Consider the following 288,358-nt stretch of genomic DNA (forward strand, 5'->3'; position numbering starts at 1 on the left):
TTTGAAATCACTCCTTCGCTCCAGGACATAATGTAAGAAGGCCTTGAGGTTAATGTAACTCTGTAATGTAACTCCTTCGCTCCAGGACATAATGTAACAAGGCCTTGAGGTTAATCATAAAATTCCTTTTGGCCTGACAAACGGAGCAGATCTGACAGATAAAGAGTGGGTTACTTTGCTGATTCCTTTAGGATGGGCAAGCAGAACAAACCTGGTAGATGAATTTCATTAGAAGGTGCCAGTCCCCTTCTTCAAACAAGTTCCTTTTTTCAAACAGCTCCCCTTCCCCAAGCAGGCAAGGGAAAGTATAAAAGTAAGAGCTTTTGCCTCAGTCACGGGCACCCCCCATTCGGGACCCCCTCCTGCTCGGGAGCTGCAACCTCTTCTCCTGCCTCTAATAAACTATCCTCTTTTTGAAACTTTTTGCCTCTCCCTGGTCCGTGTTTCCATTCTTCAGCTTCACGAGACACGATCCCGGCCCGCACTCAGAAACTGCCGGCAGATCCAACAGCACCTGCACCATTAACAATATTGAATTTTTCAATCCATGAGCATTTCACCTTCATTTATTAAGCTCTTACTTTCAATTTAATTTGTTCTTCTCTTTTCTAGTTTCCTAAGGTGAAAACTTAGACTGACTGTAGATCTTTCCTCTTTTCTAATATATGCACTAATTTTCCTACGAGCACTGCTTTTACTGCATTGGGAAGGTTTGGGAAGCTGTGTTTCATTTTCATTTAGTTCAAAATATTTTAAAATTTCTCTTCAGACTTATTTTATCTGTGTGTTGTTTGGAAATGTGTCATTTAACCTCCAAATATTTTGAGATTTTTTGAGTTATTGTTTTGTTACTGATTTGTAATTTAAATTCATCATGGTGAGAACATACTCTGTATGACTTCTATTCTTTTAAGTTTGTTAAAGTTGTTTAATGGTTCAGAAAGTGGTTTATCTTGCTAAATATTCCATGTGAGTTTGTGAAGAACATGCATTCTACTTTTGTTGGATGAAGTATTATATAAATGTCAATTAGATCTTGTTGATTAATTGCACTATTCAGTTCAACTATATTCTTACTGATTTTCTGCTCACTGAATCCATCAGTTACTGAAAAAGGGTTTGAAGTCTCCAACTGTAATAATGGATTTGTTTATTTCTCCTTGCAGTTCTGTAAGTTTTTTGCCTCACAGAGTTTGACACTCTGCTGTTGGGTGCATACATGTTAAGGATTGCGTCTTCTTCAGGAATTGACCCCTTTATCATAATGCCCTTCTTTATCCCTGATAGTTTATCTTGTTCTATAGTCTGCTTTGTCTGAAATTAATGTAACTACTACAGTTTTCTTTGGATTAGTGTTAGCATGATATCTCTTTCTCCACCCCTTTAATTTAATCTATTGATGTCTTGATATTTAAAGTGAGTTTCTTATAGACAACATATAGTTTGGTCTCGTGTTTTATCCATTGTGAAAAATCTCTATCTTTTAATTTCTGTATTTGCCACTCACATTTTAAGTGATGTTTTTGTATAGTTTGATGAATATCTACCATATTTATAAACTGTCTTTTATTTGTTGCACCTGTTCTTTCTTTCTTTCTTTCTTTCTTTCTTTCTTTCTTTCTTTCTTTCTTTCTTCCTTCCTTCCTTCCTTCCTTCCTTCCTTCCTTCCTTCCTTCCTTTCTTTCTTTCTTTCTTTTTTAATCTTTCCTTCCTGTTCTGCCTTCTCTGGTTTTTTATTAAGCATTTTATATAATTCTATTTCTTTCCTGTCTTAATATCAATTATACCTCTTTAAAAAATACTTTAGTGGTTATTGTAGAGTTTACAATATATGAGATCTGACAATTATATTTGCAAACTCATCCTAGGAAAAATGCTACACATCTCATTGCTGAATATCCCTATGATCACCTTCGAAGTACTCCCCTTGGGAAGTTATGTACCGACGTCAGCACCTAGTCCACCCTTCAAAGCAATTTTGGAACTCTTTTTCTGGAATGGCTATCAGAGCTGTCATTGCATTACCCTTGATGTCCTGAATGTCATCAAAATATCTTCCTTTCAATATTTCCTTTATCTTTGGGTAAAAAAAGAAGTCACTGGGGGCCAGGTCAGGTGAGTAGGGAGGATGTTCCAATACAGGTATTTGTTTACTGGCTAAAAACTCCCTCACAGACAGTGCCCTGTGAGCTGGTGCATTGTTGTGATGCAAGAGCCATGAATTGTTGGAGAAAAGTTGAGGTCGTTTTCATTTAACTTTTTCATGCAGCCTTTTCAGCACTTCCAAATGGTAAACTTGGTTAACTGTTTGTCCAGTTGGTACAAATTCATAACGAGTAATCCCTCTGATATCAAGAAAGGTTAGCAAGATCATTTGGACTCTTGATTTGGACTGATGGAACTTTTTTGGTCATGGAGAATTGGCTGACTTCCATCGTACACTGTGATGCTTTGTTTCAGGGTTGTATTGGTGCACCCATGTTTCATCACCAGTGATAACACAGCCCAAAACATCGTCTTGCGTCTCCAAAAGGTCTTGACAAACGTCAACTCTCTTTTGCTTTTGTTCATTGGTGAACTCCTTTGGGACCATTTTTACACACACCTTTTCTCATGCCAAGATTTTCAGTTAAGATTTTCCTAACTTTTCTCTATCGATGTTTATTTGGTCTGCTATGCTTCTCACAGTCAGCTGACTATTTTGACACACAATTTGATGAATTTTTGCAATGTTTTTGTCAGTTCTGCTCGTTACCGGCCACCCTGTCCTCTCTTCATCAGTGACGTGTTCTCTTCTCTCAGAAAAACGTTTAATCCATTTGTACACTGCCGTTTTCTTCATGGCATTATCCCCATAAACTTGGACTAAGATGTCCCTGATTTCACTTGCACTCTTGCCAAGTTTAAGGAGAAATTTAATGTTTGTTCGTTGCTCTAATTCAAGCTCAGACATTCTCGTGACAGCACACAAAGTCACACAACAACAATAATGAACACCACTCAACAAGACACCGCCACACGTTGACGCAAACACAGCTGTGAGACACTGATATACCAGGGTTATGAAACGTTACTGAGCTGCTTGTACAGTGCTGTCAACGTAATGCAATGCATGGTCGCAAGTTTGCGAACTTAATTGTCACACTGCGTATGTTTACAACTAATCTAAATTCAAATATATCTATAGTTATAATTCTAAATTTTCCCCTCCTGTTCTATAATATTGCTGTCACTCACTTATCTATGTGCTGTCATCACCCAATGCATTGTTACTATTCTTACTTTGAACAAATAGTTATTTCGTAGCTCAATTAAGAATAAGAAAAGTAAAAGGGTTTACTTTACCTCACTTATTCCCTTCTCTGATGTTCTTCCTTTGATTATGTAGATCCAAGTTTCTGACCTGTGTCATTTTTTACCTCTCTGAAGAGTTTCTTTTAAAATATTTCTTGCAAAGCAGGCCTACTGGTGATAAATTCCGTGTGTGTGTGTGTGTGTGTGTGTGTGTGTGTGTGTGTGTTTCTGAGAAAGTTTTTATTTATCCTTCATTTTTGAAGAAAAATTGTCTGGATATAGAATTGTAAGTTAGTGTTTTCTGTTTTTTTCTAACATTTAAAATATTTCGCTCCACTCTCTTGCTTCATGGTTTCTGATGAGAAATCCAAAGTAATTTTTATCCTTACTCCCCTGTAGGTAAGGTGTCCCTTCCTCACCTTGCCCTAAACTTCTTTCAAGACTTCCTTTGCCTTGGCTTTCTGAAGTTTAAATATGATGTGCCGAGGTATAGAAGCTTTGGTATTTATCCAACTTGGTGCTTTCTGAGCTTCCTGTAGTTTGGTGTCTGTCATTAATTCTGAAAATTCTCAGCCATAGTTACTCAGATTTCTTCTGTTTCTTTCCCTTTTTCTTCTTTTTCTAGTATTTCCATTATACATATATTATAGCTTTTGTAATTGTCCCACAAATTCTTGGATATTCTGTTTTGTTTTGTTTTGTTTTTTCTTTTTGCTTTTCAGTTTGGGAAGTTTCTATTGACGGATCTTCACTGTCCTGGGCTGTATGTGTTCAGTGTGGTGACGAGCTCATCAAAGACATTCTTCGTTCATGCTACAGTGTATTTGATTCCTAGCATTCCTTTTGATTCTCTTTTAGAATCTCTATCTCTCTACTCACATTATCTATCTGTTGTTGCATGCTGTCTACTTTTTCATTAGAGCCTTTAACATATTAATCATTGTTATCTTTAATTCCCTATCTCAGAATTTCAAAAGTTTTCAGAAGTTTTTCTTTGTCTTTTCCTCTTCCTTTAGGTGAGACAATATGGCTACAGGGAGCTGGACTTAGCTAATTGCCTTCTCTCCAAGGTCGATAAAGCTCTGGTAAAGTTGGTCTCTTGGAAAGAAGACTTTTGTTATGGAGAACACTCTGAACATATATACAAATGGTGACTTTTCCCCTCACCTCTACCTGAAATGTGAGGGAGTTTCTGTTGGGTCCTCACCTTGAGAATCTGGTGGGATCCCTGAGGGTAAAGCCCACAAAACTACACCTCCAGGGATTTCTCACTCTCAAGCAAATCCACATTCAGCATCCAGCAATTCACCAAAATTATCAGTTAAGTGTTCCTACAGTTTTATGGCTGTAGCAGCTTCTTCTGTAGGTGAGCTGATGGAGGCTGGGATTCTCTGCATTCACCTGCCTCTCCAGATTTCAGGGACGTCAATTTTCTGATGGGTCTTAGGAGAGTCATTTATTTTCAGTTTCTTCAGCTTTTATCTTGGAAGGATAGAAGTGATGGGTTTTAAACTCTTTACGTGTCATAGCTGAAACTGAAATTCCTCCTTTTACTTTTAATCTCTTTGTTTCTTTGAATTTAAGCTGCTTTTCTTGCGACAACATGTAGGTTGGTCTTGCTCTCTTTTATTCTCTGCTAATCTGTACCATTTAAGTGGAATGTTTAGTTACAATTCTGCACTCAATTCCAATGTGTGGGATTTCTCCTCACACCACTAAGCAATTGATTCTCCAACACTAGCTGAGTCTCCTACAATTCAACTCTGTTCTGACACCCCCCCCCCCCCCCCACATAGCATCAGATTCCACAGGGTAAGGGCTCAGTCCCACAAGATGCCAATCACAAGTCCAGGTGGTTACTTGTGCTTCTGACAGACTGGCTGTAAATCAGAGGTTATCACGACCTCCTCCTTGGGTTCAATTAATTTGCTAGAACAGCTCATTGAACTCAGGAATCCTGTTTACTCACTAGATTACCATTTATTACAAAGGATATTAAAAAATACAAATCAATAGATATATAAGGTGAGGTCCCAACTAGGAGCTTCTGTCCTTGTGGAGTTTGGGACCTGGTGTGGTGGCACGTGGAAGCATTCTGGTACCCCAACTTGGAAGCTCTCTGAACCCCATCCTTTGGTGTTTTATGGAGGCTTCATTACATAAGCATGATTGATCGGCCACTGGTGAATGATTCAACCTCCAGCCCTTCTCTCCTCCCCAGAAATCAGGGTTGGAACTGAAAGTTCCAAACCTCTAATCACATTGGTTTCCCCTGGCAACCAGTTCCCCCACCTTTAGGGGATTTCCAAAAGTCCCCTTTATTGACATAAACCCACTCGTGCTGGGAAGGGGATTGTTATGAATAACAAGGTATCTATCTCACCTTTATGGCTCTGAAGCAATTTCAGGAACTGAAATCAGAAGACCAACTATTATAACAAAAGGTGCTCTGATTACTTAGGAAATTCCAAGTGTTTTGGGAACTGTGAGTCAGAAACCATGGACAAAGACCAAATATATATTTATTATAAATCACAATATCACAGTCGTCCATTTATATTTAGTGTAATTACCAAGATGGTTGGATTTACACCTGCTATTATATTATTTATTTTCTATTTTTCTCCTTTTAAAAATTTCCCTCCTCCTCCTTTACTTCCTTTTTTTATGTTAAGTAAATATTTTTAATGTATCTTTTTAATTCCTCTGTTGATTTTGTTGCTATATTTTCTAAAGTTATTTTCTTAGTGGTTGCTCTAGGTATTACAGTATGCATCTCAATTTACTACAATCTGATTCAAAATAACACTAAATTAATTTTAGAAACTTTGTTCCAGTGTATGTTCTTTTCCTCTCCCCTCCTTCCTTCCATTATTATTGTATCGATTTCTGCATATACTCAACAGTATAGTGTTATAACTTTTGCTTTGTACAATTTTATCTTTTAAAGAATTGAGGATGAAGTGAGAAGATATATTTATAGAGTTTTTAATATTTACCAACAAATTTATCATTTCTGGAACTCTTCATTCCTTCTGTGGATTTGAGTACCATCTGGTGTGACTTCCTTTCAGCCTAAAGGACGTCTTGTACTATTTCTTATAAGCTGTGTCTGCTAGCAAAACATTCTCCTGGTCTTTGGTTATCTGGGAGTATCTTTACTTTGCCTTCATTTCTGAAGGGTGGTTTTGCTGGATATAGAATTCTTGGTTGATAGATATATTTCAACACTTTGAATATGTAATTCCACTGCCTTGTGGACTCCATTGTTTCAGGATTGGTTAATTTGTGTGATTTCCATCTTTTTATTGAGATTTAAAATTTTTTTGAATCGTTGTCATACTTTATTTAAAATTTTGAGCATAGTTTCTTTTAGTTCCTTAAACATATTTATAATAGATGCTTTAAAGACTGATCTGATAAACCCAAATCTTAGGGACATATAGAGGTAGTTTCTATTGACTGCTTTGTTTTTTTACCGAATATGGTCACACTTTCTTGTTGCTTTGCCTGCCTTATAATTTCTTTGTTGAAAACTGGATATTTTACATAGTATATTTTCGCAACTATGTATTCTAATTTCCCCCTGAGTGCTGTTGTTTTGTTTTGTCTGTTTATTTAATAACTTGCCTGGACTAAATCCATGAAGTTTGCCTCTTCTGCAATGTGCATCCGTGAAGGGCTCTGCTGTTTTGTTTTTCTTACTTTTTATTCTTAAGCCTAGCTTTCTACAGTCACTCCTGCGTCTGCCTAGATCAACGTTCAGCCAAAGACTGGCCAGCGGTGTTCAAATCCCTTGAGCCAATAAGGCCTCCTCTCTGCTGATAAAGATAGAGCTATGCGTGAGATGGGGGGTACATTCAAATGTCAAGCTTTAGTTTATAAGTCTGCCCAGGCTTCTATTTTCCATCGAGCCCTTGCCTCTCCACTGTATGTGTGGGTTGCTTGGGCTGCTCCTGTCTCTGTAGCACATGCTTACACCTTGGTCAACCCCATGACATGTGCAGAGTTTATCCATCTCCCCATGGCTGCCTCACCTCCCTCCATGCCCCATTAAATTCCCAGGTGGTCCTCAGTCCGTGGTTTGCTCTGCAGTTTCAGGTTAGCAGAGCTGCTAACCCTCTCGTCCACTTGTTTCTGAGATCACTGTTTAAACCGATGCTGCCCCAAATTAAGTCAGATCACTCTGACAGTGACAAAACGCTGCTGGTTTTTACAACCTGCCCTGACTGAACTAGCAAACAACAAAGTGCAGGACATGGGGACAGCTCCAGGCAAGAACACCACATGTGGGTGCTGACCTTATTCAAAATATCAGTAGTTTTTGTGAACAAACACTTCTTAGTATGATGCACATCTCCAGGCAATTTCCAGAGTGCTGAAATGGTAGTTTTTGATGGTTTTGACCAAGCGTTATGGTTGCTTTTTGGAAAAACATGGTTTATCAACCTCTTTACATTCTCATGGTGGAAGTTACTCTCTGAGCATCAGGTTTATATAGTGTTCTTCCCGTCTGGAGAGGTGACACGCAGGAGGGTAAGGGCTTCGGGCTGAAAGCTTTCCAGTCTGGATTCTGTCACTGACTAACTCTTGCCGTTTGCAGTTTCCTTAGCAGAAAAGCAACGGGTGTTGGTCAGGGTGATTTCCACAGCTCCTTTCATCTTGAAAATGTTAAGTTTCTAATGGAATTCAGAGTTCAGCTAATAAATTCACACAGTGGATCTAAAAAGATTAATTGATTCTATCCTGTACATGATCTTGATGTCATTTTTACATAAAATTTTGTCTTCAAGGAAGGTTATGTGTGTGTATCCATCTAAGATGAAGCAATGGTCTTTTGACTCCACTAGAAAAGTCTCTAGTTTCCTCCCCCCCTTCCCTTCCCTCCTGCCCTTCCCCTCCCTCCCCTACCGTCCCTCCCCTCCCCTTCTCTCCTCTCCTCTCCCCCTCCCTGCATTTCTCCCTTCCTCTCTCTCACTTTCTTCCATCCTAACTTTATGGCCCCTAACTTAATACCGGTCACTGTACAAAGTGTTTTTTACCTGAATGATCTTATTTACTTCTCACAACAAACACATCAGGTAGGTCCCGTCCTTAACTACATTTTATAGGTAATTGTGGGGAACACGAAACATTCCCCTTTCCCTCCTTTGGTTCTTCTGGCTAGCCAAATATTCAAATCGACAAGAGACATTGACAAAAGAAACTCAAAATTAATTTTATGTGCGTGGGAACCCCACATATATGAGAGAGTCAGAGACCCCGAGTACATGCGGGGTTCCAAGACAGAAAGGGAAAGTGTGGTACGCATTTTGAGCTAGGGATGAGATAAGGCATCTTTGGGCCTCACACGGTCACTGCAGGGAAGAGCACGTGTTCAGTAATTAGTAGTTTCCCCTGCCCTGTAGATGGGTCAAAAAAGATTATCTGTGATAATCTCTTATTATCGGCAAGGACCCTAATTTAAATTCTTTTAGATAGTTAAGCGGTAGGAGGGCAGAAGTTTCTCTTGAGTCTGCAGGATCTCTTTTGCTTTTAGCTCAAAATACTCTGCATTTCACCAGTAAGGGAGATCCTGCAAACTAAAGATCAGAGAAACTTCCTGGTTTGTTCAAAGCTAAATAGTTAATTAGTCTCAGCCTCTCAATAACCTTATACTCCACAACACCAACTCCACAAATAAACTGGGTAGAAGGCATGTGGTCATGTCTCTAAGAGCAGTGGTTGGGAGATGGGGGAGAGGAAGACCCTCCCTGCTGTGTGACGTGAGGGATGTCTTCCTGCAGGAGGCAGAATTAGAGCCAGATCTTGCCTTAGATGTTGGATAGAGATGGTAGGGGGGGCCCTGCAGGCAGCAAGACATTGATGCTAGAAAGTAAAAGTGGGGCTCTTTGCAGCCTATTTGTGGGTGAGCAGTAAGAGAAAAGCTTGGTGGTGGCTTTGGAGGCCCACCTCAGATTTTGACTTTTATTCAGAAAACACAGAAGTGGTGTTCATGTCAGGCTGTTCCGTGCAGGAAGGGACATGTCTAGAGCCGTGCTCTCCATGTATCATGTCTGGCAGTCCTGGGGAAGGTCATTGGATGGAGCAGAGACGGAAAGTAGAGGTCAAGGAAATAGTCCAGAGAGAGGTGAAGAAATGTGAGCTAAGGTGACAAATTAGGAAAGGAGTCTATGGGGAGGCAAGAGGCATTACAGAGGAAGCCAGAGGACTTGTCGCCTCTGGAATCAATAGCAAAATTCTATTACAATTCTGATATTTTATTTCTATCTAATTAGCTATTTATAGCCTCTGGATTGTTTGTCCTAGAAATAGTGTTAAGCAGTTGTCGTTTTGATTATTTTTGTTTTCTAATGAGTCAAGAGATGGCTGTGTATTTTTAAAATAGATTATTTAACTTTTCTTTTACCTTCTCAAGTTCTAAATTGTCAGCTAGTGTAATTTTTCTTCTTTTTTAAAATTAGTTTCAGCTGTACAAAACAATGTAACAGTTAGACATTTACACCCCTCACAAAGTGATAACCCCCCTCCCCCAATCTACTACCCCTCTGACATCGTATACAGCTGTTACAGTTCCATTGACTCCACGTCCTTTATATATCAAATTATAGTTGACATTTAACGTTATTCAGCTTCAGCTTCAGGTGTACAGTGCAGTGGTCAGGCATCTACACCATCCATGGAGTGGTCTCCCTAATAAGACATGTGCCCATCTGACACCCTACACAATCTTTACAACATTATTGATTATATTCCCCAAACTGTACTTCATATCCCTGTGGCAATATTGTGATTACTAATTTGTACTTTCTAATCCCTTTACCTTCTCCCTTAGCCCCACCCCCTCCCATGTAGCAACCCTCAGTTTTTTTCCCCTATATCTCTCAGTCTATTTCTGTTTTGTTTGTCCATTTTTTCTGTTCTTTAGATTCCACATATAAGTGAGATCATATGGTATTTGTCTTTCTCTTTCTGACTTATTTCATTTAACATAATGTTCTCTAGGTCCATCCATTTTGTTGCAAATGGTAAGATTTCTTTCTTCTTTATGGCTGCGTAATACTCCATTGTATAAATGTACCACAGTTTCTTTATCCAGTCGTCTACTGATGAGCATTTTGGTTGTTTTCATATCTTGGCTATTGTGAATAGTGCTGCAATAAACATAGGGGTGCATATATTTGTTTTGAATTAGTGCTTTGGATTTCTCTGGATACCAAGGAGTGGAATTGCTGGGTCATAAGGTAGTTCCATTTTCAATTTTTTGAGGAACCTCCATACTGTTTTCCATAGTGGCTGCACCAATCTGCAATCCCACCAACAGTGCACAAGGGGTCTCTTTTCTCCACATCCACGCCAGCCCTTGTTGTTTGTTGATTTATTGATGATAGCCATTCTGACTGGGGTGAGGTGATATCTCACTGTGGTTTTTATTTGCATTTCTCTAATGATTAGTGACATTGAGCATCTTTCCATATGTCTGTTTGCCATCTGTATGTCTTCTTTGGAGAAATGTCTATCCAGGTCCTCTGCCCATTTTAATTGGATTATCTTTTTTTGGTGTTCAGTTTTATGAGATTTTTTTAAGTATAAATTTTGGATATTAACCCCAGCTAGTATGATTTTTTGATGTCTACAATCTATTATTGTCTGAGAGCGAGCACCAGCTTAGAAAAACTATGATTTTGTTTCCTTTCCCCAAAAAAAGCATCTTCCCCAAATGGTGATGTCCCTTAACAAACTTCTGATGGTGGAAGAACAAGAAACTATGGAGCCGTCCCATGATGCAAGTTTGTCGTCGCCACTTGTAGACAGTTGGCGCCACCCAAGTCTAGGTCCGAAAACGTTCTTTGGCTTCTCGCACCCTCTGTTTTACTTTCCTGTGTTTCTTGTTTCCTTATTTATTGCATTAATAGCCAGGGTATTGGGGTTGGGTCTTGGGTATATGTATGTCTGAGAAAGCAACATTAGGAGGAAAGATCTATACTTTCTTTTCTCAAACATTCTATAAATGGTAGGACAGTAAACATAAAACATTAATTCCCAGAGGAATTAAATTTTCCTTTATTTCCCTGTACTTTTGGGGCAACACATTATTCATTGTAGGGTCTTTACATTTTTTTAGTAAAAGTGATGATATAGCTTTTCCTGTCCTTTAGGAGACATCCTTGATTATATAGTACCTTTTCTTTCTCTGCTCTATAAACATGGGATTCAGAAATGTGTGATAGAAAAAATATCCCATGGAGGGAGGCATCAGGTACTCCGTCACTCAGAGGCCACTTGTAGGGAGATGGGAATGCAATTCAATCCTACGCTCAAGGCCAGGAGGAGGCACGTCAGCACTCCTACTGGGCACATTGCCGTGGATCATCGTCAGCTCATCTGCAATACATGAGACCGGCTCTACGCCTTCCAGTCGCTTCCAGTTCCATAACTATGGCTCCATGTAAATGGAAGTTCATTGTTGCTCCTGGACAGAGAGTAGGAGGTCACTGCTTTGTCTAGTCCCGCCTCTGAAGGACTCCAGGTGTGTGAATGCCATAGAAGAAGTGTGTGGTTTTCACAGATGTCCTCAAGGAGGCCTTCTTGCTCCTACCTTCTAGCCTTATTTTTCCATAACAGCTATGAGCCTGTAATTGGCCCCTGTGATCTCATAAGAAAATGTATCCTTCCCACCCAAGCCCAACACATTCAAGGAAGCGAGAGACAGCAAATGTGGCTACAGGGTTGTTTCCCTCTGCAGTCGGCGAGCTCTGGTGCAGTGGCCAGCCCTCAAGCCCTCAGCAGCTGTTTGATTTGGCCCTTGCTGGTGAGGATCTGGGGAGTGAGGCCCGGAGCCCGGGAGGGTCAATATTGAAAGGCCTGCTTGTTTGTTTGGCTTCCACCTGTTGGAAACTCTGTAATCGGAGCCACTCATAAAAAGGAAGCGGGGACAGCAGGGGAATTCCTGTACTGGAACAGTGAATGTTTCCACTGTTGCCCTGGGGGAATCACACAAGAGAAACTGGCCTTCGGTTACAGTTGAGAGCAGCACATGAGTGAGAAAACACGGGCAGAGATGCCAGGAGGAAGGGTGCCATGAAGCTTAAAGGTGACTCCGGAAGCAAACCTCCCGGAAGTGTCTCTGCTCTCCAAGACCAATTGCTTCTCTCCCCTATCGGGTGCCCCCTCCCCCAGAGGGGCCAGCAACTCACAGCACGAGTGTCTAATTGCCACCCTCCCCACTGGTCTACCCAGACTCTCCAGCCATTGCCTGTTTTCCTGTGTCATAGAAAAGACTCCCAGGGCCAATCATCCAGGCACGTCACCCACTTTCCTCCCACCATGCCTCCATCCTCATCCTCACTCATCTTTATCTTCTTCCTCCTGTGTCCGAGACTTAGGGGTTTCCCCACCCCCTCTTGTGCTTTCCAGTTCCCCCGGCGTCTTCTGGAACCAGGGCCTTCGACTCTCCCGTTCCCCTCCCTTCTCTCTTCATCGGATTCTTGACCTCAACCTACAAACATCTTCAAGTCTCCTCTGGGCTTCTCTTCTTCCTTTAGCTGCCGCACTAGCTCCTTCCCTCCCCTGCCAACCTCCTTGGGAACAGTCCATCCTCACGCCTCCATTTTCCACTTCCCATTCGCTCCCAAACCATGTGTTGAGGCTTCCAGCATTACTCAAACAAAGGAAAACAAAATAAAACACCACAAAAATCCCACTTTTGGGCCAGTGAACTTCAAATTGCCTACACCAGGCTTACTCATATGCATTTACCCTTCACACCCAACTATCATGAGTTAGATGTCTATTGCATGTCAAGCATGTAGGCCAAGACAGTACGAAGATATCCCGAATAAAACCCAAGTGTCCTTTGGATGAAGAGCCCATTAGGTTTTAGCTGCCACTTACTTTTCAGTGTGGGTGACTTTATTTCCCTTTTTCCTGAAGTCAGCAAGGTCTGGGCAGGCAGAGGGAACCAAAGGCCAGTGGGAATCTGGGTGAAAGGTGAGGTGTGGGTGAGGGACATGAGACAGGCTCAGGGCTCCAATGACACAATTTCCTGCTATTACCAAAACATAGCAGCAGCCTGCCAGGTGTTGGGGCTTGCAGCAGCTACTGGGGGCTACAGGCCTTGGTGCCTAGCCACGGCCACTGTCCCAGGACGGAGGTGGCAGAGTAAGCTAACACACTGGGAAAGGGGGCCCGAGGGAGCCAAATACTGGCATGTCCCTGCCCTGTGCCCCACAGCTACCCTGCCTCTGTCACAGCCTCTACCACACAGCAGTCATCAATTCCATGCTGACTCCTGCAAACCTGCGAGCTCTAGGGAAGGCTACAACCACTGTGCAACTCGCAGGAGTTGCACAGTGCAGGAGCCCCTTGTTGCAAAATTATTAAGAATTTCAAGAAGGTGACAGCAAAGCATTAACCGAGCATGAGGCTCTTCTAGTGTTCAACTGCCTGGGTCACATGCCCGGGAAGCTGGCCCTACCTAGCTTTATTTATCACCTTGTAGTTGCTCAATAAATATGCTTTAAAGGAATGAGTTTGGGTTTCTCTAGCAACACTGGCGAGGAGTCACGGGGCCCTGGGGAAAGAGGCAGTGGAGCTCCTCATCCTCCCTGAGCTGCAGGCATGCCATCAGCGACTGCCTGCCCTGCCTTAGTTTCCTGTATCCATGCATGAGAATTGTTTTGCCTGCCTCTTCTCTGCTGTGGGCTGAGAGTGAGAGGGGCACAAGCGCACAGGCTGAACTTTCAGCGCTTACATGCAGCGATCCTGTGATTCTGAGAAAAGAGCTGTTCTGTGAACGGAAGTGCCACGCACATTGAAGCCATCACCATAAATCCAAGAGATAGGATGAGTGTTTGTACTGTGAAATGTCTCGGTGTCCTGATATGGGCTAAAGGACAGTTGTTTTTCTGCCCTCTGAGATAGGCGTAGTGAGACCCAGAAACATGTGGAGGGTGTTCTACGTATCTCATGGTGGGATTTGATGGGAAGCAGCATGTTGGCAGAGACAGAGAGCGCATGGAGTTTGGTGAGAAAACCGTCCTCTCGGAGCAGCAATTCCTTTGAGGCGTCTCAGTCTGTCCAACCCTCCTTAGCTCACCTGTGAAGTGACACAATTAATCATAACAAAAAATATCAGTAACAGCAAACACATTTGGTGGTTTTATGTGCCAGCTACTGTTCTAAACCCTTTAAAGGTGCACACTCACTTAGATCCTTAGAACGACCCTGCGATGCAGGAATGTTACTGGTTACTATCCCCATTTTACCGATGAAGGAAAGTTCAGTTGCTTGCCAAGCCCATAGCTGACAGGCTGGAGCACTGGGGTTCAAATCCAGGTCTTTGGCCTCCAGAGTGAGTACTTAACCACTAATCCACTAATCCCTCGTGGGACTGTGAGGGGCAAGTGAGCATCAACATGCGGAATTGCTTTAGACGTAAAGATAACCTAAACCTGTAAGAGAACAGGATTAACAATATTTAACAGCAATAACAGTGGGAGATACCTCTATGTCACCTGATCTCTCCAGCCTCAGTTTTCCCCTCTGTGAAATGGGGGAGGGGAGGTTTTGCTTAAGATAATCTCCAAGATCCCTTCCATTTCTCACATTCTGACATGAAAGGTACTCCTGTCCTCACGCACGGCTGAGAGACGGGCAAGCCTTCCAGTGCAGCCTGTTTTGCTACCTAGAAGGCCAGCCTCAGATTCGTGTGCCTGAGCAACACCGAGTCAGAGGTGGAATACAGCCCACCCTGACCTCGGGGCCCCAGAGGAGGAACGGAAAAGACCAGAGCATAGGGCTGGGGCACCAGAAGGAGGGCTGGGGAGGTGGCCTGACAGCCTCCTGACACTCTGGAGGTCAGGGCGCCTGGTGCAGCCCTTCTGCTGGGGCGGGTGGGGTGGAAGGAGGTTGTGAGCTGGTGGCTACCCGGGCTTCAAGGACAGGAAAGGACAGCACATAGCGACTTATGACAGCTGCTCAGTAAGTGCTTTTATCCCTCCAGAAACAGGGTTCATTGTGGAGCAAAGGGGAGTCAAAGGGCGGAGCAAAAGGGGGTCCTAATATTAACATATAGATCAGCAGGAGCACAAGTGGCTCAACAAGACGGGCTGGGCTGTTCTGTTGAGACCAGTGTCTGGGGCGGGTTTACTGAAAAGGGGATATGTCAGTGGGGCCGGGATGGATGAGTAATAGTTCAATGGGCAGAGAAGAAAGGGGACGGGCAACCCAGGCAAAGCGAGGAGTCCCACAGCTGGAGTTTGGCAACATCCCATGTTGCTGGAGCGGGGATGCATGTGTGTTTGGGGGACATGGGATAAGGCGGGAAAGTCCGCTCGTGGCCAGAGAGCCAGTGCAGGAGGCCAGTGGACCTGGCTGAGGGTTGTCCTTCAGTCCCACCGCCTTGGAAGGTCTTTGAAGGTTTATTTAAAGCTTTATTTAAAATATGCATTGAATGCTTTATATTATAGAAGACCATACAGAAGGGACAGAAAAGAATAAAGGACAAAATCCCCAGAGATAACAGCTGGAGTGGACCTGGATGTTGCAGGTTTTCAGGGATGCGTACTCAGACACCACCTGTCTCCAGTGGGCTCACAAGGTCCCAGGCTAATTCACCCCCTTTAGAGAAATGCGTGGCTCTGCAACCTGCAAGCATTCTGGAATCAGGGCCAGGGGCTTAGGGGGACTCAGGAGCAGAGGGGCCCAGGCAGCCGGACCAATCAGGCAAAGTCAGCAGCAGCCCCTCCCTCACCACTCAGGCTCCTAGACAGTCTGAAGTCTCCTCTCGCCGCTGGGACCCCAACGCGGGGCTGTTGCAGATCCCGGAGGGCGCCCAGGGGGTGGCGGCCGGCAGCGACGGCTCAGGAGCGCCGCCTCCACTTCTGCACCGCTGGGGGCTAGTCCAGCCCGCGCGGGTTCCGGGCAGAGAAAGTCGGGCGGAGCAGCCAGCTGGGCAGTCAGCGGCTGCCTAACAGCTGTGAGCCCGGCGGCGGCGCCAGCAGGTAGAAGGGAAGGCAGCGACGCCCAAGGTATCCCGGAGGACGGTTGCGGGGTGGGCGTTCTCCCAGCCCCCTCTGCCCGGTGCAGCGCGGGAGGGCGGCGCTTCCTGCCTGCTTGCCCCGTGGCAGCCGAGAGTGCGCATATGTGTACCAGCACATGGAGCTCCTGAGAGGGCTGTCGGAGACGGTGCACCCGGGAGGGGAACGGCTGGCTCCCCAGCCCCTGTCCCCAGGCCTGGCCTGGCCCTCGATCCCTTCCCTCAGATAATCGTATCACGCAAACCTTGGGAGGGACCGGAGGAGGGCCGCGGGCAGTGGGACCGAGATCAGGAAGGGACCTCGGACCCTTGGCCCCATCCAGCCTGTTCATTTTGCAGATGAAGAAACCGAGGCTCAGAGGGGTGCAGTGACTGGCCCAGGGTCACAGGTCTGGAAACCCGAACTCCTCACCTGCAAGTCAGTGCTGCTAGGAGCTCCTGCCACGTTGGCCAGGACTGCGACAGGGCTGTGGCCTGTGCAGAAACAAAGAACTGGGAGAGACATGGTCAGAAAGACCGAAAGAGACACCAGAAGAACCTCCCAGAACAGAGGAAGAAGGTCAGGAAATGGGCTGCTACTGGGGCTGTACTTCCTCCTGGGCCCCATCTTTGCTTGTGGTCTGGCGTGTCACTCGCCGGCTTGCTGACTCTGCCCAGGTGTGTGTGCGTGTGTGCACACGTGTGTGTGTGCACACATGTGTATGTGTGTGCACGCCTGTGTATGTGCGTGTGTGTGCATGGGGATGTGGTGAATTTCCCCAAGCATGTGGGAAAGCCCTCTGAATTCCTATATCTGTCCACTCACACACAGTCAACTTGGACAAGGGAAAAGGTAATAGCAGTGGTGATGTGGTGAGGAATGCTGCTTGGGATCAGATGGCTGGAATTCTTGGAATTGTGGTGAGGAATGGTGGAAGGCCTGGAGTGGTGGGCTAGGGAACTTGAGCTTCATTATTAGGCCCAGGGGCATTTTGATGGTTTATGAGAAGGGCATTGTTGTTACTGGGGCTGGGTCCAGAAGAACTTGGGGTTTGGCAGCAATACTTGGGATGTGCCAACAGTGAAGGAGGCTGTGGGAAGAGAACCTGGGAAGGACAAGACTGCAGTGACTATGTGGGGCTGAGTAGGGCTGTTGGGAATGGAGAGGAAGGGGCACAACCAGAGACATTGCTGAAAGGGGTGTTTGTGTGTCGGGGAGAAACAGTCTGTTATAGGCCAGGGCCTGTGGCAAGGCATTTTCTCACATGATCTCATTTAATCCTCCCAACAACCTTACGAGGCGATTACGTATTACCTCTACCCATTTTGTTGAGGAGGAGACTGAGAATCAGACAGGTTAAACAACTTGTCCAAGGTCACACAGCAAATAAGTGGTGGGACATGGATTTGAACCCAGAGACAGATGGAATAGTCCAATCTGGTAGCTGAATAAATGTCAGAGGCCAGAGCAAAGGAGGAGACTACCACGATGGAGATTTGAGTTCCTGTGCTAGGCAGGGAATCCTAGGAACAGTGTCAGGTTTGGTGGGTGATGGAAGACATGGAAGCCTGTGATGGACCACACACGGGGACAGGCCTGCAGTGGCCATTGGTTCTGTGTCCCCTGCCTTGAGGCTCCTTGTTGGAGTTTGCTGAGAGTGCTTTGGGGAAGTAGGGTCAAGCCTGTAGGCTGCTGGGATCCTGAAAGGCAGCTGAGAGAAGTTGTGCTGAGGGGGAGCTGCTGGGGGATCCCCTGGGATTTGGTAAGTCAGTCACTGAATTCACATCGCTCCCTTGCTTTTCTTCCACACAGAACAACTGTGTGTTCTGCCTCAGTGCACAGGGGCCTCAGGCTTCGCCATGACTCCTTGGGCGAGAATTAGCTCAGGTTACCCTACTGCCCCAGGCCTTGGTTCCCTCGTATGTTTGCCCTGTAAAAAGGGCTAGACAGACCCTAAAGACGTGATTGCGACTGTTGTGGAATTCCCCACGTGCTGTTTCTGGAACCTAAGAACAGGCCCAGGACCTCCTACAATGCACAGTATCTGGTGATCTAGGGAAAAGTGAGCCCTGTTTTACAAGTAGAGAAACGGGCTTCAGAAAATCATGGTCATTGCCAGTGGTTAGTGAGTGGCAGAGAGCAGTCCAGACCCATGAGCTCCCGACTCTCAGGTTTTGCTCTCACCATGTGGGGAGGCAGCTGTTTGGGGAGCAGCCTCCAGCCTCCCCCATAACATAGCCCTTGGGGGTGGTGTTTATAGACAGCTTCCGGTATTGAATGGACTATTTCACGTTGTTATTCTCTTTTTCCCTGTAAACAACACAAACTCACACACATACACAAACTGCCACATTATTTCCACTCATCCGTCTAGTGGTCACATCATTTCTTTGACATCTCAATTGTTTACTTTTCTCTAAGAGAAATTTGGCTAAGGCGTAGTTCAGTTAGAAAGCCAGAAAGTGTCCCATCCAAGTGTGCAGGGTCTGTGGGCGCCCCCGGGTGCACTGCTGGCGCCCTCAGGTACTGAGGGGGAAGGTGCAGAAAGGAGAGGCTGGCTGTGGGAGAAGAGGAAGGAGAGGGAGTGACAAAGGAAAGAGAGAAAGGAAGAAAAGAACAACAGTTTATGGAGCAGATACCTCAGTGACATGGGCAAAGCTATTGTGGGGACAAACACGTTGGGAACCTAGCTCCCAGTACTCAGAGAGGCAGCACGAAGCAGGGAGATAACCAGGTGGGCAGAAGAAAGGCAACAGGCAGTCAGCTTTAGAATTTATCGTGCAACCCGTTCACTTTTGAGAGCAAAAGAGAGAGTGTTAGTAATGGTGCTGGGATGACAGGCATAAGCCAGGATGTCCTGGGCACAGTGGGGGCCCTTGGGACAGCTGGTGTACATTAAGTGTCAGACATGTGTTTGCTCGCTTATGTCTCACTACAACCCAGTCAAGTAGGTACTGCTGTCATTCCCATTGTAGAGAGAAGTTAACAGAGCACAGAGAGGCCAATATCATGCTCACAGTCACACAGCTAGCAATTGGGACAGTCAGGATTTGGACACAGGCAGTTTGGCTAAGCCAGTGCCCATGCCTTCAACATCACACTACGCTGACCCGTCTCTCACCAACAGTATCAAGACTGAGAAGACTCCTCTGCCAGCTTCCGGGACTCAGCAGTGACCTTCTGGGTCTTGGTTTCCCCCTGGAAGCTGCTCTCATTGGCCAACGTAGCATGACGCCAGCTGCATGAAATGAGTTTGTGGTTCACGCTGAGGTGCAGGGGTGGGGGTGTAGCACACTGTAGGCTTTGTCTTCTACAGAATGCACCTTGTTCAAACCAGCCTTGGCCACAGGTCTTGAAGTTCTGACTCACTCTAGCCTCGTGCCCGCTCTGCCCTTTCAGACTAAGTCCTGAGGACGAATGGACTGTTGGACAGAAGCCCTTCTTGAAGTCCACTGTTGGGAATGGGATTCTGAATGCCCTCACCTGCCTGAAATGCCTCAAGGGATCACCGTCTGATGGACAAGTTTACAGGCGGGGTCTCTCCTAGCTTAGAAATAGGGGATTTTCTTTCGATGACAGATTCTTTTGGAGACAGTGCATTCCCTTGGTCAGTTTGTTTTGGCTCCCAGTCCTGGCTTTCTCTGAATGTCAGCAGGGCTCTTTCTTCTCTGGTCTGCTTGTTGACACAGTTTGGATGGGCTGGCGGAAGAGGCCTTTACAGGGGCAGAGTCTGACACTGGCTGACCCAGGCGATACAGGGAGGTGGGAGCAGACAGGCTTCCCACGCGGTGCAGAGTCCAAGGGCCCCTGTCCCTACTGAACCTGTGCCGAAGTCTCCTTATTCACTGAATAGAGGTGCCCTGCCTGGGCTGGGAAAAATGTGTGGCTGGGCCCTAGAACGTGGGGGAGCTGTGCCTTATGCAAGAGGGCTCTGGAGTGTGGTTAGATTGGCTCCATACCCAGCCCTCTGGGCTTAGCTCCCCTGCCTCTGCGCACTTCTGTGCCCTGCTGGACTTAGGGGAAAGGTGAAAAGGGCGAGACTTAGCACACCTGCTGTGCATGTGCTAAGACCTGATGGGACCAGCTCTGGGACCTCCCGAGCCTGTATTTGCATTTCTGGCCAGGTGGCTTCCTTAACTTTCTTTTCAACTCACAGTAGCACTGGGGAAGTAGGAGGCTGGCTACAACGGCTCAATTATCAGTGCAGACAAGAGGAAAATCTCCTAGTATTACCTGGGTAATTGGTTTATTTTCACTTTATTTACTTTAGCGATTGCTCAGTGTTGAACCCCAGGATTTGCAGCTGGCCTGAGTTCTGGTAAATGTATGCAGCTTTGCCACATTGAATCCACATAAGCACACACCCTCACAGCTGGTATGGAAGGTGGGATTGGTGCTGAGGTGGGGAGGGAGACCGACTTCCTGCAGCCCCCCATCCTCCCCACTCACACACAGAACTTCAGGGACCCTCTTCCCACTGCCCCTTGAGGCTGGATACACAGAAATGGACAAGGCATGGCTGAGAGTTTGGTACAAACAAAGGAACTCAATCCTTATTACAGCCTTGTGACATAGGTATTATTATTATCATTCTCCCATTTTACAGCTGAGGAAGCAAGGCTCCTAGAGGTAGAGTAACTTGCTGAAGTCATACAGCTAGTAAGAGGCTGAGCTGCGATGTGAACTCAGGCAGCCTGGCCCCAGGGCCATGTCGCCAACCGTGCCTGTCTGCCGCCCTGAATGCTGAGGTTGGCGCCCACTTCTGAGCCTAACAGGTCATGTGTCCTTAGGATTCACCCTCCAAATCTGAGTTTCTACCCCCTCAGGGAAATGGGAATAGTTACCTGCCAGTTCACTTCAGTGAGCTCATGGGTGTGAAGAGGCAGCTCCCCGAAGGCTGACGGCCCCGGCAGCCCTGAGGCTTTGTCGGGAGTTTGCTGTTGTCGGGGTCCTCCTTCCCCTTGTCCTTGTCATCATGCCAGTCTTGGACTGAAATTCCCCAGAGGGCAGGGACAGAATCTCTCACCTAATTAGCATGTATGCTGACTGTGCCAGCTCAGGTCCCAGGGGACCTGGTTTAAGAAGAGGGACAGACCAGCACTCACAGTCCCCTTGGAGGGATGATCTGAGAAGATAACTAGTGCTGTTAGAGGGATCTGTGTCACCCGCTCACTCTGGCCAGCTTCTGGCGGAAGTCCCCACCAGGGAGCTGCCCCTGGGGCTTCCAATGACCGCGAGATGGGGAAGGATCAGCTGAGAAATGCTGTTGGGCCCAGGGCGGTCATGCCCAGCCGCAGGCATTTGCAGCGGCAGTTCCCTCAGGCTCAGGGACAGCTCGTAACCCTCTCAGCATGGCAGAGAGGTTGCCATGCCCTTCTGTGGACATGAATGAGGTCAGAGAGTTCATGGCAAAGGGGGTGAGAGACCCTGGCCAGAGAGAGTACACCTGTCTTCAGCCAGCGTTCTTTTCCTGTGGGAAAGAAGATGGTTTGTCAAAGCTGCTCTTTCTATAGCTTGAGCAAGTGTGAAAGTCAGAGGCTTTCTTCCCAAAGGCAAGTGCTTTCTGAACAAGCAGCAGCACCACTGTTCCGAGGGGCGGAGGTCCTCAGAAGTTGCTTTATGTTTCATCTGGATTATGGTCAGAAATTACTATTGGGAGATACCATCAGGAAAGACGAATTGTTCTGCACAAGAATCCTAGATCTTTCTCTGGTGCTGTGGTCCGCACATGGCTTCTACTTTCAGGTCTTCCAGGAGTTGGTATGGAATGGACATCCTGGATGAGGGTCAGCTCCTTGCGCTGGAGGCCTAGACTCATGGGGCTTTTGAGGTGTCTGGTGCGCGGACCCTGTCCCCCTACAGAATCCCACGGAGAGAAGGCGACCCCAGCTCTCCTTTACACTACTTTTGTTTTGCTGTCTAAGGTGGCTGAGAGTTGGGCTTTAGGGTATTGTTTTGTTTTTGAAGTTTTTGGTACCTTGGGTTCTTTTTAATGGGAGTAAAATATACATAACGTGAAATTTATAATTTTAGCTATTTTGAAGTAGCATTAAGAACATTCCTGGTGTTGTGCAGCCACCCCCACCATCTCCAGAACCTTTTCACCTCCCCATCTGCTAGGGGTCGGTATTAACCCTGGCTCCAGAGAGAGCCACAGCCTTGCTCTGTCTCCGTCAGACAGTGTCAGGCCTGGCACACAGGCCTGGCCATCAGAGACCCTTGCCACTTGGGCAATCTTTCTGCTTCTATTTCTTCTTATTTTCTGTTTTTTTTAATTCTCTGCTTCAGCCAGAGGAGCTTCTGTGAGGCTGCCCTCCTTTGGGCTGGGCTCTGTGCTAAGCATGTTATACATTTCTCCCAATGGTCCTATAGGTCTTTATTATCATCCACCCTTTGCTGATGAGAAATGTCACATACCCAAGGCCGTAGTAATTTCAGAGCTCATATTCGATTCTGGCCTTTCTGACCCTTCCTCCTTCATCTAGATGGGAATGCCATTGCATAGAATCAAGCACAGCCATCTCTGCCTGACTTTGGTGTCTGGTCTAGAAGGTTCCTAGAATCTGCATGGATTTGGGTATATATTATATGAACCCTCTTTCATTAGGCTTCTTAACTGGAGCCTTTAGCTAAAAAGGATTTGCTTGAAAATAGCTTAATTACATACCATAGATAAACTGCTAATGGAATTTATCAAACTGCTCAATTAAGCTTTTCAACTAATTACACACGCACTATAAAAGTGATGTTTAGCTTTGACCTTGGGTTGCTCCCCGGGCAGAGATGGTAAGTCTTCCCTGGCCAGCAGGGGCTTGGTCACCGTGTCAGTTCTTGTTCTTGATGGTGATCAGTAGTGCTTTTCTGTCCCTCTTGGTGTCTTGCCATAGCTTGACTGCATTCATTTAGGCAAGGTGGCGTGTTCCTAGGGCGTGACCGTCCTGGCTGTAAATGTGGTGGGTGTGTTTCTCATTTCTCCAGCAGGCATTCTGCCTAGCATTTTTATCTTCTGCAGTGTGTCCCTCTGGCACACTTCTTATTGCTTGTCATTACCCTCTCTATGGACTGTACTAGTCCCTGTTGTGTAGCCCTGTACTCAGATTTTTGGGGTTTGTCTTTGTTTAGGTCTTGGGATTCTGGCTTCAGGAAATGTGGCTTAACTCTGGGAATGAAGTCAGCTGGAGAAGCAGCCAGGCGCCCAACAGCTTTAACGTGGGCTCCATGCATAATTTATTGAGTAACAGCATGTGCCAGCCACTGTTTCTAATCTGGAACATAGCATCCCCATTTTACAGACAAGGAAACTGAGGCTCAGAGAGGTTCAGTAAATTGTCTGAGTTCACACCAGTTCTGGGTTTAAACCAGTTCTGGTATAGACACCTATGTCACCGATACCTCACCCATGCTGTTGGCCACTGTGCACCAGACTGGCTCCCTACAAAGCGCTGACCCCTGGGTTGTGGGGTCTGCTTGGTAACAGAGCTCTGTCAACACACGTGTGAAATGAGAGCACAATCCCTGACTCCAAATTAGACGAGCCACCTCAAGCACAGGCCAGTCAGAAACCATAGGGGTGGGGCCCACTCTACTTTAATTGAGAAAAACAAGTCTGCTATAGAACTTCTTTTTAAGGAATGCAATTTTAATGCATCAAACCACAGCTTGAATTAGAAACAAAGACACAAAAAGGAACTAAGTGAAATGAATGTTAATGAAAAAAAATTATTAATAGTAGGTCTCCATTATGTAACCAGACAGAGCAAATAAAAAATTCTTTTAAACTCACAAGTGCCATTTACTGGAATTAGAAATAGAATAAGCAGCTCTAAGTTGTACTGAATAGCAATCACATTATACCACATCCCACATTTGAATTTGCTGATACTTCAGGGGTAAATCAATGTGGTTTTATTTAATGTTAATGCCAAAAAACAAAAAGCATCGACAGATACTATTGAGCACCTACTGTGTGCAGTGCATTGTTCTGGGAAGAAGAACAAAGGCTATAATACTTCCTTCGACACTTGCTATTGCCTGGGGAGCCGGACCGTAGGTTTGTGCTCTAGAAGGAAACGAGCTTTGGGGAAGCGTGAGCTGGGCAGGTGAGAACTGAGCTAGGCCTTCAAGGATGGCAGAATTCAGCAGGTAGGTGGTGGCAGGCGGTCCTGGGAGGAATGTTCCTCGACAGTCCTTAAGTCCACTTTAACAGTGTCTGAGGACCCGTGTGCATGGAAATTAAACCCATGAAGTTCTATCCAGGCCGTAAGACATGCCTCAGCCCTACCAATGCTTCTAAGGCTTACCTCCCCAGTGTTCGCTTGCACCGACTCAGTTTACCATCTAAAAGATGTGAGGAGCCAGGATGAGATTCGGGACTCTCTGACCCTCCTCTTCCGAGCAAACAGGGATGTCCTATAGAACCAGGCATAGCCGGCCCTGCCAGGGCACAAATGTCTACTCTGGCAGGTTTCTAGAATTTGCATGGACGTGTGCTGTATGGACTGTGCTCCATTAGGATGGAGATGGTGTTTAGAGCCTTGTGGAAGGTGCTGTGGGGCTGTGGAGTGGAAGCGGGCAGGGCCACCCTCAGAGTCTCACCCTCTTGTACAAAGTGATCCACCAGGAAAGCCAACCAAAACAGACCGAGAGGAGAAGCCTAGGGGATAACTCTTTCACAATAGGCTCACTATTGAATTCTTTCATGTCTGCCGCCTGATGACTTTTCAGCAGCTTTTCACAGTTTACTATGTCCGAGGCCTGGTAACTTGGTAACCATGGTTAGTCCCATCCTCTGGGCCCCCGCCTGCCTGGGTTCCTGATGTATCCACTCGCCGTGCAGCCATGCCGTGCTGTCTGCAGCCTGCAGTCTCCTGGGTTGGGCTGGCCCAGAGGCACTTTAGAAAGAGATGTTAATAGCACCGTGACAGTCCTGGCTGACTTTCTCGCCCTCACCCAGAGAACACAGGGGTCCAGTCCACTGCTGGTGGCAGTCAGCCTACGAAGTCCAGGCTGACTGGGTCTAATTAGTGCTCCTGAGTGCATGTTTTCCTGTTCTGGGCTAAGACGCAAGCTGAGGGACTAAGCCCGGCTTCATGTCCTCCTGCCCTGGCCCGTCTGAATTCGAATGCAGAACTGATGGAAGGCGTGCTGCGGGCCTCTTAGGATGCGGTTCTCCCAGGACCGGGCCCAGGAGCTGCAGCTGGACCGGCAGGCCCACAGCTTGGGTGGAGCTCTTGTGCCCAGCAGCAGACTCTGGCAGGGAGAGCTCCTCACTGGCTCACCGTGGCCTCAGTTGCCTCATCGATAAAATAGCTGCCATTCATCTCTCTGAGGCATGTCATAATGGTGGCATGAAAGTGACTAAGTGAAAGTACTTTACAACGATCAAGCCTTTTAAATGGGGGCGGCTTGTATTTTTTCGCAGCCAGGTAGTTTCCATGCGTTCATTGGGTCGAGCTTCATTAACCATTTGCTTCGTTGGTCATTGTAAGCGGTCCGTGGTGTGTTGGCTCAGACCTTACTGCCTTTTAGGGTGAGCTGTACCGTCCAGTTAGGGGCTTGAGGCTCTGCCAGCATCCTAGTCCAGAGCTCTCCAACCTGCTGAAAGCAAGACTCTCAAGCAGAAGTGGGGAGGGTCTGGGCTGCCTGGGGCCCCGGGGAGCCTGGGCTCTGCTTCCATCCAAAACAGCATAGAGATGCCTGCAAATCTAAGTCTGAGTGGGAATCTCAGACTTTGTTGTCTTTAAGAAACAATGCAGTGTGTCTTGCTATGCAGAGCTTCTGCCTGCCCTTTGCAAATATTTGAGAAAGGCAGAAAGACCAGACGCTGATGGCTGTCAAACAGTGCGGACGTGAGTGGCCAGACACCTGTCAGCTTGACTCCGTGTAGATTCAAGGCAACTCTCTTTCACTGAGTACCTTCCAGAGCTACGAGATGGGACTATTATCATTCTTAATTTAATGTGGAGGTGAGGCCCTTGCTCAAGGACGCTAAGCCAGTAAGTGTAGAATCCGAATTCCAATGCAAGCACTTGGACTGCAGGGGGCGCACCCAACAGGGGTTTGAGCGGTGCTGGTGCAGGTAGACACCGTTTTTCCAGCTGACCCGCGCACGTCAGACGGAGCTGTTCAGGGTTCAGCTCCTAATCTGCACACCTGTGGGTCTTCAGCTGTGTGGGAGGTGGGCTCCCCTAAACACCGGGATGTTTAATGGTCAACTGCAGTACCCGGTGACGAACCTTCATATTGCGGAAGCTCTTTGCAGTTTACACAGCAGTCCCAGAGTCTGCTTGTAAATCTTTACAGCAACACAGGGAAGTATTATGCTCGGTATTGTATGCCCAACTATGCATATTAAATGAAATTACAACTGACAACTTAGTAAATTGTAAAATGCTCTATAAATATGATATAATTATTGCCTCCAATTTACAGGTGAGGAAAACACAGATAAGAAATGTCAGAGTAAGGAAGCCAGCCCAGGTCTTAGAACTTCAGGACTAGTGCTTTTTGTTTCCTTGACATCAAGGAGAGTTTGGGTCTGGGCTTATGTGGCCTCCTGCCACCTGACCCAGCAAGTTGTTGCCGAATGAAGATGAGGTAGAGAACTTACAAGAGACTAAGCTAACTTTTCTTAGCAGCCTTATATTGCTTTGGCTTCTTTGTCCTTAATGAAACGGAGGGTGAGGTGAAGGGTGGAGCTGGGGAGGGTGTCTCAGCACTGGGATTGGGGTGCACAAGCTACAGCAAAGGGATCTTCTGTCTGTTGCTATCTCCTAGAGGGCGGGAGAGGCCTGGGGAGGGGGTTGGGCAGGATAGGCCAGTTTGCCTTGCTGATGGGCCAACATGTATTTTATAACCTCATAAAACTGTGAACACAAATTACTTTAAAATTGTGAGTTAAACTGGAATCCAGGGTATAGCCCTGAGGCTAGTGTGGACACAGGCAGTGTATTTTTAAATAAAGGAATCATAAATATTTTGTTTGGAAGATCTTAGAATCGATACTGAAAAGAAGACAAGAAAACAACGGCTAAAGTTCGGCTCTGTCCTGCAGATTCACACAAAATGAAAAAGTGCCAGAATTTTATCTTACACCTGAAGTAGAAGGGGTGATCCTTTGTTGCTAACAATATCTTATTTACCTGGTTATTCATTAATTTTTGAAGAGATAAGAAATTGACATTTATTTTCCACCTTCTGGATGCAGAAGCAATGTTGAGAGCATTTATATGTGTTTGCTCATGTATTCCTCACAAAATCCTTGCATTAATGGCACTATTATATGCATTTTTAAAATGAAGATATCAAGATTCTGAGAGAGTAAGTAGCATGATTCAAGTACCCCAGATACTAAGAAACTGCAGCAAGATATGAATATAAGTAGGTCTGCCTCCAAACCTGTGTTATTTCCTCAAAAACAGACTGAGAACATCCATTCTCATTTCCTTTGTTCTTCATTCCTTCTTTTAATCTCAGATCTTCCATCTAGAAGCTCTTTCCTCCTATCTGAAATACATCTTTTTAAAATGTCCTTGATGAGGGCCTACATGTGGAAAACTCTTGTCAGTTTTGTTCATTGGATAATGTCTTCATTTCCCTTATTTCTTTAAGTGTAGAATTCTCAGAAAACAGTTACTTTGTAGCACGTTGAAGATACTCTGCCACTGTCTTCTGTTTTGTAATCACTGAAAAGTAACTTGCCTTTTCTCCCTATCTGCTTTTAAGCTGCTCTCTTTGTCTTCGGTGTTCTGTAGTCTCACTGACGAGGAACTGCCGGTGGATTTCTTTCTATCTAGTCTTCTTGGAACTCACGGGCATTCTTGAATGTGTATGTTGGCTTCTTTCCCCACTTTTGGAAAATTTTTAGCCACTATACGTTTAAATGTTCTTTCTCTCTCTTTTCTCTTTTTTAGGACTCTAAATAGACATGTTAGCCACTATTTTTCATGTCTCATAAATTTCATATTTTTCTGAGTCTTTGTCTTTCTGTGCTGCATTTTGGTTAATTTATTTTGACCTAGCTTCCAGTTCACTACTTCTTTCTCAGACTGTATCTAATGTGCTATTACGTGTAAGTCTGTCCACTGTTTGTAGTTCCAGTTATTTAATTTTTATTTCTAAAAATTCTCTTTGGTCCATTTTTTTCAAATCTTCTTGGTTATTCTTCATGATCGTTTTGTTTCCTGCACATATTTGCAAGCTTGTCTTTAACAGCATTAATTACATTATAGTCATTATTATATGAACAAAACTGACTATTATTATAGTCAGAACTTGGATATTCTGTTATCTGACAAAATCCCTGGCCAGAGAATTCCTTCCTTTCTTGTCTTCTCATCAATGCTTTTAGAATATATAATTCTTTTAATTCAAGATTTTCAGTGGGAGGGTCATTCTAAGTACTTAGCCTACCATACTGCTGGAAATAAAAGTCTAGCATATTTACTCGTATTTAAAATTGACAAAATGGTGAGAAGGAAAAGTAATCAAATGGAGGTTGCCTTTGGGACTTTGAATTGCCCGTCTGTACTGAAGGCATTTTATGAATGCCCTGAACAGTACCTGGGGTGACTTCACGAGCAGCCACTCACAGTGTGGTTTGCCCAGCCAGATTGGAAGGGCCATGGGGACTTAGTCTACTCAGCACCCCACTCCCAGAGGATGTGACAGCAGAAGGAGCATGACAAAACAAGAGATTTTCAGGAGATTTACTGCTAAAAGGAATCATTTTATCTGTAAGAGATTAGAGGCCCCTTAGGAGAGGAAGGCTTGGTGAGACTTGTTCCTCAGTTGCTGATGTGAGCTCTTCCAAAGCCACTGAGGTTTGGCTTTATCTCGGCCTGGAATTCAGGGGTACATGTTCTTCCCCCCCAGTAGTCGTCTTGGAGTATTCAGAATAGATGTAGAGGGAACACAGAGTCCAAGCTGGCCTCAACCTCTCCTTTTCCCCGTCCAATGCCTCCGTCCTCTTATTCCCACCTTCTAAATAGCTCTAGAGTCTGTTCGCCCATACCTACTCATCTGCCATCACCCTACCCCAGGGCACCACCATCTCTTGCCTCGACTGTAATAATTTCCTAACAGCTCTCAATGTATCCACTTCCTATCTCACCCCTCCCCTCCTAAGTTCATTCCCCACAATCAGCCAAACTTATCTTTTAAAAAATGCAAATTGGATCACATCTCTCCCAAACTCTTAGGTTTTACTTCAGTGATTTCCTGTGACAGTTTGGATTAAGTCCCAGATCCCTCAGCTGGGCCACAAAGCCCTGTTTTCTTAACCTTACCTCCGGTCACTCCTTTCCATGTTAAAACCATTCTAGCCTCTTGCCTTCCTTTCCTTTCCTGAACACAAGGAAGCTCTGTCTCCCCAAGGCTGTTTGTACCTGCCGTTCCGTTTCCTTTTCTCACTTCTAATCAGCTTGTGGGACCAAACTGAAGTGTACTTTCCTTTCCTCATCTTCTGTCTATGTCAGTCTTGTTCTGTTTTCCTATCACAAGCAATCTATATGTCTTCATGTTTTTATCAGAGCACTTACCTCAGTTGTGATCCCATACGAGTTCAGACAATTAAGTTTGTGAACTCCTCCTAGAAAAAGTGCTACATACCTCATTGCTGAATGTCACCATGGTCACCTTCGAAGTATTCCCCTTGGGAAGCTATGCACTGATGCCAGTGCCTAGTCCACCCTTCAAAGCAAGTTTGGAACTTTTTCTGGAATGGCCATCAGAGCTGTCATCGTATTACCCTTGATGTCCTGAATGTCATCAAAATGTCTTTCTTTTAATATTTCCTTTATCTTCGGGTAAAGAAAGAAGTCATTGGGGTCTAGGTCAGGTGAGTAGGGAGGGTGTTCCAATACAGTTATGTGTTTACTGGCTAAAAACTCCCCACAGACAGTGCCCTGTGAGCTGGTGCATTGTTGTGATGCAAGAGCCATGCATTGTTCGTGAAAAGTTCAGGTCGTCTAACTTTTTCACACAGCCTGTTCAGCACTTCCAAATAGTAAACTTGGTTAACTGTTTGTCCAGTTGGTACAAATTCATAAGGAATGATATCAAAAAAGGTTAGTGACATCCTTGCAATAAGTTTGTGAGCTTAATTGTGACACTTCGTAATATTTTGGTACTTTCTGTTCGTTGCCTGTTTTCTCCACGACCTGATGAGAGCTGGTTCATGTACGTCCTGCTTGTCATTATATCCCTGACACAAAGCACAAAGCCTGGTAAATGTTTCTCACCTAGAGAGCAAATCTGTAAATGAATCCGGCTTCTGCCCCCATCCTTTCACTGGAGCTGTTCTTGATGAGTTCGCCTGTGACCTCTTCATTGCTAAATCCAGTGTTTCTTCTCAATCTTCATACTTGCCACCTCTACGTTTGAAACCACTGTCAACCCTGTGTTTCTTTAAACATTCTCCAACTTTCCTCAACCTTTGATTTTTGAGATGTCATTCTTTCCTTTGTTTTCTCTCTAAGCTCTGTTTCTGAACCCCCTTTGCTGTCTTGCCCTGGCTGTCCCTTAAATGTTAGTTAGCATCCGGCATGATTCCAGCCTTCACTCGTTTCCTCCGACACAGTCTGTGAGCAGCCTTGACTCAGTCTATGGCTTCAGCCCTCACATCGATGCTGGTGAACCCCAAACCTATATGTCCAGCCCTGACCCCAAGCCCTGAGCATCAGCTCCCTCTTTCTCCTGACATTCTGGAATATTTTCACACCGTTGTCCCACAGACACCTCCATCTTCACATTTCCCAAATGGAGCCAGTCTTGTCAACCTTGTTCCTCCTCCAGCATTGTCGATCTGGCTAAATAGTTTCACCACCGACCTAAGCTGTGAAACGAGGGGGTCATCCTGGATCCCTCCACCAGCCCTTTATCCCACGTCCGACTACCGTCACACTCTGTCCTTGAATCTGTCCCCATTCCTTTTCTCTCTGCGTGTCCACCACCTCACTGTAGCCCCTGCTGTTGCGTGTCTGAACCATGCCTCACTTCTTACCTGGGCCCCCTCCTTCTGGCCTCTTTCCCCCTCTGGCCCATTTCTAGCATCAATGCAGGAGACCTCGTCCAAAGAACGACGCTTAGTCATGCCACGTCTGGCTTCACCTCCACCTTTCTCACGCCTGTTCACCGAAGCCCACTCTCCTTGGATGAGGCTCTTCGCAATCTCTCCCCTCTTTCTCACTGACGTTTTGGCCACCCTTCATATTCCTCTGAATATGCCACCCCTTCTCATTAGATGTTAATAGTGCTGAGCAGGGGTTCTTGAATGTAGGCGGGCATGAGAATGATGTGGAACACTTGTGAGAACAGAAAATGCTGGACCTTAGCCCTAGAGGTTCTGGTTTAGTAAGTCAGACATGAGGCCCAGGATCTGAATTTGTAGCAGGTTCCCAGGGGCAGCTGGTTCTGGCGACTACTGTGAGAACCACCGATGCAGACGGGTAAAGAAAGTGAGCCCAGAAGCACTGCTGGCTGGACTCAATTCCTGCCTCTGCCACTCATTTCCTGTATCACTTAACCTGTCCATGCCTCAGTTTACTTTTCCATAAAACAGGCTAATAATATGAGATTCCTCATAGGTTTCGGGGAGGATTAAATGAGTTGATACTCAGAAAGCACTAAAAGCTGCCTGACTCACTGTGGGTGCTCCAGAAACATTAGCTGCCAGCAGTGTTTCTTTTTATTTATATCATTATTCACATCCATGGTGGTGAATGGCTACCTCCCTCACTCTTTGCTGCTCACGATCTTCTACTTTTCTTACAAGAATCAGTTTCTTTTCTGAGGTGCTCTTGCACCCCCACCCCTACCCCAGGTCTTCCTTGCCCCTTCTCTGGCTCACACACACCAGTGTGCAAATCCTGGCATAGAATTTGCCACATGGCACTTACCTCCTTCCCAGGAGCACCCACTGTGAGCACTTCCGAGACTCATTTCTTGAGGCTGTGTCTGGTACATCAGAGGGACTCACAAGTGTTTCTTCATTCAGTAACTGAACTGACATATATTGTAGAATAGATTAGTGTACGGAAAATATGGTAAAATGTGCCCAGTCTGGGGAAGGCACTGAATGCTAAGAAAAGGTGGAGAGAAAGAGCGATGTGGCAGTTTGGGCATGTTGTAGGCAGGATAGTGGGATTATGCGTCAGGAATATGGTCCCCTCGTCTCGGGAACACGAGTGCACGTCACTGAGGATGACCTTAGCTACAGGTAGCAAAACCCAGCTCAATGGGCAGAAGCAACAAGGACATTTATTACTTGTATATGAGGAAGTGTGGGGGAAGCGTGACGCCAGGGTTGTTTAATCCAGTGGTTCAGCGATGTCCTCGAGGACCCGGGTTCTTTCCTCTTTCTCTGCTCTTCCCTCGCGCTTCCACTCATGGTCACAATGGGATCGCAGAAAAGGCACACCCAGCACAGGAGCGGTTCCTGCACCCCACTTTTTAAGAGCCAGAAACGCTTTCCCAGGAATAGCCCCAGGAGGCCCCGCATCATGCTGTGGTGACCAGAGGTGGGTCAGGAGCCCATCCTCACCTGTCCGCTGGTCGCTCTGACTGGAGGAGGCCCTGAGCTGGGCGTACAGTGGCTTACCCTGGCTGTGGACACAACTGGAGCTCTGTTAGAGAGGAGGAAGGGAGAGACAGATGTTGCTGAGGCAAGCAACAGTGTTGGCTGCAAAGCCTGACCTAGGCCCAGCTGGGAGTGTGTTTGAGAAGTCCTAGTAGGAAAATGAGGGGACTATAAGGGTCTTTTCTACCTGAGAATCTATAATGAGTTGCTTGAAGTCAAAGTGAGAAGACCTTTCTTCTGTCTGTCCCCTCTGCCGTCTGGCCCTGCCCTTCAGGGACTGGCCTGGAGCCACAATTAAGTCATTAAACTGCTTGTCAAGGGTGGGGCAGCAGTGACTTGTACTGTTCCTCAGGGGCCCAGCCTGGGGCTCCACCTGGCACTCTGCATGGCCACGTCTCTTCCTAAGGTGAGAGCTGCAGAGGAGCCCGGGGGCAGCCAGACCCCAGAGACCTGGGATTCAGGTGGCGCTCCAGGAAAGTTCAGGCAAGGTGTGCCGCCTCCCCCACCCCCAGGGGTGTAACTGGACACGAGATTTGCTTATGGTAAGAACCGGAGGATCCTAGAGGCAGGTGGAGTGAGAGCCACCACCTGCGTGGAGGCTGAGCCAAATGAGCAAATGTTGTGAATGACGAAACAGAAAGCAGTATCTCTGTAGGGGTCTCTGATTTTCTGTAGCCCTTTGAAAACCTGTTAGTCACCTTACCAAAGTGGACTGCCAAGCCACATGGGTCTTGTGTTTTCTGCATGTCAGATTCATGGAGAGCTATAAAATAGGCTTGCCCGTCCCTCCAGGGTCGGACTCTCTGAGCAGAAAAAGAAAGCGGGTAAGAAACTGATGAGAGAACCTTTGAGCAAGCGTGGCAGGTAATGATCGTGGATGGCAGTGGGCATCCTCAGTGGGTAAGAAGCTTGGGTTCCATGCCAGGAGCAGTGCTGCTCCTCCTAGAAACTGTCTGCTAGCCCGGCATTCTAAAGTTTGCCCAGTTCTTGCAGACACACATATCAGGAGCAGCTAAAAAGAAATGTAGCAGAAGGTTGAGTCTGGGCCAGCACGGTGGGGTTTAGTTACGAGTGGGTTCTGTGGCATCTGCTGGCTGTGGGGGTGGGCGTGGGGTGGGGAGGTAACATTATTTGGTCATTATCACATGTGTTGTTCTATTTTATGGGTCTGTCTTAAATCTTTGATCTGACTGTCAACTCCTTGAGGGCAATAAAATAATGTTTTATTTTTCGTATATTCTTCACAAGGTCAGTACTCAGTAATGTACTGGTGGATTTTTTGCTGTATACCTGTGTAATAAAACTTGACCAGTCAAGGGCCTAGAAGTTTCCTCCATTTGGGTGGAGTTGTCATCAGTATCTCTTGAGGACCTACTGAGACGGGAACAGCGTCAGATACCTTTGTCACTTGAGTTGGACGGATTGTATTCGTTTCTGAGGGCTGCCACAACAAAGTACTACAAACAGGGTGACTTACAGTTCTGGAGGCTGGAAGTCTAAAGTCAAGGTGTTGGCAGGCCCTTGCTCCCCTCTTAACCTGTAGGTGGAATTCTTCCCTGTCTCTGCCTAACAGCTGGTGGTTCGTTGGCACTCTTCCTTGTTTCTTGGCTTACAGCCACATGAATCAACCTCTGCCTTCATTGTGACATGTCTTATAAGAGCACCAGTCATATTGAAGTAGGGACCCATCCTACTCCAGTATGACCTCATCTTAACTAATGACATCTGAAATGGCCCTATATCTAAGTAAGGTCACCTTCTGAGGTACAAGAGTGTTAGGACTTGGACATACATCTGTGTTTGGAGGCCACAATTCAACCCAGAGCAGCAATGAGCTCACTCCCAGGACACACAAAGGGCTCGGGGAGGACATTACCAGTGTCCCTCGGCATTGGCTGGGACGGGCAGGGAGGAGTCAGCAGGCGCATGTGTCCTCTGTTCTCTGGGGACGTTTGCTTGAGCTGGGACTCAGCTGGACACACCAGGATGCTGTGCTCCAGTGGAGAAACCCCACATTCCTATCGCTCCCCCTTTTGATAGGACAAGGCAGGGAGAGGCTTCACAGCTGGGAACAAACAGACCATTCGGGTTCCAGGCAGCCTTACCTTTGGAGCAAAGTGGGGGAGCCCCACCTCGTCCTGTGAGAAGTTGCGTTCCTTCTCCCTGGTTAAGGAGGAGCTGGCAGATCCAATCAACTCATTGATTCAATTGATTCAGAGAGAGTTCTAGATGCGAGATAGTGAACAACCTGCTTGTCTCCAAACCTAGTGCAACGTAAACTTCATGCTGCCAACTTTCTGCGTCCCCGCTTTAGGACCCCTCAGTGCAAAGCTTGTAAACCAGAGGCCATTTGTAGCCGGTAGATGCGTTTTGGTTACAGCGGCCGTTGTTCAAAATGTTTTTGTGTTATTTTTTGAATAAGTGCTTATTCACATAGTTCAAAAATCAAATCATTATAGAAAGATATCTGGTAAAATCTTATCCTGGCCTCCATCTGCCTGTCCTGCCCCCTCCTCAGTCAACACTTTTATTACTTTCTTATACATGCTTCTAGAGTTTCTTACTGCAAATACAAGTCAGTACAAATATACATTTTGCCGCCATCTCTTTCTTTCTCACATAATTAGAGTATACAATACACACTTTTTTCTACCTTGCTTTTTTCACTTATCTTGGCAATCTTTCCGTATCAGTATGTTGAGTTTTCTCACTCCTGGTTTGTTTGTTTGTTTGTTTGTTTTGTTTTGTTTTTAAACAGGGGCATGTACTCCGCTGTATGGACGCACCAGAATTTATTTAACCAATCAGCCCCTTGCTGATGGACACAGGTTGTTTTCAGTCATTTCATGTTTATTACAAGTTATGCTGCAGTGACTAAAACTGCCATTTTGTACTATATCTGAACATGTATAACATTTAAAAATTATGAAATCTCTTTAAATTATCAAAAGGACCGGAAACACTGGGTTCCAATAACTGTAAGGTGATAGCTGGTTGGATTGAGGGTCCCTGCAATTAGGACCAGCCTGCTCCCATTTGACGTTCTCCCCACCTCCTCTCCCTGCGTCTGTTCCGTGAAGGCTGAGTGTTTCCTGCCGTTGAGCATGATGCTCGTGCTATTTTTCTTACAGTAGATTCAGAAGGTAGGGGACTCACTCTTGTGCTTGTGTTCTTTCAAGTAGAAAATGAAAGCCAAGAAGACTGTCTTTTTTCAAGAGGAAAAGGAGAAGACAGATTTATTTGTGGATGTGATGCTGCTTTATTTGCGTGTGATGAGTTGGCTCATCTGCGTTCCTTGTCTGGGTGGTTGAGTGTGCAGCCCTGACTTGTTCCGTCCATGCCTTTCTCTCATCTCAGAGAAGGGAAAGAACTCTGCTTGCTGGTTGCATTAGGACTGCCTGGGGAGTTGCTTGGAGACCAGCAATAACAATGAACAAGACAGTCTAATTCCATTACATGTATTATCTCACCAGAACCCATGAGGACGTAATATTCCGATTTCCATTTTATAGACAAGGAAACAGTAACAGAGTGAAGTCACTTGACCAAGATTCATAACTTAGACATAGCAGAACTAGAATCTGAAATCAAGAACTTTTGGATCTAGAACCTGACGTTTTAGTCAATTATTTTATGCTGTCTCCAAAGTCTTTTTTAAAAAAGGGTATGACTTACAGTTATACTTCTCACCTCTTCAGTGTATGCTCAGTGGTGGCATGGCGATGACGGTCATGACAAAGGGAAGAGAACATCTCTGAAAAGGGTGAGAGGTGACATGCTTCAGAGAAGGCCTGTAATGAGACTGCATTTTTCTTCTCCTAACAAAAGTGATGGCTCATCCTTTATGGTCTGTCACATTGTATAGAGTGGAATTGGCTCCATTGGCCCCTTTGTTCTTTCAGTGTCCCAGCATTGAGGGAGCAATTCTGAGAGCATGGCACTGTGACAGGTGGGGGAAATAAGATGAATGGGTCACACTTTGGTTCTCGGAGCCTAGTTAGGACATGTCACCGGAAAGCTGCGGTGCCACCTGGTGAATGTGGCATTGGAGTGATATGGATGTGTCAGGCTGGGTCCTAAATGTGAGAAAACAAAACAAATTCACTGTGGGGTAACAAGGTGGGTGGTTTCCAGTTGTCTTGGGTCTTCATCATTGCCTGACAAAGGAAGGAAGTGAGGACAGGAAGTAGAGGCTGTGAGCTGAGGTGTTGAGCCATTTCTCTGCCCACAGCCCAGGGTGAAGTTGACAACGGCTGCAGCTCGGGAGGCTGTGGGCTCTTTGGAAATGGGCTCAGTTGGAGTTGAAAGGCGGGCTGAAGGAAACCTCCTTTCCCCAGCTCAGCTTTTCTCATTCCTGGTCATTGGTTTATCGGCTGAGCTGGGCTGCCTCCCCTTGGGGCACTTACCCTGGGAGTTAGTTAGCCTTTTGCTAGAGGGCAAACTCCTGTTCTCCAGCGAAGGACTACTAAACCTGGCCAGCTAAGGTGGGAGAGTATGTGGGGTGGGGGGCACAGTTAACATATTCGACCTTTGAAATCACACCTCAGCAGAAGGCTCTGCAGGCCTGGGCTTCTTGTCACAGGGAAGCTCCTTATTGTTGCCTTTTATCTTCCTTCTTCCCCAGGTTTGCACGCACAGCATCTGTCATCTCTGTGTTGTCTTAGAACAACTGGTGGGAGGGGGGTTGCTTTTTATTCTTTCTCTGAGTATGACACTAACCACAGCAGCCTACAGGCAGACGGAGTGGGGAGGGAGCCAGTTGCTTTTTATTCAAATACTGTGGTCTTTGGTGTAGCTGATGCTAGCGGTGAAATTGTACAAAACAAAGGTGTTGAAACTCGGTCCAAGTGACTGTTGGGGATCTGTTGCTTGTGCATCTGTGGATGAGTAATGGAAACTCGATTTTCTCTGGTTAAAAAAGATTTCAGAGTCCTGATGGAAGAGACAACAGGCACTTCCAGGGCCACAGCCACGTGTGCTTCTGTGTGCTGGCAGCCATGTGGACGCACAAGAGAGGTACCCCTTTCTCTTCCTGTCCTCAGGGAACTTAGTGACAAGAAGAGGAGCAAAGTGTACAGGTGGCCTACCCTCTTGGGCCTGTTTCCTCATTCAAGAAATGAATGAGTTTGGATTTCATCAGTATTGCTAATGGGCTCAGCACTGCCCCTGGAGGGGTGCTTCTCAAGTGTTTTGTAGGCATAGGAATCGCCTGGGGGTCTTGCGAAAATGCATTTTCCGGTTCAGGAGGTCTATCCAAGGCTACGATTCCTCATCTCTAACAGACTCCCAGGCACTGCTGGTGGTGCAAGAACCACAGTGCTATGGGTGCTGAGGCCCTAGGGGGCATTTTGGAAATCTGTGGGATGGCTTTGAGTTGCCACGACTACCGGCTAGGTGTGCTAGTCATGAATCCATGTGCGAATCAACCCCGTCAGTGAAGAATTGTCACACACACCCCTAAATTCAACTCACCCTACATATAAATCGGTCATTTCTTCTTACACAGTAATACTGAAGAGTTTTCAAAGAAGTTGTGCGAAAATAATCCCCTGTAATCTAGGAAACCATTGTTTTGGTAAGAGAAGCCTAAATGGAATAAAGATAACGTCTTGAAATGGTTGGATAATCTCCCCAGTCTATGCATTCTGCCTTGATTAGAGCAAACCCGCGCTTCACAGAAAATGGTGCCAGTGCAACATGCAGTTACTGCACAAGCAGGGAAGTCACTTGCAGATTTGCAACAGGAGATTTGAGACTTTGTCTAACAGACATAGACATAGGACAACATATTATTAAATTAGCAGAAGCACATGAAATGCCACCATCTCAATGGACTTCTTTATAGAAACCGTTTTTGAAGTAGTTTATATTCTAATCTATCTAATACAAAATAATGGGTGCCAAAATAATGTATACACATTTTAAGAAAGGGAAAAAACTGTATTAAAATTGTAATGCTCAATATATACTGAAAAAAAAAGATGAATACAAGTCACGTTTGACTTCTGCAATTACAAGAGGTGCTCAAAGTGGTTACCATCAGTGTCCAGACACTTCTGATTACGGTGAACTACTGCTTGAGCAACACTGACCAAAGTGCCCACTTGTATCGCTGCACATGCCGTTTCAATTTCTTCACATAGTACCATGCGTCTCAAACTTACCATGAATGTGCGCAATTGTTAGGCGTGTTGGAGGTTCTGTTGCAAACTCACGCCTCCATTGTCATACTTCCACGATGTTCTCGAATTTCAAATGCCACTTCAAAATGGTCTTGCGCTCCTCAAACGACAGCTGTGCTTCCGCCATTTTCTTTGACTGTCTTGCCTGTGGCATGGTGACGCCAGCATTCATTTGATTAGCGCCATCTTTTGAGCGAAAATCGTACTACACATCGCTGCTGTAATTCAATTCAACTTCGAAAAGTACTACAAAGATAACATCTCTTAAAATGTGTGTACATTTGTTTGGTGCCCCCGGTATATTTATATTTGTAGTACAATGATAAGAACCTCTTGCAAAAAATAGATATTACAGTTATTTACTTTGGGGTTGCCTTTGTTTTTCTCCTACTCTGATATTCTCCTTTGTGATCTACCAAGCAACTTTTCGCATTCCATCCTTTTTTCCCGTTGCCTAAACAAAAAGGATATAGTTTCCTTTTTTAAAGCTCTTTTAATACCAACGACTGAATGTGTGCCTCAACTCTGTGGGTAGGATTTCCAGATTGGAGACATATTTTCCATGATACCCTGTCACTGCCCTGTCCCATGTCTTAACATAATAAATTATTATGACACTGTGCTTATATATAAGGCTTAGCTCATACAGAAGAATAATATACTTCCTTTTGTTCTCTGCTGCCACATTTGCAATTTGATTTCAGCATGTTATCTCACTTTGGTAAGGCTCTTACCTTCTTCCTGTTATCAGATATAGACAGGAAAGTGGGTTTGTTATTTCTCATCCTAACATTTTTATCCTGTTGTCCTTTGCTCTTTTATTTTCTTGTACTCCTTCTAAGGAGTATTAAATCTAATCTTATCCATTATAAGTAGGTGTAAGCATTGACTACTTTATTATGCATTCCAGTGCAATCATGCGTGAGCACTTACATATTTGAAATACTTATTATTTTATTATAAATTGCATTCCTTTTTTCTCATTTATATATTAAATTATGCATATTGGGCTGACTAACTTATCTAGTAGTTTCATTTCAGGTGGTAAGGAGAACGTTTCCAAATATTTGTTATTAAAATGGTGCATTGATTGAAGAGGTGGAGCACCACTGGATGAAGTGACCTCTCTGACATTCTTTGTACAATCTTTGAAAAACAGTAGAGGACAGTGTGATTTATGACCAACTTGAAAATAATCCTAGAGGATAAAGGAATCAGTGAAAGTTGGTATCACCTGTAATGTCTGCTTGGATGAGATACTATGAGTCCTCAAGGCTTAAAATAGTGGGTCTGCCCAGGTTGTACTTTAGAAATGGAAATTTAAACACACACACACACACACACACACACACACACACACTCACCTCGCACCTTGACCCTACCCAGAATCATGTAAAACTGAATCTCTGGAATGAGGTCCAGGCATCTGGAATCAAAACATCTCCCCAGGTGATTCCGATGCTCTGTGAGCTTGAGAATCGCTGCCGGTAGTGAGGCGAATGGGAAAAGGAGAGGTTCCATCCTAACTGCCAGGACCTGTGAATGTGACCCTATCAGGAAAAGAGTCTTTGCAGATGTAATTCAGTTACAGATCCCCAAGTGAGAGCGTCCTGAATAATCTAAGCGGGTCCTAAATTCAATAAGTGTCCTTTTAAGAGGCACACAGAGGAGAGACACAGAGAAAGAAGTCTGTGAGAACAGCGGCAGAGACTGGCGTTATGGAGCCACAAGCCAAGGTCTGGACGTACTGGCAGCCAGAAGTAAGGAATAACTTGTCTCCTTGAGCCTTTGGAGGGAGCACAGCCCCGTGGACACCCTGGTTTAGGACTTCTGGCATTGAGAATTGTGAAATAATACATTTCTAATATTCTAAGACACCTAGTTTTTTTTTTTTCTTTCTGTTTAATTTGTTTGTTTATTTTATTCTTTAGATTCCACTTATTTTTTTTATTATTATTGGGGAAGGGGAACAGGACTTTATTGGGGAACAGTGTGTACTTCCAGGACTTTTTTCCAAGTCAAGTTGTTGTCCTTTCAATCTTAGTTGTGGAGGGTGCCATTCAGCTTCAAGTTGTTGTCCTTTGAGTCTTAGTTGTGGGGGGGCACAGCTCAGCTCCAGGTCCAGTTGCCGTTGCTAGTTGCAGGGGGCACAGCCCACTACTAAGACACCTAGTTTTTGATAATTTGTTACAGCAGCCCTAGGAAACTAATACACTACCTAAAGGGTAGATAAGATTTGGTGAGATCAGAGGACTATAGGAGATTTTCACTCATTTTCAGGTAGCAAAGTGAGCGAACGCAAAAAAACCATGGCTGGAGGAAGAATGGGACTTGGAATAACTAGAAGAGCTTTCTAGAGGAGTCGGAGTAGTTCTGTAGAGCCCACCAGAGAAGCCCTCATGTGGATCAGTCCTTTTCATAGGAAAGGCGCCTTCCATTCTGTCTCGTCATGTTCCAGGGAATAACATTTACTGCACCTCCATAGACAACAAAAGGCCCAAGAAGCCCAGAAAGAGAGTTTGTACCTCATTCCACACGCATGGGAGTCGCTGAACGGGGCTGAGGGGGAGTGGCATGGTGAGGTTTTAGGGAGGCCTGCTGCCTGGCCTGTGTCGAACGCTTGGCATGTGGTCGCTGAATCCTTTCTGCTCTCCACCTGTCCCTAACACCCGCGGTCCCGTGTTACAGTGGTGGCTTCATGAGTGTAAGCAGCGCCATTTGTTTCCCAGCCCTGGAAGTCCACGTGAAAGTGCTGACGTGGTTGGGTGAATCTGCCCGTCGGTCCCTTCTGCAGATCTCTAAAAGAAGTCACGTCACTGCCAATGAAGTCCAGAGGGACCATCATGGCCCAGTGCAGTGGGATGTGAGCAGCCAGCCTAGGAGCATGCACAGTGCCAACTGGTCTTCCTTAAAAGCAGCCGGTTACCTCGTGGAGGCATCTCTCGGGCACTGCATGATGAAACACGGGTCCATGCCCTACTTTCTGCAAACTTAAGCAAGGGAACCTTTCACAAACAATGCCCATGAAATCAGAGTCCTCCCTGACATTTCCCGCTGGTGCAGCAGGAGCTGAGCAGAACAGGAACCCACTACTCACGTTACAGGCATTGTTGAACAGCGAACCCAGAAAGGACCAGTGGTATGGGAGCAGAGAGGTCGCCCTGAGTGTGAGTGCCGGAAGGGTGGAGAAGCAATCAGTACTGCCTGGCAAGAACCATCTGGGGACTGCAGTACACTGAGCTGCGGGTGCATGTGGGGTCCAGATTGGGTGCAGAGAGAAGAGGAAACAGAGTCCCAAGCCATGGTTATGCTTAGTCTTCAACTGTCCGCAGGATTGGGGATTTAACATTACCCATCATCCCAGAAATGAACAAAGGGCATAGGAACTCCTTCATTTCATTTTCTGGGAATGAATGTCTTTAATAGAAGGAGGTCACTTCCTTCCAGGGACACCACCCTGTTAGGTCAACGGCTACTGTTGTAATGTTGAAACTGCAGAATTCTGGGCACAGGTCAGAATGGAGGCCTCATGGAGTAATTTTGGGATCCCCTGGATAGGACGCCCTGGTGGTGGTCATTCTGGGCATCCTCCTGCCTCCAGGAGCCAGCACCCATCTCTGCCCGTTATGGATTTTGATGGAGAAGCATCTACAAGTGAGATGTGGGGCCAACGCTAGGGAGCAGGATGGAGGACCACTGCTGGTGTGACGTCTACGGGGCACTTAGCTGCCCCCTCCGGAGGTGTCAGTCTCACTGTGACCCTCAGGCAGAGGACCAGTGAACACGTTTCCAATCGAGCAGTAGAGTATTCTGCATGTAAACACAGTTTCAAACCTCCGCTCCCCTCCCTTCTCCTACTTCCAAGAAAACCTGGGGGATTTTCCCAGCATGGGGGTGGGAGGTAGATAAATCTGACACAACTGACCACCTGGACTCTGGAGAGAAACAGTGGACTGCAGAGACAGAGCACCACCGGAGAATCCCTGCTATGATGGCTGCTTTTCCACACGTGACTACAGCCCAGAGAAAAGGTATACCAGAGACCGGCCGCCAGTCTGTTCAACAGACGCTCTGAGTGCTGCTTAGGCTCACCCCAGGCAAGCACTGGTTACTGCTGGGAACACGCCACACACACCATGGGAGAAAGAGATGTTAACTAGTTCCACACGTGCTTGCTCAGTACAGTGGGCATACGTGCTAGGGAGGGATTCCAAGTTCCTAGAACATACAATGATGAGCCTAGTCTGAAGGGTCTTAAAAGTCATCTGTCCAGCCCACCCAATTTACAGATGAGAAAACTGAGGCCCAGAGAGGGGAAGGATGTTGGTAAAGATGACTAATTAGCCAGTGATTGAGATGGGACTGGATGCCACTTCCGTCTCCCAATTCTGTTTTCATCTGGGTGGGGGAGTTGATTTCCATTGTGGTCCTTAATACCCACAAAATAAAGAGTAATCCTCTTAGAATTCAATTCATTCAAGAAGCTTCTGTTGATCCTGTTATGTGCCATGACCTCTGGAAACTAAAAATGTAGTGGGGACAGACATGACAACCCAGTGTAATGCAGTGTGTTGAATTACGGACACAGGACCATGGGACCCAGGGTGAAGTGGGTGAGATTTTCTTCTCTGACAAATCAGTTTGGGCTCTAATGAGTCTCCTTGGGCTGGCATTCTAGGCCCCAAAGCCCCACCCCTGCCCTCGCTCTCTGTGTCCAGGCCTACCGTCCTCTTACTCACAGTTCCCTAGTCGTCCTCCCCTCTGTGCAGAGATTTCATGCTCCTCCTTTGCCTGGAATTGCCTCTGCTTGTCTCTTCACTGCCCAATTCTGTTTATTCTGCCGGGCCTCATCCTCCACAGCGTCTTAATTTATCACCCAAATTGTTGTCCTTTATGATTTGTTGACTTTTTCTTGAAAAACATATTATATAACCAATATATGTTTTATCGTAAAAAAAAATTAGAGAATATAGCAAACAATAAAGAAGAGAATTAAAATCACCCATAAACACAACAGAGATAATCATGGTTAACATGGGGGTATATTTTCTTCCCCTCCTTTTTCAGCATGCACGCACATACACACACACACACACACACACACACACACACTCTCACACACACACACACACTACCTTTCCTCATTCTGCCTTACATTTTAGTTTGTCACATGCATCTATCTCCTTTAGACTGGGAGCTATTTGAGGGCACAATGTGATTCACTTTTTATCCCTGTTACTAACCCAGCATCTGCACTAGGGGGCTTTCTATAAATGTTAGCTGAAAAGGACCCCTAGGTGAATTTGTTTGGCTTTGGAAATCAGCACATAATTCTCTTGGGGAAGTAGATTTGTGGCCCTGGCTTATTTAATACTGCTCTGCATTCCTTGAGCACCAGTTGCTGCTGGCCAGTCATGCACTGCTGGGTGGCTGGGGAAGGGACTACAAATCTATCATGATTCAACAAGTGTCGGAGTCACCCGTGGGTGATGAAGTGTGCTCTGCCTCCTGCATGGGAAAGTGTGGAAAAGCAGCTCTACCCCTGCTATTCCACGGAGGCTCTTTTTTTGCTTTGGAATGACAACGTTGACTCTGGCAAATCTTTCTTTATCCTTTCTGATCAAAAATAGTGTAGGTGTTTCACCCAGGGGGAAGTGGGTGAGATTTTCTTCTCTGACAAATCAGTTTGGGCTCTAAAATACTCTTTGCTTAGATGAAAGTTCAAGAGGCTCTTGAGCTAGGATTGTAAATGGAAATAGCACAGGCTCTTTTCCAAAATGCTCAGTGTCGGGAGGCTGGAGGGGCTTTCTCTGTGCAGGCCATAGGTGAAGGCAAAGCGTGCACACAGGAGTGTTTCAGGAGAGTAAATAGCAGAAGGTGTTTGCAGGGTAGCGGGATCCCTTCAAGACATATGTGGAAAACATGAGAGGCTGCTGGTATATTAAGTACATTCCTATTTTGGGGAACAAAATGTAGGAAGTTTCATGGATATAGATGGCAACAGAATAGTAAAAGCAGATATGAGGGAGACAAGTCCATTTGCCTTGAGGTTTTTAGTTGAATGTGGTGGGATGTTGTGATTTAGATGTCTTTTTTTCTTTAAAGGAGATGTGGCACAGCAGGAGCTATTTCTAGAATTAAATATCTCAAAGGGAATTTCATTACAAGATCAAGGGGAAAAGTCTGCAAGGTTTTGGCTTCTGATGAAAAGCATCTAAAACCAGGTACAATCAAAGAGAAACGTTAAACAAACAAATTACTGATTGGCGTGAGGCTATGAAGTCTCAGCGGGAGCCTCTTGGAGCTGAAGAGTGGACAGGAGAGTGAGGAGATATTTAGGGCTCAGCCTTTGAGATTACCTTCTGGGATGGGATTTCCTTCTGTCTCTACTGGGAAAATGGAATGAAGTCGATGGACTCTGGTGTTTCCAAGAGGAGGTGAAGAGCCCGAGGCCCGAGGGCGCCACATGACTTGCTCAAGTCTAGGATAGCAGTGGAATTAGAGGGAATATGCTTGTATTTATTTTATTTTTTTAAAAATCCCAAATCTAGTTTTCTTTCTGCAACTCTGCATTGCCTGTGTGAGTAGAAAGAGCATAGGTTTGGGATACACTTAGTTTGAATCCTGGCCGCTTTGGGACAAGCTTTTAATATTGTTTCCAGATTCAGTTTCCTCATCTGTACAAGATCCAGACTGCCCCTAACCTGCCCCAGGACTGTCGCCAAATTCTCAAGCATGACCTCCAGCACTTGAACGCTCTCCTGCAGGCCTCACTCACTCACCGGCTCATTTTTTCATTCAGGGTGTATTCCAGGTGCTAGCGACACAGCAGGGAACTGAAGTGACAAAGTCTCAGCCTTCATGGAGCTCACATTCGAGACCAAACTGTGCATTAGAAATATAATGTGGGCCACGCATGTAATTTATAGTTTTCTAGTAGCCACATCAGAAGAAGTAAAGGAAACAGGCAGAGTTAATTTTAACATTCTATTTAACCTAAAATGCCTCAAATATTATCATTGCAGCGTATTGTCAATCTCAAATTTATTAATAACATATTTTACATTTCTTTTTTTAAGTTGAAGTATAATTGACCTGTATAATTACAGTAGTTTCAGGTGTACAATATAATGATTTAATATTTGTATATATAGTGTGAACTGATCACCACAGTAAGTGTAGTTAATATTCGTCACTATACATAGTTACAGAATTTCCTTTTCCTTGGGATGAGAACTTTTAAGATTGACTCTCTTAGCAACTTCCAAATTATCATTAACTGTAATTGCCATGCTGTACATTACATCTCCAGGACTTATTTATTGTATCACCAGAAGTTTGTACCTTTTGATCACCTTCACCCATTTCACCCATCCCCAACCCTGCCTCTGGCAACCAGCAACCTGTGCTTTGTATCTATGAGCTTGGTTTGGTTTTGTTTTTTGGATTTTGTATGTAAGTGAGATCACATGGTATTTGTCTTTCTCTGTCTGACTTACTTCACTTAGCATAATGCCTCAAGTTCCATCCATGTTTTGGTACACTTTTTTTCATAGCGAGGTTATTTTTCCAGCACATCTCAATCTGTACTGGCCACATTTCAAGTGCTCAGGAGCCTCGAGTGGCTTGCATGTACTGTATTGGACCATGCGGTTCTAGGGCTCAGGAGCAAGATTCTGGCATCCACCCCAGTGATTAAAGCTGGGGGAGCGCTTCACTGCAGGCCCTGCCTGAGGGAGAATGCTGCCTCCCCAACTGAGGAGACTTCTAGGGTGCCCCGTTCCACCCTGCTAGAGCACGCCGATTTCATGCAGAAAGAGGGAGAATGCCACACCACAGTTCTGTAGTCTCTGGGTTCAGACAAGAGAATGACACTCTGCTGTCCTCTCTGTAGTAATAGTAATAGTAGTAATAATAACACTATTAGTACTTAGTGAGTACTACATACAAGCCAGGCCCTGTGCTAAGCACTTCATTATCTTTACTACAACTTTATGAGAGAGGTACTGTTGTTATCTATGTTTCAGAGAGGAGGAAATTGGCTCAGTGAAGTTGCTAAGGGTCACATGAGTTGTAAGTGACAGACCTGGGACTTGAACCTACGGCTGTCTAAAGCCAAAGCCTTGTGTTCTTTGAACAGAGAAAGCACAGAAGGAGATCCACCATGAACACAGGTTCCGCAAGCCTTCATCAAAGCTCTCTTCCTCTACTCACAGGACACACTGCCGAGTCAAAATGCTGTGGAGATGAAGGTGTCAGGGAGGAGGAGGGAGTGTCCCAGGGAGGGGTGCGTGCGATATACGTGAGACGTCCGCAATCCCTAGGCGCAGCCCCCATCAGCTATTGTCCAGGATCCATAACCGCTGGCATGTTTACTACAAATAAGGTATTCACTCATCGGCATAGAGGACAAAAATCTCTGTTGACTCCAAAGCATGAAAAGTTTGCTGTCATTATCGTATGATTAGTATTATCGTTCAGCTGAAGGCATGTCCGAGGAGCTCACCACGGCCCAGATCTCCGCAGCAGGACTTGGAATATCAAATGGCAACTGAGAACATGACCTGATTTGAATTTTCTGTCCCCAGTAGATCCCAGCACCTGGAAGTTTTTGAGCTTTGCTTGTGGATATTTTGTAGTAAAACCCAATATGTACATGAGATCATTAGTCAAGTGTTTTTATCATTTGCCAGCTTGCTGGGTGCTGAAATTGGTCTTTTTGTTCAGCAGCCCTCCTGGATCTTCAGAGCATAGTTAGAGAGACACTGAGAAGTCCTCGGGCATCACAGCAGGGCCCCAGGCGTCCTCTCTCAAGGCCCAGGACAGGTGAGATGCTGGGAAGTCAGCCGCCCGTGTCCAGAAGAGAAAGGGCCGTGGCCTTGGCAAATGGGACTGCCTGGAAGTACACCCCAAACCCATCCTCTCTGAGGCCCATGCTCAGGCCCATGGAAGCCTTTCCTGACACATCAGCACCCCCAGTCCTCCCCCACCTCTAAAGTCCTGTAGTCTTGAATGCCTCTGCCACCCACTCAGGCACTGAAGCCCCCGTCTTGTATTGTTGCCTACACATTTTCTGTATGGTCATGCCCATTCTTTCCCAGTCTCAGACTTCTGTGACCTGTCCTGGTGACAATCACATGTTGACTTGTGACATCTCTGATGATCTAGTTGATAAACTCCCCCTTGTTCCAGAAAGGGTTTAAGGGAGCTATTTCATTATTATCTGTTCTAATGATGTCCTTACTGAACTTTTAGTATGGCTTTGAGTGCTGCCTCTCCATCCATAATATTTGTCCTTTGAGCACTGGGATCTCGTAATCTTGGCCTCCAACAACAATGCCTGCCTGACTTACGTTGGGGACTCAGTGACAATGTATTGCTCAATATTGAGCAAACGGCTAGTGCCCCAATCCAAATCAGCTCTCTCTGATGCTCCTTTCTCTTTCTTTTCTTTTTCTTAAATTAAAGTTTATTGGGTTGACAATGGTTAGTAAAATTACGTAGGTTTCAAGTGTACAATTCTGTGATATGTCATCTATATCTCACATTGTGTATTCACCACCCAGGATCAGTTCTCCTTCCATCACCATATATTTGACCCCGTGTACCTGTACTTTTCTTTCACTGCAGTTACCATGACTTTTTTCTCTAGTTTAGCTCTTTGTTTATTTTTTATATTTTTTTTTATTTTTCAATTACAATTGACATACAATATTACATTAGTTTCAGGTATACAACACAGTGATTAGACATTTATAAAACCTATGAAGTGATCACTGACAAATCCAGTACCCATCTGACAGCTTACATAGTTATTACAATGACTACATTCCCCTTGCTATGCTCTACATCCCATGAACATTTTGTAACTACCAATTTGTACTTCTTAATCCCCTCCCTGGCTTCACCCACCCCCTGAACCCCCTCTATCAGCAACCATCAAAATGTTCTCTGTATCTATGAGTTTTTTTCTGTTTTGATTGTTTGTTTATCCTGTTCTCCAGATTCCACATATAAGTGAAATCACATGACATTTGTCTTTGTCTGACTTACTCCACTCAGCACAATGCCCTCTAGGTCCATCCATATTGTTGTAGATGGCAAGACTTCATTCTTTTTTATAGCTAATATTCTATTGTGTGTATGTACCACCTCTTCTTTATCCATTTATCCATTAATGGACACCCAGGTTGCCTCCACATCTTGGCCATTGTAAAAAATGCTGCAATGAAGACATGAATGCACATGTTCCCTTGAAGTAGTGTTTTGGGTTTCTTTGGATAATTACCCAGAAGTGGGATTACTGGTCCTTCTTTGTCTCTTGTTATAGCCTTTGTTTTAAAGTCTATTGTGTCTGGTATAAATATTGCTACCCTAGCTTTTTTTGTTTGTTTGTTTCCATTTTCATGAAATACTTTTTCCATTCCTTTACTTTCAGTCTCTGTGTGTGCTTTCTGTCTGAAGTTCATCTCTTATAGGCAGCATATGTAAGAGTCTTGTTTTCTTATCCATTCAACCACCCTGTCTTTTGAATGGAGCATTTAATCCACTTACATTTAAAGTAATTGTTGATAGATATGTAGTTATTGCCATTTTATTATTCATATTTTTTATCTTTTTTTTTTTCATCTTAAAGAAATACGTCTAACAATCCTTGTAATACTGGTTTGGTGGTGATGAACAACTTCAGCTTTTTGTTGTGCAGGAAACTCTATATCTATGTTCTCTGTATCTATGCTTTGTTGGGTAGAGTAATCTTGGTTGTAAGTCCTTGCTTTTCATCACTTTGAATACTTCATGCCAATTTGTTTTGGCCTGCAAAGTTTCTGTTGAGAAATACAAGTAAGTTGATGGTCTTATGAGAGCTCCCTTATAGGTAATTAACTGCTCTTCTTTTGCTTGCTTTTAAGATTCTCTCTTTGTCTTTAACCTTTGGCATTTAAATTATGATGTGTCTTGGTGTGAGCTTGTTTGGGTTCATCTTGTTTGGGACTCTCTGTGCTTCCTGGACGTGTATGTTTATTTCCTTTGCCAGGTTAGGGACGTTTTCAGTCATTATTTCTTCAAATAGGTTCTCAATTCCTTGTTCTCCCTCTTCTCTTTCTGGTACCCCTATGATGCAAATGTTAGAATGCTTGATGTTGTCCCAGAGGCCCCTTAAACTATCCTCATTTTCTTTTTTTGTTTGTTTTTTTGCTGTTCTGATTGGGTGTTTTCTGCTGTCTTATCTTCTGAATCACTGATTCGATCCTCTGCTTCATCTAATCTACTGTTGATTTCCCGCTAATGTATTCTTTATTTCAGTTATGGTATTCTTCATCTCTGACTGATTCCTTTTTATGTTTTCTATCTCCATTTTTATATTTCCTATCTCTTTGTTGATGCTCTCATTGAGATTATTATAAGCATCCTTATAACCAGTGTTTTGAATTCTGTGTCTGGTGGATTGCTTGTCTGCATTTTGTGTAGTTCTTTTTCTGGAGCTTTGTTCTATTCTTTCATTTGGGACATGTTTCTTTGACTCTTCATTGTGACTGGCTCTCTGTGTTTGTTTCTAAGTATCAGGTAGGGCTGCTATGTCTCCCTGTCTTGGTAGAGTGGCCTTATGTAGTAGGTGTCTTATGGGGCCCAGTAGTGTAGTCTCCCTGGTCACCTGAGCCAAGTGCTCCAGGTGTGTCCCTTGTGTGGGTTGTGTGTGCCCTCCTGTTGTAATTGAGCCTTGGTCGCTGTTTGCACATCAGTAGGAGAGATTGACACCTTGGACTGATTGTGAGGGCTGGCTGTGGCTATAGTGGAGGAGCTGTGTGCAGGAGCTAACCCTACAGAGAAGAATTTGCTTTAGCAGGGCTCTGGTGCCTGCCCAGTGTGCCCTTTGGGTTTATCCTTTTGTGGAGGTGGGCGGGTGGTGCTCTGATGAGGACAAGCTGGCCATCAGGTGTGTTGGTTCTGGGACTTCTTGGGAGGGGCTCTGTTGCAGGCCAAGTTCAGCCATGGCCTGTGGCCTGCCCGGGGCTACTTGGTATGTGATACAAAATGATCTGCAGATGGTTATCACTTGTGCTGAGCTTGGAGGTGCCTGGGAAAAGGTAACCTGTGAACCGAGGCTGACTGCCACTAGTGCTAGGCTTGGGGATGCTTAGCAAGATGTATAGGGCACACTGAGGCCAGGTGCTGCTTGTTTGGGGGCCTGTGAACCTATGAGAGATTTTAGGAAAGTCCACAGTATGAGCCAAGACAGACCATTTGTATGGAAAAGACACTTGAAGTGGCTTGGGTGGGCCTGCACGTTGGGTGGGGTCTCAGGGGATCAACTGGGCAGAACGAATGGGGTTAGCCAAGTTGATGGAGACTCAGATATGTCAGCTACCTGCATCTTCACACTGGGTGGGGGGATTGCTCAACAAAGGAACTGTAGCTTCTGCTAGCATTTCTGTCTGGGAGTAAGCTGCCCTTCCTGCCCTTGCTCTGAAGCCAGACAATTCTTTTCCCTCCCTGTATGTCCCTTGCATCTTTCAAGCTGCTGCCCCAGAGCTGGAGCTCAGAGTGAGTGAGTCAGTGAGGGAGTAAGTCTATGTGCAGGCCCTTTAAGAGGAGCATCTGGGACTCCAGCTGCCTTCCGTCTCACTCGGCCATAATTTTTACTGGTTTTCACAGCCAGAAGTTGTGGGGACTTCACTTCTCGGCACTGGAACCCTAGGGTGGGAACTATGATGTGGGGATGGAACCTCTCGCTCCTCAGTGAGGACTTCCACAGCCAAGATATCCCTCCCTATTTGTAATGGTCACACATGGGTGTGGGACTAGCCCCTTCTACATCTGTGCCCCTCCTGCCAGGCTCAATTTGGCTTCTTCTGTATGTTCTTAGTTGTAGGACTTCTGTTCAGCAGGATTTCAAGTGATTCTCAATGATGGTTGTGCTGTAGTTGTCATTTTGATGTGGTTGTGAGAAGAGGCAAGAACTGCATTTACCTACTCTGCCATCTTGACTTGAATGCAGTTACCATGATTTGTATCACATACTCATTAATTTGTTAAGGTTTCTCCCCCCCTCCCCCCACTGGGGGACCTTTTTGGTTCTCCCCTGTGTCCTCAGCACCTAGTACAATGCCTAGAACCTGGTAGGACTTTGTAAAGACTAGTTCAATATGAACGAATATGTTTGGTTCCTGGAGGAGAAGGCAAAAGTGGAGAGAGGAGGGAGTCAGTGGCTTTCTGATGGAGAGGTCATCTACGGAAGGGCATGTGGAATAGCAGCAAACACATTGACCCAGAAGTCAGGGACCTGAGGGTCAGGCATTTTCTTGAATCCAAGGTTTATTTTCTATGTAACCTTGAGACAATCTTGGAGGGTTGAAGGAGGTTATTTTTCTGAAATTGCTTTGTGAACCATAAAACCATGGTAAGATGTTATTCGTCATCCTAAGACCTGGTTCCTGCCTACCTGTCCAAATATATTTCTTATTAATTTGATTTAGCTAGGCCAATGTTCTCATTTTAAAAAAAACATGTTTTCCCCTTATTGTAAAAATAATACATTGTAATAACAAAACTGAGGATATTCAGAAGAAAATAAAAATAAATCATCTCTTAAGATTACCACCTAGAAATAACAGTATTAACATCTTATGTATAGCCCAAATATATATATTTTAAATATGCATGACCTGTTTTCTAGGTGTCAGCAGCTGGGGGCTATCAGGGCAACATTTCTCTCTTCTCTACTGCACTGGCTTTGCTGAAGGCCGCTGTCTGGGAAATCACTAGAGGGTGGAGCCTCCCCACTCTGGTGCTTATAGCAGCATCCTTGGCAGCAATGCCAGTGAGGGGTACTGACAGCTGTCTTCATGAGAGGGTTATCTTCTTCCAGCACTTTTTGCTATCTGAAAGTACTTAACCAGGTTTATGTATTTATTATTTGTCTGTCTCCACTGGGATATAAGCTCCACCAGGTCCCAGACTTGATGGATTTGCATTATTGCTCCCTCTTTGGCGCACCTAAAACAGTGCCTTGCGTAATAAACGTTCACTGAGTGAGTGAACACCCGACTACTGTATTATCTCATAGAAAATAGGAAGCACTTGATTCAGGCAAGTTCTGCATATGAACTGTACAGAGGTCAGATTCACTGGTAATGTACATCTGGTCTGCTAGGTCTAGCTGTGGTTGGAGATTCGGCCTCAGCACAGGTATGATAGAAAATCCCAACCCCCTTTTCAATCACTACCACTGCCTCCAGGAATTTCAGGCATGCTCTCAGACCATGCTGGGCTCTGAGCATCCTGCAAAGTTCTTTTCCAGGTTCACAGTCTTAATTAACTTTCCCAAACTGCCCTAGGCAAGGAGGCCCATCCTCTCCCTGTCCCAAAGCCTGTTCCCCCTCCAGCACCTTTCAGCTTGTTCTCCTTATTGGGCCCTTAGGCTTTTCTTATAAATAGTACTGAATTTCTTTCTTAGGTAGGGCAGTTATTCTGGTCACAATTCTGAATCTCTATATTCAAAGGTGAGCTTCAGTGATGCAGACAGCATTTGTGGATTGGATGCAAAGAGTTTTAAGAGCCCTGCTGAGAGCTGGGGCTGCTGAGAGAGGGTGTTCAGTTAGCCCCGAGGCTGCCCTCTGCTTGTGCACAGAGCCTGTCCCTGCTGGGCTGGACCCAGTCTCCAGATTCAGGTCACTGAGCAGACTTCCGCTGTAGTCCTTCCACCTTTCCGCTTCCCCTCCAAAACCTGGAATAAGAAGGGACTAGCTCTGTTTTCTTTTGGGTCATTGCAGCCCTTCTGAGAGGGGCATTTTCTCCAAATTGCCATAAATCCTCCCACTGTGGCACCCAGGGGACAACAAGGTGTTTTCATGTCTGTTTCCTAGGTGGGATTCAAACACAGGTCACGAAAGTGCTCTCGAGAAGTGAAGAGTTAGTTACCTATGCTCTGAGGAGCCAGGACGTGAGAGGTGAGAGAGAACAAAAGGCAGACAGGGTGCCTCCCACAGCCCCTGGACCTCTGGCCTGAAGTCTACCTTGGCTCCTTTGCTGATGTTTTTAATATTCATGACGATTATCAGCTGGCGCTTATAATGATTCCAGAAACTGGGTTCATCAGACTGGCCATTGTTCTCCCAAGTCTACTTGAAGACAGTTTTGTTTTGTTGTTGTTTTCAGCTTTATCGAAAGGTAATTGACACATAACATTGTATAAGTTTAAAGTATACGTAATTATTTGATATATGTATATATTACAAAATGATCACCACAATAAGTCTAATTAACATCCATGAGCACACAGTTACAACTGTTTTTCCTGTCATGAGAACTTGTAGGATCTGCTCCCTTAGCAGCTTTCAAATACACCGTACAGTATTCACTGTAGTCACCATGCTGTACATTACATCCCAGGACTTGCTCATCTGCAACTGCAAGTTTGTATTTTTTGACCGCCTTCACCCATTTCTCCCTGGATCATACAGTATTTGTATTTGTCTATCCGACTTATTTAATTTAGTGTAATGTCCTAAAGTCCATCCATGTGTCACAAATAGCGGAATTTCCTTTTTTATGGCTGAATAATATTCCATTGTGTATAGATACATCTTCTTCATCCATTCCTCATTGATGGACACTTAGGCTGTTTTCATATCTTGGCTATTGTGAATAATGGTGCAATGAACCCAGAGGGTGCAGATATCTCTTGGATAGTGATTTCATTTCCTTTGGATAGAAGTGAATTGCTGGATCATATGGTAGTTTTATTTTTAATTTTTTTGAGGCATGTCCATCTGTTTTCCATAGTGGCTGAACCAATCTATGTCCCCACCAACAATGTATAAGGGTTCCTTTTTCTCCACATCATGCCAGGATTTGTTATTTCTTGTCCTTTTGATGACAGCCATTCTGACAGGTGTGACGTGATATCTTATTGTTGTTTTGATTTGCATTTCCCTAATAATTAGGATGTTGAGCACTTTTTCATGTACCCGTCTTTGGAAAAATGTCTATTCAGTTTCTTTGCCCATTTTTAATTAGATTATTTGATTTTTGCTATTGAATTATATGATTTCCTTATATATTTTGATATATATTAACCCTTTATCAGATACATGGTTTGCAAATATTGTCTCTTATTTCATAGCTTGCCTTTTCATTTTATTGACAATATCTTTTGTTGAGCAGACGCTTTTTAGTTTGATGTAATCTCACTTGTTTATTTTTGCTTTTGTTACTTGTTCTTTAGGTGTCATATCCAAACAAATCAGTGCTAAGACCCATGTCAAGGAGCTTTTTCCCTATGTTTTTTTCTAGGACTTTTATAGTTTCAGATATTATTACACATTTAAGTCTTGGGTTAATTTTTTTTACTTAATTTTGTGAGTGGTGTAAGGTAGGGGTCTAGTTTCATTTTTTTTGCATGTGAATATCCAGTTTTCCCAGCACCATTTAACAAAGAGACTATCTTTTCTCCATTGAATATTCTTGGCTCCCTCATCAAACATTTGTCGACTACATGTGCATGGGTTTGTTTCTGGGCGCATGATTCTGTTCATTGGTTTATGTGTCTGTTTTTATTCCAGTTCCATACTATTTTGATTACTAATGCCATGTAGTATAGTTTGAAATTAAGAAGTGTGAATGCCTTCACCTTTGTTCTTTCTTAGGCTTGCTTTGGCTATTTAGGATCTTTTGTAATTCCAAATGATATTAGGATTTTTTTCTATTTCTGTAGAAAACTGCCATTGGAATCTTTATGGGGATCACACTGTATCTATAAATGGTTTTGGGTAGTACGGACTTTTAACAACATTAATTTTTCCAATCCATGATCACAGGATATCCTCCCATTTATTTGTTTTCTTCAGTTTCTTTCATTAGTGTCTTATAGTTTTTAGTGTACAGATCTTTGACCTCCTTGGTTAAGTTATTCCTAAGTATTTGATTGTTTTTGATGTTTGTAAATGGGATTGTTGTCTTTATTTATTTTTCAGATATTTCATTGTTATTGTATAGAAACATTACTGATTTTTATATGTTGATATTGTATCATGCAGCACTACTGAATTTTTTGATTAGCTCTGATAGTATTTTGGTGACGTTTTTACCATTTTCTACATATAAAATCATGTCATCAGCAAACAGACATTTTTACTTCTTCCTTTTTGATTCGAATTTCTTTTATTTCCTTTTCTTGCTTTATTGCTCTGGCTGAGACTTCCAGTTCTATGTTGAATAAGAGTGGTGGGAATGGGCACCCTTGTCTTGCTCCTGATCTTAGAGGAAAAGCTTTCAGCTTTTCACCAATGAGTGTGATGCTAGCTGTGCATTTGTCATATATAACCTTTATTATGTTGAGGTGTGCTCCCTCTATACCAAGTTTGTTGAGAGTTTTTATGAATGAATGTTGAATTTTGTCAAATGCATTTTCTGCACCTATAATTTTTCTTTTATTCTATTAATGTGATGTATCACATTCATTGATTTGTGTATGTTGAATCATCCTTACATCCTAGGGATGAATCCCATTTGATCCTGGTATATGATTCTTTTAATGTGCTGTTGAATTTGGTTTGCTAGTATTTTGCTGAGAGTTTTTGCATCTATGTTCATCAAGAATATGAAAACAGTTTCTTAAATACTAGATGGCAGATATCTGTTCCACTCCATTGGGGAATTTGGTAAAATAAGTGGACATTGCTTAAGTTTATTTAAGGGAGGACTCTGGAAGAGGTGGTTTGTCACTTTTCTTAGCTCTTTTTCATGTGAACATGTGCTTGCTCTCTGAGGAGCCATTCCGCAGCTGCTTGTCACTCCCAGGAGCTGATTCTTCCGTGGAGCACGTGCACTCTCTTCTGCCCTTTTTCTGCTCTCCATATTCTCCCGTAGCAACGATAAGGATATGTTTCCATTTGTATACAGCATCAGTGTTCACCTTCTCATCCAGAGTCTCACCTGACCCTCCTCTGATGGGACAGGTAGGAAACAGTTATCCTCACATTTTCAGAGAAATGGACCGACTTCCATAAGGTCACATGGTGGTGAAGTTAGCACTTGAGCCTGAGTGTTTAATGCCTGGTCAAAATTTTTCCTGGGTACTGTGTTCCTGCCAGCCTCTGACAGGGGGGCTTGGGACAGAATAGGAGTGGAGAGTGCAGAGGTAACTTAGATGAGGGGTCTGATGGAGACAAGGTGGGAACTGTTGACTAAGATGCCAGTTGGGGTGACCTCCGCTGGCTGGATTAATTGTTGTCCTTATTTTCCTCTCATTCTCTACCAGCCACTAAAATTCGTGGTAAGAATATGCTATGGTAAGAATATCACTCATAGCGATCCCTCCCAACACTATGACTTGGGAGAAAATGTTTGAATCTAGCCCTGAGTGGCCTCTGCCCCACTCAGTACCTTGTACATTAAACAGTGGTTCTTGGTTTTCTTCTCTGCTGCAGCTTGAGTCAGAAAAGAGAACATAGTCTTGCATACTTTTTATTCATTCTTATCCTGTTCATTTATTTAGCTTCATCAATGAGTCAGATATTTTGCTAAGGGCAGGAAATGAGATAGGACTCCTTCTCTCAAGGCATTTGTAGGTGTGTGTGTATGTGTGTGTGTGTGTGTGTGCGCGTGTGTGTGTGTGCACCTATGACACACGGGAGCACAGACAAGTAAATCTTTACCGTGAAGAATTCCTACAGCAGATAGAAGCTCAGAGAAGACATGTAAATCAGACTGTGCTGAGGTCAGGATGGCTTCTTAGAGAAAGTGCCTCTTAAAGGGAATTCTTAAGTGTTCACGGGACTTAACAGTGACAAAGGGAAGGGCCTGCCAAGCAAGGCAATGGTAGGTTTGAAGATGCCAAGGCATTAAAGAGCTGAGAGAATAGGAAATAATTTGGAGGGAAGAGAATGAGCTGAGGGAGGTGGGAGAAGATGAATGTAAAGAGGTGGTGGTGGTCCTGTGTGTTTAAGATGATCTTGAAAGCCATGGGAAGCATGATCAGGTCTGCATTTGAGGTGGGTCCCCTTGGCAGTGCTGTCATGGTTTTGTTTAACTTTGTTTGGGAAGCAGTTTGGTAGTATGTATTAAGAGCCTCTAAAATGGGCATATAAAGTGCCCTTTGCCTCAATAACATTACCTCTGGGAGTAATAATACTTAACACATACCATATAGTATTTATTTTACCAGATAGTTTTGATTCACTGTATATATTATTTTTTAATCCTTATTATAATCTGCAAAGTGGGAATCATTGGTCCCATTTTACAGATAAAAAAGCTGAGGTTTTAAAGAATGAGGCAATTTCAGGATCGAATTTACACTGTCACTAATTAGCTGTTTTCTTAGGACAAATTACCCTCTCTGAAGCTGTTTCCTGTTATGGTACTACCTTAAAAAAATGCAACCCAGAATTAAATACAAGGTGATTTTTATGTTTTTGGATTATCCACTCATTTGGATTATTTCTGCCAGAGCTGACCTCTATTTCTTAAAAAAAAAAAATTTAAAATTAAATAAATGAGGCAGAATCAAATGGTGTGGAGCATTGTGAATACTGGCTTTGCTTTTAGGGGCCATTCTGAGTTGTTTCTCCTGCAATTTTCCTTGTATACACACACGCAGCTCTCAACGTATCCTCTACCTCCACGCTGTGTCTTGTCCCACTGGAGATGGTAAGTTCGTTGAGGAAAAGCATGGTTTTAAATATCTTTGTATTTCTCCCAGCGTCTGCCCTGGGCCTTCTTGTGCCCAAGGGTTAGTTTTCACAGAAGCAGTTGGAACATCATGATCCAAGATAAAACAGGGGCTTTGAGAGTAAAGAGCTAAGAATTGGGGGCAGAGGGACAGACAGAAAAGATAAATATTTAGGGTTGGAGACTTGGCAGGGAGGGTTTGGAATTGAGGGGAGCTGGGTGAATATATTTAATAGAAAATATGTAAAACGTTCTCATTAGTGCTGAATCAAGACAGCTGTCTTAGGCTGGGTTCCCCAAAAGCAGTTCCTGAGCGGGGGATCCATGTGCCAGTGATCCATTAGGGAAGTGCTCCCGGGAGGACCCAGTGAAGGACAGGAAGCAGGACAGGAGAGAGGAAGAAACCTGAGTGTGATGTCAGGCGGGTGTCAGCCTTAGCTGGACCCACAAAACTCTTAAGTGTGAATCACAAGTCGGAGTTTGTCCCCGCTGAAGAGGAGGGCACTGGGCTTTCCCACTTCTGCAGCGGTCGTCATTGACTAAGGGCTGTTTAGAGGTAACCGGGAAGCTGCAGGCCCTTCTGTCTCTGTCCACGTGGGCCAAGTGGCTCCAGCAGCCCAAGGGCCAGCCTTGTAAGAGTCACAGTTTCAGGGAGTTAGAAGCAAAGGCACGAAGACGATGTACAGCTACCTGAGGGGAGGGGATGGGAGTGGGACCTCCACAGTGTCGCCTTGATAACTGCACCCTAGCTGTGTTCAGGGTACCTCCCTGACGTGTGGATCCCAGCTCCCTCAGGTGCCAAGTGTGGATCGTGTTACTCGCTCATATCGTGTCACAGAGTGATGACAAAAACAAAACAAAATGAGACAGGGTACATGGACTCATAGGGACAGCAATAGGCCATTATGTAAAGCCAGGTGTTAGAACGTCATTCCCTTCCAGGCCCAGAGGCTGTAATAGCTTTCGGTCCTCTCCCGGGCACTTGTCTTGCAGGCATCAGCACTGATAGCCTTTGAAAAGAGCTTGTTTGTGTGGGGAGGAAAGCAGGCCCTTTTTTAATGTTGATAAATTTTGCAGCAGCTTCTTTAATACATAGCAGCTGCCTTGAATCACATCTAATTAACCACCAGCTATCTTGCTGTGGCCGTGTGGCTTTGATGTGTTCATCAGCAAGGAAGTAGTGGAGAGCTAGTCACAGGAGGACTTAGCTCTTATAAAATGCCTTTTATCTTCAAAGTGCTTTACAACCACTAATTATTAGAGGAATTAGGTTGAACAGCAACCATCTCCCTGAGACCTCCAGCCATTATCAAGGGACTTTAATGTACCTGATGATAGAGCAAGAGAAGTGTGAAGGGGATGCTTAATAATAGTTGTCCAGACCTGGAAGAGTTGTTTTACAGAAGTAGGAGACAGCTGCTCCCTGTCTCCCTTGAGGTTAAAACAAGGAAATTGGGCTGAACCTGAGGGAAAAGGAGGCAAGCTGTAGAGGTTGCGTAAGCTGCAGCAGGCCACAGAGTGGGAAGGTCGCTCTCTCAAAGGCGCTTCCGTACACCTTCCCCTTGATGTGGACTGATGGGGCACATGGCCTTCCTGGGGGCGTGCGGTGGGTGACATCACACCACAAAGTCCCATCCAGCTGGGGCAGTCTGTGGTAGATGGATGGGCTTCTTGATTGTATCTCCTCATGCAGCGTTTTTTTTGTTTTCTTGCTTTTTTGTTTATTAGTTTGTTTGTTCGAATTTTATCTGGGGTGGAGAAAGTCAATTTGAATTCTACAATAATTACAAGAGTAACAAGAGCTAACACTCTAAGGTACCACCCCAGCCTTCATTTTACAGGTGAGGAAAGTGGGGCTCAGAGAACGGAAGAGACCTGTTTGGCCACGTAACTGGTGCCTCAGGCGGTCTGGCCTTGGAATTTGTGCTCTTATCCACCACCGTAAGAGGCCAGAGAAGGGCTTTTTGTCCAAAGCTCCTGAACTATGTCAAAGGAGTACCCAACACCCTCATCCAGGACAGGGCAAGTCTCGTTCCCTCTGCTAACACTTGAGTCAGAGGGGTGGTGAAAGGAGTCCTGCGAAGAGCAGCTCGGCCTCTGTTCTTCCCTGAGAGGACCCTTCCATCTCCCTCCTTGCCCTGGTTCAGCCAGAGGATCTGCCCAGGGCCAGGGGAGGAAAGAAGGGACATGGTGCGAACAGCTGGCAGGTCACCTGTGAAGATAAAGCACTCCCTCTCCCCTCCCCCCCCCCAAGCCTGTACTAAGATGGATTTAAAACAAGCCCTGCTTGGTCAGTCTAGCGTGGGAATACAGTCTAAAGTGGCATCAGCTGCCATCACCTGTTCAGAGGGTGGAGGGTACCTATAAGTTCCAACCCTCTAATCACATGATTGGTTCCTCTGGCAACCAGTCCCCATCCTGAAGCTCTGTAGGGCCCATCTAGAGTCATCTCATTAGCATATACTCAGGAATGGCTGAAAGGGGCCAGTTATGAATAAGACATCCTTCTACCGGGAAATTCCAAGGGTTTTAGGAGCTCTGTGCCAGGAACTAGGAATAAAAGACCCAATATATATTTTTCATTATATCGCAGATACAGTGTTTCCCTGAAAATAAGACCTAGCCAGACAATCAGCTCTAATGCGTCTTTTGGAACAAAAATTAATATAAGACTCGGTCTTATACTATATAAGACCGAGATAAGACTGAGTCTTATAGTAAAATAAGACCAGGTACTGTATTGTATTGTATTATATTATATTGTATTATGTTATATTACTATATTATATTATATTGTATTAAAGACCTGGTCTTATAGTAAAATAAGACTGGATCTTATATTAATTTTTGCTCCAAAAGACGCATTAGAGCTGATTGTCTGGCTAGGTCTTATTTTTGGGGAAACACAGTATTTACCACTCTGAGCCCTTACTCTCAGTGGCCTTAATAAAAAGCCAACACACAATTATTGAGCACCTGTTGTATGCAAAGTACCAGGCAGGGAATTGATGGGATATTTGTTCACCAAATGAGCAAATTCAGTTTCATTCTTACTAAGATTTATTGATGGGGCTTCTTTCTTCGAGGAGTAAATAAGACATATCATATACACTTGAAAATCTAGCCCATCCGAGCAAGCAGTATGTTGCAATGCCTGAAGCATGAAAGAACACTAGAGAAACAGAGACCAGAGCAGTCCAGACTGGGTGGTCAGGGGAGACTTCTCAGGGGAGGTGGTCCCTGAAGGCATACACAATATGGAGCAGACCTACAGAGTGTTCTTACAGAGGGAAAAGGAACTGGAACTTTCCTTTGTTGAGTCCTAGAAAGCAAATGCAGCCCTGCTATGCACCTGGTCTTTTCTCTTAACTCTCAATGGTGATAAGTTTGAGTCCCAGTTCGGCTTGCTTATGACCCAAGACAGGTCCTTTAACCTCTTGGAGACTGAGATTCTCATTAATAAAAGAGGATAAAGATAGCCAGTCCCGACAGCTTCACAGGATCAGTATGGAAATGAGATAAAAAGTGAAAGTTCTTTTTAACTACAAAGTATAATTAGTGTCATTATTAGTGTTGTTACTGGTTTATAGTATGTCTTTCATTATTTCATCACCTCCCGAGGAGTGATCTTACTATCAAAATTTTGAACTAAAAAGGATCATACTGAAAATGCCTTAGAAATAATCACAAGAGCTAACATTTACCGACTGCTTACTATGTGCCAGGCATAGTTTCTAAGTGTTTTACATGTTTAAGTTGCATAGTCCTCACATGAAGTACATTTTACAGATGGGGAAACTGAGTCCTAGAGAGGTTAATAATTGCTCAAGGCTATACAGCTAGGAAGTGGTGGAGGCAGGATTTGAACCTAGGGAAAGTTGACTCGACATTCTGCTGTGTTGCCTTCATGCAGCTCAAGCAGGTTTGGATTCCTCTTTTCCATGGGGAGGGAAGAAGGGACAGATGGAGTTCTCTGAGCTTCTCTCTGCTGTGGTCACCAGCCTTTCCGCACCTCCCCTCCACATTCTCTCCCTACTGAAAAGCAGGGTTGGGGCCTGTTGGTGGGCCCTGTGGGTGGCCCAGGGCCTCTCTTCCCCAGCCTCCTGCTGTGGCAGATGCTGGCAGAGCTCCACCCACATCATGGGGCCTGACCATTCCCCTGCCCTCTGGCACCTTCCAGCTGCCTGTGTCTCTCTTTGCCCAGGGGCTTTCTGTACCCACACCGCACTCATGGCAAACTGGAGTGCAGAGAAGTAATGCCTCTCAGAAGCAGCCCTCACCCAGTGACTAATGGGGGTTGATATATAACTACACCAGCTCCTTTGCCCCTGCGGTTGGATAACTGAGACGTGGTCTACAGCTTACAGAGTTCTCTGGGGTTAAGCGCCAGTAACGCACTTGTGTAGTAGTTGGCTGGACCAGGAGCCCTTCACTGGCTCTCTTACCTCCCCTGTTTCACTTCCTACTCCCCGAACAGTATTTCCCATCCCTGCAAACAAACCAGTTTCATTCAAATCTTTGTCTCCAGGTCTTCTATGGCACCACCTGTTAAGGGTTGAATTGTGTCCCCCCAAAGATATGTAGAAGTCCTAACCTCCATTACCTCAGAATGTGACCTTATCTGGAAATGGGGTCCTTGTAGATGTAATTAGTCAAGTTCAGATGAGGTCATTAGGGTGGGCCCATAATCCAATGCGACATGTATTCTTCTAAGGGGGGGAAGATGAGGTGATAGAGACACTGGAAGGGAGAACACTGCGGAGGACAGAGGCAGAGGTAGGTTAGAGGAGTGCTGGGAGCTGCGAGCCGAGAACCTGAGAGGACTGGCGCCGGCTACCACCAGAAGCTGGGAAGAGACACAGGGAGAGGCTACCCGCGTCTCAGAGGGAGCACGGCCCTGCTGACCTTGGATTTTGCGCTTCTGGTCCAGAGCTCTGAGACAATCAATTTCTGTTGTTTTAAACCAGCAATCCTAGGAAATGTATACACCTTCCAGCTGAGGCCTCGATTCTTCCTTACCTTGCTCCTTCTCAGGGAGCCCAGCAGGCACCGGCCCCTGTGAGTGGCTCCATCCATTCTTACTGGAGCTGCCTTGGAAATCCTTTGCTCAGCAACCCTTCTGCCCCCTCTGCACTTAGACAAGGCTCACCTGACTCTGCCTTCCCGAGACACTGCCAACTCAGAGTCAATGATACAGACTTGGGTACTGCTGCATATGGAGTATTCCTTTAGGGAAGCCTGGGTAATTAAGGAGATTTAAGCGGGTCCTGGGGTGCTTTGGGGGCTTCTGATTTCATGACTACCTGCTGCAGGAGAGATTCGAGGAGATTAGGGTGATTTAGTAGCTGCTTTCAAGTTTGCAACAGGTGTGGCGTGGAGGGAGCGACTGGCTGCTCTTCATCTCCACCGACCCAGAGTGAGGGGGACATTAGCTGTGAACCTCTAGGAAGGGGGTTTAGGCTGATCTCTGAACTTTGTGATTGCAGCCGTTACTAAGCTGCTAGAATTGCTTTGGAAGTCTGGGAAATGTTCCTAGACATGGTTGAGGGCTGGATAATTTCCATCTATGTACAAAGGCTTTTATGGAACCATTCTGGAGGGAGAAGAGTGGTCTGCACGCTCTGAGAGAGGCAGATAAAAAGTAGTTTCTCTGTTCTCTTTGTGACGGCCATGGCCTTTTCCCTTCGCCTTTGGAACACACCCCACCATTTTCCCTTTTATGGCTCTACTGTCTGTTGGTCTAAAAACTCTTTGAGACAGAGAGCTGTGTCCAGCCCTGAGCCCAAGGTGTCCCTGGACTTCATCCACATGTGAGACAGCAGAGCCCATCACAGGGCTTCCATTTTATTTTGAAATGAAAATATAGCACTTCTGTTTTTTTGTCTCCCATTCCCTTTGGAAAACCCACAGATGCTGTGCAAAGATTGCAGGCCAAGCCAAGCCAAGGAGTAAGAGAAAGGAGACGGAATTCACAACAGGGGAGTGGGGTTAAGGAGGGGCTCTGCCCGCTCCCTTATTTTCAGGGTTCCTTTATCTCCCTACACTAAGGGACTGGGGGTTTTCACAGCCATTAATTTTCAGCCATTTCCTGCTTGCCAGAGTTGAATGTAAAAGGAGGGATCAGGCTCTTGAGACAAAATACAATAGGCAGGGCTAGATTTGCAAGTCCTGCAGGATATGAGAAGGTTCTGGCCTGGATCATTTTATTTTTAAAAATAGATTTATTGAACTATTGACATATGTAAACTGTACATATTTAAAGTATACAATTTGATGTTTTGATATATATATTTGTATATATGTGTGTGTGTGTTTGTATGTATATTATGTATATAGCTCCATGAAACTATTACCTTAATTAAGATTGCAGACATCTTTTGTTTTAATTTTTTAATTCAAATTTTTATTTGTTTACATTTAGGTACTTGTTTTTTGTATTATAAACGAATTTTAGCATTTTTTTTTAACATATTATGATACAAGAAATTTTATGTAACAAATAATTACAAAACACAAGAACAGATGCAAGGTACAAGGAATTTTATGTACTGGTAACAAATTTACGATATTTACACATCATAGAAGACCAAAAACTCTTTGTTGTTGCAAGTTTGTCGTAAGTTCAACAAAACCGATTATCATATTCCAGGATATTATTTTGCATATGGATATCGTTATTGATGTCTAGAATTACACTTTTTAACTCATAAGCATAAATAAAAAAATTAAAAACATTTATATACATACAAAATTAGTACTACCCATATATAAAGTGCATCCTTATTTTTCCCTCACAAATTTGGGCAAAACAGTGCGTACTATACATGGCAAAATATGGTACTTTGAGATTCATCCATTTGTTGATTGGATCCATCGTTCCTTCCTTTTAACTCGGAGTGGCATTCCATCGTTATATACCACAGTTTGTTTATCCATTCTCCTGTTGATGAACATTTGTGTTGTTTTGGCTACTACACCTAAAGCTTCTATGAACATTCGTGTAAAAATCTTCGTACAGACATTTGCTTTGATTCTCTTGGGTAAATACTTAACAGTGGGATGGCTGGAGCATATGGTAGAAGTTTGTTTGACTTTTTAAAGAAACTACCAAATGTTTTCCAAAGGGGTTATACCATTGTACATTCCCATCGGAAGTGTATGAGAGTGCCATCCCATTGTTCCACAGCCTTGCCAAGACTTGGTATGGTCAGTCTTTTTCACTTTAGCAATTCCAGTAAGTGTGTAGTGGTATTTCATTATGGTTTCAATTGCATTGCCCTGGGACTAATGATGTTGAACATTTTCGTGTAGTTATTTGATATCCATATATCTTACTTGATCAAGTGCCTGTTCAAATGTTTTGCCCATTTTAGAAATTGAGTTATTCTCTTATTAATGGGTTTTGAGAGTTCTTTATGTAATCTGGATCAAAATACTCTCTCAGATATATGCTTGGTAAATATTTTTTCCCAGTAAGTGGCTTAAATGGTATCTTTCGAAGAGCAGAAATTTTAAATTTTGATAAAGTCCAAATTATCAGGGTCACAAAGATGCTTTCTTCTTAAAGTTTTGTATTTTTAGATCTTACATTGAGGTCTATGATCTGTTTTGAGTCAACTTTTGTACATGGCCTAAGGTACGAATTGAAATTCTTTTTGCAAATGGATATCCAATTATTCTAGAACCATTTGCTGAAAAGATTATCCTTTTTTTCCTGCTAGATTGCCTTTGCATCTTTGTCAAAAATCAATTATAGATACAGATCTATTTTTGGATTCTCTATTCTGTTCTATATATCTATTTTCCTGACTTTGTTAATCCCACACTGTTTTGATTACTATAGATTTATAAGTCTTGAAATCAGGTAGTGTTAGTCTTCCTATTTTGTTCTTCTTCTTTGAAATTGTTTTGGCTATTCTGTATTTCCATGTGAATTTTAGATCAGCTTATCAAGTTCTACAAAAAAAGCCTGTTAGCCTTTTGACTGGGATTGAGATAAATCTATCTGTACATGAATTTAGAAAAAAATAGTATCTTAATAGTATTGAGTCTTGTAATTCATGAAGATGCATATATCTCCGTTTATTTCAGTCCTCTTTAATTTCTCGTGTCAATATTTTGTAGCTTTCAATGTACAGGTATTACACATTTTTGTCAGATATATCCCTAAGTATTTTTCATTTTTGATGCTATTGTAAGTGATATTTTCATCTCATCTTCAACTTTTTGTTGCTCGTATACAGAAATACAATGAGTTTTTATGTAGAGAACTTGTATCTTTTAACCTTGTCAAAGTCACAGATTAGTTATAGTAGCTTTTTGTCAACTTCATCAAATTTTCTACATAGACAATAATGTCTGGGAATTAAGACAATTTACTTCTTTCTTCCCAATCTGGATGCTTTTTTCCCCCTTGCTTCATTAAACTGGCTAGAATCTCCAACACAATGTTGAATAGAAGTGGTAAGAGCAGATATTACTATCGTTTTCTTGATCATAGGGGAAAGCATTTGGTTTTTCATGATTAAGTATGATTTAGCATTGGTTTTTTGGTAGATGCCCTTTTTCAGGTTGGGCAAATCTGGTTTTCTGAGAGTTTTCATCTGCAGTGAATTTGGGTTTTGTCGAATGCTTTTTCTACATCTACTGAGATGATCATAAGGTTTGTCTTTTTACAGTTGTTAATATGGTGAATTACATTGTAGATTTTCAAATGTTAAACCATTCTTGCATTCCTAGGATAAAATCTCACTTGGTCAGGATGTATTATTTGTTTTATATATGATGTTGGTTTGAATCTGCCAAATATTCTAAAGACTTTTTGCATCTATGTTCATGAGGGATATTGGCCTGTATTTTTCTTTTCTTGTAATGTCTTTTCCAGTTTTGGTATCAGGGTAGTCCTGGCCTTATAGAATATGTTAGGAACTATTTCATCTCCTTCAATTTTCTGGAAGAGTTTGCATAGAATTGGCTTTAGTGTTACTTTAAATATTTGGTAGAATTCATCAACGTAGCCATCTGGGCCTAGAGGTGTTTTGTAGAAAGATTTTTAACTGTCCAGTCAATTTTTAAAATAGGATAGTGTTATTCATATTATCTATTTCTTCTTGAGTGAGCTTTCATATTTAATGTTTTTCAAGGAATTTGTCCACTTCATCTAAATTGTCAAGTTTATTGGCATAAAGTTGTTCATAACATTCCCTTATTAGCCTGTCAATGTCTACAGAATTTGTTATGGTGTCACCTCTCAAATTCCTGATATTGTATTTTGTGTCTTCTCTCTTTATTCATCTTCTTACAGAAGTAGTTTTTAGTTTCTGAAATTGTCTCTGTTCTTTCTCTCTGTTGTTTTCTATTTCATTGATTTCTGCTCTGTTCCTTATTATTTATTTCCTAATTTTGGATTTAACTTGCTCTTCTTTTTCTAGTTTAAGGTAGAAGCTGAGGTCATAGATTGGAGACCTTTCTTTTATTCTAATATATGTGTTCAATTCTATATGTGTTTTTCCTGAGTACTACTTTAGCAATATCCAACGACATTTGATATATTGTGCTTTCATTTTCATTTAGTTCAAAGTAGTTTTTAATTTCCTTTTTCATTTCTTCTTTGACCCATGGGTTATTCAGAAATGAGGTTCACAGTTTCCACATATTCGAGGATTTTCCAGTGGTCTTTCTGTTATTGGTTCTAATTAATTCCACTGGAGTCAGAGTACATACTTTTTATTACTTGAATACTTTTAAATTTATTGAAACTTGTTTCATGGACCAAAATATGGACTATCTTGGTAAATATTTCATGTGCACTTGAAAAAAACAACATATTCAGCTTTTGTTGAGTGAAGTGTTCTGTAAGTGTCAGTTACATCAATATAGCTGACAGTGTTGTTCAAGTCTTCCGTATCCTTAACTGATTTCTGTCTACTGGTTTTATTAATTATTGGTGGAATTCGAATATGATTGTGGATTTGTCTCCTTCTCCTTGGAGTTCAATCAATCAGTTTTTGCTTCATCATTTTAAAAACCAGTTATTAGATGCATAGGTATTTAGGACTATATATCCTTTTGATGAATTGACTTCTTTATCAGTATGAAACGACTTTATCTTCATTAATATTCCTTTGTCTATAATCTACTTTGTCTGATATTAATATGTAGCTGTCTCTTGACTAGTGTTAATGTGGTATATAATTTTCGGAGCTTTTACTTTTTCGGAACGATTTGTGTGTGTCTTTATGTTTAAAGTACATGTCTTGTAGGCAGCATATAGTTGGGTTTCCTCAACTGAGGGAGTTTGCCAGGTTCTGCCTGGATTTCCCCTTCCTGTGCCATGACCTAAAAACTCTTTAGGCAATAATGGGGCCCATTTTATTGGTTTCCCAATCTCTCAAGAACAGGGCTTGGCCTTGGGTAAGGTTAGGGTGGCCCCTACAGTGCAAAACTTAGAAAGTAATCACTGTCAGATACACAGCTTCGAGAGTGGATTCCTCTTTAAATTTTTTACCTCCCTCTTAAGAAGACATCACTTATAGAGCTGTTCAAATACAGGGTTAGCACGTGAGAGTCAATACCTCTTTTGGTTTTGCTCTGTAGGAGCTTCACTCAGCCCACCCTAGTCTCAGCCCTGTCCTTCATTGCCTGATTCCCAGTGTCTTGAAAACCATTTAAAAATGTATTTTGTCTGGATTTTTTTATTGTTTCAACTGTGAGGGAATCTAGTCTCTATTACTCCATCTTTTCTGGAGACAGAAATCTGGACTCATTCTTTGTGAGATTTTAAAAAATCCTGGATATAGAGCTACCCAACTGGATTACAAATATTTTCAGGCCTTCCTAAAAGAATTTAGCAAAAGATTGCTTTTCCTTCATTCAGGAAACAATCAGTGAGCACCTGCTCTATGCCATATTCAAGGCTAGGAGGTGGGGTTAAAATCAAACAAGACAAGGTGCCTGTCTACCATTGCTCATGGTTGCCTTCTTTAGTACCATTAGATGGGCTCCTTCATACCCTGCATCACCTGTGGCCTGGGCCAGGGAAGGCAGAGAGCCAGAGAAAGTCCGACCTAGAACTGAGAGATCATCTCTACTAATTCCCATGCCCGGGGTGGTTCAGGGGCTCATTCAGTCACACGGCTTGTCAGTAGTGTTTGATTGCTTTATAGTCTGTTTCAAAGGATATGGAGGAGGGAGTCAACCCAAAATGCCTTTCTTCATTGCCAGCCATCATGACTAAAATCCCACCATTAGAGACTTATTCATTAAGGGCAGGGACCATATTTTATTCATATTTACATTTCTCAGTGTTAGCTCAGAAGCTGCTACGTAGTAATCAATATTGTATGAGAATGACTGAATGAGTGAATGAATGAATGAGTGAATGAAATATGAATGTTAAAATGATGAGCATACCTCTGGGAGGTGACTTAGGTTATTATCAGTTGGGGATGAGTGGAGACTGAAGAGCAAGCCCACAGCTGGGACCCATGAGAGGAAGGCAACGTGTCATGAGGTCTCTGACTCTACTAGCCCTTGTTCCGAGTTACTTAACCTCTCCAAACTCAGATTCCTCATATGTGTGACAGGAATCCTAATGGTACTTACCTTATGGAAGGATGCCAGGTTTCAAAAGAATGAAGTATGTTAGGGACCTGGCAAGAGAAAACCCTCAAGGAGTGACAGGTGTTATTAGCCTAGTGTCCTGGCAACAGCAGGTGGGAATGAGGTAGAGTCTACAAGATGGCAGAGACCTTGCAGAGAACAGGAAGACAGCAGGCTGTTCTGCTCATGCTGTGCCTTTATAGGAGCTCAGACGTCACCACCGTCATTATCCCGAAGCCCAGCATTGCTCGTAGGTGTGCCAGGCAGTCCACATAAACCAGGCAGACACTGCCCTGCTCTCTCAGCACTTCCATCCGAGGTGGCTCCCTCTGGGGAAGACAGAATAAAAATATTCAATCTGTCTATGATCAGGTGACGGCCAGTTCACACCATGTAGGAATGAAGACAAAGACCATTTCCCAAGTGAGGAGCTGGTGAGAGGAGTCAGAGTGGGAGTCCCTTGTCCAGCCGGGTGGTGTGAGCGGGTGCAGCGTGCCCGCCTGTCTCACGCTGTTACAGGAGCTCCTTCCTGAGGCTGGAGGCACCCTGCCAGCCATGGGCCCTCAGTTCTTGACACATCTGGTAGGTGGGATGAAATAATGAATGACGCTGTAGTCACGGTGTAGCTGAGCCAGAGGCCCAGGCTGTAATAATAGTCAGAGAAACCCACCTGGTGATTCAGTGATTTTCTACCTTTTCTCTGAACATGGACACAAGAGATAGGATTTAGGACTTCACTTTCTCCAGTTTCCAGGGCATTACAGTGTATATCTATATGTTTAAATTCAAATGTTAGGGGGAGGGGGGAGGTAGTTGAGGGTAAAGGGGATCAAATATATGGTGATGGAAGGAGAACTGACTCTGGGTGGTGAACACACAATGGGATTTATAGCTGATGTAATACAGAATTGTACACCTGAAAAATAAAATTCAAATATTGTCATATATTTAAAATTTGGGCCTAGTCTACTTCCAAAAAGTCTTCAGATAGAAAAATCCGAGGATATTGACAGTTTATTAATCCAATTTTTCATTAATAACATTTTGTTATTTTTTGATATGTCAGTCTTACAGACTGTCAGAGCTAGAAGGGGCCTTAAAGACAAACAGGTCTAGTCTTCTCATTATACAGATGAGGAAACTGAGGCCCAGGCAGGTCACTTGTTCAAGGTCTCTTAGGCTGCAGTGGAGTCCAGACCAGAAGCCAGGTTCTGCATGCCTTCTCCCATGACATCACATTGCAGTGAACCTTCTGGAAAAAGTCCTTGAGAACCTGATCAAGGCATATAACTTGTGATTCCATGTTGGCTGAAGACAGCCTTGGGTGTCACCAAACCAGGCCCAGGAAATGCAGTCCAACAGGAAGTTCCTTGAGGATAGGATGCCCTTTCTCATTCATCCATCACGGCCCCTGCACAGGTCTGAGGAATGGGCTGAAAGCTCACCAAGAACTAGTTGATTGAGAGTGATTAGGAGAGTGCTTCTGAGTGGGGGGACTCCTCCACCCTTGGCAATGCTGAGGACTCAGGACAGTGTGCGATTAATATCAAATACAAATTAGATGACTTTGCATTTAAATTTCAGTTTTTGTACTAACTTGCTGTGTGACCTTGGTCAAGTCACTCACCTTCTCTGAGCCTCAATAAAATGGAGATGATAATATCTATTTCAGAGATGAGAGAAATAAATGACAAATTGTATGTAGAGACCTTGGCCTGGTGTCTGCTTAGAAGTAAACACTCAATAAATGGTAGCTGGTCTATCAGGATATCTTTTGTTGTTTGTTTAAATTGGGAGAAATTATGTTCAGGCTTCCTCTGCCCACTTCCTTTCAATCTGAAAATGTCTGTTTTCTTTTCACCCTTCTCTTTTCTCTTTGATGAGCTGACTGATCTATTAGCGATCGTGGCACACTTTCCCTTGTCCTGAGCTTCTGCTAATTAGGAGGTGGTTGCTAAGAGATGCTGGGGCACACTGCTGAGTGGTTCTGGGCCTTCCTCTCGTCTGCTGTCATTCTTTTTCAGGCTCACTCCATCCCCACCACACCGACCTCGCTCTCATCTTCCATTCTCAGGTTCTGAAAAGACTTGAAGAAACTGACAAACCTCGATGGCCACCCCTGACCAGAGCGTGGTCTCTAGAGCCCAGAAACCTGCGCAGGGACCAAAGGGGTGTGGGGCCCGCCTGGGTCCCCTAGACACCCTGGAGAGTAAGGAGACCCAGGAGCTTGTGCCGGCAGAGCTGGACATGCTGAGGAAGGCACAGGAATTCTTCCAGACCTGCGATGTGGAGGGCAAGGGCTTCATCGCCAGGCGGGACATGCAGGTACGAGGGGCGCCAGCTGGGCCTGCCCACCCGGAATGCCGAACGGCCTGGGTCTCCCTGTCTCAGGTTAGGACTTGCCCCATTGGAGGTGGTGTGTCTTTAACAGAAAAGATGCCATCAAGTCTGCCCTGGAAGGAGGTGTCAGTCCAAATTCTACTGGGAGCCAGATCTCCTGGGTCCCTTCTTTTTCTGGCCTTTACTTGCTATCATACTTGGGGAGGGGGGAGGGATGTATTTCCCCTCTCTGACTCGGAAACTCCCCAGGGTTGTGGAAAAGGGTGATAGCGACAGAAGGGTCTTAAGTGTGACATGGTGAAGAACCTCCTGAAACAAAGGCGGAAAAGCACTGATTTGTCACTTCACAGCAGAGCTCTGAGCTGTGCTGAGGTCCTTCCTGCAAGGTGCTGTGTGTGCCTGAGGGACAGGTACAGCGTCAGGTGCCACAACCCAGGAGGAGGCATCTTATCTCTGTCACCCTCAAACCCACCCACACCTAACCCTCTCGTAACCATTCCCAGAGAGAGACATTGCATGTCCTCAGTGCGTATCATTGCACGAGTGTGGGACTCAGCAAACTTTGTCTGTGAAGGGCCAGAGAATAAGTATTTTAGGCTGTATGGGCTATGAGTTCTCTACCATGACTACTTAATTCTGTGCTGTAGCACGAGCAGCCATAGGCAATATGTAAATAAATGAGCATGGCTCTGTTCCAATAAAACTTTATTCATGGACACTGAAATTAGAATTTTATGTAATTTTCATGTGTTACCAAATACTATTCTTCTTTTGATATTTCTTTCAACCATTTAAAAACGCGAAGGCCATTGTTAGCTCACTGGAACAGGCTTCGGTCTAACTTAGAGGCCAGGGCATGGTTTGCCCACCTCTGGTCTGGTGCCTTTCCACCATTAGTGTCAACAGGTTCTTCTCAGCGTCTCACTTACGTTTCTTGTGCTGAGTCATGATTTCACCCTGATTTGAATAAATAACACGCAGCCTCCACTAGAGCTCTATGAAAACAACTCCTTTTCCCCCAATAGTCTCACCACTCACTCTGTCAAGAGCATTTTGGAGGGATACGTAGCTGTGCTATTAGGAGAAAGACCTACAATGGCCCGGTGTTCTTTTGTTAAGTCTAGTTTTTCAGAATACACTAAAGGTGGGCAGTGAAATGTAGACGTCACTGGTATCAGTCTCATCTCTGCTTGCACGTGTATGCCATGAGGTGTGGAGGCGAAGAATGAGCCTGTGAACTGGATGAAGAAAGTGTGGGCCTTCTGTCCCTGGCCCCACGGGCTTCCCCAGAGCCCTTCCACCACCGAGCAGTTGCATGAATTGAGGGGAAGACCTGGGAAACAGAGCCCGCTAAGCCCACCAGTGAGCTCAGGCCATGCCTGTTTTTAGTAATTGACCCCCCAATAAATTTTGGTCACTGAACTCATTGCCAAAGTCGCACTTCACATGGAAGGCCAGATTCAGTGTGTTTTGAGAAACCATCGACAGACCCCTGTCTGTGAACTTCGTAATTGCCATGTGCAGGTCGGTGGTAGTGGTGGTTGGTGGTGGTAGTTTCAATGGCAAACTTTTGCTTATCCCCTTGAAAGAAAGAAAAGGGAATTCACATTTGTTGAGGGTCAGTCTGTATCACGTGCACGATGCACCTTGCTGTGTAGATCCCAGTTCACCTTCACTGAAGCCCACTTGGAAGGAGGGACAGGCATGGGAGTCTAAACTGTCCGGTGTACATTGTTAAAGAAATCATTGTATTTGACTTGGTCTGAAGTCAGAAACAACAAGTCCCAGAAGGACCAGCTCAGCTCATCCCTCCCCGGTTTTCCTCCCTCAGCCATCACACCTGACTCAGGTAGGAGGAAAGAGGATGGACATCCCACCTAACACGTGCTTGTGCGTCCGTGGCTCTTATTTCTATGAGCTCCCGAGTTTTCTGAAGTTTCTGTACCTGTGGACAATGCAGCATTTGAAATTTTCCATTCTTCAGATGAGAAAGTGCTATCATGAAAGGGGACAAAACACGTAATTTAAGTGCCATCTCTCTCCTGCTTTCAGTGGTCATGTCTGGAGAAAGATGGGCTGAAAAGACATGAGTGAAGGACAGTCAGTCTGGGCTCTCTGTGGAAAGCCCACGTGCCCCTTGGTTCTCCTGGGCAGAACCTACAGACATCTGCCTGCTGCCCGTCATTCCCACTTTTAGCTCCTTTGTTGGGTGGTCACCCTCCTTTGGTTGGTGGCCAGCTCTTTGGACCTCGCCATCACCGCCTTTCTCACCATCAGCTCCCAGCACAGCCTCACGGGAACTAGAAGGAGAAGAGTTGAAAATATTCACACACACACACACAAGTTCATCCACCAGGAAAGGCCCTTTAAAGCAGAGAATGTCTCTCAAGGAAGGAGAGGCTATGGGTCAGGGGGCATGGAGAACCGAGTGCGGGTAGAGAAGACGAGTTGGGACCAACCAGAGAGGAAGGCGAGGGTTAAGCTCCGCCCTCAGTGCTCTTGTTGTTCTTTCTCCTGATCAACAGAAGTCCATTTGCAGAGGGTGAGATGGACTTCATAGTCGTGTGAGAGGTGGGGGAGACTGCCACCGTGGCCCGAGCCCCAGCAGGAGGCAGTCAGCCCCCCCCCCCCCCCATGGAGCAGGGAGCACGAAAGGACAGGGGCCCGGAGAATCCTTGGAGGTCCCTGGAGGAACCACAGGTGGCTGCACTGAGGGCAGGTGTGGAAGCTGCCCTATGCTCGGGCTCCATGTGCAGACATGCTGCTGCAGGAACGGCAGATGGTGACCTCTGACCAGTGTGAACAGACTTGAGGCAGCAGTTGGAGAGCCCTGAGCCCCACCCATGGCCCCCAAGAGCTCACTCCCTGCTCTGCAAGGAGCCTCTCTGCCTCCATGGGTCACTCCAGGCAGAACTGGGGTGCAGCTTGCTTTTCAGGGTGGGGTCTGGTACAGTCCCCTAGAGAAGCAGAGTCCTGGGGCTGAGGGTCCCCGAGGGAGAGTTAGTCCTGCCTCAGGGGGACAGAGGGACCTGAGAGGGCCAGGCTGGAGAGGGCACAAAGGGACTCCTGCAGCTGCGGGAGGGGGTGGTGGACAGGATGGGCAGGAGTTCTCTCTGAAGAAGCTAGAGCCTCAAAAACCCTATCTACCTGATATTTTAGAGGAGTGGTAACTACCTCCCAACACTGCCTAGAATTCCTAGCTTAGCCAAACTGTTGAGAATCATCTAGGAGTTGGCAAAACAACCAGATCTGCCCATTACCTGTTTTTGCAAGTAAAGTTTAATTGGAACACAGTGTATTCATTCATGTACATATTGTCCAACAATAGGGTTGAGTAGTTGTGACAAAGACTGAAGGGCTTCAAAAGCCTAAAAATTGGTCCTCTCTGATCCTTTACAAAAAAGTTAGCTGACTCCTATTTAGATTAGCAAGAGACTTAAAGATGTATGTGGGAAATTGACCTGTGTTTTAATCCTGAATCAGCAACTTGACTAGCGATGTGTTTGTGTAAGTCTCTCCAGCCTCTAGGCCATAGTTTCTAACCTGTGAATTATTTATAGTGCCTTCCAGGATTAGGAGAGAATAAATGAGCACTTAGCCCTGAGACCAGGCCCTGGAAATCCCCCCATACATGCACTGGGGGGGGGGGTTGGTGGAGGTTGGGGGGACTTGTACCCTGGTGCTATCCCAATCCCTAGTGTCCTCCACAGTGTGATTTTTTAAAAATTGTGGTAAGATATACATACCCTGTTTCCTCGAAAATAAGATTTAGCCAGACAATCAGCTTAATGTGTCTTTTGGAGGAAAGATTAATATAAGACCCAGTCTTATATAAGACTGGATCTTATAGTATAAGACTGGGTATTATATTATATTATACCAGATCTTATAGTAAAATAAGACTGAGTCTTACAGTAATGTTTGCTCCAAAAGACTCATTAGAGCTGATTGTCTGACTAGGTCTTGTCTTCGGGGAAACATGGTAACATAAAATTACCATCTTAACCATTTTTAAGTGTGTATATAGTTCACTTGTATTCAGTACATTCCCTTTGTTGTGCTGCCATCACCACCATCCATTTCCAGTACTCTTCATCTTGCAAAATAGAAACTCTGTCCCCATTAAGCACTACTCCCCATTCCCACCTCCTCCTAGTTCCTGGTAACCACCATTCTACCTCCTGTCTATGAATCTGACTACTCTAAATACCTCATATAAGTGGAATCCTACAGCATTTGTCTTTTTGTGACTGGCTTGGTTCACTTAGCATCATCTCAGAGTTCACCCACGTCATAGCATATATTGGAACTTCCTTCCTTTTTAAGGCTGAATAGGATTCCATCGTACGGACATACCACATTTTGTTTATCCATTTATCAGCTGATGGACACTTGGGTTGCTTCACACCTTTGAGTGTGACTAATACTTCTATGAACATGGGTGTATAAATACTCTTCAAATCCCTGCTTTCAATTCTGTTGGGTACATACCCAGAAGCGGAATGACTGGCTCATGTGTTAGTTCTGTTTAACTCTTGAGGGGCGGCCATACTGTTTTCCGTAGTGGCTGTACCATCACACTGTGAGTTTAAGCGGAAGTCACCTGCCCTCCGTCAGAGATAGCGAAAGGCCATTTCTGCTGAAGACGGCTCCTTCCACTCGTTTCCAGCTGCTGCTCTTCTTGTTTGTGTCCAGTCTACATGAGTGAGGGTGATTTTGCCTCTTAGAGGACATTTGGCAATGTCTGCAGACATTTTTGATTGAAACTGCCGGAGAAGGAGGTGCTACGAGCATCTGCTAGGTAATGCCCAGGGATGTGGCTGAATATCCTGTAACGCACAGGGCAGCTCCTCCCCCACTTCCCTCTCCAGCAGAGAATTATCCACTTCAAGATGTCAGTAGTACAGAGGTTGAGAAGCCCTAGTTTACACCAAGGAATCGGCCCGAACCAAGCAAATCAAAGCAGAGAGAAGAAAAAAGGTAGCTCCTGCCTCCTGGACCTCACATCCTCACCTTGAAGATATTTGGTTCTGGAAACTGAGCTACACCACAGGGAAGAGAGTGGTTGGTGCTGGCACAGAGCTCTAAACAGGAAAGGAGGGAAATTTGAATTCTGACCATAAAGGTGGCTCTCTTCTAGTTTTCTCTTTAAGAAGTGTTCTCTTAGACCTGTTCAAAGCTGTGCAAACATTCACTTTAATCTGCATGAGACATGTTACTGGTCTGGTGACATGGAAGGTAGAGGGGTCTGGCTGGAGTGCAACAAATACAGCATTTTTCAATGGCTCTTGAGCCTGAACCCTCAGTACTGCTGCTGCAGGAATGCACTCTGGGCCAGGTCCTGGAAAATCCCATTTATAAGACCTTGCCGGCAACCAACAGCAGTGCTGGTCAGGAGTCTAGACCAGTGTTCTGTAAATAGGAGTTCAGCATCTCAGCATCCCCTGCGATCACTTTTTTTTTTTTTTTTTTTTTTTTTTAAGATTTTATTGGGGAAGGGGAACAGGACTTTATTGGGGAACAGTGTGTACTTCCAGAATTTTTCCAAGTCAAGTTGTTGTCCTTTCATTTGTAGTTTTGTTGAGGGCACAGGTCAGCTCCAGGTCCAGTTGGCATTGCTAGTTGCAGGGTTCCACTATCCTTTGCGAGAGTCGAACCAGCAACCTTGTGGTTGAGAGGACACACTCCAACCAACTGAGCCATCGGGGAGCTCAGCGGCAGCTCAGCTTAAGGTGTCGTGTTCAATCTTAGTTGCAGGGGCAGTGCCCACCATCCCTTGCGGGACTTGAGGAGTTGAACTGGCAGCCTTGTGGTTGAGAGCCCACTGGCCCATGTGGGAATCGAACCGGCAGCCTTTGGCGTTAGGAGCAGGGAGCTCCAACTGCCTGAGCCACCGGGCCAGCCCCCTCTGTGAACACTCTTAGTCACTCATTTACTTATTCAGTTATTCAACAGATACCTAAATTCTCCATGTTTGTCAGCATTGGGCTAAGTCCTGGGGACACAATAGTGAGGAAAAATGAATGGGATTCCTGTTCTCAGAATTACCAGTCCACTGAAAGGAGCAGACATTCATCAGGGAACTGCTCCTACACTATGTAAAATACAAACTGAGGTGAGACTTATACATTAGAGAATGTGTTTTGGGGAGCCTGTATAACCTGGTGGTCACAGAGGCTCACTGAAGAAGTGATGCCAGAGCTGAGAGTAAAGCAGAAAATCAGAGTTTACTTGAAGGCGGGGAGGAAGGCCCGTGTTTAAAGGAGCCCTGGAATTCTAAAGAGCTGGCTGGGCTGTGGGCTGTGTGAACAGGGCGAGATGACTTCCTCCCATTTCTTCTCTCCCCTGCCTGCCCTTCCAGATGGAAGTGGAAGTGAAACAGGATCTGTAAGTGAGACAGGATCTCTGGAAGGTTAGTAAAGTGGTGGTGCCGGCCAGGTAGACTTCAGGTGGGGTGGGCAGCTGCGGAATGGTAATGCAGATAAGGAGCTACAGAATGTATGCATCAGAGGACCATGGGACCTTGTGGGAATGTGGGAGCCCTGAGGGGGAAACAGGTTCTTCATCCAGCTCTGGTCTCTGCTGTGACTTTTGTAGGCAAATCTCAGAGCCTCGCAGGTTATTTGCACAGTGGAATGAATAATTTTGTCTGTACATAGCACTAGGTACCCAGGGGACAAGACCAGAATAAGTTGGTTTTACGCGGCTCTGCAAGCCCTGAGAGGAAAGATAAATAAGAGGTAATTATAGTTCTTAAGACTAAAGGATTTTCCAAGTAGGGCCAATAAAGAGGGGTTAAAGAATGTGGCATGGGGCAGCTTGCAGAGCAGCTGAAGAAGCACGTGGTACTAAGCAGCACCCAGGATGGGAAGAGTAAGAATTACTTGGAGGATATAATATTGCTTTCCCCATCCTCACTGACAACAGAAAGAGGAAACCAGGTTTGAGAGGTAGACGAGAAGGACCGGGATTAGGACATGGGAAGGATTTGTGATCGGAGGTGTTGTCAGATTCAGGAATGGGTGCCCAAGGTAGGTTATCACGGAGCTCTTCCCGCTTCACACTAGCAAGAGACAAGCTACCATGTGGGGGCTGGTTTGGGCAAAAGGCAAGTTGAGGGTCCCACTGACCTCTGCCCTTTCCTCCCAGCCCATCTCTAGCCCCAGCACGTGTAACACATGGCATTTCAGATGAGGTCCAGCAATCCTAGGCTGAGGGGAGGGATGGGAGAAGGCTATTCCCAAGGAAAGGACTGGAATCTGGATAGGACAGGAGCTTGAGTTTTCACCCCGCCTCCAGGGTGATGCCTTTTGTTTCAGTGGAGCTAACAGACTTCCTGCTTGCAAATCGGACGCCCTCCTCACTCCCTGTTCTCTTACTGTGGCTTTTGAGACAGCTGGTTTATGGGTTGTTGGCAAGCCAGAGATTCTGCTGTCTGCTAAGCAGTGTACTTCTAGAATTTTTGCACACACTCTCACTCCCCTTTCTTAAAAAACAAAACAAAAAACAACCTCATTCGTATTTAATTCAATTCTTCTAAATAGCTTCCGCGTCAGTCTGTCTTCCCACCTTGTGTTGCATCACAGTCTCCCTCGTGGGTGTCCTGCCAAATTAAACTTGATGGCGTATCAGCTAGCAGAGTGCCACAGGGTCAGCCAGGGGTTCTTGCACGTTGTGTTACAGGCTGTCACACCTGCAGGCTCCTTTTTGTTCAGGTGGGTGCATACCTTCCTTCCTGCAGCCCTGTGTTCATGGTCTTCAGCTGTCAGTTCACACAGGCGGTTTTGTGCAGTTGTCTCGGGTAACTGGGAGGAGAGGGGAGGGTGGGCTGGGATATATAATGAACTCCTTGGGGAGTCCTCATTTGGAGCCTTAGATTATTAGGGTATAAAAGGACACTTGCAACTATGCATATTGGCCTTGGCCCGGGGCCACTGAGCCTCAGGCAGAAGCCAGAGGGCAGCGTGGCGCTCAGCCCATTGCTCCTCATCCCAGCCATTGGGCCCTGCCTTTCCATCACTGTGTGGTCCTAGTGAGCTCAGGACTCAGATCCGGTGTTTATTTGTGACCTCACACACGGTCTTGGCTAGTTCCCCCTCTAAAACACAGATACTCTCAGGGGATCGATACTTTAAGCCGGTGGCAGTTAGCATCTTATCCAGGAATTAGTTGAGAGCCAGAAGGGAGCAGGAGTGGGGCACAGCCTGCTGCCATGGGTGCAGGTCACTCAGAGGGAAGAAGGGGGCTTATCCAGCACCCCCTCAGAGCTGAAGGACCAATATGTGTGTCCAAATGCGCTGCTGGGGCCCTGGGACAGGAGTGGCCTCCATCAGGGAAGGCTCTGAATGTAACTCACACCTGCATCTCAACAGGGGAGGGAGCAGGGCAGAGGAAAGGGGGCTTGGGCAGAGCAGGAAAAACTGGGCACAAACCTGGCTCTGCCACTCATTCACCCAGTGGCCTTGGTGGGTCAGTGGCTCTCGCCCTCGCCCTCGCCCTCACCCTCGCCCTCGCCCTCGCCCTCGCCCTCACCCTCGGCCTCTGCCTCTCCCTCGCCCTCTCTGTCTGCCAGGCCCTGTGCCATATTCTTTACACTCGTTATCTCATTGAACTTGACAGCACCGTGCTGCGTACATATCATCCTACAATTGAGTCCTGGACAGTCTCAGTCCTTCACAGGTGTGAACTCTGGAGTCAGACCTGGATTTGACTCCTGGCAATGTCATTTACTGGCTGGGCAACCTTGAGACAGGTGATAGAACTTCACAGTTCTCTAGAAAATGGGGATAACAATGCCCACCTCAAAGGATTGTCATAAGAATTAAATGCAAATATATATGCTTATACATGATATATAAATATATTGAAAAATATGTACATGTTTATTTACTTGTAACTCACTTAGCAAGTTGCCTCGCATATTGGTAGTCACGCCATAAATGGACGTGCGAATACGCAGAGGGGAAGGATGGGGAGGCGGGCTTCAGCAGCAGCTGCTGTCTTGTGGAGGACAGGGCATCGCTAGACTGCTTTTGGCGAGAGGCTCCGCAGCCCCAGGCAGCCCTCCATGGTCAGCGCGGGGTTAACCACTGTGGTTTGGCTTGCTTGCAGAGGCTCCATGCGGAGCTGCCACTCAGCCTGGAGGAACTGGAAGATGTGTTTGATGCCCTGGACGCAGATGGCAACGGCTATCTGACCCCAGAGGAGTTCACCACTGGTTTTAGTAAGTTCTGATGGATTCTGGGGCCCCAGGGTGTGGGTCCACCCTACCAGATGTCAGGTTAGAGCACAAGCTTTCCTGCCTTCCTGAAGTTTCCGGGCTCTGCATTTGGGGTAGGAGGGCCTTTTTTCATACATCCTCCTTGGCTGCTCACACCACTGTTACACATTGCTCACCACGCCATCACTGCCAAGTCCCCTGGCACCCAGGAAGGCCGAGGGCTATGCAAGGGAGCTCTGGCAGAAGGCCTGGCACAAAATGGGGAGCTGAGATGGATTTCCAGCCTCTCCTCTCTGCCTCAATACTAGTGGACGGCAGAGCGGGAGGACTCCGACCGAGTCTGGCTGAGTCTTCCAAGGTGAGGGGTGCCAGCGTCAGATAAATGTCGGGAAGGTTTGAATAGACCCATCATCCTCAAGATAACTGGGAGGAAAGAGCACTGAGATCCATGAACAAGACAAAGAAACTAGCTATGCCATCAAGCCACACTGATCTAATGTGGGTTAGAGCAAATACTGGTCAGATATCAGCAGGTAAGTTCCACCACTCCTCTAGCTCACACAAGGTGCTGTACATACACTTTACTTAGGAGTATCTGATGCCCTTCCTGCCCTTGGTGAGTTTGTAAGTGGCAGATTGCTGTATTGCCCGGCAGTTTGCGTATGGAAAAGTGCACCCGGACCGCTGAGTAACTTGTGAATGTGAAGTAGAGCGAGGCTGGGAGTCAGGATGCCGAGATGGTAACAGCATGGAGCATAGGCAGGCAGCTGCGGGAGTGCAGGGGAGGGAAGGTCCGGTTGTGTAGGAAGACATCAATGAAGAGATGAGTTCTGAGCCAGACTTTAAAGAATCAAGAACCATCCAGGTGCCACGGTACCTGCCATGCATCCTACCTTTCCCAGGTTCTAGCATCTCTGGCAGTATCTCTTGGAAGTAGGAAAGACACAAAATCCAGAACATGGTATCCAAGGATCTGTGCTGTAGGGGGTTTCCCCTTTTCTTCTCTCAGATGAACCCCAAATGATTCACAGCAAGTGAGAAAGCAAAGGTCTTCCTGGGTGAGTATTGCCCAGTTGAGATTCTTGTGCCATGCATCCCCAGGTCACTTCTTCTTCAGCCAGAAGAAGCCACGTGAGGAAGATGCAGGTGAACAGATGGCCCAGCTCCAGGAAGAGCAGGTGTACCAGGCCAGAGGGGAAGAGCATCTGGGTGACATGGACGAAGAGGAGGAAGCCCAGTTCCAGATGCTGATGGACAGACTTGGAGCCCAGAAGGTTTTAGAAGAGTAAGTGATCACAGTGATTGGGGGTGGAGGCCAGCCCAGCAGCAGCCTCTTTATCTGGTCCATTCGGCCATCGGCATGTGTTACGCCCCAAGCTCCGAGCTGCCAGCTGCAGGTCTTGGCCCACACAGCCTGTCCTTTGCAATGATTTGTCTGCGTGTCATGGTCCTGGGCGGTCTCAGCTTTGGATGCGTTTCTGCACGGGCATTACCCTCTCCCTGTGTCTCCCACTCTCGTCACTTATGTGGTCAGCACAGTCCGCAGCTCAGCGAGGCTCACACATCGAAGCTGTGCCAGGCCTTGACGGTTTTTGGTGAGTTTTGCCTAAGGCCTCACCATCCGCTCGCCAGCACTGCCACCTCCCTTGGAGCCAACCCAGGGTCTCTGGGGTTGCAGTGCGTCCCAGCCACCCCACCCGTGGCAGGCTCCCGGCAAAGATTCTTTACGTGGAAGTGTTCATACGTTGTATCCCTGAACTAAACCAAACCCATCAGAAAGCTGAGGCAGGAAACACCAGTTTTTACCAGTTACTGGAATAATCTGAAAATTTTAGATAGTTGGCACTTCAAACAAAACAATACCCCAATTTTCTTTTCTTTTTTTCAAAATGTGTTTTGGAATAAAGAGACGTGTGGATCTAAGCCCTGACATTTAAAACAAAATGAAATGATATAAAATAAAATAAGAAAAAGTAACGTAAATTAAAACGAAACGAAAGTAAAATAAAATTAAATTTAACTAAACTAAAAGCGTGATGGTATAAATAATGGAAACCAGACAGGGACTTGAAAAACGTGGAATGCATCCTGTCCCCTTTTCCCATTTCAGGGTCTCTAGGTCTTGGGTGTCATGAGGGGTGGGAATGGCCTAAGGATTGCAGCTGGTGTGTCCTGAGCTTGGGAAGAGGAGACACTGTACTGGAAGGTGACAAAGAGGAAGAAGAAAGAAGGGGCCTGCACACAGCCCACTGGCCGAAGAAAGTGTCTGCTGCTCTGTGAAGTTTTCAGCAAATGTAGGCTGTGCAAATGATTTGCAGACTGTGTCAGAGTTGAGAAAGTCAGGCAAGAGCTTTTGCCAAACAAGGAAGGGACAGGCAGAGGCCTAGGAGAGAGCCCTGTGGGAGGCTTCGCACAGGAAGTGGAACGACAGTGGCAGCAGCAGGAGCTCTGCTGCAGGCCAGATCTGCAGAGCTGGAGTGGGGCTGATGGCTGTGGTGGGGCTGCAGCTCCGTGAGAAGCTCATTAGGCAGACACCTCACTCAGCCTCTCCCAGGACAAGAGGCCAGAGCACAGACCACCGCTGGTGCCCGTATGAAGCCTCCTCCTGTGGGAGGGGGGAAGAGAGGGCGGTGTGGGCGAGCCAAGGGACCAGAGTAAAGAGAGGCGCCTCTCAGCCCACCCATCACGGCCAGGACGGCCACCCTCCTGGCAGGGCTGTCAAACCCCGAGAGTTCACCAGCTGTTTCTCTGAGGACCTACGTGAAAGGCCTGTGCAGAGCTGAGTCAGTCTGAGGAATCCTGGAGAAGAGAAGGCTCTGGGGAGGCTTTCAAGAGTGGTCTACAAAGTTTCATACGCAGAAGATGGTGAACAGCGATTTCCATCCACGTTGAAGTGGAACAAGAAGGAAGTGGGTGAAGTTCCAGCATGAGGAACTGTCATGACCGTGGGGCCCCGGGGAAGCAGATCGAGGAGGCTGTGACGACTTGGCTGTCCTGGAGGACAGGTGTGGACAGATGGGCCTCGCAGGACCCATGCTCGCCCTGCACCCGTGTCCTTCCAGGAGGAGTACCCCAGGCATAGACTGGACATCTGGACTCCCAACTCTTTTTGGTGGTTGGATTGACTGGGTGATTTTGCAGCGTATGGGCCTGGCTTATTTTTCATCAAGCATTGAAAGACTTGTCCCTTCTCCGGAAACATGGGGGGAGGTTATATGGCCATGACTAGTGGTTCAAAGAGCTTTGGAGAAGGTCAAGTGGGTCTGCAACCCCCCCAGACACTAGCTGATGGGGGGCAGCTCTGCCAGGCTACATTAGGAATTTGGCAGATGCGAATGGATACACCTAGACTAGCAAGATGGATCTTGGTTTTTACAACGCACTTCATCAGGGGAGCAACGTGCCACAGTGACAGGAGGCCATCGTGGCATCTCCCTGCCGCCTTTCATCTCTGAACCTGTTGTGCCATCTCGATGGTGCCTATATGCCAAAGTGGACAGCCACAGCAGTTCTGTGCGGGGGAAACAAACTCATTATGGGAAACGGGGACACGCCTGACCCCCCTCTCGTTTCCCAGCTTCCTTCATATCATCCAGTTTAGTGCTGGGTTCTCAACAGATAAGACATACTGCCAGGTGGATAGGTGGTCTAGATGAGCTGGTGCGTGTTTAGATGGGGTGGAGCAAGGGAAGGAGGGAGGCAGGGATGAGACAGATGAGGAGGTGACTAACCAGAGGTAGGTTTATTTCTCAGAGAGTGCCGTCTATGCCCCAGGCTCATTGCTAACATGGCATTATCAAATATCACTCCTGAGGAAAGTTCCTCAAATATAGTGCTGGTTACACCAACACAGAGGATTTCATTCTTTATCCTGAGGGTTTCTGGTTTTAGAATTCAATGGTGTGTAAATCAGATTGCTCTCTGGCTCAGTGAGATCATTGCCTGAAGATCATTGAATTTCTCCAGAGAGGACAGCAGGGTCCAAGGTGTGTCCCATTCCTCCCTGCTGGTCAGCATGAGCCTCGGTGTCTCTGTGGCCATGCGTGCACACACATGCCCAGGGTGCCTGGAGTCCCCCGTGTCTTTGTCTCTCTGTGGCCGTGCGTGCACACATGTGCCCAGGGTGCCTGGGGTCCCCTGTGTCTTTGTCTTTGCCTGCTCCACCCCTCCTGACATTGTTTGTCTTTCCGTGTGTGCACACACACCTTTCAGACTTGCTCCTTCCCTTCTTTCACCTGCCAGTCATTCCCGGTGCCACCAGGGCCCAGTGGGGTGTTGCATGTTCTCTTCCATTCCCCGCAGTGACAGTTGCTCTCTGCCATCCATCAGATGGCACATCTTTACCTCTCAGCTGTGAGGACAAATGCTGGAGCTACGAGAGAGTGTGTCACCCTAGCTTCCTAGGGTGACACACTCTCTCGTAGCTCCAGCATTTGTCCTCACATGCACCAGACTCCCATCCTGCTCTCTGCTTCCGGGCATCTGAGGTGTGCCCAGCACGTGGCTGTGCATACCCAGCACCCTCAGCCCATCAGAGAGATGGGACAGTAGAAGCGGTCAGGCGAGGCAGAGAAGCAGGCCCCCACAGAAGCCAACAGCCCCGAGGTTGCCTCCTGGCCCCATCAGTTACCAGCTGAGTGGCCTGAGTCACTCACGTCACCTCTCCTCATCTGCTTCCTCATCTGTAAATGGGTGACGGCAGCACAGCCGCGTAGGTTACTGTGAGGATAAAATGAGCTGATGTGCACACAGCAAGCATTCGGGAAATGCTAGCTACTCTCGTTGTCATAATGGTGACACCGTTGTTTCCAGCGGTCAGTTTCACATCTGGGAACCTGCGCTCCGGGAAAGCCTCGTTTCCACACTCCCATGTGTATGTCCCTTTCCTCCTGCAGTGAAAGCGATGTCAAGCAGCTCTGGCTGCAGCTGAAGAAGGACGAACCGCACTTACTGTCCAACTTCGAGGATTTCCTGACCAGAATCTTCTCGCAGCTCCAAGAAGCCCACGAGGAGAAGAACGAACTGGAGTGCGCCCTGAAAAAGTGGGTACCCTCAGCTGCTCTCTGTACATATGTGCGAAGGACAGGAACACAAAGTGCTCTTTTTCTTGTGACACCTCCTTATCACTGTCTGCCAGAGTCGGGGCCAGCCCTATAGCTGCCACTTTATGTCTGTCTGTCTATCTATCAATCAGTCAATCAATCTATCCTCTCTCTCTCTCTCTCTCTCTCTCTCTCTCTCTCTCTATCTATCTATCTATCTTTCTATGTTTAAGCCCTTGCTCACATGTATTAGGTCCTCACCATATGCTAGGCACTATTCTAAATACTTTATGAACACTAGCTCATTTGGACTATTTATTATTATCGGCATTTATAGATGAGGAAATTGAGGGAAAGGTTAAGTACCACGCCCCGGAACACACAGGCAGGGCCAGGATTCACAGACAGAGATAGCCTGGCACCCCAGACGAGGTGAACACTCTGCCTGCCTCTGGACAGGAAGACCCCCGCATAACAGACCTGCCCCCAACCCTGGACTGGCCCTCAGTCGGCTGAGTTTCCCCCTCCTGACCACTCCGTCCCATCAGGGGGTCACATCTCTCCTCTGCCCTCTTTGCGCCCAGGACCTCTCCAGATAACTAGTGATTTCTAGGAGTCCTGCTTTGCCCGGAGGAGGCAGGACCAGGCCAAGCGAACAGCAACACCGGACGAGGTTGCCCAGGAATCGAATGGGAGTCAGCCGGCACCCGAGGGCACAGATACGGCGCGGGGCAGCCTGATGACGCCCATCTGCCTGTGGGAATAAGTGGGCCGTGGCGGCGCTGTGCTTGTCCACACACGTTACACATCAAAGCTACATTACAGCAACCAGCTCGTGCGCTGGGCAACACGGGGTAACTAATTCGTCACCCTGAAGGTGCAGCCAAAATGCAGGGCGGGGTTTGGGTCGAGCCCGGAAGCGTGCCCTGCTTCCCCACCCCCCACGTGCACGCTCGCCCCCACCGGAGACGCGCTCAGATGCCACCGGAATCCCCCACAGTTCCAACGCAGGCCACGCCCCTCCGCCGCCCCGCCCCTCCGTGCGGAGGCTTCCTCGTGCCCAGCGCTGCCTCCTGGGGGCAGTGTTCACAGGCTGTGTGGACACGGGCTTAGGGAAGCACGCAAGCCCCAATTTATGGCAAAATGCGATCGCCATGTGTCTTACTGTGTAGATCAGCTATCCGCACATTACCCCGAGCTCCTTTGCATTTGTGCCTCCCCCACATTAACTCTAAAAATAACTTGTTGAGGTCCATTGGGTGTACCCAGTTCTGGAAAAGAGGATCTTCAGGATCCTGAGTTATGAGAAAGTTGTGGCCAAGTAGTGCTGGAGGGAACACGTTTTGGTTAGAGGAATGTTATGAGCATTTTGGGGCAAGGCCCCCAAGGCTTGGAGAAAGGAGGTGTTGAGGGTACACTTCTATATAGTCTTTAGCTGATTGAGCCGTGAGCCAGACAGATCCAAATTTGAGTGTTGGCTCTGCCACCTATTACCTACTAGCTGTGTGACTTAGGACAACTCTCTTAACCTCTCTGAGTCTCACCTTCCTTGTCTGTAAGATTGGGATGATAATAGTATCCATCTCATAGAGCCGTGAGGATTAAATGTGATAATACATGTAAGCATTTGAAACAGTGTTGGCAGACACATAAGTATTCAACGAATGTTATAATAATTATTATTGTTCTAAATGTTTGTCAATCTTAGAGGATTTGCTGGGTTGAAGTGGAGAGTTTCAGTCTTGATACAATCAGAGGTGAAATTGCAGGATCGCTTTGCCCTCCCAGACAGCATGGTGCACGTGTAGAGCCTCGCTGCTCAGTGTGGTCCAGGGACCAGCAGCATCAGCATCGCCTGGAAACTTCTTAGGAATGCAGAATCTCAGGCCTCGCCCCGCCCCTACTGAATCTGCAATTTAACAAGATGTCCAGGTGCTTTATGTGTGGATTGGAGAAGGGGAATCGGGGTGGGGGGAGGTGGAGGGGTGGGTGGGGTGGGCTGAGTCAGGAGCTCTGGGTGTGAGTCATGCGTAGCTCTCCAACCAGCTAGCTCTGTGACTTTGCTCAAGTCTCTGGCCTCTCTGAGCATGGTTTTCCACCTGTCACATGAGGGGGATGGACTCATTTCTGACCCTCAGCACACCCCCACTCCCCTCTGACCCCAGCAAAAGTCAGGTGGCACCCCCCAGAGTGGAGGGTACTCTTGTTTTCTAAAGAGGGGAGGGTCACAATCTAAATGGGTAGGCAATGACCCAGCCCACTGCTGGAATCTCACCTGTAGGACCTGTTCTGCCCAGAGCTCCTGCTTTGCTGCAGTGCCTCTTAACCCTTACATCCATCTTAAAGTGGCCTCTGCCGGAGTTTTGCCCTAATTTAGTGATTGCTTAGAAAGTTCTTGAGATGAAAGTCAAGGTCACTCTTGGCCGCATGTGCAAGACTAGCTCTCAGCCAAAGGTTCCAGCTCTCTGTGACCGTTGCCTGTTGATATCCCTGCCAGCTACACTTGCCCTGGGGTCAGCAGAGGAAGGCGCACTCCTGGCTGGGGGGCTCTGGTGGGATTGGGGACTCAGTTCTCTGGCCAGTCCCATTTCAGGGGTGTTTTCTGGGTGCAGAACCAGAGAACTGCAGGCTGTAGTGAGCAGAGCACTGCAACAGGAGAGGACAAACCTGAGTTCCTGTCCAGGCATTGACACTGACCAGCTGTGTGTGCTCAGGCAACTTGCTTTACCTCTCTGTGCATTAGTTTCCTTATTGGTAACGAGAGAATGGGATTGGTGTATTTCAAACTTTTTGTGATTGTAACTCACTGAAATAAATGCACTTGACTTTGCAACTTTCATACACTTATAAGTGTGCTTAACTGAAACTTTTCATGAAATGGTGCTCACTGTTATTATATATTGCATGCTCTGATATTTTCTATTAGAATCTATCTTATTCTCTTCTCTTCAAGACAAAAAAAAGAAAAAAAAAAAGAAAAAGTTGGTCACATCCCGTTTCTGGGCCAACTAGACCAGATGATCCACAAGGGCCCTTACACCTGAGAAGTCAAACAGGAAACTGGAATCCCCAATAGGGTATCAAATATGTAAATGAAATTCTTTACAAATGACTCAGGGTGAGGTTAGGTGATTCTGGAACATCACCTAGGAGTCGAGTTTGGAGGTTTGGGCTTGTATGTAGGAGAGTCATAGCCAGGAGGTAAAGGAAGAGAAAGGAAACTCTGGGGAGTGGTCTGGTTCAGGCTGGAGCTGGGGAATCCTGAGAACTGACACCATGCCCCAAGCTCCTCCACGGCTGGCTTTTCAGTACAGGGTATAACATTTCAACTCCCTCTGGGAAATGAGTTCCTGTCCCAGAGATGGTGATGAGAGCTCGGGTCATTACCGCTGTGGGTCCAGCTACCAGGAGATACGGTCCACGTGTTTCTAGTAGCTCGCATTTAACAAGCACTTACTCTGTGCCAGGCTCTGAGTTAAGCAAAGGGAATAGAGAGTCCCTATCTTCGGGGAATTTGTGATCACAACCATGAGCCAGAGCTTATACACAGAAAAACTCTGTCATGAGGCTCACCAGAAAATTCCCGTGCTGTTGAAACACTAGGTGGCATTGCCACTGGCAGCAGCAGCTTTTGCTTCTTTCCCAAACCACATACCTCGTTTCTTTCTCCCACTGGGCCAGAGGAGATGGGACTGACCTCGGGCGGAATCTGGCCTCAACCAGGTCAGGCAGGACCCGGACGTCCTGCCCCCAGGTCCCCAGACTGGACCCTGCCCCTCAGGGTTTACAGCTGTGCTGCAGGAAACGCAACAGGCCCACCCCGTTTCCCTCTCCAGGCTCACCTCCAGGTTCTGAAAGGCAGGAGGGCGCAGCTGAATCAAGTGCTTGGGGAGGGCTCGTGGTGACCCAGCCTCTGGGACATTGTCAGAAACAAACTGGTCCTTCCTTACCTCCCTGCCATGCATTTTTTTCTTTTTAACATGCATATTGGGAACAGGGAAGAGGCAAGTCTGGGAGCATTTGATCTCCTATCCCTTGTCCTTTGGGACAGAGGTTGAGGAAATCTCAGATTTGAGTCAGAATCCTGGATATAGTGTTTGCTTCTACAGCGTGTCCACTGGGAAGTAGCCACAGCCCCGTGTTGTGAGGTGGGGGACATGGTCAAATGCAGGAACCTCGGGCTAAAGCCCAGTTCCTCTGCTGAACTTCCTGAGTGAGGTATATTCCCATCGTGCTGCCACTTCTCTTCGGGAGGTGGGAGTCACTGTACCACTGTCACTGTACCACTGTCACTGTACCACTGTCACTGTACCACTGTCACTCTCCTCGGTGTCTGCTGTGCAGACGCTCAGAGAACTTTACAGTTAGCGTGCGGGATGGAGTTTGGACTTAGGAAGAACTTCTGGCCATCAGAATTAGGAATTTCTTTGCCATGGAAAGCATCCTCCCTAATGACATTTTCCTGGAAAAAAGCTTAAGCTCTCCAGATATAGAACGGTGCTGTCTGGAGGCAGCAGTCGGTTTGGACCTTTCACCAGAATTACTGGCAGGTGCTGAGGCCCCACCCGGGAGGGCCCAATGCACTTGGTCTGGGATCAGGGCTCGAAGTCTGCATTTATAATATATTCTGAGGGATTCCGGGTTTTGACCAGAATTGGAATCTGCTGGATAAGTTGACCTGATTGGGTTCTTTACAAGGATCTAACCCCCAGGCTGGGGGTAAGGATGAATTAGGCTGTGTCTGGGGCGTGCTTTGAGCTCTGGGGGGAAATGTGCTTTGTAGATCAAAGGCCAGCCACAGGGCCACGGGCTGCGCTCTGCCTGTCCCGGCTCAATCCTCTGCAGCTCCATGGCCTGGGCAGGTCCCCCAGGGGGCAGGTCCCCCAGGCCACCAGTCCTTATCACCAGTGGACCACATTTGGCCTTGACAAACTTGGCATGCCCTCATTGGAATCAGTTCCTCATGTGCAGTCTTTCCTTGTCCAATTGAGTCGGGCCTCAGGTAGTTTCTTGGGAGCGTGTGGGCCCTCAAGTTGTAGACCCTGCCCAGCCACCGTCCAGAGTGATTTCCCCGGGCTCTAGGACCATGTCCAGCCAGGAGATAATGTGTCTTACAGCCTGCCAGCCCAACTATGATCCCTGGCACCCTGACATAAGCCTGAGAATTTGTGTTCTGCAATGTGGAGCTTTGGGGACCTGAGAATCTTTGGGAAGGTCATCATTTCCTTGGCAGTGCAAGCAAATAAAACATATATATATGACAGGGGGCCCATATGTGCCACCTGTGAAGGGAGGGCCTTAGCTGCGTGTTCTCGAATGCTAGCTTACTTCAGAATGAGCAGAGAATCTTGATTAAAAGGTAGATTCCTAGGTCCCTCCCCCAGAGAATCTAAATCAGTATGTCTTCGGGAGAGGCCCAAGAATGTGCAGACAGACCACAGAGCACACTTTGAGAGATGCTGCTCTAGGTTGTCTATCCAGAAGGTATCAGCCTGCATAGGTGCACCCAGAGTGCCCTTCCAGTCTGTAATTGTACTCCTGCTCAGAGGCTAAGGCTAAGAAGTTCTCGATGAGGGCTAGAGGTGATGAGGCTGTGGCGTAGCCGGGCACCTGTGTTTCATTGGTGTGTTACTATGTGAGGCAGCAGCACGCTGGTTACCATCGCCCTGAGAGCAATTGGAAAGGTGAGGACTGTTTGTGCTCTGCATGCTCCATGGGCATCATTTGTAAACCTGACTAATGAAAAATGGTTTGCTTTATGGGATGGGATAAAGCTGCAAAGTTGGTTTATACAAGACAGCAGTATCTAATTAGGGAGAAACCATCCATCTTGAAAATTCAATTGGCGACTTCACAGCCTTTGCAGAATTTTCTACAAACGCTTGTTTTCCTTTCATTAAGCTCCACTTGAATCATGTGTGCACGCGCGTGAGTGACAGAGGCAGAGAGAGAGATAGAGGCAGAGAGAGAGAGAGACAGAGGCAGAGAGAGAGACAGAGGCAGAGCGAGAGACAGAGGCAGAGAGAGAGAGAGAGAGAGACAGAGGCAGAAAGAGAGAGACAAAGGCAGAGAGAGAGAGAGAGACAGAGGCAGAGAGAGAGACAGAGGCAGAGAGAGAGACACACAATTGGAGTCCAAGAGAGACTGAGTTCAGGGGGACAAGAAAACCCGAAATAAGATTTTTCTTGTAAGTTTCTCCTTGCTGTCCAGAGACTGCAGCTGCCGAGAGAAGATGGCAGGGGGCAGTGGTGAGTCTGAATCTCTTCCATACCATTCTCACCTCAACCACAAAGCTGGCTGAGGCTGAACGTGCTTCCATTTCTTCTCTGACAAATAGCAGACTCATTGAGACTGTTCCAATCCAGAGTGTTCACTCTGATCAGTGCATGTGGGGCAGGGGTGGGGGAGACAAAGGGAAGGGAGTCAGGCGGCTGCCGTGACCTGGGCCCTGCCCAGCGCTGTAGTGCAGTCAGTGAGCCCATTCCTTGCTCCAGTTTCTGCTCTCGCCACAATTGACAGACTCCAGATGGAATTTGGATCGCTGACAATCCTAAACACTAACATATGGAGTTGTCAGTTTTTAAACTTAGGATGCTTGGAACACCAGTGTGCTGTTGTGGATGGGACATAGGACCGGGAATGAGATCCTTCCCCCGTCCCCTGCCAGGGAATCTGGGTGACCACAGGCTGGTAGCTTCACTGCTTTGACAAACCCTCATTTTCTTCACATGCAAAACAAAGAACATGGGAATACATGAGCTTTTTCTGCTCATCGTCTGTGATGGGGAAGGGGGATTCTTTCTCCTTTGCATCTGCCTTTCACCAGACTTTGCAAATCAGCAGATGTTGATCAGATCACTTCCCGCCCACACAGAAACACATGAGATCAGAATGACTGCTCTCCAAGGCCAGTGGCCGGTTTTGAAGGTCTTCCTTGAGTTCAAGTTTGTGAAATTAATGTAAAACATAGAGAAATGTCTTTTGTTCCATCCAAGGTCAAGACTATACCTTAATTTAGGGAAGGGAGAAAGTACTTTCTTCCTGGGATGATTTCAGCACACCCCTGCCTAGAATACAGGAGGTGGACCAGATAACTTTCTGAAACCCTCCAAAATCTGACCAGATTTTGTTCCGAAGTAAAGACAAAGCAGAGAGGAAACGGGAAAAACATATTTTGACCAAGCAATATTCTAGAGCCGGAAGGTCTTGGCCTATGTGTCATTAGCGGGAACCTGAGTGGTATTGAGTATTAATGCTTTACTCTAGTGTGGTACCTTAACTCTCAGTGTGCAAAGCACTTTGTGAAGGTTAATTAATTTTCACAGTCCCCGTGGGAGGCTGGCAGGGCTAATTATTGCTAACTACATCTCACTTTCCAGTTCCCTGTAAATTATCTGTGAAGGCCTCTCAGAACCTAAGCCTTGTATTTCATGAGAATCCCTATTTCCCCACCCCTACTCTCTTCCCTACACATGCTCACGTGCACACACAGACACTTATGCTCCTCATTTAGAGAGGGGGTGTCTGCCACTCTCAGTGGCATTTCATCCTCTAAGTTGGACCTGTGCTTTGCATGCTGGCTTTTAGTAGGACTCATTCTTTCAGATGCATCACTGCCCATATGGCATCCTCAGGACACAATTGTTACTCCTTCCTCTCACAGCTGAAAATCTCCCTTTCCTGGACTCAGCCTTTCGTAACGTTTCCCCTGACAACCCCACCATCCTGCCCAGGACCCAAGCAGGCAGCTCCCTCCACTTTCCGTCCAGTCAGGGTTCTGCAGTCACAGCATTACTACCAGCTGGAACCCAGCAAGGCCCTGGGGGGTGAGATCACTTCATGGTGTGAGGCTACTGCCTGTTCCTTTCCTCTGTGCTGCCTTAGCATTGCACTTGGTGCTTTCAGATGCTAAATTCCTGGTGTGCAGAGACTCTTCCATAAGGCTGAATTATTTTACCCAGATTGTTGCCGTACGAAGGTCTTAATCAGTACTTTTTAATGTTGGTGGTGATATTATGGATCTCTCTTTCCACATTTACTCTTCTCTGCTGAGCCACCCCAGCTTAGGTCCTTCCCCGTGTCTTCTGTTTCCTAACGCATCGCCCTTCCTGAACAGGTCTTCATACCACATACACCAAGCTGCTGCATGATTCCCCTTCAGCTTCTACTTGCCTCTCGGCTAAAATCTGAAGGAATTGTAGAGTAGCAACTCACAAAATGATGTCTGCAGGTCTCTGCAGAATCAGAGAATTCATTTAATTAGAATTTATTAAATGCAGTCTATCTGCTACCTATTGTGGAAGACACTTCCAAATGCGTATTCTTCTTTAATCCTCACAACCCTTTTCTAAGTACATAATGCCATCTGATTTTCCAGATACAGAAAACTTCAGGCTCACTGAGGTAATCTGACTTGTCCAAGGACAAAAAGCTTATAAATATCAGAACCAGCATTTGAACTGAGGCCTTCTAGCTCTGGGTCTGATGAACTCTGAGTGGTCATGGATGTCAGCAGGGGTGTTGTGACCTAGACTGCCCTGACATCTGCTAAAGGAGCCATCCAGCCATCAGAGTAAAGTAGAAAGCAGAGAATCAATACTAGTGCGCATGACTATTATTTACTCTGGCTGGCTCCTTCACACATTTGTCCCTCTGTCCACCTGAGAACTTATGTCTCTTTCCTTCCCTTTTCGTTCATCTATCTCTTCTCTGTCTCCTCCTCCCCATGTAGCTCAAAATAACTAGACACAGACAGCAGAGAATGAAATCATTGAATGCTGCCCTGAAAGTGTGTGTGGAGGGGAGTGTTTGAGAATGACTAATAGAAGGCAGGTTTAATATTTATGCCCACATGTTATTAATTAATATTAATAGCTCAGAGAGCTCTATTACAGATTGCAGTCCTTGCGTGGTTCAACATTTTTTACCAGTGACATGAATAAGAGAGATAAGGGGGAATATTTTGTAGTATAGAGTTCCACCCATAAAAAGGATACAACAGACATAAGCCTTTATGCACCGAACAACATAGCAGCAAAACATTAGGTTGGTGCAAAAGTAATTGCAGTTTTTGCAATTATTTTTAACTTTTTAAACCACAATTTCTTTTGCACCAACCTAATCCATAAGGCAGAAACTTTTATAAAAACAAAGAAAATTTGATAAAAACAATACTTTAGAAGAATTTTAGAAGACTTTAACAAACCTATCTCCAATTTGACACATTAATCAGGGGAAAAGTACATTAAATATATATATAGTATTTGAAGCCATCAACCAGCAGGCTTAATTTAAGAGACAAATGTAGAGTTGTGTGCCCTACAGTAAAATACACATTCTTCTCATAGAACTTATATAAAAATTGATAGTGTTTTGGGCTACAGAGGAAAGGTTAATAGATTCCAAAATGTAAATATTCTCTTATTATAATATAATAAAACTGGAAACTAATAGTTTGTTTATTTTAAAAAACACACTCTTCTAAATAACTCTCATAAAAGAAGTAATCAAATCCAACATTAGAGATTATGTAGCTTACATTACGATTGAAAATTGAAAATACCAACAAAACTTGGAAGGTCATTGAGTACACTGAACAACCAGTTGGGATCCATTAAGATAGTGACAGGCTAGAAAGATGAACCGAATCTAACAAACATGAAATCTAACAGAATTACATTTGAAATCTTACCCAAATCTAAAAACCCAATGGCAGAAGCAAAAAGTGGGAGACATGTGATTCAGTAGCATCATCTTTAAAACAAAAACAATCACACAGCCATAAAGTTTAGAGCTTTTAGTTGACAAATGGGTTCAACATTCATCAACTGTGATGTAGCTGTCAAGAAAAATTATGTGATCTTAGGCTGCATGAATAAATATGCAGCATCTAGAACAAGAGAGGTAATATTCCAGCTGTAACCTATACTGATCTGACTTCATACACAGGGTATTCACTTTGAGGCTCCATGGCTTGAGAAAGCTAAATTAGAGCCCATTCAGCGAGGAGTAAAACAATGGACTTACAAAAGCAAAACAAAACAACAAAACAAAACTCCGTGTGAGACATGGTTAGAGGAAGCGGAGAGGCCTGGCTTGAACGCAAGCCTACTCCTTCAAGTCTTAGTGCTGTTTCAAATATATGAAAGGTTTTTATGCAGAGCAGGGACAAGGTCATAGAAAGACATATTTCTGTGAGCCAGGATATTCTAAGATGAAAGAGCTGCTTAGAGATCCGGCAAATTTTCTATCACTGGACGCGTTCTAGCCTAGTTTGTTTTAATACATGGTAGGGATATTGTGGCAAGGATTTTACCATTGGAAAAATAGGTGGTTGAAGCAGACAAACTGAAATTCTTCAATTCCCGTGGGATCTGGTGTTCCCCCACTGTGTTCCTTGGGCTTCTGAGTTTTGTGTCCAAAGTCTTAAATTGATTTCTTACAGATTTTTAGCATTAACATTTTGAGTCCAGGTCCTGTGGGTGATATAAATATCTGACTGTTTAGAACCTAGTTGAGACAGCATAAACCCAAATGAAACAGTTGTTCAGGACTTTAAAATTAAATGTCAGATAAAGACATGGTGTCCTAAGAGTCCAGAGAAGGAGGGTAAGAGAGGGTTGGAATAAATGGGGAAACCTTCATGGCGACGACTCAACATCTGTGTTTGTGTACGTGAGGCAATAAGAGTGGTTTTAGGAATTGTGGCAACAAAAATGTATATACTAAGCAGGCATAATTGGTTGCTTGTTTCCTTTGATGGCAGGATGTGGTGTGCCTGGCTGGAATTACACACACGATGTGTGCAGATCTTTTCATAGTGTCTCTCACCATCTTTGCTCTCACAGCCACTGCAGAGCTCCCTGCAGATGCAGGCTTTGGGCTCTGCAGCTCCTGCTCTCACAGCCTTGTCTCTACCCGATTGGTCTGACAGCAATTTTTATTGACTAAGCTTTCTATTCTTCATCTTCCTGATTGTCTGTGACCCTTTCCAAACCCAGCAGCTCTTTTATCCTTGAAGGGGAACCTGCTTCCCCTGCCTTCCGAAGCCCATCATAATAACTTCCGTAATAAATAATCCCTACATTTATTTAGGGCTGTGGAGTTCCAAATGCTTTCCACACCCGCTGTCTTCTTTGTCATTCATCATGACAATGTCAGGATCTAAAGTCACAGCCCTTGCCCAAGGTCACAGGGAGGAAATGAACTGGTTCTGGGATCCCAACTCAGGGCTCTGACTCCTGAGCTGGTTTTAGTGATGTGAATGGCATGAAAGGCACCTTAATGTTCCCCATTCCTGGGGCTCGTGTGTCTGATCCAGGCTGGTCATGAGTCGGTCTCATCCTCTGAAGTCACTCAGGCGTGGGCAGCCTCCCAGGAGACCAGCTTTGTTCCAGCGCATTTCCAGGGCTGGGTTCCATGTATGAGTCTGGTTGGGCCCACGATCACTGATGCCCAGCTGGACACCCTGTGCTTCTTTGCAGCGGACCCAGCCTTTGCAAGTGAGGCTGGAAGTGCACAACTTGCAGAGGCTATGTCTGCCTTCCCTCCATTTCTTGTTCTAGCAGCTTGCAAAATTACTTCATGGCTAGCAAACTGACATGTGAGCACGAAATACATAGAGTTTATTAATTTAATCAAGTAAAACTTAGAGCAAAGTTAATGGAACACATTTAATGATAGTATAGAATTAATGCCCTGCATAGTTTTTAGGCATAAATGGTGAACAGCTTATATGAATGACTGTAATTAGTTTCCTTTTACAGAGCCACATGAATTTTTAAGTTGCTTTCATCTCACTTTATTGGTTCTCCAGTATTTATATAGTTGCAATCACTATCTAAAATTTTTCTTGACACCATTTACCATTTAGCATCTGAATTTCTTCGAGCACAGAAAGCTAGTTCCAGGGTTCAAGGGAAGACCATCTTTCTGAAAGTTCTTTCAAACTGTATCCATTTCTATCTCTGAGGTGTCCCTATTTAACAGCAGGTGCCTTTGCTCCTTATTTCTCTCCAAGATTTTCTTGTAATTGTTATGGCTTAGCTAAGAACAAAAGGAACATTCCGAACCATCTGTCATTTCCGAGAGCAGATTTCTTACTCTTACCCAAAAGACCTTTGTTACGCCCGGGATGTAACACAGTGATAAACCCAGGGCTCCAGACCATGGAAGCCTTGGAGAACTGTCCCCTTTTGCCGAGCACATGCTGGAGCCATTGCTGTGCTCACTCCAAGTCAGGTTTCTGGTTCTGGGGCTACAGCTAAGAAAGGGAGCTCAGAGGCTGGTGCTCTGATATGAGTGACCTTGACCGTGGAGACTCACACCAGTCCTGTGTCTGGGTCAGATTTGTGGTTTCTGTAGAGTTGGAAGGATGCCAGTCATTGCTCTGTCTGTGCGTGTGGTGTACATGTTCCCTCACAGGGAGCAAGTGAGGTAGGTGCGGAGAGTGGGCTGTGGTACAGCTTCGGGCAGCAGGGACAGCTGGCACTGGATTAGAGTCCCAAGTGGACATAGGGACACAGGGAGGTAGGGGTTAAAATGTTGAAAGGCTCAGGGAAATAAATACATTCCCATCCTTGATGTTTTCTTCAGAAATCTCCTCAGTACCTCTTAGAACTGAGAGCCAGGGCCATTTCCTCAATTATTTAAGTCTCCTTACTTGAGTAAAGGGCAGAAGGGGCTTGCCATCATTTGAGTTTAGAAATGCAAGTGCCAAAATTTGCAGGATACATGTGTGTTACGTGCTCAGAACAGACCTTGAAAGCTGTGACATCAGCCTGTTCACTGGAGCCTGGAGTCCCCTTAACAGGAGAGGAAGAGGGTAGAGAGTGAGGAAGAAGGTCTTTCCTGCAAGTCAGAGAAAAGGCATAAAAAGGCAGTCCCCGGGAATGTTAGTGTGTTAGTGTGGTGACTTCCCGGCCCGGGTCAAATACTAATGCCTCATCCTTCCTGTTTGAATTGGGGGGGGGGGGGGGGGGGGCATTTGAAGGAGGATCTATTACTGGGAAAGAGGAAGGAACCACCCCAGGGTGACCTACCAACCTTGTCCCCACAGCCACTGTCTTCTTGGTGTAGGAGCCCAGAGCCCAGGAACTTCCTTCCCGTCCTGTGAGGCTCTTCCACATCGGGAGACGATGCTGAGGGTGGGGGTGTGGCCATCTCATCATCACACCAGCCTTTAACCAACCTTGCCCTTCTCATACTGTCTGCCTGTGGCCCCATTCCTAGAGGGCATGAGCACCCGGACAGGTGTGGCCCCTTCCTTTGCAGGGGGTGTGATGGTGGTGGTTGTCATTATCATGTAATCGTGTGAGACCTTATGAGATGTGGATCACACAAACTTAAGCACACAGTTTTAAGAGGGGGCCCTGTGACAGTGCAATTCAGACAGTGCTGCTATGGCCAGGTAGAGAAGACACATCCAGGGTGGAAACAAGACAAACCAAGAAGCCAAATAGAAAAGAAGCCCTCGCAACTTTATGCTGCCTACAAGCATAAGGGTCACCTCCCCTCCAGTGGGCAGAAGGGAAGGTGAGTACAGCAGAGGCCAGGGGCTTGGTGTTGACATAAAGCGGAGTAAAGGAAGATGGCGCCAGAGAGGCTTCCGGGAGTGGGTCACTGGGCAGTGATGGCCAGGAGATAGGAGGAGAAGTCCCACTGGCCTCTGTGGTCAGCTAATCCTGAGGAACTGGTCCTGCAGCCTTGGCTGACCTGACCATCACCACGTCACCCTACCACCCACAGCTCCAGGTGGGGTTCTGGTGCCCACCTCCAGGACGTGCTTCTGTGGGATAACGGAATTCAGTGCAGACCTCAGCAGACTCTCCTTTTGCCCTCTCTGCAGGAAAATTGCTGCTTATGATGAAGAAATCCAGCATCTCTATGAGGAGATGGAACAGCAAATCAAAAGTGAGAAGGAGCAGTTTCTGCTAAAGGTGAGAGTCCCGTCCTGAGGCAAGGCTCTGTGGGCCGGGATGAAATCTCACAGACTCTGACTACCTCCCCCAATTTAAGATTGCAGTGCCTCACCCATGGTACTGTTGACTCCTTCTTTCTCTGCTTTATTTATTCATTTCAAGGCACTAGTCACCGTCAACCATGGCATGTAGTGTCCTTGTTTATTTTTATTGATTGTGGTCTGTCTCCTCCTCCTAACCTGTAAGCTCCACAAGAGCAGCGATCTTTGTCTTTTACTTACTATTGTGTCTTCAGCACCTTGACCATGCCTGAGACATAGTAGGTGTTCAATAGTTGAATCAATGAATAAATGAACAAGTGAACGAATAAATGAACAAAAGGACGAAGGTGCGTGCTTTACCAGTGAACGCATCCTGAAGACTGGGTCTGACATTGGCTGGTCCCCAGACCTAAATGGCAGGCCCACCCAAATACACCAACCCATGCCTCTCGATGCCCAGTAGCTCCCCCAGGGGACCATCATTAGAGGCTGTACATCCCGTTTTTTCTCCTAGACACCTAGGAAATTTAGTACCCAAAACAAATCAAATCCCACCATCCTCCGAGAGCATGGGAGAAAATTTCAATTTATATCTCCTGTTCCTTGTCTGGTACTTAGCCTCCTACCAAGCCCTGCTGTTTGTCTTGGGAAGTCAGAACTGGCGAAATCTTCTCCTTTTCTGAGCAGGGTCCTTTTGGAACACACTCATAAAACAAAGCTACAAGAAACTCTCTGTTATCCATTTTTGGATTGTCTCCTTGGTGGGTTCTCAGCAGAAGGACTTTGGCCTCCTGTCTTGTCAGTTTGGGCTGCTATTACAAAAATACCACAAGCTGGGTAGCTTAGAAACAGCAGACATTTACTTTGGACCATTCTGGAGGCTGGAAGTCTGAGATGAGGGTGCCGTTCTGGTGAGGGCCATGTTCCGGCTGCCGACTGCTGACTCTCTGTATCCTCACGTGCTGGAGGAGGGAAGCACGCTCTCCGGGGTTGCTTTTATGAGGGCATTAATCACCTCATATCGTCACCCGGGGGTTAGGTTTCAGCATATAGATTTTGGGGGCCACAACATAGAGACCAGCACTGAGCCTGGGCTGCTGTCACAACCACTTCCCTCCTTAATGCAGGTGTTTTGAACCAATTTTTAATTGTAGGCCGCTTTAATTATTCACAGTACAGCTCCATTTATTATCACAGATGCCATTCAAACTGAGAGGGAGTCTGGATGATTTCCAGAAAAAGCCGTCGCTGTTCTTCACCTAGAGCCCTTTGGAGACTTGTCAGAATTTCCAGACCTCCCCCACCCCCACCCCCCTGTTCTTTTTTAGAGCTTTGCAATATTCTGGCTGCTCCCTGACCTTCAGCATCGTGAATGAGTATATGGCAGACAGAACTCACACATTCTTCTTCTAGCAGACACTAAAATAGCCTTTTGAGAACAGCAGCATTTCCCCTGCAGTGGGAGAGCCGCTTCCTTTACCCCAGATGACCTGCATAGAGAGGCTGAGCTCTGGGGCCCCCTCTGCCTGGCCCATGACTGCAGGTCAAAGGTCCTGGCCAAAGAAAGGGGCATGCTTCCAGAAGCAAAAGGTGGGCCAAGGCCTGGGGATTGGAAGTGGGAAGAGGTCAGAGGGAAAAGTCAAGGACCAGTTAGACCACAGAAGACGACCTGGCCGAGCTGCTGGACCCTTTCTCCTACCCCCCCGCTCCCTGCTTCCCCCTTCTCAATACCAAATGCCTTTCAGGCTCAGTGCTTACATGTATGCTGCTTGCATAAACATGGAAACGGTTGCCGTGTGATTGGCCATGCTGCTAAGCCTTTGGGTAACAGGCTTTGGCCTGGCCACAGCGTGAGGACCGTGGTGTTACAGTTTATGACAGAGTGGAAAAGGCTGGAGCCTGTGGCCAGGGTTTGGATTCTGGCTCTGTGTTTAGCAGTTAGTTTGACCATGAGGGAAATATGACTCCAGGATAATAGACCCCTGAAAGCTCTGTGCAGACAGGGGAGGGGGTGACATGGCACAGGCCCGTCTTGAGGGTGGCAGCATCTGTGTGGGGATTCTGTAGCTGCTCACGTCCCCGGCAGTGTCCACCGGGTGCCTGCTCTGTGAGCGGCAGACAAGCCCAGTGAAGCAGGTTTCCTGTAACCAAAGGTTGGGAGGAGAAACTGCCTCATCAAGGCTGCCTCTGCCATAGCTTGTGGTTCAGATGAGGACAATCACAGGCCCTGAGCTGCAGTTACCTGCCAGAAATGTGCAGAGGAACCAGGTGACGTCACAGGTGATGAGGCCAGGAAGTACCCTGAGCCTTGCAAAGGCCTCTGCCCTGAGGGCGGCCGTGCCTCCCCACTCTGCTGCTGCCCCAGCCTGCCCAGCCTCCCAGCCAGGGCAGGGCTGCCCCTCTGGGCAGTCTCCCAGGGCTGTCCTCATTGGGAAGGAGTCGGTCCATGTCACGGGAAACCCGGGGGCGCTCCTGTAGTGAGTTACATGGAGGTTATAATGGTTTCTTCTCTTCCTACACGGTTTGCACCTCTGTTCTGCCTTCAGGCAGTGGAGAGCTGTAGGTAGCATGGGTATTTTTGTTTCTATTCTGTGAACAAAGGCACCGTGATCTAGAAGAATGCAGCAGGTGAGTGGGCAAGGTCAGAGCTGGAACCCAAGCCAACCGATGCCCAGTTCAGGACCCGGCAGCATGCCAGGCTCTGTTGAGGGTGCCAGGCGTCCTGACAACCCACACACTTTCCTCTTTGTCCCACAACCAGGTCCCTTCACTCCTGCATCATCAGTGCCTCCACGTCCCTGAGTGGGAAGCCCAGGTCTGGGGCCTGGGAAACCTCAGTCGTGGTGGGGAAACAGTGAGGACCCAGACCCGCAAGAGGTGATGCCCTGTTTTTCCAGAGCGAGGGCCGGTGAAGGGATCAGATGACAGTGTCCAATGTGGAACAGACTATCCCAGTTGGAAGGAGAATCCACCCCCAATTTACAGATGAGGAGACTGATCCTGCGATGGGAGCTCAGGCCCCTGTCCTGTTCCCCCTATTTGGTACCCCCCTTTAACTGACACTGACTCTTTCTGGGGGCTGTGCACGGTCAACTGTCATGCCGTACTGAGTACTTGTCCTTTCTCCGCCTCATTGGGCCTCACCAACTGGGTAGGCAGGTCACTGAGGCCCTGGAAGGTTGTGGGAAGGGCCCCAAACGCCAAAAGGACCGGTGGGCCCTGCTGTTGGGCAAGTTCAAGGTGGAAACAACATCTTCACAGGTGATTTAGGCCTCACACGCCCTCTTTCTGGCTTGGCAGGACACGGAGAGGTTCCAGGCCCGCAGTCAGGAGCTGGAACACAGGCTGTTATCTAAGGAGCGGGAGCTGGAGCAGCTCATCCAGAAGCAGAAGCGGGTATGCTTTCATCAGTGTCCTCAGATGCCTGGCCCACGCTGCATGCTCTTTGGCTCTTACTCACTTTCCCTGCCTTTCACTTAGGACTTTTTTTTTTTCCCCTTAATCTGAGAAGAACCATTTAGCTGTACAAAGATAGCATGAAATCACAGATGATCTCAAGATAAAGCCTTTACTTCTCCAATGCCATGTGTTTAGCTTGAAAAGTTGCTAAGAAGTCTCCCTTGAAGTATCTGCAGACGTTGTCATATAATTATGCCCAGGGCCACCCGAATGGCAAAACGTTGATTTATATCTTGTATCCCATGTAAGAGAAGAGGAGAATGCTGAGGTACAAGGGACACAGTCACTGGTACTTCAGGAGAGGCTGCAGACAGTAATGTCTTCCCACCAAGATGGCCCTGGATGCCTCCAGCTGGAAGATGCTCTTCATGGGTCAATTTTTCCATCCTCGTCTTCCCCCAAATGAGATTCATCAGCCTCTTTTGTGACTGTTCCATCATCCCCCAGGATGGGTACAGACACTACATGCTCCTCTGATGTACCTGAACTCGCAGCAGGCAGGTTAGGGGGTGCAGGGCAGTACCCAGCCACCACTGGGAACACCTGGCTAATGACCCAGGCATTGGGGTCACTGATGACCTAGGCAAACCTCACAGGCACAGTCTCTTCTCCAAAGCAAGGCCTGTGGGGGAGAGAGCCCAGGGCGCCACTTGTCCTCCTGTGTTGTTTTCTCTTGTGCTGGAAGGAATCCAGCCTTGGACAGACCCAGACACATTGCTTCCATTTGAATAGAGAGGGCTATTTTTAGCAACACATTTAAATAAGCTTGAAGACATCCCATGCTAAAGCTGGAGATGCTCCACTCCTGCTGCTACCCAATCTTTGGATTTTGGTTTCTTCCTTCTGCAGCAAGATGATTTCACTCCAGGAACTGCCAGCTGCCTTCCCATCCCCCTTCCACAGTCATTACTTTGCTTCTCTTACTCTTTCTCCTCCTCACTATTATGTATTAAGTCCTTACCAATTAGATTTATCCCTCACATGAATGATTGCCACTCGATTTAATTACTGCATGCTTGCCTGATTATACAGGAGCCTCTGGAGAACCACATAGAGTTCCTCGTTGTTCCTCACTCCTCCCATACTGGCCACATTCATTAAACTAAATTTATTATGATATATTTGCCTTGGTTTGACTTTTCCTCTGGTGAGAGGGTTGGAAGCTCTGCAAAGCATAATCACCAGCCAAGAAAAGCTGAAGTTATACAAATGATGGTTTTTAATTGCTTTAGGGATGTGAGAAAGGGTATATGTTTGGTTTGATCTGTTTTTGCAATTTCTTATGAATTTCCCGGGTTTCTGGCTGCCATACAAACCTTCTCTAGATGAAAGCAAGTGGACTTGTTTAGCTGAGAGAAGAAAAGGTAGTAAGTAGATTTACTCTCAGTACTCAAAATCAGGAAGGATGGTTTATGAGAACGCTCCTTAGCTGTTCTCCATCTCCACTGACAGCCAAGGAAAAGAAATTAGGAGCGATTAGGGTAGATCTCAAGGCCCTTGATGAGATGACCGCTGTTGAGACTGTTGACGAGATGGTCACCATCATCATCATTGGGATGAGAGTCACAGAGGAATGAGAATTTCCTTTCCTAGTAGCTCGGTGGAGACAAGGGAGAGATGAGAGATGCTCTGGAAGTTCCTCCTGCCTCCAGAAGTGTGTGTGTGTGAAGGAAGCAGCAGGACAACGCTTATTGAGGCTTGAGGACAGTGAGCGGTAGCAGCACGGTCCCTGCCCACCAAGCAGAGAAGCTAGGTGAGGCCAGAGCTGGCCAGCCTGACAATGGTTCTCGCCCTCCAATCCTTTCCAGCTGGAAGGCCAGTGCACAGCGCTCCATAATGACAAGCATGAAACCACGGTTGAGAATACCAAGCTGAAACTCACCAACCAGGAGCTGGCCCGGGAGCTGGAGCGCACCTCCCGGGAGCTGCAGGATGCCCAGCAGCAGCTGGAAAGCCTCCAGCAAGAGGCCTGCAAGCTCCACCAGGAGAAGGAAATGTGAGTCTGGCCTCCATGTACCCCTACCACGGCTCCCCAGCTCCCTCCCTGCAGTGAGTGTGCTGCCCCCCTCTGAGATCCTGTTCCCTTGCCTACAAAATGGGGTTGGGGGTCCTTGCTCCCTGAGATCTCGTCTAGCAGACTAGTGCTATGCTGAGCATGCCCTAGGATGGCAAGAAATATACAGCCCTGTTCTCAGAAAATTTATTATGTGATTCAAAAGACATGTTATCCAACCAACAAATACAATGCAGTCCATGAGAAAATGCTGAGTGAGCGGACAGGCTGGACATGACTGTCATAGTAGATTGACCTGGGAGACCAAGGTGGACGAGAGTGAAGCCCGAGGACTTCTGAGGGTGACACATAATCGAATGGGACATGTGACGGTGTACTGGAATCTTCAGCTCTGCCCAGTCTTTTCCACCAGTGTTCCTCTGTGTGGGCCAGTGTGGGGAACCCCACCTCTCTCGGGGCCTGGTTTGCTAGTGAACTGCTTTTGATGTCCAGCCATAGGCAGAGGCACATGTGAGAAGAATCAAGACGGGTCCGTATGTTAAGCGAGAGAAGCAGCTGAGGAATATCAGCAAGTGTCTTGTCTTGGGAATGTTAGGTTTTGAGAACAAATGCACTCCAAGGCCCAGGGAGAGGAATGTCACTTGTGCAGTTGTTCATTCATTTGTCCGTGTATATGTATGTACTTAATATTTGGCAAATATTTGTTGAACACTGCTCTTGCCAGGTACTGTGCTTGGCATGCCACATGTCCCACTTATGTTGATAATTTGATATTATTTCATATTCACAGCATCTTGATGTGGCAGGGACTCTTACGATCCCTCTAATTTACAGATGAGAAAACTGAGGTTCAGAGGTTTTCAGAAACTGCCCCGAGATGCTCAGTGTTCGACACATTGTGCTGACTCCTCTCGGTGACTAATGAGCCAGCCAGAAAATATTCACCCAGGATAGGACTGACCGGCATTCACTCAGGCATTTGTTCATACACTCATTCATTTATTCATCCATTTGTTCTGTAGGATGTAACTGTGTGCCTGGTCCTGTGCTGGGGAGGACGGGAAGTCTGAGGAAAGGGCGGCGTTACTTACCAGTGCTTGTTCTTATACATATGTTAACTCTTCTTGTTCAGACGTGAAAGCCCTCACTCTGACTGTTGGCAAAACATTAATCAGCCTAAATCAAATTGTCCAGCTGTCTGGTCCGTGTGTGGTAGCCTGTACCATGCGGCCCTGTAATGCCCAGGGTGAGAGGGAGGAGATGAGTTTGCATTTAAAATTTTACCAAGTAAGACATTTCCAGTTAAAAAAAAACCAAACACATATATAGAGTATATATATATATATGCATATAAATATGTACATACACACACACACACACACACACACACACACACATATATTAGGTTGGTGCAAAAGTAATTGCGGTTTTTGCAATTATTTTTAACCTTTTAAACCACAATTACTTTTGTACCAACCTATTGTATCCAGAAGGTGGCAAAAAAATGTATACACATTTGAAGAAAGAGGAAAAATGTATAAAAATTGTAAAATTGTAATCAATATATACCGATAACAAAAGATGAATGCAAGTCATGTGTATACATTTTTTTGGCACCCCCGGTGTATATACATTCCCAAGCAGCTGACTTAAAACATAACAAAAGCCCACCATTCTAATTAATTCTTGGGCGACCAGTGGAAGGACAGTGTATTTCATTGTAAACTAGCAAAATCAGTTCCTCCTTATTGAGAGCAGGTCAACCAGGCACTGACATTTATCTTTACAAATAGACTTAAAGGATTCCGGCTCTTAAAATTCAGTCAAGTTCTAAAAGTAATAAACATCTGAAGGCAGAAGCGTTAGCACAGCACCTGGGAATGAGCACCCAGTGTGTCGCATCAAATCACCGCGTGAGGATTAAAATCTCCCTGAAGTCTTATCTTAATTAACCAAGCCAGAGACACAGTCTCTGGAGGTTGGGAATTGAAGAAGAGGGCAGGAGGGTTACGAGGAAGCGACACATGAACCTTCACGACTTGTTTTGGACAAACCTGCAATGTCCTGTGCAGCCAGAAAGTGTGTCGGATCCCAGGAGAAACTCTCCTGTTCAGGGAGGCTAGGCCAGAAGGGCAGTGAGAGCCTCGGCTTGTTCTCTGTAGAGCAGAATCCCAGACCTATAGCACTGATGGGACCTTAATGCTCTAATCCACCTCTTCATTTCATGAATGAAGAAACTGAGGCTCAGAGAGGTATAGTGACCAACCCAAAGCAACACAGCTAATTAGTGCCAGAAAACAGGGACAGAGCCTCGTTCTTCTCCCAACAATGTCTTTCTGCTGGTGCTGCTCCGGAGCAGCTGGGAGAGGAAAAGGTGAGGTTTGGAGATAAACAGATTCAATCATTTATCAGGTAGACTTCAGAATGGGTGAAATTAATGTGCTTCTTCTCTGAAGATGCTCAAGAAAGGAGAACTAGATTTTAGAAGAAGATAAAGAAAGAACAATCAAGCAGGGGAGGTAATGTAAAGATGAAGGTTAGCCGAAAAGCACTACATCTCTGTTTATTTTGTTAATTAACTTTTGTTTTGGGTAGATAGTTGATGACAAGGCACAAAATTCAAACGGCACAAAAGGATATACACTTAGGGATATACACTCAGTCACCCAGGGGCCACCAGTCATGGTTTCTTGTGGATCCTTCCAGAGTATTCTATGAATATACAAGTGCACGCAAATGCACACACACGCACCATTTTCATTTATGAATCTGTAGCACACTGTTCTGCATTTCCCTGTATTTTTCATTTGACAGTATACTTTGCAGTGTGCTCCATATCGCATCCATCTCCTAAACACAAAGCCAGCAGCAGTTCCCTAAGGACAGCCACGAACCTCTCACCAACCACTGGCATGAAAAATGGCCGAGTTCTTTGTTTTTCAGTTCACACATTACCCAGATAACAAACTTTTAAAATGTCTAGGTTAGAAGGACTTTAAAAGGTCATTTAGTCAACTAGCCAAGTGTCATTTTTTTTTCTAGAAATGCTTTTCTTTTTGTTAACACAAAAAATATGAATATGTCTCTCTCTCTCTCTCCCCCCCCCGCCCCCCAATGCAGTTGACCCTTGAACAACATGGGGGTGCACTGCATGGGTTTAGTGTGTGTAAATGGATCTGAGCAGTTCAAACCTGCACTGTTCAAGGGTCAGCTGCATTTTCTATCCCCATTGCTGGCAATCTGTGTTAGAGGAGGGCCAATGTAAGTTACACAGATTTCCACCTGCACAGGGGTTTGGTGCCCCCAACTCCTGCATTGCTCAGGGGTCAACTGCATATCTACCGATCTATCGCTCTATCTATTTATCTATCATCTATCCATCTACCTATCTCCACATGTATTTACTAGACAAGTGGACATATATTTGCATCAACATGGAATATATACATGTATGTATCAGTGTGTGTTTGTATAGCTCCAACGGTCAGCTGGTGCTGTGAGAACAGGGCCAGAGAAGACCTAGACCATCTTGTTGTTTAGGAATTGGCTCCTCAGACACCCTCTGAGAACCCAGACCTTAGATCTCCAATGAGTGACTTTAGCAGGGGAAAAGCTGCCTGCTCCTTGCTCCGTCCAGAGAGAAGCAGGACCAGGGTTGGGGGGTGGGGCATGAAGCCAGGCCAGGCAATCTTGGCTCCTAGGGCACAGCAGCAGCCAATAAGCACGTCTAAATCTGCTAATCAGAGCAGAATCCTAGACAGGGGTTTGGGGATGCAGTTTGGATAATGGGAAATACATTGTTTTCCCTCAAGTTGAAATTAAATATAATTGGTAATAACACGTTGGGAATTTGTAGCTCTGCAGGAGGCAGAGAAGTTTTGTTGCTTAATTAGGATTGTCTGAGGTGAACTTAGCATTCGATTCAGTCTGTTATTGTCATAAATTGACTTTATAATTATTCTATAAAGGGGGGAAAAAAGCACCACAGATACCTCTTCAGGAATCAGGTTATTGCAAGCTTGGCATGAGTCCTAAGGACCCAGCAAGCTGGTGCTATTTTCACCAACTCAGTAATGACATCAATGGGGTGGCAGGGGGGTGATTGTCCTTGCTCAGCCCTGTATGTGCACAATCCAAGTGCCCTGACAGCCTATGGAAAGCAATGAATTTATCAAGCTGTAAGATGCTCCCTACACTAAAACCTATGCTGTGGTTTGGAAATGTGGAACTTTGGACCCTTTGCATGAACCATGGAACAGAGCACAGAGGGAAGGATGGAGGCAAAATTGTGAGGTTAAGCAAGGTTTATCTTCTAGTGTCACTCAATTCTGCTTTTTTTCCTTGCTTTTTTAATTGATGCTGACTACCTCTCTACTTACCCCTCCCTCCCTCCCTCCCTCCCTCCCTTCCAATTTCTCTTCCTTCCTTCCTTCCTTCCTTCCTTCCTTGCTTCCTTCCTTCCTTCCTCCCTCCCTCCCTCCCTCCCTCCCTCCTTCCCTCCCTCCCTCCCTGCATCCCTCCATCCCTCCATCCCTCCATCCCTCCATCCCTCCCTCCCTCCCTCCCTCCCTCCCTCCCTCCTTCCCTCCCTCCCTCCCTGCATCCCTCCATCCCTCCATCCCTCCATCCCTCCATCCCTCCATCCCTGCCTTCCTTCTTCCCTCTCTAGCCCTCCTTTCTACCCTCTCTCACTTCTTTCTTCCTGCTGCTGCTTGTTGACTCTGCCTTCATGCTGGCACTATGCTGAGGATACAGATGTGACAACCTAGACACGGCCCGGCCTCGCTAAGGTGACCTCCAGCTGCCCCATGTAACTCTCAGCTTCTCTCTCCCTTTCACAAAACTCCTGATACGATTGACACATTCACACTGTGATATTTGACTGACTATAACTGAAGCATTAAATCTCTGCTTTATAGCAAGAAACAAGAAATGCTAAGTGAAAGAAATGAATGACCAACAATGGAAATTCCAGATATCTGGGAACGGGTTGGATACTTTGGGGGAAGGTGAAGCAGGAAAATGATTCTTTGAGATCTGAAAACAAATTAACCAGCATCCGGGGGAAAAAAGCATACCAGTTCTGCTCTCACCCTCCAAGACTGGGCTGGAGATGACTTGATTCTAAGTTAATCCCCTGAACTCTGGGTAAGGCAGGACCCTCTGACCCTGGGAAAATGGTGCAGTTAATCTTTGAGTTGTATTCGCGGGTGTTGTGTGAAGTGGCTGTGGAATGAGCAGGTTTTAGGGAGAGGGCATCTAGATTAGGACTCTGGATTGTCTGTGTGAGCTGGGAGAGTTATCAAAATTCTTTGACTGTGTCTGGAAAATGGGGATAATTTTACCTTCCAAGTAGGGTGTCTGTGACTCCTGGCTGAGATCATCACGGCTGTGAGCACTTGCACATGGCAGGTGCTCTCCAAGGGACATCATATTCCTTTGAACCCTCTGTCCCCTGCGTGGGGCGCTGCTGCTGTTCCAGTGAGGGCTCCTAGGCAGCCACCCTCAGCGCAGCGCCTCGTACCCTGGATGCTCACCTGCACAGGGCAGTCACTCATCACTGCTGTGTTTGCGTCCTTCTCAGGGAAGTGTACCGCGTGACAGAGAGTCTGCAGCGTGAGAAGTCGGGGCTCCTGAAGCAGCTGGATTTTCTGAGGTGGGTCAACACTGTATGTTTTCTGAGAGAGCATCCCACGTACCTTAGGTTGGGGGTTCAGCCTGAGAGTCTTCCCTACCTACATGCTGGAAAGACATAGCTGCTGAGAGAGCGTCCTCATTCTGCTTGCCCCTATGAATTCTCCGGACAGCCTAGTACCACCCTCTCCGTGTCTGGTCCATCTACACACACGCCCACTCCCTTCTCCAGTTCATACCTCTGTGGGTAGTCTCTGCCTCATTCTTCTTGGTGTCTCTCTAAGTACCTTGCATGGTACTTGCTCAAGTAGGAAGGGAACGGAATTTATTGAGCATCTACTCTATGCCAGCTACAGTATCCCTTTCATCTTCAGCAAAACTTAGGAAAGTCGGGCAGGTGGTAACACAACAGGTAACTGATGAGGAAGTTGATATTACCCCTTACCCTCTGGTACCCACTCAACTATTGTCTGTGTCTATGAGTTTCTGTTTCTCACTTGTTTGTCTTGTTCTTTTGTTGTTTTTGGTTTATATACCACATATTAGTGAAATCATATGGTTCTCTGCTTTTTCTGTCTGACTTATTTCACTTAGCATTACACTCTCAAGATCCATCCATGTTGTCACAAATGGTCCTATTTCATCTTTTCTTACTGCCGAATAGTATTCCATTGTGTATATATACCACAACTTCTTTATCCATTCATCTATCGAAGGACATTTTGGTTGTTTCCATGTCTTGGCCAACGTAAACAAAGCTGCAATGAACATTGGAGCACACGTGCCTTTATCTCTAAATGTTTTCAGATTTTTTGGGTAGATACCCAGGAGAGGGATTGCTGGGTCATATGGCAGTTCTATTCGTAATTTTTTGAGGAACCTCCACACTGCCTTCCATAGCAGCTGCACCAGTCTGCATTCCCACCAACAGTGTATGAGGGTTCCTTTTTCTCCACAGCCTCTCCAACACTTGTTACTATTTGTCTTGTTGATGATAGCCATTCTGACTGGGGTGAGGTGATATCTCATTGTGGTTTTTATTTGCATTTCTCTGGTGATTAGTGATGTTGAGCATTTTTTCATGTCTATTTGCCATTTGTATGTCCTCTTCGCAGAAATGTCTCTTCAGGTCGTCTGCCCATTTTGCAATTGGGTTGTTTGTTTTTTCTGTTGTTGAGTTTCATGAGTTCCTTGTATATTTTGGATATTAGCCCCTTACCGGAGGCACTGTTTGCAAAAATCTTCTCCCATTCAGTTGGTGGCCTCTTTATTTTGTCAATGGTTTCTCTTGCTGTGCAGAAGCTTTTAAGTTTTATATAGTCCCATTCGTTTATTTTATCTTTTACTCGCTTGCCTTTGGAGTCAAATTCATAAAATGTCCTTTGAACCCAAAGTCCATAAGTTTAGTACCTATTGTTTTCTTCTATGCAGTTTATTGTATCAGGTCTTATGCTTAAATCTTTGATCCATTTTGAATTAATTTTGGTACATGGTGACAGGTAGCAGTCCAGTTTCATTCTTTTGCATGTGGCTTTCCAATTGTCCCAGCACCATTTATTGAAGAGGCTGTCTTTTCTCCATTGTATGTTTTTTGCTTCTTTGTCAAAAATTATCTGTCCATATTTATGTGGTGTTATTTCTGGGTTCTCAATTCTATTTCATTGCTCTATGTGTCTGTTTTTCTGCCAATACCATGCTGTTTTGATTATTGTAGCCCTGTAGTACAAGCTAAAGTCAGGGAGTGTGATACCTCCAGTATTGTTCTTTTTTCTTAAGGTTGCTTTGGCTATTTGGGGTCTTTTGTGGTTCCAAACAAATCTGATGATTTTTTTGTTCTATTTCTTTAAAAACTGCCATTGGGATTCTGATGGGGATAGCATTAAATCTGTATATTGCTTTAGGTAATATGGTCATTTTAATTATGTTGATTCTTCCAATCCATGAGCACAGAATATCTTTCCATTTCTTTGCGTCTTCTTCAATTTCTTTCAAAAATGTCTTATCGTTTTCAGCATATAAGTATTTCACATCCTTGGTTAAGTTTATTGCTAGGTGTTTTATTCTTTTTGCTGCAATTGCAAAAGGAATTGTTTTTTGTGGGTTTTTTTCCTGAGATTTCATTGTTAGTATATAGGAATGCAATGGACTTTTGTACATTGATTTTGCAGCCGGCAACTTTACTGTATTCGTTGATTGTTTCTAATAGCTTTTTGGTGGAGTCTTTAGGGTTTTCTATATATAGCATCATGTCATCTGCAAAGAGTGATGATTTAACTTCTTCATTCCCAATTTGGATGCCTTTTATTTCTTTCTCTTGCCTGATTGCTCTGGCGAGGACTTCCAACACTATGTTGAAAAGCAGAGGTGATAGGGGACAGCCCTGTCGTGTTCCTGAATGTAGAGCAAAGGGCTTCAGTTTTTCACCATTAATTTTGAGATTAGCTGAGGGTTTGTCATATATTGCCTTTATTATGTTAAGGTATTTTCCTTCTATGCCTATTTTATTAAGTGTTTTAATCATAAATGGATGTTGTATCTTGTCAAATGCTTTTTCTGCATCAATTGATATAATCATATGATTTTTGTCCTTTATTTTGTTTATGTGATGTATCACATTGATGGATTTGCGGATGTTGAACCATCCTTGTGCTCCAGGGATGAACCCCACTAGGTTGTGATGAATAATCTTTTTAATGCATTGTTGTATTCGATTTGCTAGAATTTTGTTTAGAATTTTGCATCTGTATTCGTCAGAGATATTGGTCTGTAGTTTTCTTTTTTTGTGTTGTCCTTACCAAGTTTTGGTATCAGGGTAATGTTGGCCTCATAAAATGAGTTGTACTGTCTCTTCTTCAATTTTTTGGAAGAGTTTGAGCAGGATTGGTATTAGATCCTCTTTGAAGGTTTGGTAGGATTCACTGGTGAAGCCATCTGGTCCCGGACTTTTGCTTTTGGGAAGGTTTTGGATGACTGATTCAATTTCGTTACTGGTGATCGGTCTGGTTAGATTTTCCAGTTCTTCATGGTTCAGCCTAAGAAGGCCATATGTTTCTAAGAACTTGTCCATTTCTTCTAGGTTATTGAATTTGGTGGCATATAGTCCTTCATAGTATTTTTGGATGATCCTTTGTATTTCTGTCGCGTCCGTGATAACTTCCCCTTTTTCAGTTCTGATTTTATTAATTATTGTCTTCTCTCTTTTTATCTTAGTGAGTCTAGTGAAAGATTTGTCAATTTTGTTAATCTTTTCAAAGAACCAGCTCTTTGTCACATTAATTTTTTCTGTTGTCTTTTTGTTCTCTATTTCATTTAGTTCTGCTCTGATTTTTGTTATTTCCTTTCTTCTGCTGACCTTGGGTTTCATTTGTTCTTCTTTAAGGTGTAACATGAGGTTATTTATTTGAGATTTTTCTTGTTTCTTGAGATAGGCCTGTAATGATATAAATCTCTCTCTTAACACTGCTTTCGCTGCATCCCAAAAATTTTGGTAGGATGTATTTTCATTGTCATTTGTTTCTATGTATCTTTTGATCTCTCCTCTAATTTCTTCTTTGATCCGGTTGTTCTTTAAAAGTATGTTGTTTAATCTTCATGTATTTGAGATGTTTCCTGCTTTCTTTTTGCAGTTGGTATCCAATTTCAAAGCCTTGTGATCAGAGAATATGTTTAGTATGATTTCAATCTTAAATTTGCTTAGGCTGATTTTATGTTCCAATATATGGTCTATCCTTGAGAATGTTCCATGTACACTAGAAAAAAAATGTATAGTCTGATGTTTTAGGATGAAGTGCTCTATCTATGTCAATTATGTCCATTTCATCTAATGTGTCATTTAGGGCTGTGATTTCATTATTTATTTTCTGTTTGGATGACCTATCCATAGCTGTCAATGTATTTAAGTCCCCTAGTATAATTGTGTTTTGGTCAATTTCTCCCTTTAGTTCTGTTAGTAGTTGCTTGGTATATTTCGGTGCTCCCTGATTGGGGGCATAAATATTGATGACTTTATGTCTTCTTGTTGTATAGTCCCCTTTACCATTATGAAATGTCCATTTTTGTCTCTTGTTACGTTTTTTATCCTGAAGTCTGTTTCACTTGATATCAGTATGGCTACACCTGATTTTTTCCGGATACCATTTGCTTGGAGTGTCAATTTCCACCCTTTCACTTTGAGTCTATGCTTGTCCTTGTAGCTGAGATGTGTCTCTTGGAGACAGCATATGGTTGGGTTTAGTTTTTTGATCCAATCTGCTACTCTGCGCCTTTTTATTGGTGAGTTCAGTCCATTTACATTTAGGGTGATTATTGATATGTGAGGATTTCCTGTGATTCTATTTTTAATTTTCTGGTAAGGCTGTGTCTCCATTGTTTCTTTGCCTTTTCGTTGTTGTCTATTATTTCTGTGTGGTGGTATTCTATGATGTTTCCCTCTGTTTCTTCTTTTATTACAGTATGTATTTCAGTTCTGGATTTTCTTTGAATGGTTACCCTTTAGTTTATGTAAAAGAAAGTTTGATATTTAGAGTATTCCATTTTCTTCAGCAAGCTTACTTTCTCCATTCCCATATGCTGGTTCAGGCCTTTACTCTCCCCCTTTTTATGTTTTGGTTGCCACAAATTGTCCCTGTTGATGGTAGTCAAATAGCCTCCTTTAGTATTTCTTGTAGTGCAGGTCGTGTGTTAGAAAATTCCCTAAGCTTCTGTATGTCTGGAAAGGTCTTTATTCCGCCTTCATATCTAAAGGATATCTTTGCTGGATATATTATTCTTGGCTCATAATTTCTCTCTTTCAATAGTTTGAATATTTGGTTCCACTCCCTCCTGGCTTGTAGAGTTTCTGCTGAAAAATCTGATGATAATCTAATGGGCTTTCCTTTGTAGGTTACCGTCTTCTTTTCCCTGGCTGCCTTGAGGATTCTTTCTTTGTCGTTGGTTTTAGACAGCTTCAATACAATGTGCCTTGGAGAAGGTCTGTTGGGATTGAGGTAACTAGGTGTTCTATTTGCCTCTTGGGTTCGAGGATCCAGTTCTGTCCACAAATTTGGGAAGTTCTCATTGACAATTTGTTTGAATATAGTATCTGTTCCCTTCTCTCTTTCTTCTCCTTCTGATATGCCAATTATTCTTATATTGCTCTTTCTGATGGAGTCAGAAAGTTCTTGTAGAGTTATTTCATTTCTTTTAAGTCTCAAGTCTCTTTCTTCTTCCATCCGTGTAATTTCTAGGTTTCTATCTTCATTGTCACTGATTCTTTCCTCCATCTGATCCACTCTACCACCTAAGCTGGCTACTTCATTCTTAATTTCTTCTATTGAGTTCTTAATCTCCAGAAATTCTATTTGGTTCTTTTTTAAAATTTCAATCTCTTTCGTAAAATGTTCATGTTGTTCTTTGATTGTGTTTCTGAGTTCATTAAACTGCCTTTCTGTGTTTTCTTGTATCTCGTTGAGTTTTTTCAGAACTGCAATCTTGAATTCTCTGTCATTTAAGTCACATATTTCCATATCTTTAAGTTCCTTTTCTGGAAACTTTTTGCTTTCTTTCTGAGCTGTCTTGTTGCCTTGGTTATTCATGGCAATTACTATTTATTATTTCTCTTCCTAGACATCTACAGGAGTGGCTTCTGCAACAGGTTGACAGGAAGAGGTCTTTCTTTTGTTTTCCAGTACTTGTTGGTAGAATGTTTTATTTTCTCTCCAACTGTAGCCTTTTTAAATCTCTCACACTGTAGTGCTATGTTTTCTCTGCACTATTCCAGCTTCTCACACAATGGGGGAATTCCCTGGGAGATGGGCTTCTCCTCGGTTAATAGTTCACCTGGGTCACATGACGCAGTGTCCGTGTGGGTATGCGGAGAGCTTTTGAAGTTCCAAACCTCTTCCTGCACCAGATTCACAGGCCGTGTGTTTCAGCAGTTCTGTTTATTGCAGGGATCCACCCAGATAGGTGGAGTCAGGGACGGGGTGAGTTGTGAGAGGTGGCTCAGAGCAGTGGCAGCGCCCACCACCACAGCCAGTCCTGTTTCCACAGCTTCGTCCCCTTTGCCGGAACTGTTTGTGTTGTGAATCTGTGTCTGCGGTCCACAGTTCTCAGAACAGCAAATATTCTGTTCTTTTGATCTGACACTGCTACTGTTCAGCTTCTAGCACTGGCCAGGTGGGGTCGGGGCGAGCTCTGGGAGGTTAGGGGGTGGCTACTCTCAGTGCCTAAGTCTTCCATTCTCTGCTCGGCAGTGAGAGCTTAACCACCGTGTTCAGCCTTCTTCCCTCATTACCTTCTCCAAGGTCTCTGCCGTGAGCGTTGGGTTCAGCCGTGTTATATGCTGTCCCCTCAGCCCTGTGCCCACAAACGGAGCCCTAGCAGTCCCAGTTCTTCCCTCTCCTGCACCTGCGGTAGTTCCGGGAGGCAGCGAGCTTGGAGCACTGAGCTAGGTCTGCATCCTGTGCCCGCGTGGCTCCATCTCCGCACTTCTCCCTTCCCTCCTCCCCCGCTCACGCAATTTGCCCACCTTTAGGTGAATTCAGTAGTGAGACTCTTCGTCTTGCCTGTCTGCTGTGCCGGGAGTCCTTTGTGGAGTTATAGTTGTTCAATTTGTTGTAAATTCCAGGGCAGATTTACAGAAGCTCACCTCACGCTGCCATTTTGATGATATCTCTCAGGACTTTTAATTAAGGTTTGCACATTGTTCTTTTTAGACATAATCCTATTGCACACTTAGTAGACTACAGTATAAAGTAAATGTGACTTTTATATGCACTGGGAAACCAAACATTTCCTGTGACTTGCCTTATTGCAGTGCTCTAGCCCGGAACCTGCAGTATCTCTGTGGTATGCCTGAAAATGGGTCAGAAACAGCACTAAGAAAGGAGTTTCCTCAGCTAGCTAAAATTCACTGTAAATTCAAAGCCCATAGATCTGGAATGTGCCAAAAACACACAAAAATACCCCCAAACCTACCAAACCTATGTGTGGAAAGATGGTGTTTTCAGTTTTGCCTCTGAGGCTTCTAAGCGACTGTACCTGCTGCCTGCCAAACACCTCCTGGGAAATGGTGATGAAACACAAGGATTTGGGCTTCTGATTTATAAAGTGCAAGTCATTTTGAATCAGGCATATTACAAAGTTGTTGTTGTTTTTAATTTATTGGGGTGACAATTGTTAGTAAACTTACATAGATTTCAGATGTACAATTCTGTAATACATCATCTATAAATCCCATTGTGTGTTCACCACCCAGAGTCAGTTCTCCTTCAATCACCATATATTTGAACAAAGTTTTTTTTGTTTGTTTTTTTGTTTGTTTGTTTGTTTTTTTACATTTTATAGCAAGGTAAGGTCTAACATCCACAGTGCTATCAAATTGAAAAGTGCTTTTCGAATTTACTGCACTCAACACATGATTCAAACAGGCTGCCTTAAAGACCGGGGAGATGGAAGGGGTTGTTAGGTGGCCAAGGTCTCATCCATTTGAGAGGTCTTGATTCTTAGGAAGTCTTCCTGAAAGGAAGAGAAAACGATGTCCAAGGACAAGTGTTTGTTAGTTTTCCCCCTTTTTTCTACTGTACTCAGAAAACAGAAAAGGGCAGATTACACATGAATGCACAGGGCAGAATGGCAGGCAGTACTATAGAGATACTTACTGGGTCTTTTCAATGGAAATTAGTATTTGTACAGAGCCACATGCCTGGAGCCTTTCTGTGCTACTGCATGGCTCCCAAGGGTAAGCTCTGCCCGCTGGAGAAAGCAGAAAGCGGAGATGCAGACGTGGAGGGGAAGGCCCCACGGCAGAGTTTTCCTCCACAGTGAAGTCACCAGGTAGTGGGGAAACAGGAAGGAAAGAAAGAGAGAAAGTTGGGGGTGGAGTGGGGCACAGAGAATAGTGGGAATGTGGAGGGGGCTGGTGTTAGAATGGAGACAATGGCCTGCATGGGACAGGGTGAGGGGGCTGCCCTCATAAGGCAAATGGGGCAAATGGAGGCAATTTCAGGGCACTCATGGAGTTGCAGCTGGATCGGGTTCAAGACCCAGCACTGCTCCGCTTACCCAGTTGGACTCTTAGTCTTCTCATGCCCACCTCACAGGCTTCTTTTGAGAATTAGATGATAGATGTTAGAGGCAGTCACACAGGGCAGTGATGTGAACGAAAGCTGGCACATTTAAGGAGTCGAGCATTTCTTTAACACCTGAAGCTTCTGCATGGAGATGGCTACACAAAGCAGGAATGAGCACAACAAACTCCCCAATAAAGATGTGTCTTCCCAGGGCTCCCCAAGTCCTCACCCAGGTTGCAAGTCTGCTAACGTCACTGCCCACACAGAGGAGGGTCCTTCTGGCATGAGAAGCTCCCTTTGCCATTCTCAGGGCTTATAAAATACCCTCCATGTCCCCAACTTGTTCTGATGGCCCTGGCTGTGTGCCTGCCAGCCCACCAGACGCACATAACGGGTACGTAACAACCTGGCATGTCCCTGGTGTTTTCTGCAAGACCAGGGAACTGAGGTCGTTATCCAGCCTGTCTCAGATCTGCCTGCCGTGCACCACACACTTGCCGGAGTGCCTGCCCATGGTCAGTGCCAGCACACGGCCACATGGCAATGGTGAGGTTCAGACTCCTGCTGTATGCTCCTTTGGAGAGACCTGCAGATGTCATATAATCTTCCTTATCTAATATCTCTTGTCCTCCCTTCCCACCCAGCTACTTCCCATTTCTTTCATCATTTTCCATAAAACTTTCAAAATGTTTACACTTAGATTCACTCTCTCCATTTCCTTCCTCACATTCTCAATCCCCCAGTCAGGCTTTTTCTGCCCCTATTCCACTGAAAGTGACACCACTGACCAACATGTTGCTTAAAGTATCAGTCAGTCCTCAGGGCCCCACCTTGTCCCCAGCGCTCTGTCCTTAGCATACCACCTATAGGGCTCCTTTGAAAACATGAGTCAGGTCAGGATACTCCTCTGCCATCCCCCTACCTGCCCACGGTTCCATCTTTGGAGTGAAAATCAAAGTTCTTCCAATGGCCCAGAGGCCATGAACGGCAGGCCCCCATTCCTCCCGCCATGTTTTCTCCGACCTTGTCTCCTAACTGCTCTCCCTCTGCGCACCCTGCTGCCCTCCTGTCTATTCCTCATGCACAGCAAGGCATCCGAGGCGTGGCCTTGCCTTTCCTCTGCCTGCCCTGCTCTTCCCCAGACACCTGCAGCGCTCCCCTCTCCTCCTCCAAGTCTCTGCTCAGATGCTGCCCTCTCGGTGACGTCCTCCCTGACCGCCTTATTGAAATATCACTCCACCCTCTGCCACACCTTATCTCACTTTCGCACTTTATTTTTCTCAATAGCATTTATGCCTGTGCTAAAATACAAATTCCCTGAGGAACGTTTTCTCATGTTCCTTGGTGTGACCTTGACAGCTAGACCAGCCCCTGGCGTGTAGTGGATGCCCAGGAGACACGTGCGGAGTGAATGCATGCATGAGTGATAGCTCATAGAGAACGTACACAGAGGCCCAATAGTCTGTTCAGGCGCAGCTGGATCTCCTGGTCACGCTCTGGGGTGGTCCCCCCGGTAATAACATAGACCAGTGCATGATCCTGAAGGGCCGTGTCACAAAGCCATACTGTCTATCCCCCTGCCTCTGAGCTGATTTACATGCAACTACGCTCTGCTGTTAACCACAGTCCCTAAGGAAAGAGGTTCCACATGTCCCTGGGCCTTGCACACCAAGCCTTCCTCTGCAAACATCTGGCTGGCAAACTGGCTGGTACTGGATCTGTCGACGGCAAACTCCAGGTTTGAATAGACTCCGCTTTTCCATCCTCAGGGAAAGGAACAAGCACCTTCGGGATGAACGGGACATATGTTTTCAGGTAAGTGGCCGATGCCCCCTTCCCCTGGGGGAAGGCAAGGACTGTCGGCCAGTGGCAGCCAGAACCTGAGCTGGGACTGGCCAGAAATGTACTGAGGCGTGGGGTCTGGCTGCTGCTTTCTGGGTGAGCAGGACCAGTCACAAGCTTTTGTGAAAATAATAAAAATGCAGGGTGGCCTCCCTCCTGAGCAACAGTGTGTTGATTTTCTATGAAGTCACATACTTTCCTCTTGACGTAATGAGACAGAAATATTTAGAAGCCCCCCACATTTCTTGGGTGCAGAAATGGTAGTTCTCCCCATGAGATGGCACAGTTGAAATGTCATCATCACTTTTATACCAAAATGCTCACATTTATTTTCATTAAAATTTTGATCTCTTGTTGAAGATTTTGTATTTTTACACTGTCATAGAGCAAAATCAAAATGCATGTTTCACAACTTGCATAGTTGATTTTGTCAATTTCTTGTACCTTATGGGGACCCCTGCTCCTCGATACCTGAGCACCACTCTTACATACTTTCCCAAATAGCACAACATTCTGTATGCATTTGAAGATCTTTACTTTGGGCTGCGTTACACAAAATCTAGGATTCCACGCTCCCCTATCATCTTCCCCTGTAGACAGCAGCTGTTGGATGCTCTGAAGGGAAGAAAAAAATGGGGGCAGGACCGATTGATGTGAGTTATTAATACTCAGAATTATCCCACCAGGAATTTCATGTGTGTCCTTGGGCAAGTCATTTGCCTCCTTGGACCATGACTGCAACTATCCCATGAGGAAAGGGAATCCCTATCTTTTTTTCCATATTGTAGGGATTTTTCAGAAAAACTCTTGGAAAGAGGCAGTCTTGCACTGGACCCTTCGCTGAACTGTGGTCTAAATGCAGTCAGCAAAAGGCAGCTAGTTTACCTTGAATTAGGTGCGCCCTGGTTTATAATTGTAAATCCCCGAGGGACCGGTTCTTTTCTGTCTCTGACTGGCAGCCAGCATCGCTGCCCACCTGTGTACACTATTAGAGCAGGGCTTCGGCTACACGTGTTTGTTTGATGACGATAATGACTCTAAGTATTTCAGAACCAACACTGAGTTTACTTCATGGCTTCCAGCCAAATGTCACCCTAGTCCCTTGCACTTGCTTCCCCTTACCTGCCAAACTCATTTTGCTTTGAAAAGGAGGTGGAACTCCACGAGTTCTTAAGGACTCTTGTGGGGACTAGAAGAAAGAGGGATAAAACCATGTTCATGCTGAATAATAATGAAAGATTAATTTAGAATCATTATAGCCATCCCTTCAGGAGCTCTGGGAGCCCTGCCACCCCTCCTTCTCTCATTAAGGATCACTGGGAATCATGGGGATGGCTGTGATCTAACTCGCCCGCCCCCCGTCTCCTGGAAGATGCCTGTCAGGCAGTATTGGCGAAGCACTTTGTAAACCCCTGCTCCACGCAGGCTCTCCATTATAGACGTATGAGTAATTTATCTACACGCAGCCTCTGTCCACAAAAGGTCTGAAATACCCTGTGCTGACTTAGTAGCTGTGGATGGGCCCTGGGTTCATTGATCCAATGGGCTGGTCCCTTTCTCACATCCGGAGCTTTGAGAGTAAAGAGGAACTGGAGCCACACATGAGGGTGTGATTGAAAGATGCACAGTCTTCTCTGTCCACAAATATTTTTCCTATGCATCCTGCATTTATCTCCTTTTGCTGTCCTCTCGCAAATTATCAGTAGTCCTGTGAAGGATAATATGGTGGACCTCAGGTTCTAAACTGTGTGTTGGTTCATTTGATTAGATTATTATACAGTAAGTGGAGGAATTCTGATGGGAGATGATGGCAAAAAGCAAGAGAGCTGAGTTCTGGCAGGGAGACCCAAACATCACTTGCTGACTTCCGAGTTTTGTTTAGAGCCTGACCTATGAGGTGGGAAAGTTGAGCCCTTTCTGTTCAAATGTTGGGATTAACTAGCAGGCTGAATCTGAGGGCCTTTTGTGTTTCTACAGAAAGATAAGGCAGCCAAGGCAAACACAGCTGCTTCCAAGGCAAGCTGGAAACAGAGATCTGGCTCTGTGATAGGCAAATATATGGACAGCAGAGGGATTCTTGGAAGGTAAGTCATCATCCATTTGTTCATCATTATCTGTGTGTTGGTCTTACACTCACTGGGAGCAGGTCCTGAGCCCGTGCTGAGTACAGACCGGTCCTGGTGGGGAAGCTTGGGGTCAGCTGCGCTCACTCTCCTGGGATCTTAGAGGGCATGTCTCTTCCTGTTCTGACATCCAAGTGGGAGGAGACCATGCAGAGCAAGCTCCTAGGACAGGCCATTGTCTTCTGGGCCTCCACCCCTCAGGATGTGCCTGCAGGGAGACACTGCAGAGGTGCCGTACCTCAGCAGTGGAGAGGGAGAACAGGAGAGGTCAGGGCAGAGCGATGGAGGGTGTGGTGGGACATGAGCCCTTTTCTGTTCAGCAGAGTGGATGCCCTTGGTTTTTTAGGGACATGACTGCTTGGGCTCTGAAGGGTAATTAAAGTGTCATATGGAATCTCCAACAGTTGAACTCCTTTACAGACAAGAATGGGGCCTGTGTTTGATAGATGCCTTTCAATGATTCATATTTAATTAACACAGGGATGACATGTTTTTTTCCTGTTGGACAGCACATGACTGAGTCCCCAAAAGAGGGGCTCATTCAAAGAGACCATCCAGTCCCCTGCTCCCTCTTCTTTTTGGCACGTGCTCCATCCATATACACATGGATGGCCACAGAGAGGCAAAGGCAGCCAGATCCCTTCGTATGAGACATGGGGAGAAAGTGTGTGAACTTGCTCAGTTAGGAGACACTGAGGACAGCGAGCATAAAATAAACAGATGAGAAAAGGGAGGTGACCCTGGATGTCAGTCAGCTGATGAGTCAGGTCTTTGGACCTGATCATTATGAATTCCTTTTCTAAATAGCTCAACAGGGAGGCACAATTTAGGAATCAAATTTCTGCAATAATAGTTGGCCTGTTGGTTCCTCGGAATTGAATATATTCACTGATTGATTCATTCAAGAAGCGTTTAGCAATTGCCTACTCTGTACTAGAGATTCTTTTGACATCTTTGTAGACTCCGAAGATAAATTAGACCTGAGTCCTGCCATTAATGTCCATTGTTGAGTACCTATTATATACAAGATACTGTGCTATGTGCTGGGTATACAGTGGTGAGCAGAACAGACCCTATCTCTGCTTTCATGGAGCTTATGGTTGAGTGGAGGAAACAGACAATAACCGAGGAAGCAACAAATTGTGAACCCTGAATTCCAATGCAGACTTTGCCCGAGGTGACTGCTGTCTGCGGTGGGCGCACAGCATTTGGTGGAAAACCAAAAGTGAACTTAGTCAGGCTAAGCTGACGGTGTTGCAGAATGTCAGTAGTGCTTGAGAATTGCCCCAATACAAAGCTTTTCCCAAGAAATGCTTCATTTTAGGACCATTTCAGTGGCTATTTCTTTCTTGGCTGTAAGGCCTTTGAAAACCACGCTGTGTGGGCACGCTTGCTCGCACGTGCACAGACATAAGCTCCCTTGTGTGCAAGCAGAGAGAAAGTGGAGGGGAATACCAATTATGTTCCAGAGGCGACAGACAGTAGGCTTGTTAGAATATAAAAGAAGTTTGTTGGAAAGAAGACAGCGTCTATTAAAAGTGGTGATTTTTATAAAAAGTGGAAAGGTCCTTAAATCGCTACAAATCCTTTATTTTATATCAAGGGATCCAAACTAAGTCAACATTTTTGTGAGCAAGCAGTACATCTTAATTTGTCTCTCAGAATTGTACTTCAGAACAGTGATGCATGCATTTCTTTCCTTCCTGTTGTTGGTCCGTAGGAATAATAAATGTTATAAATCGGGGGCAAGATGAAGGGAGCGTCTCTGGTCTGCATATTCTGTGTCCTTTGCCGCCTTTCTCCTTCACCCAGTCGCCTCATTTCATTCCCATCCCACTTTATTCTCTAATCCTTGTGTGTGTATGCGTGCGCATGTGTGTGTACATGTGCTGTGTGTGTTAGCATGTGTGTACGGGTGTATGTGTGTACAGGGGTGTGTGTGTGTGTCAGTTGTGGACTCAAGGTTCTCCCTGTCAAACTTCTGTCCCCTTTAAAACACTTCCCAGCTTCAGCTGTTCACCAAGACCGAGGAACTGCTGTGCCGGAAGGATCTGTGAGGACTTGGCTCTCAAAACCTAAGAAAGTACGGTGTGTGCACTGGCCCAATGTCCCCGCATATCCCAACCAGCTCTCCTTGTTCTTTATGCTCAAGTGCTTTTGGAAGTAAATATGCATTAGGGCTCTGGGCCACTTCCTCCTGATTCTGACTTGCAGGGACTGAAAGAGAAAGAGAAAGGAAGGAGAAGCAGGTCGTCTGGCTTCCTCCCAACCCAAAGCCCATTCTCTAGTGGGCAGCCGCCTCTGAGCCAGCAGACATCTGACTCGTGGGGGGGCTGGAAGGGGGGGCTCCCAGAGCAGCCCCTCACCCCCCCTCACATTGCTGAGGGCTGCTTTGTGAGCATGTCTTTTTTAATGCATTACCTTATTTGTGAGGTAGGCAAGGCAGTGGGCCACCTTTTATCGTGAGGAAACTGAGGCTCAGCGTGTCTAACCCAGGGACAGTCAGTCAGGGCTGGTGTTGGGACTGGAGCCAAGGCCGCCTGACTGTTAATCCAGGATGCTTTGTTTCCAGATTATGTTATGCCCCTTTCTTCGAACGCTTTACTTCTCACAACTTGTAAAAATGTATTTAGTTCTGTCATTATTGCTTTCACCCCTCATGGAATGCTGGGCTTAGTCATGGTGATGATACTGCTGGGCATTAAGCTAATCTCATCATCACCGCCATCATCAGGCACTGCTACAAGTGGCCGAGTGAATGAGCCAAAGGATTCTGGGTCTGTTTTCCCTCTCCTAGAGCCCGCTGCTCCCGAGGTGTGGTGCTCTTCAGTCATCTGTTTGTCAGAAGAGCTGTCTGGCTTCCATATTGACACATTTTACAGTTTTCTCCCTACTCTTCCTTCTTCCCCATCCCCAAATAGCCAGTCAGAGGAGGAAGAAGACGTGTTTGGCATGACAAGGAGGAGAAGCTCCCTGGGGCTGAGTGGATATCCCCTTACAGAGGAGGAGGCAGAAGCCAGGGAGCCACGCCAGGGAGCTCTCCGCAGAATCATCTCCATTGAAGAAGACCCCCTGCCCCAGCTCCTAGACGGCAGCTTTCAGCCGCCGCTGAGCAAATGCCCAGAAGAAGAGGACGTGCCTGACCAGAGGGTCGAAGGACCAACCCAGCAGGTCCAACCTTCTCCGCTGGAACTCATGCCCACATCTCCCCGAGGACAGCCTGTTGGGAAAGAAGCTCTGTCTCAGGTAAGGGCACATCCTGCGATGGTGTGCAGACGTCACTCCTATGCCCGCCCCAAAGGCAGCTTGGGAAGTCAGATGCAGCTGGTCTTGTGAATCAGCGTATTTGTGTTCTTCAAATACCACTTTCTCCTGCTTAGCTGACTGTCCCGGGGGAGACTCAGAGGTCCTGGTAAATTCTCCGTATAACTTCTGATGTTTTCCCCACTCCCAACCCTGTGCTCTCTTTTCTGATTCAGATTCAAAAGCATTTTTGAGTACATGTACCTACTTAAGATCAATCCTCTGCTCGTCTCTGCATAAGGTTTCCCACACTTTTAAAATTGTACATCTTCTCTTACATTCTGTGACTGCTCTCCACAAGGCCAGAGAGTTTCCACACCATCATTTTTCTCTCCCGTCTTAATCAGCTGGTCAGGCTTTCAGTCCCAAGTGCCCCGCCTGCTCCTCCCGTCAGCGTGCGCTCCATGCCTTCACGCCTCCGGAAGTGCCCACAGGTCTTCCTGCTGAGTTCTGCAGGGAGAAGGAGGCCGTGTGCACCGTCTTCCTCTGGTTGGTGGTGATGAGATACCCCACGTTGTTTATGACCCAGGCCCATGAATAGGCTGCTCGAGCCCTCCACCCTCTACTACAGGTTTGGAAATGCCCATGACAGTGTGACAGAGGCTCCTCCCTGCACACAAGGACAGACCTTTAGAACCGAGCTCGTCACCTTGAGCGTTTCCGTGGCTGTATTAGCATATTTGCCAGGAGTCGTTCCCTGGCTACTGTGCAGGGACTTCTTGGCTCTGGTTATCATTCTTGGGTCCGGATTAAGATTCCTACGTACGTTTCACTCTGAAAGGTGGTGTGGTGGAGGCCAAGGGCCCTGGGAGGGTGGGGAACTGGGTGGCACCCAGTGGTGGGTGGGGCCCCTGCCTCCTACATGCCCTTCACAGCCCATCAGTGCACAGACCCACACTTGTGGACAGTGGGCACCAGTGGGGTGTTCAATACTCCATGCTTTCCCCAAAATGTGAAAGATGTGTCAAGAGGTCAGGGTAAAGGAAAAAGGCTAAGCGTGGCATCTGCGGTGGCGTTTCATCCTCACAGTTCTTTGATGAGGCATCAGAAATGTATTCTCCCCCCTGGCAGACCGGGAAGTGGCCTGAGGAGCAGGGGCTGGCCCAGCCGCCAGGTTGGGCTGCCATTGAGCTGGGGACAGAAGCTGCAGCTAGAAGTCACTAGAATCCACCAGAAGTCACATAACAGCCTCATCTGCTCTTTGGAAGGTGCTGTGAGGCAGGCCCTTCATGCACGGCTGCTGAGCCAGAAATTGGTGCAACCTTTCTGGAAAGTGGTAGGAATCAGGAACTTACAAATACCACATCCTTTGTACCAGCACTTCTAACAATCTTTCCTCAGGAAACAACCAAAGTCAGACAAAGATGTCCTGCAAAAATGTAAGTGTATCATAGCAAACAACTGAAAAACTGTCCACCAATAGAGACATAAACCATAGCATATTAATTCAGTAGAGTATTACACTGCTGTTAAAAATCATATTTTCAAAAAACTTTAGTGACTCAGAAAAATATCTATAATTCAATAATATATGAGAAAGGACAAAATTATATATAATGTCTCAAGTCACTGTCAATAAAACATATGTTCATTCATCCATACAGAGGAAAAGCCTGGAAGACTAGAGATCCCTGCAGGTAGTAGAGGTGGACTATGAATAATTATTTTCTACTTCTGTATTTCCTAATTTTAAAAATTTGCACAGATTAGTTTTATTTTTTAAAGCTTTTTTTTTTTAAGTGATGGGAAGGAAAATCAGAACAGATCTTTTCCCAGCCCCTTTACCCCAATCCAGTTGTCTCACTGTGGCTTGTCCCCAGAGGGGACACAAGTTAAGTACATGCACATAAGTAGGAATGTGCTGCACCTGTGCGGTGGGTCCTGCCTGGAGCTCAGCATCAATGTCTTTATGTTCTTTGGCCTGGGAGAAAAACGGTGCTGTGCCTGGGGCGGGGCCAGGGAGAGTGGGGAGCACCGGGGAAGGGCCAGGCACGGCCTCTGCAGCCAGGACCCTCTCCACCCACCCTGGGCTTCGCATTGCCCACCAGGGCCTGCTCTGAGCTTTAGTCTCACACTGAAGGGACAGGCTGAGCCGACAATGGCAGAGAGCTGCTGCCCCCATATAAGAGCAAAGAATAGCGAGCAAGGGGCATAGATGTTGAGTGTGGAGTATTTTCTTTTTCTTTCTTTCTTTTTCTTTTTTTTCAGTTTAAATTCCTGTAATTGACCTTGAATTCCTTCCTAAGTACTACATGGAATGGTTTCCCCCCAAAAGGCTATTAATGGCTTTTCTCTGAAACGCCAAGTACAGCTAAGATCTGCTGCCACTCCATTATAGTATTTGCTCAATGAGAGGAGCTAATTCCCTCAAATCCACTTCTAAATAGATTCAAAAAGCCTCCTTCTTTGGCCCGACAGTGCAGGGCTGGGCCTGCAGGCGGGATCCAGCAGTTCTCCGGTTGAGTGACAAGGAATGAGCCTGTGCTGGAAGGCAGCTCCTTGCTCTGCCTCTCACTTGCTTCGTGTTAAAGCAAGTCCCCTGCAGAGCCTTAGCGTCCCAGACTAATGGGAGCTGCTCCCAGTCCCTCTGGCCACAGGGCAGAGGAGAAGGTGCAGCAGTGACCGGTTGACTCTTGGAAAGCTCTGCCCAGTGGCCTGGCGTTACGGATTTCCTAGCCTACTAGGTGGAGACTGTCTTGCCTTCATTCCCAAGGCAGATGGAATCCTATATGGAAGCTGATAAGATGGGACAGAAGAGCAAAGGGCAGGGGGGGCAAGAGTGTCCTCCATCAGTCCAGGTTTCCAATGATAGGGCAGAAAGAAAGGCCTCCCATCCCAGCCTGGGCTGTCTCTGCACCTGTGACAGAGGTGTCTCCTTTTTTCTAACTCCCCTCTGCCCTGCAAACGCCCCACCTTATCCCCTATCTGCTTCAAGCCCCTCTCACAGTGTCTCCTTGGTGGATGCTTGGCTCCTGCTCCCTGCTCCCAGAACCCCTGGAACGTTGGGCTGAGGTTGTTTGTTTCTGGGCCTGCCTCTTCACTCCACCATAGACCAGGCCACCGGCTCGTCCCTGCATCTTCAGGCCCAGCACAGGGCCCACGACACAGCAGTTGGACAACAAACGTTGGTTAAATGAATGTCCCTCTTCCCTCCTGCTGTTGTTAGGAGGGACGTATGTATCCTGAGCCCCAAGCCATCTGCATCTGAGGCTGGGCGGCCTCCCTGGTGCGAGTGTGGAAGCCTGGTCCCCACTCCGCCCTGGACAATGTGGGGATGGATGAAGGGCATGTTGTGTCCAGGACACAGGTAGTGACCATCCCGGCAGTTGGCTAACCTGTCTGTTGTCCACAGGAGGAAGGCTCTCCCTCCACCCCAGACCGTCTCTTCAAGATCGTGTTTGTGGGCAACTCCGCCGTGGGGAAGACATCCTTCCTGAGGAGGTTCTGTGAGGACCGGTTCTCCCCGGGCATGACAGCCACTGTGGGTGAGTCCCGGCCCACCTCTGGGAATGGGAGGTTGTGAGATGAGGGCCAAGGGAGGAGGCCAATGGAGCCGCCTGGGGATAGGGGGCCGTGGAGCCTGGTTGCCAGGGGGCAGGGTCTGCTTGCTCCACAGTGAGGCTGAGAGGGGCAAGGTGAAGTCCCCCTCCCCCAGAGCGCTGGCTACTAAGCTCACTCCACGTGGAATGGGACCACTGAAAGCTTCTTATGTCCGGCCTGAGTGGAACTGAAGTTGGCCAAGATGGGCTTCAGGCCCCTGTGGCCACCTGAGCCTGTCTCGCTCTCATTCCTTCCCCATTCTCAGCAGTGCCCTGAATCTTCGTGCTCTTCCTGAGCTCCCCCCTTCCCCCACAACTCCTGCCTCCCCCATGGGCCAGCTGCTTCCTTGCCCTGCCCCTCCCTGTGTGTGTACAGGAGAACAGTGTTCTGGATGGTTCCTTTCCCTATCACATATTACCCATCCCACATCCCGGGCCTGCTGGCTGCCAGCTGGCGTTCATTGTAGAAACTCATTTGACTCAGCTACGTATCAGTGGATGATCAAGGCTTAATGTGTTCCCACCGTTGAATGCTATCTTATTTAGATAGAGGACTTTGCTTCTTTCACCCACAGTTGCCCATTGCACTGGAATATGTGGCAATACCCACAGGCATATTGACCTTTTAGCTTCTACCAAGTTGAATCACTCAAGCAAAAAGTAAATTCATTGAGTGCCTACTGTGTACCATTTAACTGCACTGATAAGTCAACTATATTTGAAAATACACCATGGGCTTATATATTTATCATTTCAGTCTATCTTCACATAACCCTGGGAGGCAAGTATTATTATCAGCCCAACAGACAGATCAGGAAACAGAGGCCCAGGGAAGTTAAGAGGCTTGTCCATATTCCCAACAGGAAGTTGGTGCTGATTCTGGCCTCTCCCCTCCCCCCACACCCTCTTTTGTTTGATTCCACAGTGGCCCTAATAATACTGAGTTGTGTGTGCTTAGCACCCAGTGAGTGGTGAGGACCCTTTCCTGCCACGGGAGGTGCACAGAGGTTGGTGCAGGCAGGGGAGGCTGCTGAGGTATCAGAAGTCCTGGATCTCCATCTCAGCTCTGCCACTAACCAGCTGTGTGACCTCGGGGGGACAGGTTCCCTCTTTCAGGGCTTCAGCTTTTCTTATCTGAAACATGGGATATGAGCTGGGTCACCCAAGACTCCTCCCAAGCCTGAGCGTCTCTCCAGACTACCTTTGACCTTTGGCTGCTGTCCCCACAAGACAGACTTTTCCTGCCTGGGGAAACTTCCTGTTCTCCTCTCATCCTGAACTGGCCTTTCCTTCCAACTTTCCTCCTACAGACGGGTCTCTTCTCACATGCTTCAGGATGCCGTTCTTCCTACTGCTGGACCTTTTCCTATGCTGTTATAATATCTGGAACATCCTCCTGTCCCCTCCCTTCTGCCTCATTCCACCCAAAGACGGAGAGCATCCCCAGAGGAAGAATCAGGACCCTGACGGGAAGAAGGGCAGAGCCTGTGAACCAAGCTCAGAAGAGCCTGGCCTTGTTTGGCCTGGAGAGGAATGGCTGGGAGTGAGTCATGTGAGCCAAGCCTGGTGACACAGGAAGCAATGGCTGTGGGAGGTGGGCTGGCCTTCCCCGGAGAGTGTACAGTAGGGTAGGCCCCCACACGTCATGGCTCAAGCACAGGCCCCTGGGAGGCAGGGGGACAGATGTCGAGACCTGGGGTCTCCAAGCAGTGTGCCCATAGGTGCGTCTCCTTTTGCTGAAATCAGGGAATCGGGGTCTCAGGGTCTGTTTACATTTCCAACTTGTGCCCCTGAGATGGAAGGCTCTGAAAAATAAAAATCAGATGATTTTGCACTTCCCAGGAGGAGGTCAATTATAGAAACACCTACAATTTAGGAAGGAGAAAAATGTCAGAGACTCCCAATCAGGAACGCCCTTCTTCACATTGCACAAAATATGCAGGAGCAGCAGCTTAAATTACTGTCCCTGCCGGGCACTGTGCACATGTCGGTGAGCAGTCACACCAGCCACCTGAAAGACGCGCCCTGTGAGGAGACAGGAGAGCTGCAGAGTCCTGGCCCTCTAGGCCCATTGCGGTCCGACCCTAGGCTAGGGCACCAGCCATCACCCGTCCAGGGCGGCAGCCCCCGCACCATCAGCACAGCCCTCCCAGGGGCTCAGCGCCCCAACGCTCACCTCCATCATCAGAGGGGCCTCCAACTCCTCCTAGAACATGACTTGTACTCAACTCCTGGCCTGTGCGCAGTGTAATACAGCACTGCGACTTGAGCACCTGCCTGTAGCACCTTAGGACCAGCTGATGCCTTCAGAAGCAGGTGCTTGGGCCCTGGGACGTCCTGGAGATGTCACAGGATGGCTTTTGTAGAATGTTGGAGCTCGTTTTGTGGGTGAGATGACTGATTGTTGGGGACTAACACTCCCTAGAACACAGGACCCCGAGTCCAGTGCCCTCTCTACTGCCTCACATTGGCTCACAGCCCCCTGCTTTAAATCACAGGCCACGACCCAAGGTGCTTCCTCCAAAAGCTTCTCCCAACAGAGTGCACTCTGCCCTGTCCTGGACACCAGTTCAGTTTCTATCCCACGCCCCATCTCTACAGAGAAATCCCTAGAGTTTTCTCCATGACAACTTGCAGGCACTCCCACTCCACATTCCTCCTGCTCTGAATGACAACTTGGGCCTGTCTTGTCCAGAAAGGTTGCCGTTGCCCGTCCTGGAGTCCAGCCAGCTTTAATCCACACCGTCCCACAGCACAACACATTTCATGGTGACGGGGGCTCCTGATTTCCAGCCGTCACTGAGGAACCAGTTAGGTTGCAGGTTAGGGGTCACCTCCATGTGTTCATTGAACGCTACAGCTGAACAGATCGTGAACACGCTCCATCATGCCCTTCACACGCTCTGTCACGCCCTTCACACCCTCCATCACGCCCTTCACACCCTCCATCATGCCCTTCACAGCCTCCATCACGCCCTTCACACCCTCCATCACGCCCTTCACACCCTCCATCACGCCCTTCACAGCCTCCATCACGCCCTTCACACCCTCCATCACGCCCTTCACACCCTCCATCACGCCCTTCACACCCTCCATCACGCCCTTCACACCCTCCATCACGCCCTTCACACCCTCCATCACGCCCTTCACACCCTCCATCACGCCCTTCACACCCTCCATCACGCCCTTCACACCCTCCATCACGCCCTTCACACCCTCCATCACGCCCTTCACACCCTCCATCACGCCCTTCACACCCTCCATCACGCCCTTCACACCCTCCATTACAGCTCAGTTTACAGAGGAGGACAGTGAAGATGCCCCACAATGAGATGGAGTCATGTCATCAAGGTCATGTAGCTGGTTAGAGGCAGAACCAAAACCAGGACACACACGGTTGCCTGGCTCCTGGGATGTTGGAACTGGTGGTGAGGGCCTTTGAGGTCGGAGTTCAGGTCCTCTGGCCCCACATTATTGTCTTGTCTCTTCTGTTGGACTTGCCGCCTGTGTCTCCTACCCACCACCCACCCCACCCCCGCCACGGGCGTATCTGCTTCCTGGGCCTGCCTGTCCGAGGCTGCAGAGAGAAATCTATCGGGTGCCGGAGCACCCAGCAGAGACTCACCAAGCTCACCCCAGCACGGAGCCCGTGCTTCCAGCACGCCTCGGTCCACCTCGCTCCCTGCAACACAAGCTGCCTGGCCTGCAGCCAAACAGTTAGGCAGTGAGGTAGAGGGGACGACGAAAGCAGAAAGCAGCCTGGGAGCCTTCCCTTCAAGGAGAGGGCTCTGTCCTCGAGGCTTTGCTCCTTGGGCTGGTTTCAGATCAGGCCCTGAAGTTGCGCTGACAGTGGTTGGCTCCCTTCTGAGTTGTTATCAGAAAGGAGGCAGCCCCTTCCATCTCCAGAGCACAGAATGGGGAAACCCTGCCACTTTCAGCTAAGAAAACTCACCTTGGATTCAGCTCCAGCCAGTTGTAATCCCTTTGGATGGGAGCACTTAGCCCAGGGCTTTCTGGATAAAAGCAAGCCGCCAGGTGTCCCTCGCGCAGGGTACTGGTGTGAAAAGTAGAATGAGCCTCAGAGTTGGGTTTCCACACTGCAGCTGCTGGCCAGCTTGGGCAAGGCACACCGTCTCTGATTGTGTGCTGGGTAGGGGTGGTGCACAGGTTCATGCACGTTCACAGGTGTGTGTACAGGTAACTCACATGGATGTTACGGGGAGCATTGAGAGGATGGAGAGATGGCACATGACAACTAGAAACGTCAGGCTTTCCACCAATGGGTCCGATCAGTCTGTCTCTACCCAAACAAATGTGCTGCTCCGTCTGGCCTTCATCTGTGAAGCACGGGGCCTCCAGAGTCCCTGCTGGTCCTGCATTCTAGGACTGGTGACCCTCTCGCCTCCCCTCCACTCCTGGGCCCCTAATGCACTTGCCTTTGCCTGGAGATAGTATCTGCCATGACCTTTTCCATGTCCTGCCTCCTGTTTTCCGTTTTGTTTCTTCTGTCTCTTTCCGTTCAAACTGCTGTTGCTGTCCCTACCTAAGCCCTCCAAGGTGAGGGTCTCAGAAACTGGGCCTTTTGGAGTTGATAGGGGATGCCTTCTGGCTCCAGGATCTGGCACCTTAAGGGGGAAAGACTTTTTGAACCTCTGTAAGCACTTGTGAACATTCTTAAACAATGTAGGAGAGAGGAATGTCTGTTACCGCAGAAGCTTTCTTAAGGTCCTTCTCTCTGAGGGCTGCTGTGGGCACAGGATGCGTGTCCCTCGACCTTGTTCCCTCTCTCTGGAGTCTAGGTAGGTTCACAGCCTCAGAGAGACAATTGTGGCCGGGACTCAGAGCTCCAAACCCATCCCAAGGGGGAATGTTACCGCTGGTTCTCTCCCCTCCCCCTCCTTCTCTTCTAGCCTGCCCTCCACCTGCCACCCACCCTGTCCTCCGGCTTCTCCTCCAGACTCCTCCACATACCCTCGCGTGGCCGATGGAAGTCTGAAAGTATCATTCATCCCCAGGGATATTTGAACTTTATTAGGAGAACTTTGAAAAGGATTTCAGGGAGAAAGGGTAGGGGGTAGAAGTTTGAGGACTGTCTTTCCTGTCCTTCCATCTTTGCACTGAAGGAGTAAATTCACAAATAATAATGGTCTCTGTATTGGTACATTACTTTGACATGTGTAATCTCATTTGAACCTATTATAGTGTCCCTGAAGAGGGTGTGGATTACATCACAGGGAGGAGACTGCAGTTCAGAGATGTTAAGTGATTTGATCAAGGTCCCACAGCTACTAAATGGCAGACACAGAACCAGAACCCAGGCCTGGTGCCTCCCTGTCCAGTGCTCTGTCCATTCCCCCACATGGCCTGCCAGGAGCTGCACAGGGAGGGTTGTCACTCTTGGCCTGCCGTGATTGGAGACATTGGGATCGTCATGTTCTGACTGGGAAGTAACAGGCCTGTTCCACCTTGCAGGCATTGATTACCGTGTGAAGACCGTGCGTGTGGATGACACTCAGGTGGCCCTGCAGCTGTGGGACACAGCTGGGCAGGAGAGGTGAGGAGCTGTCCCTCATGTAGCCCTGTCTCTTCCATTCCCGTGGTGGGGCTGAAGGTCTGGACTGCGACGGGGCTGTGCTGCCTCTGACCTGCAGCCCTTCGGTGGCAGGTATCGTTGCATCACCCAGCAGTTCTTCAGAAAGGCCGATGGTGTCATCGTCATGTACGACCTCACAGCCAAACAGTCCTTCCTATCTGTCCGGCATTGGCTGAGCAGCGTGGAGGTGAGCTGGTTACTCTCCTAGGAGCGCTCAGGCTCTCAGCTCCTGCCTCCCCTTTCTTTTCTGCCTGTCTCCTGCCTGGCCATCTGCTCTTCCAAACCCTAATTCAGAACCCACCTTCTCCAGGAACAAACCGATTTAAGCATTCGTGTGTCCGTTCACCCAGGTACCCAGTACCAGGGGCGCACCTGGGTGAACTTGAACACTCAAAAGTGAGCAAGCAGACACAGTCCCTCCTCCCGTGGATGGGGGATTGAAAAATACAGATTACGCCACTAATTGTGTCGTTATGATTTTGGTAAGTGCTATGAGTGAGTGGAATAGGAGGGGCACAGCGTGGAGTGTCAAAGAAGGTTTCCTGAGAAACAAGTGTTTCACCTGAGTCACAACTGCGCTCTTCCCCCATTCTCACCACCTCTCCCCACCCCCTACATTTTTCCAACTTCAGTGGGCCCAGCCGTGCCCAGCCCAGGACTGGCACCACACAGTGTTTTGGAGCCTCTGTCACAACCCTTCCCGTAAGGGGAGGGTGGCCCATGATGTGAGGGCCTCAGGATCACGCCAAGGTCACCCTAGGCAGGGCCCGCGACCGAGAGCACTCTTCTTTGAATTCTGGATTATCTGTAAGACTGTGTCTTGACTTACACTTGCAACATGCTGCTTTGTAAGTGCTTTTTACTCCCTGATCGTCTGCACGCTCTTCCTTTACCACTCGAATGCAGACATCTCGAGGCCAAGGGCAGAGTGGACAAGCCACTTCTTTTCGTAGGGCCTCAGCTGATTCATTCACAAAACAGTCATGTGGGACGTCCCAGCTGCTTCCACCAGCAGGAGCCATGCTCTGTTCACTTATTTATTCAAAACACTGCCAGCCACTGTTGTAGGGTCTGGGAATTGGAGCAGCGGATGCGAGAGACAATGTTCCTGATCTCACAGAGCTTACCTTCAGCCTCTCCTCAAGCCCATTAGACCGTGCATTGCCTCCTTATTACGCATTCACACTGTAAAGGACGCAGTTCCCAGCCGACCCCGAGTGCACTCTGTGCCTCCTGGGAACTGCACCTGCATCTCTGTCACTGCTACCCAGTGCTACAGGGGCTCCACAGAGTCACTGCTCAACAGGTGTTGGATGCACGAACGGGTATTATATCGGTGTGCAGTCAGAACACGGGAGTTGTCCGTTTCTTCATCCTTTTGCCTGTAGCATCTATGATTCCTCCCACCCAAATCTGTTTTTCTTGTAGTTTGGATTGGCTGAGCCACTCCTTTCTTTACTCTTAATCCATGTCCTTCTCCTTACCAAGAAAAATAAGGTATAAGAATGGAAGCCAAATTCAAGGGTTTCTCAGAAATTTGCTTAATGAAAATTATGTCTCAAAATTATTGAACCTAAAACATTAATAGAGAAAATGTACATTTTGAAATGTAGTGAATGGCTCTACACTGAGCGCTTAATGGAAGCAAATGGTGTGGGTAATCTGGAAATCATTCCTCTTTAAACTTCGGAATTTAAGACAGGATTTTTTGACAGCACCAGTGACTTGTCTTCCTCACAGAAGTTAAGCACCGGGAGAGACTCTAGGGCTTACGTAAGCCAGTGGTTTGCACACTTTCTTCTTTGGAGCTCTGAATCAGAGTGACTTCCAGGGACTGGGGCAGAGCAGGGAAAGTGTGCTCGTCACTGTTCTGGGCCCCTCACCCTCCGTCTCAGTTAGATCCACTCCACTTCTTTCAGTTTAAGATATTGGAGGTCCAGGTACAATTTTGTTAGACAAGAGGGTGTCCCTTTGAAAATCACTGATCCAGGACAGACATCTCATTCTCAAGTGAAGAAATTGAGGCCATGACTTTTTCAAAGTCACCCATTCTTTTCCCAGCTACAAACTTGTTTTTTTTTAAATTAAAAATTTGTTTTCAATTACAGTTGACATACAATATCATATTCGTTTCAGGTGTACAGCATAGTGGTCAGACATTTATATAACTTATAAGTTATTGCCCCTATATGGCACCGTACATAGTTATTACAATATCATTGACTAAATTCCCTGTGCTGTACTTCACATCCTTGTGGCTATTTTGTAATTACCAACTTGTACTTCTACACCTGTCTCTGTTTCCCCCATGCCCTAACCCCTCTCCCATCTGGTGACCATCAATTTGTCCTCTGTATCTATGAGTTTGTTTTTGTTTTGTTTGTTCATTTATTTTGTTTTATAGATTCCACATATAAGTGAAATCATATAGTATTTGTCTTTCTCTCTCTGACTTATTTCACTTAGCATAATGCCCTCTAGGACCATTTGTGTTGTCTCAAATGTCAAAGTTTCATTCTTTTTATGGCTGAGTAATATTCCATTGTATATATGTACCTCATCTTCTTTATCCATTTATCTATTGATGGACGCTTAGGTTGCTTCCATATCTTGGCCATTGTAAATAATGCTGCAATGCACATAGGGGTACTTTTTGAATTAGTGTTTTGGATTTCTTTGCATAAATACCCAGGAATGAAATTCCTGAATCATAAGGTAGTTCTATTTTTAATTTTTAGAGGAACCTCCACACTGTTTTCCATGGTGGCTGCACCAATTTGCAATCCCACCAACAGAGCACAGGGGCTCCCTTCTTCCACATCCTCAACATCACGTGTTGTTTGTTGATTTATTGATGATGCCATTCTGACTGGGGTGAGGTGGTATCTCACTGTGGTTTTAATTTGCATTTCTCTGATGGTTAGTGAGGTTGAGCATCTTTTCATATGTCTATTGGCCATCTGTATGTCCTCTTTCGAGAAATGTCTATTCAGGTGTTCTGCCCATTTTTAAATCAGATTGTTTGCTTTTTGGTGTTAAGTTGTATGAGTTCTTTATGTATTTTGGATATTAATACCTTATTGGATGTATCATTTATGAATATCTTCTCCCATTCAGTAGGTTGTTTTTTTTCTTACTTCGCTATGCAAAAGCTTTTTAGTTTAATATAGTCCTATTTGTTTATTTTTTGCTTTTGTTTCCCTTATCTAAGGTGACATATCCAAAAAAAATTGATAAAAATGATGTCAAAGAGTTTACTGCCTATATTTTCTTCTAGGAGTTTTATGGTTTCCGGTCTTACATTTAAGTCTTTAATCTATTTTGAGTTTATTCTTGTATATGGTGTAAGAAAGTGGTCTAGTTTCATTTTTATGCATACGTCTGTCTGGTTTTTCCACAACCATTCATTGAAGAGACTGTCTTTTTCCCATTGTATATTCTTGCCTCCTCTGTCATAGATTAATTGACCACATAGACATGGGTTTATTTTGGTTTCTGTATTCTCTTCCATTGATCTATGTGTCTGTTTTTATGCTAGTAACATGCTGTTTTGATTACTATAACCTTATAATATAGTTTGAATTCTCCTTTTTAAAAATTATCAAAAGGTACAGTTAAACTCTAAAGCAGGGGTGTCCAAACTGCGGCCCGCGGACCAACTGCGGCCCGCAATCCATTTTTAATTGGCCCGCAGCAAATTCCAAAAATATATTTAGTTTACTTAAATAAACCAGGTGAGGCAATACGTACTTCACCTCGAGTGAGTGGCCCGGCTGTTTGTGTATTTTACCGCATATGGCCCTTGGTGAAAAAGTTGAAAAAAGTTTGGACACCCCTGCTCTAAAGGATGATTCCAAACCTGGATGAACATCAGAAACACCTGTGGAGCTTTCAAATAAAACAGATGTCGGGTCTTCTCTCCCAGATAGAATGATGCAGGGCCTGTAAATTAAAAAAAAAAAAAATTAAGTTTTCTGGTTGATTCTCACCTGCCATGCTTCCCAGCCTAAACAAGTGCTTCTCTAACTCAAATATGCATGAGAATCCCCTGGACATCTTGTTAAAATGCAGACTCTGAGTCAGCAGGTATGGGATGGGCCCGAGATTCTCCCTCTCTAAAAAGTGAGGCTGATGCTGCTGGTCCAAGGACCGCACTTTGAGAAGCAAGGCCCTAAATCATATCCAGAGATGTCTGTGCCCCTTCAACAAGGATTTTCTGTGCACCTCCCACGTGTCCAGCACTCGTGTGGCAGTCCAGAGGACTCAGTATGGTGGGTCCAGCCTGCTGGGCCAGGGTTTCGTGAGCAAGGGCAGAAGCCTCTGTCGGGTGGCGGACTGTGTGTTGAAGGTGGGGAACAGTGGCATCATAAATGCCATTCTCAAGATTTTTGAAAAGCTAACTCATCTTGCCTTGGCAACCAGCAATCAGAGGTGTCAGGTGATAGATTCAAACTTGACACCTAATTTGATCAGAGGGGAACTGAAAATAATAAGTACTTTATATTTGTGGAGCACCTTATTTTTCCATAAAGCTCCAAGCACTGTGCCACCTCCCTCACCTGGGGACGGGAGGGTGGAAGGGGAACTTTAATGACAGGCTTCAGGTTCTGAAGCCTTGTTGTTAGGTGAATGCTAGCCAGCTCTTCTCAGTACCCCTTCCTCCTATAACCCAGAAAGCACTACAAGAAGAAAGGGCTGAAATTGCCTCAGATTACACACGGCAAAGACCCTGTGAAGAGGTTGTGTGGGGCAGAATCAGATACTCCGGGGAGGTATGGAGTTCCCTGAAAAAGAAGTTCTTACCATCCCAGCTCGCACACTGCCTGCCCACGACACTGCGGCCAGTCACTCAATGAAGGTGTGCGCTGGACGCTCTGAAAGTTCCCTTGTGGCCCCCACATTCTGCAGGGTATGGCTCTGACTTGCTGAGGGGGCCAGAGGATGCTAGAGGCTCCTTGCAGCCCAGAGGGAACCCAATTCCTTTGGCACAAGAGAACAACCGCCTACCCTGCTTTATGAGGTGGGAGCGTCCTGCCCCCATGACTGTTCTTCCATCCCATTCTACGTAGCTTTACTTTGCCTGCAGGCCTTCTGGATCAGAGGCCCACACTGGGCCCAGACACACTCCGTGCTGATTCCCTGCCATTTTACATTTCCTACACACCTTACAGGAAGTCAAAGCAGTTGGCCATTCCTACCACCTGAGCATTCCCAGTCCCCCTACCTCCTCCTCATCTCTGCTGAGTGGGCCTTGCTTAACCAGTCCAATCAAAAGAAGAAACTGGTTGGGCCCAAGGGCCCCATGTTTTGGCCAGGGGGCACACCGGACATCTGAAGACCTTGGGGCCCGTATCAGAGAAAATAGGGTTTGGCACAAGCCTGAGTGGGCTGGTATTTGCCCAAAACTCAGATGGTTGGGCCTCAGTATCTGCAGCCCTGGCATGTTGAACTTCTATTCAGGTCTTTTTGTCATTCTAAGCACCTTTGTCATTGTTAGTCCTATAAGTCAAGGAAGTGGAATATGACTGGCGTCATTAAGCCAACGAGACCAGTCTTTAAGCTGGAAAGATACTTGGAAATTAATCCAGTGTAGCTTCTTATTTTATAGATGAAAAACCCTGAGATCCAGAGAGAGGAAGTGACTTGTTCAAAGGCACCCACGGCTTGTCAGACGGCACAGCCAGAACTAAAATCTAGGGCTTTGTCACTGCATTATGCTTCTCTCTCGTCACATGGCCCATGGTCGAAATCTGCTTCTGATAAATAGGTGTCCATTTCTTTTGCAGTCCTTCTCGCTTCTGTCTCAAGGCAGAACAGTTCTTTAGCTGAAAGGAGTCAGGCCTACTTTCCTCTCCTTTCGTGGACTGCTAACTAATGCTCATTCTGTGATCTGTGTCGGCGGTGACAACGTACAGCATAGAGCAAAAATAGCAGTTTGATTTTTTCCCCAGATTCCAAGTTGAGTTTGAAGTGCTGGCAGTTTGAAACAAACTACACAAATAAATCTTGTTTTGACTCATAGTCCAGGGGCTGGATAAATATGGAAACGCCCAAGATATAATTTCGCAGTCATTTTTTTCTTAGCATAACTGCATGCTTTAATGTGCTGAGAAATGTTTTTGTTCTGGCAGCACTCTCCCAGCTAAGTGCTTTTCTTGCCTCCCAGCAAATAGATATTAACACACACACACACACACACACACACACACACACGCACGCACACACACACGCACACACACACGCACACCAACCCAACCCAACAGCTGCACATTCTGAGCTGAATGCCAATCCTCTGCTCTAAAGTGACAGCCCTTGTTATTTAAAGTCAGAGATGTATAATCTTTTAAATTCCCACAAGTCTGTCTTCCAACAAACTCAAGTTCAGAGAAAGACAGCTAAAGTGATCAAAGGTATAGAGAGGCTTCTGTGTCAAAGTCAGAGGACAGAAACTGGCTTTCGAGGCCTATTTTACAGCTCAGAGAAGAGAGACTCAGGGAAGAGGAGCGATTGGGGTGAGAGCAGAGCCAAGTGCCTACAGAGAGATTGTGTGGCTGGCTAAGGAGCCCCATCCCTTCCCTCTTACCTGGCACGCCTACGGGACTGTACTAACATCTATAGAAATGTCAACAGAGGTTGGGAGGACCTTAGACTTGTTCTCCAAAGGAGCTGGGCTTTGGACTTTTGAAAGGAAGTATTGCTTCATCTGGTGGATAATTATGAGCATCTTTGTGCCAGGCAGTATGTGGGCTGAAAACCTAGTTCAGTGTGCAAAAGGTGTGAAGTTTAGGCAGATAGCTCAAGTTTGAGGTTAAAGAAAGAGAGGACCATGAGACACCCGGCCAGCCCCAACCCCTTCCTTTGGCCCTTCCTATGGTTAGAAACTAATCTTGGGTCTGGAGTGACATCCGCTGACCGCCCATGATAGCACTCTCTGCAGCCTTAGTGCATTCTCACTTATTTTTGCCATATCTTTGGACATAATTCTTTATTGGTGGCAGGCCAGTACTCATGGAGGTGAAGGAAGTTGTCCAGAGTGTCTGTGTAAGAGGAACAATGCAAAGAAGAGAAACCATAGCTCCAGCTGGGAGCTTGGCTTTTTTCTCCTCCTTCTAAGCACTTTCATTTCTATATCCAGGAATTCCTTTTGAAAAGAAGACTGCCCCCTCTTTTCCCAAGAGGCACACTGCTGTGTGTGGTGCATGGGGGCTCAGATGGGGGCTTATGGCTGTTCCCTACCTCATCCTGTTCGGTCCATTAGTACCCAGCATGCCCTTTGCAAGGAAGGAAACTGAAGTGATCACCCATGCCAAGTTACCAGAGTGGGGTTAGAATTCGGCCCTGGGATTGCAGGTCTGATGCTCATATTTTCAGAGAGTTTCCATGTCAAGAAATCCCACGAGTCTTAGTCATCCTCACACGTACATCTACAAATTCTCTCTCTCAAGTGGTCCAAACAGCAAGCCTTTTGGCCCATTTCCCTGTTTCCTCCTCTTTTCTTCCATTTCTGTGAAAAACTGCCCAAGTTTCTGTGGCCCGGCACAGTCAGAGAAAGGGGTTGTTCCCACTAATGGTGTAAGAAGCCCCAGCGTTCTCCATATACCATAGTGAGTTTTTCACTTGCAAATTATTGGACTGTGGTACAGTCCACTTACGACTGCAGTGCCCATGACAGAATTGGTTCTGATGGGTCAGAAGACACCGTAAGATCTTGTGGTGCCTGAGTCTCCATCGTCAGTGTTAACTACCGTCTTCCTATGGGTATGTGGAAATGCTGCTTTTAGAGAGTTCTTGTTAATAAGCCACTAAATAGCAGACAGTTCATTCAAAGTCAGAATTTAGAGGGAAACATTAGAGAATTGTGGGCCCAGATCCTAAAGGAGCCTCATAACTCAGTGACTTTGATATTGAATGTTCTTTCGGATTCTCTGATACTCAACATTCTCATTTAGTAAACGAGAAATTTTTTCACTGCTGAACTACAATAAAAACGAATGTGTAGATTAAGGAAGCATTGTGCCTTAATTTCAAATGTAATTGCGTTTCAGCCTAAAATAGGTGTACCTATCGGATGGACATTGGACATGTATTTGAAATGGTAATGTGAAGTAGCTGAACTATTGACAAAACGATAACCGCTTATTAGCTTGTTATCCCACAGCGCTCTCTGTTTAGTAAAACATATAGCTATGTGTTTAGTGAATAATCTTCACGACCAGATTATGATTAAAAGCTTCTAATTAAAAATCTCACAAGGTAGAAATAACAGCCTGCTTAAATGTGAACATTACCCTGTTTCCTCACTTAATAGCTGTGTGTCCTGGGCCCTCTGTCTGCCCTGCGGGGAGGTATGTGCCGTACCCCATTTCACGGGGGAGGTCAGGGCGCCGGGGTACAGACATTGTGGGCTTGCCGGCCCTGCCCATCTGCCACAGCCACTGGAGGCAGGGCGGGTTGACCCCTTGAGTAAACCTGCTACTTCTGCTCCAGGACGTGCACCTGCTCTGGCCACAGCTCTTCCCCGTGCAGGTTCCTTTCAAAGCCAGAGCGCCCAGTGACAGGCTCTATGACACCATGCCGTGGCCTCCAAGGAGGCTCACAACAGTCCTTTATTGGGCACCATGGACCCAGCCCTCAGGGTGCCCACACGCCCAACGTGAGGCCTCCGGTGATGCCACTTCTAACAGCAGCCCTGGGACAGCTCCAGCGCTGTATGTCCTTTGGTTCATTCTCGTTCATGTGGACTCAGTCCAGTCACTTAGGAATGTCCTCGGGGCGCTGTAAGCCCTGGAGGGACACAGTATATGGGTGGCAACTGTGCCCTCCTCCTGCTTCCCATTCCCAGCGCATGTGGGGAGCCTGCATGTTCCAGCCAGCATCCGAGGGGAGTGGTGAGGGAGGGAGGCATCGCTGCACTGCCGCTACTGGAGGCCCCCAGACGCAGGCCTTGTAAACTGAGGCTCTCAGAGAACACGCTCCCCCGCTCAGCTTTCACGATGACTTTATTACCGCTTGGCCTCTGTGGCAGCCAGGGGTTTGCACACCAGACTGTATCTTTCCAGCTAGCATTTTAATCCGTCCTTTCGGGTTCTCCTTATGGATGCTTCTGTCAGCTGGGGGATTGTCTGTTCTGCAGGAAGCTGTGGGAGACTGCATCCCCGTCCTTCTGCTGGGCAATAAGATTGACAATGAGAAAGAGCGGGAAGTTCCCCGGGGCCTCGGAGAGCAGCTCGCCAAGGTAAGGAGCAGGCATTTCTATCTCTGTGGACAGGGCAGGACCCCACGGCAGTCAGGCATGTGACCGAGAGCCTTGGGGGAAGCCTTCTCTGGAAGCCTTCTGGGAAGGAAGCAAGGGGGCGGGATGGGTGTCCTGGAGTCACGGGAATGGTCCAGCTCCTGTGCTTGTGAAATTCCCATAGAAAGCCACAGGTTGCAAGATGGAGCTGGCGAGGGATGACTTGGCGATGGGGAATTTCCCCAAACTCTCTTCCTCACAACTCATATGTATAAATTCTTAGATAGGAAGAGGTTACCTATTTCAGACCCCATCTAATGCTTGAATCCCATCACCTATGTTTCCACTCTATCACCTTCAGAAACACTAGCTGCAAGTCTACCCCACTGAGGATAGTATATAAAATACAGTGCATACATGTATGATCTTCCTGAAACTCAAACTTTCTGGATTCTAAAATATATCTGGGTCCAGAGATTTTGATGAAGGAGCTACGGATCTGTATTTTTATTATCACCTTTTCCTTTTTCAGTCAGTAAAAAACAACACTGAGGGTCAGAGAAATTCAGTGATTTGTTTAAGTTATCACACAGCTCCTCCGTGGTGAGGTTAGGACTTAAAGCTGGAAGACAAATCCTGTTTTCCAATTCCAGGTGCTATGCACTCTCCCTGCCCCTCACCACAGGGCCTTCGTTTTCCCACAGGCTGACCCAAGTCGGGGTCTGACAGAAGTGTTGGGGTGGCAGAGGATGGAGTGGGTCTGCAGGTGTGGAGCAGGAAAGCTGACTGGGAGCCACCATTTGCAGCGCCTCCGGACCTGCGGCCACAGCAGTGACCTCCCTCAGCTGCCTGCATCCCCACAGGATGTTGGCCCTGGAGGCCGCATGCCATTAGCATTGTCAGAAGGAAGCAGGAAAGCTATTAGTGGGAGTAATAAGCGAAATATGAGGAGCCACGCCTAAGTTCTCCACCATGCGTGCCTGGTGAAGTGACGGATAGTTGTCCTGTGGCACCATGCTGACAGCCTGGGCAGTTGGACTGTTCATTAACAGGTGCAAGGGAGAATTCCTATTGGAATGCCTCAGGACATCTGCCCCAAGCCCCATGGCATGCCGGGGTCCTGGGAAAAGCGTGCTGCTGGGAGCCCTGCCATTAACTAAATACGTGACCAGAGCAGGCCCACCTCTTACATCCTCTCTAGCTCTTGTTTCCCTGCCTGTGAAGTGGAAAGAATGTAGCCCACCCTGGCCTTTGTGTCTTTTTCTGCATCACAGGCTGATGTGAAAAGGAAATGAGCACATACATACCCAAACGGAGAGCAATTTGAGAAAGTGTAAAACACTAAGACAGCTTACCGTTTGTTTTACAGCTGTTATAGCTGACCTGGGAGATGGCTGTAGAACTTGCATTAGTTGGGCAGGCTGCTCGGTTGCCTGAGGAGACAGAACTCACCCTCTTACAGTGGGAAGGGGGCAGGGGTGTGGGTAGATGCAGACAGGGTGTTCTTCCCCCCCAACCCCCACGATTCCCTCCAGCTCCCCTTCTGTTTGTTCTCTGTTTTGATTCTAGGAGAACAATCTGATCTTCTATGAATGCAGTGCCTATTCTGGTCACAACACCAAAGAGTCGCTGCTCCATCTGGCCAGGTAGAGACACAACTCAGCAGGTGACGTGACTGCTGTGTGGGTCCGGTGGGAACCACTGCATTCACCACTCCTCCGTCTGGGCCTGAGCCCCCTGAGTGAAGGCTGGTGGCCTAGGCCTTTGTGTGGGATTCCAGGAGTCAGGGGCAGCCTTCTGAAACACAGCAGTGCCCAAAAGAAAGCCTCCCGCCTGTCACTGGCTGGGGTGCTGCTGTCTTCTTGAATCTTAAAGGCTGCCTTTTTCCCAGGAACACTCTTTTTAAATGCAAATGCTCCTGGGAAAGGTCAAATCATTGGTCGCTCAACACTGGCTAATATCCTAGCAGGGATTAATTGGCTGGCAGCTGGGAGCAAGAACTTAGGGCTCCTGGGGGAGAGGGCGCCAAGGAGAGGAGGGGCCATCATGGGGACCAGAGCGCTCAAAGGACAGGTCCCATGGAAAGGCTGGTTCTACAAGACTCTGCCTACATCAAAATTAAGAAAATGAAACCACACAAGGCCCCATTTTTAATATTAGGGCATTCAATCATTCATACATTTAGGCATTCATTCCATCCATCCATCCATCCACTCACCTAACAAACACTCAGTAGCACGCATTTTGTGCTCAGCATTCATTCTGGGGGCACCTAAAACATATTGTTATTTGAGTAATTTAAGAACCCTGTGCACTGGAGCGGTTGTACAGTTATGGAAGACCACGGGGAAAGTTCTACCCGTTTTCTCTGTCACTGACTCCCAGGGCATATCCTACCTCACTGAGCTTTGCCCCTAAGGTAAGCATATCAGTCACACTTCCCTGCCCCTCACAGGTTGTTGTGAGACTCAAAAGAGATTCTTAAGGTGAAAGCATTTTTGGCTGCAGAGAGCAGGGATAAGATAATTAGCACTATTTTTGATTTTTAGTCCTTCACCTCCTACATTTAATCTGGAGCTGTGGCCACATGGGACAGCCCTTCCATAGGGTTCATAACCAAGAAATGTATTTTCTGAGCCTCAGCTGTGTTCTGGGCACTATGACAGGCTTCAGAGTCACCGAGACAAAGGATACAGTCTCTGCCCTTAGCAGCTCCTTCTGTGTGGAGGGAGCCAGCCAAGGAGCCATGCATTATGATACTAGGTGATGGGGTTTTAACAAACGAAGGGTGAGAGTGCTGTCAGGAGCGCTTACACCACCTCGGTGTTCAGGGGAGGCTTCCTAGAGAAGGTGTTTTGAAGACTCTATATTGACTAAACGCTGGCTTTACATAGAGTCATGCACCTGTACTTCCCAGGGGAGACTTGGAGTACCTCCCTGATGCCTGGTGAAGCTGGAGTCCCGCCTTATCACCCCGCGGGCCTGTAACCTGAGGGCCTAGAAGCCCTCCACTGCTCACACTATACCTTCCCCTCTCCCAGGATCCTCCAGGAGCACGAAGACACAGTGAGGGAGGACACTGTCCAGGTTGACCGCCCTGCCAAGAAGAAATCCTGCTGTGGCTGACGGTGGCCTCCCAGGAACGCTCCACCCAGGCCTGAGGTCCCAGGGCCTGCCCTGCCTCCCGCACAGATGCTTTCCCAAGGCCCACCAAGAGCTCTGTCCTTGCAGTGACTTACTGCCCCCCTCCCCCAAAGGAAGGGGAGCACATCCAGTCAGGAAAGCTGCTCTTGGAGCATCTTGGAGTCTTTTCTCTCCCTTCTTTCTCTAGACCCGATGCCCATTCCTTCCGCCTGCCCCCCCACCCCGTTTTTGTCAGTGAGGTTTCCTGGGGGAAGAAACAGATGGGCTTTTCTAGAAAAGCCGCTGAGTGCCTTCTCCACCTCCCTTCTCCACCCCCCTTGCCTTTAAGAACCAAGCACTGCAGTTGCCATGGCAACTGTGCAGTGCCGACTTGCTGCTTCCTGCAGGCCACAGGTACAGCACTTGAGCAATATCAGGGCGGTTGGTCTGGCTTTGGTTCCCGTTCTCTGGATGCCATGGGACACATTGGCATATGCTTCATGGACCTCGAGATGCCCACGTGGTGTTAGGGGAAGCAAACCAGGGTGCCCCCATCCTGTTCCCTGCGCCCCACCTCTACGGGTCCTGCACCTTCCCAGGCTTCAGGGCCCACGGGTATTTGCCCCCAGGGGTTCTCCGGAATGGTGCCTTTCGAGAACCCACAGCCTTTCCTCTGCACTGCCTACGCACAGGCAGGACTCCGAGGTGGCCTGGGGGTGATAAGTGTATGCCTGCGGTCAGGGAGTGGGCTGACTTCCTACTTAACTTTAAGAGACGAAAACTAGGGGAAAAACCCATCTGCTGCTACACAGAGCGACCATTTCTGCAGGGTATAAATAACGTATATATCGCTATATAAAAGCTGTTTTCTAAATGGTTCTCAAAATAGCTCTTTCCAAGTCCGTACATGATGATTAATGGGGTGTAGATTGGCACACATTCAGTGAGGCCCAAAACCAGGTCCATAGTTACTGACTTTATTTTATTTTCCAGAAGACTGTATTAAAAAAAAAAAAAAAGCATGAGTGTGATGGTGCCATTTTGCTGGTGTTTGTCTGGTGAACAGTGTGCTTCGGCCCCCATGTCTGTGCACCAGCACGGGGCACCCGGATTAAGGGGAGTGATCCAGGCCCGAGGGGGTTCCTTCAGCTGGTGGCGCTGCGTTCCCAGCCCCAGCAGGGCTCCAGCATCACTGGCTGGATCAGTGGGGCTGGCAAGGGCATTCTTGCCCTTGGGGGGAAGTTGGATGAAAAGACCACAAAGATCACTGCCAATTACCATTCTAGGACTATAGATCCCTGCCCCCACAGAAAAGTGGGTGGTGAAGGGGGAGGGGCAGAAAGTGTCCACAGGCTTCCAAGAAGACGGCTCAAGACAACTGCATACAGTCAACCAGGTGGGGGAGAGACCAGAGTTGCAGCCTCCTCCCCAGAACCCCAAAGGATCAGAGCCCCGTGGGTCACCAGGCAAATGCAGTCTCAGTCTCTCATCTACTCTATGCAGGCCCCAGGGGGCCCGTGAAGGGTGCTGAACAAAAACCAGCTCTGAGCACCAGGGGGCGCCCCATGACCTTGGGCGAGCTGGCTTCCTCTTTGGGCCCCCACCTCATCAGTAAAATAAAGGTGGGCTATTTGATGCTTCAGGCTCTTCCCTCTAGAGTGTTTATGATATGTTCCTTTTCCAGCTTAGGCTGGTGCTGGCCCCCAGTCCAAGTTTGAAGGGAACTCACAGGAAACTCCTTTCTCTAAGAGAAGGCACTGGTGATGGTCTCATTGGTGGGATGCAGGGATGATGGGTCACTCAGAAGTGGCACGTGTGTATCTGTGTGTGTGTGTGAGAGAGAGAGACAGACAGACAGACAGACAGACAGACAGACAGACAGACAGAGACTGATATGCATATGTGTTGTGTGTGTGTGGAGGGTGTGTAGAAGGTAGGAATAGCCAAGGAGAAAGGAAAACAGCTCTCTTGCTTCTGATGGAAGGGATGGTAGTTGGGGTATGTCAGGCAAGCAGGATATCCCTGGTGTTTTCCAAGCCCACAGATGCCTTTATCCCCAGAACCTAATCCCTGGCTTGGGGCTGCATTTTTCCATTTAGGAAAAGCATTCAGGATTTAGATAGAGCAGGGTGGGGTGACCCTACTGCTCAGCATTCCAGTGTTTAGGGTAAATCCCCATGAATTCTCAAAGGTCCTGGCAGAGAGAGGGGCAGGAAGGCTCTTCAGGCCTCTGCTGCTCCTCCAATACCACTTGAAAAATGTATGGAGCGTGCGGACTTCAGAGAGACTCTGAAGCGTTCTCTGTGTCCAGATCTCATCCTCCCCTTCTCCCACTTCTTTTAAGCCACATGGTGATCAAAGCCAGCGCAGTGGCTGTCGCGTGGCCCAGAGCCCGCAGTGCTATCAGCCGTGCTCTCCTGGCTCCATCCCACTTACACGGCTGTAATGATCTTGAGCAAGTCCCTTCACCAGGTTTCACGTTCATCTGTAGATTGCAGGTTTTGATGTCGACTTCACAGGGACATTTTAAGTATTAAATGAGACAATGTACGTGAAGTACTAACACAGTGCCCAGCACATCATAGATATTCAAAGTAGGGGCTCTTACTATTGTCAGCATTGAGTGGCTGCCCAGACCACTTGCCTTGCTTCAGTTTCAGATTTAGAACCAATTAACAATAGTGTCTACCCGGAAGTGGGCAGTCACACAAACACCAATTGCTCAGCTCATTTGCCTGGCTCATGAGCTTGTATCTGGCTTTGCCTCGTGGCCCTGCCCTCCTTTTGGTTTTGCGGTCAGTGCCTGCAGCTGAGCAGTGCCTATGGTCTGGCTTCAGCTCACAGTTCACTCTCCCTCCCTGCCTGTGGTTCTCCAGGACTCAGCCGGCAGCTCAGACATGGTGCCAGCTCCTGGGTGCTTACCTGGGAATGATGTGCTCATCGCTGTCTCTGGTCCCTCACTTGCTCCCCTATTCTGACTCCTCGTGCTTCTTTTGGGGTCTGCTGCTGCCCGCAGCCCTGAGTTGCTGATCCACGAGCTCCAGCACTAAACCAATGTCCTGGTTGCTTTGCTCCTTGTCTAGCATTCATTTTCCTTCACAGTGTCTTTGGGGTCTTTTCTGTGCCTCTGTGATACCCTAGTTTATCCCCCTTCTCCCCATCCTGTACTCTTTCTCTGTTCTTAATACCTCCACCCAGTTTGGACTCCCCTCCTCCCTACTCTCCCCGTGGCCCACTCCAGGCCATACCTGGATACTCCATCAAAATTGGCTCTACCCTTTGTCTCTGTCATTAGAAGTCACTGTTCCAGTGGATCTTAAAGCAATTTCAGCTAAGGTGTTATTGCAAATGGTGGCTTCAGGGCTATATTTATATTTTAACAAAAATTTCTAAGGGAGGCAAAACTTCAACCCAAAGGAGTGGTAGACTGTTAAGCACCATAATGGGTCATGGGGTCACATATTTAGGATGGAGCTGCCTTCTCCTCTACTGCTCTTAAAGACCTCGGTTTGCCGCTACGGAAGGCAGTGTGGAGGTTCCTCAAAAAATTACGAATAGAATTACCATGTGACCCAGTAATCCCTCTCCTGGGTATCGAACCAAAAGATCTGAAAACATTTATACATAAAGACACGTGTGCTCCAATGTTCATGGCAACTTTATTTACAGTGGCCAAGACATGGAAACAACCAAAGTGACCATAGATGAATGGATAAAGGAGATGTGGTATATATACACAATGGAATACTATTCGGTGGTAAGAAAAGGTGAAAAAGGACCATTTGTGACAACATGGAAGGATGTTGAGATTATAATGCTAAGCGAAATAAGTCAGACAGAAAAAGCAGAGAACCATATGATTTCACTGATATGTGGTATATAAAACTGAAAACAACAAAAGAACAAGACAAACAAACGAGAAACAAAAACTCATAGACAAACAATAGTTTAGTGGTTACCAGAGGGGGGTGGGAGATGAGGGGATCAAATATATGGTGATGGAAAGAGAACTGACTCTGGGTGGTGAACACACAATGGGATTTATAGATGATGTAATACAGAATTGTACACCTGAAATCTATGTAATTTTACTAACAATTGTCACCCCAATAAATAAATAAATAAATAAATAAATAAATAAATAAATAAATAAATAAATATAAAAGCTAGAAATAAAGAAAAAAGACCTCAGTTTACTTCATGTGTTTTGGGGCTCTATTTCTAAATTAACATATGTTTATAATTGTTTATATCTTCTTGATGAATTGACCCTTTGTCATTATAAAGTGTCCTTCTTTGTCTTTAGTACCAATTTTCGTCTGAAATCTGTTTTGTCTGATAGCCACTCGAGCTCTCTTTGGTTGCTGTTTGCATGGTATATTTCTTTCCATGCTTTGACTTTCAACCTACTGGTGCCTTAAATCTAAGGTGAGTCTCTTATAGACCTCATATAATTGGATAATATTGTTTAATCTATTTTTCCAATCTCTGCCTTTTATTTGGAAAGTGTAATCTGTTTACATTTAATGTAATGAGTAAAATAAGATTTATGTCTGACATTTTGCTATTTCTTTTCCATATTTCAATGTCTTTTATGTTCTTCTGTTCCTTTATTACTGCCTTCTTTTGTGTTAAATAGTTATTTTCTAGTATACTATTTTAATTCCCTGTTTATTTCATTTACTATATTTTTAAACTTATTTTCTTGGTGGTTGCCCTGGGGGTTACTATTTTTATCTCATTTATAATGACCTGTTTGGATTAATACCAACTTAATTTCAATGGTACAAAAACTTTGCTTCTGTATAGTTTCATTCCCCCCTCCCTCTGTTGTTATTGTCACAAATTACATATATATATATATATATATATATATATATATATATATATATATATTTCCCATAAACATAGATTTGTAGTTATTGTTTTATGCAGTTGTCTTTTAAATCAGACAGAAAAACAGAGTTAAAACAAAAAATACATTTATACTTTTTTCTATGTTTAATATTTGACTGCTTTTACCAGTACCCCTTATTTCTTCATGTTGATTCAAGTTACTATCTAGTATCCTTTAATTTCAGTAGTATTTCTTATAGGGCAGGTCTGCTAGAGACAAACTGTCTCCATTTTGTTTATCTGGAAATGACTAAAGGATAATTTTGCCACATATAGAACTTTGGGTTGATAGCTTTTTTTCCTCCCAATACTTTGAATATACCATCCCACTGTTTCTGGTCTCCATGGTTCCTGATGAGAAATAAGCTATTAATCTTATTGAGCCTCCTTTGTATATGATGAGTTGTTTCTTGATGCTTTGGCTTTGTCTGCCTTTGTCTTTCAACAGTTTGCTTTTGATGTGTCTGACTATGGATCTCTTTGAGTTTATCCTACATGGGGTTGGTTGAGCTTCTTGGATGTATAGATTAATGGCTTTCACCAAATTTGGGAAGTTTTTGGTCATCATTTTTGTTAAATATTCTTTCTGTCCCTTTCTCCCATTTTTTTTTACCTTCTAGAAATCCTATTATGCATATGTTGGCGTGCTTGGTGGTATCCCACAGGTTTCTGAGACTCTGTTCATTTTTCTTCATTCTTTTTCCTTTGTGTTCCTCAGACTGGATCATCTCAATTACCTTATCTTCTAGTTCACTGATTCTTTCTTCTGCCCTTTCAAATATGCTGTTGGGACCCTCTAGTGAATTTTTCATTTACATTATTACACTTTTCAACTTCAGAATTTCTGTTTAGTTCCTTTTTATAATTTCTATCTCTGTTGGTGTTCCCTATTTGGTGAAACATTGTTCTCATACTTTTCTGTAGTTCTTTAGATGTGGTTTTCTTTAGGCTTTTGAACATATTAAAATAGATGACTTAAAGTTTCAAAGACTACCTTGTATTGGTAGCCATCTGCCCTGCACATAAATCAAGCTCTGCTTGCTATCTCTGCTTCCTTCCTCACACTCCACACAACAGAGCCATGACTCTGGGCTCATTCCTTAGCCCCACCTTTAACCTCCACCGCAAAGTATTTCTTCTCTTCTGGCTCGGAGAAAGGACGTGAAACTCAAAAGTCCTTCACATCTGAGAACCTTCCTCTCCACCTTGGGCTTCTGGATGCTCTGCTGGAGATAAGCTGACCAAGGAAGGTCCAGATCCTTGGGGAAGTGAAGGAAGCCCCGAAATCCTCAGGCAGTTCCCCCTCCTGCCAGAAATCTGGACATTCTGTAAAGCTTCACTCAAAAGGGACAAGTGGGCCAAGACTGCAAATCAGAAGCTTTTTTTTTTTAAAGCAGTATAATTACTTCAAACTAATGAAATCACAGTACGTAACATACAGAAACCAAGACGTAAGGGGCCTGTTGCTGCCTGGCCTGAGGAGTACTGCCATCTTTCCTCCCATCATCTGGGGGATAGAAATTGGCTACACAAATTCCAAAGAAATTCAGTCAAAATCCATAAATTTTACTTTATCGGTTACTCCCTGCCTTCTTATCCTGAGGTGTGTATGTCAGGGTAGGGAGAATTATGATGGTTAACAGGATTCAGGAGCTTTTTAAACCTCCCCCACTTCCTAACTCTATTAATGTTTCTATTAATAGACATGGTAATTATCAGCAGTAGCAGGAACAAAGCACATCATAACTCCACCTTTCACATAGTTCAGTGGAGCCAAGTTAATCGACGTGCCCTACTTAGGAAGAACCACGCTGAAAATGATGAGGGTTGGGAAACCATATGACTCTTGGCAGAGGACCTGAAATCAATGTGGAAACAGAGGAACATTGGCGAGGTTGTGTCATTTGTCACCCTGGGTCAGGATTGAGTCAGGTCCAAGAAATGACCCTTTCTCAGGGCTGAGACTTTCTCAGGGCTTTGGCTCTGGTACAGAAGTGGCACTTACGGGCCCTTGTCATAGCACCAGGAGACTCCTCTCCCAACAGATAAGGACTCACAGGACCAGTGAGGTCTGTGCTGTCATGAGTTATAGCTGGATCTGTCTGACCTATAAGAATCAATACTACATATAAAAACACTGCACTACTAAGCAAAAATGCCCAAAGAACATGGACAGAGAGAATAGAATATTTTTTAAATTTGGAAACAGAAATAGAAGCGCCCTTCAAAGGGCCTCAGAATGACTTTGACTAATGTGAGTATGGAACTGGGATTCATTGAGCATGTGTAGCACTAGGTCAAGGGCAAAGTGTCAGGAGGGATCCAATATCCATCAGGTCCATGGACTCCCCAAGCCATTCTATAATGAAGTGTGTGGTGCTTATTTACACTCACTGTCCCCAGGGCTCTCATGAACAAAATTCACTGACTGAGCTCCTGAGACAGGAGCATTCGTCTTTGTTGCCTCCTGTTTGGCACAGTGTCTGGCAAACAATGTTTGCCTAAAAGAGCAGGTGAGGGCAGAGCCTTATTTCTCGAGAACAAGATCCACCACGTGGTGAGTCTCACCTCTGGCGCCCCAGGTTCCAGAGGCTAGACAACTGGGTCCCTGTGTTCCAGTAAATCCATGGGGTTTGCCTTGCTGGTTCAAATGAGGTGCTACTTCTGGCTTTTAAAGCAAAGTGCTGAGGTGCGTTCCAGCTGCCGCAATTCAGCTTCCGTTCAGGCAGTGTGATGCCCATCAGAGCATTCCATCTCATCATCCTGTAGCCTCCCCAGCTGCCGCTGGGAGCAATCCATTACCCTCAGGCAGCTCAACAACTCAATTTGACTTGGGCCCCAGGCTTCAGTGCATAAAACGATGCTTCCCTGCCCAGTTCTCCCTCCTAGTGTAGAGCCAGCCATCTTTACCCAGGCTATGCTCCCCACAAGTTGTGTGGCCTTGGGCAAAACCTCAAACTGCATGCTCTGATCCCCAGGTTCCAAGTCTGTAAAATAGTACTGTCTACCCTGTTGTCCTCACAGGGTAGTGTGAAGGTCAAGTGAGAACTCTGGGGAAAGGGCTTAGTCAACTGAAAGGCTGTAAGCAAATATTAGTTATAAATCTGTCTGCCGTGCAAGAGACCAAAGCAAAACAAAACAGGAGAAAGAAAACCCCACATTTCTTGGTAACTGGAAGAAGCTGGGGCCTCAGTTAAGAGCATCTCCTATTTCCCTGCCTAATAGGATAAGGAAAGCTTGCATTCCTTCAAGCTAGACACTTTTGTCTAAGAAGACTTTGTATCTTCACACTCTACTTTGATGTTGGAGGGAGGCCAGCATTTGCAGACTACAAGGTTATCGCTGGCGGGGCTCTGGTCTCACTCATTTTTGTATTTATGGGGGCCTGGTACATAACACACAAGGCAGTGGATGGGTGGATTTGCTGCCCAGTCAAGACTTTAGATAGTGCATTCCTAATTGAACGGCCTTTACATATACTCGTACAGTTTATAAAGCACTTTCACTCTGGGATGATGAAACAGTTCTGGAGTTGAAGGGGACTGATGGTTGCATACAATATTGTGAATATACTTAATGTCACTGAGTTATATATTTTAAAGTGGTTAAAATTGTAAATTTTGTGTTACGTATATTTTACTACAATATGTTAAAAAAAACCAAAAAAAAAAAACCTTCACAAACATTTATGTTCCATGAATGAATGAAGGATGGATTCTCTTCAATGCCCAACAACTTGGCTCTAAGATTTATAATGTTTGTCTCAGGTTATATCCAGAGATGAGGGAGCAGGAAAGGAAGACAAGCTTCTGAGTACCTGAGGAAACACCTAGAAACCCATAGAATACATTAGCATGCTGTAAAAATGCAATGACAACAATCCCCAGGCTCGCTTTCCTGAAGGGCCTCACGCCACCCCACCCCACCCCACCCCCACTCACCAGGGGAGGACTCTCAGTGCTCCTGGCATCTCTGCCCCTGTCCACCATACACTTCTCTTGAGGAGTTTAGCTCCACCCCCCATAGGTAAGCTTCTGGAACAGGACCATCATACCTATATGCTAACAGGGGTGCCTAGCCTGGCCCCCGTGTAGAGACCCAGTAAGAGTATGCTGAATGACAACAAAATAGTGAAGGACAGATGTCTTTTGTTGTTCCTGGAATTTTGTTGCATTGACTACAGCAGGAAATACATTCATTAGCACCCAGAAACATTTTGGTTTTTCAAAATTTACATTGTAATAATTTGTGGTAAGGAGCCTGGGAACTAGCATAGAAGGATTGATGGGGGAGGGGGACCGCAATACTGTGTTCAGAGACGGCTGACTTTGGGGTTCTTCTTGTTCTGAGTGACTCAAGAGGAACACGAATGCAGAGTATGTCCCCATGCTCTGCAATTTATCCCACGGAAGTTTATCAGTGAGTGCTGCTCAGCAGCAGAAAGGGGTGCCTCACCGGGTAGTGAGCTCTCTGACACTAGAGGTATTTAAGCAGGTGTTGAACACTCTGCTTTTAGGAATGCCAGCGAGAAACTTGATTACAAGGCCCCCACCTTCTACCCCACCAACCTCAAGAGTCTAGGGCTCTTTGAACTGAGATGGAAGTGCAAGGATGTGGTATAAGGCATGAGGAAATCAGGATGGGCTAAGCCAGGAAGCCTTCCTGGACTAGGAGAATGTTTGACTAGTACACGTCTCTAGTTCAGTTTCCCACCAATCCTTCTCCACTTTCCTGTTGACCTCTTCCCCCACTTTCCCTCCCTTTCTTCCTCTATCTTTCTAACTATCTTTCCACCATCCACCCCAGTCCCCTGCCCCTTGCCTGCAGCCTATGCTCCCACAGTCAGGGAGTGGAAAGCACCTGGCCTGAAAGTCTCCCAGAGAGACTGGGTCCTCAATGGCTTCCCGGGCCTGGGGAGAGGTGCTGAATCCCTGCCAGCGTCCTGCCAGCTCCTCTATTGTGGCAAGTGGAATTATCAGCTTCACACTGCGGGTCTATTTAAATCTGCCTTTTATGTCTGATGGATTTAAAAATATGCTAGAAGTCAGCATCTTAAATACAAGAAACACAAACAAGCAGATGAGGCTGCATTTTCCTTCCTCTGTGCCCACCCCTCCCTCTTCCCCTTCCTCCTCCCTCTCTTCTGCCCCCTCCCAGAGCAGTTTTCATTCATGTGGCCCATCTTCTCCCCTCCCCTTTCTCTCAGTGGCACCGAGTCTGCAGACTGAGCAGTGGCTGGGGGGCCCTGTGGTCTAGTTTCCCTCCTCAACTCGGTGGGAGACAAGTAGTAGCCCCTGTGTGAGTGTTGGGTGCCCTAACTCCCAGCTCACTGCCTGCCTGACCAGTGCTCTTCTGCACTGACTATTATGTGCAAATGCAGTGCCAGATCGAACCCAGGGCTGGGCTCTCCAAGTTGCCTCCTGTCACAGATGAGGAGACTGTGACCCAGGCAGGAGGAGTGACTTGCCAGGGTGTCACGTCAGGAAGCGGCCATGCTGGCTCCTGGCCCACTGCCCTGGACATCCATAGTCAGTCTCTCTGAGTCGACACATTCTGTTTTCTGGGAAGGCTCTTTGCTACCCCTAGAACTTCACAATTCTCAGTAATCCACCGTGAGAATTTCATAGGCTCCTATCACAGCAGGCTTCCCAGTCTGCCCCTGGATGTTCACCTAGGTGCCCTTTCTGAAGCCTTGGCCATTTTGGTTGATTTAACCCAATTTTCTCCTACTATAATTTAAGTCATATTCCCTCTAGTCCCCGAGTGTCATTTCTTTGGGACTCGATAAGTAGGCCCTGTAGCATGTCCCCCACCTGTGGGCAGGCAGCCAGCTGCCAGGTGGCAGTGGTTGAAATCAGGAGAGCTGCTTCACCTGGAACGCACTAGCAACCCACCCCATACACAGCAGAGGTGATAGTTCTAGCTCAGGATTGTCAATTTGCGTGCCCATTGAAATGACCTGGAGAGTTTTCTTTATTTTTACTAGTGTTTTGCTTTTTATTTATTCTACTTTTAATTGCTTTATTTATTTTGTTATTTTTTTAAACCAATCTTGGTCTCCCCTCCCACCAGAAATTTTGATTTAATTGTAAGTCTGTGGGGGAGGAATAAACTTTTCTCTACCCACAAGGTTCAGTTGGCTGGACTAATAATCAAGAGATTAGCAAGAGAAAATAACCAAATTTAATACATAGTACGGGAACCCCGCATACATGAGTCAGAAATCCCGCATGCATGAGAGGTTTGAGGTAGAAAGGGGGGTTGAGATATATAAGACCTCCTGAGCTGGGATGAGGTAATGCACCTTGGGGGCCTCAAAGGTCATTGCAGATGATAAGAACAGATGTTTAGTAAATTGAAGTTGGTCCTGCCCTATAGATAGTAATAGTTCAAAGGATGGGCCAACGTTTTTCTTGAACCTGAAACTAAAATTGCCTTTAGCTCACAGTAATCTGCGTACCACTGAGGCACATCTTAGGGTGGCTCCTTCTGAACCCTCACAAGTTAAAAGCGGTTTTTCTTATTTGTTTAATATTAGCATTAGCAACAACAGTAATGGAAAGGAATAATGGAAAGTGAAAACTCCTCTGCTCGTGTGTGAACACGTTCGTGATCTTGGATTTACTCTTGTGTGCCTCTGTCTTTGCCCACGCTGTTCCTTCTGTCTGGATCCTTTAAGAGAATTTCAATCACTTGGCGATGACCATGCAGCAGGGCATTTGTAAAGCAGATGGCCTGGCAAGGTTCTGGGGCCTCTGTGGTACCGCATACCCTCTCCATCGCCAGGTCTGCGATAGAGGTCACCTTCTGATTCTCTACACTCAGGAGGGAGAGTTGGGGCTCAGGTGGTATGCCAAATCATCATCGTGTGTCTGTGGGTTCAACACACACACACACACACACACACACACACACGCACTCTACCCACTTTAATTTCATCCTTGACTCCCTCCCCAACTGTCCTACCATTTATGGCCAGAGATACTTTCCACAAAGTTTGAATATGTCCCATTGTGCCAAGCAATACATGATGCCCTTGGAATACAAAAAAGAACAAGGAAAACATGGAGGAGCTCAAAGTCAGTGGAGGAGCTACACTAGCACTTGGGTAGGAAATGAGAGAGACTGCAGAATGCTATGGGAGCTGAGACGTTAGCAGGATTAGGTTGCCCTGGGTTTTGGGGGTGGGTGCGTGGAGGCAGCCATGTTTTAACAAAGATTCACTAATGGTCTGAGAATTGAAAGCCGAAGAGGACGTCCTCAGGTAATGATGGAAAGAGAGCAGCTCAACAGTCAGGAATATGGAGGGGAGAAAAGGGCAGCAGGAGAGCGAGCTGGTTTGGGGACCCACCAGTGCAGGTCCCAGGCTGCTGTGGCTGGAGTGGAGTGTGGGGTGAGGAGTCTGGGGTGGGGGCAGAGCTGGGCTTCGAGAGTGGATGAGGGATGTAAGAAGAAGAGATCAAAATTTGAGAGCCTCCCCGCTTGGATCAGAAGGAGTTTAAATGCCATTGTGGGGACAGAGCCAGGAGTGCAGTTTCCAGGCTCTCGGCCTCACATAGAAAGGTGCTGGCTCAGGTAGTAAATGGCCATCAACTGTGATTGGATGGCCATCAGCTGTGGCTGGTTGGCCGTCAGCTGTAACCAGTGAGCCATTGGCCACTAATATAACTGCTGTGGCTACACTAGCAAAAAATGGGGGCTAGCAAGAAGATGGTGGCTGAGCTAGCAAGTGGCGGAGTGTGGATTGTGGATTGCAGAGAGGCGGATTGCAGCTAGCAAGTGAGGTTGGTTGGCAGAGAGAAGCAGATGGCAGGTTGCGGATAGTGTGGCTCCTGCTTCCTGTGTCTCCAACCCAGCCGCCAGAGAGACTATGACTCCCCTATCTATGGCTCCGTGGGTGTTCCTTTTTGGCCTCACCATGTCCTGCATTCTTATGTGGGGAGCGGGAGCAGAGACCCCACAGGCCACCCCATGTGACAGCCATCCTGTAGGTGACAAGGAGCCATAGGAGGAATTTAATGGGTGCGACAAGATTTACAAGTGTGCTTGACAAGAGCGAAGTGGAACGATGGGGGAAAGACTGAAGACAGGGAGACAAGTTCAGCTCTGTTACCCTATTCCTGGAACAGAGTGAGAGGGGTCCAGGGTGTGGGGAGGAGGGAGGAGGAAGAAAGAACCTCATAACCAAGCATCCTCAACTCTCATGTGTCACATATTTGTCTACAAGTCATGCCACATTTTCAGTCTCAGCCTTCCCTCTCTGCGTCCCGCACTCCAGTGTGTTTCCAGGCTACCCAATATATCCCCACCCCACACTTCAACACTAAGTTTTGTTCCAATTAAATCCAAAGCACTTTAGGAAAGGGGATGTGGGGACAAAACCCCAGAGAGTAGTTTACAGGCTCTCGGCCTCACGTGGAAAGGTGCTGGCTCAGGTAGTGGATGGCCATCAGCTGTGGCTGATTGGCCGCCGGCTGTGGCCGGTTAGCCGATTGGCCGCTAGTATAACTGCTGCGGCTACGGAGGAGAGCGGAGGATTGCTGAGGAGACGAGGAGCCGAGGAGAGTGGAAGAGAGTAGAGGAACAGAGTCGAGGAGAGTGGAGGAGTCGTCGGTCGGTCGGTTGGCGGAAAGGCGGACGGCAGGTCGCGCGTCTGGTGGGCCCAGCCTCCAGTGAGACCATAGTGGTATGACTCCCCTACCTATGGCTCCATGGGTGTTCCTTTTTGGCCTCACCATATCCTGTGTTCTTATGTGGGGAGCAGGACCAGAGACCCCGCAGGCCGCCCTGCATGAAAAATGGCGCAGCGAGCAGGGTCTCCCTCACGACAGGGGATTTCTCAGAGTAAGGTGAGGACTTAGGGATTCTACACTGCAAACATTAAGCCAAATAAATTTTGTGTCATTCACTGCTTTGAATTCTCCAGGCCATAGTTTCCTCCATTGCATATATAATCAAAGCTAGTTGTGCTTGAGGACTGGGAGGGTGTGGGGACAGAGCCAGGAGAGCAGTTTCCAGGCTCTCAGCCTCACATGGAAAGGTCCTGGCTCGGGTAGTAGATGGCTGTCAGCTGTGACTGGTTGGCCATCAGCTGTAACCAGTTAGCCATTGGCCACTAATATAACTGCCATGGCTACATTAGCAAGTGCGGATTGCAGCTAACAAGTGCAGTTAGCGAGCGGATTGTGGATTGTGTTGATCCTACTTCCTGTGTCTCGCCCGGCCGCCAGCAAGACAGGGGTGCAGGAAGACCACTTCTTGGGTACTGGCGGATGTTTGCTTTTGTGTCTCGACCAGCCGCCATGGAGAATATGGTGGTATGAACTCCCCTATCTATGGCTCCGTGGGTGTTCCTTTTTGGCCTCACCATGTCCTGTGTTCTTGTGCGGGTGCTGGAGTGGGAGCAGAGACCCTGAGTTGCAGAGGGAATAACAGAAAACCCACAAGTGTAGACACTTTAGAGTCTTCAAGTCCCATGCATGACTCTGTCCCTCTGTGGATCATTTTCTCTCTCCGGAAACAGGATGGTGGGCATGAGGCCGTCCTCCAGAGCATGGCTGGTGAGCCAGGCCTTCTCCAGAGGAACCCTTAAGTCCGGGGCCAGATGCGTTGCATTTTGACATGATCACACTGTTGGCCCTCAGCTTCTGTCTGCTGCTCATCTCTCCCGGGGCTTCCCTTGAGTCTGGACACTCCCAGCCCTACTCCCGCTGTTCTCCCTCACCTTCTTCAGAAGCCCACATCTCCAAGGTCCACTCATGAGAAACAATTGGGGGTGATACATGAAAGGGAATCTAATCAGAGATAATCAATAGGCAATATTAGCAGAGCGAAATTAACTCCCCGCCTAGACGAGTCACCCAGCCCTGGCTAGCCGGCAGCCAGCATCCTTAATTCCATTTCCTGTCAGTTATTAAAATGATTTTCCAAGAGATAGTCTCCTCTCAGCAGAGTCACAGACTAATAAACTGCAGTTAGGCCCCTGGAGCAGCCAGGCATCCTGGCCTGCCCTACCATTTCCTCTGGTTCCTCATTGGCAAAGCCTCCAGGGTGGCTTCCTGCCATCCTGGCAGGAACTTCATTTCCTCCTTTATTTCTCACCCTGACCCCAGCCTGCCGCCCCCCACCCTCCCAAAAGAAACAAAAAAAAAAAGCCCAGCAGCCCTTCTACTCTCTCCCACTAAAACATCAGGAGCAGGATCTTAGAAAGTTCTGAGGTCAGGTTCACAAAACAAGAGCAGTGGAGCTGCAGAATCAGAAAATCACAGGTTCTTCAAGCTGGGGGAGGCCCTGGAGATCACTGTAAGCTCACACCTCCGTTCAGTGAGTGAGAACGCTGAGGCCTAGATGGGGAGAGGGCCGACCTCAAGGCCATGTGGTAGGTTCTGGAATAGGAGCCGCAGGCACACTGGCAACTCACAGAAGCATCATGGCAGCAAGTCACCATTTGCTCATGTGGCCACTATTTACTGAACACTTACGATGGGCCAAGCCATACTTGACCCTGAGCTATAAACCTAAGTGAGATACAGCACCTTCCCTCCAGGACCTCACAGTCTGGGGAAGATAGACACAAAAACAGATGCCGATACTACAGCTTGGTAAGTGTGGGCACACATATTCGCCCAGAGGCACAGGGAGCTGAGCATGAGGCTGAGAGCCAGGTGTTTAAGTGCTGGGGAAGCTGGCAGCCTGGCGTAGGTGAGAGCCGTGGCTGCTGGTCACAGAATAACAGCGACCACACACAATGCCTACCTCGTCCCAGGCATCACTCACTTTGACCCTTCCCACCTTCCTCTGAGGAAGATAAAAGGATTACCCCCAGTTTGCAGGTAAAGGAAACTGAGGCAGAGAGAGGCTACCTGACTTGCTCGAGGTTACTTAGCCAGGTGTGAGAGAACTGGGGTTTGGACTCAGTCCTCCAGCTCCAGAGGCCACGCTTCACTATGCCTTCTGCTCCTCTCTGCTCAGGTGACTGCTGCTCCTCAGTTAACACACCACATCCCACTGGAAGCCTCCTGCCACTATGACCAGGTGTGAGCTCGCATTGAACTCTGCACCACTCAGCGGGTGACCCAGGCTCTGAGTCATGTTTAATGGCCTCAGGTCACCCCAAGCACTGGCCCTGCTCTGACCTCCCACTGCATCTCTAACCCAGGCATCTCCAAGGCCACCTTCAGAACTGTTTCCAAGCAACAGAGGATTGTGCTTTTCCTCTTTGGCCCCTCAAGACAATGGTGGGTAGAGTCTACTTGGAGTTGCTTCTCCCTCCATCCCTGGCACGTCCCAGAGTCACCTGCACATTCTTGTCTGGTTACCTCAGTTCAGAACAGGGAACTGCCATTTATAAGCAGCTACCGTGCACTGCATGTCACTGGGGTGTGTTATTGGGCCATCTCATGCTATCTCATCTAACACGTGCACCAAGCCTGGGAGACAGGTGTTATCATCTCCACTGAACAGGGGAAGAAGTCCCACAGGGAACTCCAGGAACTCGCTGCAGGGTTCAGAGCCATTGGCTGGAGGAGCCAGGCTTCGCCCCCAGGTCTGTTTATCCCCAAGCCTGGCTGGAGTTCAAAGCCTCATCCATGACCATGAACTGAGCGGCGAGCCTGTGAAGCCTGCATCTTTGGATTCAAACATGATGCTCTACCCAACTGAGCTCACCAACTGTGGCCAGAAAGCAATTGTCATAATATCAGAAACCCATTAGGACCCGCAGAGCCTCTGAAAGATGCTTCAAGAATACGTCTTTGAGCTGAAAGTGGTGCCAAGCATTATGCTATCCTGGAAACAACTGCCTGCGGCTGGAAAACAACAGAACAGGCCCCAAACACAGATCCAGCCTCACACAGACCCTACCAACCACCTTCCACCTCCCAGACAATAACGTCCTCTGAGCTGAGAGGAAGCAGTCCTCGTGGGAAGAACAGTATGACATTACACCAGAAAGAATAATGCAAATGATCTCAGAGTTGCACAAATTGCCCTTTTGCAGACTCCCAATTGGTGAATGAGGCAATCCTACAATGAAGCAATCTGTATTCAAGTCATTTTCCGTCACAGCAACCCGAGGAAGCCTCCATCTCCATCTTCCACTGTGGCTCCTAGAGGTTCTGCTGCTTTTATATTTATCTTTTCTGTGGCTGATTTTCTGGAGTAGGCAATGGGCTAAATCTACTGCCATTTTCCAGGGGAAACAACTGCCAAATTCAGCTCATTAGATCGTGAGCATGTGTGACATGCAAATCTCGTCCTGTCACTTTCCTCATTGAAAGCTGGCAGTGTCTTCTCACTGCCCAGGGAAAAAGTCTCCCTGACACAGTGCACCAGGCTCTTAACCCTGGGCCCTGGCTGCATCTTGAGCCTCCGTTCTCACTGCTGTCCCCGGGCCCTCAGCTTTTCCTGTTCTCTGCTCTTGTTGAATTTTTGGATGTGTCACACTCTCCAGACTCCTTTGGGCTCAACCTTAGCACATGCCATCTCTCCCTCCCCAGCCCCTCCCCTCCTCTTCTACTTTTTCAAATTTCTGTCTAAAGTTATGTATTCAGAGAGGTTCTCTTGATCTCCTAATGGTCTCTTCCTCCCTCAGCCTCTGCACTGTCTCTTTCATAATATTTATCACTCTTGTTTAGGACCTGCTCCTCCAACAACCTGTAGATTCCCGGAGGGCAGGCTGGTATCTGTTCTGTTCACTGCTGTATTCTTGGTGCCTAGCTTAGTGCTACACGGGAAGGACCCAAGAAACATTATGGAATGGAGGAAGTTTGAAGAGACAAAATTTAGCTCTTCTGTTTCCAACAAGGACAAGAATTGGAGCCATCGTGCTGAAGAGAAGATAGCATCCCATGCCACCTGCAAGCCACGCCCAGCCTGCAGGTAACAGGTGGTGAGTATATCCCCCCTTCCACGTTTCGTGGTCACATGCTATTCCTAGACCATGTGCTATGTGTGCAGCAGAATATTTTCACATCTTCAGGTTTTGCTCCTTCCTTCCTGCACACATGTTCTCTTGGGAGGCTCAGTCCTTGCCCTGGGCACAGAGAAGGGTCCCTGTTGCCCTGTTATTCTAATGCTTTCTGACTCACAATGCCATAGTGGCATGTGTCTCTGTCACATTAATGATAATTTATGACAGTATGGAGTTGGCTGGTTATTTCTTATTAAAAATGTGGCAGACAACTCTCAAGCATCTATGTGGCTGTCACTGCACTCAAGGTGAGGTTCTCAGCCTGGTCCCCACCTCATGCCTCTTCTCTGTCCCCAGAATGTGTTTTTGAGCTGTTAACTTTGGCCATCAAAGAGATTAGGAGCTCCGAGTACACAAACTCAGCATATTTTGATTGAAACCAAATATGACAAGAGGAAAAATTCTCCTGGGAAAGGCAGCATGTGCTGGATTCCAAAATACAGTGAGCAGTTTGGGTTCCTACTGCTCTGCTCCATGGGTGCCAGTGGGTGCTAGACATGGACCCTACAACTCAGGCTCAAGGTACTAGGGGTCCTTCTGATTACAAATGCGAGTCACAGAGCCAGGAGGCAGGCCCTGCCCCGCTGCCCCAGGTGGGGCTGTGGCATCTCGATAATTGAAGCTCTTATAGTTCTAATGAAAGGTCACCATGTCTTGATGCCAGCTAGGCCTTGCCTGCCTGAGGCTGGGAGATGGACTTTATGAGCTCTGCAAAGCTGCTTGTGAAGGCTTTAAAGAGCTAATAAACAAGAGCCATGAAACAGTCCATTTTACTGATGAGGCTGAAAAAGAGTTAATGAAAGTGAGCCAAGTGGGACTATCCAGTCTTGCATCCCCTCCCCCGGGACCGCCCAGATTCCACCCCTAGAGATAAATTTTTCTGTCGAAACATCCTTAGAAAAAAGAGATAAGACCTCAACCAGAAAAGGCTAGTTTTTGACACCTGCATAGACTGCCTGAGCCTGCCCTCAGCTTGAACTCTAGCCTCATTATAATACAATTAGAATAAAATGAACATTACGATTTGCCCTCCCCGCCCACCTTGTGTTTTTCCATATGCATCATGGGTAAGAGCATGCACAGAAAGAAACTAGTTGTATAACCTGCACATGTCAATCAAATAACCTGTCTATACATCAGGTGGACGTCACATCTCCTGCTGTAAGAAAATCTACCTACTCTTTCTTGTATAAGAAAAAGCTCACCTGAAGTTAGGTGCAGCTGTCCACTCAAGACTCTGCCCCTGGCAGCCTCTCTGCCGGCACCTTTCTTCTTAAATAAACTTTCTAACTTCTATTCCTTTTGAGTCTTGTGAATCCTTTCACATTCTACGAATGACCAGGGGTATCCAAAGACAAAACATTTAGACCAGGCTTTTTGCCAAATCTCTATGGGTATGTCACCTACAGTGCTGCCCCCAAACTCTGGGCCAAAGCCTGTGGCCCTGGGGGCTAGCCAGCTGCCGGCCGAGTCTGTACTGGCAGCTCCTGCTGTCCCCCAGAAACTTCAGGACCCCACGGGCCTCAGGCACTGGCATCTATAACAGAGTGAGAATGCAAGGCATAAACAGTATTAAAAGGCAATTATAGCTGGAATTTCCATTGTACTTCACAGTTTCCAAACATGTTTTATATACTTTTCATTTCATCCAAGGTATGTTCTTTTGGGGCTCATGGATGGGTAGTGGCTTGCCCAAAGTGGCAAGTAAGTGGCAGTGAGGAACTTTGACCAGGTCCTTTGGCACCAAGCCTCATGTCACATGGCAGAGTTGTGCAGTGATTGCTCCTGGCCTTCGGAGGTGGCAACAGCAGGGGCCTGGTCTCATGAGCCAGCGTCCTGGGCATTTTTCTCCAGCTGCCCTTGAGCCTGAAGTGTTAGCTATAGCCTAGCATCTGGAAAAGGCACTTTTCACTTCTGCAGTGAGAAATGACCTATTGCTAGGATAAAAAGGGGTCTGAGGCCTCCCTCTCTGAAAATGACAGGCTGGGCCTGCCTGTGGAATTTGCAGGTAGTAGGGAAATTCAGGCCCACTCTCCTTCTGTCTTGTAGGCTTGATGACTGAGATGCTAAGGAAGCAACGTGCCTCCCCACCTACCCTGACACCACTTGTGTCGCAGAACTAGGTGAAGACTGCGGATGGGACAGGTAGAGAGGGTTGGCCAGGGAGAATGGCTGAGGGACTGCATTGCTTAGTACTGGGGCAAGAGCAGGCCCAGCATGCCCAGAGACTCAAAACTAGACAGTGCGAGCAGGGAGGGCTGGGACGGTGCCTGCGGTATTACTATGCCCTGCTCAGAGCCTGGAGCTCATTCAATAAATGTGTGTTGGCTGAACTTCTGATCACTGAACACATTGTGTCTGAGCCTTAGCTAAATGTGGGCCAATTGCTTCCAACAGACTGGGGCGGGGCAGCTGGGCAGGCTCGGATGTGGAGCCAGGCACAACTATGTCAGACAGGTGGGAGGAGAGAACCCATCCTCCGGAAGTCAGGCTTATTCTGGAAGTCAGCGGACCACAGGCCCAGGGCTTGGACGCAACATGAGGCAGCCTGAGGGTGTAAGGCAAGCTAGGGTGCGTCACAGGTGGGGCAGAACTCAGCAACCAGGTGTGCAGGGAGGTGCCATTCAAGACTCCAGGCAGGTAGCAGGGATCTAGAAAAATCTGTCTTTAGGAAGAAGACTCCAGAAACCAGGCTGGAGAGCCTCTGTGTAGTACAGATGGGGGTTTGCAAGAATGAGACAAAGCTCGCGTACTATGTGGGACTTGGGACGTAAAGTAGGAGACCAAGGCAGGGCAGATACCCAGTGATCAGAGCTGGCCACTGGGCCGGGCACAGACTCCTGGCCAGGTGACTGCCCAAGGCACAGGGAGCGGCAGAAATGTCTGGCTTAATTTCATCCTGTTACTGAGATCTAGGGCCAGGCTGGGCCTAGAAATGAGGTGCAAGATGCCAAGAGGCAAAGAAGACTGCAGAGACGGGGAGAAGGTAGGGCCTGGCAAAGGGGAGGTGGCCTTTCCGGGGTGGCTTTTACAAAAGAAAAGAAAATGTCGGCATGTCTCAAGGGACACAGACACAGCTATTGGAAGACAGGAGGCTAGTGCTCCTAGAGTCACTCCTGGATACGTTCCCCAGGGGTCATGCCGGTCAGCTGTCACCCTGTCATCTCCCACCTGTACCCTCACTCTGCTCAGGGAAAAACATGGGCAGAGAGAGGGAGCTTGTGGGCCAGTAGGGAAGAGAGACCAGGCCTGCAGTGGACCTCAGCGCAAGCCCAGAGTGACCCAGGTACAAATAAGCCCAAATAAGCTCACAAAAGATGCACCGTGGCTGCAGGTCTGAGGACAGGGGAGTTGGGAATGGAAGGGAGCTGTTCCCCGGAGAGGGAGAAGAATGACAGAGGAGAAAGTCACTAATGGGATTTGTACAGTCTCAAAAAGAAAAGGAAAAAAAGGCAGAGTCGGGGGAAAAACAGGTTTCAAAAGTGAAGTCATTCTTAAAGCATCTCTATTGTCGCGCCGAAACCTCATCTTATACACTGACTTCTATGCTCAAAGGAGATAGTGCTTATTTTCCACTGAATCAGAGACAAATGACAATTCCCACTGGAGCCTTCCCAGGGACAGGAGGGAGGGCTGCCGTGGAATTGCTGCTTCATGCCTCCCAGGCTCTACTTTTGCAGCCCAGGAGCAGAGAGAGGGGATGGTGTGGCGGGGGCAGAAGATGGGGGCCAGGGCAGGCCGAGGGGTGACCCTCCTTTCCTCTGCTGAGCCTTTGCTCAACCAGCCCCCACCCCCAGGGGTGTCAGGGATGCCTGCAGACCCCAAACCCGAGCTTCATCCTGGCAACATAGGATTTTGCCCCAGTGCCCATGGATGGAATTCAACGCAAAGCGGGATGGGTTCAGTGCCTGACGACAGACAGAATCCAGAGCTGAATTTCAAAATGGGCCTCTTCAAGGAGCAGGCAGCCCTTCCACCGCAGTGAAAACCCACAAATGTGTTCCCCTAGAATGCCTTCTGGGGACCCCACCCCCACGTCCTCTTTAACCCTCCCCCTCTAATACAGTCGCTGTGCTCTTCTCTTAAGTTTCTCAATTTTTCTAGTCTAATATATGTGGACAAAAAGCATTAATGATTTTCACTGTATTTGTCTCTAGATACAAAGAGAGAGGCCTCCTGGGCGGGAGGCGCAGAGGGAGCAGCACGAACAGCAGAGGGCGCGCTGAGCAGCTCTTGTGCTCGCTCGTCGCCCGGCCTCCATGGCTGCCCCTGGCCCCCCAGGGTCTCAGAGCCTCAGCTACAAGATGGGTGAGGAGCACCTAGCACCTAACTCCCAGGGCTTTGGGGAAGCCAGTGAGTAAGGAGATGCCAGAGCGTTATGAAAGGGCGGGGCCACTGTCGCTGAAGTGAGTTATTATCTTCAAGGGCACTGCTGTCCCCAGGATACCCACCGCCAGCCAATGTCTCCTTCTCATGCTCCCATCCTGGGCCCTGTCAGCCCCACCGCTTCCTCTAAATGGCCCCTGTGCCTTTCCAGCCCCTGGAATGTCTCTCCCAGAAGAGATGATGACTCGGATGAGACTGCCTGTCTCCGAAGCTAAAGAATAACCCCAAACCAAACTAAATCAAAACACTTCATTGGGCCTGGCAAAGGACATTGTATTTCCATCCTTTGGAGATTCTGTTACCACTCTTGGACTGAGGCTAGAAGCTTCCCCGAGAGGTCTCTAATGGAAAGCAAGGGCTCCACTTCTCTTAGGGCCTCTGAGTACTGTTGTGCAGTTTGTACACTGCACAAAAGCACCAGGCCAAAGGGCAAGTGAAATCCACTTTGCCTGCCCAGCAGAGCGCCCACACATCTATGTGCTCCTTGAGGAGACCACTTTTAAAATTAAGACAAAGGCCCCTATCTGCCCACAGAGCCCGTCCCCCTTTCTGAGTTATGATGGTTGCAGAGAATATTTTAGAGCTGATGGGGGCAGGAGATAACATCAAGATGCAGGTGAGTGAAAATGTGGTTCTGGGCCAGGTGGTAGGTGCCCAGCTGAGACTCAAAGGCTGCTTTTGTGCTGCAGAAAGTGTTTTAGGTGAAACTGCACAGGTCTAGTGCGCAGGAGGGGAGGGACGAGGGAGGGTCCAAGATAGCACTGACCTCAGAGTATTAGGCCTGGGAGGACTTCCGTGTCACCTACATAAGTCATTTTCAAAGGTGTTTGGTTTTGGTCTTGGTTCCTTCTCATTTCTCTATTTTATTTTTACTAGTAGAATTCTTTTTCCAAAGAAAATAAAACCAGAGGAAGGAAAGACTCTTTTTGAGTCTGGGGAGGGGAGACCCAGAGCTCTGCCCACTCTGCCCATGGCACCTCCCACAAGCCCTCGGGCCCCCAGGACAGTGTGGGAAACACTCACTTGGTCCAGATCCCTGTTTCAGTGGTGATGAGGGTGAGCCCAGGAATGCAGGAGGACTTGCCCAGCATCCACAATGCACGGAAGGCACAGTGAGCCTAGACTGCCGCCACGGCCCAGGCGCTGGGCCTCTTTCTTCCCACACCGAAGAGGCAGGCCCTCATGCTCCCTGGCAACTGAATCTTCAAGGCAGCGAGACCTGGGTCCCTGTTCACAGGTGAGGCCCCCTGCCAGCCACAGAAGTGTCTCATCTGGTTCTGCCCTCTCCATGACGGGAGTGGAGTCCAAAATCTTAGAGGTGGTAAGGCTGATGAAGTGGGGGGACTGGAAATTTACCATCCACACTGGGGAAGGGAGCTATGATGGGAAGCTGGGACCCAGTGTCCAAGGGCCAAGTGTCTTTCACCTGGGCTCAATGGGAAGGTCCAGAAGACCTAGACAGAGAGTGTCCCTCCCGGCCTTTTCCTCAGACCTGCCCTGTCTCTCAGCTCCATCTCCTGCTTTCTCCTCGTCCTCCCAGCAGCATGTACATCCCAGACTCCTGCTCCTGACCTTGGCTTCCCTCCAGGCTTCACATGGCCTCCCATTCTAGAGCACTCTTGGTTGGCTCATATCCCCCACCTCAGCTCCAGGACCCTCTCCCCACCCCCTGACAGTCTGCAGAGGAGGTGCCCTGGAGCCAGTCCTGACTTCCCAGATGCTTCTACCAAGGAGCTTATCTTCCCAGAGCAGGGAGCAACAAAAGTGTTGCTCCTTTGATTTTCTTTTTCCTTGACTTGTCCCCAGCCCTCCCACTCCAGAGCACCAGGAACGCAGCTGTCCCATTGCTTCACTCTCATGTGCATTTATTGAGCGCCCACAGATGGTGTGGTACTATGCTCAGGGTTCAGAGCCACGGTCTAGTCAAAAGGAGACCAGAGCTAGTACAGAGAACGTTTCATAGCTGGTAAGGGATGGGGAAGGGGAGAACTAATCACAAAACAAATTCCTATTCGAAAGCAACAGAATGTCCTCTGAGAGTAATATATATTCTATGCACACGTACGCGCGCACACACGCCCTGAATGAACACACGGGTGTACCCAGTGGTTGTATATGCATGCATATACAGTGTTGTGGGTAAATAAACGACTGTATATGCTGTACGTGCACACGCACGCACACATCACCGCACAGACAGATAATCTGGCTTAGGCTATCAAAGACACTAGTCTCCAGGTTCTAGTGAAGCGATCTGCCCTAGATGCCTGCAGCATGCAAAACTTGGAAGATCTGGAGATTCACAGTAAAGGAGGACAATGGGTATACATGGGTACTCTCTGTCCTCAGGCCCAGCTGCAGCACTCGCGGAGCTCGCTCTTGGTCAGCAAGAGCAAAGCCTTTGTGAAGGGCTCGCAGAGCAGAACTGAGGAGCTGGAGGACCTCTGTCCAGTGGCAGGGCCCTCGGGAGCCTTGGTGAGTCCCCCAATCTTCTTGGCAGAATTTAAAAACTCTGGTTTTTGAGCATGTAGTCCTGCAAACAGTATTCCTTGTTACAGTGCTGCAGATCGAGGTGAGAGGTTTTTTTTCTCACTGCTCTCTGCAGCTTCCCACATGTGCTAACGCATTTTGTAGTCATTAGATACAGATGTTTCACACAGCTGTCCCTTAAAATCCAAGTCTACTGTGAAATCGAGGTCTCGCTGCAAAGAAGGAGGAAAGGGTCACAGCATTAGTGTGGTAGGAAGTCACGGCACCACTCCCCTCCCCGCAGGCAGAGGGTTGGGCATCTACTGTGTTCCTAAGGTTTGCTAGTTAAGGAGTTCCCACGAACAGCCCTCAGGAATCTATTCTGGTGCCTCATTATCCTCACAGGAAGTTCTTTGATTCCTAACCCAAATCCTTCCTGTTATAATATAAAAATGTTCCCTCTGCTTTCATCCTGGGAGAAAACAGAGTGGGGTGGTTGAGTCTTCTGTGGTATAACCCTCAAAGCGTTCTGCAGACTCTTAGTGCAGTTTTCCGCACCTGGGATAGCTCAAAAAGAATCACGGTCTCCAACCCACCAGGCCAGCTGAAGAAATAGAAACCAAACTTCCCCAGGTCACCAGAAACACTCTCTCTCTCTCTCTCTCTCTCTCTCTCTCTCTCTCTGAAATTTATTAGTGTTGCTCCAACACCTTCTATTCAAATGCAGTCAGATTCTCTCCCACGAGCATATGATTTCCACTAGGTCCAGGAGGAATTACGTCAATCCCTCCTTCTTGTGATGATGTAAGAGGATACAATGCCTACATGATGAGATGAAGTGAGGTGGACACACTGGACAAAAGGTTGATTCATATCCTGGGCAGGATGGAGGAAGACAGCTGGAGATTTCATCACGATGTAAGATGTGACAAAAGAAAGGCCATGTGGTCTCTGTTTCCATCATGGTGAGAATGGTGGGGGAACAGACTGGAGAGATGGGGCCTCATGACCCTGTGCCAGACGTGCTCAAAGTTGAATGCTAATCGGATTGTATTGCTCCTCTGCTTAAACCCTCAGAAACTCTTATTTCCTGGCTCAGCTCATCCGGAATGAAGTGAAACCCATGGTAATAGCCTCCAGTCTCAGAGCCCCTCCATAAAAAGCTAGAAGCTGTGCTCAAGGCTGAGAGTCCGGAGAGAGAACTAGAGAACATTTCTAATTCCTGAGCTTTAACGAGCCAAGGTTGGAGTCCTGCAGTTCTGGCGAGTCACATTCAAGCCCACCTTTTACTGTCTCCCCCAGTAACTTTCCTGATTGTACACAAGGCACTTAGGCACCTAGGCGAGTGGGTCCTGCGACCAGCTCTGCAGTCCCCTCTCCTCTCTGACGCCGGCCCACACAGAGGCTGTCTCAGCACTCACCACATTTTTGGCATTTGGCTTCATGGAGATGGTCCCGTAGAGTTCTTCCCCCCTCCGGACCGTGAGGTAATCTTCCAAGTAGAAGACGGTCTGTTTCCAGTGTGTGTAGGGGGCGTCAGGGGCTGAGGGGTGATGGACAGGGAGCAGGGGGACAGAAAAGTCAGAGGAGACGTCTCCAGAAGGGCTGAGGCTGGGACTCTGCCTACAAGTTGCTGGGTTTCCGCTGAAACTTTCTGACCCCCACACAACACTCCTGTTGGGTCACATGTCCAGCCCTTGCAGCCTGCCTCCAAGCCCCCACCAGAACTGCCCCCTCGGTCCTACTGACCCCTCCTTCCATCAGATTCCCACCTGTCAGGACTGTGAGTCTTAGCTGGAGATCAGAAGAGAACAAGCTGATGGTACAAATTCATACCAAGGAGTGAAGGATGAATAACCCCCTCAACCAGCTAAACTCTGTGACACAAATGGATCCCAGAATGTTACTGATTTTCATTAATTTGACAGAGTGAAGACTTTCAGACAGTGTAAGGGAGAGATTTATAGAGTAGGCCATCCTGTCTCCTCTTAAATGACATCATTTATGCAAACTCGACAGCTAACCCAGTTTCCCCAGTAACACTGACAGCCCAGTCCTACAAATAGCTTTCGCTGCCTGCTTCTCTGCCCTAGAACCAAAATTAGTACCCTTGGCCCAGACCTGCCGGAGGTAGGGGGTTCAGCTGTGCCTTCCTAACTGGATCAAATACAAGTGAGGGATGATTCTCATTCCCCAGCCCCAGTGCTGGGCCACAGCTCACACCGCCTGCATGATCGCACCTCCCCTGTATTTCCATTAAATCCCATCCATTCCCTCTCAGCACATTACAGATTCTACAGCTAAATGAGGGGTCTGCCTAATGGGCCATCTTCCTCAACTGTAGCCGTCTTCGGTACACTCTCCCCTCCCTACTCATCAGATTCTTTCTTCCTCATCCTTCATGGTCACTTCCTCTGGGAAGCTTTGCCTGACCACCCACCTGCGTTAAGGGCACCCTGGGCTTCCGTTACCATGGTGCCTATCATGCCGGAGCACAAATACCTTTTTTTCCTCACGTGTTTGTGTCCTTCACAAGACTGCAATCTCTATGAGGGCAGGCCTGTTCATTGTTATATCCTCAGTGCTTACCACCACACTTAGTAGATCTATAAGTACTGAATCAATGAACATTTGATTTGGTAACAACCCAAAGAGTAGACCTCTCATGATGCTTCAATGTACCCACAGGTGTTCAGTTACATTGGGGGCTTTAGAACCCAGGGGCTACAGAACTCATCATAAGTTCCTCTTGGCCCTTCAGGCGCTTACCTTCCTCCACCAGGATATAGGACTCATTCATATTGATTCCCTCTTTGCTTAGGACCAGAGCTAAAGATGAGAAGACTTGGGGAGAACATAATAAGTACCTTTCAAGCACTTCAAAAACGGTCACATGGAAAGACTTATATGTGGCTTTGGAGGCAGAACAAAGGCTAGTCGGTGGGAATTACTAGTAGGCAGATTTTTAATTCACCAGAAAGAACTAGAGCTGTCCCACAATCTTATGAGCTACTTGAGGTCCACAAACTGGGGATTTATCATACACTGAGTCAGATAGGTGACGTCTAAGATTGTTCAAGCCCCAAGATCTATTTTAATGGTGGTGAAGAGTCCGTCTTTCCTTGCCTTTTGCAGTGGACTGGCTTGATCAAATGTTAGTTGTTTGGTACAGGCTCAAGTAGACTTCACTGTGTGCATGTGGGACATCAATGCAAAGTCAAGGTCATGGAGAGGAAGGGCAGCCTGAGCATTTGGAAGGGCTGGAAGGAGGATACTGAACATGCAATCTGTGCCTCTCAGATCCTGGATCTCCAAACACACCCGGCCTTCCTGGCCTCTAAGGCATACTGCTGTCTAAGGACAAAGTCCACCTGCTCCCAGAACCTTCTCTGCCAACTACACCTAAATAAGTGGACAAAAGACAGTCTCTAGTGTGTGTGCAGAATAGCAGTTTATGACTGACAGGCTCTCGCCCCCACTTCCACCTACACCAGCTCAGACAGGTGTTTCTCCTGTTCTTAAAGACCTTCGGGCAAAGGGATTCAAGCAGTTTCTTCCTGTCACCTACTCAGATGCCTTGTGAGACTTCCAGAGTCTTCACTAGCTCAGATCCACAAAGCCTAGGAGCCTGCCTCTGATGGTAGCCCCCCAAAAACATGCCAGCCTCAGGTTGGAGAAAAGTGATTTCTTCCCCTCTCTCCCAACATCAACATCAAAAAATTAAGAATTTCCTGCAAGCGTCTCATTTCTAGGATGGATCCATTAATCATGGACTAATTATCTAAATCAGTCTTCTCAATACTAATCCTCTAACAGAAGAAATTTATGAAAATTCACTGTACTAGAGGGCATGTTTGCCAAGACTTAGAAACCTACCCCCAGGTGATGTAGATATACAGCCATGGCTGAAATCACTGTACAAACCTAATCATTCACATCTAATAACAATAACATCTCTGGGGTGGGTATCCGTGGAAAGGATATTTAATTAGGTAACAACGGGCCCAGTTTTCAGCCTCCACTTTGCCACGTATTTACACTGTGACCCTGGGGCTCATTTCCTACATCTTCAGAACGCGGAGTATTATGAGGGTGAGACAGGATGAGAAGGGGCAAAGGTACTAAGTGTGACCAAACCTCTTGTGCCCAGGACAGTTCCAGTTGACTTCTGTGTTCCTGGCATAATTATTTATCACATTTTCTTTTCCTCTCAAAAGTATCCTTAACTGAAAGATAAAATATATGGCCACCCTACCTCTAACATATTAGGCCCATGTTAGAATGTTACTGAGCCATTGCATTAGGCGGTTATTTCATTATTATAGAAAGTCGTATATCACTTACTTATCCATAAACTACAACTCTGACCTACAAAGGGACGCTGCCTCATGCTACTGGTCTAGAATGTCCTGGGGAAGCATCCTGAAGTAAACACCCAATACCGGGCGGTGGATGACATCTAGAGTTCTCGTCAGTGAACAGGCCTTTGCCTCTCCTCCCCGCCCCAACTACAATCCTCAAGACAGTGTCACTGCATTCGCTTTCCCTGTTATGAAGGTACCTGCATCCGCTTTGTATCGTGATCCTTTTCCTCCCTCGCCTCACAGTCTCTCTGGGGTCTGGATTATGGACAGCTTGTGTTTTGTATTTTGAGGTGAGTGTGAACAATGCTGCCCGCAGCACTGGTGCATATGCATTCCAAGCGTATGTGCATCCATTCATGCAATAGATATGGCCCTAAATGTGGGGAAGAACAGCCAGTACAGCCTTGCCCCCCTCAGATCCTACCACCTAAGTGAGAAGACAGATGGTAATGTCTGGTGTGGCTGTGACCAAGGAGGGGGGTGCCGATCACAGAAGACTGTGGGAACAAACAGCAGAGGCCTCTCACAAGAAGAGTTTTCCTGGTGCTTTTGGAAAGGGAATGGAATCCTGCTTCCTGTTTCACTTCCCAATGGCTAAGTGAAATCTAATGTTTCTTCTAAAATCTAAAGCTGTAAATTTATAATTATATTACCTAGGGGATTCACAAGTTTTTTGGAGCATTTAAAACTATGCACCAAGAAGCTTCTGTGAACTGAGAAAATGACTCAGTGGCACAGGATGGCAGGGCTGGAAAGGGCTGCCAGGCAATCTAGGTCCAATGGTGTCGTTTCACATAGAACAAGCCCAAGGCCCAGAGAGTAACTCGCTCAGTTGTCTTCAGCGTCAATCACCTTACCTTGCTGATTCCTGGAAAAACCAGGACTCAAACCAGGCCTGGTTATACTCAGCCTACTGCCCTTCTGCCTACCACATAGCAGCCCTAGGGCCCCAGTTCCTGTTTCCTCCCCCACCCCCCAGGATGTACCCAAGAGGCGGGGGCCGCTGGGCCCGCTGGCTGACGCGGACTGGAACCCTAGGCCCTGGTGCGCATTACAGCTTCTGCCTGGAGCTGCAGAGAGAAGATGCCAGATTGTTTTCAAGCTGCACAATAGTCAATGTACTTTGGAGTGGACCCCCCAGAGCCAGCTTCCGCTGGGCTGAAATGGAAACCGGTTGGGGGGTGGATGGGGAGGGGCCACATAAGCGGGCTACACTTTGCATGAAGTTCCAAACTAGCTGAGACCGAACAATACATTGGTTAGGTCCAAAACCAGCCGCGGGATAATGTATTAATATATTTCTGGTTAATATTTATATTTTAATAATTTATTTCTTAACTACTGTATTTACATTCCAATAATAATAGTAATCTTATTATATTAATTAATAAATAAGCAAAAAGTGAACCTCGAATAACCCAAATGATCGTATGTCATGAACCAACAACTAAGATTTCATCTAATTCTGTGTATCTGGGGTCCTTAAAAACAGAAGAGAAATTCTCTTTCCTTGGTGGTCAGAGTATAGAGGGTCTGCGTAAAGCCCACCACCAAACCCATACTAACTGGTAAGGACATCTGCTATGTGCTGGAAGCAAGAGCCCACGCTGACATATCAGGGCGGCTGAGAAAGCAACTAAACAATTTCCTTTCTCCTGGTTGCCACGTCTATGGAAATGCTGCAGCAAGAGGGATCTCTGTCGGCCACAAGGCATACCGTAGAGAAGACATGGGCTTGTCTTCCCAGAGGATGCCGCCCTTGGTCACATTCTCAGCCATCTTGTCCCTGTGCCCAAGGGCAGTGGTTCTCAACCTAGTCCTTGCATCACGGTCACCTGGAGGACTTACGGTCACCTGGAGGACTTACTAAGACACAGACGTCTGGGCCCCGCCTCAGAATTTCTGACTCAGCAGGTCTGTGGTGGGGCCAAGAGTTTGCATTTCTAACAAGTTTGGGGGGGGGGAAGGGGGGAGCAGTGTTGATGCTGCTGGTCCGTGGACCACACTTTGAGAACTTCTGCACCAAGGCCCAGGGAAAAGAGGGCTATAGGAACCCCAAATGTCCTTTCAGAACCTAAGTTTCTGGGATTCTGTGCAAAGGGGAGGGGACATGATGCCACAACTGCAAAAAGGCAGAGAAGCCGGCTCAGACCTTGATCCAAAACAATCATCATTCCTCCCACAGGCTTGTGTGGGACAATCGTGGGGTGTGACCCGAGAATGGGAAGGAAAGGGGCCAGTGGTTGGAGACTTAATCCTTCAAATCCTCACCATCGCCCAGGCAGCCGAGGGCTGACTTCTTTGATTCTGAACTGAATTAAACAAGCCTCCTCCACGTGGGGGCATCAGGAATGTCACAGCCACCACTGAGCCAGACAGCCATCTCTGGACAGGGTCCACCAGGCTGTTTGCTTCACCTCAAGGACCGGAAATAGATCATCTCAGGGGAAAGGAAAGCCCAGCTGAGAGCGAAGGGGCTGGAGCACAGGCTTCTGAAAGCCAGAACTTTTTCCAGAGCACCTGTGCCCACTAACTGCCTCATCACCGGAGCCTGGCAGGCCCTGTGGAGGCATCACCCTGGAGGTGGCAGGGACAGAGCCAGCCACTGTGGCTCCACCCCCGGCCTGCGGTCAGAGCCCTGATCCTCAAGCCGACCCCTCACTTCTCATCATCACAAGGCCAAGTTTTCCCCATCCTTCAGGGTCCAGGTAAAATCTCCCTGCCCTCTCCTGGATGTTCCTGCCCACCCAGATGAGCTCACAGGCTGCCCCTCTGAGGAGGGTGGCAGCTATAATGACCCAGATTAGGCTCCCTGGCTTTCCCCAGGGCACGGAGGTACCAGCAGAGGCCTGGCTGGTACAGACCAGAAAACCCTGGTATTTGTGGTCAGGAGACATTGGTTCCAGAAAAATACCTTCTGTGAGGGATTAGGTAAGTCTCTTGCCTCCTCTGTCAATAGGTAAGAGAGAATCATTGTCACTATGGCTTCAGGAAGTGAATAATCACATCCTTGAATTTTGGTGGAACCCATCTATTCCTGCCACAGGCACACTCGCCCTCAAGGACATGCTTCCTGTTCCCAGGGAGGCGCCACATGAATGGTCCATCTGAATACATTCCCAAGGGCAGAAGTTGTATCTTCACACACTTACATAACCGAGATTTGTTTAGGACCTGCTGTGAGCCAAGCACGGCCATAGAAGCCAAGAGTGCAGAGATTAATGAGATGTGGTCCCGCCTTACAGGGAGACCAAGGGCTGCAAAAATGGGGGAAATGTTGAATAAATGATGGCACATTTTATATTGAAATCTTGTGTAATTGTTTAAAACCAGAAAGTAGCTATCACTGTGAGGCTATGGAAGTACGTCCTAGGCATCTTGTCAAATAAAAAAAGGGTAGCAGAGGGCAGTGTTTAGAGTATGAACCAACCTGTTGACAGTTTTGATGTTGTACTCCGGTTATATAAGATGCCACCAATGGGGGGAGCTGGGCATAGGGGTCACAGAACTTCATGTAATATTTTTGCAACTTCCTGTGAGTCTAAAATTATTTCAAATAAAAAGAAAAAAAGGCATATATAGATATGTATGTGCTTGTGCACCATTAAAAATTTTGGAAAGATAAAGAAATTGTTAACAACATATGCCTCTGAGGCTTGACAGTGGGATGGATGGGGAGAGGACTTTTTCCTTGACTTTTCATACCCTTTGTTTTACATTTGCCACTGTGCACACACATCGCTTTAAACATCGCTATGACAGACGTAAGCACAGGATGTCAGGGAGCCCGGGAAGGGTACCTAAGTTTGACCCAAGATTGAAGGAGGGGAATCAAGTAATACTTGAGCTGAGAGATGAAGCCTCTGCTGGAGTTGGCCCAGTGAGGAGGTGGGGAAAAGGGAGGTCTTATGGGTTACATTGTGTCTCCCCAAAATTCGTGTGCCGAAGCCCTAACATCCAGCATCTCAGAACATGACTATATTTGGAGCTGGGCCTTTAAAGAGGTGCTTAAGTTAAAACGAGGCCCTTAGAGTAAACCCCAATCCAATGTGGCCGGTGTCCTTCACAAAGAGAATAGGACACACACAGAGATACCAAGGATATGCACACAAAGAGAAAAGCCCACGTGAGGACACAGGAGAAGGCGGCCATTGGCAAGCCACGTAGAGAGGCCTCAGGAGAAACCTACCCTGCTGATGTCTTGAACTTGGACTTCTAACCTTCAGAGCTGTGAGAAATAAATTTCTGCTGTTCAAGCTCCCCAGCCTGTGGTGCTTTGTTGTGGCCACCCTAGCAAACTAATACAGGAGGAAGGGAGATGACAGGAGTTTCTGATAAGAGACCCTCTTGCCGCATGGCACATCGGGATGGGTAACAGGTGATGCCCAGAGACTTAAGAAGCCTCACTGATTTCAGGGAATTGCAAGACATTCGGAGTGAATGCACTGTGTGTGCAGTGGCAGCAATGGGACAGGGATGGAAGGCAAAGCACAGGACGGGGCATGGGTGATGAGAAATGAGGTTGGGGAAGAGGGCTAGGGCCAGGTCACAGAACCCCCCACTTACCAGGCTAAGACATTTGGGCTTATCTGCTACAGGCAATGAGGCACCTCTGAAGGAGGGCTAGGGGGCGAGCATGGGTGGTCTTTGGGGAAGACTGTCAGTGACTTAATGAGGATGGATTGGGGTGGAAGTAGCCAAGAAAGGCGGAGACAGGGAAGCTACTGAGCGGTACACTGAGTCCTGTAGTAAGGCATGACAGTGGAGACGGAGAAATCTAATTCCACCGTCCCTTTACCCCTAACGCAAAATATGCTCAGGAAATGCTAAATGAGCAAATGGACACTTGAAAAGGGGCCTGAACACCCTGCATCTGCCCATGGAATATACTCTCTCAGCTCTGGTCACGCCACAGTTTTATTTACCTTGTCCTTGGGCAGCCGAAAATGTGGAGACATGCAATTACCCTGCAGTGGAGAAGGCTTAAGAGATGCCAAGGAAGGGCCCCTGGCTACTGCCCAGTCCGTCCCCACATCCAGGCCAGCCCTGTGCCACTTCCCACAAAGCCTCAGCATCGGGGGAGAGGAGGGTCTGGCATGCCAACCAAAGGCTCACCTGTGGAAAACCCCATTTTCTTGTGGCACTTGGTAAATTCAATATTAAAATAGGTGACAAGGGCATGGATGTAGTCATTGCGCTGTATCTGCAGGCAGAAGGCAGACGTGAAGGACAACTCTTCTGTTTTCACCGTGTAAATGTCCACCTCCTGCAGCCCAGAGGAGAGAGAATGTGAGACGCTCAGTGCCCCACCAGGTCGGGGTGCTGGTGAGGGGCTTCGTGCCCGTCCATGGGGACTCAGTACCCATGCGAGACCCTCCCCTTCCCAGCCCACCCACCGCCCTCCCAGTGACCTCCTCCGTCCTGTCTAGGGAAGAGCATGCTCAGGCAATATCAGAGCCGAGGGCAACAAACAGCATTGAAAAGGGAAGTCTGCTGGGGGTGGGGCAGATGGGGAGGTGAGGCCACAGAAGAGAAGATTTAATTAGACAGAGCATCCCTACACCCAGCCCGTGTGTCCTCAGAGCAGACCCTCAGCATCGCTGTGTCCATCGGGCTCTTCTCACAGTGTGGTCCCCGGTGGTATCAGCCTCACAGGAGAGCAAATTTGGAGCAGGTAGGGAGGGGAGGGCACAGCAGCCCTCCTGAATCAAAGCAGCAATGTGCTTTATCAAGTCCTCCCAGTGATTCCAGTGAACCAGACCACTCATTTCCCAGTGTTTTGATGTTTAAGTGCCTGGCGATAGCTAGGTAGCATCAAGTATTATCTCTGGAGTGAGGGCAGACTAAGCTGAGGGAACTTCTGCTGGCCATTTATAACAAGCCTGGACGAGAGAGAGAGAGAGAGAGAGAGAGAGAGAGAGAGAGAGAGAGAGAGAGAGGGAGGGAGGGAGGGAGGGAGGGAGGGAGGGAGGGAGGGAGGGAGGGAGGGAGGGAGGGAAGGAAGGAAGGAAGGAAGGAAGGAAGGAAGGAAGGAAGGAAGGAAGGAAGGGAAATAAGAGGTGAGAGTTTCCCAATTCTGGCTGGAGAATGGAGAACATAAAGAACTAATAATTCTCACAATTTCAGTCAGGAAGTGAGTGGCTGTAAATCCATCTTGCATGGGGAGCCAGTATAATGAAAGGTAGTTTGCAATGTGCTTTTCTTTTCTATGTAAAGGATGCTGACCTGCTGTTTGCTGGCTCCAGTGAGAGAGGGCAGAATGCCCAAGAGCCCACAGGCATCCAGGCAGCGTTCAGTGAGGGCTAAGGAAAGACTTCCCATTGCCAAGGGTGTGTAGCAAGGACCCTGGCCTGAAGACGATGTAAGAGTCAGACACCTGTGTGCCTGGAGTGGTTCCCAGGGGCCCTCCTGAGACCTGGATGACGGAACATGTTGGTAATAATGAGGAAAAGGGTCTGAGGGTGGGGGGGGGAAGCAGGGAAGAGACAAAGTGGCATAGCAGAAATGCGCTTATCACTACATATTTCTAGGACAAATAAGGGAAAAGCAGAGGCAAAGCAGCCCAGTGCCTGAGAGAAGTCCATGTCCACAGGAAGAGGAGGAGGTGTGGTCAAGGGAGCCAGCAGGTCAGAGCCCTGTGGTGGCCTGGGGTGAGGAGCCTTGACATCCTGGGGGAGAGCTGAAGTTCTGACCTGTTAGCTGGGAAGAGGTGGGGTTGCAGGTTGAGGGGAATGTGGGAGCCCCTGGGTAAGGTCACTTTAAATGCAAGTTAGGCTGTGCTTTTAGAGTCCAAGGGTGAGGCCCAGGAACTAATGGAATGGTGAGTCCTGGGTCAGGTGTGCAGAATTTGATGGGGTTAGAAAGCCAGTGCCCCTTTATAAGAGCCCCCTGGGTAGCATTCCACGAAAGTGGCCATCAGGTGCTTGCTTGACTCCCTTAGGGATGACGCATTCACTACCCACCCGGAAGCGGGTTCCATTTCACGACCCTTCCCATTGGTAGATCCCTCTACATAACGAATGAGAGCCCACACAGTCTCTGTAGCTTCCACCCACAGAACAAGCCAAATGCCAGTTCCAGCTCACATGTGTCCCCTAAACCTTTTCTTCTCCAACAAAAACTGCCTCTGGCTTTTCATTTGTTTCTCATTAAGTCATGATTTCTGACTCCTTCACCCTGTCTGCTTGGGACACACTTCTTATAACCTCTGACCTCAAAGAGCACACTGCTGGCTCCTGCCTTTGGCCCGCCAGCCTCCTACTCCACTGCATCTCTCTCATAATCCTGTTTGCTTTCTTCCCAGGACCCAAGTTTAGGGCTCCTCCATTACATGTCACCCGCTTAATTTCGGCCATTACGCCAGCTCGGGAAATCTTTTTGGACCAGGACCTGTCTGCCTTCATGCTGTTCATTATCTCTCCTGGCCACTTGTTGCCCACACGTTCCCTCTAGCTCAACAACTCTTAGAACAAGCTGTGGTTGACTGTAATTTTATGAATGGCATCAGCACAGTCCACCAGGCTCACAGGGTCTACAATCGCTGGCTCTTCCACCTCCTTCCTAGTCCAGGCGAGCTAGCCAAGCTCCAAGCTCTTTCCAAGGTCTGGGGTATCTTTGTCTCTTGGTCCCCTCTGCCACCAGCCTAGCCTGTTCTTTCCACCCGACCTCGGGCTTATCTCAGCAGGTCCCCAACCCTGCCCTTGCTCCCGCCATTAGACTGGTGCCCTGGCAGGGGAGGGGGGGACGGGGGAGGGGAGGCCACACCGTATTGGTCTGTGTACCCTCTCTGTGTGACATGGCACCTGACACTCAGCAGGTCTCCTGCTGGACAACTTTCCTCCCTCCTTCATACCAACTGATCTCTTAGATCCATTTAGACTCTGCTGTTCTCTGGATCCAAAACCTCCCATGATTCCGTATGGCTCACCTAAAAATATTCAAACCTTGGCCTGAACACAGACAGGAAGAACTGGAAAGTAGGCTCTGTAACACATCTCGACCTGGCTCCTTTCTCCTTCTATGACTGCCCTCTCTTCACCTTTCAGAGTATACACACACACACACACTCACACACACTGCCTACCCTTCTATCAGGATTTCTATTTCTATAGGGTCTTGCTCTCAGATGTCCATCAACCAAATGTCAGCTATTAACTGTGTTTGCTGACAGTGTTTACTAGGTCCTACAGACATTTGTATTTTAACAGGGCCGCCGAAGGAACAAAAGCCTTCAAGACAGAAGTAATGACGCTGTACATTAAAATGGTGACAATGAAGGCTGTTGGTGTTTGGAGTGGGGACCAGGCCATCTGTGAGGGTGGGGTCAGCTGCGATACAGGCGCAATACAGGCTCTCTACGCACAGTTCCACCCTCTTCGCAACCCGAAGTTACAGAGTCAAACTCAGTTATCCTGACCCCCCTCAGAGCCCAGGCCCCTTTGTTGGAAGCTTTCTTACTTTTGGCAGCAGCAACAGCATCTCTGAGATCCCTGGAAGACCCCCTGACTCTGCCTCGGGCGACCCCCATGAAGTGGAGGGCTCCGCAGGCATTAATTACTCAGAAAAGCCCTGGGCTGCTGCTATCCCCGCCACTAAATAATGCTACAAATGCATGTCTCAGAGCAGAAGTCTGGTTAAAACGGAGTCTTAATTATAATAAAGTGTCACACTATACAACGTTAATAGCATGAAAACAGCAATTAAGTGTGTGAAGAAGGGCAAGTGTTTTCCCAACAGGCTCGGCAAGAGTTGTTTAGTGCATTAGTGAGAGAGGTGATGGAGGGCCTCCTGGTTGCAGAAGCAAACAGGCCGTCCTCAGCCTTCTCAGGGGGTCCAGGGAGGGACAGGGGGAGGGGCAGAACTGCAGCACAGAGCTGCCGCCCTCCACCCCAACCCTTCCAGGAAAGAAGTGGTATGTGTAGGACCCGAACAGGCACGTATGTGTAAGCAACATGAGGGCTGGGTTGGCTGCCAACTTACCTCACAAACACAGATTTTTTAATTAAAAAAATCAGCTTGAACCATATGATACTGATAATCTTTCTATATTTTGAAAAACTATCTCAGATCAGTAGTTTATATGGTTTGACATAATGTATTAACATATAAATGCAAAGACTTAGAAAAAGGACTGCAAAGATCGATCCAGTATGTGAACAGTGGTTCCCCTGGGAGGAGTGTGCAGCTGAAAGGGAAGGAAGGTCAAGGGGAGCTTTGAGTTTTACTCTATCACATTTGGCTTGTTTGACTATTTCAGAACAAGAATGCACTAAGGATTGGTGGGCAGAGGATGCTGACAGGTGTTCTGCATCTGCACTGGAGAAAGCCTTGGAAGAAAAGGCGTTAGAGCCTATACAAGCAAGAATACTCGGGAAGGGGGTGTATCTCTGTCTGACCGGTCCCCTGTGGCTAGGACTGGGGCGGGGAGGGGGGGCGTACAATGAGGATTACGCAGCATATTGAGGTATTGGATTTCTTTCATAAGAGAGTCATTCACCTCGGAATGGAGTAGCTTCTCCAAATAGTAACAGACCTTCCTGCCTCCAGGGTGTTCTCTCCTCTGATACCCCACTCCCCCACACTGCCCCAGCACCACTAAGGGACGTGCACTGACTCCCTCCCCTCAGCTGTGCCACCGTGGAGTCCAGTAGTTGTCTCCATGGCTCTGCTCAGTGACAGCGCCTGCTTCTGACTGGTCACCTTGGGACGCCAGAGGCTCTGGGCAAGGTGGCTTTGCCTCACTAGGCTGAGGCTGTGCAGGAGCTGGCGATGCATTACTCCAAGCCCATAACTTCCCAGGGTGGCACAGCTGGGTTCCCAGCATGCCCAGGCCCAAGCAGGATGAGTCTGCAGACCTTTATTAAACAGGCATTGGTCACCACTTGCTTTGGGTCCACGATGTCCACCAGGGGCTCCTTCATGGCAACGTCCCGGATGCAGCTCATGTCAAAGCCGTAGACATTCTCCCACCCTGAGGGAAGAGAGTGAGACATGAGGGCCAGAAGCAGGACCGGCAGAAATCTCCGACCCTCTTTAGTATTAGAACACAGCATCCCCAAAAGGGTGAGGGGCAGCCCGTGTTCCTCAGAATAGGAGAAGAATTGCTCATCTGGGTACAGAGCTTTGCAATGTGCCAAATGCTCATTCACTCTATCTCATTTGTACAGGTCCCTCTTTCTGGTTAGGAAAACGAAAGATCAGAGAGGCTGAGAAAGTTCTCTAAGGTCACACAGCTAGAATGCGACAGGGCCAAGACTAGAACCCAAGTTACCTGCTTTTCTGTCTCTCTCTCTGAGCTAGCAGGGTCTCCTATGAACTTTCATCTGCCATCCACCTTTCTATGTCAATGTCTTTCCTCAAGCCATTCTGCACACACAGAAGGCCCATCTCTCTCCCTTCTCCCAGACCCATCCACCGAACCTTTAATGCAGCAGAGAAACATGGGCTTTTAAAACGTAATAGGTTACAGTCTGAATTCCAGCACCACCTCTTATGGGCCAGGCTCTTGTGCAAATTCCCTAATCTCTGTGGACCTCAATTTTCTCAACTACAAAATGAGGGGGGTGTCCATGAGAATCCTTACCTTTCACACATGCCATGATGCACTCACTAAGGAGCCATCCCATAAGAAATATCACCCAGGTGGGGCACAAACCATCCCGGCGGTGCTCATTGGCCCCTTGGGGCTGCTCATGAGATGCTCTGAGTGGGAGAAAGATTTAGGGTGCAGGACTGGTAAGTAAATGAATGCAAGTCTGATGGCCCAAGACTACCCTTAAATGACGCTAATCATTGACATAACTGAGCACCTAGCCCAGGCCAGACTCTTTGTTTCAGCTACCCAGTAACCCCATGAGGAGATTTCTATACGACAAATGAGAAAACTGGGGCTGGGAGGAGCTCACATGCCATGTCTGGCCCAGTGTCACACGTCAGAGAAATAGTGGAGCTAGTGCTCAAACCCAGTTTGTCCCCTAACCCTTCAGCTGCACTGGCTCAGTGTGGCAGCACGAACACAATTTCCTCTCTGCACAGTGCAGGGGGTGGTCTAAGCAGAGGCTTTAGTTACTAGGCAGCTGAATCTAATTTGTCTGTTTGCTCAGACAGGCTGAGAAACGCATTGAAGTAGAGATGCTTTTCTCTGAAACCTTACAGGATTAAATTTCTTTTAAAATGTTCATCAAACAAATGGTACCTTAGGGAACCATGTCCCCGTATGTTTGGGTGAGGGGGATTGTGAGGAGGCAAGAAAGCTATGTTCCCTTGACTCACACTCTTTTCTAAGGCACACAAAGACCTTCCTCAGGTTGAAGAGCCAGAGAAAATAATCATCTCCCAGAGGGTGAGCACTTGTAAAATTCTGGCTTGAGGATAAGATGCCAGTCATATCCCATTAAATCACCCAAGGCTGGTGCCAAATTCCCAGTTCAAACTTCCATTTGGAGAAAGAAGCTGCTCGGTTGGCAACAGAATATGCTTCAGAGAAGACCCCCTTCTAGAGTCTGGAAATAGTGACCTATCTTTTCTCCAGATAAAACACACACACACTAAGGCACACAGGCTTTCCTTTAAATCCTTCCTCACAAGACCTGCAGCCATGCTCCTTCTCTCTCTCTCTCTCTCTCTCTCTCTCTCTCTCTCTCTCTCTCTCTCTCTCTGCCATGCCATAAGTTAAGGTTCAGTGCAAGTGTTGGGCAAATGCCTTAGAGAGCCTGTGTGTGTAAAAGTTAAAGGCCTGGACTTCGGAGTTCAAACCTGGGCTCTGCCATTTGTTTGTTGTGTAACCTTTGCAAGAACTTAACCTCTCAAAAAGTTGCTTTCTTCTTCTTTAAAATAGAGATGATGATAATTACAGATATTGTATATGGTTGTTATGAGGATTAAATGTGATAATATCTGTAAAGTGCATAAGACAGTGCCTGGCACATACTCATAGAAAGCATTGATACATAATGCTTGTTACCGTGTGGTGTAAGGTTTGGCTTTAGCACCATTTGAGCTGTGCGACCATGGGCAGGCAGATCAGTCCCCTTCTTTGGGCTTGTTTGTAAAGTGAGAAGTTTGGTTTAGTAGTTCTGTGTTCCAGAATCATCTGGGACACTTTTTAAAGTACATATGGCTGGGCCCAAACCAGATCTACCAAATCAGAATCTCCAGACTTGGGACCCAAGAAGCTGGAATTTTACAAATCCCTATAGGCAATTCCAACCAGAGTGTGGAAACGTTTGTGTTAGATTACCTTTAAAGTTCCTTTCAGTTCTTAGATGGGGAGCTTAAAATCTCACGGCCTTTGTGAAACCCTTTCCAACTACTCCCACCCATGGGACCGCTCCTGTATCCTCAGCACCCGTACGTAGCACAGCATCTGGCACTATACAGGCCCACAAATAATGCTTTTTTCATTCCCAAATATTTAATATCTGTACTGCTTCACAGTGCCGGATATTTTAGTTACCCTTCCAGGGGTTAGTTCATGTTCTGTCTCTCCAGCTAGACTACCCTACCTTCAGTTATTCAGGAGACAGCTCATCCAGGACATTAGATTTTTTCCTCTCCTTTCTGCTGACTGTTCATTTCCCATTAGCTCCGTTAACATAAGTGGAGCAGGGATGGGAGACAACACAAATCAAGCAGATTAATTTTTTGTCGCAATTCTGTCTTATCTATTGAATGAGGGAGTGTGGAGTCAGGGCCACTGGCTTCCAGGAAACATTGTTATTAATTTTCCGGTAATTAAAAAAAATAACATCAGAAAGATCTGTGAGGATTGGTTTATGGATTAAAACAAACTCTTTAAAAGAACTGCACTATGGTACAATGAATGTAACTAAAGCAAAAACCCAAGCCCAGACTAGATTGACTCAAATCCCAAATTTAACAGTCTGGCAGAGGAAAAGACATGTTCTTTTCCGGACACAAATATTGTTCATCTATCTCTACTATTCTTTTACTGACAATTTTCAGTATTAAGAAAAAATTACAAGACACATAAAAAGAAAAATTATGACCCATCACCAAAAGAAAAAATAGTCAATAGAATCAGACTCAGAGATAGCTCAGATGTTGGAATTATCCAACAGAGACTTTAAAGTACTTATATTAAATATGTTAAAGTGTCTAATGAAAAAAATCATGAAAGACACAAATTTTCATTGGTGAGATGAAAACTACCAAAGAGAGCCAATGGAATGCTAGAAATGAAAATCACAACATCAGAGACAAAGAATTTTTTCAGTGAGCGTATTAGCAGAATGGATACACCCATCAGAGAAAATAATGAAACTTGAAAATGGGTCAATAAAAATTATCCAAACTTAAATATAAAGAGAAAAATGGGTAAAACCATACAGCACCCAAGATCAATGAGACAAAATCAAACGACAACTGACATATGTATAATTGGAGCCCCTGGAGAAGAGAAAGAGAATCAGGCAGAAAAAATACATATTTCTAGAAATAATGGCTGAAAAATTTCCTACACCAATGAAATCATCAGCCCATAAATCCAAGAATCCCATAGATCCTCAAGTAGAATAGAAACAAAGAAAAATACACACAGACACACTAGAGTCAAACTAATAAATATCAAAATAAAGAAAAAAATCTCACAGCAGCTGGAGAAAAAGAAATATGAAGTAATGGAAGACAAATTTTACATTTCAGTGGCAAGAGCTGTAGCTACATCCTCCCTTCCCACCCTGGTTGTAGCAATTGCTAGAGCCAATAGGACTGCCTCAGAGAAGAACAGAGCAGGTGCCACCAGGTGCCACTTATAGATTCTCCTCTAGAGAAAAGGAAAGGTGTTTACAATAGAGTTATATAGTACAGGCTCTGAGGAACAAAGTCAAGTCCTTGTGTAAAATAGGTCAGAGCCAGAGACTAGAACTCTGGATGTTGGGGGTGGAGGTGGAGGAGAAACCTATGGACAGCAAATGAGCCCTCCAGGAAGTCCTGTCTTTCAACCCTCCAGCGACCGGCACCACTGGCCTGACAGAAACCTGCCTTTTCATCTTCCCACAAGCCAGGAAGCTGATGTCCATCCCTCGGACTCAGCAGTTTGTGGATTCATGCATTGGGTAAGAAATCAAACAGCATACTCACGAAGTTCCCTTCCAATTTTGAGATAAATCTCTTCCATAGTAGAAATTTTAAAAACTGACCTCTTTTCTCTCAGTGTTAAACATTACACCTTGCACATTTTTCTGCTGGTTTACTTTTATTCATTCATTTGTTTACTCATTCATTCACTCAACAAAATATGTATTGTGAGCTTAGTACATGCCTGTCATTTATCTCGCTTTCTATGTTCTCTAGTAGTTGGGGAGCAAATGGAGGGCAGGGTCTGTATTTCACTTATTCTTGTGTTCCCATGTTGTATGTGGTTGAGAAAGGAGAGGAGAGGAGGGGAGGGGAGAGGAGAGAAGGAGAAGGATGGGGAAGGGAGGAGAGGAAAAGAGAAGAGAGGAAAGATGGGGAGAGGAGAAGAGAGGATAGAAAGCTGCTTCCCGGATCATTTATTTTCCGAAAGGGACTGGGCATGTCTCACTCTCCTGCCCCACTTCAAGATTATTCTCTTTTAGCTGGTTCTTGAGCCAACTGAAATTTGCTTACAATTGTTCCCTTAGCAACCAGCAACCTTTATGCTTCACTTTGATTTAAAACTCAGAGTAACCAAAATCTTCATTTATTTGAAACATATTGTAAATGGGCTTGCATCCTTTACTAAAACCAAAACCAGATCATTTAAAAAACATTTGAATAGAAAATTTAACAGCATTTGAAATACATTTTAAATGTGCCCTTAATTTTTGTTCAAGAGGCAGGACCTCTTGGAGGGCTCAGTTTTTTTGTGTGTTTGTTTGGTGGTTTGTTTGTTTGTTTGTTTTTGTTGTTCTTGTTTTTAACAGATACCCCAGAGCAAACATTCCACAAGAAAAATGGAGCTGACTTTCAGTTTTTATTTTCTTTCCCAGAAGCTATGAAAATTGCAGTGAACAGTGCAGGACTAAATCACATGATCTCCAGTCCTGGGCTAGCACCTGAGCAGCAGGGCCCCCGCAGTCCCCTTCTGGCCCCAGCTGGCTCATTACAAGGTGCCCATGCCAGAGGTTCTTGAATGTAACCCAGGTAAGGGAGGAAGGTAAGGTGTGTTTCCTTTTAAACCATGAGGAAGTTCCTTAACGAGCTGTGCCCAGGGTGGGAGCTCAATCAATAATTAAGTGCCCATAAGAATGAAGAATGAGCCTGAAAGTTCTCCTCAAAACACTATTTGATTAAAAAAAGTCAAACAAAACAAAACACTCTTCAGTACAGTTGCACGCCAAAAACTTCAAAAGCAGCATTACAATGCAGTTTTAGGGCAAAATGTATTCTATTTGTGCATACATTTGATCACTGTTCACTGTTGAGTTGTTTCTGCAATCTACCTTGGGAGCACATCTGTCCTAGATTCAGATCCACTGGACTTGCCAGAGCCATGAACAGAAAGGGGTTTAGTGACACGTTCTGAGACGAGACCATGCTGGTGCGATGTAGCACCAGGAATTGTTGCAGCCCTCGATATAGACAATCTCACTTAATCCTCACAACAGGTCTATGGGGTTGGCGACATTCCTTCTACCTGAGTCTCAAAGATGTTAGGTAATTTGCTTATAGTGACCCAGGTAGGATTTGAACCCCGGGCTGGCAGACTTCAACACGTGATCATCTAACCTAGGCCCCCCTCCACCTCAACCCTCATCAAATGTTAGAAATGACGCCAGATTGGCCCGAGGAAGAGGGCACAGAGCCTCAAATAACTATCCCATTTCTGTCTTCTCTGAACCTGGCTCTGACCATTATCCTTTGATGTTATATTTCCGGAAGGGTGTGAACACACACAAACACACACATTCCGTAGCACAGTCTAGCTGAGATCTCATCAGTGGCATGAACAACTATTAGACAGCAATTGTGTGAATCAATTTGCCGAACCATTGAGTCTCAGCCTCTCAGGGCAAGAGACATTTCCTAATCTGCTCAGTCTGTGACCCCTCCACTGTCATCTTCCCAAAGAGGGCGTGATGCCTGAAGGAGCACGGCCCCCGGATCTGCTGAGTCCACAGACTTCTGGTGTTTCTGTCTCCTGCTTTGGGGTGATTTGTGTGTGTGTTACGTGTGTGAGGGGTTTTTTGTTCCTTTGTCATGTTTAGTTCTGGTTGGGAGATGTGGCCATTTCTAACCTTACAAAAGGTTAGAAATGTTTGCTATAATCTCGTGGAAGACCAGGCCTGTGTCACTGAGAAATGTTACCTTTTAAATGAAATAGAACAAAGCAGCCATTTTTGGACCAGATAAAACAATGAAGAGATTTTTTTTTGGGGGGGTGGGGTGTTGGGGGGGAGCTTTTTTTTTTTTTAAGAGAACAAATTTTTAGCTGATAAAGCGTTATGAATACAGATTTGGATGTGAGAGCGTACGCAGAGTCTCCATCTTTCCCCACCCCAACCCCCACTACCATTCATTCCCCAAAAGAACCTCAGAGAAGAAAACCTATTTTACTTAATGTAGAGAAGAATCAGTATCATTTTGGTAAGTCTGAGTGGTACAAAGGCAAGAGTCAGAATGATTGTCCTGGCTAGAGACCTGCCATTTCTGACCCCTGTGATGGGGTTTTAGGGTAACTGGACCTGCTGACTTCCAGCCACCTGGTCTGCTGTTCTTTGCAAAAGTTCAGCTTCTACTGCTTCAACTAATTTTTCATTCATATTGCATTCATTCTCTCACTCCAGGAGATTCATCTTCTACCAGCCATATTGCTTATTTTCTCTTTGTAGACCTCCTGCCCTTGGGACTAGAGGAAAACATTTACAGACAGAAGAATCCAGAAAGGGTCAGAGGTGATTCCACACACATAACAGCGTGTTCATGAGACCGGCTGCTCATCTCAGGCCCATTGAAGTGCCTGCCACTGTAAATGTGCAAAAACAAAAATAAAAACAAAAACAAAAACAAAACAACAAACAGAAAAAACCCAGCAGAGAGTGAAGAGGCGACTTACAGTGGATTTTGAAGTCCTTGTACTGCCTGTCTTCGATCGCTACCACGTACAAAGCTGCCCGGTCTGGAAACATAAGCCCTCCAGGTTTCTGTTGATGAATTGTGGGGAAATGGGTCTTGTAATCTAGTCACCTGACAAAGACATCACAGTTTGAACTGCACATAGAGTCACCAGACAGGCATCCCCTTGCCAGCATTTCTCATTCAGCAGACTGTCACCTTGGCCAGGGTGAGGGTTCAGACGGCAAAGCTCACTTTTTAGTTTGGAGCAAGGACAATTTGAGGGACCCGGGTGGAATCAATAGAGCAAATGGAGTTGGGGGGAAGGTAAATCTAGTGAGGAACAGTAGAAGATGGTACGACCTCTCAGCCTGAAGAAGCCAAGGTCAGAAGCATGCTTGGCTGTCTCGTAGCCATGCAATCCTAAGGACTTGTTGACCAGATCAGATGTTTGTCTTGGCAACACAGAATGGGTGTCAATTATAGTGAAAGAAGCCAAAGTTAGATCTACAGGCGAAGGTGGTGACAGTTAGAAACGTTGGACCTTGGGATGATCATTCTGTCCCCTGAAGCAGATCTGCTTAAAGAGGGGGGGCCTGGAAGAGGTGACCTTCTAGCCCAAGTCCTCATATATTTCCTAGGCTGTAGGCCGGGGTAGAGCAGCAAGACAGCCAGCAGACCGGCGAAGGGACAGCATGCAGGACACTTACCAGCCATTTGTCCCTGGCAAAGATGACCGTATTGAGCATTGACTCATAGAAGAGACAGTAGCCCATCCACTCGCTGATGATGATGTCTACCTTCTCCACAGGCAGCTCCACCTCTTCCACTTTACCCTTAAATATGGTGATGACTGTAAAATAAGAACCCCAAGACCACACTTTGCTGGGATCCTAGCTGGGAACCATGAGCACCCACATCAGGGCCAGATCTACAGGTTTTAGCCCTGTTCTGATTCTGTTTTTAGGATGGGACATACCTCAACCTTCACCATGCTAGTTCCCACTAAGAGAATTAAAAGCTACTTGCATGTTTCCCTTAAATTTATTGAGCAGTTACTATGTGCTGGACTGTGCTAAGCCCACAACATGTGCCATATCATGTAATCCCCCCAACAACTCTATGAAGGAAAGACTTTATTATTATTCTTGTTTACAACTAAGGAAACTAAGGCTTAGAGAGCTTAAATGGTGGCCGTGGAAATAGAGCCAAGGTCTAATATCCCATTACTCCAACACTCTTTTCATGGCCCCAACCCGTTTTAGGCTCTCATGATAATTGAAACCCAAAGAAGGCAGCGGTGACTTGACTCCTCTATTGCTCTTGCATCTGTTCACAGCCAGGGCTCATCCCCCAGGGTGTTCATGACGGAAGCATCTTGGTGTTTTGACAAGAGCTCTGCAGTCAGAGAAACCTGGGTTTAAGTGCTGGATCTTCTCATTACTAGCTTTATGGATTTCCACAAGTTACTTGATCAAACCAAACTCCAATTCCCCAGAGAACAACCTTGGAAAGTGACATCTACTTAGCAGGTGGTTATACTGATGAAATGAAATAACACATGTGAAGTTCAGGCTCATAGCCAGAGCTCAGCAGAAGGTAGACATCACCTGACATTGTCCCCCTGTTGACCAGTCCACATACAGGTGAAGGGGATAGGGCCAGGACAAAGCCCTGCTCTAAGTGACCTTGGCTCATGAGTCACTTTCAAGACCTTCCGTCCTTCTGTGGCTGGAGAAATTTCTTAGTTGGGTTTTTGATCATTTGACACCTAATTTTGGAGTCTCTTTTTATGTTCGTGTTGTAAAGATCAGAGTAAAAGCTCTCTTAGATGCTACTGGGTGATGTATTGGTTGGCTGGCTCCATCTGGACATTTCCTCTGAAAGATTACACATCTTCATCCTCTGAAACCCTCTTTCTGCAGCATTTTCTGAAAAATCACACAATGCTTGAGCTTTGCTGGAAAAATTGAACAATGGTCTGTACTCAGGAGTTAAAAAAAAAAGCCTGTTCTGAATCTGAGTTTCATGAACATTAATTTGGTTCAGAGGCTCCTAGATGGCAAAGGGCATACGGGTCGCTGGCTTTCGTTCTTGCCTTCAAAGTGGATAATGCAGGTGGAGTCGTGCCCATTAGCTGCCGCTAATGATGTTATGCTCTCCAATATCTGGTAGTTAATTAAGGCTTAATCAGATAAGGCCTCCTCTATAAAGAGCCAGACACTTTGCACATGGGCCCAAGTCACTCTGGACGGAGACCTGAGTGCCTGTGGCCTCCTGCTTACTGCTCGTGAGCGCCACCCCTAAGAAGTGAGAGTAGTAGAGCTGGTCTTCTCCAAAGGTTTGAAGGAGGTGGGTGGGTAGCTGTGAAAGCTCGGGTTGTCTGGGGGCTCTGAGGCCCAAGGGCAGGAACTCAATCCAGAGCAGGGCCCAAGGATGCACCAAGAGAACTCATAGGGGGACAAAGTAAAGAATTTTTAAAAATGCAAATAGAGTGCCTAATTTATATTCCTTATTCTGAAAAAGAACTGACAAATATGCCTGATCCACCTGCTTAATCATTTGCATGCAAAGCCTGGTTTGTCTTATTTTTGTAAACATTTTTAAAGTATTTCAATGGCCTCCCTTTCTTTTCTCTGTGCACATTTATTTCTTGAAGTCTCTGCCCTCATGTCTGCACATGTCTATGGGCACAAACACACAAAGATCGCTCCTGAATGAATGAGTGGAGGCATTAGATTACGACCTCCCTGAGGCCCAGGAAGCTGTCTTCTTTGCCTCTGGTGCCACTGGCCTTCACCCTGGGTGCCTGGCACAAGGTTCACCATGACAATCCCATGGACTGGACTCCAGTAGGACGACAAGAAGCAGAAATGGACAAGAACATACAGGCAGGCATGTATGGGACATTCCTTGGGTGCCTCCCCCAGAATGAGGGAATGCAGGCCCTGTTCTCTGCACCAGCCCTCTTGCCCATTTGCTGCTGTATCCTGATCAATATGGGTCCAGCAGCAGATAGACAGATAGACAGATAGACAGATAGATAGATAGACAGATAGATAGATAAGAGCTAGATAGATACAGAGATATAGTAGGTTACAGAATAGCAAAAATCACTCTGTTTCAAAAAGACAGAAGGAATCGGTTAACCCTATAAAATGTTCAACAGTCGGGACCTGTGTTCACTTAACATCACCTTTCTGCATCCAAACATTTCTCAGAGCAGATGTGGTCCCCACTTGGCTTGGTAAGTAGATGGTCCCTTTGTGATAGGAAAAAGACACACCTTGTCATGCAGGGAGGCCTGCAGGGTCTCTGGTCCCGCTCCCCACATAACGCAGGATATGGTGAGGCCAAAAAGGAACACCCACGGAGCCATAGGTAGGGGAGTCATACCACTACGGTCTCACTGGAGGCTGGGTTCACTGGACGTGCGACCTGCTGTCCGTTTTGTCTGCAACCCACCGACGACTCTCTTTCACTCTCCTCCACTCTCCTCCGTAGCCACAGCAGTTATATTAGTGGCTAATTGGCTAACTGGCTACAGCTGACGGCCAATCAGCCACAGCTGACGGCCATCTACTACCCGAGCCGGCACTCCTCCACGTGAGGCCGAGAGCCTGTAAACTACTTTCTGGGGCTCTGTCCCCACACACCTCCCTTCAGTTTAGTAGAGGACTGGATTTCACACCCCATTCATGACCTTCCCCAGTTGCTTTTGTGCAGTGCCCAACCTGCACAACCTTATGCCTGGGGTCCTGGAGGCAGACAATTTATGCTCTTGTTCCGCCTAACAACTAACCTTGATGAAATAGTTTCTGTCCTCTGGGGCCTCAGCTTCCTCATTGGAAAAAAGAGGAGGGAAGTTGGATCTGAAAATCCCTAAGATCCTTTGCAGCAGCAAAATGCTTTGGTTTTTCAGATACATATTGGGCTTGTATAAGGTATGACTGGTGGGAATAACTGGCATCAATCAAGAAACAGTGTCTGCAACGTCCAGTTAGACTGTACTTTGCTTGCACCAATTCCTCAAGTCTGATTTAAATAGAAAAGAACCCATGTTGTTTCTATGGACCCAAATACAATTGCCCAGCCAAGTCACCAGAGGTATTCTTCCTGTTTTCTGCAGCCACTACCGACAATTACTTAAACTAAGAGATTCAATTTCCCAGTCTACAAAATGCTGCCTCTTGTGGCATGGTTTATGGCAATTAGTTAAGGGTTGTTGGCCAGTGTGTGCATTCCCTGCATTCCCTCACCCTGTATGGCACTGGGTTGGCTCAAAGAACTGTGTGGACATGCGTAGCTACAGGCGTCCCTGCTCCATGCAGAGCCTTTCAAAGGGCTCCTAGCTGCTCATCTTAAGGTTCTGAGCAGCTATGGGCTGCAGAGCCCCACTCCCAATCTGGACTCCACATCACTGTGTCAACTCAAGGTTGTACTGAGGTCACTCTCCAGAGCTGCGATTTTATTCCATAAGGATGATGGAAAATTTGTTCAACTAGCTGTGACAGGACCCTGGCTCGTAAATTTTAGAATGATTAATCATAACTAAATGCACAACAGGAAGCAATGAACTCTAAATTAGGAGATTTTTTTTTTTTCCCCTGTAACTTCAAGTTTGCAAATTACATCCAGATTTTTTTTTTCCTTTTTGGCTTGAGTGGTTATTATATAAATTTGGTCATTCTGATTCATAGTCATTTGTTCTACAGTTTGTTTGTTTGTTTAACAAATCAGGCCAGCCTGATCTCCTTTGGGGCTGCAATGTATCCATCGGAGTCAGCAGATCCCACGGGGGTCCAAGGTAGTGGTCTCCCCCTTGTAGCTCCTCACTGTTTCCCAGAGAAGATCCTGTCCCACAGAAGAGTGGGCATCGAGGGGCATCAAGTGCGAGGGCAGGGAGCATGTTGTGAGACAGCAGAGCCTCCGCGATGACACCCCCGCCCCTCCCACAGACACTCGCTGCCCTCTGCTCCCCGGCCACGCTGCTCACACACATATTTTGGCGATGGCCATGCTGCCTGCCACACACCTTCTGAGGCCTGACTCGCCTCCAGCCTATGGTCTCTTCCTCTTACATGTCTATCTTAGCTTCCTGTTTCCAGGATCTAGCAGAGCACTTGACTCTTCACACACATTCAAAGATTGTTAATGAATGAATGGAAGGATGGATGAACAATTTAAAAAAAAAGAGTGTTGGGTTCAGAGACAAAAGATCTTTAAACTAGTCCTGATTATGATGGTAAAAAATTAGTAGAGTTCGAATAGCAGCTTGCAGAGTGATTTCACACATATTATCTTAATAATCCTCACAGGAACCTGTGTGGTTGCTTTGATTATTCCATTTGCCTAATGAAAGAACTGGAGTTTAGAGAAGCAAAAGATGGAGCCAAAACGTGGGCCTGTTGTGTATAGTTCACCAACCTCCCTGAGATTCTGTTCCTTCATCGGCAAATGGTCAGAATACCTGACTCACCTACCTCGTGGGATTGTTGTGGACACTGAGCAAGTGCTTGGGACAGTGGCAGGGAGGAAATCAGAGGAGGCCAAAGATAACCGCCCTTGCCCTGGACACTGGTCTGGTTGGTTGGGAGGGTGAGGAGAGGTGGGCGGAACTATCCTCATCGCAGAGCCCAGCAACCTCCGTGCGATCAGCCCGCCTCAGCTTCCCACCCGCCTCAGCTTCCCACCCTGGTCTTCTCCAGGGTCCAGATACACGGATAAACCTCTTTTACAAGGTAGACCCAGCCCCATTCTTGAGCCAGTGGTGATGGGAGAAAGAGAACAGCAACAGCTTTACCCTCAGTGTCTGGTGGCACTTGGAATATATCCTGCAGCAAACAGACCCCAAAATGGGAGTGTCTGGGTGCCAGACAATTAAGGCCGGACAATTACATTCGCGAATGCCTTCTAGAAGAAATGCTACATCCCTCATTGCTGAATATCACTACGGTCACCTTTGAAGTACTCCCCTTGGGAAGCTATACACCCACTCCACTGCCTAGTCCACCCTTCAAAGCAAATTTGGAACTCTTTTTCTGGAATGGCCATCAAAGCGGCCATCATATTACCCTTGATGTCCTGAATGTCATCAAATACCTTCCCTTCAATATTTCCTTTATCTTCTGGTAAAGAAAGAAGTCATTGGGGGCCAGATCAGGTGAGTAGGGAGGGTGTTCCAATACAGGTATTTGTTTACTGGCTAAAAACTCCCTCACAGACAGTGCCATGTGAGCTGGTGAATTGTCGTGATGCAAGAGCCATGAATTGTTGGCAAAAAGTTCAGGTCATTTAACTTTTTCATACAACGTTTTTAGCACTTTCAAATAGTAAACTTGGTTAACTGTTTGTCCAGTTGGTACAAATTCATAATCAATAATCCCTCTGATATCAAAAAAGGTTAGCAACATCGTTGCAACAAGCTCGCAAACTTAATTGTCAGAGCTCGCATGTACACTCAATATAGTATTAATAGAAACTTAAATATAGTTCCCCTCTGTCTTCCCAAGTGCTCCATCCACCCAAGAACGTAGGACTTGAGCTTCTGCCTTGTCCCCAGTGCATGTCTTCCTAACTTCATGTCCTCGCCTGCTCTGGCTCCCTTAAGGGTGAGGGCCCGGTCTGTTTAGCTGGAGCTCTCAGCTTTGGCCAGAGCCCTTCCTGGCCAGAGACCATGCCTGACATGTCTCCTCCCCTAGCCACTGGCTGGACTAACACTTGGGTAATCAGAAGCCTACCAGGACCCGTCCCTACCCCAAGTTATCACCAACCATTTGGAACCCCCAGTATAGTGGAGCTGGGGTCGATCCCCAAAACATCGGCTGCAGGCAGATGCTTTTGTGGGCTTGTCCTGGAGGACGGGGATTCAGAAAGGAGCAATACTAGACAAGAGTGGTTGAAATCAGTGGGGATATAGAAGGTGACAAAGCTTCCCACAGGCTCAAGGATTCAGAAAATCATGCCAGGTTCCACTCTCACTCACTAGTTCTACATGGAACAGGCAGCAAGTGTCTCCCACCCCAGGAATTGCACCCGCAGTCCTTCTGTGTAAACATGCTTTCCCCCTTAGCACGCTGGCCTCTCCTCATCTCTCAGGTCTCCGCTTCAATGCGCTCTTGGCAGAGAACAGTCCTCCTTCCAGGCTGTGCTATTCCAGTTTAAAAACAGGCTCTGGGAGAGGAAAAGAGCCCTGATTTGTAGCGTTTGCTGATGTCTGTGGTGTAAAGATGTCCACCATGGACAATTTTGACTCCCTCCATGATGTCACTCTCAGCAGGATTGGGAGGACAGAACCAGCGCCTGGCGCCAGGCAGGCCGCTGCCACCACCCAGTCGAAAGAAAACGCCTCATTCGTCTCATGCTTCTTTCTAAGTGCTTTCACAATTTTAACTCTTCTTGGACGCTGTTTGTTCGTGTGCTTTGCTGTGCGTCTTCTCTGTGAGACTGTAGGCTTCATGACAGCAAGGATCTCGTGTGTCCCATTCACCAGGGCCTCGCCAGCGCCTGGCACAGGGCCAGGAGAGTGGCACAATAATGCGTGATAGACGAGTGCATGAAACCCAGTCCTAAGATGGTTAACGGGCTGCCTAATGAGCAGCCAGGGAAGGAAGTAACCACCGCGGGAGTTACCTACCAGTCCAGGTTCATTAAAAACAATTACAGCTGACTCATCTCATTTCTTCTTTTGACAGCGTTATTAGTCAAGTTTATAAATGAAATAATAATAACAATAGTTAACATTTATTGGCTGCATACCGCCCACCAGTTACTGTTGTATTTTAGGTGCGCTAATGGGTACTTAAGAACTTGCTCTCCAGGAAAGAAGCCCCGTTTTCGCATTTGGTGATTTATGTGGTGTAAATACTCCCACTGTGACCAATTTCAAGCCACCAAAGTGACTTCGTCCATTCCACAAATCTACCGAAAATTAAACAGTCAGCTCTCAGGAGCCTGTAGAGCCTGCTCCAATACCCCATGGTTTTCCACACAATGACTTTGTCATCCTCACAGTGACCCTATGCGGTATGTGCCACTATAATTCCCATTTCACAGATGAGGAAACTGAGACACAGAAAGTGAGTTTGACAAGGCCCCCGCCTCCTCATGGAGAAGGTGACAAATTATTGTGTGGATTCACAGCTGGCTGCCTGGGCCCAACGTGCTGATTAAGGCTGAATGTGGACCAGCCTGAAAGCTTTGCACTCGCTCCAGGGCACCTATCACATACTGCAGGTAACACCACGTAGAGAACAACAACCCCAGGAGAGCGATGTTCTCTTCGTCAGGAAGGACCAAATCTAACAACATGAAGCTTAATATGAATAAAAAGTGTGACTCAGTCTGTGTTCAAAACATCCGCTGAGCAGATGCAGGTTGGGAATGACAGCTTGGCAGTCACGCAGGCAATTGTGGTTGATTCCGGCTCAGTACCAGTATGACATGGCCTTCCCACAACTGCTATGGAAACTGGAGCTGCACTGTTACAAGTACAGCACCTGGGCCCCTCCTGTTGCCCAGCTGTGTTTATTTCTCAGTGTGACTCTCTAGGGGTGAGAGAGGCTCTGAGACATGGCCAGAAAAAAGGGGACTCAAACCAACACACAGGGTGAAGCAACTGGGGGCGGGGGCTGTAGCCTGGGGATGTGGGAGGAGATGTGAAAGAGTCTGCTCACTGTCAGTGGGGAAAGGTATAGAGCGCTGGGCAGGTCTCGGGGAGGCAGAATCTACCTCAGCGGAAGGCGGTGCTTTCTAACAATCACAGCTCTCAGATGGCTGGTGGTGACATCCCTGTCAGAGGAATCATCTCAGGACTGGATGACTGCCGAGCACAGAGGAATGCTGCAGGAGCAGAGAATTCCAGCACCATCTATAAAAGGCTTGGAGTGTGTAGCAAAGAAGGAGCAAAGCTTGCAAAGTCATTAAGCTTGAAAGGACCTGTAGTTCATCTTGTTAAAGCTCCTACTACACATGAGACCCCATAGTAGGCACTTAACATACATTATCTCTAAGCTCCCAACAATCCTGCCAGCTGTGCATCCACATAGCCCCTCTACGGGGAGCAAGCAGTGCTCAGAAAGGTGAGGTGACTTGGCAAAGCCTTCCCTATGTCACTGCTGTCGTGCTACGCTCAGGCCTCTTCCATCCATCACATATACGCCTGAGGACGCCTACCCGTCGAAGAAGAGAAAGGAGGAATACACGTTTTCTCTTTAGTTTTCTGAGAAGTAAAAAGATTATACTTTTTTTGTTTCTAGAAGTATAAAAATTGTATCACTCCTTGAGCTCCCATGTCAACTCACAAATGAATCTACATTTGCAAGCATCTCGGCAGCCCACTGGTTTCCTCGGCAGGGAGAGAGGAAATAATAGTTGTCGGTGCCGAAGTCAAAGGAGGCTGTGAGCATGTGTGGGGGCCAGGCGCGTGGAAGCAGCCGTGTGAAGGTTGCTCGTCCGCGGCAGCTGGCTTTCTGGAGCTGCGTGTCTACATGTGAATAATCCATCCGAGGAGCGGTGTGGAGGTGGAGAAGCAGAGAGATTGATTGATTCTGGGTGGCAGGTATTTTATGTCCTGTGTTGTTATTTATGTCTGTACACCTACACTCCTGAGACCCACACAAATGCTGGCTGAAGCCTCGTTTCAAAAGCATTGCCATGGAAGCCTTCACACAGCCAAGCTGTCCTCTTTCTAGCACACATGCCGAGGCTGGTGAGCTGGACAGCAGACAGGGCCCTGGGTGGTCCCACCCGCTGCACCCACCGCTGCTGCCCACGGGGAGGAAGAGATAAAGGCACTCTGCCTTATAAAGGCCCCAGGGCCCGTGGTTCCCTCCTCCTTCCTATAGTGTGAGGAGCAGGAACAGGTACCAGGAAGGGGTGGGGGTGGGTATTCACTTGGGGACAGTCTTTGTCCTTCTTGGGCCTTCGCCTCAGTATCAGAATCAAGTAGGAGCCATCAACGTACAGAGCATGGAATAATTCCATCCTAAAGCCATCAGGTGGGGCTGAGCGAACGCCATCCGTGCTGCCCAGGGAGGGTGGGGGATGGGTACCACCACAGTGCAGCGTGGTGTGTTGAAGCCTGAGTGGGTGAGGGCAGCCCAGCAGAGCGCAGCAGAGCCAGAGCGGGGTGAGCAGGGCACCCAGGTGTGGGAGGGGGATGTTGGGGGCTCCGGGGGCATCTGCGCAGGAGGGCAGCCTGGCTCAGCCAACCGGTGCCTGAGCAGGGTGGGGAGAGGCTGCCTGGAACAGGGCGATGGAGCCCAGCACTGGGTGACAGAAGCATCTGCAAGGGGCAGGAGGTGCTGACAATGGGCAATTGTTTACACACAAAGGGATTGATCCAATACGTAAACATATTCAGAATAATAGGAGCCAGATTTTTCACAAAGAAAGGAGTCACGCATGGAAAGGGACATAAAGGCTCCAGTAAAAACACTGTGGTGCTGGTTTAGAAGTGGACGTGTCACATGAACTTGACAATAGGTATAGACAGATGTAGAAATACATGTTGGATAAGTGTGTATGTACACAAACACACACGTGCGCGTGCACACACGCACACACACGGTCTCTAGTCCTTCCCGCTGAGACAGCCTGGGAGCACCAGCACCTACAATCCATGAGCACACGTAACCCCATCCTCATTTCTCAACGCCATTGTCCACTGAATGGAATGAAGACTTGTTAGAAAAATGGCTGATTCTAGAACAGAGGCGTGGAAACTACAAGATGAGCCTGAAACATCTGTGCCAGAAAATGAGAACGCTCACAAAAAGTGCAGGAGGCATGCGATAAGGACTTAGAAACCAGCTTGAAGACGCATCCAGTAACCAAATCAGGGACAATCTGAGTATAAAAGTAAGTATGGATAATAATAGACACAACCTATTGAATAAAATGGGAAATTAATGATGAGGAATAAAATATTTACATGGTTTCAAAGTACCGCACCCAGAAAATCTTACTAATTCCAAAGGGGGAAAGAGCAGCGTTACCGTGGAGAAGCCTGGCCTACGTCGCCTGAACCATGTGGTCGGAGTCAATGGCACCTGGAACGGGACAAATCAAAGCCACCGCCACCCCCCACACCCCCGAGAGTGAGAATACCATGTGTGTCTCTGCTGTTCTTGCACAATGCGTCACCTAAACCCAAATGAAGAGTCACACAACCCAAACTGAGGGACGGCCACAGGACACTGGCCTGTGATCTTCACGTGTCAAAGACCACGAAAGTTGAGGAAAGCCTGCGCCAGCTTGAAAGAAACTAGACACATGACGACTCAATGCAGCGTGTGATCTGGAACTGAAACTTTTTGCTGTGAAGGATGCGATGGCAACAACTGGCCCAACACGACAAGGATGTGAGCACCAGACAATGAAAATGGATTCATGTTAACCTCCTGATTTATGGCTGAGCTGTGGCTATGTAGGAAAACGCCCTTGTTTGTAGGAAATGTACATTAATGTATTCAGAGAAAATGGGCATCTTGTCAACAACTTACTCTCAAATGGCTCAAAGAAAAGGAAAAACCCAGCTGGATCTGCACCTGTTTTTGTAAATTGGAACGTTTCGAAGGTTAAAAGAAAGAAGAGAAAAAGGGAAGGGAAGGGCAATTTATAAAGTTATAGGGGTCTGGAGCAGGAGAAGGGAGGGGAGGCCACGAGGTGTGAACCAGAAGGGGCAACTAGAAGCTGTGCAATTGTTGTTCCTGGCAAGCTTTCAGAGCCAAACTGCCCTGCTGCCGAAGGTCAGGGATCTCTCAGCGGCTGTCAGCCTCCTCCCTCCGGGCCCATCCCATGCTCTGCTACCAGTGGTTGGGGCCATAGCCCTCTGCAAGCTAGGAGGGAGGTGAGTCTGGGAGGCTGCATTCTGGACCTCAGGAGCCAGAGCAATAGAGATAGATGAAGAGTGAGGGGATGGGCAGACCCTTCAAGGGCAGGAATTGCTGTGCAAGTGAAACCTGTGCAGAGGCAAGGGGATGGTCTAAATGTTCTTTCAAGTCACCTCAGGTCTCAAGGCTGAGATTCAACTACCCTGAGCGGAAATCTGACTCTGCATCTATTTGCACCTCCCCTCCCCTCTAAGGATTTGAATTTTCATTTTGGGGGTTGGCAGGTACTCACTGACCTTCCACATCAACATAAACACAGCCTAGGAGCGAGTGCACCAACAAGAGCCCAAACCAAAGCTCCACCCCACGTCAACGATCCTCAGTTTGCACAGCTGTTAAATGGGAAAACCACTTGCCCCTGTTTCGCAGTTGGGGAAAGGGAAACCGGTTGAAAATACATGGATGCCAGGCTGTGTCACCCTTGTAGAGGACGAATTGGCCGTTTTCTTTTTTCATCTTTAGTAGGCAAGTAGAGAGGTCTCCTCTCTGTCCCTTCTGCCCAGGTCAAGTACAGAAGAGATCTTGGCCCCCCTGAGTGAACCAGGAGAGGCTGAATGCCAAGCCAGAGGTTGGAGGTATCTGAGCGACATTTCCCCTAATCGGGCTGGAAAGAGGCCTGTGGATCTTGGCTCTGCTCATGGCCCCCAAGGATGTTGCTCCCCATTCACCCCGAGCCTCTTTCAGCATCACTCATCACCTCCAGCCCTTCACTTCCTCACTTCCTCACCGAGCTTAGAGTCCATAGTCCATTACTGTCATAACTCAGTCTCCCCCTCCCTCTGTCGTGTCCTCCCAGCAAAGCCTGGCCCAGGCGGCCCTCCCCCCCACTCATACCCAAGCTGCTGAGCACGGGAAGAGAAAAATCAGACACAGGGAGAACGGCGTTCACTGCATATCTGTGTCCACACATCTCTAACAGGTGCTGCCCACCCTCCAGCCATCCTCACTAGCCCAGCGTTTCCCTCCCACCTCCCTCTAAAAAAACATTCTGTTCCTTCTCATCTCTCTCCAAAGCATACCCCTCACCACCCTGTGTTTCCCATCAATGGCTGTCTCATTCTTCACTGAAAAAATGGCAGCAACAAAGCAGGAGCTTTCCACCACCAGCCCACCTCCATCTGAACCCACACTCCCCGCCTTCCCTCTGTTACTGTGGTTAAACTGTCCCCACTCCAAGAAAGAGGCCAATCTGCCCCCTGCGCTTTGCACCCTGGGCCCTCTTTCTTTCTCAAGGTCCTGGCTCCTGAATTTACTTTTTCCTGTATCTGCAATTTTGCTCTTGCTCTCTAGTGGACCATCGAACCGTACATGCTTGTTTTTATATTTCCTATCCTTAAAAACATATCTCACTTCCTTGACGCCATGCCGCCCTATAGCTACTGTTCCATTTTTCTGTTCCTCATTACAGCAAGATGACTTCCTGCATAGTCCTCGCTTCACAGTCTCTCCCTAACCTGCTCTAACTGGGCTTCGGGCCCCACCCCGACACTTAGTCTGTTCTTGTTAAGAACGCTAGTAATCTGGAGCTGAGCTGCGCCCTCCACAACTAAGACTGAAAGGATAACAACTTGAAGCTGAGCTGCACCCTCCACAACTAAAATTGAAAGGACAACAACTTGACTTGGAAAAAAGTCCTGGAAGTATACACTGTTCCCCAATACAGTCCTGTTCCCCTTCCCCAATAAAATCTTTTTTAAAAACAAGAATGCTAGTAACCTCCATATGGCCGAATTCAATGGCTAACCCTCTGTTCTCATCTTGCTTGGTCACTTAGCATGCCCTAGAGCAGACCACTTCCTCCTTCCTTTGTCTGTATGGTAGGTCTCTCCTGAATGTAAATTCTCTGCCTCTCTGCTGGCCCCTTCACCTTAGTTTGACCTCCAAATGTTCAAATGCCCTACAGCCCTATCTGTGGCCCTTTTCTTTCCTCTGGGTAGGTATGCTTGATCCCTAAGTGGCCTCATCCTGTGGCTTTAAATAACATCTGTAGGCTGAACACCCCCCAGGTGTTTATTCCATGCTCTCACTCTCCCTGGAACTCTAGACTCATATAGCCAAGTCTTACTCAACATGTCTACCTGGATGTCCAACGGGTGTCTCAAACCCTACGTGTGGAAGTGAGGACTCTTGACTTCTTTCTCCCTGCCTTCTTCCCGTAAGTGCTCTATCTCTTCTCCCACCATCCACCCAGTACTCAAGGCAAGAAAAAGTTAGTCCTCGCGCCTGTCTTTCTTCCCATTCCCACATGTGGTCCAACAGCAGGACTTCTTGCCTCTATTTCCAAACATAGCTGCAGCAGTCACCTCTCCACACCTCCACTGCCACCACCCTGGTCCAGGCCTCTCCCTGGAGCACTAAAATAGCCTCTTAATGTCTATACTCTTTATGCCTGCAACCCATTCCAATCCATTCTCCAAAAGGCCTTCATCATCCTTAGAAACTTGTTTTCGTAGTTTACAAACCCTACATCATCTGGCCCCACTCAACAGTCGGCCTGTGGGCTAAATCTCATCCCGCTGACTGACAAAAGATACAAGGAGGTCTTTTGATCAGGGACATCTGTGGGCATGAGTGAGTTCAAGATGGGCTCCAGGGGGAGGGGCCTGGGAAACGCTGCAATGCATGGGAAAGGAGTGAAGAGAGGACAGGAAAGGAATACATTTCTATAATCAGACTCTAGCTTGAAGAAGGTGCTGCTGCCAAGGACAACCCACCTGCTCACACAGCCCCATTAGCAGCAGAGCCTGTGGACAGTAGAGGACCACATTTCTAAACATAGCTGCAGTGGCAACCTGGGTGAGTGATGGGGAGAGATAGGCCTGGGGGTTGTGGAGAAGGAAGAGGAGAAGGAGGAATAGCTGCCATTTTGCAAAACCTGGGGTCAAGCAGAGGGCATGGTGACTAAGAATTTAGCCTCAGGCTGGGCTCATAGGAATCTGAGCTGGGACAAATGTGCCCTTGGCTGACATGGCAGGCATTGGGAACCTCAGAACCCCATGGCCAAAGTCCTGCTACTAGGACCTCAGCTGGGCTCCAGCTCCCCCAGGCCAAGTGCTCTATACCACTTATGCCAGTCTATACCACCCAAACAAGAAAGTGCCAGCACCCTCACCCCCTCCACCCATGGGAAAACATGCAGAGATGTGTCTTACTGTTGTCCAAGTGGTTGGCCTTAATGATCTTCTCTGAGTAGTCAGAAATACTGGAGCATTCAATCTAGAAAGGGCACAGAACAAAGGAGCAAGGTGTCAAAAGATGTCCAACACCAATTTAATGCATGGAGAAGCCGAGGCCTAGAGGGGTGCAGTAACTTACCCACAGCCATCACTGCTAATTTGTGGCAGATTTAAAACTACAATGCAGCCCTCCTGACTTGCGGGCCAGTGGCTCATCCACTAAATCGGGCTGCGTTTCCTGTGAGACTGAAACCCATCCTGCGCTTTGCGATGGAGGACCCAGTACCTAAGGTGGGAGATTTGGAAGGAGCGGGCAGGCCTCACGCTTCTGACCAGGGGAGCACGGGATGAAGAGGCACCGCCACTGTCTTCCCAGGAGAGGGTGTAGGACTGGCCAGAGGTGCTGTGAGCCCCCCTCGACATTATCTTCCCACCCCCCAGCCCTCAATGGTTAAACTAGGAACGTTCCAGAATAGGGACCCTCTGGAAAAAGCCAGGTCAGGGCCCCAGGGCCAGTCTTAAGCTCCACCCCCCCCTTCCACGTACACTCAAGTTAACTCGTATCTTCTTCAGTCTCCACCTTTCAAAGAATGTTTGCTTTAATTTCTTTACTTTAATAATTGTTTTATTTTTCAATTACAGCTGACATCCATTATATTAGTTTCAGGTATACAACATAATGACTAAAAATTTATGTAACTTAAGAAGTGATCACCCCTATAAATCTATGAGTAGTATCCATGTGACACCGTATATACTGACTACGTTCCTTACGCTGTACTTCACATCCTCATGATGGTTTTGCAACCACCAATTGTACATCTGAATCCTTTCTCCTTTTTCATCCACCAACCAACAACCCTCTCAGCTGGCAACGATCAGAATGTTCTCGGCATCCATGAGTTTGCTTCTGTTCTGCGGGTTTGTTCTGTTCTCTAGATTCCACATACAAGTGAAATTGTATAGCACTTGTCCTCCCAGCCCGATACCCTCCAGGTCCATCCATGTTGCTGTAGATGGCAAGACTTCATTCTTTTTTATGGTTTAGTAATATTCCATTACACACATGTACCACCTCTTCTTTATTCATTCATTCCACCCAGGTTGTCTCCATATCTTGGCTATTGTAATAGTGCTGCAGTGAACATACGGATGCACATCTCCCCTCGAAGTAGTGTTTTGAGGTTTCTTTGGATAAATACACAGAAGTGGGATTACTGGGTCCTTCTTTGTTTCTTATTATAGCCTTCGTTTTAAAGTCTATTTTGTCTTGTATAAGTATTGCTACCCAAGCTTTTTATTTTTCATTTCCATTTTCATGAAATATATTTTTCCATCCCTTTATTTTCTGTCTCTGTGTGTCTTTCAATCTGAAGTGAGTCTTTTATAGGCAGCATATGTAAAGGTCTTATTTTCTTATCCATTCAGCCACTCTATCTTTTGATTGGAGCATTTAATCCATTTATATTTGAAGTAATTGTTGATAGATAAGTACTTATTGCCATTTTATTATTCATATTTTTTGTCTTTTTATTTTTTTCCGTCTTAAAGAGGTCCCTCTAACATTTCTTGTAATACTGGTTTGGTGGTGATGAATGCTTTAGCTTTCTCTTGTCTTGGAAGCTCTTTGTCTGTCTTTTGATTTTAAATGATAGCTTGCTAGGTAGAGTATTCTCGGTTAGGTCCTTGCTGTTCACCACTTTGAATATTTTGTGCCAATCCCTTCTGGCCTGTAATGTTTCTGTTGAGAAATCGGCTGACAGTCTTACGGGAGGTCCCTTATAGGTAACTAACTGCTCTTCTCTTGCTGCTTTCAAGATTCTTTGTCTTTAACCTTTGGCATTTTAATTATGATGTGTCTTGGTGTGGCCCTCTTTGGGTTCATCTTGTTTGGGACCCTCTGTACTACCTGGGCTTGTATGTCTATTTCCTTTGCCAGATTAGGGAAGTTTTCCATCATTATTTCTTAGAATAAGTTTTCAATTCCTTGCTCTCTCTCTTCTCCTTCTGGTACCCCTATGATACGAATGTTGGTAGGCTTGATGCTATTCCAGAAGCCTCTTAAACTATCCTCATTTTTAAAATTCTTTTTTCTTTCTTTTTTTTTTAAATTAAAGTTTATTGGGGTGGCAATTGAGAGTAAAGTTGCATAGATCTCAGGTGTACAATTCTGTAATACATTATCTATATCTCACATTGTGTGTTCACCACTCAGATCTTTTTTCTTTTTGCTATTCTGATTGGGTGTTTTATGCTATCCTTAACTTCTAAATTGCTAATTCAGTGTTCTACTTCATCTGATCTACTGTAGATTCCCTCAATGTATTCTCTATTTCAGTTATTGTATTCTTCGTTTCTGTTTCTTTTTTATATTTTCCATCTCTGTTTTTATGTTTCCTATCTCTTTGTTGAAGTACTCCCTGAGATCACTGAGCATCCTTATAACCAGTGTTTTGGACTCTGCATCTATTAGATCGCTTGTCTCCATTTTGTTTGGTTCTTTTTCTAGAGCTTTGTTCTGTTCTTTCATTTGGGACATGTTTCTTTGTCTCTCCATAGTGGCTGGCTCTCTGTGTTTGTTTCTATGTATCAGGTCTCTGCTATGTCTCCTAGTCTTCATAGAGTGGCCTTAGGTAGTAGGTGTCCTGTGAGGCCCAGTGGCACAGTTTCCCTGGTCACCTGAGCCAGGTGTTCCAGATGTGTCCCTTATGTGGGTTGTCTGTGCCCTCATGTTGTAATTGAGCCTGATCCTCAGGCTGATTGGTTGTGAGGATTGGCTGTGACTACAGTGGAGAAGCCATTGTGCAGGGGCTGACCCCACAGAGCAGGATTCACTTTAGCAGGGCTCTGGTGCCTGCCCTGTCTGCCCTTTGGGTGTGTCCCACTTGGAGGCAGTTGGGTGGTGCTCCTGTTTCATTCAAAGCCAGCCACCTGGTGTGAAAGACCTGGGGCCTTCTGGAAAGGGCTCCACCATAGGCCAAGTTCAGCTACAGCCTGTGCCCTATGCAGGGCCACCTGGCATGAGCCACAAAGCAATCCACAGATGGCTGCCACCCACTCTGGGCTTTGAGATGCCTCAAGAGGCCAAGCTGTGAACTGAGGCCGACTGCCACCAGTGCCAGGCTTAGGGCTGCTCGGCACAAGGTATGGGCCATGCTGAGGCCAGATGCTTCTTGTGTGGGTTTTGTGAAATTTGAGAGATTTTAGGAAAGTCCACAGCATGAGCCAAGATAGGCAATTTGTATAAAAAAGCCACTGGAAGTGGCTTTGGGGAAAGGGACAGTATCTCAGGGAATTACCAGGGCAGGCAAAAGGTGTTAGCAAGGTTTATAAAGACTGAGATACAGCGGCCACATGCCTCTGCATACTGGGAGAAGGGAGCGCTCAACAAAGAAATAATGGATTCTACCAGTACTTTTGTCAGGGAGAAAGCTGCTCCTCCAGCCTTCACTCTGAAACCAGACAATTCAGTTCCTCACCGTGTATCCCTGGCACCTTTTGAGCTGCTGCCCCAGTGCTGGAGCTCAGAGTGAGTGAGTCCGTTAGTGAGTAAATCCATGCATGGGCCCTTTAAGAGGAGGGCCTGGGACTCCAGACACTCACTCTCTGTCATGCTCAGCTGTAATCTGCTGGGTTTCACAGCCAGAAGTTATGGGGCCAGGGGGTGCTGGAAACAGAGAGGCAGCTGCCAAGAGCTATTCTCATCTCCGTAAGTGGACTCCTACTAAGGTTGGCCTGAGCTAAGGCCCTGGGGCTCCCCTCACTTCCACACTCAGACCCCACCTCAGACTACACGCAGGGCCTTGGCAATTTGCATAGGGGCACTAAAGTGGTTGCCGACAGCCTCCATCAAAGCCTTGGAGAAGTTGAGGAAACCTACAGGGTCAAGAAGGGGTCACTGTGATAGAGGAGGCAGACCCTAGCCAGGGCTCACATCCCAGAGGACTACTAGCCCTTTCCAGAGCCACCAGATGCTGTGGTCTTCGATCCTGCTGTCCATAGGACTGTGTTTCTCTCCTCTTTTTTCCCCCTCCTCACCACATTTTTCTTTGGTCTGGAAAAATGTACTGAATTTAGTAGTGAAAAACATGGGCTCTGGAGCCAAACAGCCTGGATTCACATCTGGCCTCCATCACTTTCTAACTTTGCCTCAGTTTCCTCATAAATAAAATCACAGCTCCTATTTCACATGGTCATTGTGAGGATAAATGAGCCAAAGCATGTTAAGTACTCGGAGCATTGACAGGCCCTCTGAAAGCACACGGGGTGTGTGAGGCTGCATCAGTAGTCTCCTTCCTTTTTCTTTCATCTACCATCTGCCTTTCCTTCTCCCTCTCCTTCTTTACTCTCTCTCTCTCTTCTTTTTCCCTGCTGTTCTTTTGTACTTTCTAATTTCTTTTCTTTCTCTGTCTCTTTTTGATCCCTCTCCCATTCCTCTAGCTTTTCTTTGAGTCTTTCCATCCTTCTTTCTGTTTCTCTCCATTTCTCTCTTCATGTCTGTTTCCTTCTCTCTTGGTTTCACCATCGCCCTTTGCTGTCTCTGCTAAGCCCCCCACCCCCACCTCCTGCCATCCCATCTCCCCCACTGCAGAAGAGCAGTGGTGGAAAGGGGAGCCTGGAAAGAAGGAACTGTGAAATGAGCCATCCAGAAAGAAACCCAGCTAACTGTGGCAGAGCTGTTTACAAAAGAGCTGTTATAGCAAAAGAACAGGAGACAGACAGATGGGGACGAATCACCACAGCTGGAAGGCGCCATGCGGGAGCCTTCTGACAGCTCCTTGGCTGGAGCTCCCGCTGACTTGGAAGCCAGTAATAGGCAGCCCTGCATCTCCCTGCTCAGCTCTTGGCTCCCTGTGTGCCCAGCCGAGACTGGAGTTGAGACGGTACCGGGAGGTGAAGGCATTCAGGGATCACCAGGAGGTCTCAAGTCCAGCTCCGAGGCTCTGTGAACTCATTGGAAGTAGAGTCTGTTCTTTGACAAGAGGCCTGTGTTCTGGTGAGGAGGGTCTTACAAAGCAATGCTGGAAGGTGGGAGGGGTAGCAGCCATGATGATGACTGCACTTGACCTTGGGCATCTGGATTGGCCCTGTACCCTCCGCATGTGCCCCAGCTGAAAGCATCATAACTTTCCAGTCAAGGCTACATCAGAGGTGCCTTGAGGACAGCCCAGGTTTCCAGAAGAGCCTTATTGCTATGGCCCAGGAGGAAGACTACTGTTCCTGCTGGAGACTTAGGAGCAGGTCCCTGAGGCGGGGTGGCCAAGGGGACTTGGAGGGCTGGGAGCCTGGGGTTCTCAGATACTTGTACAGACAATGAATCCCCACTGAGAGCTGCCCAGTACCCCATGGACCTCTGCAAATGGCCTGGCTGGCTGGTGCATATGCTGTGAGTTCGACTGTAGTGTGCTTCTAATTTGAATCAAAATTAATTCCCATTTTCCAGCCCTAGACCCACTGCATTTTTCAAATGTCAGCCAGCAGCTCAGTGCTTTCTTTTTCACAATTTCTTCCTAGCTCTGGACCCTCCCAGCCCCACTGAAAGGTTGTGTACAGCTGGACTGTGGGAGCCAGAAGACGGCTGGGAGGTTTCCCAGAGGGTCAGACTCCACCTGTAGCCAGAGAGGCTGCAGCAGCCGGAGCAGCAGAATTTAGATCTACCAACTTGCCCTTTAAAGACAAAGGAAGAGAGTTTTCTTGTTGTTATCTGCTAGGACCCCATCCTGACCATACATTAACACTGAGTATTTGTCCTATGCCAGGCACAGTTCTGAGCACTTTACATATGTATAAAACTCATTTACCCCTCACAATCACCTCATGAGCAAGGTACTGTTATCATACCCATTTTAGAGATGGGGACGCTGAGGTACAAAGAAGGGAATTGCCCACAACATCTCGTGAGTAGAAGAGCAGAGATGCAAGCTAGAGCGCACATGTGTAACCATGCTGCACTGCCCCCCAAGCTGACAGGGGACTAAGCACTATAAGGTAATGATGACACTGAAGTGGTTTCTGAAAAGTCAAAAACCCTCTGCACATGTCAGCAGTCATCAGGGCGAGGAGCCAGGAGCAGTGCCTGGGTGACTGGGAGCCAAGAGAGGTTGCCCTGCCTCCTGAGAGTCACACTTGACTTTCTCCTTGAGAGTGTGACCTCAGCAAAGAGATGGACCAGGCTTTGTACTTCTAGAAGGGGCCAGAAAAGGCAGAGGGCAGGACTGGCTCTGAGGAAGCCAGTGTCAGGGAGGGAGTGGCATGCTCACCCCAAACACCTTCTTGGCCCCCGCTTTCGCAGCAAACATGGACAGGATCCCGGTGCCACTCCCCACGTCCAGCACCACCTTATCTTTGAAAACGTGCTTGTTGTGGTACATGGAGTTCCGGTAAGTGAGCGTCCGCACCTCGTCCTTCAGCATTTCCTGTGTGGAAAGAAGGGAAAGTCAATGGCAAGGTATTCAAGGCACGTGGCAGTGCACCAGGGTCATGGGCCCCAGGACTGTGCCACCAAATTCTTCAAGGAGCTTGATGAGGTCGCTAGGCAAGCCACAGAAGAGCACTGTGGGGCAGGCAGGCCCGTGGCTATCGGCATCATTACAAACATCGCCAGACCTAAAACTCTACGCAAGAGAGACAGCATCGTACTAGCAAAGGAGAAACTCATATCCAGGCCTGGGAAAGCTCCAATTTACCAAAATCAAAAGAAAGCATCAGTACAATGCAGCATGAGAGATTTCAAGTTATACCTGCGGCAAAACTCTGCCATGGTGAGAAAATTGTCACTGAACACGTTACTAAAGGAGACCTTTTTTGTGTGTACTGTTTTTGTTTGTATGCTTTCAAGAATAAAAGACATGTTCCTTTCCCTGCCATTATTTATTTTGTGGTAAGAAAGAAACGACATTGTCCATTACAACGGTCTCCAGCCCAAGGAGAACATGATTAATCTGTGTCTGGTGCTGAGGCAGGGGCCTTCGTCCATTCGACGTATCAACAAACACTCAGACTCATGGCCAACTGTACCACGATTTTTGGGGTGTAATGTTAGTATAATTTTCTTAGTATAACTTGCATGCAATAAAAAGCATAGATTTTACATGTATGGCTAGGTGTAAGAGTTTTAATAAATGTACTCCTATGTAGCCAGCACCGTAATCAAGATACAGAACACTTCCGTCGCCCCAGAAAGCCTTCCATGTCTGTTTGCAGTTAACCCTCACCCCCACTCCAGGTATCCAGTGACCTAGTTTCTATCACCAAAACTTCCTTCTGCCAGTCTCCAGACTTCATATAAATTGAATCACACAATATATACACGTTTGTGTCTGGTTTCTTTTGCTCAGAGTTTTTGAGATTCGTTCCTTTTCTTGCACATATCCAGGGTTTGTTCCTTTTTCCTTGTTGCTGCTGCTGTAGTTCTTATTCTTGCTCTTGTTCATGTTGTTGACTAGTATTCCATCCCATGGACATACCACAATGCATTTATCCCTTCACTTGTTGATGGGTATTTGGGTTGTTATGAATAAAGGTATTACAAACATGCTTGCATAAGTCTTTTTGAGGATATAGGTTTTTATTTCCCTTGAGTAAATACCTAGAAGTAAGTCTTAGGGTAGGTGTTTAATTTCATTAGAAATTGCCTAACAGTTTTTCAAAATTGTGCTATTTATAACCCCACCAGCAATGTATGAGAGTTAAAGTTGCTTCACATGCTGGCCAGTTAGTCTTATCAGTCTTTAATTTTCGTTATTCTAGTGGATATGAACTGGTATCTCATTGTAGTTTTAATTGTATTCCCCTGGTGGCTATTAATATAACTTCTTCATGTGTTTATTGATTATTCATATATATCTTCTTTTGCGAAGTGTCTGCTTTATGCATTTTTTTCTTGAGCTATTTGTCTTTTCCTTATTGAATTATAGGAGTTTACATATTCTGGAAACAAATCTTTTGTTTCAGATACACATATTATGACTATCTTCTCCTAATCTGCCATTTGCCTTTTCATTTTTTTAATGTGTCTTGTGAAAAGCAGGTTTCTAAAATTTTGATAAAGACCAATTTTTCATGTTTTTTTTATGATTAGAATTTTTTGTGTCCTTCCTAATCTTTGCCTACCCCAAGTTCACAAAGATACTCTCTGATGTTTTCTTCCAGAAGTTTTATAGTTATGGTTTTTACTTTTAGGTCTATGATTTGTGTCAAATTAATTTTTGTACATGGTACAATTTAAGGATGCGAGTTCATTTTTCCCCCGCACACAAATAGATGGCTCAGGCACCAGGGTTCATTTCCCCACTGAATTATATAGGAGAGATCCTTTGGAACAATCCGTCCTTTGTTCCAATTATCTTGCCACCTTTGTCAAAAATCAATTGACTATACATGTGTGTCCTGTCTGATCTATTCCATTAACGTACCAGTTCAACACTGACTTGATTATCTTAGTTTTGTATTAAATTTGAAATAAAGTAGTGTGAGTCCTCCAACTTAGTTCTTCTTTTACACAATTATTTTGGTTTATCTAGATCCTTTGCATTTTCATATGCATTTTAGAAGCTGTTTGTTAATTCATACAGAACAGCCTTCTGGAGTTGATTGGAATTGCATTGTACCTGTAGGTAAATTTGGGAAGAATTGATTTCTTAGCAATTTTGAGTCTTACAATCCAAGATACAGTTCTTTATTTATTTAAGTCTGCAATGTTTTCTAGATTTCAGTATAGAGGTCTTCTATTTTTTTCATTAAACTTATTCTTAACTATGTTATTTTATGGTACTGTATATGATATTTTTAAATTTTTATTTTCCAATAGTTTATGTTAGTATATATATTGACCTTGTATTTTGCAGCCTTGTTCACTTTACATATTGATTCTGGTAGGATTATTTTGTAGATTCCTTTGTCTTTCTGTATAAAAAAAATCTTGTCACTTGTAAATGAATACAATTTTACTTCTTTTTTCCTATCTGTATGCCTTTTATTTATTTATTTATTTTTTTCCTCTCGTGGTATTGTACTGGCAAAGATGGTCAATCAATAAAATGTTAAATAGAATTGGAGAAGACAGGCATCTTTCCTTTGTTCCAGTGATATATAAACATGAACTTTGAGTATAATTTTAGCTGTGAGCTCTCCATAAATGTCTTTTATTAGACTGAAAAAGTTATCTTCTATTTCTAGTTTGCTGAGAGTTTTTATCATGAGTTGGGTTGAATTTTGTCACATGTTTTTTCTACATATATTGAGATGATTATGACTTCTCTCCTTCTCTCCTCTGTTAATGTATTGAACTCCATAGATTGGTTTCAAATGTTGAACCAACACTTTGTCATGACGTATTATCATTTTAAGTATTGCTGAGTTTTATTTACCTATATTTTGTTGCAGATTTTTGTATTTGTATTTATGAGGGATGTTGATCTGTAACTTTCTCTTATCTTGTCTGATAATTAGCTATGCTTAGCTCATCACACAAGTTAGGAAGCATTATCTCCTCATACATTTTTCTGACAAGGTTTGTGTGAGATTGATATTTTTCTTCCTTAAATGTTTGATATAATTCACTAGTAAAACTATCTGGGCCTGGAGTCCTTTATATGGGAAGATTTTAAATTATGAATTCAATTTCTTTAATAGACAGAAGGCTATTTTAGTTTTCTATACATTCTTACATAAGTTTTGACAAGGTATTTTCCCAAGGAACTTATCCATTTCAGCTTAGATGTCAAATTTATGGGTATAATATTGTTACAATATTCTCTAATTACCTGTTGGATGTCTACATGACCTGTAATGATGTCTTTGCCTTCATTTATTTATAATTTGTGTTTTTTATGATTTTTTTTTCTTGATCAGTCTAGCAAGGTGTTGTCAGTTTAATTAGTCTTTTCAAAAATCAACTTTTGGCTTTGTTGGTTTTTTTCAATGTTTGATTTCTAATTCATTGATTTCTGCTCTCATTTTTATTATTTCCTTCCTTTGATTTTATTTGCTCTTCTTTCCCTATTTCGTAAGGTAGAAGTTGATTTTATACCTTTGTTTTTCTCAGTAAGAGCATTAAAGCTATAAATTTCCCTCTAAAGATTGCTTTAGCTTCACCACACACATTTTCATATGTTGTGTGTCTCAGTTTAGGCTGCTATAACAGAATACCATAGACTGGGTAGCTTTAAAAACAAATATTTATTTCTCACAGTTCTAGAAGCTTAGAAGTCCAAGATTAAGGTGCCAGCAGATCCAATATCTGGTGAGGACCTGCTTCTTGGTTTGCAGATGGTTGTCTTCTTGTATCCTCACATGACATAGAGCAGAGTGAAAAAGCATGCCCTCCTGTCTCCCCTGAGAAGGGCACTAATCCCATTCATGAGGGTTGACTCTCATGACTGAGTTAACTCCCAAAGGTCACACCTCCTAATACCATCACATTGGGGGGGTAGGATTTCAACCTAAAAAATTTGTGGGGATACCTTCAGTCCATGGTATTGTGTTTTTACTATCATTCAATTTGGAATATTTTCTAATTTCTCATTATTTCTTCCTGACTCTCTTCTCAGTGCTGCTTAATTTCCAAATATTTGGAGATTTTCTAAATAATTTCTTTCTTTTGATTTCCAATTTAATTCCATTATGATAAAAAAAAAATACTCTGCATGATTTCAATCTTTTGAAATTCATTGAGATTTGTTTATGGCCCCGTATATGATCTATCTTAGTGAATGTTTCAATGTGCACTCAAAATGAATGTGCATTCTATAGATTGGGGATGCAATGTTCTATAAATGTCAATTAGGTCAGATTGTTTATGTCAGAAAATTGTTCAAATTTTCTATAGCTGTACTGATTTTTTTTGGACATTTGTTCTATCAATTGCCAAGAGAGAAGTGTTAAAACAAATCTTTAACTGTGGTTGAGGATTTATATTTTTCTCCCTCTAGTTCTGTAGATTTTGCTTCATGTCTCTGAAGCTCTGTACACACATGTGGAATGGCTTTGTAGCATGTCACTTTGTCCACCTGAGACACATTTCACAGAATTCTCTTTCTATTCTGTTTTTAGTTAGGATGAGTCACAAGGAAGACCCTTGTGAGATTTGGAAGGTATAAACGAGGCAGGAATCATTTTATAGTGCACCCATATCATTGCTAATGTGTTGAAGCAACAGCTAGGCCTGCAATTGTTCTGCCTTCTCCTTCAGCTTCTCTGATTCCTAGGGCAGCTGTGTGTGTTTAGCTCCATGGTGAAACACCCAAGGCTCTATAGGATACGCTTTACCAAGGTCAAAGGCAATAGAATGAACACACGTTTCAGCTTGTTCTCATAAGGTTCACGCTTGTGCTTATGGTGGTCAGTGTTCCTGATCTCCCCTTGTTTTACATCCATATTCTTTTTCTGACTACCTGTCCTGTGGACTTCATATATATATCCTACTGGATCTGCTTTAGAGTTTGGTACCAAGACTAGCTCCTGAGAAACAGAATCGAAGGAGGTGTTCTCTGAATTGGTTCTGAGTTTTAAAGGCACTAATAAGTCTATTGCCATTGGTAAAGAGGGCATTGGTAGTCAATAGCATGAAATGGCAAAGGAGTTACTAAAATTTTAGCTTTACCTACTATACTAAAGTACCCACAGAAGATAAGACTGGATAACCAATATTTGCTACCTTAGCACATTTTAGTAAAAATAAGAAGTATAATGGGGTGGGTGGGTTGGTTGGTTACTACTAACTATGTTAGAAAACTTGGAGAAAGAAGATCATGAGCACAGGCATTTAAAATTTTCAGCTCAGGGTCTGTATGTTAGCTCCTAAAATCTTCTATGACTTCTCTGAAAAACAAAACAAAACTTATTTCCTATAGGTGCAGGGTCAAGATTTCTGAAAACCAAATCCAAAGTCTAATCCTGCAAATACCTGAATTACAACACAAATTGAATTTGCTTCCTTGCAGGGCCTCTTTTGTTGAAGTTGAGGCATCTACTGGGAAGAAACAGGATCCTGAAAATTGGAATGGGAGCATAGGGGCAAATTCTGATGAAGCTGTGACTTCAGGTCCCTAAATTACACAGTCTTCTCTGTCAGTAGAAGCACCCTCTACCCCTGCCTGAGGGAGTTTTCCTTTTCCTGAGGAACCGTACTGGCCCACTTGGGGTATTTCCTTGCAAGGCACTGCTGATTCTCCTCTGGACCTAACCCCACTAACCTTTTCTGCTGCTATCCCTATTACTAGATTGAACTCCAAGCAGGCCCTGCAGGATATAAAGTGTGACTCATGGGGCAGTGTGATATACACCAAAAGAAATATATGCTGTTTCTGATTTATGCAGATTGAAAGCTAGGGGACATATATGGAAATGTATGTTAAAGGTGTAGGATCAACATGAAAGAAATATAAAGTTAGATTGAGCCAAGTTTATTGATCTAGGACCACTGAGCAGAGATTCTGGATGCACCATTGTGGTTCCAGGAGCTTGAAATGCTTCTAACTGTTGGTTTGGTAGGTTGACTGAAACAAGGACCCAAAGTTAGCCTATACTAAATGAAACGTCAGAACTTTCTCTGCATGTTGAAGAGGAATGCTTAAGGAGATTGGAATGTAAGAGTGCATTTGTCATGTGAAGCCTATCCACCAACAACACAGAACAGACCTTTCACCACAGCTGTGAGAAATAAATTTGCGAGGGGGGTACAGCATCCTTGAAGAACTCCGTGGTTGTTGTTCTCTACAGTTCAGCTATTATAGGAGGAATTTCTACCATTGAACTGAGATCCCTAAATGCAATGGGAATAAGATCAAACTGGGATCCTGAGGTAGCAGGGGTTAAATTGCAGGAGTTAATCACCAAAGATAAGGAGGGCGTCATTACTATAAAGGACATGGGAGCCAAAGATTATTCAGAATAGTCTGAGTTGCAAAGACCTCTAGCACTGGCTAGTTGATCATAGTCTCTCTAGGAAAGAAATAGATGGAAGCACACTAAATTCTTGGTTAGTATGTTTAAACAGAAAAATTAGCGGTCTAGTGAACAGAAGTGTGGCTTGACTCACCAAGATAGGGAGTCATAGCCCATGGGTTGATTCCTAGTTTACAGACCTAGAACCACTTGAATGAAGGAAAAGTCATGACTCTTGGGGGAAAATCCTGTTACATTACCAAAAATGTGTGCTGTTAATCATTCTCCCAGCCTTCCCCAAAACGGCCTACCGCCAGTTACCAGGATGATAACAAAAGAGAAAAAAAAGATTTCTGAGGATTACTGGACACTGGCTCTGACCTGACACTAATTCCATGAGATCCATTAGTCCAGGAGACTAATTCCAGGAGACCCACATCCCCATTCAGTTTGCCTGTTTGCCCTATGCAGAAGTAGACATAGATCTGGGAGAATGACCGCAGTGCAGAAGACAGAGATGGATCTGGGAGAATGACCGCAGTGCAGAAGACAGAGATGGATCTGGGAGAATGACCAGGGACTATCCTAAATATAATCAGGTGATTCCAATTGAAGCCACTGTTTCAGATGTGGTTTCATTGCTTGATCTAATACAGAGAGTTACTCTTTTTTTTTTTTTTTATCAGTTTTAGACATTTATCCACCTATATTTCTTCAAATATTTTTTTCTGTCTCATTCTTTCTCTGCTCTGGAACTCGAATTACTCACATATTTTATCACTTGATTCTGTCCCACAAGTCACTGAGGCTCTCTTCTCTTGTTGTCATTTTTTTTTCTCTTTATGGATAATTTCTATTGACCTGTCCTCAAGTTCATAGATCTTTTCTTTCTATTTGTCCTATCTGCTATTAATCCCACCCAGTAAATATTTGGTTTAGAGCTTCTATTTTTGCTGTAGGATTTCACATATCCATCTTCTACTGGAGATTTTTTTTTAAATGACATTTATTATAGTTATTTTAACGTCTTTGATAATTCCAAGATCTGGGCTATTTATGGATCTGTTTCTACTGACTAATTTTTCTCTTGACTGTGGATCAAATTCTCCTGTTTCATCATGTCTTATAATTTTTATTTTATGCCATAGATGATGTCTAAGGAACAATACTAGCTGAAGTTAGTGTTTGTTGTTGTTGTTTTCCAAAAAGTAATGTCTTTTCCTTTGTTAGGCAGCTAGAGTTATGGGTTGGTCAGTTCAATCCAATCATAAGTTGAGCAGGTTTAGGATGAGTTTGTGGCTTTAATCCCTGTCAGGTACCTGGAATTCAACCACAGGGCTAAAGGATCTTGTATTTGTTTTTAAGCCTAGCCACTACTTCCTATGCTGCCCAGTGTTCATATCTTTGATCACAGAAGAAGCTGAATAAACTAAGAGTTTTATTAGATTGAGTTCACTTTTGGCTCTAAATTATTTGAAAGTGAGCTCAAGTCTATTCCTCCAGAAGATGTCTGGAACCAAACACTACAAGACTGGTAGGCATCAAAACTGCATGACCTCAAATCTGTCAGACCACAAGACTGAGGACGGTTTCTCCAGAACCAGGCGTAGGGCATGGCGCATAATCCAGTCTCTACAAATAGGAAGATAGTATAGTGGTTATGCACACCAATTCTGGAGCCACAATTCCTGCATTCAACTCATAGCTCCAATGCTTTTGAGCTCTCTGACCCAGAACATATTTAGCCTTCTGTGTCTCAATTTCCCCATCTGGAAAATGGGGTAATAAGAGCACCTACTTCGTAGGGTTTTGTGATGGTTAAATAAATATAGTAAGTGTTACATAAGTGTTAGCTCTGGCTTTTTGTGACAACTATGATCCTTTTCATCCATGAAAGGAAATTGTTGAGGGTGAACAGAGAATAGAGGCAAAACAATAGCAAAGCTTTCAGAAACCTCTCAATCACAGCCATAGTTATAAGTCCTCCCTGCCTTTTCTGATGCAATTAGATTGGCCCAGAATGTCTGCATATCCTAGCTGCTGAAAAAGATTTGCCCAAGTGCTCCCCCTCCCACCTTTAATTCATTGTCTTTTGTCAATTCTTTGGCCCCTTCGTCCCTTCCTTAAGGCCGCAGACTGCAGGAGTCAGGTCCAAAGGTAGAAGCTCTGGGAGAAGAGAAGTTGTGACTTAGCAAATCTTCCCTGACTTGGCCTGCCAACAGTCAAGTTTCTCTCCGTTTCTACCCCTGCTTTAATCATGCCTGGCTCCAGGCTCCCAAGAACAGCCCAAAAAATACCAGACATTTCGGACAGAGCTTGCCACTCTTTGTTGGGAACAATTCCCAGCCCCATCTGTGGATGACTTTGTCTCCCAGCTTTCCTGCCTATTAAACACATGACAACACAGTGACTAATTGCTGGAAAATGAAGCCCTGAAGAATCTATTTCAAAAGAAGCTGCAGCAAGATTGTCAAAAGAAGAGAGCTGACCAGGAGTGGGATGGGCGCCCAAGGCTTGGGGGCTGGGAACACAGCCCTACTGGCAGGTGGCTGAGGCACCAAGCCCAGGGCCTGTCAAAGACGCTGAGAATTCAGAGCTGGGATCTGGGAGGTCACGGATCTGGCCCTCTCCACTTTGAGCGGAGATCTCAGTAGACACACATCTGTCACTTCTGTTCCTGTTCCAGATTCCGTTCTTCTTAGATGCCCTGGGATGGAAGGCCACAGTCCTCTCCCTCGTCCCTGCCCCCTGAAGGCTGAGTACGACATCCTCTCTGGATGGAGCGATGGGATAGAAGAACAGAAGTGTCTAGAATTACCTCCTGCTGTGCTCTCCAGCCCCAAACAGTGCCCTTCGCCAAACTCAGCACTTCTTGTTTGTATTTGCAGGCTAATCAAACCCAAGCCATCCCGCACCATGTTTCCTAAACACTCACTGATCACTATTAATCAGCAAGCTGGCCGTGCTGCTGCTGCCCTGTGAGCATCTTGTTAATAATGGCAGAAGACTGCCAAACAGCCAGCTCGGCTCCGGATGGTGAGCTATGGGTCTTGCCCAGACTGAGGAGGCAAAAGCGTCACTGTGAGCCGTCTGGCACAGCATGGAGATCCCTAGTGCAAGATACTGAGAAATGAGCAGGCCCTCTCTCTTCCAACAAGAACGTTAGGAGTCCATCCCCTCGTCCTTCTCCTCTTTTCCTACCAGATGATCTTAGCAACCTAAAACAGGGTGGAGGGAGAACTTGGAGTGAAGGAAGGCCAGCTAGACACCCCTACATGAGAGACCTAAGCCAGGATCTAGAGTTGGCTGGCAGCAGCAGGAGCGATTTAAGCTAGGTGATCAGAAGTACTTCCCGATGTGAAGGATTGTTAAAAGTATTCTAGGACAGGTTACTAAGGAAAGAAATGTTATCTGTGACTTACAGATCTTGTACTAGTTAGCTCAGTCTACATTATGTTTATACATGTTCATGTACAGATTTGACTTTTCTATCAATACACAAAATTGAGGGAGCTGGTGCAATATTTATCTGATGACCTTTGGTGTCCTCTCCCGGCGGAGGTCTTACCCTGCTGGATGCCTGGTCATGGTCCTGACCATGCATCATCTGAGCGACGAGATTAGCAGCCATGTCAATAAACCTTTGCGAATCAAATGATGTGCCAAGCCTTGAGTTATAGGCTGGAGAACCAAGTCCTGAGGAATTACGGAGATTAATAATAGCACAGGAGAGCACACCTCAGGTGCCAAAGTGTGGCCCAGCAAGAACGTCGCAATTCAGAGGGAGGAGTGAGAGAAGGCCCCGTGGGGAGTGGAGCCTGGAGACTGGGGAAGGGTAGGCATGAGGTGCACATTGTGATTGGTTGTTTCCTTTCGGGGGGTGGGATTTCCGGCAGCCCCAAGGGGCAGCATCTGGGGGGCCCTGGAACTGCTGCTGCTTCTTAGGAATCTGCCCTGAAATAGGTGTCCAGAGCCACAGGCCTATTAGAATTTGTTGCAACATATTGTTTAATTAGGGGCAGGGTCTTGAGGAGGGAAGCCCTTGAAAGAGTCCGTTCTGCCTCCCAGAACCTCTCAGTCCTTGGCAGTGCTCTGTGCACGTCCCCACCCCCACCCCCATGGGGAGCAACAAACAGCTCACTCATCTGCCCTGAGAGCGGCGTTGGAGCCCAAGAGCTGAAGCTTAGCTGCCCAGGCCCTCTGGCGCCAGGACCCCCAGAACTAAACACCATGACCAATCTCCCCACACCCACCCCACTGCAGGCCCCAGGCCTGAGCTTTTATATGGAGAGCAGTTCTCAGGGGGCCAGGCTGAACCCCTGAGTCTAGAAGTAACTGAGAGACTCTGCCTCCACTCTCTACCTCCACATGGAATTACAAAGGAACCAGCGGGAACAAAGTCAACATTTCAAGAAAGAAAGAGCTATTTTAGAAGCTGGATGGCATTGTAGTTAGGAATGAAGCCCCTGAGCCCCAAATGGGAAGGTTTTATTTCTAGCGTTGCCATTTATTATCTCATGACCTTATGCACAAAGGAACCAGCAAAGATGAACGAAGGTTGACTGATGCCTAAGGTCTTACGTCCTCACCTGTAAAATGGGGACAGATAATAACACCAACCTCAGAGGAATAAATGAACCCATAATATCAAACGCTTGGAACAACACCCAGCATGTTGTAAGCATTCAAAAAAAAAAAAAAAAAAAAACACACCAAAAAAAACCCCAAATGCTGGCTATTATTATTAAACAGCTCATTTCAATACAGAAAGGGCTTACAGAAGCATCTAATTGGAAGGGAGAACTTCAAGACTTATTTTGAAAACATATTTGCATAGCAAGCAAACCTTTGTTCCCTTTTCAGTATTTCTTCATAGCATAAGGGGATAATAGAAATATTTTCTTCCTGGGGTTCTTAGGAGGACTAAATAAATGATACATGTACTGTGCTGGGAACAGTCAACACCCAGTTAATGTGAGCTGTTTATTGGGGGAGTGTGGGTGGTGATAAGGGCAGGGCAGGGGTAAAAATACCATTTGGCCCCCACTACAGCCCAGAAGCCTCTTGTTAGGAAGCTCGTTCTGTGCTACAGCTCACATAAATCTTCCCCGCTTTGGTATAAGACAAGCATTTAAACATAAGAATTTCCTGAGAATCAATCAGGGTGCCAGACCCGGGCCAGATTTCCAAGGAAGCTTCCTGCATTTTTTTTCTCCTACAGGCATTCATTGGTCTAGGATGAACCTAAGGGTTCATGTTCATCCCTGCCTGAAGACCGGACATCATGAACTGCAGAATGACCTTTTGGCCTCAGGACACTAGCTGCAAAACATCTGAGCTGCTAGAGCAAGGACCAAGGACATCCAGTCCACCTGGAGCACCTGGACTGAGGGTCAGGAAGAGACACAGGTGCCGGACCATAAAACAGAGAAACCCTGAGCACTCCTTTCACCTACTCACCTGCTCCAGGCCTGGCCCGGACCCCCTCCCAGGGGCCCCAGAGGAGAGGGGATCAGGGGCCTCGGGACACGGGAGAACTCACTTCATGACAGTACAGACTTGAACACACTATGATCTCCCAGAGAACAGCGATGACAAGGTAGGGCCCAGCTGGCCCCGTTCAGACACCGGCTCAGGTCGGTTTACCTCGTGGATCCCAAAGTGGGCATAGGAGTCGAAGTAATAATCTCTCGAGGTCATCTCCTCTGGGTTCAGCAGCTTGGCCATCTTGCCCCGTCCTGGACAGCTAGGTTGAGTGGATACATGGTGGACACATTGCACAGGCTTGGGTGGGATGACAGGCTGAGGGGGCTGAGAGGGGGGGCTGCTCACCTGAGGGGAAAGAAAGGGGGCCTGGTGTTAACCGTGGCAGCGAGGGCCTGCCCTCTGAGAGGCTGACTTGCCTTCCCGCTCCCTGAGCCCGGCTCCCATCAGCCCCAGCAGCCACTCCTGAGAGGTGGACGGTGCCTTCAAGCGTTCCGGCAGTCCCACCGATGGCTGAGTGGCATACTACTCAGGAACCAAACAGACCTGCAATGAACCCAGTTCCATTTTTTACTAGTCAGGTGACCTGAGCCCATCTAGGCCCCAGTTTCCATATCTGTCCAGTGGGAACAATAATACCTTCCATTAGAGGTGAATAATAAAGATTCAATAAAGGGAAAGATGTATAGCATTGTGTCACATAGCATGGTGGCTGGAGAATAGAGTCAAAGCTGGTCTACCGACATTCAAATCCCAGCTCTGCCATTTACTAGCTATACAACCTTGAGCCAAATCATTAACCTTGTAGTGCCTCAGTTTCCCCATATCTAAAATGGGGATACAACGGTCCCCATCTCCGAGAGTTGTCCTGAGGATTAGACAAGCTGGAGTTTGTAAAGTATTTGGAAAAGGGCCGAGCACATACTAAGTGTTTGTTAAACTAAAGTGAGTCCCATGTGCACACTTAGGAAGATCACACCCACGGGCTTCTCTCCACCCAACAGGCTGCACGTGGCCCCCAAAATGCAGGTCTCTTGGGTTCGGTATCTCACACCTGTTGTCCTGCCCTCTGGTTTCTGATTCACAGTTCTGCTCTGAACTTCAGCAGAGATTTTCTCTGAACTGTGAAGACCTCACTGAGGGCGACCTGCCTGGGCACTACAGTTACTGCCCTTTCTGGGTCCCTCACTCCTGACACCCAGCCCGGATCCACACCCGCTGCTGCTGCCTGGAAAAGAAACCCCTCTCCCTGCACACACAGCAGGGAAGCGTTTTTTTAAAAACACACAGGCAGTAGTATCCAGTAGGTGGTCACCTGGGGCTGGGAATCAGAGCTCCTGGATCCTATCCTGGCTCTAGTAAAATTAAAAATAGATATTGAAAAGCAGACAGCACAGACAGCAAGAATGCAAACCCTGGGACTACACAGCCTCACTTTGAAACACAGTCCTGCTGCTTGTTGGCTGACAAATGACCTTGGGAAGTCATTTGTCATCACCATGCCTCAATTTCCTCCTCTGTAAAGCAGAGAGCATAATGAAAGCTACCTGAGGGAATTGTCAAAAAGTTTGGATGAGTCAATATATGTAAAGAAATTAGAACACTGCCTGTCATACAGTAAGTGCCTTATTATTATTATTATTATTATTATTAGTCAGATTATATAAACCTGTCCCTGTTCTCTGCCTCAGTTGTCTCATCTGTGAGCTGGGTCAGCTCAGAGTTTCTATGTCCTTTCCTGCAAAAGAAACAGGGAGGTCCTAGGATAGAGCAAGATCAAGAAATCCCAGTGACTCTGTCCCTTCCTCATGCTATGGGCACAGCCCCAAGACTGCCCTGTGTCCAGGGCCAACAGGGAGCCAGCTGGGGGTTGCGATGGTCCCATTTTCCTAGTGTATCTAGGCTGCAACCTCTGGGAAATAAGCAGACTTCCCAGTTTAGCAACATCACATTTCAGGTCGGCGAGCTCCCTGGCTGGCTGGCAGAGGCAATCGGGGCTGCCTCATTAGAATGCAGCAGGTGTGCCCACCCTCAGCTTGGGATGTTGGTCACGGTCTCCGGGAGGCTAAAAATAGACTATGTCAATTGCACACTCCCGTGCTGGCTACAGAGTCACCTCTAAAGCTGAAAAAGGCTCTGCGCTTGAAGCGGACCCCAATCCTCTCTCTATTTAAATATATTAAGGAGACAGAAAGTCCTAGCTGGTCCAGGTAGCGTCTGCGGTCAAGGTCACTCCTGTACCCCTTAGCTGTCATTCAACTCTGATTCCAAGGTCCCCTTTTCCACAGGGCTCCCTGAGACTCTTCCCCCAGCAACCAACTTACAAATTGTCTACCGTGCACCCTACACGGTATTTATGAGGCAAAGGGGTGAATAGATATGGGGGGCGGAGATGGGACATTCAGCTCAATAACCACAAGTCACGTGGTCCAGTCCCTGGGGTCACAGATTGCCAGCCCAGCTCAGCCTCCTGCAGAGGGGTCTGCATTCTGCCCATCAGGTGATAGGTGTGCCCTGCCCCAGGAGACAGGGAGTGGGTAGGGACAGAGCAGTGGCCGGTGATCCCTGGGCATTCAGGTACCTGGGTGGTGGTGCTTATCATTTCAGAAATACCTCCTGAGCACCTGATGCAGCGAGGCTCTCTGCAGGTCCTGTGGGAGAAACAGATGTACAGGGCAGAGTCCTCAAAGGACACTGCTTTCTAGTAGGAGTATTATACCTGTGATGGCCCCACTAGCTGCTGGAATAAGTTTGTTTTACAAGACAAGCTCAAGCAAATTGTTCTGGGGGCTCAAAAGAGAGAGAATTCACTTCAATTTAAAGAGTCAGAAAAGCCTGGGGTAGCAGCAGTAGGGTAGGTGGGGAGTTTTCTGAATGGAATTCGGTAGGTGGAGATGGTAGGAGGGAATTCTAGGAGCGGGGCATGGCTTGAACAGAAAGGTAATGGGGTGGGAAAGCAGTGAACTTGTTTGGGGAGCAACTCGGTGGAGATAGTGGGAGATTCGGCTGGAAGAAAATGATGGCCAGATGAAGGTGTAATTAAACACAAGGCAATGGGGCGCTATTGGCAGCTTGCTCTGTGTTTGAGCTCTACCTTAGGAAGACCAGTGTGATGGCGGTGTACCAGCAGGGCGAGGGGGAGGAGGAAAGAGTGGAGGGAGTGGCACTGGGAGACAAGGTATGAACTTCTGAGGCTGTTTGCAAAGTCCAGTCAAGAAATAATGGGAACCTGAAACACTGTGTGTAGAATCTATGGGATTTGGCCATGGCCAGCACATCAGGAATCAAAGGGGACTCCAACAGTTCAAGCCTGAGGACTAGGAAAATGGTGGTGACACTAACAGAAATAAGCAAGTCAGCAAAAGAGCAGTTTGGGGTGGGGGAAATGATGCATTTCAATTCGGGTATGCGAAGTGTGAAATGTCGTTGTGTCATAAAGGAGATGTCTGGCAAACAGACAGAAATGCAGCACCAGTCAATGAACATCATAAACCAAATGAAAAGGAAGTGATAAACTGAATGCATTTCTAATGTATGTGGCAGTCAAACGTTAATATCCTTAATACGGAGAGAGCACTTACAAACAAGTAAGAAAAAGATGAAAATCCCCAATTTAACATTGGATAAAGGATCTTATAGCCAATTTACATGGGAATAAACACAAATAGCAAATGAACATCCAGCAAAAATATTTAACCCATCTAGAAAGCACATAACGTTAAATTAAAACAAAATAGTTATAATTTTTAAATACTCTATAAGCTCAACTCCCCCCCAAATCTACTTAAACTGCATTTTTAATGGCTGCACAAAAACAGGTACTTCCATATACTTCTAGTGAGGTATATGGACGGTAGTCTGATAAATTCCATTAAAAGCGTTAAAAAAGCACAAATCTTTTAGCGCACTAATTCCATTTTTTAAATTTTATCCTAAGAAAAGAATCATGGACAATCATAAACGTGTAGCTATAAGAATTCTGTGATAACACTATTCATAACGGCAAAAACCAGGAGTCAACCTGGAGGTCCCCCAAAGCAAACTTGATTATAGAAACTATGGTGCATTCACACAATATAATACTATACAGCCTTTTAAAATATTGTGGGAGAGTGTTTTAATAATACAGAAATGTAATCGTGATAAACTGTGGGTTGAGGAGAACAAGTGGGAGAAGAATAGACAGTGTGATTGGTTTTGAAAATTAAAACCTATTCATGCCCGTGTGAGAGGAGGGGTGAGTTGGAGGTTGTCACAGGGTGTTGGATTGTGAACAGTTAATTCTTTCCTTTCTTGTGCTTGTTTATATATTCTAAAATGCATGCCCCTAACACATATTGCTTTTGTAAATAGCAAAAATTAATATTGGAAAAGAAAAGGAAATGTGATCCCAGAGCTCTGGAGGGAAGCTGACGCTGGCACTGCAGAGTAGAAAACCATCCGCACAGAGTGGGGCTGAGGGGTTCACTTGGGAAAGACCCTCCCCAGGCAAGGAGGTAGAGGGGGTGAGGCTGGGCTGGGGAGAGGAGCTGGAAACATGGTCCTCTGAAGACGTTTCTATTGGACATTGAATCTCTCTGCACCAGCGCATGAGACTGGTTTCCAGGTCTTCCCTAGACTTCCAGCTCTGCCTGTTCTGTCCTGGTGTCTGGTTCTGGTAATGATTTTTGCATAATTGCCTCCAGCCTTGACCTGGTGGGATGCCTGGTGCCCTAATGTGTAGAACAAGACTCCTTATTGGCACCAGGAGACCCAGGGAGACAAACATGTCCTGACTCCTTCAGTTCTGTGACTGCCCCTCCTCTGAGGACATGTGACCCCCCCCCCACACACACACACACACACACATTGCTCTCTAGTGACCGGGCAAAGGCACGGAAGCAAAGACAGCTGCTGTCCAGCCTTGCATAGCCAGACAATGCTGTCCTCAGTCACCTCTAAAGCTGAAAAAGGCTCCGTGCTTGAAGCGGACCCCAATCTTGTCTCTATTTGAATATATTGAGGAGACAGAAAGTCCTAGCTGGTCCAGGCAGTGTCTGCGGTCAAGGTCACTCCTGCACCCCTTAGCTGCCATTCAACTCTGATTCCAAGGTCCCCTTTTCCATGGGACTCCCTGAGACTCTTTCCCCAGCAGCCAACTTACAAAGTGTCTACCATGCACCATACGTTGCATTTATGAGGCAAAGCGGTGAATAGATATGGGGGGCGGGGATGGGACATTCAGCTCAATAGCCACAGGTCATAGGGACAGAACGGTGACCGTGGTCCCTGGTGCTTCAGACTGTCAGCCCAGCTCAGTGTGCTGCAGAGGAGACTGCACTCTGCCCATCAGGTGATAGATAGGTGTGCCCTGCCCCAGGAAGCTGGGAGTGGGGAGGGACAGAGCAGTGGCCCGTGATCCCTGGGCATTCTGGTAACTATTTGTGCATAATCACCTCCAGCCTTGACCTGGTGGGATGCCTGGTGCCCCAGTGTATAGATCGAGCCCTGCCTTGCACTCTCCCCACCTCTCCCGAGGGCCCCAGGCTCAGGGCACTGCCACTTGTGAAAGGTCTCCCGATGCTCTCTGCTTTCCTGATTTGTCACCTCCCACTGTTAGGATGTGTGACTTTTTCTTGTACTATCAGTGCCAACTGCTGCTCGGGACACTCACCTGCCTCCATGCCTGGCCTTCTCCAGAACATATTCAGCAGTTTTTCTTCCCAATAAACCACCTGTGATTGTCTTAGTCTACCCCATTGCAATGGGGTAAACAGGCCCAGGCTCTGCTAAATGGTGAGATAAGGTAAAGGTCTGTGGAAGCACCAAAGCTGGAGACCACGAAGAGGACGGCTTCCTAAAGAAGTGTTTGAGCTGGTCCTCGAGGTTGGGTAGGATTTCCCCAGGTAGGGTGGGGATTCAGGGCAAGTTTTTTTACCTAACCCCACATCTACCTGGAAATGAGGAGAGATAATTGATGGTGATGGTGACCCCTGATATTGACTGAGGACCCACTGTGTGCCAGGCACTGTGCTAAGCACTTTACAAATATCATCTAATGAAATCGTCACAGTAACTCGAGAGGGCACTGAAATTTACAGACAAGGAAACTGAAGCTCAAAAAATTCAGTCAAATGCTTGAACCCAGAGCTGGCAAGTAACAGAGCCAGGATGTAAACCAATATCTGACACCAAAGCCATGCTCTTGGCTTGGGTTCTCTAGTTAGCTCAAGCTCAGTCCCACCAAGCTCAACTGAGCCACTGCTGGGAGCCAGGCCCTGTGCTCAGAAACGGACAGCAAAGCTGGCTGGGGCAGGAAGCCCAGGCCTGGGGTAAGAAGGAGGGTCAACAGGCAATAACTAAACAGAGGAAAGGGCCTTGATGGAAGTAGGTACATGTAGGCACCTCCCCAATGTGACCAAGCCCAAAAGGGTGAAGACAGTCAGCCCCAGTTGGTAGAAGGAGAAGCTGAGGCCACCCAAGGAAAGGAATGCGTCTAGGGTCACACAGGCTAATCTAGAACTGGGACCTCCAAGAAAATAAGAAAGGAGTGGTGGGGAGAGCAGAAAGAGCCTTTAAGAAGAGTGGAGGTGACGGAGACACGAGGGGGGAAATGGCCGGGGCAGAGAGAAGCCAGCTCTTTCTGCACCAGGCAGCTGAAGCTAACCCAAGCCCATGGGGCTATAAATGGCTCTTACTGGCACCAGCTCAAGCTGTGAAAATGGTTTTCCTGAGAACAAGAGGCTCCGCATGAGGAGCCAGATCCTGCCCTATTCTCCAAATGTCAAGAGAACTTTTCCTAACCTGAGTTGTTTGTCTTCAGCAGCAGCCTGCCTGGCCTGAGGCCCCATGGAGGGACAGAAAGGGGACTGCAGGGGTGGGGGCACCAAAGGGGGAGCAGAGGAGGGCGTGGGAAGAGAGGGGCCTCCCAGCCCAGGTCTCACTGCATCTTTCTCCCCAGCTGCCTTCCCCTTCCTCTCACCTCTCCCATTGTCACCTCTAGCCCCGCCACAGGGCCACCCTCAGACACATCACCGCCTGTCTTCCTCCTCATACTTATTCACCAGATGTGATCTAAACTGTGGTCCATGTAGTTGATAATCACATAGAGTCAGCCTTCACACACCGTCTGCCTTGCATTACGGACCACAGCTTTATCCGAAAGGAGAACATTCCAGTGGTGGAATGTCAGGCAGAGTGAGGCAAGCAAGGGGTCTGCTGGGCACCTGGACCTCTCCTACTGCCCACAAATAGAGAGCTTTCCTGTCTGCTTTGGACAAAGACAGCCCTGCTTCCACCCTCATATCTACTCTCCTGCTCCCATGTTTCCTATCGTCTGGACTAAAGGCAAAGCGGTACTGAAGTCACCCTCCCCAGAAGGAAGTGCTGTGCTAGAGTAGATAGCCCTGGTTCACTGCTTCTCGACTGCGGGTCAGAAGTCAGTGAGTGTGGGGGCCGGGGAGAAGGGTCTGCATGCTGCTTGTCCTGCAAGATGGTGCTGTCTCCCGGTACATGGCCTCCAGGGCCCCGGGCTTGTGGGCTTGTCAGCGGGCTGCCACATGCACCTCACTAGAGAGCTGGCTTGTTAAAGGCGTAGAGAGTTTTGATGGCCCTGGTGCAAGGCCAGACATGGATGCATGTGCAGTGTGGGCTCCTGTCACCCACTGGGACCTTCCCGGATCACAGTGTCCCTGACTAACTCTGACTTCTCAGCAGAGCCCATCCTCACGTGCTTTCTAATTACCCTAACACTCGAGCCCCTTCCAAGGTGATGCTCCTGGAATCCTCTTCACTCAGGTCCTGCCACTCGCCGTGCTCAGTCCCCATCCTCGCACTGCCAGGAGGTCTGCAGGGACCCTTGGCTGAGCCAGGGCTTGCTAGGAATCCAGGGCAGTGGTTCTGACAGTGTGATCCCCAGACCACGGGCATCAGCGTCAGCATCAGCATCAGATGGGAACGTGTAAGAAACACAGATAAGTTCTCAGGCCTTACCAGGCACGACTGAATCAATCTCCAGGGTGGGCCCAGCGATCCCCTCCAATAAGGCCTCCAGGTGACTCTGATGCGCCACAGAGCTGGGAACCGCTGGGCTAGAGCTGCACTTTTCTACAGTGTATTCCACAGACTAGGTACTCCTAGAAAAGGGATTCTGTGGTAAAGGGAGTTGGGGCGAATACGCTAAACGGATATCTTCTTTTTGCTTTATTGGGGTATAATTGACATATAATATTGTGTAAGTTTAAGGTGTACAATGTAATGATCTGAAATACACACACACACACACACACACACACACACACACACACACACACACATAGCAAAATGTAAAGAGATTTGTTATTTGTAATCCTTTTAAGCCTTTCATTTGCTAAAATGAATTGTGGTTCTCCAAGAGAGAATTAGGGTGTCTAGTGCTGCCAAATTTATGGTTATAGCACCCTTTTCTCCTGGGAGCTCTATAAACATCTCTAGAAATTAATGGGAACTGTCTGAGAAGCTCTGATTTAGGACAGTATTTCTCTACCACAACCTGTATCAGTCACCCTGGGGTGGGTCTCAGGCCCTAGCTCAGACCAATGGAGTCAGAGCCTGTGGGATGGGACCCAACATGCTGCACGTTGAACCAGCTCCCCAGTGTAGCCTCTGAAACCCTGGTCTAGGCAGCCTGGGGACAGCTACCTGCCTTCTCGGCTGCTCTCTGACCCCTGCAACACCCCTCAGAGGCCAGCCTGGCACTGCCTTGGTGCTACTGTAATTCCCAATGTCCAAGCCAGGCCAAGGACACCTGGAAGAGAGGCAGCCACAGATTACAAAGAGTGCCTTAGCTGTCACGGCAAAGGAGCCGGGATTGGGTGTGGGCTCTGCCACCTTCAGGCTGGATGACCTTGGGCCAGTTCCTAGGGCCATTATGCCGCTCAGCCAGAAGGACAGGCCTCGGCACAGTGTCCCAGTGCTCCTGTCAGCCCCTGACTGTCTCTTAGTGGTACAACAGCAGTGCCTGCTGCAAAGCAAAATGGCATTGCACCCACGCGGCACTCCCTCTGTCTCCTGGATCAGGAACTGCTAGGAGGGAATCTACTGGATTTGTTGGCCCTGACCTATTTTTCAAATAAACTGGGGCTGTTTTCCAGCTATTAGTCACTTTTCTCCCAAGCCTCCACATATTAAATTCTCTTATATCCTCAGATATTTTGGCTGCAAGAGATGTCAGTTTAATTAGATGCTTAGCTCGTGGCTCTTTCTCCTTAATGGGCTTAAAAAGCAGACTTCCCCTTTTTTCCCTCCCCCTTCCCTCCCGAAGGCAACAGGAGCCTTTTTCTCTCCTTTAACTTGCAGGAGGTCACCAAGCACTTGGCTTCCCTCCCTGCTTTCCTTTACAGACAGATGTGCAGAAAGACACGGCCAATCCCCTCACACCCGCACTGCGCCTGCAGTTGGACTAAACTCTAGGCCCACATTTGGGTGAAATCATCCCTGTGGGAGCTGAGCTGAGGCTCGTGACTCTCTCCCCTAGGCTCGGGTCATCGGTGGAGGTAGAGAATGCCAGGTAGCGTTCGCACAGGTAGAACACCTGTGGATTCTGGTCTTGGTTCTCTCTTCCCCTATTCAGATCACTATGTAAAAGCCATGTAAACTTTCCTACCCTCAGTTTCCTCTTCTGTCAAATGACAACAGTTATGTGTCCTGCCTCTTTTATGAGCCTACTGTGATGATGGAAAGATGCTGAGTGTGTATTTGGAGGAGATTTTAAAGTGTGGTAGGGCAGGATGAGACGTGCATCTCTGGCAATCTGACTCTGGGCCCTGATGCCGTTTTTGGATGCTCTCTGGACCCTTCATGGCAGTAGACACAGTGACTTTGGCTGCGCCTCTCACTGCGTGCTGCCGACTGCCTCACCCTGTCCTCACCCTCCTCATTGTCTACTCTCTACATGCTGTTCTGCTCCCCTTCCTCAGAGCTGTCTGTGTATTGTGTAACTGCTATCTGCAAGGCCATGGCCATCACGGAAAGCCAGTTTTTTTCTCCAGCCTCTTGCTCCTACTCTGAACTCCTAGGGCATCTCCTGGTTATATTCTGTGTTGTTGGCAAATGCTCTCATTCAAATTGTGTCACAATTAATTGTAGGTATTTCTTCTAAAACCAAGAAACAAATTCTTTCAGACCAGTTTCCAGACCGTAGGTGTCATGGTTTCCCCCCTTAATACTTGGCCCGGACCTGGGGTTCAACACAGATGTGCTGATTACGGTACCCTTACTCTTCAGCTGGGTCAGCGTTGCCCCTCATAAATAGATTATGAAAGTGGAATGATGGAGGCTGCTTCCACCACACATTCAGAGACCTTTCCTTCCCCTTGAGAGGGTGGGGAGGTGGCAGGAAGAAAGACAAAACTGAGAAGAATAATCAACAGAATACTAATAATATCCAACTCTCTGGAGGGTTCAATGCTACTCCAAATGTCTTTACCAAGAATTGTCTTATGTCCTGGGATTTCAGGAGAAGAAAACATTTTGCAAATATAGAATGCATTTATTAAGCACTCGTAATCCCTTCCATATAGTCTACAAGTGGCTTCAAATACAGATTCAAGTGTATTTATTAGACATTTTTCCAGCCATCTCTTTGCACCCAACTAGAGCAAGGCCAGCATTGCCAGTAATGATGTCATGACTGACTGATGCAACCCACACAGCAGAGCTGGTTGGGACCCAGGAGCTGACCCCTCACAGAGTCTCTGGCCCCATGATTTGTCCATTAAGTCAATGGCTGGAGAAAAACAAGCTACAAAGTCGTGTTATAAGTCAGAAAGAAAATCACAAGTTGTTGGCCAAGACCATGGCCACACCAGCTTAATCTAGATTCTTATCTGATTTCCATGGGCTCCCTAAGACACTTTTCTTGTAGCTCTAGCACACCTATTTACTGCAAATAAATATATTTCCACCTGAGATTTTTAGCAGAAGTGACTGACTCTTTTAATCAGAGATTCCAATATAAGTATTCACTGAAAATATTGACATTCTAACTTGAAAGGGAACAATGTCATCCACCTGGTAATATTCAGGTCTACTTCAAGGGTGCCCTCAAATTAACCAATGACATATTCCAGGCAACTGGATTTTTAAAAGCACTCCCAGGGAATTCCAAAGATCAGTTTAAAAACTGAACAAAATGTAAGAAATAATAATTTTGAAGACATTGAACATCAGGCAATGAAAACCTGTATCGCTGAGGGATGACAAACAAACCAGATGAATGCCATGATGGCCTGATTTATTGCCTGGTGTGATATCTGAGCCATGTTGTAGGGAGCGGGAACCCAGGCAGGGCTGGGAAAATCTCCTAGTGGCAGAGATGGAGGCGGGAATCAGGACAGCAAAGCAGCTAGAGTTTGCAAGGTGGAATACCGGCGAGTAGAAGACTATACAGTGAGGGGCCTTAGGATAGCTGGATAGAGTGCCCCTCAAGTCTTCAGCTGAGACTGACCAAATCATGCATGTGAAGAAACTACCTGAGGCCAGGAAAGTAGCTACTGGAAAGCTGGAGGGACTAACCTATGGTACTCACAGAGAGCCAGAAATGGTTTTTGTGCCCCCAAGCCAGAGTAGAAAACCTCATATTTCATGAATACTCAGAAGAGGTTTCTTTCCCCACTCAGTGATGGAAATTAGCCCTAGACTAAAGACTTCTCTGATTCTACCAAACAAAGCTTGAAAACAACATTTGAAAGGGTTAAACTCTCCAAGTAATTCAACTGCATCCCAAATACAAAATATCCAAAAATATCCAGCACCCGATAAGGTCTGGATTCCACAATGTCTGGCATTTAGTCAACAATTATCAAGCTTGCCAAAGAAGTGGGAAAGTAACAGCCACTCTACATCAATCCAGAAAGGAGACAGATAATGGAATTAGTAGATAAGGTCATTAAAATTGTTACTGTGACTTTATTTCACATGTCTAAGAAACTAGAGGAAAGATTAACCATGTTAAGTAGAGACATCGAAGATATAAAATGACCCAAACTGAACTTCTACAGATAAAAACTACATGTTATGTAAAATACACTTGATTAGGTTAACAGCAGATTAGACATTACAGAAGAAAAGATTAGTGAACTTAACACAAGGCAATAAAAACTATCCAAAATAAGACATAAAGAGAAAAAAAGACCCAAAAAAGCTAAACAGAGCACCAGTGAGCTGTGGAACAACTTCAAGTGGCTTAGTACTCACGTAATTGCAGTACTCAAAGGAAGGGGAAACAGAAAAATATCTGAAGAAATATTGGAACAATGGCTGAAATTTTCCAAATGGATAAAAACCATAAACTTACAGATCCAAAAAGCTCAACAAACCCTGAAGAAAAGAAATAAGAGAGGAAAGAACGTACACCAAGTTATATCGTAATCAAATTGCTTAAAACCACCGATAAATAGAAAATCTTAAAAGCATCCAGAAGTGGGACAAAGACATGTTACCTACAAAGAAACTAATACAAGAATGACAGCCAACTTCATATAAGAAAATTAATTTGGGGAACGTACAGAGGGATAGTGGATGGGGGGAGGGGGGTTCACACAGTGTGAGGGATATAAATGATAAACGTCTAAGTTTTGCTTTGTCTTGTGCACCTGAAACTTATTAAAAATTAATTAATTAATTAAAAAAATTAAATGAGAAAAAAAAACATATATATATATATATATATATATATATATATATATATACTTTTTTAAGACACCAAGTAGCTGAATGGATAAGAAAACAAGACCCTTACATATGTTGCCTACAAGAGACTCACTTCAAATCGAAAGACACACACAGACTGAAAGTAAAAGGATGGAAAAAGACATTTCCTAAAAATGGAAACAAACAGAAAAGCTGGGGTAGCCTTTCAGTCCTTGCACACAGGGCAACTAGGTCATAAAAAAAGGAGGACTCGATGTGGAACCGCCATTTCCCCCGTTTTTGGTCTCTGCACGTTTCACAGGCCTCCCAACAGAGCTATGTTGGGACAGAGTACATGGAGGTTCACAACCTCTTTGATCCGTCCGAGCCACTATGAGAAGGGCCCAGGGAAGAATTGGCCATTTTCAGTGGGAAACAAATGGCGATTGCTAGTTACGATGACTCTGTACTTTGGATCTGGATTTGCGTACCTTTTTCTGTAGTTAAGACACCAACTGCTAAAGAAATAAGGATGCTTTACTTAATCCATGAAACAGATATGAAGAGAAGCATTTTAAGAGGTGCAGTCACTTTGAAAAATGGGTCAAACTGTTGAATTCCACATACTAGATATGTTTGTGTATAAACTTATGGCATGAATATTTAACTAAAAGCTGGCAAAGCAGTACTTATACCAGATAAAACGACTTTAAAACAAAGGTTATACCAAGAGAAAGAGAAGGACCCAGGAATCCCACTTCTGGGTATTTATACAAAGAAACCCAAAACACTACTTTGAAGGGACATATGCATCCATATGTTAATTGCAACCTGGGTGTCCATCAGTAGATGAATGGATAAAAAGGAGGTGGTACACATATACAATGAAATGTTACTCAGCCATAAAAAGGAATAAAATCTTTCCATCTGCAACAACATGGATGAACCTAGAGGGTATTTTGTCGAGTGGAGAAAGCCAGACAGAGAAAGACAAATGCAGTATGATTCACTTATATGTGGGATCTAAAGAACAAAATAAACAAACAAAACATAAATAAACTCATAGATACAGAGAACATTTTGATGACTGCCAGCTGGGAGGAGGATTGGGGGAATGGGTGTAAAAAGGGAAGGGATTAAGAAATACAAATTGATAGTTAAAAAAACAGTCATGGAGCTGTAAAGTACAGCATAAGGAACACAGTCATAATATTATAACTGTGTGGTGTCAGATGGGTACTGGATTTATTGGGGTGATCACTTCGTGAGTTGTATGGATGTCTAATCACTGTGTTCTACACCCGAAACTAATATAATATTGTATGTCAACTGTAATAAAAAAAATTTAAAAAATATTTAAAAAAAAAAAGAAACAATATAGGCCAGAAGAAAGGGCAGCCATACCTTTAAAGTACTGAAAGGAAAAAAGAAAAACTGTCAATTTCGAATTCTATACACAGTGTAAATCTCTTTCCAAAATTAAGGCAAAGTATTTTTTGAGGCATACCAAAGCTGAAAGTTTTCATTATCTACAGGCCTACACTATAAAAATGCTAAAGAACATCCTATGGGCAGAAGGAAAATGATACTAGATAGAAATCTGGATCCATGCCAAGAATAGAGTGCTCTGGAAATGGTAACTACATGGGTAAATATAAAAAACGCCTTTCTTATTGTTTAAGTGACCATTAGCTGTATAAATAGAAATTTTATAACAATGTCTTGTGGGTTTATAACATATGTAGGAATAAACTATATAATAGCAATAAACACAAAGGCCAAAGGGGGAGAAATTGAAGTATATTTGTCTAAAGATTTTTATAATATATGTCAGGTGCTGTAATATTACTTGAAGGTAGATTGTGATAAATTCAATATATATTCTACAAACTGTAAAGAAGCCACTTTATAAAAGCATGTAAAGTTATAGGTAATAAGTCAGCAAGGGAAATAAAATAGAATCATAAGAAATACTCAGGTATTGTCCCCCACCTAGAGGGCTTTAAAAAAGTGTAAGGGTAACAAAGAACCGATAAAGTGATATAGAAAGAAATAGAAAGATGGCAGCTTTAAACCAAACAGCACAGATACAATATTTATATTTAGTTACATCAAATATAAATGGTCTAAACACCTCAATTAAAAAGAGGTTGTCATGTTATATTTTAAAAACAAACACATGCCATCTTGTTTGAAACTTACTCTAAGTTAAAAAAAAGGTTGAAAGTAAAAGGATTTTTAAAATGCCATGTTAACTCTAATGAAAAAGCTATAAAATATAACTAAATATAGCTATATTAATATCAGACAAAGTAGATTTTAGAGCAAATAGTATCAGGAAAAAGAACTTTTCATAATGATAAAGGGGTCACGTTATCAAGAGGACATAATTCCAACTGTTTATTGATCTAATTAAAAACATGCAAAACATGAAGCAAAAACTGATAAAACCAATTTTTAGGGAAATGCAAATTGAAACTATAAGGAGATAGATACCACCTCACACCTATTAGGATGCCTAGTATTAAAAATAGAAAAAGAGAAAATAGGTCTTGGCAAGGATGTTGGAGAAATTGAAACCCTATGCACTGTTGATGGGAATGGAAAATAATACAACCACTATAGAAAACAGTATTATGTGTCCTCAAAAAATTAAAAATAGAATTATCGTATGATCCATCAATTTCACTTCTAGGTATGTACTCAAGAGAATTGAAAGCAGGGTCTCGAAGAGATGTCTGTAGACCCATTTTCATAGCAGTATTATTCACTAACCATTTATTAGCCAAAACATGGAAGAAACCCAATTGTTTATCAATGGATGAATGGATAAGCCAAATGTGATATATAGAGATATATAGGTATAGATATATAAAACAAATATTATTCAACCTTTAAAAAGGAGGGAAATTCTGACACCTGCTACAACGCAGGTGAACACTGAGGGCGTCACACTAAGTGAAACACACCAGTCACAAAAGGACAAATACTGTAGGATTCCACCTACATGAGGCATTTGGAGTCGTCATATCCATAGAACCAGAAAGAATGGTGGTTGTTAGGGGCTCGGGGAGGGAGAATGGGGAGTTGGTGTTAAATGGGTATAGAACTTCAGTTTTGCAAGATGAAAAGAGTTTTGGAGATGGATGGTGGTGATGGCTGTGCAACAAAGTGAATGTATTTAATACCATTGAGCTGTACACTTAAAAATGGTTAAGATTGTAAATTTTAAGTTATGCTTATTTGGCCACAAGGAAAAAAACTGGAGGCAAAAAATGGATAGAACCGCAAGGAGAGATAGACAAATCTGATTAATTTGGTGATTTGAAAACCACTGAAATAAGCAATCCGAGGACTTAAAGCCTAAGAAATCTAGATGGAGCACATTTCCCATTCTATCTTTCCTATCACTTCCAAAATTCCCAAGTCTGGGGGGCGGGGGCGGTAAACACAACACATTAAGCATTTGCTTGTTAAATTAACACCTTAGTGTGAACTAACTCATAAGGTGCCTTCACTCCTGAAAGGAGGAAGAAGATACGCCTTTCATTTTAATAATGATGGGAAAGAGGGAGAAGGCAAATCCAAGAGGCCATTTTCCCAGGGAATTCCTGTGGGCCTGGGAGCCTGGGAAAGGTCTCAACTAGAAGTCCAGGAAGGCCTTGTGCTAAAGAGAGAAGTAGGAATGTTAGATCCAACTGCTGCCCCTCGGTGTTCTGGGGTTCTAAACTTGTATTCCTGAGCTCCTGCCCCCATAAGCCTATAAGGCCCTGCATTCTCTCAACCCCCTCCTGCTATTCAGTCTCTGTCACCCTGGTCTTCATTCTGCTCCTTGTACACCCCAAAATTTGTTCCCACCTAGGGACTTTGCACCAGCCGTTTCCCCACATATTTAAATGGTTTACTCTTTCACCTCTATCAGGTCTTTATTCAAATGTCACCTTGGCAGAGTGGCAGCTCCAGACTACCCCATCTCCTCTATCATATTCTATCTCCTTACCTGCTTTATTCTTCTTCAGAATTGTTATCGGTACCTGATCTCGGTTCATTCATTTCTTTCTGTCTTCCCCATAAAATGAAAACTCTATAAATGTAGGCAACATCAGGCTCTGCTCTAATCCCAGCTTACTGGACAATACCTGATTCTGAGTGGGTGTTCAATAACTATTTGTTGAAGGCATGAATAAATGAGCAAATGAATGAATGAATGAGGGGGAACCACGCAAAGAACAGGGCTGAAAAGCACAGTGAGAGAGCAGCTGGAAGTCAATCCTGGAAGCTCACTCTCAGTCTCACACCAGGCATCTCCATCCCCGAGAGCCCCAAGGGCGTTGCCCCACCTCTCCCGCCTGACTCTGGCCCCCTCTGTGCTGGCTGTTAGATGCCCCCCCACATAAATGGCCTGCCCTGCCCTGCCCTGCTTTCTCTGAGAAGGAGGCTGAGCACTCCAGAGCCCAGGAAATCGGGGTTACCTTTGTCCATCAGGCCAAAGTGTAAGCTGGAGCTACCAGAATCCTTACAGATTAGGTCCAAATTCATTCGCAAAGCCTACCATGCCCACTCCCCACCATGATCTGACCCCTGCCTACTCCTCAGGTTCCATCTTCAAATGCTGCTCCAGCCCTACTGTCCCCTGTGTCCCCTTATTGCGCTGGGCCTGTGCCTCCTGGCCTCCGACCTGCTGGTCCTCTACTTAGGATAGCCACGTCCTCCATCTCTATTGCCACCTACCTGCCCAAGTCCACACGTGGACAACTCCAGTATGTCTTCAAGGAGGCGCAGAAGTCATTCTTTACAGCAATGCCACTTTGATCACCTTCCCCCACCAAGTTAAATGCCCTGGTGGAGAGATCAGTCACAGAGCATGTAATCTGCCCCTTGGAGAAAGACAGCTCTCAACAGAATGACAGGTCCTCAGTGCTTCATTTTGAAGTTACTAATCAGAGGGTCCCTAGGTCTCTTACTAGGTATCATGGGGTTTCCCCGCAAGGAGTGTCACTGTCCCTTCCCACCTGAATGTCATGAAATTACCTGTCCTCTGCAACCACCACACAATTCTCAGAGGAGGTCTTAGGTTTCATCTCTGTATAAAAGAGCCTGTGGTTTTGATGTGCTAAGAAATGTTAAGGACCTGAGGGGATTGAAGCCTGCAGGCTTCAGGGCGCCTGCCTTCGCCTCTCTTCTTCCTGCATTACGGTTCTTGGTACATGGTCTTATTTTGAATTACGAGTCTCGTCTTTTCTCCTCCACAGCTCACTTCATAGGTGCTTCCTTGGCACCCCACCTCTCATGTTCATCATGCCACGGAACTGCTGGTCTCCTCTCCGACTCCCTACCAAAGCATACGCTCCTCAAAAACAAAGACTATTTCTTCCTCGGGTGCATCCCCAGGGCTTATCATAATGCATGGGGTTGACACACCGTACATCATTCTCTAAACGGTTAGTGAAGGGTTGACAGGTTGAATGGATAGACAGATGGACAAAAAGCCCTGAAGAGGAGACTGAGACTGACGGATTTTAAGTGGTTCCCTTCGGGGCCGTGATGGCAGCAAATGACAGACTCAGGGCTCCCACGCTGCCAGAGCTGGCCCTACGCAGGATTGCTGAGCAGTTGGAATGTCTCTTCAGAGTCCATTCCCCCAGCATCATCCCAGATGACTGGGACCCGCATGTCTTCTCAGCTCCTAGGTTAGGCCTGACTTTGACATGCAAACCAGGTCTGCTTGTTTGCTTTGATCCAAGACAGGTGAGCATCCCGCAGTCCTAACCAGCACTCACAACCGCAAGTGTAACAACAGCCATTTGTTGACCAGGCCGTATGCTAAGTGCATTTTCACTATTATTTCATTTGATCTTCATACCAGTCTTTTGAAGAAAGAATATATGATTCCCATTTTATATATAAGGAAAATGAGGCTCAGAAAATATAAGTAGCTGCTTAAGAGCACAGAGTTAGAAATTGGAAGAACATGGACTCAATATGGGAGGAAGCTGCCTCCCATATTGTAACACAAATTCATGAGTGCTGCTCCAAGGTCAAAATCTTGAGGTGTAGATGGTCAGTACTGACAGCCCCTGTCCATTTCCCCATCAAAGTCATCCCTTTTAGGCCCCATGGTGTAGCATTCTGGACTTTCTCTTAGGTACCTCACTATTTTCCCAACTGGACACAACTATTTATCTCTCTCCTGAATCACACACCCCCCCCCTCTCCAGCAAACTGCTGAAGGCCTTCCTTTATCCAGGCTTATAAAAAGATCTTGAAGAGTGTCTAATTGGGCAGTTTCTGAAGGCTCAGGAGTACACAGAGGTCCTCAGCCTCAGCGCCAGGACCATGTGATGAGAAAAGGCCCCCACCTGAATCCTGGAGCTCGTACTTCTGGTCCCAGCTTTGCCACTCCCTCATTGTGCATCCTTGAGTCAACTTTATTCTCTCTGGTTTAGCTTCCCACTTCAGAAAGAGAAGGGACTGGATTTGATACTTTGGATCAAACAGGCATGTGTAAGGGGACCAAGCTGGTGACGTGAACTAGCAGAGTGAGTGTGTGTAGGTGATGACCTCACTGTGGGTGGCAGGGGAACTGTGGCAGGTGGAGGACAGGCATCTCCTCTAAGAGGTGGCCAAGGTCTCACGCTGTTATCTTCTAATCCTACCATGCCAAATACCAGCACATTTAGAAAAGGACCTCCAGACATCATTTGGTCCACACCCCACCTAGGGGCACCCCTAATCCAACTTATATTGGCGATCGCCAATGAAAGAACTGGTGCATTCAGAAAGGCTCCAAGAGTCTGGGTGAGCCACTCTTCTCCAAACCACACCCTGCAGCCTGAAAAGCCCAGTCACACCCCAGCACCAATCTGGTCACTGGTTCCAGACCCAGCCAGAGTTCTGACATTGAGCCAACCGGGCACCAAGCTTAGAGGAAAGTGAACTCTTTGGCTTTCGGTAGGAGACAAGAGACCACCTTGCAGGGAAAAGAAAAGACAAGATGAATTTAGCAGAGACTAGAAAATAAACCCAGCAACCTGACTCATGGGGCTGTAAGGCTGAGAGACCTGGCTTTGGCCTTGACAAAGTACCTCTCCTCAGAGCTTCCTCCTGCAAAGGACAGCCATGGTCACTTCTGCCCCCTTCCTCCACCCAGCTCCTCCTTAGGCTTCAGGATTTGGGACCTGGAAAAAAATTCCAAGATGTATTAAGGCACACTAGGCTCCTTGGAGGAAATCATTGGAGCAATACCCGACATAATTGTGATTATTCATTATCTAAAATTGGACAAAATGAAATACTGTAAAATAATATACTATAGGGAATGGATCTGCTGAGGCAACAAACTGAATTAAAATCATTGCTATTAAACATTTCCCCAAGACTGGTAATTTTTGATGCCTTCTTTGCTCATGTGCTAGCTCTTATCTCCAGTTGAAAGGGACTCATGCTCAGCATTGCCCTGGCACTGACAGGGAAAGTGACATGGAAGAGGAAAGTTTACTAGGAAAGAGAAGATATTATGTACACAGAGTACAATGATCAATTCTAGTCACTAAAAGCTGCAATGAGAAGAGTAGAATTAATAGCTACAAATCAGAAAAGGGCCTCAATGAGTCATCAGATTAGACGTTATTAACCAGGCCCAAGGAGCCTAAGGGACTTACTGGGGGCCCCTCAGCCAGCTACTCAACTTAAATATAAAACCGCTGCTCAAGCCAAGACATAGGGGACAATAAAGAGGAGCTGCTGTTCAACAGCACGCAATTGCATTTGGTTTAGGAGCCCGAGCTCTGCAGAGAGACTCCTAGAATCCACAAGACCAAGCTCACTGTGTCACAGGGGAAAGAGGAAGAAAGAGGGCATGGAAGCCACATTAGACCATCCCGAGAGGACCGGGTGATGCTGGGGATTGAACAACGTGTCACATAAGGAGCTACCAGGACACCTCCTTATGGATTCAGCCACTTGACTCTTTATCATAATCTTTGTCCTTTCTCCTGAAAGATAAAGCTGTATGGAAAGTGCAGGGCAACTGAGAATCTCAGTCTCCTTGATTCTTGGTTTTGTGGTGCTCTCAGTGTCAAATACAGCCTCATAAAAGACTTGTCCCATAGTAAGCAAGTTGCAGAGTTTGGACTATATCACCCAGGTTTCCTGAATCCCATGAACTTTGTCCTAAATGTACATAATACCCAAGCATCTCCACTAAGGCCAAATGAGGTGGAGAATGGTGGTCCCTGCTGTTAACTCACAATGACAACCAGCTGCCAGATAACTACCCTGCATTGCTCCTCTGAGCAAGCAATCACTACCCATAACTCATTCATCATTCATTCATTCATTCATTCATTCATTCAACCAACATCTACTGAGGCCTCTGTAGCCCGGGCAATATACTGCGGCGTAGAGAATGGATTGGCAAGGAGTAAGAGCAGAAGCTGGGAAGCCAGCTGCAGGGGCCCACACAAGACATAATGAGGGTCTGATCTAAGGCAGTGGGGAAAAGGAGGAGATGGAGTTAACTGATGTTAAGAAAGTAGAATTCACAGGATTTTGATATAAATTATCTGGGATTGGAGTAGGAGATGTGAGAGTAATGAGAGGCCTGAAATGTGCTTCCTGATTTCTGGCTAGCGTGAAGGAGAGAAAGGCAGTGCCCTTCACGGAGACAGGCAGACAAGGTGAGGAGCCGACGAGCAAGTTCGGAAGAATGGAAGGGAACTCAGTTTCGGTCATGCTGAATGTGAAGTGCCTGCAGAGCACCAAGGAAGAGAAATCCAGCCAGAGGTGTAGGTCTGGTTGTCACACGTTGTGGAAAAGGGTGAGATTATCCAGGAACAGCAAGCTGGAGACAGCATCACTAAGAGGTGGGCAAGGAAGAAGGATCCACATGAAAGCTTGAGAGAGAACAGTCATCAGAGATGTGAAAGGCAAGAGAACAAAGGGCTTAAGATCCCAAAGAGGAGAAGATATCAAGAAAAATGCAATGACTGACAGTAACTAATACCTTTGGCTGGTCAGGTGAGATGATAATCCATTGCAGTGGGTAACAAAAGGGTCTCCAAAACTGGTGGCAAGGGCATGTCAGAGGAGGGTAATTGCAGGGATGGCCATAGAATCACCCCACTCTCACGTCCCCAGTATGGAGCTTGGCTGCTGCACCAGGCATGGTACCCAAAGGAATATAACATCTTGGCTGGAGCCTGTATCCTGGGAGATAAGCCAGGTCCTGGCACTTTAGAAAGAATGGCCCAGCAGGCATACTGGGAAAGACAAAGAAGCGTGGCTATAACACATTTGAAACTCAATCTTCCCTTTCTTTTTGCTTCACCCCTGTATATGTTTGGAACAGGCTAGACCTGTGACAGTTGAGTAAGGTTATGCATCAATACCTGGTCAAACAGGTACTGAAGGAGTGGGTTCTCTCCAACATCTAGGCCCACAGAGCCCAGAGCCAAGAATCTGGGGCTGCTTCCCCTGGCAGCTGAATACAAAGCCCTTCACAGTCTCTCCCACCTGAAAAAGAAACAAGCACAGAAGTCCATGCCAGGGAAAGTGGGAGAGAAAGGAGCAGACTGAGCCAGCAGGTGGAGAGCAGAAATGAAGGCAGAGGTTTCTGGAGGAAGGTTCTGTCTTCCCCAGATAAATATTTGCCTACCCTTATGTCCTTTTTTCAAGGCAAGGCCTAGGAGTGGTCAACTCCCCACCAAACCAAAATCCAAACTGATGGCACCTTCTTGCTTTTCCCCAAACCTGCACCTTCTATGCCATTTGCCACCTGGAGGGAAAACTTCTCACATCTTCAGTGGTACACATTCAGCAGCACACATGTGGGCATGTCTGGAAGGCTAAACCGCGTGGAGAATGGCGACCAGCTCGTTTCCAACTCTATTGACAACTCACTGAGGGCGAGTACGCACAGTTACACTGGGAGGCACTTGGGGAAGGAAGGGATTGACAATAAAGTTTAAGACCTGCACATACTCTTCCTTGCGCAAATGTCCTCATGCCCAGACTCCATTTACTTCAGGCACCCCCGTCAAGTTTGATAGATTAGGACCACCTCATCCATTTTCACACGGGTCACTGCGAATTAGAAGGCAAATGGGCTCTGCCTTGGGTTCTGTGCTCTCTCTATGCTCCCGGGGATCAGCTGAGAGCCTGAGGCGCTGGAGTGAATCATCGAGGAAAGCTGAGGCAGTCCTTCGGTGGGGCTCAGCAGAAAGGCCGGCTGTGTGACTAGATCACGTGGGGTACCCTCCTGAGGTAGGGGGATGGACCTGACAAGCTTGAGACTGGTTGCTAAAGCTAAAGCAGAGCTGGAAGAAGAAAGGGAGGTGGGCACAGGCTGGACAGCACTTCAATTAACCTCCCAGGGACTGCCACCAGCTCTGGCCCTGTGGACAAAGCCCTAGCGCCCTGCAGTGCTGGTGGCCCAAGCCCTTGGTTTGGTTTTCTTCAGTCCTGGAATGTGGAGCATTTTATTTTTAACCTTATAAACAGAAGAGTGAATGGCAGTGCTGACTGAAGATAACCGGGAATAAAGGCGGCCTGGGCAAAGCTGGGGGCAGAGCTTCCACCCCAGCACAGGAGCCGGGGCCCAGAGAGCCTGTGGGTTGGAGCCAGAGCCTCATGGCCGCTCAGCTTCCTGTCTGGGGACATCACCCAGATGCATCTCGCTCAGATCAGCCAATGATGACGCCTCAGACCAAGTGGGAAAAAATCTATTGGCTGATCCGGACCCCAGAACTCCGTTGCCTCAGGCGAGGGTTTTCAGGGGAGACTCGTGGTCTTCTGCTGCCTCTTGCCACTGCGGAAGTGCAGGGACTTCCCATGCCCCAGGCAAAGCCCTGACTCCCAGCCCTTTGTGAGATTTCTGTTGTGCCTGTTCAAATGGGCATTAAACTTACACTGCTGTTTATCCAAAAATCTCTTCTTACTAGGTTTGCACAACTATAAACCCTCTCTCTGCAGTCTGGCTTTGTCCCTCAGCTGTGAGCATCTAACTGGGGCAGCTTGACTACAGCCTTGCTTTGGATCAGGAGGAGGATGGCTATGATCACAGATTTCCTCTTACAGTGGGATCAGTGGCGTTCATAGAGCATTTTCCATATGGAAAGGTACATGCAACCTCACTCATTGAACAAATGGTGTTAAACCTCTAATAGGTGCCTGGTCCTGTGGTAGGTGCTGGGAGTCAATCGTGAACTGCACAGAGCCCCAGCTCTCACAGAGTTTATGGTGGACTTATACACAAGGACATCAGCAAAGGACAGTGTGGTATGTGCTATGACGGAGGATGCACAGGTACTAAAGGATCACATAGGAGGGAGAACAAAGCCAGACTGGGATAAGGGGGTGGTGTCAGGGAAGCCTCCCTGGTATAGGTGACATCTAAGCTGAGACCTGAAGGAAGAGTAGAGGTACCCAGGTGATGAAGGGAGGGAAGCAGATGAGTATAGCTGGAGCAGAAAGGGAGGACTTACAAGAAATGAGGTTGGAACACGGCTCAGGGGTGTGATAAGGGGGCCTTCCTCCCAAGGATAATGGAAAAGCCACTGAGGGCTTTAAGGGGGAGGGGGAATATAATCAAATTTCCACTTTAGAACATGCCTTCGTGCCGCTATGGGAATAGATCAAAGCAAGGAAAGGAAGGGTGTGTGGAAAGCATCCAGGAGCTTGCTACAGAGATCCAGGCAAAAGATGGGGGGACAGGAACTAGGAAAACACAGTGGGACCAGATAAAGGAAGATAAATTCAGGACAAAGGGGACAAACCCTTGCGATGTAGCATCATCAGGCCTCACTGTGGGGAAAGGAGAGAGGAGAGTCGGGACTTGTGACTTTGGTGACTTAATAGTAAGCAAAGTGAGGATCGTAGGAGAGAGACAGACTCATGGCAAGAGATGACATTCCGGAGGGGACCCTGAAGAGGCATCTGAGTGGAGATGTCCTGGAGGCAGTCAGATATATGGTTCCAAGTCAGGAGAGAGGTCTAGGGTGTAGGAAAAAGATTCTAACAAAAAAGGAAGTTGGTATAATATGTGTTTGATATACAGGCTTGCTTCCTTTATTCATTCAATAAGTACTCATCAGTTTCCCACTAGATACCTGGAGGCAAGAGTTGAACTAATGCACATTAATAGAGAACATTCCCTAATTGGGATCCTATCTACACCTCTGATGGGCTGTAATCATTTGTGTGGGCCTCGCCGATTGAGGCTCCTTAGAGAAGTGCTGTCATAACTGCTTGTTAGGGGAGATGAAGTCCTTGAGTTTAACTGTCTGTGGGAATTGCAGTCTTTCATTTTCTGCCAGGCCCAGGCTTAAAAGGCCACCACTTTGCTTTCCTTCAGCTAACAAGAGATTATCTTTCACAATAGAGCTACAAATGGGTCCCTAATTGATGAATGTGTGCCTCGCCATTCCCTTTATAGTGGCAGGAGCCCAGTTTGCTCTTAGCTGTGCCACTCGGGTCAGGCCTCACACACTGGACGTGTTCTACTGGATGTACGGCCAAAGGCCAGGGACTTAACACAGTCATTAAACATCTGTTTTGCCACCCGAGCCTGGGCAATACCTTGTTCTCTCTCTCCCCTCCCCCCAGGTCTCAGTTTCCTCAGTGGGAACGCTGGAAATGGTCAGCAATCAGGCTAATGGTGAACAGACAGGAATTGCGCCTTTTCTAGCAGCAGGGTTTGTGAGGAGCACAGAGAAGCCTGAGACGTTGGTCTGTCCCTCGGGAGGGCTGCAGTCTAGCCTGATGGGTACTCTCCGCTCCCCCATTTCTCTCACATTGGCAGGTACTCAGTGAGGCTTCAGTTTCATGCTCTAGATGCTGAGTTCTAGATCCCAGAGCTGAATGTGAGCTAGGAGAGGTATGCCAGGCTGTGGGTCACAGAGAACCCTATTCCTCCTGTGACTGGGTCACTTCACATGGGACTGGGGACCCCCGGGTAGGGCGTACTAGAGCGCCCTGTCTTCAGCTGTCTTTGTGGCTCTGGCTGGCTGACCTGAGAATGGTTGAATCGATGATTCAATGCTTCAATGACCTGAATCAAAGAGGCTGTTCTGCTCCAGCCTCTGCTGGCACTGACTTGATAATGTCACCAGTAAGTATCAGTTAGTATCTGCTCCCACTTTGGGACACCACTGGATAAGCCCAGATTATAAATAACAGTTGATTTTTCTTCAGCATTTACCTCGTGCCAAATATGTGGTTTACGTGAAATAACTCGTTTAATCCTCACAATATCTCAGAGGCATAAAGTGCTATTACCATGTCCTAGATGACGAAAGCAAGGCACAGATGATGACTGTATAACTTGTGCAGACCAGTAAGCAGCAGAGCTGAGATCTGAACCCAGGCGTACTGCCCCAGAGCCTGTGCATTTAACCTCCACACAAAACTGCCTTAGGCTGAGAAGTCAGTGGCCCACACGGTTTAGTGGGCCATACTGGAAGGTGCTGAGAAAGTTCTTGTGCCTCCTGCCCTCCAGAATAGCCCTTCAAATGAGCTGGTAATGGGCTCATAATTCTACCTCTAAAATAATTTCTCTGGCAGCAACAAAGCAAATCCCCTGGGAGGCTGAGGAGGTGGAAAATGGGGAAACTGGTCCAGACTGACAAGCTCCAATCAGCCATAGTCCCTTTCCAATGCATGGAAGTTACTCAGTTCCTTCCCAAATCTCCCAGCGGTGGGAGCTGGGGTGGGGCAAAGGCGGTGAGCAGCTTGAGGTTGGGAATGTGGAGACAAGTGGGGAGTAAGGCCTGAGTCTACAGCAGAACACATTCTAACTCTGAGAGCGCTCGAACTCTACTTACTAGTGCTATAATCTTGGTCAAGATAATTAAGCACTGCAGGGTTCCATTTCTCCAACTGCAAAATGGGAATAATCAGAGTTGTTCTGTAATGTTGCTGTATAAGCTAAGTAAGGCAATGCTTACAAAGCACTCAACACTGTGCCCACACATAATGAGGACACTAACATGTAGCTCTTGTATAATTATTGCTGCTGCTCAAGGAAAGAAGGCCTGATAAAGATGCTGGGAAGCCAGAGGGCAAGGTGGGTAGCTGAGGAGCAGCAGGAAAGGGACTTGAAGGGGACAGACCACCTTCATTGACTTTGTGACTATTCTGAGGCATACCATGCATTCATTCAGTCATTTGTCAGCCATTTTTCTATGCAGACCTACTATGTGTGGGCACTGTGTTGAGTGATGTTGAGGGTTGAATTAAGTCCTCAAAAAAGATGTGTCAAAGTCCTAACCCCTGTTACCTAAAGATATGACCTCACTTGGAAATAAGGTCTTTGCAGATGTAATTGAGTTAAGATGAGGTCATACTGGATAGGATGGTCTCTAATCCAACATGACTTGTGTCTTTATAGGAAGAAGAGATAGGACCCACACATAGGGGAGAAGGCCACGTGAAGACAGAGGCAGCGACTAGAGGGAGGTGTCGTAAGCCAAAGAACCCCGAGCACAGCTGGCAAACACTAGAAGCTAGGAAAGGGGCAAGGAGCAAATTCCTCCTAAAAACTTCCGGAAGGAACCAACCCTGCTGACACCTGGATTTCAGACTTCTGGCTTCCAAAACTGTGAGAAAATAGATTTCTGTTGTTTTAAGCCACCCAGCTTATGGTACTCTGTTACAGCAGTTCTAGAAAAAAGACTACAGGTGATAAGACGACAAAGATAAATTCAAAAAGCAAAGTTCGTGCCTTGCTATTCATTTCATCCTAAGAAAAAAGCTGGATGAGAGTCCAGGCTTATTACGGATGGCCTTGGGTCTAGTTTCCAGCGAGGTGCGTTTTGTTAGACAAGAGTTTTCTCCTGGTCCACCAGCTAGGACTACAGACATGGGTACATCTTAGATGAGTAGGTGGCATGGAATAAAGGTTGTCCTGGCCACAAATTATACCAGGTACCTGTCACCCACAGGGAATAGCGTGGAGGACAGTGAGCGTGAGATGGCAGGGTAGTGGTGGGGGCAGGAAAAGAAGACCTGGGGGAAAAGCTGGGAAAAAAACCTCTTCTAGGTTTCTTTCAAATCCACCATTCCTTATGTCTCCTATTAATTTATCCATATTTTGCATTTCTACTCTGGTCCTTCTGATGACTTCCCAGCTTGGTAGGCTGGAGAAAGCATGGGTCTTGGTGGCCAGAAAACCAGAGTTTGAGTCCCAGCTCCATCACTTACCAGCTGTGGGATGTTGGGCAACTAACACCAACTTTCTATGCTTTGGTTTCTTCATCTGCACAGTGGGGATAATATGTAACTCATAGTGGTATGTGTCTGTGCATGGTGTGCAGTGTGTAACGTGTGTGTATGTAGGTAATATGTGATGGCATGCATTGAACAAGATGATATGTACCAAAGCATTTTAAGTTTCTCAGGAAAAAGAGAGAGAGCTCATTATGCACAATTCCTAGATCTATGTGGAGAAACTGGTATTAGATATTACATATCCGGACACGCTAGAAAATTAGCACAAAAAATAAAATAATGAATCAGATAGGTGCTGCATTTAAAGGAGGTAGAAGTAGCATTGACTTAGGCGTACACAAGGCCTCGAGGCTGAAAAGCTCTGTGATATTGGGCAAGTTTTACGATATTTTAGTTGAAAAATGATTTCAGTTTCCATGCAGCTCTAAGATTCCATGACTTTATGAAAATGTGCACATCAAACTGTTTGCTTTTATCAAATTACACTTAAAAAGACATCTTAACTTACAGGTCACCCATTACAAATCTGAGGAAAGCTGTGATGCTTGAAGGAATTCTAATAACAAGTGAGACAGAAAAGCCATTTGATGTTTGAAATGCTCCATGGGCTGGCTAACGTTGGAGAGGCAAGTCTTCTCGAATACTCCTCTCCTGGCTATTCCCATTAGAGGGCTAGTACCAGAATACCATAGAAAGGGCTTGGAATCACTTGGAACAAAAACTAGTCCAGAGGGTAACACAGCCCTCATACAGGCCAAAATGCAAAGGCAACTGGCCAGGTTTCATCTCCGTTTAGAATAACATACACAAAGGTGACTCGGATTGTAAAAGAAGAGACTGAGCTCTGACTTAAGGAAGAATTTCCTGATTACTGAGATGCACAAGGAGTCTGGGCAGATCGCCTTCTCCCAAGCTTTTTACCCAGCGGCCAGCTGTGCGTCCTGGGTTGAGTGTGCTCTGCAGCAGAAGCATGGATGGAGTGACCTTTCGGGGGTCTCTTCTCGCCTGCGCTCTCCCTGTCCTTCCACTAGTCTGTTCACAACAGAACAACAATGCCTGCTTTTCATGCAACGCCATCCCGCTTCCAGTTACCTTGGCACTTCACACATTGTCGTGCTGCCCATTTTTTTCCTGTTGGCACAGCAGACTCCAAGGTATAAGTACTGTTTCTACAAATTTTTGCATGTTCCACACTGGTATGTGATAATCATTTCACAGCACAGTTAGCAAAGAGTTGGAAATGAGACCCACTCCTGAATTGGAGACAGGAGTGTTGTGTTTCACCCTATTGACAGCCAAAAGCCAATTTTGGGCTCTCTGAAAAGCCAAATTTCCCAGGAAAAAAGTATGGGTATCGTCTTCATTCTCCTGAGCTCACTTAGGGACTGAAATCAGTGTTTGCTGAGGCAAGGGACATGTGTGTGGACTATGGTTGATGGGTTATTTCAGCAGAGAAGCAAGGAAGTGGGAGAGGTCATCCAGTCTGCTACTTTTCGGCAGGACTCCCAAAAGCTAGAAGGATAAGAATCAAACACTACTGAGCACGCACCATGTCCTAAATCCTTTGCCTGAATTAATTCATTTAATCCTCACAACAACCTTGCATGGCCCAGAGAGGTTAAGTTACATTTAACATAACAACACATCTACTAAATTCAGAGCTGGATTTTTAAACCAGGCAAGCTGGTTCCAGAGCCCCCATGGTGAGTCAGCCCACCCCCCACCCCGCCCCACCCTGCACTCTTCAGAGACGCGGGTGCAGACCATTCTCAGAGCAGCAGGCCTGAGTCCTGCCTCCTCTTGCCCTCTTCCTCCCCAATCCCCTGACCCACTCGCTGAAAGGAACTGCCTAAGCAGAGGCATCCGTTAGCCAGAACCAGCAACACACACCAGGTCAGAAGTCAGCTCAGCTCTCCCCGTAACGCCTAGAGCAACGCTCAGCCCTGATCCCGCTGTCCTGTTGTAGGATTTTTCCCAACCCATAACCATTCTCTCTCCCCGGGTGAGCAAGGCAATAGAACTTTCAAAAAACAGTCTCCAAAATGCTAAAACTGTTTTCTCACCCCTGGGGGCTCTCCTTTGAGGTGCTAAAACCCCAATCAGGGGGTCACCACCATCAATAATGCATTAGGCTTTCTCCCAGAATCAGTAAAGCAAGGAGCTCACAAGGGGCCATTAAACCCCAGGGTTCCTAACTGGGCATTGTGATTAGTCCTTTTATCTTCCACTGGGAAGAACACCACATGAGAAGAGTCAGTAATTACTGAGTATTGAATGGGTACAAGAATAACCAAAATGTACCCATGCTTTGAGTTGCTACAGCACCTTGATTCCCACAACCTTTACTTACTTTGAGTTTTAAAGGTCCACAGTAACCTAAGTGCAGCAGAGGAATGGGAGCTAGGAAGCCCAATTTTCCGAAAGCCGTGAGTGGCTAAAACCTAGAAGGCTCATGAGCTGGTTCACAATTACATGAATCAATTCAGTCAACACCTATTAACATTCATTATTTACTGTGTGTCAGGCACTGTGTTAAGAACAAAAATGTTCATTACCTAACTGGAGAAATGGACAACAAAAAGCCAATTATCTTTAACAAGAAAAGTGAGTCAGGGGTTAAGAACACGTATGAGGGAGAAGGAACACTCACGCTACATGGGGGTGGAAGACAAATGACAGATCTGGGAAGGCAGCCCAGAGGAAGTGACCTTTGAGTTGGGTCTTGCAGGCTGAGGAAGATTTTTTTTTTTTTTTCCAGAGAGAAGAAGTGGGTAAAGGGCAGCCCAGGCCTTGCACACTCTGCTAAGGGAACTGGGCTCTACCTTGTATTCTAATGCAATAGGGCAACATGGTAAGCTTTCAAAGAGACGTCTGTCCATGAGCAGATGTCTGTTTCTGAAAGCCCATCAAGCAGTGACAATGAGGCTGGATTAGGGAAGAGGACCTGCAATGAGAGGCCTGCGTGAGGGCAGAGGTGAGGCCGACCTGCCTCAGACACTTTGAGGGCACTGAAAAGGAGGGTGGGACTGAAGCCTTTGAGGAGCAGAGGCCTATCTGAGGGAGCCTGAGAAAGCAGAAATGGAACTGACATCGCTATGTATTTACCACGTGCTGTCCCCGCATTTCCTTACATCCCATCCTACTCTAAACCATAAGGGGACTCAGCTCAAGTTAACACATAAAGGCACTGAGGTCAAAGTGGTTAAAGAGTGCACTCAGGACCCCCCAGTGCCAATGGTGTCCACCAACCTGTGCCCCCCATGTCCACACTGCCTCAGCTCTGGACTTTACGTGTCCCGAGAGGTTCAGCTCACAATATAAGCAGTCTTACTCATTTTCTCCCTGCCTAAGGATTAGAATACCTTTCCCCATCTTTACCTTTTCAAGAACACCTTCTTTCCATCATCGTTGCCTACCCCCAACATTTTATCTCTCCCTTCCAAAGTAATGTCCTCTTCCCCACTCCTCACCTACTCTGATTCACATGTGGCATCTTTTTAAAATTACAAATGTAGGGCACAGGGCAAAGAATCGGAAGTGGGATCAAGCTGTGCTCCAAGGCTTTTGAAGCTGACCAGGTGACTTTCAGACAGGATAGACTTCTCAGCCTCAGTGTCCTCACCTGGAGAATGGGGATAACAAATGAATACTAACCTATGCTTATCTCACAGGACTATTGTGAGGATTAAAGGAGATACAAGCACTTGCAACACCAACAAAAGGCAAGAAAAGGTGCCACAGGACTATTTGCATTATCAGGCACCACTGTCCACCAGACCGTGAGTCCCTGGAGAGCAGGGGGCCTGGTGGTCTTCACCTTTGGGTGGGTGCGTGGGGTACCTAATGATTCCTGGTATAGAGGCCGTGTTTGGTAAAGACGTGCTCAATTAAGAACTAGAACTACTACCACTACGCGTGCGCACGTACACACACACACACACACACACACACACACACACACACACACACCCCACAGAGGCGTCCTTGCCTCTCCCACCATACATGCAGGCAAACCCACAATTCCTCACTTTTGGAAGTACTGCTCTAGTCCTGACTTACTCCAAAAACAGCCAGTTCCTGGAGAAAAATCAAGTGATTGTCACGCTGCCTGAATGCCTCCATCGGGCACATGTGAACAAGTCTGAATTCCTCCCCTTGTCAGGGAAGTTGCTAAGAACTGAACCCCCAGACTCACTCTCCTCCAAAGAGCCCCCACTGGGTCTGCTCCACCCACCGCCGCGGTGTGCAACGTGTTTTTTTTTTTTTTCCTTTTTGCTCGCAGGAGCTCAGCGCCTCTACTGCTGTTTTCATTGATGCCTTGAGCCGAGCTGGCATGTGCAACTGCTGAGAAGGGGGAGCGCGCAGCCGCGGGGGAAGCAAGTAAAAATAGCCTGCCGCGCGTCGCTCTGCCTGCTGGACGCCTTTAACCCTGGCCGAGGTGGGGAGCTTAGCAGCCTGCACCCCGCGGAACTCAGCAGGGGTCTGCACCCAGACCCCGTGCAACGGGCGGGGGGCAGGGGCTAGAGACCCGAAAAAACTTTTTTTTTTTTTTTAGAAACCGAGCGGCGAGGTGGGGGGCTGCGGAGGGGAAGCTGTTTCTGGCTTCCAGCGCTCCAGCCACCTGACTGCAGGGACTGTTTGTTACGTGCCCGCTAGTTCAACACTTTACAGAAGTGCAACCTTGACTTTGAGCTATTTTTAGAAGCCTCTTCCGCTGGTGGGCGATCAGAGAGAGGAGGGCGAGCAGGGTGGTAAGCCTAGCTCTCCGCTGTGAGGCGAGGCGCCTTGCACTACACATCGTTCTGAATGTCTACTCTCTGGTGGAGGGTGGGGAAGAGCAAGTGACCGGGGAACGTTCGCTAGCGTTGCCCTAACTCAGAGACCGCATTAGCTACTGAATACCTGACTGTTTCCAAGCCCCAGAGCCTGTTTGTTTGGAAATCGACAGTTGCCAGATGCATGCTGCTTCTAGCCTCTCAGAGAATGGAGTTTTTTAAAGCTTTGCTGCCTACGCTGTGGGGTAGGGGTTAGCTGCAGTTCATACCTCGAGGGAAGAAGATCTCAAAGGGTCTCCGCACCTTTCTGCGTTCCAGCAAGACAGAGGGACAATTCCCGCGACACACCTCCATCCCTGCCCCACGATGCATATGGGTAACCATATGTGAAATGTACGGCAGCCCCACCAGACACCTGGCTATTAATAGAGCCCGGGAGTTTGCGCTCTGCTTTTCTCCTGCCACCGAGTAAGGGATGATCTTCACACACTTACCCCACTCCGCCCCCACTTCGGCTCACCGTTCCTCCTGGAAGGTAAGGGGACTGCCCACGCTGATCCCCTTCGTAACTACAGGTGCCCAGAACCTACGGACTAGTCCAGTTGTAATGACAGCAGAGTCAGTGCCAGGCCAGAGAACACAGCCTTCAGTATTGGGACCCAAAAACCCAGCAGGGCTCTTTGCGGCTCAGGGCCAACTCGAGAGTAGAGAAAGGGCAGCTATTGGGCTGCCGAAGGCGCGCGGGGCGGGGAGGGGGGGTGCAGAGCGCAATTTGAGGAGCCAGAGCGACATTCAAAAGCTGCTGCGGGACGAGTGGCTGCAGACCCATTTATCGTTGCAGCCCGCGGCGCGCAGCCCCCACCGCCGGCGCGGGCTCGGCTGCGGCAGGAGCGGACGCTGTCCCTGGTTCTGAAGGTGGCCGCATCCAGCGCTCCCTCCCCGGGTTTAGCGTCCCAGAGGCAGCTCTGTCATTAGAGGATTGTAGACCTCTCCCCGCCCCGGATCTGGGCGGGAGGGTCTGTTGGTGGTACCCAAGTCCTACCGCCGGCTTAGCTTGGCCACCCCCCATCCCCCCAACGGCCAGGAGCTCTCCGCGGTGCTGCGGGGACCCAGAGCTCAGGGACTCAAGCTTGAAGGGTAAATCTGGGGCAGCGGCTGGAGATAGTCAAGGGACTGCAGGGAGCAGACCTGGACCCAGGATCACCCATCCCAGCTCTGCACAAAGCCGGGACTCTGGAGCCCTAACGGAGCCCAGAGGAGAGGGCAAGGGAGCGAAGCTGCCCAGGAATTGGGACTTGGGGAAAAGAGAAGCGAGCAGCGGGTGGTAGGAGAGGAAATGGGGTGAGAGAGACTCTTTTTGCATTTTCAAGAGGGAGGGGACCTGAGACATGCACTGTCTTCCCCCCACCCCAACACACACACACACACACACACACACACGCACACGGCCGGCAGAAGCAAACGGGATGGAGCGGGGGAAAGTTTGGCACTAGGTGCTGAGCGGCGGCGGCGGCAGCCACAGCGGCGGCGGGGCGGTGGTCGGGGTGGGCTGCCGGGGTCGCCGAGAGCCCCGGCCCTCTCGCCTCCTTACCTCGGTGTTCTCGGCAGCGTTCTCCGCCATTTTCCTCCTTAGGAGCAGGCAGCGGGAGGAGTGTTTCATGCCCATAAGAGCCAGCAAGGGTTTGGTGGTACAGAGATAGTAGAGAAAGAGAGAGCTGGTGTAGCTTTAAAAGAGAGAGAGAAAGAGAGAGAATGGGAGGAAGAAAAAAAAAAAAAAGCCAACCCAACCCCTCTGCCGGAGCGTCAGCAGATACAATCAACCCCGGCTGAGTCTTTCCTGCAGTCTCCACTTTGTTTTATTTTCCTCCCTTCTCATCTGCTCCGGATTCCTTCACACAGTTTCAAGTTCTTCTCGCGCACCCGACCCCTCCCCGCCCCTCTCCACCCGCGCGGCGGGCTGAGCTAGAGGGAGGCAGCCCGGAAGGCTCCGCGGCGGCGGCGGCGGCTCTCTCCCCGCTGCTCGCAAAGTCCGGCGGGCCGGAGGCAGCCACCAACTCCTCTCAACTTCTGCGGATCCGCTGGGCGAAGCAACACGCTTCCTGCACGTCTCTCTTAGGGGCTGAGCCGGGTGAGTGGGGGCGGGGTAGGAGGTTCGGTGGAGCATGCGGCGGCTGGGCGCAGACCGAGGGCCCCCACCGCCCCCGGGCCCGCCCCCTCCACGCCGCTGCAAGGGTCTCTTGGCCGCCTCCACTCCCCGGCGCTGCGGACGACTTGCGCGGGGGCAAAGGTTGCGCGGACGCTGCAGGCCCACGAGGGAGGCTCCGAGGAAGCAAGCTCCGGAGCTGGGCTCTTGCAGGTTCTTAGACCCGAGTGTGCATCCTCCCACCCAGGACAAGCTCTGGGCAAGATTGGGCCCCCTTTACTTCTCTCCCGCCCCACCCCCAACTCTCCCGCTTCTCTGCCAATTCCTGGATCCTTCCTTGGTGAATTAAGGTTTAGAGTTTGGGGAGTGAAGGGATAGGTGTCTGGATGAGGGAGGGTCCTTAACTCCTTCAACTCTAGGACTGAGTGTGAATCACAGTCTCTCCTTTTCTCACACACTCCTCATCCGCGGCGCGTGGGGCTGCAAGCCTCTCCCAGGCTGAGAGGCCGGGGCGAAGGTTCAGCCAGCGGCGGCTTGGTAACGAGGGTGGGAGAAAGTCAATTGGATGAGTCTGCAGTCGAGTTCCCCTTATCCTAGTTTTCCCTGGCAGACCCCTGCAGACACATTTCTCCCTCCTCGCTCCTCCCCCATCGTCACCAGATTTTGAAGTCCCTTTTATGGAGAGAGGGAGGATGTCACGTACCCATTAGGATTTTCTTGATCCTTTTTTAAGAGAGTTTGGGCGGCAGCAGGGGGTGTGAATTTTTATACAATGCATTCTTGTCTTCTCTTTGAGAGCTTCCCCCCCCCTTACTGGCCATCTGTCAAGCTGGTGGGAGATAGAACAAGGGGGAGGGGAGCCCCACTCTGTCTCTCCCATTACAACAGGCCACTCAAACCGAATCCTTCAAAGGCAGATGCACTTTCAAGCTTTCAGCCCACAAGTCAAGGACAGGGACGGAAAAGATGCTCCCTGAGCCTCCTGGCTCTCTTCACTTCATCCCTGTACTTACAGGAATAGACCCGTCCTGCAGGCACTCTGTATTTGTTGTTTTAACCTCACCTCTGAGAGCAGGAAGTGTGATCCTGATTGTCCTCAGCCCACCCCAGAGTCCACTGAAGAAAAAGGCCAGAATCCAAGGATGCCTCCATCAACTGGTCCTAGGGGGAAGAGAGGACACATTGCAGTAAGTGGAGGAGGGAGAGGACAGAAGGGGATGGAGAGTAAGAAGAGTGAAAAGAGAAAGGGCAACAGGCTGGAGTTAATGGGAGTGTGTGTGTGTGTGTGTGTGTGTGTGTGTGTGTGTGTGTGTATTCAAACCCATTCAACCCAGAGCCAGCCTGGGGTTGTGTGTTAGGAAGGAGCACCTTTAAATGAGAGAATGGCCTTAACCTCCTTAACCTTTTCCTTTCTCAGATCACAGACCTGGATCAGTGTCGGGGGTGAGTGAGCAGTCTTTGACAATGCCTGGTTATTCTCCTTCCCTTTCGCATCCTGCCAACATGCAGAAAGTGGTAGGGGGATAAATGAGGTGAATCTAAAGAATGACTTTACCCTCTTGAACACTGTTTTCTCTAATCAACTTTCTCAGAGACAAAAGTTCCTGACACATCTGATCCCCTACCAAGAAAGTCTCAGTACTTGTACAAGCAAAGAAAATCAAAAAGGAAAGTATTTTCGCAGCTCTTTAGTCCAGTCCTCTCCTTTTATAAATAAGGACCCTGAAATCAGAGCTAGGAGGGCATTTGTCTGTGATCCCTCAGCTAGCCTCCTGACGTTCAGTCCAACCTTCTCCTCTGACCCCACCCCACACCACTTCTCCCTGAGCCATGCCTCCGTTCTGTGACTAACCAGGGAGGAGGGGAACTGAGACAAGCTCCCACCGAAATAGGCTGCTGCCTGTGCGTGATTATGTTGCTATGAGAACCTCAGTGGGTGTGTTTCCTCAGTTCTCTGTTGAAATCTTTCGCTTGGCTTGGCTTCTCCCCAAGCACAGACACGGCTCCCCTTGGAATGGGGAGTGGAGGGCTGAGATGGAGAGCTGTATTCTCATGGAAAGAGTGTTCTATTCCAACCCATTCAACCCAGAGCCAGCCTGGGGCTGTAAATGAGGAGTCTAGGTCACCAGGTTGTTCTATAATGGCTGAAGGGCATGAGTGAGCTGTCTTGAAAGTGGGTACCCCAATTCTCTGTTGGCCATTTTGGAGCAGAGCGTACTTGTCCCTGCTATGCTCCCATTTAATTATAAATTCACAAGCAAAATAATTGTTAGCTTAAGACACTAAGTTTTGTGGTGACTCACTGTTACACAGCAAAAGATTACCTGAATACCCATTTCCTAGGGTTTTCAAAATGTGTGATGCATAAAAAATGCCTAGCATATAGTAGGCATTTTATAGTATTATTTTCTCACCCTCCACACCATTCCCAGGAATTCGGTCTTCTTCAATTTTCTTACATAAGTATATTAGCATAGCCTTTTATAAGGTTAATTAATTGTGTTATTCTACGAAGAACTTCCTGGGCATCTCTTATATGCCTAGCTCATCAGTAGGCACAGTGGTTGGCAAAAGGCAACAAAGACATGGAACTGAATATTGGGGAGCCCTTAATTTAGTCACCTTGAATGCCTTGAAATGTACAGAATGTTTGTAGAAGAGCTTTGGAAGGGATTTTGATGAGAGGCAAGGAGAAATACGAGATGACAAGAGGTAAAGGGAACTCACCAGGACATGAGTTAATGGGCAGTCTGGGACAAGAGGTCCTACTAAGTAAAGAAGTCCTAATAACACATTTTGCTATATCACTTTTCTTACACTAGGTCTTCAATGCAACGCTATTGAATAGCACATGTGAAGTGTTTAGAACAATGCCTGGCTTGTAGAGAGCACATTGTGTTCATGTTTGCTAGGTCCTGTCCTAGGTTCTGAGTTTAACTTACAGAGCACTTATTACGTGCCAGAGACTTTCCTAGACTTAATGTGTTCTTATGCAGTTCTTTCAACAATCTTTTCAGTAGGTATTAGTATTATCTCCACATAACAGATGAGGACACAGAACACAGAGAATTACCCAAGTGGTAAAGTCAGGATTCGAATCTAAGATGCCTTATTCGATAGCATGACCTTCAAGAGTTTAACCAGTTTCTGGGAACAAGGCAGTTGTTCTTAACCTTGGCTGCAGAACAGAATCATCTAGGGAACTTGAAAAATACCAGCGCTTTTGTTCCACCCCCAAAGAGTATGATTTTATGAGGTCTGGGCATCAGGATTTTTTTCTTTTTTTTTTTAGGTCCCTGGGTGATCCTAATGGGCATTGATGGTTGATAATTGGATAAGGATATTTGGAGGAGACGAAAAGACCAGCAGAGAAAGGAGGTCCTTAAGTTATAGAAAGGGCCCCCAAAACCTACAAGGACACCCACATTATAGAAAAGTCCATTTCAAACACAAAGGTTCTTCAAAGCCGCAAGGTTCTTGGGAGAAGTTGAGCTGATGGTTGACTCAGCATGCAAAGATTGGAAGGAGTCTCTCAGGGAAGTTTCCAGCTTTATGAGATGCCACAGTGAAAGTGAATTTCCTGTCACTAGAAGGGTTCAGTTAGACTAATTATTGGGCATAGCTACTCCTGCAAACCCTAGAAGGCTGAGCAAGGCCCATAAGGTCCCACCTGCCCCACACTATGACCACTTAATTGTCTCCTTTCCTCTGTGAGCCCTCCAGAAGGTGGAAGACTACATGTAGTAGCTCAACTTCAGGAATCAATCAACACTTCCTTTGCTGCCTCCCAAAACCCAGGGCCCAGAGTATCAGGATACAGTTTCTCTAACCTGTAGACCATACTGTCTAGGAAAGCCAGGCTCTGGCTTGTTCAAGTGTGGTCTCTGCAGTAACAGGAGATGTGTAAGACATGTCATGTGGCTTCCCTCTCCTCCGCTAGGGGAACCTCACATGTGGCCAGGACTCACATATGGCTAAGACACGCTGCAGTGAATCCGTGGCTCCTCAAGAATCAGGCCACAGCCATTATCCATCACCACCTCCCGGCAGCTAACCCAGCCGTGTTTGTCATGTTTTCTGGGCCAGATGGGAGTCAGGCCCAGGCTGCAGCAGTCAGCTACCTGGCTGAGCCTCCAAGGAGCCCCACACCTGGGCAGTTCTCCTGCATAAAAGGCTCTACAGTCTTAATTCTCACTAACCCAAGACCCAGCTATTTCTTAAACTACGTTCCAAAGAACTTGCAAAGTGCCACCAGTGCCTGCCAAGTAATTTTTTTCTTTTTGGTCATTAAAACCAGAATGTTATTTCTTCCTTGCTCTGATAATATATGATTAAGTCAATTCAATGTGGTTTTGTGCTGGATATGATACTGTTTGGTTTGATTATTTATTCTAACAATATTTGGGAGACATTGTTCTTAGTAATTCTGCATTAATAACTTAATCCTTGGTATTTTATGCCCTTAAAAGCTGAATATGAAGGCTATTATTACCTACTTTTTTCTCAGAGTGAGAAGGACCCAAAAGACATGTGATAGTTTCTCAGTGACCTATGATGTAACCCAAATTTCTCTGGAGAAGGGGAAAGGGATACAGTAGCAGAGCCCTAAAGATACTAAAATATGTATTTTTAAATGCTGTCACAACAGAAATTAGCTGTTTCTTCTTGGTGGAGATTGTACATTTCACTCCTTTCCAAATCTTTCATTAAAGGATTACCGTTTTTTCTGGACAATCTCTCCTGAATCCCTCAAAGCCAGCTAGAAATCAATTTAATCTAGCCAGTGCAACAACTCAATACACATTTTCTTCCAATAGCCTATATATGAGCCACTACTATGAACCAAACACTGTGCTAGGCATTTTGGGTTAAAAGATGAAAAGTCATATCTCTACCCTAATGACATACCTTCCAGGAAGAGTTGGTTATAGGTTCAGGTACTGTCAGGGGTCATGTGGATTGGTTCTTATAGGTTAAATATAGCTATGTAATCAGTGGTCTGTAGTCAGGTAGGCCCTGCAAAAAGTACCTATTGATATGAACAGAGAAACCTTGGAGGCTATAGGGCCTGGGCCAGAAGTAAAATAGCCTCCAATCGAAGAAGGCTGGGGACACATTGTTTTATCAAAAATGTGCAACTCCAACATTTTATAGATAAGAACTTTTGCCACCTCGCCCCACCCCCCACCCCCCCAAGGGGATTACATACTGGTGTCACATACTGATCATACTGATCACAAATTGTGATCTGCCCTAGTGCAGGGCTGACTTCTGGTGATTCAGGGGTAGCCCTGCCTAAAAATACACAATGAGCAAAGGAGGCTAAACAAAGCTGTGTTTGATTTCATCTGTTTCCTTTCCGGACAGTTTAATCACCCTGATCTCTTTCTTCTCTTCCCAGAGGGGTGTTACTTTTTTTTTTTTTTTTAAGCTTTGTTAGATTTTTTTTTTAACTTAAAACTGTACACCTCTAGGGCAATATTAACATTTTGCTCTGTTTCCTCCATTTTTGGCTCATGCAAATGTATATATACGTATAAGTATCCACTATTGGCATATGTTGTTTGTAAGAATCATATTGCATACCGTACTCAGCATCCTTCTTTGTTCATTAAACAGTGTATTATAGACTTATTTTCATGTTATTACATATAAATCCAAGTTATTTTTTAAAAGCTATAGCATGTCTTACTGATAAAACATACCTTTTAAAACCAGCACCCTACTGATGGGCTTTCAGGTTGTTCCTAGTTTCCTGTCATGCAAAGCAATATCGCAATAAATGTTCTTTTACATATACCCTTATGAACAGGAGCTTTTATTTCCACATGGTAGTTTCCCCAAAGTGGAATCATTTTAATATATATTGCCACATCCTTAACAAAATTTGATTTCTCAGATTGTAACTCGAACCTTTGGAAGGCACAAATCCAGCATTCCTTCCCCTTCCCTCTTCTAATGTCAAGTGCAAAAACATCTACTGCATTCAGAGCCCTGGATCAGGCACTTGAGGAGGAAGATCTATGAAATAAAAGGCACAATCCTTGTTGTAAAGATATTTCTACACCAAGAGTTTGACAATGCCTGGGAAAGTTTTCGTGCAGATGCTGACATGAGCTATTTCTCCCTGGAGGGAAACCAGATTGCTCCCAAGTGCTGGGCATCAGGGCATGCATTTGATGTTACCAAGAGGTTCTGTGATCTGAAACACAATAAGGATTTAAAAAATTTGCATCAATTACCACTTATTCACATGGAACAGCCACAAAGAATACTCAGGCCTTTGGGGCCACCCTCAGTTCCCTTTTCTTCCAGGAGACTGTGCCTGGATTGATGGCAGTATCCACTGCTCCTTGTACATAATGCCTTATAGAAACCCTACCACCTGGAAAAACATACTCTCCACTTCCCAGAAGAGTATTTTTGGCTCCCTTTTAAAACAATATTTGCTGTATTCAGACTTCCCCACCCATTATCCCTTAACCCAGAGAAACCTTACCATTTAAAACCTTCATTTGATGGCTATCATCAATAAATTAAAAAAAAAACAACAAACAAACCAGCAAGCCCTGGCAAGGATGTGGAGAAAAGGGAACCTTCGTACACTGTTGGTGGGACTGCAAATTCGTGCAGCCACTATGGAAAACAATATGGAGGTTCCTCAAAAAAAATTGAAAATAGAACTACATTATGGCCCAACAATTCCACTTCTGGCTATTTATCTGAAGAAATCCAAAATATTAATTTGAAAAGATATATGCACCCCTATGTTCACTGCAGCACTATTTACTATAGCCAAGATATGGAAGCAACACAAATGCCCATTGATAGACGACTGGATAAAGAAGAAGTGGTACATATATACAATGTAACATTACTCAACCATAAAAAAGAATGAAATCTTACCATTTGTGACAACATGGATGGACCTAGAGGGTATTAGGCTAAATTAAATAAGTCAGACAGAGAGAGACAAATATCTTATGATCTCACTTATATGTGGAATCTAACAAAACAAACAAACAATAAATAAAACCTCCCATTTGAATCTATCAGAAGATGCTTCAAAGTGTGAGAGAGGCCAGGGTGGACAGAGGTGACAGGGAGACACTTGGCAGTAAGTTAACCTCTCCACTGTGGGAAAATGGCTTAATGGTCATCTCTCTTAAACAGAGGTAACCCCTCTGTTGAATAAAATGAGCCAATGTAGATGACCCACCTAGCACAGTTTGGGGGAAATAGTGTTCTAATAAAAGTGAGTCTCCGTCCCAACAGCTCTTTGTAGAAGGCCGTGTCTACCCACGTGAGAGAGAGGCCTCGTGTGATGTGGAGAAAGAACCTCACTGCAGGGGTCAGTGAACATGTACCCTAGTCCTAGATCTGTCATTAAACAGCAAGAGGCCTTGAAAAGTCACGTTACCCCTCTGAGCCCAGTATGTCTTCTTTAAAAGAAAGTTTGCATGAGATAAGCCTGATATGAATTATTATTCTAATCACAATAAAGGCTGGTTACATGCATCTCACACCAAAAGTCAACTCTGATGGTCAAAACGAAGGCTGAAGAGTAGAACGTCTTTTCCTCCCACGTGTAAGAGTGATTAAATGGAAAGTTACAGGTCAGAGATTCACAAAGGAGGCCTATTATAGGTAACGTTGATTATAACTTTCACTCCAGCACTGGGCTATGATTAAGGCTTTCCTGAGGCCAAAAGGAGTTTCATTTTTTAAAGAGTCCTGTTTGACTCTGGTAACCTCAGACAGTAACCAAGCAGCCATTGTAAATAGTCGTCATTCGATTTTCCCAGGGCTTGTCAGGGGCAGAGCTCCAGGGGAGGAACCAGTGCATTTCTGGATAACATAGGATATGTGGCTGTAGTCAGCATAACCCCATCAGCCAGCTCTCAGTGACCCATGTCAATGCATGAATCATGCAAATCAGCAGATTATCCCCAAATCACTTCCCTTTGGCTCCATTTATGTACCCAGATACATGCAAATAGAATTTCTACCTGTCTGATGATTCTTGGCCTCAAAACATCTTCAAATTAGTGTGTTGTCCCACAGTACACGGGCCACGCATGCGGCCTGGGAAGCAGCCAGCTGGGTGGCCGGAGAAGCCAGCCTCAGTCCTCCTCTTACCAGGAGCAGCCCACTCCGTGGCTGCTTCACCTGTGGGAAAGCAACACTTAATTATCACCCCAGCACACCTCTCAGGGGCGGGGATTGTTCAAGTTATTCCACAGGAAAAACTACGTAAAGGTTAGGTGACGTTTTAAAATCACACAGCAAGAGAAGAGTGGCTTTGATTTCTTGGACCACCCAGGTATCCATTTAATTAAAATGTACCTGTGGCTTGCAGAGGTCATGGCTTTCCTCTCCTGGGATGGAAATACTGCTGGCAAAGCTAAGAGCTGTCTCCTGTGGATGTGGTTCTTTTCTCCTAAGGCCCACGGAAGGAGAGGGAGCCTGGTGAACTCAGAATGGTGACTGCTGGCCAAGCGCCCACTGGGCCAGGTGCTGTGCCAAGTGCGTCACGCGTATTACCCCACTGAATCCTCGCTCCAGCCCCACAAGTCAGTTGAATTGCCATTCCCATTCCATAGGTCAGGAAAGGGTGGCTCAGAAAGGTTAGTGAACTTGCTCATATCACACACCTAGTAAGGGATTGAACCCTACCTGAAGCCATGTCTCCCTGACTACATTAGTGGGAGGAACAAAGACCTCAGAACCACACAGACCTGGTTTTAAATTCAGAGTTGGGTATTTTACTGTGAATTTGGGCACATCGCTTAACTTCTGAGTCCCAAATTTTCCCTCTGTGAAAAGGGTTGGGTCTGGCCAAACTGACACTCAGGGTTGCTGTAAACTGCCTACCCCAGAACCAGGCTCATTGTAGACCTCAATAAATGGGCGCTACGATAGCATGTGGCCTGTGGCTGGATTTGACCGACTTAGCTCAGCAAAACTGCACCTGTATTTATGTTAAACTCTCAGGCACAAGTACAGGTGTAAAAGGTACACCCACTCCCAGAGGCCAGAGTGTCTGTCAGCCTGGCAATGCCTCTAGACAGGGTAACTCCACCTAAATGGCACCTATGAAACTATACTCTTGCTGCAGCTCTTCCTGTCACGTCTGCTTAGTAACTGCTCTCAGTGGTGTCACTTAGGGTTGCATACCATATTTGCGCGTATGAAGAACATTGATTATTTTTTAACTCCTGGAAAACTCAGCTTCTGCAGTGGCCAAATCTGCCACACAACTACCTTAGGATTTAGTTAATGCATCCTGAGCCAGCGTGGCATTCATCACAGGAGGGAAGGAAAGATTCAGCACTTGGGCAGGTGGATCGTGGAAGAAGAAGGGGGCAATAATATCAGAACGACTTTGCATATATATATCCTGACTGTTTTCCAGTCTGCAAAGACAGCCTTTTCTTTTTTTTTATATACATTGTTGTTGTTTTTTTTCTTTTTTTTTTAATTTATTGGGTGACAATTGTTAGTAAAATTACATAGATTTCTGGTGTACAATTCTGTATTACATCATCTATAAATCCCATTGTGTGTTCACCACCCAGAGTCAGTTCTCCTTCCATCGCCATATATTTGATCCCCCTTACCCTCCTCTCCCACCCCCCACCCCCCTTACCCTCTGGTAACCACTAAACTATTGTCTGTGTCTATGAGTTTTTGTTTCTCATTTGTTTGTCTTGTTATTTTGTTGTTTTTGGTTTATATGCCACATATCAGTGAAATCATATGGTTCTCTGCTTTTTTCTGTCTGACTTAGTTTGCTTAGCATTATATTCTCAAGATCCATCCATGTTGTCACAAATGTTCCTATATCATCTTTTCTTACTGCCGAATAGTATTCCGTTGTGTATATATACCACAACTTCTTTATCCATTCATCTATCGAAGGACATTTTGGTTGTTTCCATGTCTTGGCCACCGTAAACAAAGCTGCAATGAACATTGGAGAACACGTGTCTTTATGTATAAATGTTTTCAGGTTTTTTTGGGTAGATACCCAGGAGAGGGGTTGCTGGGTCATATGGCAATTCTATTCGTAATTCTTTGAGGAACCTCCACACTGCCTTCCATAACGGCTGCACCAGTCTGCATTCCCACCAACAGTGTATGAGGGTTCCTTTTTCTCCACAGCCTCTCCAACACTTGTTACTATTTGTCTTGTTGATGATAGCCATTCTGACTGGGGTGAGGTGATATCTCATTGTGGTTTTTATTTGCATTTCTCTGATGATTAGTGATGTTGAGCATTTTTTTATATGTCTATTTGCCATTTGTATGTCCTCTTTGGAGAAATGTCTCTTCAGGTTGTCTGCCCATTTTTCAATTGGGTTGTTTGTTTTCTTGTTGTTGAGTTTCATGAGTTCCTTGTATATTTTGGATATTCGCCCCTTGTCGGAGGCACTGTTTGCAAAAATCTCCTCCCATTCAGTTGGTGGCCTCTTTATTTTGTCAATGGTTTCTTTTGCTGTGCAGAAGATTTTACGTTTCATATAGTCCCATTCATTTATTTTAGCTTTCACTTCCCTTGCCTTTGGAGTCAAATTCATAAAATGCTCTTTGAACCCAAGGTCCATAAGTTTAGAACCTACATTTTCTTCCATGCAGTTTATTGTGTCAGGTCTTATGCTTAAGTCTTTGATCCATTTTGAATCAATTTTGGTACATGGTGACAAATAGCAGTCCAGTTTCATTCTTTTGCACGTGGCTATCCAATTCTGCCAGCACCATTAATTGAAGAGGCTGTCTTTGCTCCATTGTATGTTTTTTGCTTCTTTGTCAAAAATTATCTGTCCATATTTATGTGGGTTTATTTCTTAATTCTCAATTCTGTTCCATTTGTCTGTGTGTCTGTTTTTCTGCCAATACCATGCTGTTTTGATTATTGTAGCCCTGTAGTACAAGCTAAAGTCAGGGAGTGTGATACCTGCAGTATTGTTCTTTTTTCTTAAGATTGCTTTGGCTATTCGGGGTCTTTTGTGGTTCCAAACAAATCTGATGGTTTTTTGTTCTATTTCTTTAAAAACTGCCATTGGGATTTTGATGGGGATTGCATTGAATCTGTATATTGCTTTGGGTAATATGGCCATTTTAACTATGTTGATTCTTCCAATCCATGAGCACGGAAAGTCTTTCCATTTCTTTGTGTCTGCAATTTCTTTCAAAAATGTCTTATAGTTTTCAGCATATAGGTCTTTCACATCCTTGGTTAAGTTTACTCCTAGGTATTTTATTCTTTTTGCTGCAATTGCAAAAGGAATTGTTTTTTGTATTTCTTTTTCTGAGATTTCATTGTTAGTATATAGGAATGCAATGGACTTTTGTACGTTGATTTTTGTAGCCAGCAACTTTACTGTATTCATTGATTGTTTCTAATAGCTTTTTGGTGGAGTCTATCGGGTTTTCTCTATATAGCATCCCGTCATCTGCAGAGTGACAATTTAACTTCTTCATTCCCAATTTGGATGCCTTTTATTTCTTTCTCTTGCCTGATTGCTCTGGCAAGGACTTCCAACACTATGTTGAAAAGCAGAGGTGATAGGGGACAGCCCTGTCATGTTCCTGAACATAGAGCAAAGGGCTTCAGTTTTTCACCATTAATTATGAGATTAGCTGAGAGTTTGTCATATATCACCTTTATTATGTTAAGGTAGTTTCCTTCTATACCTATTTTATTAAGTGTTTTAATCATAAATGGATGTTGTATCTTGTGAAATGCTTTTTCTGCATCAATTGATATAATCATATGATTTATGTCCTTTGTTTTGTTTATGTGATGTATCACATTGATGGATTTGTGGATTTGCGGCAGACTGGAGCTGCTGTACCCTGGTGGCGTGGGTGGCTCCCCGTGGCTTTGGGCCAGTCGGTGGGGCCGGCCAGGGCCAGGGCCAGGCCTGCATGTGTGTAGGGCCAGAGGGTTTTTGGCTGATTTTTTTTACAGAGCCAATGTCTATAGTTATTCCAAAATCTCCAGAAAAGTCCTGTTCTACTTGTATTACAAAGATTTCCTTGGGTGTGAACTTTGGTTTACTATAATCAGTACCTCTTTTCACAGTATTGGTTTTCCAAATATCTTTGGTGAATTCTGGATGCGTGCACCTTTTTATGTCAGATGGTCCATGTTAATTTAACCTGGTCAGCCAGAGGGAAAAAAGTGGGAGGTACTATGGGGAAGGTTTCATTTCAACCTATCTAATGTAAGTGAGGGAGGGTGTCTGGTAGAGAGTAGGGAATATACAGTGGAAATCTTTCTCCTGAGTTGTGTTGGCTACCTGAAGCATTGCTCTGCCTCTCTGACCCAAGTATTCATGCAGTCTCTAGCCTAGTGACTGCGCCAAGGGGGTCAGAAGAAGAGATGTTCAGGGATTCACCTGCCTTCCTGATCTTCCTAGTAACCCCAAATACTTGCCCTGTCCTGTACCCCAGGCTTCCTCCTGCCTCATATCTGCCACTTTCGGGTCTGGAACACATGTTTTTTCTTTTTCTTTCTTTTTTTCCCCCCAATCCTTCTATAGGGACATCTGGAGCTGTGGCTTTCTTCATCAATCTGATCTTGCCTACTTTCCATTCTTCAGGGATTTTTCAGTTTCTGCTGTACCAAAGACATCCTTTTTTGTTTTCTAACACTGCTTATATTTTTAAATTATATATTCTATCATTTCTGGGAATTTGAAATGGAACAGTGAGAATGCCAATTTTGCTTAATCCCTCATCTTGAAACAGAAGACATAATATGTTCTCAATAAAGAGTTGTTGGATGAGTGGACGGATTCTAACGTCTTGCTATAGGTTTTATTTAAAATTTTTCTACATTTGAAAAATAATTGTTGATTCATTGCCATAGTGACTGATTTCGACATACCCCCCTCCTCATTTTAAGAGGATGCAGAACTTGGGATCATTTGGTAGGATCTTAGGCCCAGTTGCATGGCTTTCCTTGCCTTTACCTAATTTCCAAGGATTGTTAAAAATTGGAAAAAGGGATCAAATATATGGTGATGGCAGGAGAACTGACTCTGGGTGGTGAACACACAATGTGACATATAGATAATGTGTTACAGAATTGTATACCTGAAACCTATATAATTTTACTACAAATTGTCACACCAATAAACTTTAATTTAAAAAAAAGAAAGAGAAAAGACCCTAATGTTTTTCATTAATAACAGATGCCCATTGGTGTCTCCTGATTTCCAGTGCAACTTTGTAACCCTTCTGAAGTATTAGGAAAATTTGGATTCTAGAGAAGGCGATGGTCCTTTGATAGTAGGAGGAAGATATGAAACCAATCTTCTTCATCCTCCCTCTGCCTTTGGACTACACGTAAAAGTTCAGTGACACTGTCTAATTTATGTCACCTGAGTGGAAGCCAGGGTACAAGTTTCTGTTCTGTACTTCACTCTCATACTCTGGGAAGCGCCCACAGCCAGCAAATGCACCATGGCTGCCTACAGAATGTGGGAGGCCCAGGCCTGCAGAGGACATCTCAGCATGGGCTGGTGGGGTGGATGATGGGACATCATATGTACCTCATCAAAAGTGACGTGAATCAATCATGAAGACTCTCTGGTCCCACTGGCGAGTTTAGTCTACCCTTCTCAGTAATGTGGCCACTTCCTCTCAACTCACCAAGGCCCTGTCCTGTCCAAGGTCTTGCTAACTTTCATTTCCATGAAACCTTTCCTGGGGCCTCCGAGTCCATGAGAATCTTTTTCTTTAAATTCTCACAGCATTATAGGCTGTGTCACTTACTTTGACACCTCATCTTACAGAGTTTTTGTCCTACTTTAGTCAAAAGTTACATCCAACGATTGTGATTATGCAGAATACACATTAAAGGAAGGAAAACACTCTCAGAAAAGAAGACTATTTACCACATTGTTCAAGGAACCACCAAGCCAAAGTTTATTACCCTTAAGTTGAAAACAAAGTTAAGCTTGCTCATTAAAAACAGTTCTGTCATTCCACCAGTCCCCCTTCAGTTCATTATGCTTATAGCCGAATGACGTACAGTAGCAGTGAGAACAGTTAGAACTTGACGTGGTAAGAAATGACTGCCAGTGCTTGGGAAGAAAGAAGCATCAACAACTAGAAAATGTTGGGAGATATTCAAGAAAAGGTCAAGTTAGGGCCAAACCATTAAAAAGACATGAAATTCAGTTTTGTAAGGCAGAGGAGGGTGTCCTTTTATAGGTCTCCATTAAAAGTGTTCAAATAAAATATCTCAGAACTTAAAGGCTATAAGAACATCCGTTGTAGGAAAACGCAGGTACATGGGACAAGCCTTGTATAAACATGATGAATAAAAAACTCAAGCCACCTCCCAGTTCCGTGCTGCACAGGGACTTAGCCATGTCCCAGCATGCATCTCGATTTCTCAATTATAAGCTCCCAGAAGGCAGGGCCCTACCTTCTATTTTGTTTCCCTCTCAATACGTAGCCCAGTACTGCGCACATAGACGGTATTTATATATACTAGTTACATGAATAAATGGGTGAATGAATGAATGAATGAATGAACACATCTCTGATCCCTTCCTCTAACTTTTATTTGTGAGCTCACTGTCTTGCTTTATTCTGGAGAAAGATTAGGAAGCAGACATGTAAAAACAACTTTTGAACACCTAGGAAGCCTAGTTAACAAGCACTGCAGCCCCCCGAGTCCCCACTAGCGCCCATACTGCAGCCTCCTCTTCACTTCCAGCACAACCAGAAGGAACAGTAGTTCTTCTCTATAGTCAGTCACACTCCAGGCCAACCCTACAAATATATGCATAAGTTCCGGACGAAAAAAGAGAAGAAAAACAACACAGGATGCTGATTCTCTTGAAAGTGTTGCCTGATTTCTCAAAGACCCAGGCCTTGTGGGCTCTGCCTCTGAGGGGCCCTCCTCCCTCCACTACCCACCAAATGGACAGACTCAAAGCCCGGGCCCTATTTAGCTCACGGCCCTGGCTTTATGCTTGGATGCTCCCATCCAGAACATCAAGCAGCTGCAGCCCCCTGGCCGGCAGGAAAGAGCGAGCAGAAGAGGCTGCCTCCGTGCTCTCAGGGAAGGGGCCCTACACCGACTATTCTCATCACCAGAGAGGACTCTGCCCAGGAAGGCTTGTGTGCAAAGACTCACCCAATCTGCCTTGTTTCATGACTTCCCTGCACAGCACTGAGTAAAACTCTTGCCCCAAGAGAGGTGAGAGAGGGAGAGAGAGGACATACGTGTACGAGTGAGACAGGGATGAGGCTCTTGTTTAAAAGCCTTGAGTACCTGTTCTCCTTTCATGTAACGCAAACCACCTCTCAGGCACTTCCCTGGTTCACTGTTTATATACCCACCGCCTCCACAGCTTGATTCAAAAGCAGAGAATCAAGCCTGAAAGAAATGATCTACCTGAGACCAGCCAGCTTAGTCTTCCATCGCCCAACAGGCCCAGCTTTCTGCCACTCTACGTGGATGAGAGCTTACCCTTTTTTAAAGCCCTTTGGAGGAGCAGCTAAACCTCTCTCATTCCCAAACACATTCACTCCTAGCAAGAAGTGATACGTGTTTAACCTAAACCATGCCTCTCTTACAGCTGAAACCCCCTTCAAGTTGGCTGGCTCCCAATAGGGCCAGAAAATATTGGGGCTTCTGCACTGGAAACTCACAATCTTCGGAGGAAAGAAAGGAATTTTCATTCAAGTCTGTCTTAGGACCAGTTATCCAAACGAGGTCTTCTCTCTAGAAAGATGCCTAGACTCTTGGTAGACAAATTATATGACTCCTAAAACTTTGCTGAGCACGGAGTCCAACCCCATTTCTTAGCAAACTATCAGAAATTCAACTTTAAAAGTTCCGACAGGGAAACGGGTATCTAAAAGGAGAAGCTGAGACACAAAATTCATCACCTTCAGCCCCTCGTCCTCCACACACGTCGTATACCCACAGGATGTGGAAGAGAGTGAGCTTAACAAACCAGAGTGTTCCGGAGCACCAGGCTCGCCCGGGGTGGTGGGGGGGGGGAGACAGAGTAGCTGCCTGCACCCACCCCTCTCCAGGGAATTAGCAGCGCCAGACCTCAGCTGCCGGGACCTGGGAGGGAGGCAAGTGTGTCTTACCAGTACGGCCCGAGAAAAGAGTCACTGTTCTTTTTTTTGCAGGACAACAAATGGAGGTGCGGTCTGTGGAATGCTTACAATCTCTCTCCACTTCTGTTAGAGTCCGAAAGCAATGAGTACCCCGGTAATGTCTAACTTAGGAGATGGCAGCATTCTATAGACATAAGGACTCAACAGGGCAGAGGGCTAGGGAGCAAGCTCAACCCAGGTCGTCAGGCAGAAGACGCCCCCAGGGACCCTTTTAACTGAAAGCAGGCAGGTTCACTTGTGAACTGATAGGAAGTGACAGTCAGAGACCTCTGACCTGCCTGAAAATTGATTTTAAAACAAAAGCTAAAACTAGTTCAGTGATAAAGGTCAGTCCTGTCCTGACAGTCCCCTGGGGAAAATGTCCACAGTTCTCCCAGCCAGCCAGAATAAGAAACCATGCGTTTCCTTCTGGACTTTGCTCTGCACCTCCCCTCTCACATTTCCTCTGCCCCTGCCCCTAACACCACCTTTCATCACCACCACTATCCCAGTACCTCAGTGACAGCCCAGGACCCTCCAGGGTCACCAGGCTTGATTTGCACAAAGGAAAATGAGGACCCAGTCTCCTCATATCAGAGTTACCTTCTGACAGAGACCAGGCAATTATCCATGTGTAATTCCACAGGGCACCACTCTGCCAGGGACCCTGCCCTCAGGGAGCTTACACTCTGATGGGGTGACAGCCCCTACTCCAGAGAGAAACAGAAAAATAAACAAGAAGAAGAGTATTGTGAACCAGTAAATAATGAGGGAAAGAATTTGAATACCACCTGGATAGAATTCCATGTTTAAATTTGTTCATTCAGCCAGTGGTTATTGACAGCCTGGCATTCCCAAGAGCCTGTGCCAGGTCCTAGGGATATAAAGAAAAATAAGACACGATCCTTATCTCAAGGAGATGACTGGCAAAGGGAAGAACACTTGAGAGAGAAGGTAATGGCAAGGTGGTGAAGAGAGAGCCTTGATGGGAGCGTGACAGGACTGCTGCAGAAGCATTTAGGGGCAGCAACTAGTCTTGGCGTGCTCGGGAGAAACTTCCAACACATCATGCCTGAGAAGAACCCTCAACAGTAATGAGGCGTCAGTCAGACAAAGAGGCGGCGGCGTGCGGGTGGGCACAGGGGCTGCAGACAGTGTAAACGGGTGGAGATACGGAAGTGTGGGTCTTCTGGGGAGGACAGCAGCTCAGGCCTAAGGAGCGGGGGCCATGCCTGGGGTGGGGGCGGGGGACGTGACAGCCGAGACACAGTGTGGAGTGCTGTAGGGAGGAGACTCGGTCCCACTGGCTGCGTGCCTGTACTGAGCAAGGCAATTTGCTAGGGATAAAGAGACAAATACAAAAACTAACACGTGTACATTACTTCATTTTATCCTCACAGCACCCTGTGAAGCAGGCATATTACCCTCATTCTATACATAAGAACGGGTTCATAGAGGGTAAGTAACTTACTCAAAGTCACACAGCAGAAATGCTGCCAGGATTTGAACACAAGTCTATCCGAGTCATGCTCATAATTACCACGGGACGTGAAGGACCTTGGACACCCCACTAAGGAGTTTGGACTTTACCCCAAAGGCATGCGGGAAGCCCTGAGAATTTTAGGCAGGAGGATGGCCTGAGAAAATTCGCATTTTTGGAAGCTCATTCTGGAGAACAGGTGAGAGGGGCCCACCAACAAGGCAGCTGCTGCGTAGGTCCCAGCATGAGATGATGGGGCCTGGAGGACAGTCGAGGCAGAGGAGTGGAGGAGAAGGATGAACTCCACAGGTGGGAAGAGTACAATCAGCGAGACTCGGTGACAGACTGGGGTGGGATCTAAAGGAGAACGAACCAGCAGAGATAAGTAGGAGCAGAGGAAGCACCCAGTTGGATTGAGTCAGAGTTGGGCCTCATGGAATGGTTCTATTAGCCAGTTGGGTGGCTGGAGACAATATTTCCCAAGATAGGGAATAAAGGAAAAGAAGCAGATTGGGGGTGAGGGGAGGAATTCAGTTTGCGGGGGTAGCAAGAGGAGATACCCCACCAACAGGTGGCTCTACAGATCAGGCTGGGCTTCCATTCCAACTGACACTCATCAGCTTCCCAGGAGCATGTGAACCCTTGCAGAGAGTCAGCTTACCCAAGGAGAACGTGATGAATGGGACTTGCAGAAAGTATACATGGAACTCCAGAAAAGCCCCCATGTGTAGGTCGTGGAACAGAGGAAGAGGGTCTCAAGGAAGAAGCCTGAAAAAGGCCAGCTAGACAGACAGAAGGAAACCCAGGAGACATCACTGTCAGGGAAGGCAAGGCAGGAGAGCATCTTAGGGGAGGGGTGATCAGTGGCCTCACACTGAGGAGCCTTCAAGGTTGAGCGCTACTGACTGAACGCGGTGTTCACTGGGCTTCATGATCCTGAGGTCAGAAGGGATTGCAGCCAGATGGGTTGCACGGAAAGTTCATGGAGGGGGGAGTCTGTGAAAGCCAGATTGTGGGGTAGAGACGTACGTGGACAGGAAGGGATGCCATAGAGACAATAAATGAATACAGTACATTCAAGAGTATTGACTCTAAGGAGAAGCAGTGACGAGGCCATAGATTCATAGGCACCCAGGTTTTGTTGTAATCGTTATTGAAAGAGCCAGGAGCATGTTTAAATACTTCCGGGGAAGAGCTGGTGGTGAGGAAAAGGTTTAGGCTGTGAGAAAAGGGCCGTACATGGGATAAGCTCCCTCGAGAACAGGGAGGAGATGGGACTCAGAGCTGGGGGCATATATTAGCTTTCCTCAAAAGGAAGAGCCCTTACCAGTGTCATGGGAGGAGAGCTGCCAGGGAGAGTGGGCAGGAGTGTGGGAAAGATTCACAAACAGATTGAACTTTACTTTCACCTTGAAGTAGGTGAGATTGCTTGGAGCTGGGGTTGGAGATAGTTGCGTCAGTAGGAATGAAAGCTGCAGGACACGGGTGAGGGCTTGCCATAGCTATTGTGGAGGCAGGATGTGAAGCTGGCGAGGGCGGAGGGAACAGCTTATGGGGCAGCAGCGAGGAAGCAGCAAGGTGCTTCTTAGTCCGGGGCTGGCCTGAGTCCGGGAAGCTGAGGGTTCTTCCGCAGCTCGCAGGCGTCCCAAGTAGGAGCAGAGAAGGCATCCAGCTAGACTGAGTCAAGTACGTGGACTGAGCCACGTACACTGATTGCACTGATAGCCTAAATGGGCAGACAATGGCGCAAAGGGGATGAAATACTGCAGGAGCGGTTGATATGATGGTTATATAGGGTTTCAAGGCGGGAATTCCTGCCCGTTCTCAGGAATTTTTTTCGCTTTTCCGTTCCCAAATCCCGAGAAAAGTTGGTCGGGAAATCAGGAAAATCGGCTCCTTGAACCCAGGTTGTCACTTTGTGGAAATGATTCATCGTGGAGACCAGAAAACAGTTTATATCTTGGGATTTGGGGAAGGGAAATCGAAAAAAATTCCTGAGAACGGGCAGGAATTCCCACCTGGAAACCCTAGGTCATAAAGAAGCAAGTGATGACACAAGGGGACTCATTGGGACTCTTAGGAGGAAATGGAAAGGCTAAGTCCTTGATGTTGGGTGAGACCTCAAGGTCACAAGGCAGAGAACAGCAAGGACAAGATGTTGGGCTGGAACACACACTAACTGATCAGCTTTGAGAGGCGTGCAGTGTCGGGTATGAAGGAGGAAGAGAGTGCTGCCTACTGGCGTGATAGAGTCTTAATTAGGGCAGTGCTGTCTCTAGCAGCGCATAAGCAGGAGGCACTCACATTCGGCAAGCTGTCATCCCTGGAGCCTGCCTGGGGGCCAGTGCCTTCCCCACCCAGAACCTGCCTTTCACACACCCCTGTCTACACTGCAATACACACTCAGACCTTAACAACCTGTTTGGCAACAGCTGGCACACGCTGGACTCCAGATGGGTGAGGGGTAGACAGGAAGGAAACGCTCCTGGCCTCCAGTCAGAGGTCACCCTCCCAGCAACATGGCAGCCTCCCCCTCCCATCCCTGGGTTCCTTGTTCTAGGTCCTGCTGGCTTCCGGCCATTGCCTCAGGCTTGGTCTCTGACTCTATGCCTTCATCTACCCTGGTGGATTTTGACACTGCTGCTGTTACCATCATCTTCGATCCTGGTCTTGCCCAGCTCTGTCCCAAGGCTCCAAGGCTGGGCTTCTGGGACAGCCCCTGCCTGCCAGACTTGTAGCTTAGTCCTGGCATGCGGCCTCGCTAACTGATAAAGGTGAAGATGAGACAAGCAGATAAGGTGTGGGCCTGCCCTTCGTGTCCCATCTCCATAGCCACGGTCAAGCAGTTATTTCCCAACGGACCTTTGCACCCGTGTCTACATGTGGCGAATGAGCTGCTTCTATGTCCCGGTCCCCATGAGCCAGCCTAATAATCATAGCTCTCAAAACTCGAGCACTCTGTGTCAGATCCTGTGCTAGGAAATACAGTCACTTGGATTTCCCAGAGAATTTTGAAGCGGGTATTACAGTTGAAGAAAGGGAAGCTCAGAGAAGTTAAGTAACTTATCCTGATGTCACACAGCTGGCAAGAGGCAGAGCCAGGGTTCAAAGGTAGGTCTTTCTTCTTCCAACGCACCTGAACCTTCTCCTAGCCTTCCTTAAAGGGCTGATGGCAAATTCATGTTTTCATTCATTTATCTATTCATTTATTTATCAAACATTTCAGTACTTACTAGGTTCCAAACACTACTTCAAAATTTAGAAGTTTAGCATAAGAAGAGAAGGTTCGAATGAGCTGAGCTGTCAGGTAAGCGGGGGCACAGTGAAACCCATGTCTTACTTAGGGCAACGTGCAGAGCATCTCCTGTAGCCGCAAAGAGCTCTGAGACCGTTCCAGTCACCTTTTCTGGTTCTCATTTACAGAACCAAAACAAGGCAGAGAGGTGGGCGGGGAGGAGGAACAAGGCAGTGCCTTCCAAGCCCACCACTCTGAAACCCGGTGGGAGACCTGACTCCAGGTAAACAGTGCACTGGGGTCTCTCCCACGTACACTGTAGAGGCCTTTGGAATCTTTTCACCCAACATCAAGGAGTTCCATGTATACTTTCTGCAAGTCCCATTCATCACATTCTCCTTGGGTAAGCTGACTCTCTGCAAGGGTTCACATGCTCCTGGGAAGCTGATGAGTGTCAGTTGGAATGGAAGCCCAGCCTGATCTGTAGAGCCACCTGTCAGTGGGGTATCTCCTCTTGCTACCCCCGCAAACTGAATTCCTCCCCTCAAGGGACCCTCAAGTGCTTCATAGCTTTTATTGTTGGGATAAAAGTTCAGACAAACCAAGTCTTAGATGTGCTATACACCCCCACACACACACACCCCTCCCACACACACTCACCCCACCCACACACACACATATCCAACCACCAACACAAACAGGCCTCTTCCACTAGGAAAGGAGGCTGCCACTTGCTGTCCTGCAATCCAAGCTGTAGCTGATTGGATGGCATCAGACTTAAGGACAGCCCACTTGGCCCAGGAGTGGCTATGAACATGAGCCATGGTGACAATGGTCTAATCAGATTCTCTCAAGAAGATAAAAGGCAGCTGGTGTGTGCCTAGAAGCTAAAAGGCACACTGAGAGAAGCCACAAGCAAGCAGCAGCCATGCAGCAGCAGCAGCCACATGCTGGCCGACAGCAGCAGGATCTGTAGAGGCCGAGACGGGCTGGAGAGCCAAGTGGTATGACTGCGGAACCTCATCTGGCCTTTGAGGGGACCGGATGACCAGCCCCCTGCTGCTGTTGCAGATCCAGAATCTGGTCCCGAAGTCCTAGAAGGCAATCTGCCCTCCCTGAGGCTTGGTGGCCTCCCAATTTCCAGAAGTGTCCTTACAATAAAACCCCATTACTGACGGTAACCCGAGAAGTTCTCTAACCCTATAGGGGTTCACAGGCAGAGGATGGAGCAGGGCTGGGAGCAAGGGGAAGTCACCAGACCCAGACTCTTGACAATTTTTTTTCACTCCATTCTGCCTCATCCTTCCTTCCAAAAGCACAGCAGGACGCACCAGCCAGGCCGAGGATTCAGCTCTCTGGCCAGTGTCTTGACAGTGCAGCCATTGAAACCGTCCCCAAGTCCCTCCGTCACTACCACGTGCTTCTCTGTGAATAAACCATCATTCCTTCACTCCCCAAGCGGACACTCAACTTAGTTCTAGTCTCCCAGAACTCAAGACATAAGTCACCGTCTCCTTGTTTTCAACCCCTGGGCTTCACCAAGCATGACCCCAGTGCAAAGCCAGAGCACTAAAGGGGAGGTCTTCCCTTTACATGTATCTTTTCCAGTAGCAAGTTTGAACCCATGTCTTTAAAAACTCTTAAATTCTTATTTTAAAAAGCAGGCTGTGTGTCCCAAAACCTGTGGCAAGTCCGAACCTAAGATCCCTTGAAGTACCCTGAGTATGGAAATGGAGATTGAGAGCTAAGGAGCTTATCCAAAATCACTAGCTGATGCTTAGCTGAAAGAGGGCCTCCATTCTCCTATCCCTCTCCCGCTAAGGCTCCCTCCTCAGCCAGCCCTGGGCACAGCAGTCCACCAGAGGAAGTGATTGACAACTGTGCATAGTTCCTACATTCTGAGATTCCAATTCTATCAGGTTGGTGCAAAAGTCATTGTGGTTTAAAGGTTAAAAATTGCAAAGACCACAATTCTTTTTGCACCAATGGGTGCTCACTTCTTCCACCTAGAAAATGCCAGTAGATACGTCCCTGCCAGCGATGGTTTCCCAGCCATAACATGGAGGTAAGGCACACACATATCTGCCCGTCACTGAGTTAAAAAGCTATGACCAAGAGCCTGTTGGACAGGGGCAGGTAGAATCAGGCCTCTCCTGACCTGCTTCCAACCACAGCCCGTCCCCCATGTGGCCCCTTTCCCTCCATGCTAGCTTTAGTACTTGCTGTTCTTAGCCCTCTCAGTAAGAGGCACATTGAGTCTTCTACAAAAATGACAAATTTAGCATAACTAAATCTCATGGCGCAGTTGCCATGAGATCCCAGATGCCCAGGAGACTGGAGGATTTGAAACACTCTGAATCACCCGCTTCCCAGGGCTACCAAGGTGTGTGGGGACATTTGCCTTCACGTAGATTCAGCAGCGTCTCATTTTCTGGCTTCTCTGGGAAATGAGCTGCTCCACACGCATTATCATTCTAGCTAACTGAAATTTCACACCAGAGGTTTTAATAGTTCTTTAAAATCTTGGCAATTTTGATAGAAAAAAAAATATTTTTGACAAATTTATTTCCTATGCCCCACTCCTCTGCCTTCTTAAACTAAGCATTTTGAAAATAATGTGACCCTTTCATGATTACTTGTTTGGGGTCACTACTGTGATTGCCCATCGCCGTGTGGAGATGTAATCCCTCCAGAGTGCAGGGGACGTGTCTCAGTTGTCTTTGTGTCCCTCACACCTAGGGTGGCATGGAGCCCAGGAAGGACTGCACTGACGAATGCCGACAGAGGTCACAGGTCACGAGGCAGGCAGAGCTTGCCGCTGGGTGGAGTAAAGCTTCCGTTAGTACCGGAATCCTCTCTTGCTATCAGGTACCAGGTTGTCAGATGCTCTTCTTTTAAACATTTTTAAATTGAGATACAATTCACATGTCATAAAATTTACCCTTTTAAGGTGGTTTTCAGTATATTTGCAAAGTCATGTAACCATCACCACTATCGAATTCTAAACATTTTCCTCACCCCCAAAAAGAAATCCCATACCCATCAATTGCCACTCCCCATCTGCCTTCCCCCAGCCCCTGGCAACCACTAATGTACTTTTGTCTCTCTGGATTTGCCGCTTCTGGATCTTTTTACAAATGGAATCAAACTCTCTGTGGTCCTTGTTATCTGGCTTCTTTCATTTGATACAATGTCTTCAAGGGCCATCCATGTGTCACGACTTGTTGCTACCCTTTCCTAATCCTGCTTCTGCACGTCCCCTCACCTTCTCCACTGCAGTTTAATCTTCTGTGTGCATGATAACAAAATGTATTGGAAGTGTGTGCAAAATGGAGTAGCTAGATCTTGTGTAAAACCCTGAGTTCTTGTAAAATGTGGGGTGTTGAGGGCTTTGATTTCAGCTGCATGGAAGTGTTGCCCACTAGCTTCCAGTTTCTTGGCTATTTTCTCAATGTCCAAGGCTTCTGGATAAGTGGGTCCCAGAGAAGAAAAGTGTCAAGATAAGAACTGTTCATTTCAATTCCATGGTGCTGTATATTTTGACAAATCCTTTCATAACTATTCTCTATTTTAAGCCCCCAGCAGAACCGAAGAACTGGTATCTATTTATATAAAAGAGAAGAGTGGCCCCTGATCCAGGCAATGGCCCGATGCTGAAACTGCCTGGGGCACTAGGTCACTGTGTTGTCCTGGATGCAGTCTCACAGAGCACCAAGCCTGGACACAGCCACTTCGCGACCACAAGGGAAACAAGAAACAAGACTACTTCATAACCTAAGAATGGACAAAAATAAGGTTCCTGCAAATCACAAAAACCTCCAGCATCTCCCCATCCTAGCTCATATACAGTGCTGTTTCTTTACCAACCACAGCTTGAGCTTTGCTTCATTCTTCCCACCTTCTAGATAATTAAGATGCACAACCATAATATTACCCCTGCTTACTGATAATATTCAACCAAGAAAAAGGCCCTGCCTTCCTATATCCTCCCAAAATCACCGGGCACAAGCTCAAATTCCTTAAGTTCTTTCTAACACCCTGTTTACTGATGTGTATTCTTCCTTCTTGCAACAAATTCATAAACCCAACGTTGTTTGATGACAGGCATGTTCTTATTGGGTTTTTAACTGGAAGTTGTTGGCAGAAATGAAGGTTCCACCGGGAGTCAGCAGAAACCCTCACGGCCTTGAACCAAGAGACCCGCCCCTCCACTATGGTGTACACATCTGAAATCTCTTGAATTGCTGCCTGTTTTGGCACTGCGTGGCCCATACCTAGCAGGTAAGCACAGGGCGAACTGAGTTCCAGTATTTCCCTGAGGCCCTGCAGCTTTCCG

The 288,358-nt window shown here is 46.6% G+C and overlaps 2 protein-coding genes, 1 long non-coding RNA gene and 1 pseudogene across 16 annotated transcripts; 3 read left to right on the forward strand and 1 right to left on the reverse strand.

Moving 5' to 3' along the window:
* Window positions 1–16,755: 16,755 nt before the first annotated feature.
* CRACR2A (calcium release activated channel regulator 2A) lies at window positions 16,756–149,837 on the forward strand. 3 transcript variants are annotated; one of them, XM_019756945.3, is made up of 18 exons: window positions 16,756–16,892; window positions 72,418–72,668; window positions 81,795–81,906; window positions 83,005–83,188; window positions 86,799–86,945; window positions 100,792–100,882; window positions 104,206–104,301; window positions 106,173–106,360; window positions 111,963–112,034; window positions 121,833–121,878; window positions 123,883–123,989; window positions 126,950–127,274; window positions 130,684–130,816; window positions 136,343–136,424; window positions 136,536–136,650; window positions 145,597–145,698; window positions 147,265–147,341; window positions 148,737–149,837. In XM_019756945.3, the coding sequence occupies exons 2-18, from the start codon at window positions 72,453–72,455 to the stop codon at window positions 148,819–148,821; spliced, it is 2,178 nt and encodes a 725-aa protein (XP_019612504.2). In that variant the 5' UTR covers window positions 16,756–16,892; window positions 72,418–72,452; the 3' UTR covers window positions 148,822–149,837. The 3 variants fall into 3 exon arrangements, 2 of the variants coding, with proteins under 2 accessions (XP_019612504.2, XP_019612507.2); XM_019756948.3 differs by having other exon boundaries at window positions 16,865–16,990; window positions 148,737–148,952; XR_012493823.2 differs by lacking the exons at window positions 145,597–145,698; window positions 147,265–147,341; window positions 148,737–149,837 and adding an exon at window positions 132,181–132,422.
* A 23,077-nt stretch (window positions 149,838–172,914) lies between these two features.
* Window positions 172,915–264,344, reverse strand: PRMT8 (protein arginine methyltransferase 8). Of its 11 annotated transcripts, none has more exons than XM_088801383.1 (12): window positions 264,234–264,336; window positions 262,619–262,751; window positions 228,542–228,727; window positions 216,271–216,426; window positions 209,987–210,050; window positions 195,651–195,793; window positions 194,942–195,072; window positions 188,486–188,604; window positions 187,758–187,873; window positions 183,019–183,169; window positions 174,961–175,082; window positions 172,915–173,772 (listed from the first exon to the last, which is right to left on the reverse strand). In XM_088801383.1, exons 1-12 carry the CDS (start codon window positions 264,320–264,322, stop codon window positions 173,689–173,691), a joined length of 1,494 nt encoding a protein of 497 aa, XP_088657509.1. In that variant the 5' UTR covers window positions 264,323–264,336; the 3' UTR covers window positions 172,915–173,688. The 11 variants fall into 11 exon arrangements, 4 of the variants coding, with proteins under 4 accessions (XP_088657509.1, XP_019612490.1, XP_074181349.1 ...); XR_016022631.1 differs by having other exon boundaries at window positions 173,746–173,772; window positions 174,961–178,973; window positions 264,234–264,344; XR_016022635.1 differs by lacking the exon at window positions 172,915–173,772 and adding an exon at window positions 181,334–181,444 and having other exon boundaries at window positions 264,234–264,341.
* LOC148759117 (cytochrome c oxidase subunit 7C, mitochondrial pseudogene) lies at window positions 241,124–241,557 on the forward strand (annotated as a pseudogene).
* LOC109461013 (uncharacterized) lies at window positions 261,880–268,967 on the forward strand. Of its 2 annotated transcripts, XR_012493820.2 has the most exons (5): window positions 261,880–262,164; window positions 262,927–263,155; window positions 264,186–264,357; window positions 264,588–264,613; window positions 266,463–268,967. It is a non-coding gene; the product is annotated as an uncharacterized LOC109461013 (long non-coding RNA). The 2 variants fall into 2 exon arrangements; XR_016022641.1 differs by lacking the exon at window positions 261,880–262,164 and having other exon boundaries at window positions 263,027–263,155; window positions 264,059–264,357.
* Window positions 268,968–288,358: the final 19,391 nt, after the last annotated feature.

Source organism: Rhinolophus sinicus, chromosome 1 (genome assembly GCF_057876585.1).
Source record: "Rhinolophus sinicus isolate RSI-liver-muscle chromosome 1, RSI-T2T, whole genome shotgun sequence".
NCBI classification, from domain to species: Eukaryota; Metazoa; Chordata; class Mammalia; order Chiroptera; family Rhinolophidae; genus Rhinolophus; species Rhinolophus sinicus.

What these genes read in the sequence shown, in the direction of transcription:
- CRACR2A (XM_019756945.3), top strand. Translation starts at nt 72,453, where the DNA reads ATGGCCACCCCTGACCAGAGCGTGGTCTCTAGAGCCCAGAAACCTGCG. An exon ending in AACGGGACATATGTTTTCAG is followed by an intron (nt 121,879 to 123,882) that starts GTAAGTGGCCGA and finishes GTGTTTCTACAG; the next exon opens with AAAGATAAGGCAGCCAAGGC. An exon ending in AGCAGAGGGATTCTTGGAAG is followed by an intron (nt 123,990 to 126,949) that starts GTAAGTCATCAT and finishes ATCCCCAAATAG; the next exon opens with CCAGTCAGAGGAGGAAGAAG.
- PRMT8 (XM_088801381.1), bottom strand. Translation starts at nt 264,322, where the DNA reads ATGGAGGCATCCTTGGATTCTGGCCTTTTTCTTCAGTGGACTCTGGGG. An exon ending in CCAATGCCTGTTTAATAAAG is followed by an intron (nt 183,170 to 187,757) that starts GTCTGCAGACTC and finishes TCTGGGCTGCAG; the next exon opens with GAGGTGGACATTTACACGGT. An exon ending in GAAAATGGGGTTTTCCACAG is followed by an intron (nt 182,132 to 183,018) that starts GTGAGCCTTTGG and finishes TATTTCTCACAG; the next exon opens with CTCTGAAGGTTAGAAGTCCA.